General features: G+C 38.5%; 1 protein-coding gene and 2 long non-coding RNA genes across 6 annotated transcripts; 2 read left to right on the top strand and 1 right to left on the bottom strand.

Moving 5' to 3' along the window:
• Positions 1-20,861: 20,861 nt before the first annotated feature.
• On the bottom strand, positions 20,862-251,377 carry RGS6 (regulator of G protein signaling 6). 4 transcript variants are annotated; one of them, XM_087951617.1, is made up of 18 exons: positions 250,783-251,376; positions 236,515-236,615; positions 128,110-128,209; positions 96,567-96,617; positions 93,469-93,575; positions 91,362-91,413; positions 87,734-87,798; positions 83,774-83,850; positions 81,208-81,289; positions 78,730-78,804; positions 75,940-76,038; positions 75,400-75,461; positions 69,860-69,970; positions 68,056-68,181; positions 52,785-52,971; positions 41,050-41,139; positions 32,504-32,557; positions 20,862-25,131 (listed from the first exon to the last, which is right to left on the bottom strand). In XM_087951617.1, exons 2-18 carry the CDS (start codon positions 236,587-236,589, stop codon positions 25,081-25,083), a joined length of 1,464 nt encoding a protein of 487 aa, XP_087807743.1. In that variant the 5' UTR covers positions 236,590-236,615; positions 250,783-251,376; the 3' UTR covers positions 20,862-25,080. The 4 variants fall into 4 exon arrangements, with proteins under 4 accessions (XP_087807743.1, XP_087807746.1, XP_087807745.1 ...); XM_087951620.1 differs by lacking the exon at positions 250,783-251,376 and adding an exon at positions 224,036-224,099 and having other exon boundaries at positions 236,515-236,591; XM_087951618.1 differs by lacking the exon at positions 20,862-25,131 and adding an exon at positions 31,173-31,655 and having other exon boundaries at positions 250,783-251,377.
• Positions 30,785-31,207, top strand: LOC148133386 (uncharacterized). The gene is made up of 2 exons (XR_015746723.1): positions 30,785-30,897; positions 31,157-31,207. It is a non-coding gene; the product is annotated as an uncharacterized LOC148133386 (long non-coding RNA).
• Positions 56,663-84,606, top strand: LOC148133385 (uncharacterized). Its single transcript, XR_015746724.1, has 3 exons — positions 56,663-56,847; positions 80,431-80,521; positions 84,449-84,606. It is a non-coding gene; the product is annotated as an uncharacterized LOC148133385 (long non-coding RNA).
• Positions 251,378-255,221: the final 3,844 nt, after the last annotated feature.

Below are 255,221 nucleotides of genomic sequence, written 5' to 3'. Positions count from 1 at the left end.
TGACAGTGAGCTTGGTGGTATATAAATTTAAATAATTAATTAGATACAGAATGTTAAAACTTCAATAGGCTTCTTCTAGTCTCACTAATTAAGGTAAAGTCTCTTTGAAAACCTAGAGATGCTTCTTCCTAAAATTTTCTTCCCACCTAGATTGAATAGCAATTTATGAGATAAACTGAGGAAGGGAGCCCTTCCATTCCTTTCCAAGCTTTCTCCAACATCTTTTCGATAAGGCTTCCACAGACTGTGGATGGTTTTAATTATTGCTTTCCATTACACTGTATATCACCTTGATTCCTTCTGGAAGTGAGCAGTCCATAAATAATTGAACAAACAACCAAATAAGCCATCTAGAAACCAGGGGAAAAGTAACTCTAATGCTTCAGAGCATCGCTGAGAGAAAGGTAAGATGCTCAGGTGCGAAAGCAATCCTTGCTTTTATTCCTAGTTAAATACTTTCATTATCCTTGATCTGTCATATTTCATAGGCCAGATTTTAAAAAATGAACTCGGATGTCTTCACTAACATGGTTAAACAGTTAATTCCAACAAAACAAATCTGATCAGATTTTGGACACATTTCAGGAACTCACTGCAAAATGCAAATGTATCTTACTTTCCTTCCCTCCCTCCTCTCTAATATATTTTAAGTGCATTTGTATATTTTACATGTTTAATATTCAAGCCTGCCCCTGTTTTAGAGTGGCAGCTGAAAAATGACCTGATCTGATTTGAAATTCATGGTGTTGCCTAATTATCACCACTGACTGAATTGTAAATCTAGGCTTCTGGTAAACACCATTTTCTCCAGCAAAGCTGAATATGGTTTTCCTAGAGGAGGACATCTAGAATAGGTTCAGCAACATCAATGTCCAATTTCATCCAAAGATATGATAATAGTGGAAAAGAGCATAGCATCATGTAAGAGGTGAGTTTGCACAGAAAAAGGACAATATTTGATAAAATGTTCCACACATGTGTTTCTTTTAGGACGGTAAAACACAATCCCCAGTCTCTGGTTTGCACCATGCTTTGACGCATAGCAAGAACTAACTTTAACGATATGTACACTTTATATACAGCAATCTGCTCACTTCTCAGTAAAAGATCATAATGGAACCAAAATTTTTGAGTAACATGCTGAAATGGTCACTGTGAAGCAGGGAATATTTGTGACCATTTGTGGATTGAACAATATATCAAAATCTGGAAAAAATAATCTTACTAAGAAGTTGAAACTGCTTAATGATAAAGCCTCAATATCCAGCATAGGTAAATCAACATATTCTTTCACTGGGGAGTTTGATCTGGAGTCAATATTGGAAAGTGTGAAAAGGAAACAACCAGAGGTGGTACTCAGCAGGTTCTGACCAGTTCTGGAGAACAGGTAGCGAAAATTTTGAGTAGTGCAGAGAACCATCTCTGACTGGCCCTGCTCCCATCTATTCTCTGCCTCCTGAGTCCCAGCTGATCGGCTTGGTCTTCTTCTGTTGCCCTGAACAGGAAAACAGAGTTGGAAAGCAGGTTAGTGGGATGGGGAGGGAATGGGATTTTGCAGTATCCTTCCCCTGCCACGCCCACCAAGCCATGCCCACCAAGCCACACGATGCCCACAAAGCCATGCCCACAAAGCCGATAGTAAAAATGTTTGAATCCCACCACTGGAAACAACTATATTCATTTCCTCAGAAATGTGCCAAACAACAAAGCAGCAAGATTGCAATAACTAAATGACAGGCTGATATGGAAAAAAAATGTCAAAACTGTGGGTTTTTATGAGGTTGAAATAAGAATGAGCAATGTATGATTCATTTACAGCACAAATGGACACTCCCACAAATAAAAATATTGCGTAGTCCACAAATACACCACACATGCCTTTCTTGATTTTTTTCCATGAAAATGTTTTGCTTCTTATCCAAGAAACTTCCTCAACTCTGTACCATTTGAGAGTATTAAATAATAAGATTCAATTTTATTTTTCAAAAACCTTTGAGCCATCTAATTTAGCAAAACTCTGTTCATCTTGCATAACGTACAAATAATGTTGTATTTGTTTATTCAGGACAGCACTCCAAAACTCCTGCTTTGTGTACTGTTCTCAGATGGATATATTGATTACCCATTTTGCATCTTCATATACTCATTTTATAATATTATTCTCCAACATTTTGTCCAATTCAGTATTCTCATCTTCTTCCATAGCATACAGTAAACATCTATGTTTTGATGGAATAGGCACAACAGATCGATCCACTGAGAACATTCAGTAATTTGTCCAAGCCCTTGAAACAAAAAATTATGTTGTTCTACCAGTTGATCCAGTTCACTCTGAGAATGAGGAACAGCAGTTGCAATATGCTTTAAAGCAAGGGTGGGTTTCTACCAGTTCTGTCCATCTCTGTAGAACTGGTAGCTCTGAAGAGCAGCAGACATAGAACTGGTTCTATGTCTGCTGATGTTTTTGCCCACCCACCCACCTGGGCTCTTGCCTGACCTTTATTTCCTGATTTTTTCAACTTCAGCTGCCGTGCAAGGCACAGCTGCAGTTTAAAAAGCAGGAAAAAAGTGCTTTTTCAAAGGCTGCTTCTCTGCACGCAGCGTGCTGATGACGATTTACAGGCGTGTGCAGTGTGCAGGGAAGCACATCGTAAATCATCGAACCTCGTAAATCACCGAACCGGTAGTTAACCCTGTCGGATCCCACCTTTGCTTTAAAGTAGTGTTTCGCAACATTGGCAACTTTAAGATGCCTGGACTTCAACTCCCAGAATTCATGAGCAAGCAAGGGAGTTGAAGGCCAAGCACCTAAAGGTTGCTAAGATTGAGAAACAGTATAGAGCAAGGCTGTCAAACTGGTGGCCCATGGGCCAGATGCATCATGTGCTAGCTACGCCCCCACCCAGTTTAGCGAAGAAGAAAGTCCTGATACATCATGTGACGTTGCTGTAGAGCATGGTGTCAAATTTGTGGCATCATGTTGCCATCACATGACATTTTGCAATATTTTTCCCATTTGTGGAGCTGGGGTGGGCGTGGTCTTTGCATGACACATCCAGCCCCTGGGCTGCCAATTTGACACCCCTGCATAGAGGTGTTTTTTTTCTGAAGAATATGAAGTATAAATGGGGAATTTTTTTAAAATTTGGTCAAGTAGAGGCTTCTTACCATCTTTTGATAACATATACAAAATCATCAACAAACTGATCGTCCAAAGTTGTAAATTGATTCAAACTTAGGAGAGTGTAAGGCTGGTCATAGTCACTTTCTCCTTTTTTGCTGACAAATTCAACCCTTGGCTTGTAATTATTTCATGACACCATTGCTGCAAATAAGTCTACCATCTCTAGCTGCTTTTCACAAACAAATCACAATTTTCTCTTTCTTCAAAATCCACAAAATAACCAAACTTTTCCTCCTCCTCATTTTCTCTTGTCTTGCTCCTTGAGTGTGGTTATTATAAAAACTGCTTTCTTGTTCCAACTCAAGTGAAATGTCATTTTTTTTCTGTGATAGAAACAGGTAATTATTTGATGCACTGCATCCATAGCGATAACAAGTCATTTCTGCCTGTGACTGACTTGAGTCCAGGTGTACTGTGTCTCCAGACACCTTTTAATTTTATTATACTGGCCTTTTCAACACATTTTGCACGTCAATGGAAATGTTTAGAGAGATGGTATTGATGGCTGCCGTTAGGTGACTTTCTTCTTGAGCCCTGTCACATAATCTGCCAATGGAAACCTTTTTATCCAATGTCAAATCTTCTTGTCACAGATATTTATCGTACACAGTTTGGTGAATGTCTTTTTTCTATCACCTAATTTTGAAACGTATCTACTAAGTCTCCAGTAGTTGTGTGATTTAGCTAATTTTTGGCGTGTAATTTTGATATGTTTCTATAGATTTTTTTGAACTCTTGTATTGTTTGGGCAAAGTTTAACCATTCCATCACAAAAGTGGCCACCTTGACAACACACACACACACACCAGCCTGATGACATCACCAGCTCTTGAGGACTTTCCTTCCGTAAGTAAAAAGTGAGGGGGTGAATCTAATTTCAGGGACAAGAATGTTCCATAAGGAGGATGCCACGCCAGTGAGGGCATGCCTCCTGGGACCCCCCCCTCCCCGCCAAATGTCAATCTCTAAGTGATCTCTTTCTGGTAGATCTAATGGGCCATGCTGATATAACTGCATGGGGTGAATTATTTATTTAAAGCAGTTTTAGCTTATGAAAAGTTACCCTGTTCTCTGTTTAACTTAAGCTGCTTATCCTGAAAGGGAATCATGTGAGGAAGATTGGTAGTTTTTAAATTAGATAGCTAGATGATAGCTAGATTATAGATAGATGATAGATAGATAGATAGATAGATAGATAGATAGATAGATAGATAGATAGATAGATAGATAGATAGATAGATAGATAGATAGATAGATAGATAGATGATAGACAGAGGTAGATGATAGATAGATGATAGATAGATAGATAGATAGATAGATAGATAGGTAGATAGATAGATAGATAGATAGATAGATAGATAGATAGATAGATGATAGATAGATAGATAGATAGATAGATAGATAGATAGATAGATAGATAGATAGATAGATAGATAGATAGATAGATAGATAGACAGACAGAAAGAGATGATAGATGATAGATAGCTAGATGATAGACAAACAGAGGTAGATGATAGATAGATAGATAGATAGATAGATAGATAGATAGATAGATAGATAGATAGATGAATGGATGGATGGATGGATGATAGATAATAGGCACTTACATGTGTTGTATGCCTGAACCTCAATCTAATCCATTGTGAAGATAACCAAAGGTGGGCTTCCAGGGAAGAAATGGCAAACTGAAGATAACCATGGAAAAATAAACAGCCAGCAAGTAGACCAATTTTTCATAATTCCTCTTAGACAATGAGAGAATTTAAGATCACCCATAAGTGATCCAGACAGTTAGATTTCAAAATGACTAACTACAAGAATGATATGCAAAAAAGTGTTACATTGGACATGCAAAGGAAACCAGCTGATATCTTAATAATTAAAAGGGATATACAAATAACAAGTTAAAAGAATGACCTGCATAATCTTCCCCTACTGTATGTACAAAAGAGGCTTGAACCCTAAGAGATGTAGTCTCATCGTGTCTTGAGAGCATCTGGTTGGAAAAGGCTATGGTAGCACCCACCACATGGCTGCTTCTTGACAGCCTCTCCTCTTTCCTGGTTGGTCTCTTGTCACTATCTCAAAGGTCTCCAAGCCCATAGCACAATTAAAAATAATAAAGGGCTTGATGGGGATCTGATGCTAGAAGAAGTCTTGAAATTCAGAATAGACTGTTGGGCTCTCTCCCTTGGCCCCCTTATTTATCCACACTTTTGCAGATGTCTAAAAATCAGCCAAATCAATAATACTTCCAGTTTTAAGAAAGGTGACATGTTTAACCTTATCAGTTACTGCTTACTCAGTCCACTGAGCATGGCTAGCAGCTCTATAATACCTTTCTTCTTGTGTAACATTGATTAGTCAACATCAGAGAAAGGTGCTGACTGAGAAACAAGCTGGCTTCTCAGTTGGAGAGTCAACATTCGATCACATGGCAGCATTTGGTGGAAAAATATTCCCGCTGCCCAGGAGGAACCTTCATGCTGCCATTATTAATTGAAAAGTAGCTTTTGAATCAATCTCTGGCACGATGCTGTGAAGGAATCTGACCATCGCTTATGGAGGATATTAACATTTACATAATTAACAGAAGGTTAAATATGATGCTGCATGAGGAGCATCGATTTCCTTCAACACTTTGAGAGCTCTTTGCTCCAATCCCCATCCTTAAGGGTGTTAAGCAAGGGTGAATTCTTGTCCTATTTATATTTTATATTGACCCCATCATAAAAACCGTCAGTGAATTTCATCCCACAGAGCTAGGAATGACAACCCTGTTTTCATTTTAACTATATTCTGATGATGCCGTAATAAACTCAGAACAGCCTTTAGTGATGTCTTTGAGTCCTTGCAACGTGCTGTTATACCAACTATGCCAAAACAAACGTGGACCTTTTATTAACTGCCATGCAAATTGCCTAAGCAGAACATCAGTGGTTTGCAGATAGAACAATCAATAGTCGAAATCTATGTTCAATCATCCACTGTATGGAGATACAAAGGTTATGACCTTTTCTCAATCAGTACCCAGGGGACTTCAAATGAGGTACTGAATTTTGCCAATGAAACAGTAATCATTGTGTTCCATCTGCTGCCAAACTGGTTAGGGAAAAGGTGCTGAGCCTTCAATTGCTTGAAACATGGCTCTGTCTCTATAAAGACCTGAGCAGGCTGAAAGCAAGACAGTCAAGATTTTAAGAACCTTCTTGAGGTCCCCTCTGTGTGCCTAATGCATTTCTCTGCTTGGAACTTTGTTTTTGCCTCTATTGATTTTGTGTGAGAAACTGCCATTTAAAACATTAGGTACACTAATCTTTTGGAGCGGGCGTTCTTTCAGTCTATCTTTATTGATAGATTTTTACATTCAAGGTTAAAAAAAAGAGATATAAATAAGGCTTTCAGCTGAATCATGCTTGGCTCTAAAAACATCATTATAAAGGCCAAAGACAAGAGTACAGCTAGTTCTCAACTTTACAGCAGTTCATTTAGTGGCTGTTCGAAATTACAATGGCACTGAACAAAGGGACTTATGACCATGTTTCACATTTATGACCCTTGCAGCATCCCTGTGGTCACATGATTTACATTCAGATGCTCGACAACTGGTTCATATTTATGACAGTTGCAGTGTCCTCGATCACGTGATCAGATTTTGTGACCTTCAGACAAGCAATATCAATGAGGGAGCCTGATTCACTTAACAATCGTATTACTAATTTAACAACAGCATGATTCACTTAACAAATGTGGCAAGAAAAGTTCATAACTCACTAACATATTTCCCACTTAGGAACATAAATTCTGGGCTCAATTGTGGTTGTATGTTGAGGAATACCTACCTGTAGTCCATTCAAAAGTGTAAGCAGGTAGATTTAAGCTTTTAATCATTACATTGAAGCCCTCTGTTATTACCTTTTAACTATACCTATTTTTTAATATTCAATTTTTTTTCTCATATGAGAGTCTTTATTCTAATGAGGCTTGATGTCCTATTGTTTATATTACTGGAGCAGAAGTGATATTCAGCAGGTTTTAACCAGTTCGGGAGAACCGGTAGCGGAAATTTTGAGTAGTTTGGAGAACTGGCAAATACCACCTCTGACTGGAGATTTGTCATGCCCCTGGTGGAAACTGACTCTGAGGGAGAGGAGGAACAGCCAACAGGGAGTGGAAGTGTGGCTCCGGAGGTTGTGGAGGAGGCTGGGGAAGAGCAGAGGCCGGCTGAGCAGTCAGAGGAGGACCCAGGCCCGTCCCCTATCCATCCTAGGGCACACAGGGAGGAGAGGATAAGGGAGAGACATGGTCTACTCGGGAGGAGAGGGCCTTGATCCTCTTCATGGGCTGTAGCTGTGACAACTGAATAAGAGTACGGACCTGCTTACGGGTGAACGCTGGAAACAAAGCATGTAAATATCTCTAGTTTATAGTTCCTCTTTGTGGACATCCCCCAGCCCTTATCTTGCCTGGTTTGTGTTGCTTTTTCCCTTCTTCTTGTAACTGTTTGTGTGGGAGTTTTATGGCTTCCGTCAAGAATATTTGGAGCTTGGAAGCAAAGTGAAGGAATAAAAGGGGCTTCACCTGCTTTCCGTGACTGTGTTTGTTTTGTGTCCCACCCTGGGTCATCACAAGACTTTACAGTATCCTTCCTCTGCCATGCCCACCAAGCCACGCCCACAAGACCGGTAGTAAAAAATTTGAATCCCACCACTGTGCTGGAGGCAAGATGTAATAGTGTTTCATTAATGTTCGTGCCCAGATGAAGCTATTGAGACAGTTGTCCATTTATTGCTGAGCTGTCCCTGTTATGGCAGAGGTGGTATTCAGCAGGTTCTGACCAGTTCTGGAGAACCGGTAGCAGAAATTTTGAGTTGTTCGGAGAACCGGCAAATACCACCTCTGATTTTACAGTATCCTTCCCCTGCCACGTCCACCAAGCAATGCCCACAGAACCGGTAGTAAAAATTTTTGAATTCCACTGCTGCACCTGATGCTCTGAGCTACAAACTCCCCTCTTTACTATTTAGGTCAGCCTGAAAAGGAGGTTGCACATTTTCTAACAGTGGATCAGTCCATCCTTATTGCTATGAAAGGAGCTAAATTCTAGTCTGGTCTTCTGAAATCATTGTCAGGCAGCACTGGGTTTAAATTTGGCCTTCGATTCAATATTTTATATTATTTTATTTCATGTGTGCGCTTTTATTGAATACTGTTAACTGTATGTATTATGTCTTTAATTCTTTATCTTTCTTCGGTCTTTGACTACAAACAAACAAATTACTAACAGTCTAATTAACAGTTCTTAATTCTCAAAATAGGTGGGATGAAAAGTCCAGAATTCAGGGGCATTCATATACTGTATGCACACTGAAAACCACCAAGGCACTCTCTCTTAGAAAGATCCTGCACTTTCTATCAGTGATATCAAAAACTGCTTTGTCTGGAACTGGCAATAGAGCAGACCTGTGATGGCGACCCTATGGCACGCATGCCAGAAGTGGCATGCAGAGGCATCTCTGCGGGTACACGAGCCATCGCCCCAGCTCAGTTCCACTGCGCATGCGCACGAGCCTCCCGCCAGCCAGCCGATTTTCGGATATCTGCTATGCATGTGTGGGGGGTGGGGTGCATGCAGGAGATGGTTGCGCATGTGCAGGGGGCACGCAGGGGTGTCCTGCATGCATGCACAGGGGGGCGGGGGGAGTGCGGGGAGTCCCACATGCATTTGCAAGGGGCAGGGGTCACGGGGAGCGCGGGGGGGGGCAGGGGTACGCAGGGGGTCCTGCACGCATGCACAGGGGGGGGCAAGTGGGAGGGGTCGCGCATACATTGCATTATGCTGCCACACATGCACTTTTGGCATGCAACGACAAAAAGATAAGCCATCACTGGGACAGACCATATGAGCAACAATATGGTTAATATGGCTTTCCTTCTGCATTCTTACAGAGAGAAAACAGGGGCAGGTAAGATGATCTCAGCACAACAGATTGTTCTAAAGTCTGCGATAAAAATAGAATGGGAGGTATTCCTGGTCCTTCTTTGTACGTGGCCATCTGTGTACGTGGCTCAAAAGTGAGACCTTTGCCATGTGAGAGTCTTCTCCATCATAATTTCAAAGATTCTGGAATTCATTTTTTTCATGGCTTGTATGGGAGTGTAATAACAAACTACAATCTTGGTAGCTGATTTGATATGACTTCAGATTTTCTTTCAATGATATGGTGCATAATGTCGATAATATAAACAAATGCAAACAATTTTTTTTTTTAAGAAAGAAATGGCAATGTTTCCGTAAGACCCTTTAGAACAAATGACATTTTAAAAACAGCTAGGACAGAACTGTAAAAACGATTTCTCTCCTTTCTCCACCAAACGTTGCTGTGACCAATTCCAATTATTTTAATGTCACCTTCTCCTGGCTATCTTTCTTCCACCTGTGCTACTAGCAGAGAGCCCAGCTGGTCTCCAATCCTGAGACCGGAGACGTTATTACATTTCTTGGCTGGCAGCTTCCTGTTTTTTATCACTGATCTGAATGTCTAACCTCCAAATATGCACCATCTGGACCTCAACAGGAACATCAGCTTTGCTTGCAAGGATTCTCATTTCACTTGCCAAAAATGTGTTTTTATTCTGGACAGAAAGTGGGAAAGGGGTTGAAATTTGGCACACACCCTTATTTATATCATTAATCTTCTTTAGAATCCCATGTTTCTATAAGGAAATCTGTGAAATATAGAACAAGATTCTTTAAGAAGAGTCCTTAAAATATCTTCATCCCCACACACAAGGGGGTAAAATAGGAACATTTAGTATTTTAGGCTGTATTTCCCTCCATTGGCAGTGGTTTGTGAGAAGCAACAGAAGAGAAAAATTATATTTTGTTCTACCCAACTTGAGAATAAAATCTCAAGTCTTAAATTTCATTATCGGACCTTTATAAAACTTGTCACACGAAGCTAAGATATGGAGGAATGCCACATCTCAGCATGTAGCAATTCCCGTTCTATTAAGGTAAAAGACTCAAAAGGGAAGGCTTTGACCATAGAATATGCAATCTGACACTGGAATTTCCCTCCTGTCTTCCCTGCCAGCCTCCAAAGTTACAAAAGAGATTGATAAGGTTCTAGAAATCCCAGCACCTAGATCCTCCCATTTCCTCATATCTGGGGGTGGGGGGAGGAAATGTTTTCTATCAGCATGCTTTTGATAAAAGGGACACTTACCTTAAGGCCCCTCCCCCAAGCCTCTGGCATCTATATTTCAAATTTGCTAAGGAGGAATCTGGTTTTTAGTAGTATCCGACCTTTTTCCTCCCAAAGCCATATGTATATATATATATTCATTTCCCATCCTTGTTCCAAGAACCTGTACAAGTAGTGGCCAATCAACCAGACACTGTAGTAGACAAAGACAAGAAGTGGTAGATATAGTGGTGCTGAGTGACAGCAACAGAAGAAAAAGTACGAGAAGTTACATCAGTACCAGGATCTGAAGGAAGAAGATGAGAGGATAAGAAAAGTAAAAATCAAAGTGATCCCTGTGGTGGCAGGAGCACTTGGGGTTCTGCCTCCCAAGCTGGGCAAATGGCTCCAACAGAACTCAGGAACAATATCAGATCTTTCTGTCCAGAAGATTGCAGTGCTAAGAACAGCTAAGAAACAATGCAAAACCTTCAGAGTCTCAGGCCTCTGGTAGAGGACCTGACATTGAGGAAAACACTTACCACCCATGGGGTGAGAAGTGACTTTTTTTCCTGTATCATTTCTATATATAATTTTGCAAAATTAAGGAGTTTTGAAGACAACTGTAAGCCCATGTAAAGGCTGAAATGGATTTATGATTCAGTCTGTTGTGAGAACGCTTAGCATCTGGGTTGTGAGTATGTTTCATTCAAGCATCATACATAATGAGAATCCAGCTACTGAGTGTTGTCGTTCTAGGTTGAGTTTGTTATGTGACCCTAAGCCAAATATTAGGCTTTTGAGAAGAGAAATGTTTAAACTGATGGAAAACTTTCAGGCGCCAAAGGTTGGCTTGGAATGAAAGCAATTTTCTAGAAATATTGTGCTGTCTGTTTTGAAGGACTGCAAGGGAGATACGGCCAGCTGTTAGCCTACTGATCTGGCAAAATTATATTGGGAGTTGGAGGAATTTTTGAAGGAGGCTGTTTGCCAGTGCTAAATTTCAGACCAAAGCTGAGGAAAGGCTTAAGGGAGGGGCTGGTGCTCTGCTCTCACTTTAGAGTTTGATTTAGGATTGCCTAGTAACAAAGCCATGGTGAAATACCTTAATATAGTAACACAGCTGCCTTTCTGGAAAATGAAGAAAGGAAGGAAGAAATGGGAGTGCTATGCTGTACTTCTTTTGGTAGGGAGTGTAAGGCCATTGTACTAGTTTGCTTTGATTTTAAAGGAACAAGAATGTGTTTTAGGAGGTGGCTTCCTAATGAAAGACCTAGCCATACCAAAATGTATCCTTACTAATAGAAGATGCACATGAACACCGTAGCAGAACAAAAGGTGGATGCGAGAAAAGCTCAGTTGGTTTGGCATTCCCACAAGCAATAATTTCTGATATAGAATATCAAACCACTGCATTGTCAGTTATGCAAGATAAGCAGCCTCGTCCCATTGATGTATCTCTTCACACGGCCTCTTTTGCTTTCAAATAGCAAACTTTGGACACCAGCAGCAGCCAATTCTTTTCTGACTTACTTGCACAAGAACATTAGCTGGAATATTGTGAACAAGCTGGCAAGGTTGGTCTGCAATAAAAACACAACTTTTGCACTGCTGAATTGAAAAAAAAGGTGCTGAAGAATCGTCTACCTCTCACACTTCTTATTACGGATGGTTACTTTGCTCCCTGGGTCTCAGTTAGCTTCTCTGGGACAGTTAGTTCTCTGAGGCCACAGAGCTCCAGCCAGTCTCCTGAGATTGCAGAAGTTGGCTCTTCAAACCTATTGTCCTACTGACATTTTGAATTTTTTTACACCAACACAGATCACTGTTTTTGTAACAATAATTAGACATAACTGCATTGTCTGCAGTGTCTAAACACTAAACATGAAATCTCAGGATTAAAACACCTGGACTACCATAAAATGCCTTTGCTCCTCCTGCCCATCATTTGCCATCTCATTGATAAAGCTCTGAAGAAGAATGCGGAATACTTCTTTTGGTTTGTTCTAATAAAGGCAATGTGCAATCATGTATTTCTGGCTTATTTTCATAATGGACCAACAAGCCCATTGTTGTTTTGCTTATTTTTAATATATAATTGTGATAAATCAAGATTTCAAGAGTCAAGTCAGATGATAGGCAGTGGGAGGGAGAACCATTCACAAGGAAGTCAATGGATCTCCATTTATTGCTTTAGCTATAAATAGCAAATAGCACTTAAACTTATATAACCACTTCACAGGGCTTTACAGCCCTCTCTAAGCAGTTTACAGAATCAGCATGTTGCCCCCCAACAATCTGGGTCCTCATTTTACTGACCTTGGAAGGATGGAAGGCTGAATGAACCTTGAGCCTGGTGAGATTCGAATTGCCAGATTTCAGGCAGCTGGCAGTCAGCAGAAGTAGCCTGCAGTACTGCACTCTAACCACTGTGCCATTCCACTCCTTTCATTCCAGAAGGGGGAAAAAAAGATGTTTGCTCTGATTTTATTGCTGGTTACTGATCTGTGGCAATTCAAATGACAACGGGAGATTTGTGACAGTTTCTGGGAAATAAAGGTAAAGATGCTCAGGGGCTGGATGTGGAAGCCTCATATACATTTTTTTCCAGATTGAAAGGAGGGATTCGGATCAGCTACTAAACATCATCCTGTCTGTGCAAATGAATGGCTTAGTAATTTGCCACTTTGGGAGACTGGAAAAGGAAAACTAGAATAACTGCATATCTCTCTGTGTGGTCAAACAATATTTCTCTATTATCTATACTTTTGATATTGTTAACACATGGAATTCCCAGATAAAACAACTGAAACATTAATTAGAATGGCACAGATTAAGACAAGGTTGCCAATTTTCTGATGACCAGTTCAAAGGTTTAGCTGAAAAGACTTAATAGGTTTGAACTGAATAAAAAATCATTATGAGCAAACTAAATATAGAGAAAGTAGTCCAACAAGTGATATCCATACAATCCATAGAAGGAACCATTAAGCTTTGCTAGGCAGGGTAGAAATAAAGTTCTGTTCGATTATATAGTTCCTGGAATACCTTTCCCATATGATTTCTCTTCTCACATGTGATTGCAGTTTTTATCTTTTTCTAGGATTATCTCAGGGGGTAAAAAAAAAAAAAAGCTAACATGGCAATACAACTGCTATTTATGGGCACTAGTATACATAGAAATAGGCCCTTGATTACACAGCCAAAATTGACAACTTCATTTACCCTCTACCTCCCAAGTTCTCTCTAGAAGAATTTTTCGCCATAGCTATCAAAGACAAACTCAAAGTTAACCACACCAAACTTGATTGCAGGAAATATGACTTCAGCAACAGAGTAGTCAATGTCTGGAATACTCTACCTGACTCTGTGGTTTCTTCCCCAAACCCCAAAAACTTTAACCTTAGACTGTCTACTATTGACCTCACCCCTTTCCTAAGAGGTCTGTGGGGGGCATGCATAAGCGCATCAATCGTGCCTACCATCCCTGTCCTTTTGTTTCTTTTTATTTTTCTTATATGTATCCATTCCATGTATTCATAACTATGTTTATACTTATACCTATTATCTTGTAAGCGATTGACAAATCAAATAAATAAATAAAATTAAAAGATTTTGACATGCCATGGAAGTCTTGAGGGGTCTTTGGTGCTCTCTGAGCTTGCTTATTTACTTGCAGGCATTTCATTACCCTAACTAGATAACATCATCAATGCTAGTAAGGAGTGCATGGAAGACTTAGATGTTGGGACATAGGTGTCAGTTTCTGTACTATCACTCTACTCTTGTAGTGTGCAACTGTAAAAAAAATATGTAAAACGTTGATGTTCTTTAAAGGGTGGACTTTGAAAAAGCAAGGCAGGAGGACAATTGACTCATCTGAGCTGTGATGCTGGAGAAGACTCCTGCATATTCCTTGGACAGCAAAGCTGGTCACAAGCAAGGACTGGAGTGCAAAACACCAGACTTGTCACTCAAAGGGGGGAAAAATCACAAAATTGTATTTTGCTTATTTGGCCATGTCGTGTGGTTCCCCCACATGACATGGCCAAATAAGCAAAATACAATTTTCACTGGAGAAAGTATTTATGTTTGGAAGTTAGCAGTAAAAGGAAACCAGGCTGTCAAAAAAAACAACACTATGGTTGGACAGCATGAAAGTTGATATCAACCAGAGCATTAAAAAAAAGAAACCTCAAATAAATAATGCAAAATCAGAAGATGTGGAGAGACCTGGCCCACAGAATCATCAAGAGTTGAACATAACTAAATGGATATCCTCATCATCTTTGAAGGGTTTCGTGAAATTTGAGGATGTTTCCCTGGATAGAATGAAAAATGAACCAAGCTGGCCATCACCTTTGTGCTACCTGCTAATGTGAGTAATTCTTAATCTTGGCTGATTGAATTTACCTGGTGGATTGGATTTTCGCAACCCAAACATAAATTGATTGCCTTATCTGGGTTTACATAATACACTGAGTCACAGAAACCACAATACAACCCAACCTTTGTAAAAAAAAATTACTCAAATTTTCCATGTTGTATAGGTGGCGCTACTATTTATATAGAAGACTTTTTGATTAATGGAGCTGAAAATTATTGTACACGGTGGGTCAACAGCTTCAGTTCTGAGCTGCGATTCAGAGCCTGGAGCAGAAAATTATTCCCTGTAAAACACAGGGGCACTTCTGAATATGGCACGATTTTTGCACGATTTTGCTTGATTTAGAGACAGATGTGCTAAAATGTCTTATTCCATTTCCTTTAAAGGAAACTCAGTAAGTGTGGCATTAAGAAGAAAGGAACATGAGAAAAGGCAGAACGGAGCATTCCCAAGGATTCCCTGTATATATATATATATATATAAATATATATATTTTAAAAAGCCGTGCCAAGGCAAGGACATATTGTAGAAAGAGCAGATGAATGTTTGAAAAACATGGCACTGAGCACATCATCACTTGCCCTGGTTTGTTGGTTAAGTTTAAAACAGTTTATTCCAGTCTGATGTCTGCTAAACACGTTGGCACTAAAGCAGCCAGGATTTTCATTGTATCCTAAGGATACCAATTCACAGACAGTTGTTTGAAAGCACAAAGCAAATCTTAGATCTTTGTAAAATAGGGACTTCTGAAATGTCACATACATACAGAATTCTGGATCCATTTTGATTTATGTCAAAGATTTCAAGGCTGTATGAGTTTGCTGCTTTCCAACTTAAGAAGACAGGTAAGTATTTTTTTTTTTTTTTTTTGCTGGCAGCAGAAACAACAGCTTGTGTTGAAGGATGTGCACAAAACCAGGGAGCAAGGGAAGCGTGATAATGACGCTCTCTCTGATGATGAAAAAGGAGTAAATTGGAACGCTCACAAGTTTAGCTCCTTGAAAAGAACACATACAAGGTCTTATGCTTTTATATTTTATTTTATTGCAACTGGATATGCTTTTTATCATTTAACAACGTGTCCAGATTTCAGGGCCAGTGAGCTAATTTATCTCCAGAAGAAAGGTAGAAACCACAGATGCTCTGATGGTTGATCTCTATTGTTGCTGTACACATGCAATTCTTCCTGCAGCTCCAAAACAGACAGTCTGCTACCCAGTTGCTTGGAGTGGGAGGCACAGCTGTGTATTGGTGCATTCCAGCTGGCCTGGGGGATATACTGCCTAAAGGAGCCAAATGGTAAATCATCTATAAATTTCTCTGTCTGCTGATAGTCAGAGATAGCTCACGGGCCAACAGCTGCTTTTGCTCTAGTAGAGGCTGGACAAGGTCTCTGCTGGGCAACTTGTCCTTCTATTAAAACCACAGGAGAGGCATTTGGAGATAACCTTGAATGGAAAATAAAGGGCAAAACATATAATAAACAGCTTGCACATGTGACATAAGGAACATACACACTGTCCAAGGAGAGAGAGCTTACACTTCTCACTGAGAAAGATGTAATCGCTGAAGGCCAACCGTTGACTTCCTGGAAGTGAGGAATCTCTGACTCCGTAAATATTATGGATGCCATCATTTGCAGTTAGCAGGACCAATGAGATGGGAGTTGTAATTCAACAAATCCTGATTCACAGGTTCTAATTTCTGGCCTAGAGTTTTGCAGTGTCACTCTAAATGTGTGAGAGAAGCTACAAGTTGCATCCCGTTATGTACTTTAATTAGGGCACAGTTTAATCTGTTGTCATTGTCATCAGCCATTCAGCCGTGTCTGATCCTCGGTCACGAGTGGCTTATGGTTTATGCCATATCATAAACTAAATATATAATGATTCACTTCCTTGATATAAATATTGTGTAAAATCCATAAGTTTTTATCTAGCTGTTCCTAAAGTTGCAAGGGATCATGAAAAAGGGAAGAGGTACCCATAAGGTTCTGGGTAAGATTGAGTTGGTAAATTTATCTTTGATGTGCTAATTTGCTATAGAGTGAGGTTTGGATAATGAAAACCTTTGGATATATGCAATCTGAAATTCTCTAATACTAGAAGCTGCACTAGAACAACTAGACACAAGGACAATTTTTTCCCCAGATGCCATCATGCTAAACAAATAATTTTTTCCCAGATGCAATCTGCTAAACAAATAATTCTCCCAACACTGTCCAACTATTTACAAAGTCTGCATTACTATTACTATTAATCTTCTCATCAATCCTTATCACCCATCCCCTCCCACTTGTGACTGTATGACTGTAACATGTCGCTTGTATCTTTACGATTTATATTGACTGTTTCCTAGTATGATTGGATTGCTTATTGTACCCTATGACTATCATTAAGTGTTGTACCTTATGATTCTTGACTCTTGACAAATGTATCTTTTCTTTTATGTACACTGAGAGCATTTGCACCAAGACAAATTCCTTGTGTGCCCAATCACACTTGGCCAATAAAGAATTCTATCCTATCCTATCCTATCCTATCCTATCCTATCCTATCCTATCCTATTTTAAATAATTCTATTCTGTTATTAGTTTATTCTAGATGCCCATGTGATAAATCATCTCAAATAATTTAGTTTAACCAAAATTCTGAGAAATGATACTGTTTTTATAAAAGTCCTCTTCATTCCACAGGAAGTGCAATTGGCCCATATACTGTTTCTGTCACTCTGAAGAAACTTATGAGGGGATGAAATGTGCTGCTTGTAGAACTATTCTTCAGGAATCTCTATGCAGAATGTAGCTACCAAATTATCCCACTGCAAAGTGGGACTTATACAACTCTGTTGCTGAAATACCACTCTGACTATGAGTTACAAAACCCAGTTTAAGGAATTGATATTACTCCCCAAGACCATCCCATCAGTACATCAAAGATAGATTCTGTGTGTGTGTGTGTGTGTGGTGTTGTTTGTGATCCTACTAAGTGGTTTACTTCCAGACTGTCGCTATGAGTATTATTCTTAGTAGCAGCACCTCTTTGATAAAACTCTCTCCTAGATGTACTTATTCTATTTTTTCTTTAGCAACAAAAGATATGCAGGTTCATCAAGATTTGTTGGCTAACAACCGCCTCAGGACCAGTTTGCCCTGTAGATGGCTTTCTTAAACAGAACTTCCTTTAAAATTTCAGTATACTTATTGACTCTTAGGATTAAGAACTTATTGGTGACTGGTATATTCAACTCCTTGCTTGAAGACATTATGTACTGTTCTTCTACATACGGAGCCAGTTTCCTTTTAAAAAGCAGTGTTGTGTTAAAGGCAAATGTCCAGATTAATAACTGGTAAATGTTTAATAATTAAATTTTAATAATGCTCTGCCCCAGAATATTTTATATTCATTCTCTCTCTCTCTCTCTCTCTCTCTCTCTCTCTCTCTCTCTCTCTCTCTCTCTCTCTCTCTCCATGCGTATGTATATAAAACCTGATCAAGTTACTGCAGAGGTAGTTCATAGTTGTCAAGAAGTAAATGTTCTAGAGTGAGTTTCATAATGTTCTTGTCACAATTCAGAATGTTCCATGTCTGAAAACCAGGTTTTTCACCCAGCTAGGATTTACCTAAAAGGGACGTGGTGGCTCAGTGGCTAAGACGCTGAGTTTGTCAATCAGAAAGGTGGGCAGTTCAGTAGTTCGAATCCCTAGCGCTGTGTAACGGAGTGAGATCCCGTTACTTGTCCCAGCTTCTGCCAACCTAGCAGTTTGCAAGCAGGTAAAAATGCAAGTAGAAAAATAGGGACCACTTTGGTGGGAAAGGGAACAGTGTTCTGTGCACCTTCAGCATTTAGTCATGCCAGCCATATAACCACGGAGATGTCTTCAGACAGCACTGGCTCTTCGGCTTTGTAAGGGAGATGAGCACCACCCCCTAGAGCCAGAAATGACTAGCATGCAGGGGTGGGATTCTACCAGTTTGCACCTATTCGCCAGACCGGTTGTTAACATTCTAAGCAGTTCGGAGAACCGGTTGTTAGAAGAAATTACTGGCCTAATCCTGTAAGGAAGGCAGGAAGGAAACATTCTGGTGTTGCTTACAGAAACTGCCTCTCCGTTAACTCTTATTACATTCTTGGCAGGACTAGACTTCCTGTCTCTGGAACTTCTCTGGAGTTTTTTTCCCCTCCTTTGCTGGTACTTTGCTTGTGTGGAGTGACCAAAGTTACAATGGCACTGAAAAAAGTGACGTATGACCATTTTTCACACTTACGACTGTTGCAGCATCCCCACAGTCATGAGAGGCCAGGCAAGGAGATGCGTGCCTCAATGTGAGTGATATTGAGTTGGCCATGCCCAGCCTATTCCCTGAAAAATGGGCGCAAGAGACCCCACCGCCAGAAATCGCTGCCCAGCTCCTTCCGCGCTCCGCCCACCGCCCGCCCGCCCGGTGCCCCCGCCCGCCCGCGGCCCGCTCATATCTGGCTGGCTGTCAGGTCACGCGGGCTCGTCCGGCTCAAGGGAAAGGCAAACCGGGCCGCGTGCGGGTCCCTTCCTTCCGACAACACCATTTTAATCGAAGATTCATGGGCCAGCCAATAACATGACCACCAAGCCACACCCACCACCTAAGCCACACCCACAGAACCAGTTGTTAAAATTTTTGAATCTCACCCCTGCTAGCATGTATGTGAGAGGGAAATATTTACCTTTACCTTAGGATTTACGTGCAGTGTGGTGATCCTAGAGGAAATAATAGAAGGTGGTGGTGCGTCACTCTTGTACGTTACTGCTTCTCTGTCATGTCACAAAAACTCATTTATGGAAATGTTTCTTGGTTCTGGTTAGATTCTCTCAGGAAGAAATCTTGCCACTTGAGAAACCGTTGCCCCCACAAGAGTAGCTCAGAAATGAAACTGGCAATGTTGTTGCTTTCATAGTAAGTTGGTGGGTGGCAACAGCACAGTTTCTGTTGCAGCTGTTAGGGGAACAGGAAGGGAGATCTCCTTGCCACTCACAAAATGCAGATCCTTTGTTGAAAGTCCCCCTGTAGCTATGGAGTCCTCCAGAAAGCAAGGAGTAGCAATAGCAGCATAGATGCTGCCACAGAGCTGAGTGGCCAGAGAGGAAAAGAATGAATTGCATGTGGTTAAGGAGGTTACCAGTAGGAATAGTGACTTTATGGAATATATGACTCAAGGTCATTCTTCCTACCAGAGCAGAGAAGGTAAAACATTGGTGGTTGATCAATTCTATTTGTGCTGTAAGCTGAAGGAAAAACGGCTCCAGCCCAAGAAAAAAAAAAAACTATGGCAAGATGGGAGCATGATCCCTTAATAGGCCAATTGGACCCTTGCAAATCAACAACCTCCCATGTAATTTCTCTAGAACAGGGGTGTCAAACTTGTGTCCCATGGCCATGCCCACCCACATTTTAGTGAAGGTGAAAAAAGTCATGATACATCATGGGATGACAATGTGACGACGCGAGTTTGACACCCCTGCTCTAGAAGGTTCACCTAGAAGAAGATTTGAGGTGGTTTTGGTGAAAAAGTATCCCCATCCTCCCACCTCTCTTTGATCAGGCCTTTGCAGTAGATTGTTCCGAGATGGAAACTCCAGAATATAACTCCATAAATGGGAAGCAGCCTCTCATAGAGCCAAAGCCTGTTTAGATTTATGGTGGTGTTTCAAAGGTGCTTTTTTCAAAAAATCAACTGGACTTTGTTTTTCAATTTATGGGGGAAGTGCATTTATCTTAGTGCTTCGTGATTTCTCAGGGGCTTTCAATATCACTGACCACATTGTTCTTCTGGACTAGTTGTGCAGTATGGGAATACCATTCTGCAGAGGTTCTCCTCCATTTTTGGTAGCCAGTTCCAGTCAGTATAGACAGTGGGAAAGTAATCAAGCCATGGCTCTCACTTGTGGGGTGCCTTAAGGCTCGACACTCTTACTCCTTTTATGTTCTACATAAAACTGTTGAATCTGAAAGAACATATTGGAGACAGCTCATCCTGGACGAAGTCTGTCTATGAGTCGACATTGATAGCACTTATTTTATACAAGAAGAGGGAAATGGATTGTAATTGAGGAAAGAATCTCAACTGAGGCAGCATATATTGTTTTAATTGTATAATAATATAACATTATGGGAAGGAAGGTTGGAGAGAAACTGCATTTGTTTGTGGGTGGGTGTATTACAAGTTGTGGGGCAGAAGAACCATGATTAGGTTACTCGATATAATGAGATCATTGCTACATCTTTGACAACAACAATAACAGATCATTTTCTAACCCGTTCAAATGTGATTAAGTCCTTTATCTTTAGAGCCTAATGGTTCCCTGTTCTTTGAAGTTCCTTCTCTTTCCCTGGCTATGTGCCTACTTGACTAGTTTTGACTTACATAAGGCAATTCAGTTCTGTTGGGGCATGTGAGCCTAATGAAATATTTCCAGTGGATCAGGTCACTTGTTTAAGATTTAGTAGTTATCTCACTGTAAATCTAAATTTCACATTTGACATCTGTTTCTGGTTAACATTTATGGCATCCCTAATGCTATAATAGAATTTAGGAAAAGACAATTCAGGACAAAAAGAGATATTTAATTACTTGGGTAGGCAAGAAGAAGAAGAAGAAGAAGAAGAAGAAGAAGAAGAAGAAGAAGAAGAAGAAGAAGAAGAAGAAGAAGAAGAAGAAGAAGAAGAAGAAGAGGAGGAGGAGGAGGAGGAGGAAGAAGGAGGAGGAGAAGAAGGAGGAGGAGGAGGAGGAGGAGGAGGAGGAGGAGGAGGAGGAGGAGGAGGAGGAGGAGAAGGAGAAGGAGAAGGAGAAGAAGAAGAAGAAAATTTGTGAAATAAACAACAGTTAAAAAGCTGGCTGACAAACAGTAAACTTGTGCCTGGCCATTTTGTTTGTACTTAATCGACAGGCAGCTTAGGGTGGGAACTTGTACAACATTTTCATGCTATGAGGGAAATATTTAATTGAAAAAGATCAAGGTTTATGTGCCCATAAATGAATAATTATCTCATTATCATCCTCTTTCTTCAGGTCTGTCCTTAAATCCAAATTGTTCATGAAGTTCTTTGTTTAAACTTTTCAGACCTTTCCTTTCTCAAACTGGCCTTAAACACATTGAACAGAGCCACATATTTATTCTTCATTGTTTGACATTTGCTTCTGTTCTGTTTTCCTTTCTTTATAGCCTTCCCTATGAATATTCTACAAGTCTTTTTGGACAAAAATTTGCTGATTTCTGATTGCACTGCCCTAAATCATTCACCTTTTGATGAGTCTGGGCCAGGAATGGGTAACGTACACTTCGGTCCCATTTTAACTTGCCCAGCGCTTCTGAAGATCATACTACTAATTTGACCTGATTTTTCTGAAGGCTAAAAATCAGTGTACAAGTCTCCACTGTATTTAGCATATCGATTTTCTGTTATTCTTTCCCCCCTTCAACAATAAGCCCGACATTTTTACTACTATGTGGAGAAACAATGTGGTCCTTGGAATCCAATTTTTGAACTGCATAAAATGTGGCCCCCCAACTGCACAAAGGTCATCCCATTTTGTCCTAAATGGAAGGAGTTGAGAAATACAGCTTAACATGATAAAAAAAAAATCATAATCACAATGGCTTTTTACAGGGCAAATGGCAGCATAGTAGAATTTTATAGATAATGAGTGCAGCAATAAAGAAACACAGCATAAATAAGAACCTCCGTGCCACAATAAAAAAACAAACAAACATGTAGCTGGAACTGTGCACATATACCTTATCATACCGTTTTCAAAGTTGCTTTCGTTTAAAGTTAAGTGAGAATTCTGGTAACCCGTATGCATATCTAAATATGTCAGAATCGATCAGATAGAGTTGGAAGGGACCTTGGAGGTCTTCTAGTCCAGCCCCCTGCTCAAGCAGGAGGCCCTATATCATTTCAGATAAGTGACTGTCCAGTCTCTTCTTAAAAATCTCCATTGATGAAGCACCCATAACTTCTGGAGGCAACCAGTAGTTCCACTGGTTAATTGTCCTCACTATTAGGAAGTTTCTCCTTAATCCCAGGTTGCTTCTCTCCTTGATTAGTTTCCATCCATTGTTTCTTGTCCTATCCTCTGGTGCTTTGGAAATTAAGTTGACCAAAAATGTCAGCACAACTATTTATTTGTATTTACTTATTAATCACATTCACAGGGATGCCCATTTTGACTGGACAGCTTTCTACGGTAAATGTGAAGAATCAACAAACAAATAAAAATGGTTGTGCTGGCACTTTTGCATTCAAATGAGATGATGTATTTAGAATGCATACCGTATGTTTATCGGAATTCTCACTTTAATTAAAAAGAAGCCAGCCAAGGCCATCCGTATGATCCCATATACATTCTAGCCAATATTTGTCCATACAACCTACAGACCACTTTCCATTGCAACTGGTTTTCCGGTCTTTTAGTTTATTTGGGGGGAGTTATACAAATAATATATTGATTAAACAATTTCCTTCGCTCAGATCTAACCACTGGACACAATTTTGAGCAATTAGTTGGATTATTTCCATTCCTGGTTGAGTTTCCCACAAAGTTTTCACCCATTTTCCATATTGTGAAAAAAGAAATCTGATACTTATACTGCGCAAGACTCCAGAATTGCCAGATTGAAGTGTTTACATGGACTTTTTTTTAAAAAAATCTCTGAATATGTTCTTTCTTCAAGCAATTGAACCTCGATTTATTCCTGGATAATTAAATTTTAAATGATCTAAGATTTTAACAGCTTAATTGACCACTGATTCTAGGCTATTATGCTCAATGCAGTAAACATGTATTACATATTCAATCAAATATGTTTACTCTATATGACTAATATTGTAGGTTAAGCCTGGTGGGAAAATAAACAAAAAAAGGGCAGAATTCAGTAAATATTCCACTCCCATCAAATGTCACCTTTTTAAACCAGGTGCTTTTATATAACATGGATGCATAAAACAGACCTGTGCAATTTGTGATACACCAAGCTAAAAGCAGTTGACCACCAGCCGTGGTATGTTGCAAACAAGAGATTCAATCAAGCTGTTAAGAAGCTTTCTTTGGGTTACAAAACACTTTCCTGGCATTATGAAATAAATAGAAGGGATGTCATTCCTGGCCACTGCAGTACCACAGCTGGATCATGTAAGTGGTGGATGCCTGCCATAACATTTGGACCATATTGCTGGACATGATCGTTTCACATATATAAAATGCAAATCAACTCTACTAGGATCCAATTGCTCATATGGAGCTCAGAGTCCTATTGGCCATAGCATGCAGACGGTATCCCAAAACATATTTGGAACAGCTCAGGTTATCAGTGAAGTAGCTCTAAAGCCATTTTTGCAAACATCTTTTGAAAAGGTGTTCCAAAGAAAGAAGGCAAAAAACAAAAGCAAAACAGAAAAACCCTAACAAACTCCTATGCATATTTTCTCCTAAAGGCAGGTTCTTTCTCTCAAGTCTAAGCAGATTCTAGCGATTACTTTATTGGACCTAGACAGTTAGAAGACAAATGACTTGTGTATCTGTAGTAAATTTGAAGGTGGCTGTGGAGAAAAGATGCTTGGGTGCTCCTTCCAATTATTGAGATTACATTTCTTAATCTTCATTTAAGCTCTAGGATGGCAACCTTCTTCATCACATGACACTTCCTTCAAGGCAAAGGGGAAATCTTCTGGCTTTGGGAAGGATGCCAAATCTCAGCCATTAGTGTGAAGTTAGAGATTACTATTAATCTACTGCTCAGCAGAATCGAATGTTGGTCCTACCTAGATATGTGAAAGACTGATAGAGATATTTGTGCACATGCAGCAGTAGCAGCAAAGAGTGGGAGAAAGCGCCTGCGTTATGAAGACTGATCCGAACCAGCTGTCCTTCCTTTAAATTTCTCTTAGGATCGAACGTAAAATAACACTGATAGCCCTTTCTCGCTCTCTTTCTTTCTCCGCTTCCTTTAGACAGCAATGGTGTTCCTCTGGAATCAAATGAGAAACAGAGTCTTATCGTTGGCGACCTCAGTGACGACCTCACAAAGTGGTATAAGAAAAGTGTCGGTGTAAACTACAGAAAGAGGAACTCCCAGTCGGTCAGAGTCTCCATCCGGCGTCTTTTTCCTTCCCTGTGTTTCTTCCATTGTCTGAATGTGCTCTCTCTTGTCTACACACCCCCCACCCCTCACAGTGACCTGTATGCCCCCCCCCCCCCGCAATGTCTTTCCTTGGCCGAGGAGGAGATGGTGGGGTGCAGCGGTCTTTCGGAGATGTCAGCAACGGCTAGGCCAGACGATGTTGTCAAGAAGATTGCATCAAGCCTGTGAGACGCTTGCCTGCCAGTGACTTTCCCTGGAGGAACAAACAAAGGGGAAATGGGGAGGGGGGAGGGAAGGGGAAGCCAAGGATATGAATTCATCTTGTGATTAGTTAGTAACACAGGCCAGATTGCTCGGCGACTTTCAGAAGCTGAGGGTGGTAGGGAGGGGGCAAGGACCAATTATGGAATGAAAGATAGCTGTGTTGACACATGTGGGGATAAAAGAGGCGGAGCTATCCTATATTTCTCCTAGATAAACATTACTTGGGGCCTGGGAAAGATAATCAAGGTCATGCCTTCCCTGTGGAACTATTTTCTGTGCCAATTTTAGGGCACTTACAAATATGATCAAGGTGGCCTTGATTTTACCCAATCATGTAAGGAAACCCAGTTATCTCTTTGCACTGTTGGGAAAATATGTCCCAAAATGACAACTTGGAAGTCTTGTACAAATTCTGCAAGTGAATACTTCAGCTTCAAACATAACAATACAAGAGCACTCAATAGATACAAACTCAAGGTTAACCACACTAAACTTGATTGCAGAAAATACAACTTCAGCAATAGAGTGGTCAAGGTCTAGAACACTCTACCTGACTCTGGGGTTTCTTCCCCAAACCCCAAAAACTTTGACCTTAGACTTTCTACTATTGACCTCACCCCCTTCCTAAGAGGCCTGTAGGGGGCGTGCATAAGCGTACCAATCGTGTCTACCGTCCCTGTCCTATTGTTTCTTTTATATTTTTCTTATACGTATCCATGTCATGTATTCAAAACTATGTTTATTCTTATACCAGTATCTTGTAAGGGATTGACAAATGAAATGAAATGAAATGAAATGAAATGAAATGAAATCAAATCAAATCAAATCAAATCAAATCAAATCAAATCAATAAATAAATTCACTCCCCTTAGGCATCCAGGCAGCTCCATTATATGCATTAATAGGGAACATTGGTTTCGGGGAACTCTTCTTCCTAATCTGCAAATGCTTATATGCTTGATCCCTTGGGATGAGCATATTGGTTCCTCTCTTCCCACAGCCTCTACTGCATTTGCATCCCACCTTTCTTTCCAGTTGCTGCAATCAACATCCAGAGATACCGGTCTGGCTCAGATCTGCTTCATTGATGTAACTACATCAAGTTCTTTCCGACCCATCGGTGGATCCATAATTTTCCGAGGGCATTTGTAAATACCCAAAATTCTCAAGAATGGTTAATTTAGAACTACAGGTGACATACAAAACTAAATGTTATATATTCAGGAAATATTATATATGTACTAAAATATTTCAGTAAATACTCCCATAGTAAGTGCTTAGTTGGTTACATGGCAGGATCAAAGATTCTACCATTATTGTAGAATCTACCATTGTACCATTATCACTGTATTCATTGCAAAGGAATGACCCCCAATGTTCAGGTATCAACTCCCCAAAGGCAAACTAGAGGGTGGGGGAAATTGAACAGTGAGATTAAAAAAAAATCTTGTGCAATGGCTGACTCCTTCATATTGTCAACCTAAGCTGCCAATTGGCAATTGTGAATCTTCTTTGTCTCCAATACCTTCATATCTGACACACTTATATGTGTATATCTGACACACTTATATGCTACTTTAAAAAAGACAGGAGGGTAGGGTAAGGAATGAATAAAAGTTAAGTAAAATAAATTGCCTGTAAAATTTACAAAGTTGATTTACTATATGTCACCCCCATGAACCCACCTCCCTTCTCCAGCAGATACAATCAAGCAGAAGGGAAAAAAACTGGATGAAATGGGGATAAAAAGCTTTGTTCAGGCATTACAGAAAGGGATAAGATCAGCCAGGTATAAGATAGCCCTGTTTTCAAAAACATCCAGGCTTTGGAGCAGCAAGGTCTGCATTCTTTGACACTTCTTCTTCATTCTTCTGCTTTCAAGAATTACCACAGTTCCTACCTGGACTAGGAGATCAGCCTCTCTCCAATTCAATTTGAGAAAACTCAAGCAGAACATTTCAAGGCATTCTGCCCCCAATGATTGCTCTGAGGTCACAATGCCTATAAAGGCTATTTCTTTCCACCTTCAACATTTCTATTTTAGTTTATGCAACTAGTGCTGCTCACAAAATAACACAGCACACAAGAATTTATTACCTTATCTTCAGACAGACCTGGAAAGTCACATTATATATCCTTTATAATGCTTTCATTCCTCCAAATCAGTGTACATCCTTCTTTTCTTAATTGGATCCCAATCATTAGCTCAGCTTGCCAATTGAATGTTAAAGATCTGCTAGCCAGCCAGAGAATAGATGTACGTGCCAGATATGGCACTTAGTGAGTGCATGAAAGGGAGAAAGAAATGCTCTCATTCTGAATTTCTTACACCTTACAAATAGACTCAGTCAAGTATTTGAGACTCAGGCTGGCCTTTGTTTCTTTAATCTTCTTGGGGGAAAAAAGAATGGGGGTTGTGTGTGAGACAGTTATTCCTGATGCCTTCTGCTATTATTTTTAAATTCTTTGTATCCAGAAATTTGTTGACTGTCCAACAGAATGGATTAGGCAGCATATTAGAAAACAGGAGAAAGAACAAAATAAGCAATTAATGTATCTTTTCTTTGTGTCTTGAAGAGCAGATTCAGAAGACCAACATATAGCTAGGTTGCGGTAGCTTTAAAAAAAACATTTCTTGTGGTACTGTAATGTCTTACTATACAGGCTGTTGTATCCTTGAATTAAATCAGGGGTGTCAAACTCGTGGCATCATGGCGTCATCACGTGATGTATCATGACTTTTCCCCCTTCACTAAACCGGATGTGGGCATGGCCAGCATGTGACACATCTGGCCTGTGGGCCATGAGTTTGACAGCCCTGAACTAAATGAATGGTTGTAAGTCAAGGACTACTTGCAGTTGCATGACTAGACAATGTACCGTATGATTGCCACTCCAAGTGATCACAGGCTCAAATATGGAAGCTTTCCAAATGGTCTTGTTAGTTTTGATTCATTTATAGCCAACTTTGAACTCCTTAAAAATCTCTGTGAATCTATCATAGTCTGATGAAAGAAAAGGAAAAGCCTTCATTTTAAAGTTTTCTAGGAAGCAGCTGTTACTAATGGAGTCCAGAAATTCTGAATCTTCTGAAAGTGCAACTTCAAATCTTGCATTGCATATGTCCCAAAGAGATACCGATACAGCTGTATACTCTCTCTCTCTCTCTCTCTCTCTCTGAAGTGTTCTCTCAACTCAGATTTGAGAGTCTATTTAATGTCTCTTCAGGTGAGACATTCCTTAAATTCACACTCTGCAATGACTGCCATTCTACATCCAATGCAAAAAAAAAAAAAAAAAAAAGGTATGCCTCTATCCAATCTTATTTTTAAAGTTTATTCTTTTGAGGATGAGCTCCCAGAGACGTGTTTCCACTCTGAAGATCATCAAGATAAAATAGGATATTTTAAGAATATCAAGATATTATATTTCTTGGGGTTGAAACCTATGGATTATATTTATATTCCTTAATTCAGGCAGATACTGCACTGGGCTTAGAAACTTTACTAACACAAAACCTAAATGTGGTATGACACACATGCTATAGAAACGAAACAGACCACATTTCCCATTTGTTTTTAACATATGATTTTGATGCAAAACTAAGGGCCATATCCTTTTAAAACAGTCTTTTATTAGAATTAGAAAGAAAAGAAAGAAAAGATGCATGTTGAAGACACATAAAGAGCAATATAAACTGAGAAAGAGGTTTAATGCCAAACAGAAGATTTTAAAGCAGAAACCAAAATAACAGCAACAGCAACAACAATAATGGCAAAAGAACATAAAATCCACACAGATGCATTTACATAAAAAGATTAAAGGTGTTAAATTAATATAAACAGAATAAGAAATAATGACAACAGAAGACAGACAAAATTTTATATATATATAAAACAAAAGCAAAGCAAATACACTGAAAGCTTGTTTGCTGAATATTACTTTAAAAGAAAATATGTCTATTTCTCTAACTGCAATAGTCCAACTATCAGCTCATTTCAAGAGCCATACAGGTGTTTGTTAGGTCGTTTCAGAAGAAGGTAGCTTTCATTTGAAATGCTACTTAAAGGCTCTTGCAGTTAGGTTTGGTGTTTCTAAAGTATGACCATGTATAATGTCTGTGACAGAATACAAGACATTTTGTCTCCACACAGTCTCCACTGTGTATATAGAGTTGTCGCCCACTTACAAAAACTGTAATTTATTTTATGTGATTCATAGGGGTTATTTTAGTCAATCAGCTGCTTCTGTGGTAAAACATGTAAACATGTCCGCATAATTATTAAAAAAAAAAAACCTCATCTGTTTATGTGCTCCTTGGGAGGTAATGTTGTTCGCAAATATTGTGTATGTGTGTGCGTTATTGGCACAGCACAGAATACCTATGGATGTATTTGGAAAAAATTACACAACCCTGCATCTGTATCATGGATCTTAAAAGGCCTCTAAACAACCATAACTTCAGCATCAGAGGCATAATTTCATTCTGAGTTAGTGCTTTGTAGGTACACTTTAAAACAGGATACAGGTAGTCCTCAACTTACAACAATTCATTAAGTGACTGTTCAAAGTTACAATGGCACTGAAAAAAAGTGATTTAGGACTATTTTCAGACTTACAACCGTTGCAACATCCCCATGGTCACGTGATCAACATTCAGATACTTGACAACGGACTCATATTTATGACCGTTGTAGAATCCCAGGATCATTGGTCACCTTTTGCAATCTTCTGTCAAGCAAAGTCAATGGGGAAACCAGGTTCACTTAATAACCACGCTACTAATTTAACAACTGCAGTAATTCACTTAAGGGACTATGGCAAGAGAAGTCATAAAATGGGGCAAAAGTCACTTAACAAATGTTTTGTTTAGCATCAGAAATAGTTGTAAGTAAAGTCAATTCACCTGTAGTGAATTGCCACAAGCACTTCATTTTCCAGGTTTTTTTTAAAAAACCCACAACAATATCCTATGGGGTAAGTTGGGCTAAGACATAAAACTGGCCCTAAGCCATTCATTGACCTTCCCTGAGTGCAATCCCCACTCCAGCATTCCTAACTATATACTATAGGGCAGGTGCATTTTAAAGCTTCCTTACTGGTAATCCAGACCAATGAGAATGAATTATAAGAATTGAAAGACTGAAGATAAATATATAGTGTTGTGGTGGGAGACACAAAGACATCACTTTGTCAAGCTATAAGTGGAAAACGTAATGGCACTCCAGAAAAACCTGGACACATTGTTAACGATGAGAAATGTTGGAAACTGAAACACAGTCCCATGGAGAGACACTTCTCTCATCCCTGTTTCTGTGAGATGTAGGGAGAGTCAGGGTTGGTAAAATGAATATATTATGTTGTCATGATATTTACTGTCAACAGGCCAGTGATGGCTTCCTCTTTAAAAGGGGAGCAGGGTTATAAATCTCTATTATGCCTATTTACCTTAGAGCAGCTCAGAATTGTGGAGAATGATGGGAACTGAAGTCTGACATATTTCAAGATCCCAAAGTTAATAAAATCTGATCCATATACTATCTCCAAAATCAGAGGCATATATTTCTGACTTGGCTGGTCCAGCAAATTTCTTGTGTGCTTAATAAATAAATAGTTTCCCCCAATCCTTAGGGCTGTCTAAATCCATACAGTAATTTAACTACTCCAATACAGCACAGTTTTTAGCCCCTCTCTCCCGTCCATCCAATAGAAATTGAATAAAAAAGTAACATAGCTTAGGATCAGATTATCTAAGGCAGGGGTCCCCAACCACCGGTCCGTGGACCGGTACCGGTCCGTGGAACAAGTCCTACCGGGCCGCTGGCTTGCTGGGCGCCGTCATCTTGTTTTGATGAAAAAGTGCTTCCGGTGAGCTCACCGAAGCACTTTTCATCAAAACAAGATGGCGGCGCCATCATGATCCGATCTCCGACGATGTCGGACCGGGGCCGCGCCATAAAAAGGTTGGGGATACCGGGCTGCGGCGTAAAAAGGTTTGGGATCACTGATCTAAGGGACCATTTCTTCTCAATAATTTTTACCTGTCCAATTTGGTCTAGCAGATGGGGATGTTAGGAGCCCCATCAGCCAAAGAATGTTGGCTGATGGAAACCAAAAGTTCTGCTTGCTTAGCAGAAGCCCCTGCCCTGTGGAATATTCTTCCTTCAGGATGGGCCTGACCCAGTCTTTCATAAGATTCTAAAGACCTAGCTAGGTCTCTAGGGACCGGAAACCATTATGGAGTCCATAACCTCCTTGCACTCTTAATTTTTATGAAATTATTATGATTCTCATTTGCCTGCATGTAATTATTTATATCTTTTTCTGTTTTTATGGTTAATTGTTGGGGTATTGTTTGTCTCCCAGAGTCAACTGAATTGAGATGGGTGGCTACAGAAATCGAATAAACAAATAATGCATAAGTAAAATTCAGTATATGCTTCTCATATCTCCTGTTTTCATAGAATTTCACGTCATTTTCTGAAACAATTTGCCAAAGGGCTCTAGAAGCGACTGCAGCAGAAAAAAATATTTTTAATTAAATGTGTGGAAGCTCTTTTTTTTTTCTTTGCCCACAATAGGTCATAGTATTCATGCTTTAGTCCTTTGGATTCCCTTCTATGAAAATATTTGATGGCCAACAGAACTGTAAATAGATTTTTAACAACACAATTGTACTCTGAGCTGATAACAAATAAAAACATTTAGTTGGCCATTATTAGGGGACTGCTTTGAAATAATTCATTAACCATTGGTAAAACATCATGAAAATGAGACACCAAGAAAGAACTGTATCCTAATCCATGCATTAAAGTCATTGTTCTATGTAAACTAACATCCAGAACGTACTTACTTGATATGTAGAAGAATCCACAACAGATCGTGCATCAATGCTATGGAAATAAACAGAAATCTGATCCTTTGCAGGACCGCTCCTTCTTCTCAACCAAACTATCCCACCCTTTTTTTCCTATTTTATTTTTCTATTCTATTCTATATAAGACAATGTCTGTGGAGCATTGTGCACAATGCCAACGTTGTATGTGATATTACAGATAATAGAAGCTATGTGTGCATCTTCTCTATTGCCATGAATGATAACTTGAAAAGGGGGAGAGATATCATGGGAATGGGACTCTCTGAGCAAGGGAAGGAGAGAGAAAACCAGATTCTATCCTGTTTTGTGGGAGAGCTGGCTGTTTAATTTAAATGTGGATCTTGAAATTCTCTCTTTTTATCGCCTTGCCATGACCAAAGGATACAACAGAGGAGCTAAAAAAAAAAAAAAGTTTCCAAAATAAAAGTAAATGTTAAACAGAAGAGGGAAGAAAAACGAACATAACCAAAACAAATGAACTTACCATACTGCGAGTGAATTTTTCTAGGGAAGTTCTACGACCTTGCTCATTCTCGGGCTTTAGAAGGGGAAAACAAAGTTAAGAAGGGGGAAAAAAATGCCAAAACCAAAAAGAAATCAAACAAACAAACAAACAAAAAACCCCTTCAGCTTACTTTGGCTTTAGAAGTGTTAGCAAAAGAAAAAATATATATTAAACATCTCAAACATAGGGCAAGTGCTGTTTGCAAGAGCAAAGCAAGAACTTGGTGCAATCATTCAGTAGCTGCTTTTCTTTGGGGAAATGTGGTTCTTCTTTTTAAAAATATAGCTATGGACATGTAGCCAAAGTTACATATGTCAAGAAAATTGGACATAATGATGCCTTCTGCAGCTGTCACCTGTCTGTAAGTCTTCAGGAACTAAAAATCAACATTTTTCAGTCAGAAGATAGTGGTCTGGATTTATGAGGGAATCATCCACTCTCTCTGTCTCTGTCATGTATGCAAGAATAGCCCGAGGTAGAACAGAACAGAATAAGAGAGGATATGATGAGCCTTGTCCCATCCCACCTTTCCAAATTTATCTATGTGGACATTTCTATTCTACCTTTCAATGACAAAATCAAATCCAGGCGGCTTACAAATTAAATGATATTCCTTTCTGATGTGCTGGATGTTATATGAAAATTGATCGAGCTATCTGCTTTCTGCTTTGCTGTGGTGTTCTATTCAAAGTGAATCCCATTGTATGCTCAGTTAGACTTTGTTGTTGTTAGTCGCAAAGTCATGTCCAACCCATCACAACACCACGGACAATGTTCCTCCAGGCCTTCCTGTCCTCTACCATCCCCTGGGGTCCATTTAAGCTCCCACCAACTGCTTCAGTGACTCCATCCAGCCACCTCATTCTCTGTCATCCCCTTACACTTACTCCCAAGCAATTATGCATAAGGCTGCTGTTGGCATAAAGGTTTTGCCAGGCTGCATACAAAACAATCAAATTACTATTTGTTATTTGTTATTTTTGTTATTTGGAAGCTGTAACTATAAAACACAGGAATTTTACTATAATAAGAAATTCACCAACACTATAGCTGTATTACTGTCCTCCAGAGAAACATGATTCAACTCATCTGGCATAAAACAAATCTTATTAAATATGAATGAAAGGGTAATTTCCCAGCAAACAGGCCATTTAGTTGAATAAAAGAATTGTAATGTTCAGGGGCAAACCCATCAAGATATGACCTAAGTCAATTCACAAGTTTCAGGGGTTGAGAGATGGATTTGTACATACATTTGGCATCATTACTAAATCAGCACAGTCTTTTTTTAATGAACAGAAAAACAAGCACTCAATTTTAGTTCCCAATTTCTGTTCATTTACTACTTATTATTCAAATTTATATCTCATTTTCACTGCTAGTTCCTCCAATTTTCCCCAACTCAAAACATATTATATTAAATTTGGAGAAAGTTAGTGGCTTAAACACATACTCAGCTTTCATGGTTGGGAATGCAACTGAAACTGCATTCCCAGGACTTTAAAATACCAACTCTCTTTTTCCTACCTTCTTAGGGGAAGAAAAAAAAAAGCAATGGTATATAAAACCAGGGAAAAGCATAGTGGCTCTAACTGCAAAGCTTCTCTTTGTGTGCTAATTAAAAAAAAGTAAAAGAAAACACTTTTCTTTGGAAATAAATGGGTTTATAAAATATATGGAGTACAAGAGGTGGTCTTCGCTTAGAGACTACTTGCACAGCTGTTTAAACTGACAATAGTGTTGAACAAGTGGTACTTACAACTGACCCTCATCGTTTTCCCTCCATCACAGTGTCCCTGTGGTCATATGATGACCATTTGTGGATATTTATTTGAGGAAGACTTATTTGTTGGCTTCCTATAAGCAAAGTCAATAAGGAAACTGGCAGGAGATCACAAATAGCATCAATGTGATAAGATTGCTTAACAACCTGTGATGATTCATTTAATGATGGCAACCAGAAATGCCATAACTTCTGTTGCTAAATGGTCATGTAACATTCTGCTCCTAATTGCTATAATTCTGCTCCTAATTGCTATAATTAACCAAGGAGTATCTGTACAAGCTAAGTGTTTCGGAAAATTGTCTTTCTTGCTTTTCAGGGCTACTATTACACTCATCCAGATTGAAGGTGTGTGTGTGTGTGTATATACACACACACACACAGTTATACACATTTCTTTTGATTTAGGTTCTTGTGGAACAAGAGTGGAAAAGGGAGGGGAACTTCCGGTTTGAGCCTCTTCAGCGACAGACTGAAACCGTGACTCTGCGTGGTTTTGATCCATGCTTGCTGCTGAAGCGTCCTGAGCTGGCTGGTTTTGGGGCTAAGCCACCTCGTAGAGGTGGTGAAGAGGGGGGAGACTGCCTGCAGGGTTGAGAAGAGCCGCATCTCTCCTCCTCAGCTGGCCATTACTCCCTTTCCTGAAGGCGGTTGTAGCGATGGTCAGAAATGGCCACCCCAAAGAAGAACTTGACTGGAAAAGTATGTGCAGGAGGAAGATAAGAAGAGAAAGTTTTGGTTGACCGGGTCAAACAGCAAAAGCAACAAATAAGGTACCCTGGAATTTAAACTATAAAAAAACAAAACACTGTTCCCAAAGAAGATTTTCAAGCAGCGAAGGAGAAAGAAAAGGGAAAGGATTTGGTTTTTTTTTCTCCTCTTCCTTTCCCTATACTGACAGCTAAGAGACTTAAGCAAGAAATTGGAAAAAAAAACCACTTTGACATCAATAGGCATTTAAGCTGAAAATAAAATGTCAAAGGGATAATAAAGATTTCTGGATACTTAAAAGCTTTTGAAAGCAGGAAAGGAGAGAAAAAGAATAAAAGGGCAGGATCTGGAAGGAGGAAACTGCCTGGAATTAAAAAGAACTTACAGTAAAATCTCAACAAGACTTCTAAAAGATACATTTTAACTGAAACATGGCAACAAAATAGTAAAACCCCAGGAAGAGAAAGTGAAAAAAGAAGTAAGAAGAAACAGCTCGGGAGTATTTGGATTACTTGGTGACTTCTAGATTTTTGGTTACTGCATTTGAATGACTAAAATCAATCGGGTGGTTGTTTAAAAGTGTTTAAAATGGCACCACTTTTAGAAGAACTGAAAATGGAACTTTAAAAGTACAAAGAAGATGCACAAGAAGGTAGAGGTTTTTTTGGCTTCGTATTTCAATTCTTAGAAATGGAGATTTGGAACTATGAGAAACAACAAGAAATGCCTGCAGAATAAGAAGATTGGGACAAAGAAGAAGCCATCTTTAATGAACAAGTAATTTTATGTGGGGGAAAAAAAGGAAAGGGGGGAAAGAGAATGAAAAGTTTAAGATTTGGAAAAACAATCCAAAAAAAGAATAGTTTGAAAAATAAGTATAAAATTAGAAAGCAACAGAAGAGGGAAATGCAGAAGAAAGAATTAGAAGTAGAGAGACAAGGGGGTAAAAAGGGGAGGGAGAAGAAGAGAGGGAAGAAAGAAAGGAAAAGAAGTTATAAAGGACAGAAACAAGACATAGAGAAACAGGGCCTATTTAGAGATAATGGGTGAAAATCTAATTGAAAAAGGGATTCCGCAAAGGTATATAAGATAGTATTGTTGTATTAGAAATAGAAATAATTTCAGAAAATATGAAACAATGTATGATTAAAATGATGGATAAAATAGTTATCATAATTTAGTGGAATGTTTGTTAATAAACAAATGTAATAAAATGAATATTTAATGATTTATAAAACATAAGTGAAGAGAAATAGGGGGAAAATTAATTATGGAAAGATTATATGCGTCCCCAAGGAAGTATGGTATTTAATTGAAAAGAAATGTTAAAGATGTTAAGACTTTAATGAATATTAATGACAGAACTGAATTGGAATGGAATGAGGGTTTTAATTATATATATTTATAATCCTTTTTTTAAAGAATATAGTATGTATTTTAAGAATGTACCAAGCAGAATTCAATTGGAAGTTATGTATTATGTATTATATTGAATGTTATAACCTAAAGGTATACATTGAAGTTTAAATAAGAGCTGAATGGATAAAATTAAAAGATATAAAGGTGTCATACTCCAATTAGTAACTACAGGAGAAAATTTGTTTAATGAGAAAAGATAATATGAAATTGAAACAGGACAGACAAAAGTATAAATATAATGATTTGAATTGAGATGAGATAATCAAAATAAAGTTGAGAAAATTAAAAGAGGGGAAAAACTATATAGAAAATGCAAACTAGTAATAAGATATGGAATAGAACACAAAAATGAGCATGAAATTGAGTTTGTGTCTGTATAAAGAAGTGTAACCCGGGACCATGCTATTTTCAAAAAAGATGTTTTTCTTGTATTATGTTTTGTGTGTGTGTGTGTGAAAATCCAAATAAAACTTTTTTTAAAAAAAGAGTGGAAAAAGGAGATGGAAGATTGATTCTCTGATCTGCCTTAAATGAATATCTTGTCCTGGCCTTGGATGTAACCTATTAAAATTTTCTGAATTTCTTGTTAGCATGGTCAGTTATCATGGTGGCTGGGAAATGTGGGAATTGTAGTCTGACATAGATTGAGGAAGACTGAGATGGAAGAAACATAAATGCTTCATCACAGCTGCTTTTAGGGAAATAATTCTAGGACACCTTTATCAAATCTCTAAATGTCTATGAATTTTTTTTTTGATTCCTAGAATGAAACTGATGGAACCAGTCTGGCATAGACATAACTAGAAAAGAGGTCTGCAAAGCAGTAATTATGGACTTTCAGATATGATATTATGAGGAATGTGAAATCATTGAATTTTTGAATTTTTCTCTCATATTGTCTCATATTGTCATTATAAAATTTTATGTATAAGACATTTAGTTGCTGGGGCCAAAGCTGCATTAACATTTCTGAAGTTCTGTTTCCAGATGCCAGTGTGCTCATATTCCCTTTCCTAACACTTCTTACAAAGCATTTAAGTAGAAAGGGGGATGGGGAATAGGATTCCAAATCTGCAACAGTTGTATTGAGCTTACAGCCCTAAACACTATACTAATCCTAAAGACTATAGATCCTTAAGTTTACAAACAGAACAATTCTATCCATTGAAGCCTGGATGAATATATTTAATTACTGTAAATACAGAATCCAGACACGATGTAAAATGTAAGGGAAGGGCATGTTGGGCATGGTTACATAGAGTTAAAATAATTAGGAAATCCTTCATTCTAGTTAGCTGCGGGAAACTAGATGAGAATATGTGGATCCATATGTTTAATTTTTAGCTCTTTATTCTTCCTTTTTTTTCCTCTGTTCTCTGTTCCTTCTTGCTCTAATCTACCAGCACTGAGTCCTTTAAAGCATCTATTGTCAAAGAGTCATTACCTCACATATGGACATTCTTGCAAGCAAAATAAATACATGGATTTAAAACTACCTAGGGCTAAAATTGAGCTTGCAGTAGCAATAAAACCTTACTATGAAAAAAACCCAACCCATGCAATTAATTGGAACTAATCTAAGGAATAACTATCACAAGCCATGTATAGATAGGGAAAAAAGGGGTCACGATGAGTGAATGCTACACTTAGAGGAAAAAAGGATACATGGTCTGAAATACAGTGGAATTTTGTTTTAATTGGCTAACTTGGAGAAGTTGACTATTATTCATAAATGTTCATTGCCCATCTATACAAGTATGTCACTGCCATCACTACATTATTTGTGAAATGATGTTATCTTATACATGATGCAAAATCTTGAGTTGCATCCCATCAACAGGCCTGCGTTACATGTGAAGTCTCATCACTGCTAGATTCTTCAATTCCACATGCTGATAGATGAGACAAACTTGGATGAGGCCTATTTGACTCTTATGTCAAGAAAGATAAATATCACCATTTCAGAACAATAGGGAGGCAACCATTTTAACTAACTCAACATTTTTCCTGCCAGTCAGGATTCAGGGGTTGGGTTTCTGACCCAAACTTAAAACATCTTCTGAACTGGTTTCTTTTTTTCTTTGAGCTGAGTCTTTTCAACATTTTTAAGAGACTAAATACATCTTCTTTTGCTGTAGTAATACTCACATACACCCTTCTCCATTTGGGGACTAAAATGAAAAGACAGCATCTGGAAAGCCAAATCCATGTAATGCAGCATTCCCCAATCCCTCCTCCTACTTCTTTTTAAGAGTCATAAAATAGTAGTGTTGAAGAGCCCATTTAGACCATCTAAAGTCTAATCCCCTCCATGCAGGAGGTTAAGGCATCTTAACAGATGGCCCTTGAACATCTGCACTAGGGGGGAGCCATGTCTCCTCTGGAGAAGAGGAGCTCCACTGCTAAATTGCTCTTATCATGAAGACTTTTTTCAATATTCAGACTATGCTGCTCTATAAAAAGGGATGTGTATAATCCTATCTTTGAAAAAGACAGTAGCTAGTGAATCCAATCTACTCATAACCACCATAAGACAACAGTGTTAAAGATGCTTATCTATAAATATTTACAGTGTAGAGCAGTGGTGGGATTCAATTTTTCTTACTACCGGTTCTGTGGGTGTGGCTTCAGTCATCTCCAGTCAGAGCTGGTATTTGCCGGTTCTCTGAACTACTCAAAATTTCCACTACTGGATCTCCAGAACTGGTCAGAACCTGAATACCACCTCTGGTGTAGAGTCAGGATTTTGGGCTGCTCTTTGATATCCAACCCAAGTACTATGTTAAATACATTGAATGAAATCTGATATTTCTTTGTCATGGGACCATTACAGAGAAAGTCAACAGGACTTATGACCAATCACCTAAGCACTGAAGACACCCACTGAAGCAATCCTATCCCAACCACAGCCACAACACTGAGTACTGACCACCAGCTATGCAGGCCTGTACAAGAGCTTAACATCAATATAGAGAGGAACCACCAAACTAGATTCAGTAAAAATGGTCTAAGGGCCTTTGGCTTCCAGACTTAATAACACATCTGTTGTTGAAAGCCCCCTGAATTCCATTTCTTGGATGTGAGAATGTCTCTTCAGCTTCAGAGCCTCTATATGGCTCCCACAAGAGCAATCAGCGTGTAAAATATAACTCTGAGAAATACTTGCAAACTCTTGGTGCAAAAGAAGTGCTGAAGGGTTCAGTGAGTGTCACTGAAGTATTCTACACATTCTATCCAACCTAGCTGTTCTCTATTTATGAGACCATAGAAATATGCAGATGGTAAACTTCTTGCAAAAACCTGTACCAAAAATAGCCTCATGCGTACATCTCTATTCCACTGCCAAAAAGATCTCCACTGCTCAGGAGAGAGTGACCCTATCCAGTCAGCATCAAAGCTTTGCTCATGATCGCCAACTGTGCTTCGGAGTTCCTGTGCATACAGGGAAGCAGTAGCTTGTCAGAAATAGGTTCTAAGAATTCTGATCCTATTGGAATTGCAACAGAGATTTGATTAGGCTGATTGAATTATGGGATCATGGGAAAGCAGCAACTAGCAGAGGAAAGCAGAGAGCCAAATGGAAAAAGCAGAGGACCCAATCTAAATCTCTGTACAAAAGCATACACACACACACACACACACACACACACACACACACACAATTGAATATGGGAAGTGGGACATCATTTCAGATAGCTATATATTATTTAAACCTAGTCACAGATGAAAATTAAAACACTTTCAGGTCTCTGCCCCATTTATTCCTAAATGCCTGATTTAGGATTTGAGTCCATACAAGAAGCCCTTTGTTGTTTTATATAGTAAGGACAGAAAACAATAATGAGCACAGCACAGCATGCTGACATGAAAAGAAAATAATAAGATGTGGCTGGATAGAGGAATAGTCAGAGTAGCGTTTAGTATTTGTTTAAAATAAAAAAATAATAACAAAAGTCTATATACAAAGAGTGCTGGTGGAAGGGAATGGCATTCACAGAAAATCAAAAGCTGATAGAAAATCAAGAGGAAGGCTTCACGTAAGGCATCCACAAGAACAACCATGAGATTAAACAGAAGGGGGTGCTGCCCTGCTTCCCAACGGTTGCTACGCTGTATGACAAGATTATATGTTATTAAACCGGATGGCATTTGTGCCCTGCAAATGCCTAGAGTGGCATTTTGCAACTTAATGTTAAAAGATGGCGGAAGAGCCATAGTTCATTGATAGAGGGAAGTCATGTTAATCCCGGACACTTTAAGTTAGAAGATGCTGGACAGCAAGGTTGGGGAAATCTATGGACATCTGCTAAGATGAGCAGGCTTTCACAAGGCTTCATGACAAATCATGTCACCCAGCTTAGAGCCGCTTCAGTTTCATCTCCCTATCAGAGGATGTCCAGTTCCACTGGAACACTGAGGTGGTTTATTCGGATGCCAAACATGGAGCTTTAAGAAGAGAGAAAAACGCTTTCTCAGTCCTCGGAAGAAGGAAAGGGAACAAGCCTTGGTCCGTAACAAAGAACAGAACATTCATGTCCACACAGCAGCAAGCAGCAGCAGGCAGGAGTCAAGAAGGACTTGAAGAAGCAAGCATGTCCTTCCCGATAGATACCTTCTTCTTTGCCAGCAACAAGTCCTGGTAAGCATTGGAACGGAGGAAACGTGCATAGCTGTCACTCTTCATCAGCTTGTAAATATGTTCCTGTGGGAAGAGAAGAAATGACAGGGTGAAATTTGCTTTGGGACACTGTTCAACAATCTCCAGGCATCTACGAGGGGAAAAAAAGTGAAATATCAAAGCACAATTGAACAGTTTCCCCCAAATTTCTAAAACATGGTGATAGATGTTCCACAATGGACTATCAGCCAGATGGAAAGAAACCTTGGCCTGGCTTTGTTTCAGGATGGAAGGAATAATTATTTAAGTAATTGAAGGTTTCTGCCATCTTTCAATCCAAAGGGCTAAATAAAAGGTGGTTTTTTTTGCACCATACTGCCTTTCAGATGTTCATTTGTAGTATTCAGAATCTCTAATGCCGATTAGAATCATCTTAGGTGAGATAGTAGGATTCTAATCTCTTGCTCTCCACTGATTGTATTAATACAAGAAACATGCCCTAGTTCCCAAATTAGATCATTTGAGGAGTTGGTGATAAAAAAAAAATTAGGTGCACACATGTGGAGGTGACACATATGCACACTGAGATCTGCACAAAACCATATGGAGCTTAGTTAAGGCATACAAGAAATAGGGAATTGGTTTTGACAGGGAAAATGAAATAATTTTTGCAAGTTATAGCTAAATGTCAAAAAACAACAACAACCCTAAAGCAAATAGGTGGATCTGTGTACTATGTTTACTAAAGCGGGGGAAATGGAGCAAGAAATGTTAAGGCATGCAAATGCTGATAGAAAAATAGAGCGGAGTATGTGGTTCAGTACAGTATTGTATTACAGTGAATAAATATTTGTTGAAAGAAGTTAAAATGCCTGTCTATAAGAAAGTGGGTTTGCCCATTTTTGTTATCTGGAAATGAGATTGAATGAATTGGACTGGAGCATTTACAAAGACTGAAGCTAAAATGGATACTGGATGATTATGGTCTGAATGCAAAAGTTTGGGTCCAGTATAAAAGAAATATGTTGAAGTGGTTTGGTTTATAGACAGAATTAATGAGAACTGAATTGCAAAGCCATTTGAATGAAAAGTAAATGGGTTGAGAGGAAAGAGAAGACTGAATAAGTCATGGTTGGATGGAGCTGAAGAGATATCATTATGAGCCATGTAGCATTCAAGATTAAATTAGCATTGGTCTACCATGCTACTATTCATAGTCCTAGACCAATACTCATAATATAGGCATAATAATATCCTTAATAAAATTAGCACAACTGTTTGACCAATCTCCTATGATATCGCAAGGACAGGCCATCTGGTACTTTAATCTAGATTTATAGATTACAATTTATATGAGTTCCATCTAACATAATGAGAAGGTTGTGATCATGTTATAGCTGAAAAATTGCTCTATGCGCATTATTATGTTGAATCTCATTCTAGCTTTGAATGGGCTTGGATGGCATTTTTCGGTCTGAAAACAGACTCTGCTGGATTTACTTTGATGTGATACCACCAATCTAACCATGCTGGATCTTTCCCAACCTTTTTATTTTTCCTACTGCTATAATGTAGATGCATTAAGAGAAATTGAAAGGATGGTTAAATGCATTTGTTCAAGAAGAGCCAGGACAAGCATCAAATATGGACCTTTACAAGATGCTGTAGCCATACCAGCCATACCAGATTTATTGATTTTATAACCAGCCGTCTGCCTAAAGAGCAATATATGGAGTAATCTTTAAATAACCTAGTAAATAGGTTGGCCTAAAAGTCAGTTGCCATGGAAGTTCTATATAGCTAAGGCTGAAGCTCTTTTTAACCCTGGTCTTCCTAATTCCAGTCAAAGACTCTAATCAGTGTTCCAATCTGGCCCCAGTTTTGTTGTTTCGACAAGTTGTCTGACATGTCTCTCCTTGTTCATTAGTGTGCTCATGCATGTAGATCCATATGATGAATAGCTACATGCACAGACCTATACATTAATTAGCTGAACATCTGGGAACAGCAACTCTCTTAAATAGATTTTAAAATGGATTTATTCTAAATTGCTTACCACTTTATTAAGCTTGGCATGTTAATGAAGAAAAGGCCTAGAAGGAAATCAACAAATGACTTAGAGAAAGTTTCAGAGTGCAAAGTTTCAGGGACACTTTTTTAGACAAAACGCTGACACAAGTATGGCAGTAATGGTTCTTGCGTGAATACAATTTTAGAAGGGTCGCTGCGATCTTTTTTGCAACCCACTGAGAAGGACATCCAACTGTCCCTGACTCAGCACTGCTCCTTTTCCTGGACCTGATGGATCTGCTGTCTCCAAATGGCTCCAATTTGAATGATGCCTTCAGTAATAGCTTAGTCTTCCATATACTATGCACCTGATCAGGCTGTAGCTAGAAATATGTTATCTTGTGATAATTCACTATATTAGCCTATGGAGCTGGTTGTATCTGCTGATAGCTGATATGATATGTGGAGCTTGCAGCCCACATGAAAAAGAAGCAATTAGTGTTTGAAAATAGAGGGAAAAACAGATGAGGAGACATAAGCAAGTGCTTTGGAAAAGGATTCCCAGTGAAACAGGTAAACATCAATTTAATGATTCTGCTTCAACAATTCATGAGAATAATTCTAACACAGTCACAAAGTAACAGGCTATTATTTTATCATTCAGAGTGATAGTGATTACACACACAGACACACACACACAGAGAGAGAGTTATAGCTATAGATATAGCTATAGTTTGATCTATCTGTGTATCTGTCTGTCTATCTACCTATCATCTATCTATCAAACTATAACTACGGTAGTACTGAGCCAAATCCAGGGTTAGATTTTTAAAGCAATAGCACTTAGACTTATATACCACTTCACAGTGCTTTACAGCTCTCTCTAAGAGGTTTACAGAGTCAGCATATTGCCCCCAACAATCTGGATCCCCATTTTACTGACCTCAGATGGATGGAAGGCTGAGTCAACCTTGAGCCTGGTGAGATTTGCAGTGCCAAATTGCAGGCAGCTGGCAGTCAGCAGAAGTAGCCTGCAGTACTGCACTCTTAACCACTGCACCACCACGGCTCTAGTCACAATATTTTTTGTCAACTATTCAATACATAACCTTTTTAAAATATGTGTTTCTGTTTAATGACATATCTTTTAATGTATGCATTTTTTTTACAAATGAAAAAAAAATCCTAAAAAAGACCTCACTTTTGATGGCCATTTTAACCAGCAAAATCACTAAGAGAAGACAGGCATGACCATGAATAACTAAAAAGGCGTTGTAAATATTGATTTTTTGAGTTGCAAATAGATTTTAGCATGTAGGCAAATTTGCAAATATAGAACCCACAAATTACAAAGATGGTCTATATTTGGAGACCTACATCAATCTGTCTGTCATTTCGAGATATTTCTATATCTCAAAATTGTCACCCAGGTGCAATTCTTACTATGTTCAGCCAATCATTGAAGGACTTTTTATCTTGAGTTTTCATGTGAGTAAAGACTGTTCCTGCCCTTTTTAAATAAAGGGGGTAGTTTTACTTGTGAATAAGTGGTTTCTCATTGCTTGCAAGGGCTGGGTCAGATCAATAAAGACAACTCCCAAAGCATTGGAAGTGCCTGATCTATCCAAGCCTTCCAGTAAATCAGGCACTACCAAGTTATATCTTTTTCCAATGAAAATTGTAGCCTCTCCTGCATCTTTTCCCCCCCCCTAAATTGAAGCTTATGGGATGAAAAGAAAATGGCTGGGTTTCCTTTGTAGACAGAAGGTCCTATGTAGAAGGTCACAAACCCAGGGGAAGGCGACATCAGAAAGAAGGGCATGGGCTTTTATGGCATGACAAAGTTAAAGTTAATGTGATTTTAAAAATCACTATGTGAAGGAGTGCCATACTGAGAATATGAAATAAGTACAATTTGAGGCTGTGCCCAAAGATACTTTTATTGACCTCAGCACAGGGAAGCATTTTAGAGAAGAGAGACAGCAGAGAGAAACTCTATGAAGTTTTATAAATGCAGCATGAATCAGAAATTAAGATGAGGTCAAAAGAACAATTGGAGAAGAACATAGTTTTCAATGGTTTTCATATGCACAGCTAAAAGAAAGAAAGGTTCAATATGGATAAAAGGACAGATGGAATTGAAAAAAAAATACAATACACAGTCTGAAATGGAATTATGTACAACTGATGAGCATGTAATAGCAAAAAATATATAAATGTAAGGTTTAAAACAGAAGAAGAGGTTAAAGACAGTAAGAAAAAATGAGGTGCTAATTTTGGATATAACATAAAAAGGAACGTTTGGAGAGGCTATGAGTAATTCGTATTAAATTCATTTTGTGTCATTTAAGAGTAAATTTTGTATAGAATGATATATCATTGGTATGTGACATCAGGGACATTATTAAAAAAAGTATAAAAGTATTTCAAACCAGGCATGAAATGTGAAAAGCATGAGGGGACATTTTTTTCAGGCATGGTGAAACTAGTGAGAAAGCTAAACAAATTTCAGTTCAAATTCATATAATGATGAAAAGGACTTGAAGGATGAATATTGCTAAGAAATCAGAACTTTTTATTGGAACTCATGGTAAATTGACAATGAGAACTAAATGAAGGGCTAAAAGGACTTTTCAAACATTTAAGAGGAAGGAAGGACAATAACAACACAATTATCTGTTTAAAAAAAGGTCGTAGGTAATCTATATTTCTTAACTTTGGTTTATTTTTCTTCTCTTGCACTTTTCTATTCCCGCTTTTCTTTTTTGGTTTGTTATTATATGAAAAAAATTCAATAAGTATATTTTTGAAAAGAAATGAGGGCAACACAGTTTTGCATAAAAATGGCTTATGTTTGTTATACAAATAGTTAAAAAAAATATGATCTGATAGTTCTCAACTTAGCACCATAAGGGGGTCTGGAATTGAGTGAGATGTCATGTGATCACTTCACTTCCAGCTTATCTGGCTGTCATTGTGAAGTGCGTATGCGGATCATTAAGTAAAGTGGAGGGCATTGAGAGTGGGGGAGATCAGATACAGACAACAGGGCCTTACTAGCATGTGGAAATCTGCCATAGTGCATGGAAATTGCCGCCAGCAATAGATCTGGGCATCTCTCCATCCCACCATTCTTGGGGAGGCCTCCATTGATTACAGGGCCCAACAGTGAGCATAAATTGCTCCACTTACCCTCACATTTTCTATAGCTGCTGACAGTCATGCCCAACCAATGCACAGCATGGCTTTCTAGACAGAGTGGATATCATATCTTGCACCATTCTGCAGCCATGTGCTTTTCCAAACTGCGCCCTAATTTCCAAACAACCGCACTCCTAAGTTTTCATGCTTCCTAGTCTTAAAAGGCTAGTGAACTTGATCCAGTGGTGGGATTCAAATTTTTTTACTACCAGTTCTGTGGGGGTGGCTTGGTGGGCGTGGCAGGGGAAGGTTACTGCAAAATCCCATTCCCTCCCCATCCCACTAATCTGCTTTCCAGCTCCGTTCTCCTGTGCAGGGCAACAAAAGAAGACACAGCCGATCAGCTGGGACTCGGGAGGCAGAGAATAGATGGGGGTGGGGCCAGTCAGAGGTGGTATAATTTGCCGGTTCTCCAAACTGCTCAATATTTCCACTACTGGTTCTCCAGAACTGGGCAGAACCTGCTGAATACCACCTCTGAACTTGATCATTCAGGAGGCTAGAAAAAATGCTATTCCTAGCCAGCCAGATGATTGTGCTCACTAGCTTTCTATGCTTAACTCCTCGCACAATAATGTTTCATAAGTTGTAGAATCTATGCTGTGTTGTTTTTTCCAGACTGTATGGGTAGCATCACAAAATGACTTCATTTGCAAGCAGTACTGTTGGGGAGCATAAGGAAGGTGATAATGCTACAATAAGAAAAGTCTAAAAGGAAATCATGACCATAGAAGTGGTATGTTCAAGCTTGCTTAAGATATAACATCTTCTGCATACAATACAAGCCACATCTTTAGAAAAAAAATATGAGAAACACACTCGGCAAAATTCTTGGCACAAAAGGAATACATACGTTTGCACTATCAATTTCACTAAGACCTAAATAGGAATAGGGGAGATAATAAAAAAAATTGAACCTATAATAATAAGGTAACTACTTCACATCGATGTCGGTGTAAGAAGAGGTCCAATTTCTCTCTCCTACAGCAAGCTACAATGATGACCCTGGCTAGGTTACAGAAGGGCACTTAGCCAACAGTCCAGCATCTTGGAAATTCTAGACAAGGATTCTGGAAACAGTTGGATCTTTTAAAATAAGACAACATTATCTCTGCCTGCTGTATTGAGTAGTCAATGGAGCCTAGCAAAGCAACAACAAAAGCTTTCTTCATTTTTCTTTTGTGTGCAAGTATGGGCTTTCCTCCTCCTTTCCCCTCTTAGATAATAGATAGGCAAATTCTCATTCAACCTTAGATGATGGATGGGAAGGCACTAGTCTAACTGCTCCCAGGACAATTTCTACTTTTCCTTCCTTCCTTTCTTCCTTTTTTTTCTTTTTGTTATTTTTTTTTTTTTTGTGTGGTTCCAAACAAGAACCTGAAACTTCTGCCAAGACAGAAAGAATGAGCAACTAATTTTAAACTGTCACAAGAAGTAAGGTTATTTATTAAATTGGTTATTTTATAATTAGCCTTAGTCTCATTATAGAGCTTAGATGCTCATCAAAATATGCACACAGAGACATGGATAGAGTCAATGATGTAAGGAATAAAACAAAAGCCAAAACTCATTATGAGAAGAAATACTTCAACATTACATATGGCTCTTTGACAGGGGCCATTTACAGATGGAGAGAGAGAGTGGGGGGGAGAGGGAGAGGGAGAGGGAGGGAGAGGGAGAGAGAGGGAGAGGGAGAGAGAGAGAGATCACCAAAATTGGGATGGTGAGTAAGAAAAAGATGCAGGAAACAGAGGGCAGAGCTTGAGTAAATATAGCCAGACTGAGAAATAATTTATACAGTTCATAAAAGGCCTCCCAACTATTTCATACAGTACTTCCATTTGTATCTGAATCCTCATTTTAACGTTATCACTAGCCAAGACTCTTATTCTGCCAATATATCCCTATGCAAAAAAAAAAAAAGTATACTTCATTGCAAAGTTAAGTGCAGTGGAAATACGGCAACTTTTTTTTGCAGCTCTTGTTCCTTTTTTCCTGGCATTCAAGAGAGGAGGTAGAAGGACCGGATGTGGCTTTATTCAAGCTGTTCACAATTGCAAGCATTCTACACTACAGCAATAACTTGTCAGCTCCTTCCAGAAACTGTCAGCCCGGTGGTATGCATTTGGTCACATCTTTCAGAAGTTTTAAGTAAAAAAGAACAGATGTGAAGTAAAATACTGTAGATGTGGTTTTGTATGCCTTGAAACCCAGGGCCAGCCCTCACTGTGGGTTTGGTTGCAGAGTTATTTTCAGAACAAGCCTGCATCTGAGCCTGAGCCTACGTGTGCTTATCAGGGGTATGTGTGTGGGGTGGTGGTGGGGGAACGACTTGCAAAGATTTGTGTCTGCTGCTTCAAGATGTGAAGTCGAGAGATTGTATGCCATAAAGTCACTGGGTGCTGCAGCTATCTTGGAGTGACTACGCAAATCAATGTGATGGATGGTGCATTTCTGCATTTTGGAGCATTCTTGTTTTATGGCCTATATATATATGAGTCACCTGGGCTTTTGGCAACCCATTCTGAAAGAAAACCCTGATTTGCTCTTTCAGCGGCGCTTTTTGTTGTAACGCACTCAGTGTTGGCTATCATTTGCCATTAAGACTTCATCTGAACTAGTTGTCAGCAAGCACTCCTCAACTCTCAAACCTGAATTGTAAGAAGAGGGGAAGAAGCTATTTAATATCTGTTGCCAAGAATCCAGACTTCCAGAAGCCCCTAAAAAGGAGTGACTGCTGGCAAGCTGGTTTAACAGCCTGCATCTGAAATGCTGAAACTCAATCCTGGCTGGGAATTCTGGGAGTTGAAGTCCAGACATCTTAAAAGTTGTCAAGATTGAAAAAACATGCTGTGCTGTAGCTATTCTTACACCGAGACCTTTAGCCACTCTACTACCAGTTTTTCTTCTTAGCAGAAACATTACACTGCCCTTGATTTTTTTTTTTAATCAAAACCCACCTTCCCTTATGCCTCCTTACTTTGTCCTGACCCAGTTATACTGCTCAAATCTTAATAAGTTCCTCTTAGCCAATGGGGAAACATGGGATCTACTATTACATGAATGAAACAGCAACTTTGAACAGAAGTTTAGGATAGAGAGAAAAAGAAAGGACAGTGGGGCAATCCTACTGCTCCACTGCCCAGAGTTGCTGCTGTGTGGCACTGAGGGCATAGGGTTCTTCATTGTGACTCTTGCTGGCCATTGGTAACTTTCTCTCACTCAATTTGATAGTGTGGCCAGGAAATTGACACGCTAGAGACTGAATGACTGTATTACTAGCAAGTGGGAAGGGGCATATAGGAGAGACTGGCAGGTCCTTCTTCTGCCTCAAGTTGTAGATTCCTTGCAGGGTTAGACAACTTGGTGTGCCCATAGAGGTTTTAGAAGCAGAACACCTTCCAACAACCTTGTCACTTGCTATGATGGTAGGACTCACAGGGACTGTCCTTGTGAGGGGGCCCATCGGAAGCCTGTTTGGAGGAGGAGGAGGGGGAGGAGGAGGAGGAGAAGGAACCCAGGGGCTAAGGCATTGGGAGCAGCAGTCAACCAGATGGGGAGACACCTGCCCTAATGAAAGCAGAGGTGGATCAGTTACCAACCATCAACAGGAATCAAAGGCAACAGATCCCCTCTGAAGAGGAACAGCTGCCTGTCCTATCTGATCCAAGGATAAGGAGAGTGGAGCAGAAGAAAGGATAGAAGAGGTCTGTGAGGCTGCTTGTGAGAAAGCAGTCCCAGGCCAGCCCTCCTCACAAAGAACATCTGGCTTGGGATGATTTATGCTGGGGGAAGATAAATTGCAAGGAAAAACAGTTTGCTTCGGTGCACACTTCCTCCGCACTCATGGACTTTTGACCATGTTTTGGCTTTGTGGACTTTCTCCTCATCTTATGGATTGGCTCTGATTTGTGGGACTGGGTTGCATTGACTGTAGATGGTTGCCTTGGGGGAACATTGAGGTGAAATTTTACTGGCACTGTTGGAGAGCCACCTATTGCAGTAGCTGGGCAATAAACAGACTTTGTTGATACCTATACCTCTTTAACCTCTATACCTCTATACCAATGGGTCAGAAGATCTCTTCAGAATTTATCAGATATCAGGTTACCTATCCTAGGCTTGCTCCTTCATGCACCTTTGGCACCCATATAGCAGAAATTGTGGCTCTGCATCACATCTATGGATGCACCTGAGAAGTCAATTCCCTGATTCAGTTTCTGAAAAATATAGGATAGCTCCAGTAACAGTGGCCCTAACCTCATACGATACTAAATACGTACCAACATTTATAATACTAGCCCATTTGAAGGAAACTGCAGGATGAAACAGTTCCCTGCAGCAAAACTCAAAGGTAGCAGGAAAGATACCACCTAGAACCTTCTCAAGCACTGCCTATCCTGCTTTCTCCAAAATTTCAGAGCTGTGGTGGCACAATGGTCAGAATGCAGTATTGTAGGCTAACTCTGCCCACTGCCAGCAGTTTGATCCTGACTGGCTGCAAACTGCTTAAAGAGGGCTGTAAAGCATTATGAACCAGTATATAAGGCTAAGTTCTATTGCTAATTCTGGAAGAGGACCAGGAAAGAATACAATGGTAGCAGTTGCAAATATTTCTCCTCAAGTCCATTCTCTCTTGGGCACTGCGGTGAATCTGACCGCAGATGTTGCCAAGAGAGCGTGCGAGCAACTGTGTCCTTTCATTCGTTCTGTTGAACTGGATGACGTAACCCTTTCATCTTCCCACTCACCCATTTGAGATCTCCCTCCAGGTACCATAGTGATGGTGATTCTATCCAATTAATCTAATAGCCTCCACCATGCCATCCAGAAAAAAAAAGGGGGGGGGGTAAGTAAGAGAGGCAGCAATTGCTCCACCACATTTTCATGATTACTCAGCCTTTCTCTTCTCCTGGAAGCCAAAACTGAGCAAGTGATTGCAAAGAGTCTCTGTAATTGCTCACCTGCCTACTCCAATTGCTACCTGCTTGCTTCAATCTCTGATTTCCTTATTTGACCAATTCAACAAGAAAGATTGATGGGTTTAGCAAGGGCATCCAGCAGGAAAAAGAGGGGGAGCCAAAGGAAGTGGTGGCTTAAGTAAAGGCCCACCTTGAAAAAAATCATCCACTAATGAAACTTTTTTTAAAATGTATCTAGCTGGAAAATGTTGGCTTACTCTCTTTAGAGCCTTGGATAATCTTACCTTCCTTAGCATACCTATACTTTCTTTTAGTAATGTTGCCCGCTTTATACCACAGGGATGTCAGCCTGTATGTGTACAGGCCCGCAGATGTAAACTCAGACCACAATTTGAGTCAGGGGATGCTAGGTTTTATCCATAATATCTGTTCTCATTGTAAATGTTCATATTCAGGAAATACAACATTTGGTAGTTTCAGCTAAGCTCCAAATTATTCTCTGCTGTTTTGAAGGACAAGACACAGAACAATCTGTTTAAGTTACAAACACTTTCTACCTGAAAGTGTGAAAAACTTCCCAACACTACAATCAATACATCAAAGGAACCAATGATTGCTAAAAAAAAAAAAAAGCATGTCAAAGATTTTAATTTGGGCTCCTGTACTTAGCTGGTGGCTGGACTTGATGGCCTTTCTAAGACTTTGCAAAAGACTTTCTCTCACACACACACATATAAGGTGTAGAGAAGGCTATCAGTGGGGTGCAAGCCAGAGGTGGTATTCAGCTGGTTCTGATCAGTTCTGGAGAACTGGTAGCGGAAATTTTGAGTAGTTCAGAAAACTGGCAAATACCACCTCTGACTGGCCCCGCCCCCATCTATTCTCTGCCTCCCGAGTCCCAGGTCTTCTTTAGTTGCCCTGCACAGGAGAACAAAGCTGTAAAGCAGGTTAGTGGGGTGGAGAGGCAATGGGATTTTGTGGTCACCTTCCCCCAGAAGTGGGAGGGAATGGAGGTTTACAGTATCCTTTCCCTGCCACGCCCACCAAGCCATACCATCCTTACCAAGCCACGTCCACAGAACCGGTAGTAAAAAAAAATTGAATCCTACCACTGGTGCAAGCCAATAAAAGCCTTTTATGTTCATAATAACCTTATAGATTCTCTAAGGCAGGGGAGCCCAACCTGTGGACTGCAGCCCACTACCGGTCCGTGGCCTATTCGCAACCGGGCCATGTGTGTGGTGGGTCAGCGCATGCAGACCATTTTTATGAGTGATGAGCACTCAAAGCCCCACAAAGTTGTGTGCATGCATGCCCCTCACACAAAACGATCCCCTCTTCCTCCCCCAGCCCCACCGGGCTGCCAGCCCAGAAAGATTGGGGAATGCTGTTCTAAGGAACTACAAGTGATAGTAGCAAACGTTATCATCTTTTCTTTTTTTAAAAAAAAAATCAATTGATAAATTTCGTTATTCAATTCCTGCTTCTGCTCCTGATTGAGACTGAAGCATCTCCCACTTTACATATTAATAAGTTAAAGCTGCATTTCCCTCTTTTGTTCTAGTGCACTATTAGAAATGACATCCAAGTCCGAACCTGTGCATCTTCATATGTGTACCTCCCTGGGTCTTTGACGTTTTGGCTTGTTATTTCATAGCTGTGAGAGTCCAGGTTGATGGCACTCTGGGCCCCGGGAGCGAGGAACTCTTGCCAGATCTCTTCTGCTCTGGTCGCTACATCTTGCAGTGGTTGTTTTTTGAGATCTTGGACAGCCAACCAAAACCTGCATTGAGGCAACAAAGAAAGAAAATGTACCCCAGAAAAGTAAGTCAGCTGCACCACCACCAGGATTCAGGTTAATTTTAACCCAATCTTTTTATAGCCAATATTCAACTGATATGCAAATGTCTGTGGAGATTCTCAATCATCCAGGTCATAGCTGTCCCAAACGTGCTTTTTCATGAGTCAACTGGACTTTCTACAAGGAGCATAAATCCTTCCATTCCCCCACCATCCAGTCAGAGCAGAAAACATTTCTTGGATAAGAAGCCGGAATGTCTTCAAAGAAAAACCTGAAAGTCCAGTTGACTCGTGAAAAAGCACCTTTGGGACAAGTGACATCCAAATTATTGCCAGACCCATTAGCATATTGTAATTTCTGGGTGATTCTGAAATTTAAAAAAAAAAAACACACTTTAGAAGCCTCTCCATGCATTTGTAATACATTTCAGCCTCTCTGTCGCTTTTAGAATCATGTACAGAAACCCCATGAAATTAGAAGCAGGAAATCGAGCTATTTTCCAGACAATATACTTTTGATGTGCTTACTAAGAACAAGCTGAAATATAGTCTCCCCAATTTCCTCCTTCCAGCAAGCATCTTGTGTCAAATCCCAGAGTAATCAATGAAGAGAAGGAATTCTTTCAAGCATAAATTAGTCGGTCTGGCTCAAACTCAGTTTAATATTTTTAACATTGCTTATGTTTAAGATCACTTGAGTTTAATCCTACGTTGTTCTACTTAAGCAAAGGAAGTTTGAAAGGAAAACTCTTCATCACTAGAGCAATATCATAGCCAGGGGACTCTGATCGATCGATTGATTGATTATCTGCCATCAAGTTGTCAACTCTCAGTGACCATAGAGATTTTTGCCCTGATGATCTGTCTCTAAACTGGTATTGAAGGTATGTGAGGCCAGTCTGCTAGAAGTTGATTTTTGCAGAAAACTATCTTACATAATTGGTGTTTTTCGCTCTTTGTTGAATGCACTCCTCACAAAAGTTTTACATTAGATATAATGTCTTTTTTTTTTTTTTTTGGTTCCCAAGGAAGCGTTTTTTTAACGGGAGCATGCACAACGCTATATTGACACCTAGTGGACGTTCACAGCAACTGGTTCTTTTGCCCCATTCATGACAACTTACACTTCCTCCTTCTGAACTGGCATTATCTACTTGGATGAGTAGGAGTTGGGCCCAACATCCTTGGCATGCCAAGCATGAATACATCCGCCTAAGCTTTTGTCTCTTTCCTCTATCTTGCTTCCTGGATCTGTCTAGTTATTTATGAATTCTTATTACGCCTTTCTTGGCAACTAGATACAAACGTGCTCTATGATAAAATTGTGGATGCATTCACACAGCAAGTCAGTCAAACATCCAGCTGATGCATTTGTTGCAATGGAAAGCTTGGTCAGTTTCAAGTTTGATTAGTTTTTTTTGGGGGGGGAGAAAGGGTGGGAGAGCTCAGCATTTTGTAAAGACAGCCCATTTGGTTAGTTTTGTATAAAAGTAAAAGTAAGTTCATTCAGTAACTACATTGTGTGTCATATAAACCCAGTCAGAAGCATTACAAGAATATGGTAAGAATATGGCATCAGATCTGAGATTAATCATTTGCACATAACAACCCTTAGGTGACTATCCATGTATGTTAAACCAGCAATTGGACCTGGAAAATCTTGGGAGATTTCTATTTTGTATGTACCTCAAGGGCAATATTTATCCAAGTCTTGTTACTTCATTTCATCAAGTGATCCTTTCTTTATCCTCCTGTAAAACATTAAATCCCCCATTTAACTATGGACCTCATTCACTGTTGTTAACAGTGAGAAAAAAATTTTCCCCAGTCAGCCAGTGATCTAGCTTGGCCTGAGCTTTTTCACTACGAAAAACATGAAAAGTGTCTATATGCTACCACGTCTTGTTCTTAACAATCTCTCAAACCAGCATTAAAACTATTGTTCGAAAGGTTCAGGTGGGGCTGCTATCACAGCCTTTTACAAACAGCCCATAGTTTAACTGTCCAGTTCTCCTCCTCCTTCATGGCCATGGCAGCCAGAAAGCAACTCAAGAAACAGTACAGAGGTCAATGGTGGTGGTCAATGATGATGCATCTCACTTTAGAGATCCAGATATTTTATATTATCTATTTACAAAAACTTGAAACCAGTGGACAACCCATCCCCTAACCAATTTAAACACACTGTTGCAGGAATCCCTCCATAGACTGCAACATAGGAACGTGACTGGCAAACATTTGCAAAAAGCGGGAAGGTTCTGGAACAAACTATATAGCTTTTCTTGGCAGCTAACGGAGAATGAAATACAGAGAACTTGGGGACAGCTTGGGAAGGTACCAGATAAAGTGTTTAGTATAGCCTGCCCTAACTGGGGGTGTTTTTCCCCTCCCAGGCAGCCATTCTGAGTAGGAATTTGAGGAAAGGAGCCATAGTACCCAGAACAAAGCTGTGCTGTTATTACAATGGCTGATATATCAGCCTGAAGAATCCAGGAAAAAAAACAGTGATCCACGAAGCCATCTCGGGGACATATGTGATATAACATAAACCAGAGACAACAATGTGTGCTGTCCTTGGAGGATCAAAGGAAGGAACCGAAACAAAGTGGATCCAGTTCTGCTTCAAAACCTAATAAGGAGAATATAAATGCTATTTCAAGTGTTCTGCGGAGAAAATATGAGTGTTAAATGACAATGTCTGTAGCATTTATTATTAGTTTATTCACTTTTTTATTTTTATTTTTAGTGTATGGCATGTGTTAGCCAGGGATCACCAAGGTGGCTGCCTGCCTCTGTGAAAGGAATTTCTTTGGGCACTGTTATCTTTACCCGTGAGATGCCTGAATGCCGGTAGGCAATCGGGGGAGGCTCCTTTCTTGTCCTTACGCAGTTTGTTCGCTCACAGGAATCGAGCCGCTGACCTCAGCGGTGTGCAGGCCCAGTGTCTTACCAGGTGAGCCACCATGTCCCCCACTAGTTTACTCACTGTTTGTGGTTGATAGTCATCAGTGGTGGTATTTAAAAATGTTTACTACTGGTTCTGTGGGCATGGCTTGGTGGGCGTGGCAGGGATAGGATACTGTAAAATCCCCATTCCCTCCCCACACTGCTAACCTGCTTTCCAGCTCCGTTCTCCTGTGCAGGGCAACAAAAGAAGACCTAGCCGATCAGCTGGGACTCGGGAGGCAGAGAATAGATGGAGGCGGGGCCAGTCAGAGGTGGTATTTGCCGGTTCTCCGAACTACTCAAAATCTCTGCTACCAGTTCTCCAGAACCTGTCAGAACTGGCTGAATACCACCTCTGATTGTACATACTCTGTCCCTGACCATGATTTTCACAATAGGAGGTATGAATTACCTAGCACATGTCTGGCATCTGTTTTAATCTATATGAAGCCACTGATTGGCCTCTGTGGCACATTTCCTTCCTATGCAGCACCCAAATGGAGTGGCTGAGAAAAGCACTGCTTTCTGAGGACACTCCTCCACAGGTCTGGAAGTGTGAAAAAACGCTTTTTTTAAAACTCTGAAATAATCCCTGACTAGCACCTTCACAAGAGTATTAAGGAACTTTGTACACCTAGAAGCGGCCTCGTGTTAATACTTGTTTGGGACAAGAAGTACCAAAGAACGGGAAGAAAAAGAACAAAGCGTTTGTGAGGTCCTATTCCAATGAACAGAAGGAGCTGCATTTTCTGCTCTGCTGATCACTCCCTTGAATGATTTTCTTTTCAAAGGAATATGTAAATATTTAGAACATAGAACTTGTTTCCATTTCTGCCTTTCTGAGAGAACAAGTTCACCGAGGATCAAATCCCATGCCTTCGACCTTCACAGAGCAGGCTGGCCTCAGCCCAAAGTAAGCTTGTTTAAAAGTTCCATTGTTTTCCATGGGTGAATTACTTTTGTATTTTCTGGAACACAGAAATACTTATTAGTCATTTTGACTTCACTGACTACCAAGCAGTACTTATTCCTTATGTTTTGTGTACATATGTGTGTACATATATGTATGTATACACATATACTGAAACTCTCTCTCTCTCTCTCTCTCTCTCTCACACACACACACACACACACACACACACACACACTATATTGAGGGACATAAATTATTTTACCAACAATGCTGTCTTTGCAAATAATGGGCAACCTAACAAACTGCACTTTCTCTGACCTGGCTGGGCTATATATCATAAAATTCCAGTGAAATGTATTTATTTATTACACTTGATTGGTGAAGCTCTGAACAGTTGACATATGGCTCCCAGATGACCTTTGGAGCCAAAATAGGCCTTCTTACAATTCAGTGGGAATAGACCATTTCTGCGCATGCATTTTCTGATGTCACAAATGAAATACTGTACTTCTTGGAATATTTAAGTTGTGGGTACTATTAACACAGGAAGCAGAAAAGTAATCTTTTTTTAATGCTTTATTAAATGGCAAAAAAAAATCCTTTTAGTTTGCAATTTTTTTTGCAAAGAAACGAAGGTGTCATTTGGAGCATCATCTAGCTATCAATGAGAAGGGAAAATTATGTACAGAAGATATTAGGATTCTAAGCTCCTGGCTGTGTATCTTTAAAGCTGCTAAACATAAGGGAAGACTTCATGTTGCAGTAAGCCTTGTTGTTGTTTTTTTAAATGATGATGTGTCAACCAAGGTACAGTTGGCTGACTTTGCATATTGTGCAAAGCCAAAACAATATAAAACTCAGCAATAAAGCTTAGCACAATGTACAAAGTCAACCATTTTATCCTATTTGAGTTTGTCTTTAACTATGTGCCCTCCTAGGTAGGCTTCAATCGTATAATCCTTAGCCAACCTAAAGGGGTCTGGAGCTGTAGAATAGCCTTAAGGCCAGTCATGCTCAGTATTCAAAGGCCAAGGGATTCTTAAGGCATCGGGATGTTTTTTGTTAGGAATTTTAAAAGCAACATTTTTCCATCCCATTTGTGAATGCTTGCAGGTAATTCTGCAATAAGGATGGCTTTTGTTTGGCACCAAGTCTTTGGGATATCATGTTGCTCATTCAATATCATGCAATGTTCACTGCTATTTGGCAGACATAAGTCCCTGTAGAGCATGTGCACCCTCTAGTGGTAAAGAACCCAAAGACTTTGGAATGTTTTACCAACTTTTATCCTTCCACCTGCCCACCAATGAATTTATAACTTGAAGATTATCAAATACACAGATAAGTGTATGTTCCACACTGTGTATTATGTAAGATTTCAGACTGGAGGAACTTGATAGCACCATTTGTCTGATTTATTTATCCTTGGATAAATCTTTCTTCTGTGTCTTCCCATTCATTTGGAACACATTACCCATCACCCAATGGCTGTGGGTGATAGGGACTGTATTCCATCACATCTGGAGGACAATTTGTTGAGAGAAGCCAATGTGCATAATATCAGGTTATGCCGTTTGCTTAAAATTTTAGTCATGGACAGAGATAATTTTTAGGAAAGTACATATTTTATCTATTTGAATATTCCATATTATTTTCTGAATATTTTCTTAATGGTTTTGTGGTAAACCTTTGTTTTAAACAAAATGGCTGTTTTATGCAGAGTTCTCTATGATGGATTTGTTTTACCTGCAACCCATAACTTGTATCACTATTAATAACTTCCTTTTTGAAATATTGTTATTGCCAGAATTTACAGAAAAACAACAACCCTCCCCAAGCAAACAAAAACATAAAAAAATAAGAACATATTATGAAAGATAAAAATTCAATCAGTTTTCAAACATAGTATTAAGCTTTGAGAACATGGAAAAATATTTACTAGTCTTTCTATTACAGTAAGTGTTCATAAGCAGAGAATGAGCATCTACCCTGTTTCTCCAACAATACGGCCTCCCCAATAGGAAGTCCCAGCATGTTTTATAGGCATGAAATGAAATTAAGCCCTCCCCCAAATTAAGGCCTATATTAAAACATGCGAAATGGGGGAATGGTGGGGGGCTTGCCATTAGGAAGTACTTTTGTTGCACACCGGATATGGTGCTGCCTGCGTTGATCCCGATACGGCGCCCCACCAACGCCGAGGTCAACATCCAAGCCGTCACCGCCCGCCCGAAGATGCAAGGTGGGGGAATTAAGTCACCCCGAAAAGATGGCCTAGCCATTTTTTCGGGGCTCAAAATAAAATAAGACCCAGCCTTATTATATGAGAAACACGGTATCATTAACTAAAGATTGTAAAACTGGAGTACCATTATCTTTCTAATGTAAATAAATGTAATAAACTTGTTGATATATTTGCTGGATAAACCCATAATTCCTCATATAGTGTTAATTTCCAAAATCTGGAGTTTAATTCAAAATCCCATTCATATTCTCAAATTGTATTACTTTCCCCCAAGCCATATTAGCAAGCTTATGGATTGTAATTGATGCAGTAATGCATATCTTATGCATAAATGTCCTCTCCATCCTTCTACACTTCCAACAAATTAATCATTTCTGAAACTTCTTGCATCTACTTCAGCCTCAGTCTAGAAATTGAGAAGACAAAACAACCGCACATTTCTTTGGAGAAAGAATAAACTTGAAGAATACATGGCCATAGGTACATGCCTCCATTTATCTCCTCTTTTAACAGTACAATTTAGAGGGATATTACAAAGTTCCAAAAAAGACGTAATTTGCTTGGTCTATTGCCTCCTCTAAGCCACCCACAAAATAGCCTCCCCCCCTTTTTTTGTAATAGCTACTGTTGAGAAAGATGGAATATCAGTTAGGTCTACACCAAATATTTTGGACCAGGGTGTGATAAAATAACTACAGTGGAATGGCACATTTCAGAATTGAAATTATGGGGCAAGAAGAGAAAGAAAAGGCTGAGAATACATAAGTAAAGGATTTAAATAGACAGGATTTAAATAGCACTGAGTGAGCAGAAATAATTTAATGGTAGTGAAAACCTATATTATCTGTGCATATCTGGATCTGTGGCTTCACATTTATGTTTACAACTTCATAATGTTTTCAGAATATAGTTAGCAGTTAGAATAAAGAATGATACAAACAACAATCTGTTTTAAATCAAGGAAAATTGCCTGAAGAAATAAAACTCCCCTTCCAGTCTTCCATTTAAATGAACCTCTTTTCTCATTGCTAGGCCTTAAAGTTTGCCCTTTTTTAAATTCCCAAATGTCCCTCTGCTTAGCTTCAAGGTTGTCACATTATTGCTCCTTCCTAGATTAAGAAAAGGGGAACTTCAATCATTGCGGCATCCTATAGATTTATGTGATATACAAAAGAAGATAGAAGTCCAAAGACAGATGGCGAAGGTTCCCCTCAAGATTGACCTTGGGCATTTTGTTGCTATAGGCAAAATACTGAAATAGCTTATCTTTCCCACAGGATTCTGAAAGTTCAAAAACCCGCAGCCGACTGCTTACTTGGTCCTCCTGGCTGCAGAATTTTGATGAGGCCATCTTTAGGCCCCGAAACTGTGCTAGCATAATTGCTCCCCTCTTGCGCTTACTGTTTTATTACCTCAGTAAGCTTTGGACTTTGTTCATTAACGCTGCTGCTGTTCACCCATCTGCCTTTAACTCAGTAAAGTATATCTTTTAATTCTCCAAATGCTGCTGAGGTATATACTGTCTGATGCCCATGACTCTTTGATTTACCAGTGCAGGGGTAGCAAAGTCTGCATTGTTTATGGCGGCAACTATGCTTTGATTTCTCCAGAGCATTCCTGGACTGGGAGGCCCAATTTGTCCTTTGTGAAAAGGAGCAGAGAGAAAGGTTAAAGACTAAAATTAAAGAGCTCCTTGAAAATTCTCCAGCTCTTTTACAACTTCCATTTTGGGAAAAGGTAAGGGAAAGTTGCAATTGGTGTTGACTCCCCCTTAAGAGTGGGGAGGAGTTAAATAATTAATTTAAACTTGTTTTGAGGACAATATTTCATTAAATGTCTCATACGCCAATAACTTAATGACTGACTGAAACCAATACTTAACCTGAAGCTTCTTGTACTTAATATTCATTGATGGCATTTTAAAAACTCATCTAGACCAGGGGTGTCAAACTCTCCTCGTCACGGCAGCATCACGTGACATATCAAGACTCCCCCCCCTTCGCTAAACCGGGCGTGGCCGTGGCCAGCATGTGATGCATCTGGCATGTGGGCCATGAGTTTGACAGCCCTGATCTAGACCCATGGAAATGACTCTTTCATAAAACTTGATCATGACATTAACAACATCCAACCCAGCATTAATCTTAGCCTATCTACAGAATAAGTCCATTTCCTTGATGCTACCATAAAACTACGCAATGGTTACATAAATATCACATTATATGGAAACCTACAAATCACTGCATATCTTTTCCCTCCAGCTTCACCCAGAACAAGCTATGAAATCTACCGTTTATATCCAGGCTCAACACCACAACCGCATTTATTCTGACCCACCTGATAAAGATGCTCAATTTAACCAGCTATTCAGGAGAGAAAAGTACCCACCTAACAAGATCAATAGACAAATCAATAGAGCCAAGCCAATTCCCAAGAAAGATCTATTAAAAAGCACACTACAGAAATGGGGGGGGGGGGAGCAGAACTACACTGGTGGTCACCTACAGCTTAGACAACCACCCAAATTAAAGAAGATTCTCACTAGCAAAATAAAAGACAAAAAAACACAAAACAGAACAATGGGAACTAATCCCTGTAACAAAACCCAGATATTTTCCCCATTCTCAACCCACAGCACTATCACAGGCCCCCAACAAGTTCACGCACAAGATTGGAGGTGATATTTCTCTACGCTGATACACAGCATTATCTGTCAGCAAAGTCTGTTTAGCATTCTCTAGCACCAGCACTGATGATGTTACCTATTTTGGGTAATGAAACATCTGCAAGAAAACAACCAAACTCAGAGAACACCAAGGACCCCTCAAGTCTTTATATATTCTATGTAGGGCAAATAGGACAAACATTGTACAAAATAATTAAAGGACACCATTTTGACATTAGGACTCAAAACAAGGTCAAAATTGTATCAGAGTACTACAGTCTCCCAGGACACTGTATAACCGACCTCAAAAAGACTCTTTTGGAAAACTGAATTATAACAGTACCATTGATGGACTCACAACCAAAAGATTGCAGGCCATCTTACAAAGTCTCAGAAAACATAATTATTTTTCTAACACATTGGAATTGTCAATTGATAAGGTACTGGTAATCTGTCTCACGGGAAAGCTGAATCTTCATAGCCAACCTGTCTCCCTTCCCTTCTATCTCTCATGCCTTTCCTCTCCAAGATTTCCCATAGCAAAGAATGCAGAGAAGAGCAACAAGGATGATTACGGCACCAGAGGCTAAAACATACGAAGGGATTGGCTATGTCTAGTTTAATGAAAAGAAGGACTAGGGGAGAGATGATATGGAGGGGCTCCTATAAAGATGAGGGGGTCAAACTATTTTCCAAAGCACCAAAAGGCAAGCCAAGAAACAAAAGATACAAACTAACCAAGGAGAAATTTGAGAACCAGAGAACTAAGCAACCTAGAGAACTAAGGAGAAATTTGCTAACAGTGAGAGCCATCAACAAATGGAACAGCTGCCTTCAGATGTGGGTGCTCCATCACTGGAAGCTTTCAAAAAGAGACCGGGCAATCATTTATCTGAGCTGGCATAGGGTTTCCTGCTCAAGCAGGAAATTGGGCTAGAACAGGGGTCCCCAACCTTGGCCACTTTAAGACTTGTGGACTTCAGCTCCCAGAATTCCTCAGCCAGCTTTGCTGGCTGAGGAATTCTGGGAGTTGAAGTCCCCAAGTTTTAAAGTGGCCAAGGTTGGAGACCCCTGGGCTAGAAGATCTCCAACTTTTTCCAACTCTGTTATTCTACGTTCTTTTAAAATACTGAAAGAAGGCTGCTGAAGCTAGACCTAAAAAAAGAACTTTGTGACGGGGGGATTAATGAATTGATATAATTAGTACGCTTTCACCTGGGGGTGATTAAACCACGCTGAGATAGATTTTGGAAGAAGACTTCTTTGATTGAGATAATTTGCAGGAGCTGTTCTCTAAATTTTCTCTTAGTCTGAGCAAATTCAAGAAATGGTAGTAACTCAGAAGAAAGGTCACAAGAAGACAGGTATTTTTTTGGGAGAATTACCTGTGATCATGATAGTTGAAATTTACCAGATTGGATGGATGGAATCAGTCCAGCTGAGAAAGAGTGACACTTGAACTGATATTAATTTATTTAGCATATGGCATATCATATATAAACTAGCAATATATACTAACATTTCATCTATATTAGTAAAACATAATAAAACATAAATGTTAAAACAATCTATATTCAATGTCTAGGCCAGTGGTGGCTAACCTTTTTGGGCTCCTGTGCCAAAAATTGTGTGCGTGCTTGCACACTTGCGCTTGCGTGCCAGCACCCAGAAGGCAATGCGCACTCCCCACACCCCTTACGCATGCGTGCGCAATCCCCACCCACCCACCCCCGCCTTCCCTTACCTGCACTGTGCCTCACAGCTGATTTATGGCTGGTTTGAGGCCTTTTCCGGCCTCCCAGAAGCTTGAGAAAGGCTTCTGCAGGTTTTGCAGGCCGAAAACTAGCCCCGTTTTGTCACTTCCTGTATTTTCAGAAAAACAGGAAGTGACAAAATGGAGATAGTTTTCGGCCTGCAAAGCCTGCAAGAAGCCTTCCTCAAGCCTTTGGGATGCCGAAAAAGGCCTCAATCCAACCGAAAATCAGCTGTGAGGCACGCGCATGCGCAGTGAGGTAAGTTTACCTGCAGCTCGTGTGCCGGCACAAATGGCTCTGCGTTCCACCTGTGGCACGTGTGCAATAGGTTCGCCATCATGGGTCTAGGCCCACTAACTATTGAAACGCAACATTGTTTATATTTTAAAAAAATCAGACACTGGACCGGTATATGCCCTCAGTTTACAGCTGGTCATCATGTGATCTACAGTTTGACGTGGGACTAGGGTGTTTGTACCTTTTTCCTACAGTCTGAGAGGATTGGCCTAAAATCACTCAATCCTAAGGCAAGACTTGAGCTCAAGTCCCATTGCTCATAGTTAAAACACTTTAACCACTACGCTAAACTATTGTACATAAAATACAAATTTTTCTCTTTTAAGTTCTGTTGCAACTTTTAAATTTTTTGAAGGACATAAAAAAAAAGCTTTTGTTTGTATGGGATAATATTTATCCATATTTAACCGAAGGTAACAGAATAACAGAGTTGGAAGGGATCTTGGAGGTCTTTTAGTTCAACCCCCTGCTCAAGCAGGAGACCCTATATCAGGGGTGGCTAACCTTTTGGGTTCCTGTGCCAAAAATTGTGCACGCGCCTGTTCCACGAGGGCTCACATGCCAGCACCCAGAAGGGAATACACGCCCTGGGCCCCCTGGGCACGCACGTGCAATCCCCCTGCCTCCTTACCCGCACTGCACCTCACAGCTGATTTTCAGCCCATTTGAGCCTTTTTCAGCCTCCCAGAGGCTTGAGGAAGGCCTCTGCAGGCTTTGCAGGCTGAAAAATGGGCCCATTTTGTCACTTCCGGTATTTCCAGAAATATAGGAAGTGACAAGACGGGCCTATTTTTCGGCCTGCAAAGCCTGCAGAGGCCTTCCTCAAGCCTCTGGGAGGCCGAAAAAGGCCTCAAACAGGCTGAAAATTAGCTGTGAGGTGCGCGCATGTGCAGTGAGGTATGTTTGCCTGCGGCTCATGTGCCAGCACAAATGGCTCCGCGTGCCACCTGTGGTACACGTGCCATAGGTTCGCTATCATGGCCCTATACCAAGGTCTTCAAACTTGGCAAGTTTAAGACTTGTGGACTTCAACTCCCAGAATTCCTGAGCTAACATGAGTGGAGGAGGAATTCTGGGAGTTGAAGTCCACAAGTCTTAAAGCTGCCAAGTTTGAAGACCCCTGCCCTATACCATTCCAGAGAAGTGGTTGACTAGTCTCTTCTTAAAAGCCTCCAGGGATGGAGCACCCACAGCGTCTGAAGGCAAGGCATCCCTTAGGTTAATACATTGAAAGTTAAAATTGGCACATTCACTGTCACTATCACTTCTCATGAGTGTTTGATGGGATTGAATACTGTATTACTTTTCAACAAAAGCTAGCAAAGATTTTGATTTTGCAGACCAGTGGGGGGCAGGTCTTGGGGGATCCCCAAGTGTCCTTGTAATATATTTTGAGAAAAACTACTCTAGTGGATGCACATTGGATACAGAAGTTGGGGGTATACATTGGGTCCTCTCTGCACTGACGGGGGGAAAACTAATCTTACTTCAGTCCTCAGTTTCTTTATTTAGAAAATTGTATCCACGCTGTCACTGCATAGATAGGAGGCATTTAAAAAGCACTCCTCTTATCACTGTTGCTAAAGCCAAAATTAAACTAAAGGGGTAAATAAGATAGCAAGATGAGGGGAGAGCTATAGGAAGAACTTAAGGGCATGACGTTTGTGCTGTCCCAATGACATGTAGTCCTTGACTTACAGCAGTTTGTTTAGTGACCATTCAAAGTTACAATGGCACTGAAAAAAGCGACTTACGACCATTTTTCACACTTACGACTGTTGGACCATCCCCATGGTCACTAGATGTCATGCCCCTGTTGGAGACTGACTCCAAGGGAGAGGAGGAACAGCCGACAGGGAGTGGAAGTGTGGCTCCAGAGGTTGTGGAGGAGGCTGGGGAAGGGCAGAGGCCGGCTGGGCAGTCAGAGGAGGACCCAGGCCCATCCCCTCTCCATCCTAGGGCACACAGGGAGGAGAGGATAAGGGAGAGATGTGAATGGGGTGGTCTACGGGGGAGGAAAGGGCCTTGATCCTTGTGGCCTGTGTGGAGACTGTGAATTAGAATTTGACTCAGTGTCTGTGTTTGCACAAATTAACATGGTTACTGAAATGTCCCGTTTTTTGGTCTACACCCCAAACTATAAACTCATGGAATATGCTGTGTTCAGATAGCACACCAAGCTATCAAAGGTCTAACGAATGCTAAAGTTAAGCAAGCTTAGCATGTTGTATAAATGTAGCCACTGGGTTTGTAACTGACTTGGTTAACGCATTGTGTACATACGGCTAGTGAGTACAGGTAGTCCTTGACTTAAAACAGTTCATTTAGTGACCGTTCAAAGTTACAACATTACTGAAAAAAGTGGCTTATGAACATTTTTCACACTTACAACCATTGTAGCATCCCCATGGTGATTTACATTTGGATGCTTAACAACTGACTCGCATTTATGACAGTTGCAGTGTCCAGGAGTCATGTAATCACCTTTTGTGACCTTCTGACAAGCAAAGCCAATGGGAAGCCGGATTCACTTAACAGCCATGTTATTAATTTAACTTCTGCTGTGAATTCGTAAAACGGGGAAAAACTCAACAACTTAACAAATTTTTCACTTAACAACATACATTTTGGGCTCAATTGTGGTTGAAAGTTGAGGACTACCTGTATACAAAATTCCACTGCTTCTTCCTATGGTCACAACACAGATTAGATCTACATGCACAAGCTGCATGCATTTCATTGAGGCTTAAAGAAAGCCTCAGATGGGGTTCCAATTTTAAGATGTCTGTTACAGATGTCAATTGTGCTTTCTTTTTGAGGGCAAATTCAACATTCCTTCCATCATCAAAGAATCAACATTCCTTCCATCATATGAAGAATGGTTAAAGGAACTGGGCATGGCTAGTCTAGTGAAGAAAAGGACAAGGGGAGACATGATAGCAGTCTTCCAATATTTGAGGGACTGCCACAGAGAGGAAGGGGTCAAGCTATTTTCTAAAGCACCTGTAGGCCAGAAAGGAACAATGGATGGAAACTGAACAAGGAGAGATTCAATCTGGAAATAAGGAGAAACTTTCTGACAGTGAGAACAATCAACCAAAGGAACAGCTTGCCCTCGGAAGTTGTGGGAGCGCCATCACTTGAGACTTTCAAGAAGAGATTGGACTACCATTTGTCAAAAATGGTGTAGGGTCTCCTGCTTGGGCCGGGGGTTGGACTAGATGACCTATGACTCTGATTATCTGTTATCTGTTATTCTGCAAATTATTTGCTGAAAAGATACTGTCAGGTGTTAGCCTTCTAAATTCCTTTGACCATGTTTCCTGGAAGATGTTGGCACTATCCAACTCTTTCGCTGGCAATGGCCATCACAGAGAGGATTCAAATGATTTAATGTGGTACCCAGCTGATCAGGAGAAAGTACTTGTTACCATTGAAAGCTAACACATAATGGAGAAATGATTTGAGACTGTGAAAAATCAGGTTTTTACGGGGAACACTGCATCTTGTGAATATCTACAGAAATCTTTTAGTGGCTGGAGACTTCTGGAGGAGATATGGCAAACTGAAGATACTTCTGAAAAAACAGACCATAGCAAAGACCAAGAAATTGGTGAATAGAACCTTTCCAGATGAGGAGAGGACAGGAGATTGACTACGTGCTCTGGACAGCTGCTGTTCATGAGGAGACAGCAGGATAGCCCTTTTCTGTGAGTCTGAAAGCTAGGAGACAAGGTATTAGCCACCTTGCTCACCACCACGGCGAACCCTTTTAAACGCCACCAAGTTCACAAAGCCCACTTTCTCATCATTTTCAGAAAGTGCCTATTAGCCATCTTAAAACTGTTGGGAATCTCTTCATGGTTGGGAAGCTTTCTTTCTGTCTATCCAAATCCCACCAAAATAGCCTTGAATAAGGATGGTTGCAAATACCATTTTGGACTCTGTGAATCTCCAAACTGCCCTTGGAAGTGCTGTGTAGGGTGTTACTGGAGGGACACCAGAATGGGAAGCAATTGGCCACGGGGTTATCTGAAGTCAAGTCTGACTTGATGACACTCATCCAACTGATCTAAAGCTGGATATAAAGGTGGGGTATAAATTAAGTTAATTAAATAATCTATAGACCATGGTGGAATTTCTTCCTTGGGAGGCCTCTGGTGTTCTTCCCTTCAGTCTTCCCTGGTGTTTCCCTGGTGTGAAACCCCCCCCCCAACCACTTGAGTGCTATATCTCCAGCTTCTTACCTGAGGTTTTCAGAACTGAATTCTGATTCCAAAAATCGAAGAAACTGGTCGCGCCCCACAGGATCTTTCAACACCTCATCTATTGAGAAGCCCCATCTCTTGACCCGATGTTGGGAAGGCTCTTTGCTAAGTAAAAGGACAGAGAGGAAACCATTGCGACCATCAGCATATTTTTCCTTGTCAAATCCTCAAATTTTCATTTGGAGCGGCTCAACTGAAAACTGCTTGCAGCAATAAATTAATGAAATTGGAGAAAATGCTTGCAAACTCCTGCTTGATTTATGAGAAGAAAGGAATGTGTGTGTATGAAAACTGATGATATGTTTCTCTTTTATGACACCTGAAAAGAGACACACATTGACTTGGTAGTACTTATGAGTAAAAGGTGGATATTAACTGTCATAAATACAGATAGTCCTGGACTTACAATCGCAACGGAGGCCTGAAATTTATGTTGCTATGTGAGATGTTTGTTAAGTGAGTTTTGCCCCATTTTACAACTTTCCTTGCCACAGTTGTTAAGTGAATCATTGCAGTGGTTAAATTAGTAACCCGGTTGTTAAGTGAATCCGGCTTCCCCATTGACTTTGTTTGTCAGAAGGTGGCAAAAGATGGTTGCATGACCCTGCGACACAGCAACCATCATAAATATGAATCGGTTGCCTAGCACCTGAATTTTGATCAGGTGAACATGGGGATGCTGCAATGCTCCTAAGTGTGAAAAATGGTCATGTCATTCTTTTTCACTGCCGTTGTAACTTTGAACAGTCACTAAATGAACTGTTGTATATCGAGGACTACCTGTATAGTATGCAATATTACATGGATATTGAATTGCTGTTCCATGGATTGCGGAGTCTTTGATCCGTGGTAGTTCTTCCTCATGAAGTGGAGAAATAAGTTTTACTGATTCCTGAGCGTCTGGGTGTGTGGGACCACTTTAAACTTTCTTGCAATGGGAGCATTCTGTGCCTTGAACATGCCCTCACGGTCTCTAGATTCAATCTTATATAAATCACTCTCACACAACATGCTAAACTTGACTTAATGTTAACCATGGTCAAAGTATTCACCCATCAAAGTTTCACAGATGACGGAGCACAGCCAGTTAGAGCTTTTAGTCATAATTTTGGTTGGCATTCCAACAGATTTATTTTCTGTCACCTCTGTTTTCAAAATAAAAGCATCCATATCCTCTACAGGAGCAATAGCAGATACTTTTCTTCTCTGCGCTGTTTACCTGGAGGACTAATAGTTGTTTAAGCACAAACTAGCCATTAATTCATAAGATACCTAAATTAGCTAATGTATGATAAACCAAGGTTACAGTCTGTTTTTAAAGTACTTCTTTAACATCACAGCTCACAAGCCATGACAAGCCATAAATGTCATGGGGCTTATTTTCTGCAAAAAAAAAAGTATATTTGTGCAAATGAATATTGTCGTGCCTTACCATTCTTTGAAAAGTTCGGAATAAAATGACAGCAAATATTAGATGAGCGTAATGAAATGGTCATAGATAGAGAGTTCTAGCAAGGGTGGGGTCACATGGCATTTGGTTTGGTCATGCCAACTCTTCTAATGTAACTTGCCATTGTTATGTCATAAGAGATCTGGTGTAGGTTTACCAGATATTGCTTGCTGGAAGCAATAAAGTCCTATAGTACATTTCAATTTCTTGAAGCCGTCTAGTTACATCTGAGTACATCTGAGTTTTTGTCACATGCACAAATCTGGAAGTCTTCGCTTCTTAATACAGAAAAGATTGAAGTACTCTTTTAAAAATGGAAGGTTTTTTTTTTACCTTGTTTCTAAGTCCCAAAACACACTGTCATCATTTATCCAGGGATTGGAGGGTTCCGCAGGTGTTATAAAGGGATCATAATCCGTGTACTGCTCTGAATAAGCAATTAAACTGTAATGTAAAAAGAAAAATAAGCATACTGGGAAAGTTTTGAAATGCTTTAAATATATCACTATACATTTGAAAATAATAATAAAAACATGACTGCTAAGTTGTTTTCTCTTGAATCTGTCATGGAAAGGATGATGTTATATCACCAAGCATCAGAATCAAAATGTTTCATAACTAACAGAAGTTCTAGCAATTCAGCCTCAGGGTCTTTTGGCAGTTATTGTCTGATCTCATTTCATTAACTGCATTTCATGACCACTACAGATTAGGTGTCAGAAAGGGAAAAGCTTTCACTTTGGGATATACAGCATGCAGCAAATGAAGCAATGAGGGAAAATGGGAAAGAAAAAGGAATGAAGGCACCATCATCTGCGAAGATTATAGGGAATGAATGAATGAATGAATGAATGAATTCTTTATTGGCCAAGTATGATTAGACACACAAGGAATTTGTCTTGGTGCATATGCTCGCAGAGTACATAAAAAGAAAAGATACATTCGTCAACTCATAAGATACAACACTTAATGATAGTCATAGGGTACAAAGCAATCAAATCGTAGTAGGAAACAGTCAGTATAAATGCACGAACAATGCCACTGTGAATGGAATGCTTTCTAATGCAATGGTAAATGCTACAGGAAATTAAAATTAAATGCAAGAACAAGGCAAATGATATTTCAATGCAAATGGTTTATTTCAATCATTTGTGTTTTTTCCAGTGTTAGGTGAGAACACTGAATCCACCAGACATTTGAAGGCCTTTTAAAGTCAATTTAAACATTGACTGTGTCAATTTAGCTTCGCCACATTAAAGTTTCCTTCTTGCTGGTTTTCTTAATTAATTTGGTTGTGGTGTGGTATCATTTGTTTTTGCCTGTGTATGATTTCCTTTGACTTGCTGTCACATTTTCACATTTACTGTTTGAATGAATAGATTCTTACTGTGGCAAAAGGCCAGCAATTCCATTTGTTTTCTTAATTGTGCATATCCAATAGTTGTAAGTGAATAAATACAGAAACTTGCATTCTTGAATCCCTAGCTCATTTTGCAGAGCTCTAATTGCTAGTTCATCAAAATAATTAGTTCATGTTGATCCTCTGTTTATCAGAATTAATAAAGTACACCACAGGAAACCATGCCCACGTTATATCAATATTGATTGATTGATTGATTGATTTGATTTGATTTGTCAATTGCTTACAAGATAATAGCTATAAGTATATACATAGTTATGAATACATGAAATGGGTACATATAAGAAAAATAAAAGAAACAATAGGATGATAGGCACATTGGTGCGCTTATGCATGCCCCCTACAGACCTCTTAGGAAAGGGGTGAGGTCAATAGTAGACAGTCTAAGGTTAAAGTTTTTGGGGTTTGGGGAAGAAACTACAGAGTCAGATAGAGTATTCCAGACATTGACCACTCTGTTGCTGAAGTCGTATTTCCTACTATCAAGTTTGGTGCGATTAACCTTGAGTTTGTACGTATTGTTTGGTCTTGTATTGTTATGGTTGAAGCTGAAGTATTCATTGACAGGTAGGACATTGCAATGTATGATTTTATATACTATACTTAGATTGGACCGAAGGCGGCGTAGTTCTAGATTTTCTAGGTCTAGAATTTCAAGTCTGGTGGCATAAGGTATTCTGCAACGAGTAGAGGAGTGGAGAACTCTTCTTGTGAAATATTTCTGGACTTTCTCAACTGTGTTAATATCAGATACGTAATGTGGGTTCCAGACTGATGAGCTGTATTCGAGTATTGGTCTAGCAAATGTTTTGTATGCTCTAGTTAGTAGTGTAATATTACCAGAGAAAAAGCTACGTAGGATTAGGTTAACAACTCTTAATGCCTTTTTGGCTATGTAGTTACAGTGGGCTCTAGCACTTCGATCATTAGAGATGAGTATTCCAAGGTCCTTTATAGAGCTTGGATCATCAACAAGATCTTGACTATTCAGCTTGTATTTTATTTTCTGATTATTTTTTTTTGCCAATATGTAAGACAGAGCATTTATTTGTTGAGATTTGAAGTTGCCATTTGTTTGACCATTCTGATACATAGTCAAGATCTTTTTGAAGGGTAGCAGTATTGTCTGTGGTATTGAACAGCTTTACATCATCAGCTAAAAGAATGCAGTTGCTCTTAATATGATCACAGAGGTCATTTATGTAGAGTATGAAGAGAGTTGGCCCTAGAACACTGCCTTGGGGGACACCACTATTGACAGGTACAGAATTTGATAGGACACTCCCAATTTTGACCATTTGTTGTCTGTTTGACAGAAATGCTTCTATCCAGTTATGCAGTTGTCCAGAGATACCATACGATTTTAGTTTTAGGAGTAGTTTGCCGTGTACCACTGAATCAAAGGCTTTACAGAAGTCTATGTAGATTGCATCTATTGCTTTGCCCTGATCAAGTTGTGTAGTCCATATGTTTTTGCAGTGTAAGAGTTGCAGATTATAGGATAGTTTTTTTCCTGAAACCAAATTGTTTATTGGAGAGTAGGTTGTTTGTCTCTAAGTGGAGGATAATGGATTGGTTAATAATTGATTCCATGACTTTACAGGTGACGCAGCATAAGGAGATCGGTCTGTAATTTTCAACTAGGCTGGGGTCTCCCTTTTTGAAGATGGGGATGACCGTGGCTTTTGACCATAGGTTAGGCAAGGAGCTGGTCCTGAAAGATTTTTCAAAGATTATGCTTAGAGGTTCGACTATGGCAGTGGATAGCTTTTTTAAGAGGTAGGCACATATTCCATCCGGTCCAATAGATAGAGATGGTTTTAGATTGCGTAGTGCTTTTTCAACATTGTCTTCTGTAAAATCAATATGTATTAGATCACTGTAGTTGTCTGTGGTTCGGCTAGGAAATACTGGGCATGATCCATTGCTGTTTACAAATGCTGAGCCAAAGAATGTGTTAAAGATGTCGGCTTTAATGGTGTCGTTGTTGCAGTCTTTACCATTAGGTTCTTTCAGGGGTGGGATGGACCTTGAGTCTTTTAGTTTGTTGTTTACAAAATTGTAAAAAGCGCGGGTGGAATTGGTACATAGAAGGTTTTCCTCTTGTTTAATGTGATAATTGGTGCATTCGGTCTTTATCTGGTGGCATAAATTTTTGTATTAGCTTTTGAAATTGGCAACGTGACCAGATTTGTTTTTCCACCAGAGTGATCTCTTTTTGGATTGAAGTGTCCTTATTGTTATGGGTAATCTGTTTTTTTGTTTTGGGAGTTGTTGTTGGTACATATAGTTTGATGACTCTTTTGACTTCAAGTAAAAATATGTTGTAATGGTCTTCAACAGTATTGCATCCAGTGAATAGAGATTGCCAATCAAGGGATGAAAGATCGTTGTCTATAAGATCATAGTTGCCTTTTTGAAGTTATAATTGGGGATTACGTCGTTGTGATGATTTTTGTGTGGGCGTATGTTGAGACAAAAGTCAATCATATTGTGGTCACTGCTGGAAAAGGGTTCTTTAGTTTTTATTCCATAAATTAAATTCAAACTATTGCAGAAGATGAGATCGAGGCAGTTGTTTAGTCTAGTGTTGTTGGTTACTAGTTGTTCCAGTCCCAGATTTGTAATAGCATTGTAGAAGATTGCGTGTATGGGTTCAGTTGTACATTCATTTAGGGTCCAGTAAATATGAGGTAGATTGAAGTTACCAAGAAAGATAAAATCGTGTGGGCAGGATGCTGCCCATGTTAGTAGTGTATTTAGCTTGTTTACATGTTCGATGTCATAATCAGGGGCTCTGTAACATAGTAAGAACCGAAATGTGATATTTAAGGACAGTTCACAGACGATGGTCTCAGGAATAGTAAGCTCCTGGGTAACTTGGATGTTTTTTAGATGTAAGGACTTTTTATAGAAGATAGCAACACTACCTCCTCTACGAATTTCACAATCTGATCGGTAAACATGATAGTCTCTTACTGTGGTAATGGAATCAGGGAGAGATGCGTTGAGCCATGTTTCACAGACAAATATGATGTTGAATTTAGCCATATTTAGTAAGAGGAGAAATTCTGGTATTTTATTCGCAAAGCTTCTTGCATTGAGTAGCTTGCATTTAAGGCCAGCAGTAGTTGGAATTGAGGTAGTTAGGGGCGTGCGTGCCTAGTCTTGGGTGATGGTGGATTGGTTGAGGTAGGGTTGTGGTTGAAGGTTAAAGCTGAGTTGTGGGTTGCGTGACTTACTTTTGATACAGTCAGCATGGTAGTCAATGTGCAGGTCCTTCTCTCCATTGTCTAGATATTTTTTGAGTTCAGTGCGGAGTACACAGGAGTGAGCACATTGCTGGTCAGGGCGACAATGGAGGTTCTTATATTGACATGCTGAAATGTAGGTTAACTATATTTACAGCTTAACAAAATTAATTCAGAGCAGTTTAACATGCCATTTTCTGTACCAGTCACTAGAGGTTGTTCCAGTTCAAGCTATCTATACTTATATATCTTCCTAACAATTGAAGCGATGCAACACATATATAGATAGTGCAGCTAGGATGAGATTCTGTGATCGGTGGACAAATAAATATGCCAGGTTAATGGCCGAGGTCAGGTTTTTAAAAAGCATTGCTTAGAACAGGGATGTCAAACTCGCGTCATCATGGCATTGTCACGTGATGTATCGTGACTTTCCCCCCTTCACTAAACCAGGCAGGGGTGTGGCCTGTGCATGATGCATCCGGGCCACGGGCCACGAGGCTTGGAAGAATCAGAGCTCCCTCCAAGTGGATACTTCTGTCAAATCTTTTGTATTCACAAGAGAAACTGCGGAAAAGGGAGGGGACAACCAGTTTAACCAGTCTGACATTCATGCACATGACAATAAACAATAGTCTGGTGTTCCTTCCAACTTTATTTTGTCTCAAGCACTGCTGGCTTTCATTTTACCTTATGTTTTTTCTCTCATCAAAGCTTAGTTGTAATGGGCTGATTATTTCAAGATGATGGAAAAGTCTGTTGAGTTGTGTGGGCTGTGCATGTGAAGTATGAAAACAACCTTAAATTGTCATTCCAAATTGCATTTTTCTTATTTGTGGAAGCTTTTCATTAATCTTATATCTCGAGAAGGCAATAAGGGAAACTGGTAATTTTATTTGAGAACATAAGAACTCAGCTGCACTGATTTATATGGTTGTTTTGAAACAACAAATAGACACATCCTGCAATAGAATATACTAGACATGAAGAACTGTAGAAAATCCCAGTTTGATCAAACTCTCTAAAACATGCTTTCAAATCAGGATCAGGCTGTTGAAATAATCTATTAAGTCAGCACACATTAGTGAGAAAAAGCATGCATACCTCAGCAACTAATTCCTGAGGTCTGAAAACATGCTTTTGCAAATACTGAAGGGAAAAATAGCAACAACAGTGATAATAACATGAATTGGAGTGCTTACCTTTCTGCTACTTTAGACATTTTTAAACAATGCCTGTCTATCTGAACGTTCAGAAATGATATCTGAAGAAAAGAAGTGAAAATAGCTGTTGGAGAAACAACTAAATGCAGCTGCATAGACATGCAGTTATGCCAGTGATTTTATCTGATGGTTTACCTGATTTGCATCAATATATTGCACTCATTATATTAATATTGAAAGTTATGGACTTTAATCCAATGTATCCAAGTATTTTGCTCCATATCTGGAAGGCATTTTCCCCATCAACTTTAAGTAAATTTGTTCTTCTCTTCTCTATGTTGCAGATGTCCAAAACATCTAAGGCCCTTCCAACTTTGTTATTCTTGTATAAACCATGCAGAACCAAAAGGAAGGTGGCAAGGAGGATGAAGGATAGAGTTCAGCTGATTTACTAGTTAAACATTTCCCCACCACCACCAGTAATTATTGGAAGGAACAAATTTCTACAGAAATATTTTTTTTAAAAATCAATCCACCTCTCAAATGCGAAAGAAACACTTTCAAAGCCATTTCGCTTACTTGCTTTCGGACGTCATCTTTTGTTGTTTTGCGAATTGGTTGGGAAGGTATATGTGCAGGACTTTGGGACTGACTATCTTCTGTAACTCCATAAACTGACTGTAATAAAAAATTGTAAAAAAAATTGCTACATAAGAGTAGATCCCGGTAGAGAGAGGTTGCACATCCTTAAATGGCTAATGATCACATTAATTCAAAAGGAAGATGAACAATGTACTCTAATAAAAAAAGTGGCCAGAAAATGAAGGAGGAGTAATAATAATAGAAAACACGTATAAAAATCCTGTGCAATGCTTATCTTGCCAACCCAGGATGGCAAACTCTGATTGACATTGATCCTGGAGTTTTTCCCCCCATCCCAATAGATGTGTACATGTGCAACACTTACACATATATGCATGTGTGGGTATGTATTTGCTAGATGTCATATTCCAAATAAAGGAGTGAACAATAATTTTTTTTCTTAGCATTTTCCCCCAAGTGCATTTTTTGTTTGGATCAACTGAGTATTGATTCATTGGTTGTGACAAAATTGACCAACTGGCTTATCACCCAAGCTTGATTTACTTGGTTAAGAGAGAACAACTGGCCCAATGTCACACAGGCGGTTTTCGAGGCCTAAGGCAGGACTAGAACCTGGTTTCTACCTGGTGCTTAACCACTTGACCAAACTGGCTCTCACATAAGAAACAATTAAGAACTAATTAAAATTGTTGATTAAAATTGCCTGTCAAGTAAGCTTTCCCATTTATAGAATTAACTGATCTCTCATCAGCATCTATCAAACATTTTCCCTCACACATACAAACCATGCTGACCCAGAAATGCACAATATTCACACATACTCCCCTTCTTCCAGCAGAAACCGCAAACAAAAAGGAGGATAAATATAGGGAAAATGTGAGGCAAGAAGAAAAGGGAACGGAGTTAAGAAGGTAAGAAGAAAAAAAAAACAGTAGAAAACTGAAGGGAAATTAAATGAAGGGAAAATGTAATTGAATAGGAAAAATTGAACAGGAAAAAAAATCTTGTGTGGGTGTTACATTCAAAAGACAAGTAGCCTCTGCTTAGCAATAGCTAATCTTAAATGATATCCAAATTTATTTGCAGAAATGTCTGCAGTCATTTGCATCTTATTCTGCTTTCAATCATTTATGAAGTGTCATGATGGCTCAGACGTTAAGACATTTGGCTTGTCAGCTGGAAAGCCGACAGCTCGGATTTGAGACCCCAGGATCACACAATGAGCGAGCACCCATCTTCGCCTAGCTCCTGCCCATCTAGCAGTTTGAAAGCACACAAATTCAAGTACCATAGATAAACAGGTACTACTCTGGTGGGGAGGAAACAGTGCTTGGCGACGTCATGCTAGCCACATGACCGCAGAAATGTATTTGGACAGCACTGGATCAATGGCCTTGAAGGGGAGATGAACATTTCCCCCTATAGTTGGCAACAACTACTGGACTGAGTATAATATAAATAAAATATAAATCTTTCGATTCCCCACCATCCAGTCAGAGCTGAAGAAGCTTCTTGGATGAGAAACGAAACATCTTCAAAGAAAAAACAAGAAAGTCCAGTGGCCTCTTGAAAAACACCTTTTGGGACAACCATGACCTGGATGACTGAGAATCTCTATAGAACTACTGGAGTAAAATCCACAGGAACTCCCTTTCTTTCCCTTTTCAGTAATATATTCTGTTAAGTAATTATTGGGGGGGCGGGGAGAACCCTGTAGCACCTTTAAGCTGAGAAACCCAATTTCTTCTTACTTTTGTGTTTGACTTTCCCTTACTGGCCACCACTGAAAATAATAAGAAAAGAGAAATATTTGTATCTTTCTTCTCTTTAATATGATAGAGTGTTGGTGGAAGCTGACTCTCTACTAGCAGCAGTAGGTAAAATTCCTGTTGCTAAAAATGGATGATTTAAAGCTAGGGTTAGTCAATTCAGACTGCAAAGATCTGTTTGAAAATTCTAATATTTTGTTTGCTATTTCATGATTACCAGGGTCTGTGTAACCTAAACTGGTAGTTCTAACTAAACTCCTTATATCCTATTGACTAGAATGGGACTGGATAACCAACATAGATATAGACCAGGAGTCTTCAAACTTGACGGCTTTAAGACTTGTGGACTCCCAGAATTCCTCCTCCAGTCATGTTAGCTCAGAAATTCTGGGAGTTGAAGTCCACAAGTCTTAAATTTGCCAAGTTTGAAGACCCTTGATATAGACTGTTATCATGAATATCTATATCCATTATTTGCTGCAAAAAACAGATAGATGGTTATATATCTGCAAAAAACAGATATATGGTTATATTTGAAGAGAAATTTTAGTAGGTTAATAATGGACTTCAACTTTTTTTCAGCACAGTAAAGTGCAGAATAAAATTACAGCCTAAACATTTTCCTTTACCAACTTCAATTACTATAATTGTAAAAGTGTATACCTATGAATGTTAAAAATTGATTTTCAAATTGATATTATATACAATATTTGAACTGAATACAATTATTCCTTTTTTCTATATGTAATCAAGGATGCATAAAGTCATTAGGTTTATCTCAAAGGCCTTTGTATAATGTCAAAAAAATAATAATAATTTCAGGTCAGTCCATAAAGATATATAAACGAACTTCACAGAAACATTTGCCTCAGCTGAGGGTTATTTTTTTACTTAGGCTGAGGTCAGTGTCTTAATATAGATCAGCACTAAATGTATCCATAAAAATCTCATCTAGCACATTTTACAGGTTCTTTGGAGTAGAGAAGAAGAAGCTTGCCTTTTTAACTCTCTGTGGATTCTTCATTCGCCGACACTTTCTGATGTCCATCTCTGTTGTATTCACACAGCCCGGCTAAGAAAAAACCCATATTCAAAAATATTAATTTTGTTTAATGTTCATTTTCTACAGACCAATGATTTCAAACTCTGACTTATGGTGCAATTAGAATTGCATTTTTAATCTAACATTTGGAAGTTCATTTAGAAATCACAGCAGGCTAATTCAGTACAAATTAGCTTTCAGTGAGGCTCAGTTCAATGGAAGAGTGGGTTTATCTATTTTCTATTTGCAGGGCATATATTGTCATTGGGTGCACTTTGCTAAAATTCCATCATAATCATTTGACTTCTCCACTCGATTTTTGGAGATCAAGTACTTGTTTGAACTCCACTTTTATATAATAGCTAGGTTCATATACTGTACTAAGCCTTCATCATTTATTATTTGCTTTCTGAACAAACTAGGGCTTAGCTAGTTTGCAAAATTCAGATAACTTCTAGTCTTTTTTGCTATCATATAAAGATCGTCCAGAATTGGGCAGTTGAAATATGGTAGTTTACATAAGTCATAGTTCAGGAAATAACAGATATTCACTCATAGTCTCTATAATTTCTGTGATGAAAACATGGACGAAAAATAATTGATTCCTTGAGAATAAACAAGACTTCTTTTCAACTTGCACAGCATTCCTCAATTTGATGGTAACGAACAGTTTCAGTTTCAGTTCACATGTTATTGAATTATGTCTTTATTGCAATCAAACTGCATAATCTGGATAAACACCGATAACAAAGGACAAGATAGTCAAACGCTATGTACATAGAATCAATAGTGGAAGTATATACTTAATTATTAAGGATATTCCTCATCAAATATCTTTAATTTGTCTATCTTCCAGCATCTCAAAGGGCTTTGTATAATGTCCACATTTGTTTTCTCATCCTGGAAGTGCTATTTTAAGCCAAATCCAACATTTATAGCAAGTACTGAATATATATTGAGATTTGGCCTTTTATCAAAATTAGGTGTTCTTTCCTTTTACAATCTAGTTTTAAAAGTATATTGCAAAGTACCCATCAAAGGATGGAATGCAGCAATATTAAAGAATATATCAAATCAATGTGATGAACTGCATAGAAGGCTCTGGCAATTGGCAATCTTACATGAAACCGTTTGCTTTGCAATACAGCATTCTTCTCGCTTCATACATAAAGCAAGATCAAATTGCAATCTTCATAACACTCGCAAAAGTCATACGCTTTACTATGAAATATTCCTCCCTTTTTCTAAAGGAAGCTTTGAAATCTATATCATGCTGATGAACTTACATGAAGATAATAAACTCATTTAGATTTTCCCATGTTTAGAGAACAACTACAGTCACACTGTTACAGTAACATCAAGGGCTAATAATGTACAGGGAATTCATTACTTTGATCAATTGATGGTGATGTGTAATTTGCTTGGTATCTGTGCTTTTCATAAATCAATGCCTATATACTGTCATCACTTTCAAATATGACATCCTCTACTTCTTTACCTAAATGATTGTAGAGCACTTATTCAGTTAACTGATACAGATAGTCCTCATTTGCCAACCACAATTGGGATCAACAACTCAATCATTAAGTGACACAGTTGCTAAGTGAAACCATGAATGTACTTATTATCTTACTTCATCTTTCCTTTGCCTCACAGACCTGCAAAGTTACACTAATGTGAAGGTTGGTTGTAAAGTTGCTTTTCCAGCACCGTCATAACTGAGAACGGTTGCTAAACAACAAAGCAGGTAAACATGGATTAGCTCAGATGTATTCCGTAGAATGTGATATAATCCAGTGGTCCCCAAACTTTCCAGCTTGGCAGCCCGGCATGGGGGGAGGGAACACATGAGTGACAGGTGCACACATATACACAGCGCTCCATTTGTGTAAGCAGTGGGCGTACACACCCTCTGCTCGCACAAATGGAGCTTTGCACATGAGCAGAGGGGGCTTGTGCTTGTGCATGAAGCTACACTCTGATCAGCGGCAAGTGCTTGCGTTCATGCATGAAACTCCCCTCATTCATGCAGAGGGCGCTTGAGCAGAGGGGGGGCTTTGGGCTTGCGCACAAAGCTCTGCTTGTACTTGCAAGCGCCTTCCACTTGCAAAAGGGGAGCTTCATATGCTAGCACAAGCACCTCCGCTCATGTGAATGGAGCTTCTAGTGCATGTGTGCTTGCCCATCTCTCCTGTGGCCTGGTTTCAAACAAGCCGTGGCCTGGTAGTGCACCATGGCCTAGGAATCAAGGACCCCTGAATTAGAGGCTTTCTAGATTGTGCCGAAGAGGAATTCCCAGCTAATTCTGACTTACATCTATTGCGTGGCCATTAGATTGAAAAGATTGCCCAAAATATAGACACATCACCATTGTGCCTCCAGATATTTTATAATTAGCTTATTATAAAAGAATAACAAGTCTGTGAATCTTACCACCGGCCTATGAACATCCCAGAAAGCTCTTTCTTGACTATCCAGAATCTTCCTTTCTGTCTTATCCTTTTTTCTGTCAATTCTAAAAAAACAAATAAAATAGATCCAAAAGCAGTTTTGTGTGCAATCCTGATTTGAGAATTTGTATTAATATTCATTATGAATTTTTAGTTAATCAAAACATACATACAGAGCATTCTGCCATACAATTCAAACTAGGTTCCTCTCTCCATCATATTGTATTTGCAGGTACAATTAGTCCAGTTTACAATTAATTGCATTATTGTACAGGATTGCCCAGGATCCTAGACTAAAATGTGGTTGGTTAGTTTGGCTCAACATACAATGTGAATACAGATGGTCCTTGTTCCACAAATGGGACTTGCAACTTGATCGCTAAGCCAATTGGACACTAAATGAAACTGTGACTTTGCTCAATTTTCCTTTGCTTCACAGAAATGTGAAGGTCATAAATGTGAGGATTGGTTGCAGAGTTACTTTTTTGCCATTGTTGCAACTGTGAACTGTAACTGTATGAAGCTGTCATTAAAAGAATAGAATGGAATGGAATGGAATGGAATGGAATAGAATAGAATAGAATAGAATAGAATAGAATAGAATAGAATAGAATAGAATAGAATAGAATAGAATAGAATAGAATAGAAATCTTTATTGGCCAAGTGTGATTGGACACACGAGGAATTTGTCTTGGTGCAAATGATCTCAGTATACATAAAAGAGAACTACATGTACAACCAATGGGCTATTTAATTTAAGTATTGCAGAAAACATCTGTCTAAAATTTTATACCAAAAATATAGTGCTCCTACTGTATAACCATCTACCCATCCATCCACCCAAAGACATCTAAGAGTCAATTATTTGCATATACACCTAAGAGTCTGAAATTAGTTTCAGTGTAAATAAAAATACACCCAGACTAAATTCAGCCTCTGTCTGGAGTAACACGGGGAAGCATGGCAGTTAAACTAGGGCTAAACTTTGTTTATTTGATTTATTTATTTCATGCCCCCCCCCATATTCAACCAAATGACCATATAGTTTTACTGGATCTATATTATACCTTTTATAGCAATCAAAGGTGGATATGAACTAAGGATTTTTGTCAACATTCCCCCCAAAATGTTGACAACTCCTAGAAAGGAATTAAAGTCTATGTGATAGCCACAACAGTTAAACCAACTTAAAATTAGGCCCATAAATCGAATAGCTTTAGCAGCAAGAGTTTAACAATCAGCACCCACTCTTATCCGTGTGGTTGACATTGATTAATACAGCTCATTTAATGTTGCCTGAGGCTTTAGGGATGCCCAGCGGATAGTAGTGGGAAAACCTGTCAGAGCAAAAAGGCCACAGAATGAATTACGAACAGAGGAAACATGCCACATGTGTGCGCCACACATAGTCACGCAGTGTTCCCATGTCATTGATATATATATATATATATATATATATATATATATATATATATATATATATATATATATATATATATAAAAAATAAACTGTATTGAAGATAGCAAGACTCAAATTAAGTTTAATTCTTTTTTAATTTTTATGTTAATAAAATAATCTGTAGCAACATCACTTATTTGTGATTACCGTAGTGTCCTGCATGGCTAAATCAGTGGATTAAGCCACTAAAGATTTGGTAAAGTAGAGAAAAGATTCTGGTTTTAATTGCAAAAATGATATTCAAAGCTCAAATACATATTTTTGGGTTCAGAGAATGGGTCTGATATAATGTCCCACGTGTCTTTCAGGATTTCAACAGAATTTCCCTTTTTTTAAAAAAATGGGTAATAGTTTGTAGTCCGTGCACTTATGACCATTGTAGCATTGCTATGGTTACCTGATTGCAATTTGGGTGCTTGGCAACTGGTAGGTATTTATGATAGTTGCAGCATCCCAGAGTCATCTGATTGCCCTTTGCAACCTTCCCAGCTGGTTTTGAACAAGCAAAGTCAGTGGGGAAGCCAGCAGGACATATGATGTCTTGCTTAATAACCGTGGAAAAGATTGTAAAATCAGCTAGTCATGTAATGCTTCTCTTAAGGATGACACCACTTAATGACAAATTTTTCATTTCCAATTATGGTCATAAGCCGAGGGCTACCCGAATCCCATGCTTATTCCATGCTTAACATATTTCCAACAGTGCCAAGTAAAATTTAATGTATTCTATTGCGTAGCCATTAGCATCATGAAGCCATGCTGTGTTTAGCTTGGCCTTCTCAGGTCTTGAGTTCAGATTTTTTTTCCCTCTCTGATATGCCAGCCAAGGTGGGGCTGTGTCTTCTCAATGATTTCTCACCTTAAGGGTTTGGAGGAAGTGGGGGTGATGAATGAGGATGCCTGGGTGGCAAAGAGATTGAAACTTTTCTAATACCAAGTGGAGTGTAAAATATAGAAATGTGTTCAGTTGTTGGGAGGACAATTTAACCTTAAAGTATAAGCTTTAAATAGTATATTTCATGAGTACCTTGTATTCAGTATCACCACAATTTTCAATCATTTGAAATTGTTTTACTGCAAAAACACCTACTTGACTTGTGCTTCTGCTTGCATAAAGATGAATTCCCACTTTCTGGCAAAAGCTCTCTGAAGTCTTGCTAAATTCTCCTAAGTGGACAGGAAAACAACATCAACAACAACAAAACAAGGACAGCAACGCAAGAGTAAGGAGAGCTGACAATCAAAAGAGTCACCATGAGGAAATCTGGTTAGTTCACAGTATCTAGATCATATTAATGTGAAAATTAAAGTATAGTACCTACATCATATTAATCTGAAAATGCCAAGAATAGAATTTGCACTGAATAAAAGAGAATGAATTAATGGGATATATATATATACCTTGTGTTCAAACATTTCTTGATTTTTTTGAACCTTGAATTGGTTTTATTCTTTTAGGGGGTTTTCCGCCTGCACATAGATAACTTCTATGATCCTTATGGTGATCGCTATGCATTATTATATAAAATGAAAACGGCATTTCGTACCTCTATTGTTTCATTGATTCCATGGAAAAAATTCCAGTAACTCCTTGCTAACTTCAGCGGGCTTTTAAATGTACATAATTTTCAACTGATTGGCCCCTATCTGAAAAGTGTTAAGCTTTTGTTTGTAACAATGTTGTATAATCATTATGTGTACACACTTTTCTGTAATGCTCGTTGTTTTCCTAACCATGAGCATTCTCATACTTGGTGCCTTTCAGAAATATTGTGAATTCTGTAAACTGTAGTCGGAAAGCATTTGGAGAGCCCCAGGTTGGGGAAGATGGCTGCCCTCTGTTGCTGCGATGATCTAAGCCATGGCAATATGGATGAATCACCATCATTTAACAGAAGCCTCTTATCTAACATGACATGTTGACTGGGGTGAGTAAAAATAATTGATTCAGGCATCACAGTGGGATAGCGAAATATTGAATTTACCTTTCAAGATACAAATCCATTATGTGCCACGTGTATAAACTGAATGCTTTGAATTATTGGCAGGAAGATTTTAGGTTAGTACAATTTCCCACAAGAATCAAGATGCTCAGCAACCTGAAGCGAGACCTTAAGTGTTAAAATGTGAAATCCACAGTCTACTGCATAAAACTTTTGAAATGACTCACACAGAGATGTGATGAATTTACATAAAAGTTAAGTAAAAGTTAAAGAGAGGAAGAGTGTGGCACAGAAAGAAGCAAAACCAGTTCCATTCCAGCCATAAGTATGGATGTTTTTAAAAGTGGCATTTTGTGTTCTGAAAACAAACCATGGTGAAACAGACACGGCATTCTTCTCTGAACTTACACAGACCAGTACGGATATGATTCTTGATTATGTGAGCAATCAGTTTGGGGTGGAGGTGAAGAAAAGATCTAATTAGCTAGTGTTAATTAATGAGTCCGAGTCTTAATATTTGCAAGAGAACTGAATTTAGTGCTATGCCTCCTTTATGGATATACCATGATGTGACTGTGGATGCTGAATAAGGCTTTTGTTGATTTGTTGAGAACATTCATAATTATAGTTGCATAATTCAACAGCTGATGGTGTGGAAATAATGACAGTATACGGGCGCAAGAATAAAAACACTCAGAAAATTACAATGTGATGTGCAAAACTGTCCATGTACAATGGTTGGCTGATTTCAAAACAACTGGCAATTCTGCCCAGGTTGTGGGAAGGAATGTAAATTTAAGCATCTATGCATGTCAACCTGTGCAAGCATCAGTCACCACTGCATTTAACAGGCACTAGGTACAGATTACCTGGAAGCAAACAAGTATTGAGGTCAGGGATGGGATTGGAGGGATGATGGTATTGACTCAAAGGAGAACTCCTAACATCACTCTCAGCTTAGACACACTGAATCTGATCCAGCAGTCACTATTTGGAAATAGAGCAAGACTATCTGAGCCTTCCCCAAACTGGTGTTCTACAACACCCATCCTTCTCATCTAGAAAGATTTGTGCTTGACTCATCTGGAAAGCACCAACTTGGACCATAATCTTTTGCCATGACAAACCACATGTTAGTTACAGACACCAAGAATGGTGCTGTCTCCAACCTTTACAGTCAATGCACTGTAGAAGATGCTGCATTTATATAGAAATGGTTTGAAAAATGAGTGACTACATTAAGAGAAGTATCAGTGCAATCAATAACATATTTTGAATCTACCTAATAATCTTTAGGTGCTGAGTTGGTTTATACATTACAATGGTATATAGATTTATATTTTATATAATTAATATAATCATAACTGGCTTTGGCTAAGGCCAAGTAGGCACAGGACTAGGGCACCAAAACATAGGGGCTATTAACGCTTCTCCTCTTTCCCAATATTTCCAAATGTTTGCATTGGTAGGTGATGCCATCAGTCAATGTGGTCTACAGTGACCATATACACTTGAATCAATGTTGAATAGCATAATTACTCTCCATGAAAATTATATTACATCAGGGGCATCAAATTTGATTTCAGATAACAGATAATCAGAGTTGGAAGGGTCTTTATAGGTCATCTAGTCCAACCTCCCACCCAAGCGGGAGACCCTACACCATTCTGACAAATGGCAGTCCAATCTCTTCTTGAAAGTCTCAAGTGATGATGCTCCCATAACTTCTGAGGGCAAGCTGTTCCATTGGTTGATTGTTCTCACTGTCAGAAAGTTTCTCCTTATATCCAGGTTAAATCTCTCCTTGTTCAGTTTCCATACATTATTCCTTGCCTGGCCTTCAGGTGCTTTAGAAAATAGCTTGACCCCTTCCTCTCTGTGGCAGCCCCTCAAATATTGGAAGACTGTTATCATGTCTCCCCTGGTCCTTCTCTTCACCAGACTAGCCAAGCCCAGTTCCTGCAACCGTTCTTCATATGCCTTAGTCTCCAGTCCCCTAATCATCCTGGTTGCTATTGAGGGCTGCTTCAGGGTTGTGTTTGACTTCGGGAAGTGGGGGGCAGTGGGAGTGGCCAGGGTGGGCGTGGCCAGCTCAACATCACTCATGTGGTGGCCCGAGTGCTATGCCAAGCAAAAATGGAGCTCAGGAGGGCCACACGCAGCACTCCCAAGCTCCATTTTTGCTGGCAGAGACACTGTGGGCTGGTCCTTTGCTGTTTCCAGGGGAGTACCATGGGCCAGATTTATAAGCACACACCCCCGGGCTGGATTGGGCCCCATGCCTTGAATTTGATACCTCTATATTACATCATATATATACATTGTCATATAATGAGAAATGGGCAGAATGGACTCTTAAGAGTTCCTAGCATTTTAGCAAGAAACAACTGAATAGTTTTTTTTTTTTTAAGTAGCCATGAAAAATATAGCATTATACTCTGATAATTCTTTAGTCTTTTGAAGCAGTATATAGAATTAGTCACTCCAATAAAGAAAACTTAAAATTATTTAATGCACATTATTTTCCCCAGATCTTGTAGAAAACGGTGAAAGAACTGGAGTTATCTATGTGGAAACATCCTGAGTACCTTTTTAAAAATGCTTCATTAAACCTAGTTTATAGGTAAATAAGAATGATTTTTTTCCTTGAATGGCCCCATTTGTAAAGGGGAATCAAGCAAGAATTAGCAGAAATTAAGGAGGGTCTAATTCCACAATAATCTTACTCTTAAAATGTTATTTGGGGTTGTAAAAAGTCATAGCACTTGTTTACAGCAAAGTATCCAAGTTCAAGTCCACATTCAGTCACAGAATTGACTGTTTTTTTTACTCTTCTTACTCCCCTCTCCATCTTCCATAAGGGATTGTTGTGCAGGAATAAAATTAGGGGTAAACTTCCATGTAAACCACCTTAAACTCCCTGGCATAATATAAATAAAACATATGCCTGCCCCATTCGAATCTAAGTCAAAAGGAAAACATATTTCTTTCTGATATCACCCCAACATCTGTATAATTTCAAGATAAATATAATTTTAGATAATGATGCTGCCCATATAACATCAGAAGACATTCAGTTTTGAGGATATTAAAATCAATATACCCACTGCTTCATAATCTGCCAGTTCCAGTCTAGCTTTGTTCTGCATGGTCCTCTTGCAAAGATAGATGGCTATAGACAGAAATAAACAACAGCAAAATAAAACCATTAAAGGTAAGTGAAGAAGAAAGAGGAGGAGGAGAGGGAGAGGAAGGGAAAAGGAAAAAGAGAGAGAGAATCAAACAACTCCTTCTGAAAGAATTGTTTCTACTAAGAAACAATTGGCATTCTCATACATACAGATCCAACATTGAGAAAACTGCACATTTCTCTAATTGAAGAGGCTATTTTAGGTTTCAATCAATTTGAAACCTGCAGTTAACTAAGGAATGGAAATTCTAGTTCCAATTATCAAAATTATGTGACTGTAAAGAGAAATGTCAAATAACTGCATTGCTTAGTGACAGCAATCACAGCTCTTTACTTAAATTCTTTCCATGAAGTTCAGAATAGAATAAAATCAGGGGTGGAAAACCTGGCCCTTAGACCAGGTATGGGAAGCTGTTGTTGGCCAAGAGTGGCAAATAAGGTTTTTTTTTTTTTTTTAGGAGATATGCACTCCAATAAAATGATGAGGATAGAAAAAGAACCCCAAAGGACATAAATGAATTAATTGAATGACCTCATGCAATCCTACAGCCTAAGGTTGTCTCCACTCACTCTGTTTCATGTGCCCGCTGAAACTGAAATGCTCAGCATGCTTCTCTACATAGGTAGCCCTTGTTTAGCAACCACATTTGGGATCGGCAACTAAGTTGTTAAGTGAAGAGGTCACTAAGCAAAACTGTGATCTTAGGATCTTCAGTTTTCCTCTGCTTTACGGACCTGCAAAGGTGGCAGCTGTGAGGACTGATCACAAAGTTACATTTCATCACCACTGCAACTGCAAACAAGTCACTAAACAAGGCAGACTAAACAAGAATTATCCATAATGTGATCTATGTGGATAAAGATATTGCCGGTTTCACAACAGCATTTTTTGTGTGTGTGTGTGTGTCTGTGTGTGTGTGTGTGTGTGTGTGTGATATGCTTATAAGGTGCTGTCCAGAGCTCTGATGAATGCATGGAGAGAGAAATAAGGGACAATATAAGGGACAAATAAGGGACAATACTTATGATAGTTTTCTCCAAACTGTCCATACTATCATTCTAAGCAGAAACATTGTATAAAAAGACAATGCAACACAGGTACTTTAAATGAAATAATACACTACTAGCTAAAAATATAAGGTATAATATCAAATCTTATTTAATATATTTATGAAGGCCTGGGTTAAATGGTCGATCTTCCGTGTGAGCTATTTTGAAAGGTGTTCATGATTTTCAGAATGGAGGTGCCACCATCAAGAAGGCCTCTTAGCAAATATTGAGAAAATGGTACTCTAGGTTTTTTTTTTTTAAGTTGCACATAGATGAAATTCCTCAAGCAATTTTACCAACATGACTCTAGGTAGTGCACAGAGAGTTTAACCCTACCCTAACCCCAGAATGCAATTTATAAAACCAAACATCCTGAGGCAATAATTAGCCTGGTTTAGCTAATGAGCATCTGTCAGGTATTCTGGACTCCAGTGATTTAGGGCATTATATCAAGAGTTAAATGAACAGGTTCAGTAGCTAATTGGCAATCAATATTGTTGTTTCCACAATAATATAATATGCACCTTGGCTGCAAAAGAGGTGCTTTGGACAGGATAGTAGTAAAGAAAATATCTGAATGTAGGGAGGATTTCAGAGATGGACAGACCACTTCCTTAAAATCCAAAGATACTACTCCATCAAGGAAAAAATACTGTATGTTTACTGGTCTTTGGAAATCTCCAAACCATTTCCGCTTTTCTTGCTTGAGTAAGCCAAGGGGATAGAAGTCCAGAGAGCATGTGATAGACTAAACAGCCATAAATGTCTTGTTCTTTTTCTTAGGCCTCATAAATTGAAAATCTCCTTATACTATTAGATTGTGGTGCAGTGTGTATCGGCCTTCAAGTCTTGATATACCTCTCAAGATGGCTCCATTGTTGAGGTGGCCATTTTTATCCACCCCCTCCTGTGGATTGTATTCTCACTTATTAATAAAGCTTTTATATTGTACATATTTTTGTTTTTATGTATTGATTCCCATTTACTGCCCAGAGTCACCTTCAGTGAGATGCATGGTTATATGAATTTGATTGATAAATATTTTATCAAAAACATCATTCATATCAACATCAAGTTGTCATTTTTTTTCCTTGAAGGACTTTGTAAATCTGCAGGTTAGTTTTCCACGCATGAAGTCTTAGGGTGAATTGAGCTAGTATTTGCATTAAGATCCACATTTGAAATGGGGAAATCATGGCAACCAGGCATTTGAAATGGGGAAATAAAGACAGAGAGGGTGAATACTTGCAGCCATCTAGATTTTATCCCCAATGTCTTCTCTCTGTCTCCTCTGCACCTCCAATTTATGGATATCCCTCACTTTCTACAGATATTTTAAAACTGCAAGGAGCAGTGGAATATAACTAGAATTCCATAGGGAGCTGTGAAAATCACTAATCCAGCCCATACACCAAAATGATGGAAAATATTTCAATGTTTAAAGACAGAAATCCATCTCACACAGGGACATGGTGGCTCAGTGGCTAAGACGCTGAGCTTGTCGATCGGAAAGGTCGGCAGTTTGGCGGTTCAAATCCCTAGTGCCACTTAACGGAGTGAGCGCCTGTTACTTGTCCCAGCTTCCACCAAATCTAGCAATTTGAAAGCATGTAAAAATGCAAGTAGAAAAATAGGGACCACTTTGGTGGGAAGGGAACAGCATTCCGCGCACCTTCGGCATTTAGTCATGCGGGCCACATGATCACGGAGATGTCTTCGGACAGCGATGGCTCTTCAGCTTTGTAATGGAGGTGAGCACCGCCCCCTAGAGCTGGAAATGACTAGCACATATTGAGAGGGGAACCTTTACCTACCATCTCATACCTTAGGCCACTGTTCTTTAATTCAGCTCTCACCAGTCAAGGCTAACTTAAGTTCATAGTCACACTTCATGATTCCCAGTCTGTACCCATTCTTCTAGAAGCCAGATCCCTGGTCTTTACAATTCCCCAAAGGAGCAAAAATCCATTAAGTGCAGCCCTCTCAGCCATCAGCCAGTAGATGGGTGGCAAATACTCCCAGGGCACAGCTATCAGACAGCTCAAGTCCAGCCTATAACAAGGCCTTCTCTTCTTCAAGTCAAGCAGGCTGTTGTTTAAAAATGGAGGGACAGGGAGTGGATTGCAGCTTCAAAGAAAATCATTTTATATGTTTTGCTAGGGTATTCTGCTTGCATTATTCCTGCTCATCATCTGTGCATAAATGCTAGCAACTATTGACTTTTATATCATGAAACTAAATATAGTAGCATTCTCCAGTACGTAGTTGGCATTACAACTCCTTGGATTATCAGTCAGCATTTTGTTGTTGTTAGTCGCGGTCGTGTCTGACCCATCATGACCCCATGGATAACGTTCCTCCAGGCCTTCCTGTTCATCAGTCAGCATAATACTCTACAATTATATTATTCTATAATTTCTTTTAGAGGAAAATGATTATTAGAGACAAGGGGTTTATACAAGTGACATTTCAAAAGATGCACTAAAGAGTCTCACCATAGTCCGTGTTTTCTGGTTCCCAACAATTGGAAGGCCAGAAGTATGGAGCCTGAAAAACAGAAAACAAAACTTTTATCATAAAGATGTAGGTATTCAAGTGTCTATTCACCTTCAGATATTTAGGCAGCTTACGTTTCAATGAAATAAAAAAAACCTCTTCTTAATTATTTTAATGCATATGTTTTGAAATAGAGAAACTCAAAATAATTTTGTATAGGTGTGATTGCCCATACACATCCAAAACATCCTATTTATTAGGGTCAGTATGATTGCAGCCCTTTGCATATAATTCCAATTCACAAATCACAACACATTTTAACAGATTTTCCACCAGCTGAAATGCAACTTTGAAAAAGGCAATTTTGAAAAGAAGTGCTACCGTTTGAGCTTCTATGATGAATTAAGAAGCCCATGATCACAGACAAGCTACGTTTCATATCTCCTGATTTCCTATGTGATACAACAACAACACTTTAAAAAGGTTTATTACTTCATTCATTTCCTAGAGCAAGAAGGGCAAAAAAATTCAGTTCTTGGGGCCCTTATTGGTGGCCCATGTTACACCACTGTTCCATGAACCGCATTGGTTGCTGATTTGCTTCCAGCTGCAATTCAAGGTGTTGGTTATCACCTTCATAGTTAGAGTCCAGATCATCTGAAGAGCTGTCTCACCCCAATGGGATTGACCTGCCCCACCTATGCTAGCAGAAAAGACATGCTTCAGACCCTTTCACTCAAGGAATTTTGGCTGCTGAAGTCCAGGAAAAGAGCCTTCTTTGCCATAGCTCCTCCCCTTTGGAACACTGTACCGCCTAAAGCAGGGGTGTCCAACCTTGGCCACTTTAAGACTTGTGGACTTCAACTCCCAGAATTCCTCAGCCAGCTTTGCTGGCTGAGGAATTCTGGGAGTTGAAGTCCACAAGTCTTAAAGTGGCCAAGGTTGGACACCTGGCCTAAAGGGATATGCGTACCCACCTTACTCACCTTCCATAAGGGCCTGAAGACCTGGATCTGCCAGTTGGGGTGTACCATTCTGGAGGTGGTTTATTGGATTAAGAAAAGCTTCCACCTCACTTCGAGCTCCCCTCCTCCCCATCTTTTAACTGTACTTATTTTATTGTTGCTATTTATTGTTTAATCATTTTAAAGTCTACCAGTTTTAATGTTTGAAAGCTACCCAGTGTCAACTCTGGATGAGGTGGACAGCACATAAATCTAATAAAATAAAAATAAATAAAATAAAATAATGAAATGAAACGAAATAAACCAAATCACCATGATCTCTTCTGAAAACGATCCTAGAATTGCATTTCCCAGTCTTTTCCTTCCTTTATACTAACAAAGAGAAGTATTAAAGAAAATAATCATTTAATAATCATAAACATGACCTTTTCCTCCATTGTACCTGCTATGTGAATATCTGATCTAGAGAAAACGTATGTAAGACCATGATGTTACTTTCCATGTTATAGTATTTTTTTTTTTAAAAAAAAGCTGCCATGGTTGTTCTGAAAAATGACATTATCTAGGTTAAGAAGAGAACTAGACAACCAAAAATTTAAATGAATATTAGATGGCAGCCAAGAATTTGGGAATATATTCTGTATCTTGCTGTTATCTAGTGGTTGACCTCCCATGAAAAGTGGATGGTTACCTTCTGTTACTAAATATAAATATATTTAATTAATTAATTAATATATATTATCAGTGAATAAGTAAAATAAAAATTTGTTAATAAATAAATAAAACATATATTTGTCTTTCAGAAAGTCTGAGGTTCAATTCTCAGCATCTCTACTTTAAAAAAAACATATCTTAGGTTAAAAAATACATTAACAGGACTATCATGATAATATCCCAAAAGGTTAACAACATATAGAAAGTTCATACCATCTAGAGCAAGGTAAATCAGTTACATTAAAAGGCAAACAGTTCTATGGTGATGTTGAGCACATGGAAGAATTCAGTCAGGAGAAGGTAGGTATACAATAGGGTACTTTATTCTAGATTTGTTCCATCATAAAAAAGGGAAATGGGAGGACTTCAGCAAGGAAAGACATACCTCTCTAGTCTGTAATCCAAGTAGAGAAAACAGATCTCTTACCTGAAACCGATAAAAAGTCCCATCATCCTTTAAAGTCAGTACGTGATCAGAGATTGGAAAAATATATCCTTGTGCTGCAACGAGACTTCCCATATGTATTGATTCAGCTGTAAAACACACACACACAAGCTCTGTCAGACAATTATGCTTTTCAGGAGTCAACTTGCAAAATTTGGGTGGCAGGAATTTTCTGACCAGATATGATGATATCAGTGGTAAACTCAACAAAATGGAAGTGCGATCACTTTATTCAGCTTTGAGCCCAGTGTTGGGGGTGGATTAAGAGTTAATCATCACAAGTACGATATATTAATTATTCACTTACTTAAATAACATACGGGCCACCCTTAACAGGCTGTCAAACAAAAAAGGAACCTGGATGATACATTTCTAATAAAAAGACCTTTATACCAGAAATAAAAAGTGAAGCAATGATGCTTCACTTTGGCTATCCTTGCAAAGGCAAATAACAATTTCTGTCGAATGGATGTTCACATGGCTGGATGCACAAGAGACTACTTAGGAGGCCAAATGACACCATTTGTTGCAGGTGAATGAGATGGAGCAAAATCTGGCCCATCTGGAAACTTAATAGAGTCCAGACACTCAGGCCTTTAATTCTGCAATCCAATTGAGATCTCACCTGCATGTTTATCATTCTGGAGTACAAGGTGAGAGAGATCTCTTCTCATGGCAGTGGTATAAATGCACATATTCGTAACGTATGGGGGTATGCAATAAAATATATTGAAATATAAAAACAGCATATAAATGATAACTGTTTTTAAAGGGATGATTAAAACACTATTAGAATTTCCTCCAGGTGAGATGGGCAACATGTAAGTTGAATGAATGGATAAATATTAATATTTTAATAATTTTAATAAATATTAAGTAAGGCGAAGGGAGGACTTTCAGGGTGCTAACCAGGCCCAGGGCTGCCTGCTCCTTATGGGCTCCCTATGCAAGTCTGCAGAGTCATGTTTTCATTTCTTTATGGAAGGCCAGGACGGTGTGGGCCTGCTTCATTTTGGAGGGGGGAGGAATTCCATAGGGTGGGGAAGGTCTCCTCCTCCTCCAAGTCAACCAATCAGAATTCTTTAACTGATAGTGTTAACTGACAGGTCCACAACATACCTTCCCTACCTGACTGGGTGGAATAGGGTACCATAAGTATCTTTTCAAAGCAAAATAAACCATAAAACTTTTAATAGAACAATGATAGCGATGTAGTCTGAATTGTGGCCTCTGCTGCAGTAATAAATTAGTTTCTACAGTTTCGGTACAGGCTAGGCCTCACATAGGTTGAAGGCGCGTACCAGGAACAGAGAACATCAATCAACAAACACGTCATCATGGGCAAATAACTGGAATGTAAGCGCTGATTTGCTACTTAGTACTTTTTAAACTGACCATGTAACTGTGATTGGATGTTACTATGTGTGCACTAATATTCCTACTCATGTAACTTAATGATTGGATAGACTTCACTGCTTGTGACGTATCACTGTGTGTTTTTAATAAAAGAGCTTCCCCGAGCTTATGAGAGGGGCAGCTCACCCAAGATAGAACCTGCGTTGGTGTCTTTCTCGATGCATTCAACCACCCAGTGAGAAGCCTTCCTAATGCGGAGCAAAGCCGCACTCTGCTATATCAAATATATTGTTGTGGCCCATCAGTGGCCAGCGGAGCTGGCAGCAGATTCAGACAGTGAGGAAGTTGGGGAGGAATATGGGCTAGTCCCGGAGTCTGAGGAAGGCTCTGACAAGTGCTCTGCATCAGAGCCAGAGTCCAGGGCCATCTGACAGTTATCAGCTGCCTTCAGAGTCGGACATCAGTGAGGCAGAAGCTGGAGCCTGTTCCCAGTGTGCGCATGCACAGAGTTGCCAGATGAAGGGAACAGTTAAGGAACAAGGGTCGACTTGGGAGTAAAGCTACAGGTGGACGGTGAATGGCCCCTCCCATAGGGAATAAAAGAGGAGCGAAAGGGGAGTGGGGTTTTGCAGGAGACAATTAGTTCATTCCTGCATTCTTGCCAAGTATTGTGGCATCTGAAAGATATCAGCCTAGTCATTCTCCAAGCCTGATAAAGGTCTGCAATTGTGAACTATCTTAAAAGACTTTGGCCAGGACTTGCTGGAGAGGAATTCACTGTAAATTAAATAAAAGGGGTTTATTGGGATGAGGACTCGGCTTCATGCTGTTGGGGAAGCCTAGGTCAGAAGACATAGCATCATCCTTCTAGCCATTGTCTACCCACTGCAGGATGAAGGCCTCTTCCGCATGTTTCCAACCAATATGGTCTTGAGCTTTCTTTTGCCAAGTGGGCCCACAATACTTCAATATACAATATATCGAACATATATCTATCAAGAAATATATCAATATATCAAGAAAGCCGTACCTTTTAGGAGAGAGAAAAAGTTGGGAAAAATTAGGAAACACCAAGGGTCAACATGTTTTGCCATGTTGCCTATACACTATCATTTTCTGAATCTGAGACATCATCACCAGTAATTTCTGCTTTTTAAGAATATTTTTAATTTTTTGTTGTTATAGTATTCCGAAAATTGAATTTTTGTCTTTATTGAGAAAAAAATCTATATATTTTATATGTAGTCTATTTCCTGCTTTATTGCGTTTGCAAATACAGTCTACATGCTTTATTAAAGTGCAGCTATATAGAATGAGTTTAAAAGCTCCAGTCTTCCCCCATAAAGTTTCTATTTTTTTTTTTTCAAAAGAGGAATAAAGTAAAAAGAAAAATAAATAGCACCTTGGAAAATAATGAAACTTCTGCCCTCAATCTTTAAAAGTAAGTTCATATTTTGAAGTAATAATGTTCCAAAGTTATTAAGAATGTACTGCAGTATGTGATTGGTATTTTCTGTTTTCACTTAGCTTTCCTGTCCAGATAAGGAAGAACATTCCAGAAGAGTGCATTCTGGGATCTAACTTAGCATTTCAAGAATCACTTTCCAATCAAAACTTCTAAATAAAAAAATGATTTTTCAGCTTCAGATCACAACATTTACCATAGCATTTTATAATGACAAGCCTCAAGATAATGCTTCCTTAGAATTCAATGAATGCATTACCTAGATCTTCAATACTGAGATTCTTCATAAGCCACTGTACTATGTCAGCTCCTGAAGAGAAAGAAAGACAGATAGACAGAGAGTGAATGAGAGAGAGAGTTAAAAAGCATAACATAAACTATACGTAACTGATAAATAATTTTCAGGAGAAAGCTCATTCTTCTAGCTGAGCTGCTGCTGTCATATCTTCTGTAGTCAATTATCCATAATATGCATAATTCTGCAAACTCCATCTCAGTTTCATCATTGGAATTAAATGATTCTTAAATAATATCCCTGTTTCAATTCAAGTGAATATATGTAGCCATGTCTAACAAGGGACTCCTCAAAGCCATTTGACTCAGAGGCAGGGTTCACACAACTCAGTAGAATGATTACACTACTTGATTTGTGGAGCTTGTTTTAACGTATTTTGTGACTGAATTTTTGCCACTGAATTTATTTGGGCTTAGCATTATTATTGTTTTAGTGATAATGTTGTTAGATCCCATCTTTTATTTAGTAAAACTTGAGGGGAAATGTATCTTGCTTTCTACTTTCTGTTTTTCATGTGAGGTGAATTGGGCTGAGTGACTGAACTGTCCAACATTCATGCATAAAGGGCTAGAACTCAATAGTCTCTAGTCAGTTTATAATCTAGCACCTTAATCTCTACACCAAATTGAGTCTCAGTCATACACACAAATGCACTTATATTTCAGTCATATATCTCCGCATGCTTGTAAATATTAATGATATATCTCCACATGCTCTGTGAAAAGAGTTGTTTAGGTAAGATGGGTGAATGTGATGAATGAATGAATGAATGAATATAGCAGTTGTTTTTTCTGCTTAGCATGTTATAGGAACCCAGATGGAATCTGATCTTTAAATGCAAAACCCATATACCATTGCTTAGGGAAGACAAAAACAAAACTTAACATTATTCCAACAATGAAACTCCCACACTAGTTCACAGAGTAATAATGCCCTGATGCAAGATTTGCCAACAGTTCACAGCAAGAGTTTTTAAAAAAAAACATTAAATAAAAGATATCAAGAATTATTTATTGAGAGTTTGCAAAAAGGAAAATTCATGGTTCACCAGGCAACATCCTACTGAGTACAAGAGTGCCTGGAGACAATAGGGAAAGAGCTGCCATATACATGCCATACCAGTGAACCTCCACAGCCATAATGGTGGATGAGGCCAGTCTAATTCAACAAGGCTGTTTTTGTGATCTTCTCTTTTCCAAATTTGGGGGCACTTCTATTCTCCCTCTGCCTCAGTTGCAGTCAGTGGGCCCTTCCATTCATCATGCTAAGTGGTGACTTGGTTCCCTGCTCCAAGGGCTTGCCATGGAGATATCTTTGTGTATCTTTCTTATTTTACTTATTTATTAAACCTCATGCGACCCATTTTATAGATATGAACTCTTCCCATCAGTTCTGTTTTTCCATATGATTTCTTATCAGTCAGGAGTTTTCTGAGTAAAGTGGAAGGAACATATTTTACAATTTTCCCCCATCTATCACTGGCAGCAACCAAGCGATAGAGATTGTTAAGCATGAAAAACAAGCGCCTTCTGTCTTTTCCTAAAGAAGTTGACAAATTAAAGATGTACAAAGTTTTGATAGAAATAACCTCCAAAATATACATATACACAAATATCATTTCTTCATGCACCTTAAAAGCCTGAAGGATGTTTAAAAAAACAACAACATAGAAAATGTTTCCAGTAGTATCCCACTTTTCTCAAGACTGAAGGATTATTTTTTGCTGACTTTGCCAGACCATTAATTATCACCTGTCAAAAATAATTACTCACCCTTAGGATAATGACAAGTTTTTCTTCCTCTGTTAATTACTGTCCTTGCTAACAGTCTGATCAGCGTTCATCAAGATGACAGGCAGATTTATCCTCTCATTCCCTGCTTGTCTTTCTTACCTCAATCAGTAATTCAACCAGAAATTTTACAAAGAAAAAGACTTTAAATGTTTTTTTAAAGAAAGTCCTTCAGAGAATCCGCTTCAAACTATTTTATAAAGAGAAATAAGATACACACACACACACACACACACACACACACATCTATTCATGATTATCCCTTCCAGCAATAGCAATAGCACTTAGAAGTACATACAGCTTCATAGCACTTTAGAGTCTTCTATATGTAGTTTATTGACCCCAGTAATCTGGGTTCTCATTTTACCAACCTCAGAAGGATGGAAATCTGAGTCAATTTTGAGCCAGTCAGGATTGAACTACTGGCTGTTGGCAGAATTAGCTTGCAATACTGAATTCTAATTACTGCACTATCACAGCTCAGAATCAGTGTTTACTCTTTTCTCCTAAACATGATCTTCAATATATTAATTTATATGTTGCTCTTTACCAAGCAGGAAAATATGAGACCACAATGCAGTAGATTTTATTTTACACATTTCCCAATAAAGGTCAGGGGAATGAACTATAAAATTACATTATACTTCAGGAATACTGAGATAAGACATAGAGAAATAAATAAGGGATAAATACAGCGGAAATAAGTAATCATTCGGTTTCAAAATAGAGCCTTTATAACATTCTGTTCCCATGTTTATTGGCCACCCATCTTGGATTTTTTTCTTTCAATGTTTTGCATCGAATTACTGTCTCTTCCCTCTCTCTCTTATTTTTCATCTTTTGGAAGAATCAGAGATCTTGATGCACAGGGAGATTATATTTTAATTGATTAGTCTTATTGCCTTGAGTAGAATCATCCAATGATTTCAAATACTGAACCATACTAGATGCCTTCTTCTCATTGCTTTCTTAAAGGATTTGCTGATAAACTAGAAAAGGGTATGAAAAGAAGTGCAGAAAAGCAAAAAGATCAATAATATATGCTGTAAACTACAGAATATCAGCTATAGTTCAAATTGGACTATCTGTACATAAGAAAGAGGTATCTAGTGGCTTAGAAGTTATGATACCCCGCTTCCCATCCCGCATCTGTAGAACTAAGGAGTTTTCACAGCCTTTGCTGTACTGTACTGCTCAACTTGCGACCACAACTGAACCCAAAATTTATGTTGATGCCAGTTGTTAAGTGAGTTTTGCTCCATTTTTGCCAAAGTTGTTAAGTGGATCGTTGCACCTGTTAAGTAAATCATGCAGACCTGGCTTCCCCTATTGACTTTGCTTGTTGGAAGCAAAGGTTACAAATGATGATCACATGACCCTGGGACAACGCAACTGTCATAAATACATGCCAGTTGCCAAGTGCCCATTTTTGATCACATGACCGTGGGCATTCTGCAATGGTCGTAAATGAGGAAAACGGTCATAAGTCACTTTTTACAGTGCCTTGTAATTTTGAACAGTCAGTAAATGAATAATGTACAAAGTCCCTGTGTACTGAACAGCTGAATGAGGGTGCTGTGTGATTAAACAATGGAGGGTGAAAACAGAACACCAGTTAGGAAAGTGAATGGAATAATGTAGAATATTCTATCAGGAGGAACAATATTGCAATAAACTGTTAAGTGGATTCCAAACGATCTTGTATACAAAGGTCTTTGTTTTACATATAATCTGATTAAAGACATGTGCTTTCTTTTTCAATAATAGTAGTATTCAAGGGAACAAAGGAAAGGGAAGTAGCGTGCATTTTCACTATAACACAGACACAAATGTAAGACTTCATTTTATTTTGAAAACGATTCCATCAAAGTAGAATGCTTTACCCACACAATTCCTATATTGTTTGTATAGTATGCCGCTCTATATAAATTGATCTAAGCATTTCTTAGTTATTGTATGGATCCGTTTCTATGGGTTACTACAAAAGGAAACAGGCTGTAAAAGTCATTTTTCCTCTTTTCATTGAATCCATTTGTCAATTATCTGTTCATTCTAGTACCAGAAAGTGAAGTTACACCGTTATACATCATTGACAAAACTATGAATCTGATCATAAATGGTAAAGCTGACCATTCATCCAGCAAAATACTGTAGAGGCAGGACAATTGCTCTTCATTTCCAACTATTTCCTCTTATATATTGGATCACAAGCCTATGTGAATGATACCAAGCATTTTCAGAATTCGAGCAGCTGTCACAGTGACAAATAGCAAGGCCGTCAAGGAAACAGGCAATAAAATTTTGTGTTCAAATCTGAGAAACTGAATGAATTATAGATTGAAACCTGCTGGTAGTAGAGATGAACGTGCTAAAAACAGGGAGAATTTTTTCTGACTCGGTCTGAAGAACTCAGCAGTTTCTTCCGTGATGTTCCCAAAGATTGAGGCATACTTTAGAATAAAGTTGAGACATAGGGTTCAAAGCCAATCAGTCCTATGTCACAAAGTGTCTTTTATTAGTCACCTGGGCTCTGTTACCTTCATTTAGCTATGCATCGGTAGATTTCAGGAATGTGCTTTGAAGTTTTGAAAACTGTAGCTACTACAGAATAGAGTTTTTAATTAATAACTAGGCTTGTTCAAATGGAACTTGCAACAAATGTAATGTGAAAAGCCTGGGATGACTACAGAGAAGGTTTCAAAAAAATCAAAATAGTTGTTGCAACCTTATGCAGCTTCCATTTTTGCACAATTAGTTGCCATCTTGCCTTTATGAAATCTTCCAGGATTGGAGAGCTTTGAGTTTCAGCCCCTGTCTTTTCCCCACCTTTCTGCTCCTTTCTTTCTGTTTCCCATTTCCCCCTTTATCTTTGTTGCAACAAACCAAAAGCAGAAATGAAAATTCAAGAAAATAAGCTTTCTGAGCTTTAATGGATTAAATTTACTTAGGAAACACTGAGGAAAAAGCAGTAATACCTTTCCAAAGTATTGAAAACAGCAGTAATACTGTTTTCAGTGGGTTGTGTCTTTGTGTGTGTGTGTGTGTGTGTGTGTGTGTGTGTGTGTGTGTGTGTGTGTGAGTGTGTTATATATCCGTCAATCCACTGCAGGATGAAGACCTCCTCATTGAAAATAATGGACCACAACCCACCACACTGGTTAAGAGTGGGTTGACAAATACATATACGTTCTTTGACATGTGATGTGTGTGTGTGTGTGTGTGTGTGTGTGTGTGTGATTGAAAGCAATTAATGTCTAAGCTTTTTTTCTCCCATGCTTTCAGTGGAGCGATATGAAGGTTGCTGCTTCTAGGTGAGTTTGTAAAAAAAATGTATCAGATTTTGCAAGAGTTAGGGTTTCCCACAAGACATCTGATCATTTTGTTTAAATGATGAAAGCAGTAATATATATAGGCTCTTTTTTGTCAACACTATTTCAACTATATAAACCGAGATTGCTATTCCACATAAGAGTGGTACATCTCTGCTGTGCCAAATAGTTATTCTGGGTCTGGTTCAAAATATAAGTATTGATTTTGAGTGCCCTTTCTTGCTAAGAGCTGCGGTGGCACAGTGGTTAGAATGCAGTACTGCAGGCTACTTCTGCTGCCTGCCAGCTGCCTGCAATTTGGCAGTTCGAATCTCACCAGGCTCAAGGTTGACTCAGCCTTCCATCCTTCTGAGGTAAAATGAGGACCCAGATTGTTGGGGGCAATAGGCTGACTCTGTAAAACTGCTTAGAGAGGATTGTAGAGCACTGTGCAGCAGTATATAAGTCTATTGCTAAGTGCTATTAGCACTGGCTTATATAGAGGATTGCATACATGTGCATATGACCACAATTGAGCCCAAAATTTCTGCTCCTAAGTGAGACAGCCAAGTGTATTTTGCCTTATTTTATGACCTTTCTTGCCACAGTTGTGAATCGCTGCAGTTGTTAACTTAGTAAGTGAATCCCCAGTGATTTTGTTTGTCGGAAGGTCACAAAAGCTGACCACATGATCCTGGGACTCTGCAACCATCATAAATATGAGCCAGCTGCCAAGCGGCTGAATTTTGATCACATGACTAGAGGGATGCTACAATGGTTGTAAGTGTGAAAACAGTCATAAGTCACTTTTTGGTGCTGAAAAAGGTGACAAAGATGTTGTCATTAAAGATAGTAATGTAAGACCCCAATGCTGATTAATTTTAGAGAAATTATGGTGGCAAAAGAGCCATGGTTATAAACACTTTTGTCTAGAGAATTCCATTGCAGCAGCCAAATAAAACTCAATCTTTACAAAAGCAATTTTAATGAAGCTTTCAAAATTCTGTGGCATTTAGCGTAGATGTTTAACTTACGTTTCAACTGTTTTATTATTTGAGGAAATCTAATGAAACAAATTGTTTTAAAATAACAAATTTTGCCCAACAAAATAATACTACATTATTCAATGTACTGTTTGTCCAGATGGCTAAACAGTTGTCATGTAAAAATAGATAAGAATTCTGAAAACCTTGAATTTTATTTTAAAAATGCTCGTGGCAATTAAGTATCTAAGACATGCGAAGAAAGTAATGTGCCTCTCATCTAGTTCCTCACAAAAATCCTTTTTTCATTTATGCAACCATCAGCAACCGGCCATTAGATGGCACTCCATCCATGCAACCCATTCTTTCATTTAGATTTTAGAATATAAGCTTACATATGTAAGAGAACTAGCCAGAGTAGCACCAGGAGTCAGCATCAAGTCAGAGGCATATGGATGTAGATATACATAAAGATATGTGTACATTCTGACAATATTAGCAGAGGCTAACAAAGCTAAGTGGACAATATAGTTTTAGTTCCGGAGATCGTGATGTCTGTCTCTTCTTTTAAAGATATGAGTATTATATATCAGAGCAGATTAGAAATGCACAGAAGAAGTATTGGTAAAAGATGAGTTGTATCTTTTCTAGGACATCATTAACTCCCACTATTTTAAAATGTAGAGTGTTTTGCTTAAATGAACAGCTCATGATTCATTTGAAAAAATACTCTTCCCTGAATTTAAAAAAATGTTGGAAGAGCAGACAAATTGTCAATGTTAGTCTCTCCCTTAAACTGGCTGCCTACCATTTATTTGCCAATTATTTATTTTCTTATTTAAATATAACTACCTTGTCTGATGCCAAGAAATTTCAGGTAGAATACAATTAACGCAAACAAATTAAACATGGAGCCATACATCTTTTGACAATTCAGCTGTAAACATTATCAAATATGGAAATACCATAAATGAAGAAACAAACCACGATCAATAAACTGCAAATTTAAGTAAATATGTCTTTGTTTGTTGCCTTTAAAAACATCAACAGAACAGGGCCAGCCTTCTTGTAGAGGTATTTCATGCTGAGATGCCATAATTAAGAAGGTTCTGTCTTATATAACAGACAATTGTCATCTGGAGAAATGTATAATTGGAGAAGAACTGCCTCAAATATCAAGGTCTCAAGCTCATCATCAATACATTAAACCTACCCTGGGAATCACTGATATTTCTCCAAAATCAGTGGTGCATGGATTCTGTTCCAATAACAAGCTAGATTTCTGCAGCTGCAGCTTGCAAGTTGTCTTTAAAACTTAGATTAAATGTGTCATCCCCACATCAGTAATATTCTGATTTCTTTTAGTAGGTTTTAATAATACCTTTTGCGGTATGCTGTCCAGAGTCACTTTTTATGAGATGGAGAGACAGTAGTGGGATTCAATTTTTTTTACTATCGATTCTGTGGGCGTGGCTTGGTGGCGTGGCAGGGGAAAGATACTGCAAAATCCCCATTCCCTCCCCACCCCACTAACTTGCTTTCCAGCTCCATTCTTCTGTGCAGGGCAACGAAAGAAGACCCAGCTGATCAGCTGGGACTCCAGAGGCAGAGAATAGATGGGGGTAGAGCCAGTCAGAGGTGGTATTGGCTGGTTCTCCAAACTACTCAAAATTTCCACTACTGGTTCTCCAGAACTGGTCAGAACCTGCTGAATACCACTTCTGAATTTGACAGACAATCAGACGGACAAACATTAGGGATAAGAAAGGGATAAGAATCTATCCTATCTTACCCAAACTAGGTTCCCCTTTTTTCTGACCTCAAAGCAAAATCTGTCCTGATCTCTTCTTTCATCTCTCTCAATAGGCTTGGAACCCACTGGGTCACAGTGCCACTGTTATAAATGTGGTAGAATCAAAATTCAACATCCCTATTCTTAAGCAATATAAAACATCATAGAAAACATAGAAGTAAAATATAAAATCCACATCTAATATGCAACAGCATGTCAAAAGGTAAAGGACCCAGCTAACGATTATTTTAAGAGTTCCAGCAGGAAAGAAATTTCATGTGACACCATGTTGAGCCACAACACCTGAAATCAATTTTATATACTTTCCTTATAATTCATATGTAAATAACTTTTTCATGTCAACATCAAAAATTCTAACTCCTCCACTTGAAAGTAAATGCTTTGCTCTTGTTACCATCTTGTTACCAATTGCTCCATTTGTTGCCAAGAAGATGCATCAAGGCATAAGTATTGAGAGTACTATTTTTATGTTATATAGATGCCTCTTGGGCAGATAGTACCAGCTCTGTCTGTATAATACCAACAGGAAATTGGTACATTTTTAGTTGTCATAGCATCAGCATTTGGAATTTGTAAGGTACTGTAACTTCTATAAAGAATTCAATAGAGAACATATCAATAGGAATAGCATTTAGACTTATATACTGCTTCAACAGTGCTTTACAGCCCTCTCTAAACAGTTTACAGAGTCAGCATATTTTCCCTAATAACCTGGGTCCTCATTTTACTGACCTCGGAAGGCTGGAGTTTAAACTTAAGCTGGTCAGGATCAAACTGCTGGCAGTCGGCAGAGTTAGCCTGCAATACTGCATTCTAACTACTTTGCCACCACTCTTCTGTATGGTGTACAACTTGAAACAATGCCGAAAACTGCATTTTGAACTCAGATCATCCCTGCAGATTGTGGTGTCATAGGTCCTTCTTGCTAGTTATTACTCATTCTTCAATCTCCAAAAATAACATTATAACAAGACAAAGGGAGCACCAGCTAAAAAGATATTACCAACATCCAAGATGTCATATTTTAGTCACAGATTCCAGGGAAGAAATGGTAGGCTGAAAACATCTCTGCAAATAGCAGAGCTAATGATATGGTGCAGTGAAGAGCTGGGAAACACACACTTTATAATTAAACACACACTTTATAATTCTTCTTCAGACAAAGATAGGACTTGAGATTGCCCACAAGTGCTCCTAACAGTTGCTCCTTGTGGAGAATCCATGAAACAATGGTTTCTGATTAGTTTAGAGCTGTGGGAGACAAGGAAATTGTCATCTTGCTTAAACTGTGGCCAGTAGCTTTGAAAGAATACTGAGCTTATTTACTCCTTTCTGACCACTTTTGGAAATTCTTGTTAACTGTTTTTAAACTATTGGGAAACTTTGGAATGTCATACTAGATAAGTTTTCTTCAACTGTTAGTAAAATAAGTTTTAACTACTCACTTAAGAACTTTTTAAAAAGTTTTTTGAGGGGAAATAAATGGCAAAAGGGTGATTAAAACTTTGATTTTAGAAAGTTACAATAAGATTTTGGAATTGTAAAGAATCCTTCCTGTGGAAAAATGCTTGTTCAGAATTAAAAAGAAAAAATGAAGACTTTAAAAATTGGACACTAGAGGTGCTTATATCAACGTTTACAATTAAAGGAGAACCATCCCCGCTCAAACTCAATTTCCAATTAGAGAATGAAGCAAAATATTTAAATATCGGACATACTGAAGAATATTTTTTTAACAATAGACCCAGAAATTAATTTTAAAAATGTCTGCATCTATAGATACACTGTATCTAAAAGAGATTATTGGGAGCTGTTTAAGCTCTCTTATAAGATGAGCAGCTATATAAATATTTTAAATAAATAAATAATAAAATAAATAAGAGGAACAAGTTTGGTGTAGTGATTAAACTAGAAGGCTATGAGTTCTAGTTCCACTGTAGACATGAAAGCTGACTAGGCCAGTCACCCTCTTTCAGCCCAACTCACCTCACAAGGTTGCAGTAGAAAAATGGGAGAAAGTATTGGAATGTTTAGCACCTTAAGTTGCACATATAAATAAAATGGTTTTTTTTTAAAGTTTTGCCTGACAAGATTGAGACTGAATTTAAGCTAGATTTAAAAATGACAGGCTGACATAGAAAAAGATGGGCACTGGACACACAAAAGAAACTCGCTGATATTATAATAAATAAAGAAGGATATACAAACAAATAAACAAAGAAAATGATCTGAATAATTTTCCTATATTGGTTTTACAAAAGAGGCTTGTTAAAGTTTTGAAGAATTTTGTGAGAAGGGATAAAGAAAAAATAAAAAGATATCAAATTCTACAACATTATTGGAAGGGATAATTAATACTTATAATAATAATACTTGTGATGAGAGTGCACTGTCATTTTTTATATATTTTTCTTTCTATTTATTATATTTTTTTTCTATTTCTGCACCCTCTCTTTTTATGGTTTTAGTTTTTTTCAGTTTGTATTAGTTTTATTGTAATTATAATTCTTAATAGTTTTATAATATTTTTAATCCTACCTGTATTACATAACTAAAGAAAGCAAACATATTTAATGCTCCTTCCTCGTATAGATATCAATCTTTTAAAAAATAGATTGTTGAGGAGCTGAATTTCCTAGCAACGTTACTGATTGCTAGCATTAGTTTGGTAGCTGCAAAAATTGGGACTGGGGAATTAGTTCTCTTGGACTTGTCTTTCCAGAAGTCATCCAAGATCTATTTTATCCAAGAATTTTTTAAAAATCTGAATTTTTAAAAATGACCAAAAGGAGCGTATCCCTTTGTTTAAATATGGCCTCGAAAGGTACCTGTATCCAGTGGGAAAGTCTTATTAAAATGCAGTATGAAAAACTGGGCAAAAATCTTAATTCTTCCCATCCAGTAGATGGACAATTTTCCTAAGTCCAGTAAAGGCTTCCTTTATACCCAAGAGTCCAAATTCACAGCACAAGGAAAGCCAGCTTGATAATGTCGGAATGCATTTTATATGACTGATTAAGATGTAAAACCCTTAAGAGCCTATTTCAGAGAGACCCACAAAGAAAGCTTGTTAAGGAAGGAACTGGAAAAGAGAACACTTGCAACTGCCATTCATGCCTGCAGTTCAACAGACCTATGAAGATAAAATGGAAACCCCGACAAAGGAGGCATTGTGGCTTTCTAATGCTACCATTAGTATGCCCTCTGGAATGGGGTCACCATAACCCACCCAAGGTCTGAATAGACCCCACGCTGGTGGTATTCTGAAGGGCTTGAACACTTGGCTCTTTGCCCAGGCTTTTGACAAGGGAGGGCGAAACCCCCTTTTGTGGACTCTGCAGCTTTGGTTCTTCTACTTCCCATCTGGTTTTTTTTTTGCCATTCTTGCTGTCTTTTATTCTTTTAATTTTGTCTACATATTTGGTTTTTACCTTCCATTTTTAATATTTTTGTGAGATTAACTACGAGTCAATAAACTAAATAAACACATTCAATGGAGATGGGTATATTGCTAATTTGGAGAACCGGTTTGTTGTTTGTTACTGTAAAAGTTGTATATATGTATGAATTATTAACTCCTCTGAAACTTTTCAATTTCTTTTCTAAATCTAACTGGAAATTGTCAGCATCTAACAAATCAACACAATATACCTACAACTAACATGGTTTTCCTTCTCTTGTGAAAAGAATCCACTAATTTTTGAGTAAGTCCACCTAGCACAATAGGACCTGCCTCCAAACAGGTTTATCAGATACTTATGCCATGAACCATATTTTGTATCATAATTATTTGTACTTTTTGTTTGTTTGGCAGCTGATGTTGTCACATTTCTGAGACTCCTTTATGATTCATGATATCCCCTTCTTCTTTCCCTTCATAAATACAACAGCAACAATATATGCATTAAAGCAGAGATATTAGGAGAAAATCATTAATTCATACCATAAAATGAGAGTGTCAAATCAAATTCATACATGCATACATGCAATGTATTTTCCTTTTAGATACAGCAAGAGAAGATGCAGTTCTGAAGAGGTGCTTTCCACTACTTATCAACAGAAAAAGTAAGCAACACACTTCTATGTTTTAAATAACAATGTAGGATTAAAAACTAATTCCTAATTTATCTCCTTTTAATAAAATGACTTTTCAGATTGAACACAAGCATCGATTTATTTATTAGTAGTAGCTGCACTGTTTCTCCCGCATTGAAATGTAATTGTAGCACATCCACCCAAGGATAGAGGACTCTTGTTTGATCTGTTGCTTTTATAGAATATTTGTTAACATCAGTCTTGAAAATCTTGAACTGCTGTATGCAGCCAAACATTAAAATGGACATTTGAGGACGAAATACCAAGAAATCTTCTCATGTTCTAGGGCTGAATCTTAGGCATCAACTTGCAAGTCATATGTTTGGTATTACAACCTCAGTTTCCTAACTCCGAAGTGTCATTTCTAGGAGAAAAAAAAACCTACCCAGAGACACAATCTCCATGACTGGACACATAAACACAACAGAACATGTGATTTCCCAGCGTCTGTGTTACATTGGCACCAGTCTCGTTTCACCATTGTTGTAAGAAATAGGATGCACAGGACAATTGTATATTTCTCTGCTGTTTGCAGACACCAATCCTGCCACAACATACAATGTTGCTAGATTCTACACAGCAGTGCTTAAAGTCTGTGCAGTGTCTCAAACTATCCCTAATGAGTATTTAAATTGTTAGTTAAGAATGTTTTGTATTGGCTATAGATTTATTAACGTATGTTTTTTTTTGCATTTATCTAATTTTCACAACCTTTATACACAACCTCTGGGAATTTGAAATGCAATGGAAGCAATTCAAACTGCCTCTCTCTTTTCTACTCGCCCTCTGCTTCCTTCACAAGCATCCAGCAGCTCCTCCCACAACCTCTGGGTATCTGAATGACCCCTTCCATTGATTTGTTATGTAAATGGATTTCATTATAGGTAGTCCCTGCTTAACAAGGGTAATTGGGATTGGCAGCTTCATCACCAAGTGATGAGATTGTGTAGTGTGACACCTATCCACATCTACTTAATAGAGCGGTTGTGGCAGTCCCGGTTGTTAGGTGAATCTACATAGACTTCTGCAAAGCCTTTGATTCAGTGGTACACGACAAACTACTCTAAAAATAAAATCTTATGGTATCTCTGGACAACTGAATAACTGGATAGAAGCATTCCTGTCAAACAGACAACAAATGGTCAAAATTGGGAACGCCCTATCAAATCCAGTACCAGTCAATAGTGGTGTTCCCCAAGGCAGTGTTCTAGGACCAACTCTCTTCATAATCTACATAAACGACCTTTGTGATCATATCAAGAGCAATTGCGTTCTCTTCGCTGATGATGTAAAGCTGTTCAATACCACAGACAATACTACTACCCTTCAAAAGATCTAGACTATGTATCTGAATGGTCTAACATATGGCAACTCCAAATCTCAACAAATAAATGCTCTGTCTTACATATTGGTAAAAAAATCAGAAAATAAAATACAAGCTGAATAGTCAAGATCTTGTTGATGACCCAAGCTCTGTAAAGGACCTGGGAATACTCACCTCTAATGATCTAAGTGCTAGAGCTCACTGCAACTACATAGCCAAAAGGCATTAAGAGTTGTTAACCTAATCCTACGTTGCTTTTTCTCTGGTAATATCTCACTACTAACCAGAGCATACAAAACATTTGCTAGACCAATACTCGAATACAGTTCATCAGTCTGGAATCCTTATCACGTATGTGATATTAACACAATTGAGAAAGTCCAGAAGTATTTCACAAGAAGAGTTCTCCACTCTTCTACCCGTTATAGAATACCTTACGCCACCAGACTCGAAATTCTAAAACTAGAAAACCTCGAATTACGCCGTCTTCGGTCCGACTTAAGCATGGTATATAAAATCATACATTACAATGTCCTACCTGTCAATGAATACTTCAGCTTTAACCATAACAACACAAGAGCACACAACAGATACAAACTCAAAGTAAACCGCACCAAACTTGATTGCAGGAAATACGACTTCAGCAATAGAGTGGTCAATGTCTGGAATACTCTACCCGACTCTGTAGTCTCTTCCCCAAACCCCAAAAACTTTAACCTTAGACTGTCTACTATTGACCTCACCCCTTTCCTAAGAGGTCTGTAGGGGCGTGCATAAAGCGCACCAACGTGCCTACCGTCCCTGTCCTATTGTTTCTCTTATTCTTTTATTTTTCTTACATGTACCCATTTCATATATTCACAACTATGTATACACTTGTACTTATTATCTTGTAAACAATTGACAAATCAAATAAATAAATAAATAAATGAATGAATCCCAGAGAGTTGTGGCATCCTGCAGTCTGTGAGTGTCATTTGCAGCCTCCTGCCAACTTCCCCTTTGACTTTGCTTGTTGGAAGTTGGCAATGAAAGTCACAAATGGCAATCACATGATCACAGGATGCTGCAATGCCAAAATTGTGAACTGATTTCCAAGCGCTTGAATTGCCATCGTGTGACTATGAGAACACTGCAATGGCTACAACTATGAGGACTTGTTATAAGTCCCCCTTGTTCAGGGCCACCATAACTCAAAAACAGTTCTTGAATGAGTGATCAATCAAACAAGGGCTATCTGTATTTTATTTTGGTAATCTAAATGCTCATGATGCCATCAAATGCCTGGGCTGGAATTACAAGTCTTTCATTTGTATTGTATGACACTAAACCAGCTCTACTGGTTTAAAAATTACTAAAAATTAATAAATTAATAAATTAGTAATTAATTACTAAAAATTCCCCTGCATCCCTGAATCTGGATGCTGAAGACTAGATTACCATGGGATTCAATCCTTCGGCAACTGGAAATCTCCTATACTTGTGAAACTTCACTGTTGTCAGTTCTTGTCAAAATATGAATGGCTAAGCATTGAACCTGAATCACTTCCCTGTTGCCATTCATTGTGTGACACATCTTCAACCATGAGTAAAATAATATCTACTACAGAAACAACAGAAAGCTTTTTGGCAAACCAGAATTGTGGACATATACATGTTTCTGGCACAAAAAATAATTCACTAATTATTTTATACAGATGATAATGCAGATAAAAAGTAGCTGTTCTTGTTACACTTATGTCTATTGCCTCTATTCTCTTTCACACAAAATCCATCTATTTGCTTCTCCCATATTTCCCAGACTCTGGGGATATAAATATCAAACGGGATACAAATTTTCAGATGAACAAAATGAGTAAATGCACCATCAATTGTTATGTACCCTGTTTATATATTAGAAAGAACAACAACAAAAAAACCTCACTCTGTTTTTTTCACGGAAGTAAACTGATACTGGGTTATACTAACCCCATATTGAGATATTTCCCAATATTGGGAAAGCTAACCAAGGAAAGCATGCAAAATAAGAATAGGTAAATCTATACAACAGAACATAATAGCAGCTGCAGCTATATACACTGAGCAAATAATTCAGACAAAACATTGGGCAAACAAAGCTCCATCCCTGAGAAAGAGTGGATTTTTTATAGCCAAAGCCCTGTATTGAGAATGCTCTCTCTCTTGGGCTGTACATAGCAAATTTTTGGCAATGTAGCCGTTTCAGATGGGCATCTCACTTCTGTCATAATTGTTTGACAGATACATAAGAGATGAGGGGATCCATCAAAGATTTGGGTCTCAAGCTATACAGAACGTTATATGTAAGCCCCCCCTTGTTCTGCACCATCATGACTTTGAACAGTTGCTCAAGAAGTAGTCATAACCCGAGGGCCACCTGTATTTATTTCTGTCAAACCTGAATGCTGCCCAACTCCCCATTGCATCCGCCTGGCTCGGACTTCAGGCTTTTGTAATGACAATACTGATGTTAAGAAGCCATCCAAAGGGCTCATTAAAATATGTTTGTGTTGCTGCTTTTTCATATTTTTGTTTGCTGACTGCTTTTTCACCATTCCTTGAGCTGCTTCGTTTGAACCTGGCTTCTCGGCGAGATCAAGTGGAAGAGTGTGTTGCCTCGTTTTCCTCATAAAAGTCATGAACTTTTCACTTGCCATTTTGCTTATTGATGTTTGATCATTGTTGTGCTGCAACAATACCTTCAGGAAGGATGACTTCATTTTTCCAATCTGGCAACTCTGTCTTTGAACAGAGGCACGTGCCTCGGCTGGATGATTTTCCCTCTCAAGCATCTCTATGCATAAATATTGTGGTTGCAATCCTGGATCAATAATTAATGGCCATCAATTATATCAGACTCTCTTTGTGTCCTGTCCTAGAATGGAAATATGTGTGAAAGCTTGGAGGAAGCTCTGATGTGAGTCAAAAGGCATAAGCAAAAACTGCATATCTTGCTAATTTTAAAAAAATGTGTAATATTACATTTGAATTAAAAAAAATACCTTGGTCCAAATATGAATTGAATGCTATCCTGCCACCACCCTGTCATCCTTAAATTGTTTTCATCAAATGGGGTGTGAACATGGACTATCGAGTACAAACACATTGTGTATTAATCTCAGTTAAAGATATGTGTTGTACTGAACTAGCCAACAATCTGTGCATCTCACCATGTACATTGATGGACAGATGTAACTGTTCAGAAATTCTTATTTCTGTATTGTGCGTATCCATGCATTCTATATGCATCTTGCTCAAAATCTAACGCACTGCTGTTCCATCAGTTGCTCTGGCAGAAATATGAACCTCGGGAAACCACACTTACGGAGCACAAAACACAAGCTGCGCTGCCCTTTGTTTTATTCATCCAGCCTTTTCTGCCCACCCCATGAACTTCCTTTCCCTTGTTTTTCTCTTACACCCTTGCTCCCTGCTTTGTTTCCTCTCTGCTGAGACACCTTTCAAGTTACCTAGGAGTCCTTATTATGTTGCACACCTGCTGTATAGATAGAGGATTCTGGTGGAAGCAATCAACTATTGAAGAAGAAGAAGAAAAAAAGGGGGGGGGAGATCTCTTGTCCTTTGGGGGATTTTAATTTACAAGAATATTTTTCTTGCTGCCTGTCTCTGATTGACAATGAATTCCTGTAGTAGCAATCTTCTTTTAAACTCTGAAGTGTGAAGTTCTTTTCTAGCCAGAGGCTCTGTTTGGCCTGAGAGTGGTATGTCAGGATCACTGCACAAAAAAGCACTTGGGGCCGCAAGGAAGGCTTGGTTGAGATGAAAGGGAAAATCTAATTTAATGTGATTAAATTCAGTTTAATTAATCAAATATGTGTGGATGAAATATAACTTACCATGTATTAGTAACTTATTATTATTATTATTATTTTTTACCAAAGCTCATGCTTTGGATTAAGTTAGGCTTTGGGACCATCTGAGACCCAGACAAGAATTTTGTTTCCACTTTGAGAAAAAGTGGGTTTCTCACGAGACAGATTTCATGTCTTTTTATATCTCCAATGTTCACTATCACTTGTCTACATTCGGATGTAGATTATGCACAAGAACCTCTGGACTTCTTCATATTGGGGGGAGGGGGAGAACCAGTTTTCTCATAATTGAAAAGAAAGTGGTGGCTAGTTAGGTGGTTAGGATCCAGGGAAGATTTGGGGAGAAAACTGGGGTTACATACCCACCGAGTGAGTTCACAATACTTTAAACCAATTTGGACAAATGCCTATGGAGATTTTCAGTCATCCAGGTCATGGTTGTCCCAAGGTGCCTTTTCAAGAGGCAACTGGACTTTCTGTTTTTTTCCTTGAAGATGTTTCGCTTCTCATCCAGGAAGCTTCTCCAGCTCTTGGATGAGAAGCGAAATGTCTTCAAAGAAAAACTAGGAAGTCCAGTTGCCTCTTGAAATTTGGACAAATACGTTATGTAGATACCACCAGCGAGGTTCGTGTACAATTGTTTATGGACCAGCATGTTGATATAATCCATTCTAATGGGCTTCAGCTACAAATTATTATTATGCAAAGTTAGCATGTTATGTGTTGGGGGGGGGGGGAATGGTGTTTTCTGAACATCCAGGGTCTTGTCCAGCAGATGGTACTCTTGTACAGAAATCCCAAAACCAAATAGCTATTTTTTTCTTAAAGCTGCAGTTATAACATTTTTCAAAGTATATTATATTTTGGCAAGGCAGGCTACCAGCTTCCATGGGCACATTGATTTGTTGATTAACAGTCATTAAACACTTGAGAATGCTGCTTAACCTTTTAGACTGAAAACAGTTGATCTGAAATTGATATGATGTTTATTCCCAGAAGTCTGCTAGGAGAAGTCTGTCTACAATGGGCAAGATCGAGTGGATATTTGTGGCAGTAACCAAATGTTCTGATTATTATAATTCATAGCCTGGGAATATAATATACATAATTAAACATAATATAATTCAAAGGAGGAGAATGTGAAAAATGTAAAAAACATGTGGCAAGTTGAACTTAATATTTTAAATATTTTTATGTCTGTCTTCTTTATATTTCTACACGGTTGATTAACTAATTATGTTCATCTAGTGAATAAATAAATTAATGCATAAGTACAATGAATGACATGCAATACAATCATAAATATGGGGCAAATGGATCGCTCCATATTGTTTCTCTTTTCTTTCCTGTTCCCCAATATTTTAAATAATAAATGTAATTAACATTTGTGCAATGCTTTTCAAAGCAATAGTCCTTAAATTTCCATTAGTTTTATTTGACAAGTAAATGAAACAGAAGATTTTGGATCCAGTGCATAAGAACAGCCATTCTGAAATGATAAGAACTAACTAATTGTGTATTATTTTACTAAATAACTTTACAGACTTATTCATGGAATTTAGAAAATGTATCATAGATGATTGATTACTACTAAGCCATAAGGATACTAAAACCAGGTCTAGATAGAAGTTATTTTGCTGCCACTTGTAGAAGGCCAGGGAAATGGCTTAGATGCAGAAAAAAATGCAGCATTTATTATTAATAAAGAGATGGCATTAAGAAATGTTGATAGGTGATCACCTAAATACCTACCTATTATTTGCCTATGCACCCATTGTTTTACAAATTGATGTATTTATTCCCATTTTCCTTATTTATGAATACTGTCTAAACTTTAAGCCATAAGGTATCTAGGAAAAAAATATCTGGTATTGGAATGCTCGAGACAGAACCATCAAAATGAGCCTTCATTTTAATTCGTTTCAGTCTGTGATATGCACTCATTTTGTCAAACCACTTGCAAAAAAGCATTTCTTTTTTTTTCTGATAGGATCCAACTTGAGTTCTACACATCTTGGATTAATGGGAATGAGATCCATGTTTATGTTGAGCAGCTATAGATCAAGTGCTTGAATCTTTTTCCTTGGAATACAGGCCTGTTTCACCACAGATTCTCAAAACACTCTGCTGATTTATGCTCTCCATGTATGTTATGGGAAGACACGATAGCACAGTAAGAAGATTTTTGGCAACATGCCCTTGTGTTGATACACAAATCTGACAGTTTAGCAACACATCAATCAACGCATCAAACTGTGCTGACAAAACCTTTTACAATTACATTAATATAAGCCTGAGCATTCTATCTCTGTTTTTGTAATATATATACCCAAGCACTCAACTAATTTGAAAGATTTCTCCTATTTATTTATTTTTTATTTATTTATTTATTTATTTTTATTTATTTATTTGATTTGCCAATTGTTTACAAGATAATAAGTATAAGTGTATACATAGTTGTGAATACATGAAATGGGTACATCAAACATTTGTGAAAAGCCCTCCTTTAAGGTCCTCGGAGCCACAGAATATGCTTTATATAAGTACTTGGAAAATGTCCTGGAAGGGGAAATGCGAGAGACATCTTCTTTGGCAACTACACAAAATGTCTTGAGATTCCCTGGGGATATCATTAAATAATCACGCTGTCTTCCATGCATTTCTGGACAAGAGATGAAGTGACCCGTTTCTTTTTTTAATCTTACTTGAGGAAAAAATAACCATAAAGCTTCACAATTGGAGGAAGATCAAAGAACAAAAAATCTCTTCCTCCTTCCTTTGTTTTTTTTTAAAAAGGATTTCACTCAGATGTCTGATAAAACTCAAAAGATAGTCTCCCTTCACCATATCACACACTGGATATTCTTAATCAAAGTATGCTTTGTTTTTTTTTTTCTCCTTCTATAGTTTATTTATGGACTTAACCTTCTTACAGTGATATATTAGAGTCCCGATGAACATCAATTATTAGTACAGCTAGGGCACAAAGGAGATGTAATGTTGTTTCCGAGGCTGTCAAGAACTCTCTTTCCCCATTCCACCTAACAACAACAACACAACAATAACAACAATGTCTTGTTATTTCCAAGGGTAATCTTTCAGTACTAGACTTTATCTGTAAGATGAGTGCATTTTAAATGCCCTGGTACTTAAACAGACGCTTAAAGCTACTGCTTGCATTCTGGATGCACTTGCCTCCATGAGCTTAACTTGATGCCAGTCAAGCAGATACATAAAGACGAAAGAAATGCAGCTTTTATCCAAATAAATATAAAAAGCATAAAAGCACAGGTTAGACACGAAACTTTCTCTGTTTCTTTTCCAGCATTTTCAAGGTGGGCTAGTGAGCAGAGTAGCATATTTTTGATAATGTTTTGTTGCAAATAAACCCTAGATATCCTGGCCAAATGAAGTACATTATGAAAGGATATATTTGGATGTTGTTTAACTTATCCCTCTCAAACTCCACCCCACCCCCACATATCTATTCATCCCTCTTAAAAAGTAGTACTTCTTAGTGGGTGAATAGGTGGGTGAATAGGCAAAAACTTTTATTTTATACTTTTTTCTAAAGATCCCCAAATTCCAAATATTCTTCTGTTAACATACCTCTCACTGCAACTTCTTCTCATGCACAAGTAATCTTCATTTAGCAACTGCTTTGTTTAGCAATGATTTGAAGTTGTGACAGTGATGAAAAAATAATTTTACAACTAATCCTTGTGTTTATGACATTTACAGGTCTTTAAGGCAATGGAAAGCTAGAACAAGAGCTTAATTTAAATTAATACCTGTAACTATTGCAAAAGAAAATTGGAAATCATTCCCTCCCCTCCCTCCCTCTCTCCCTCCCTCCCTCCCTCCCTTCTTCTTTTTTCTTCTGCACTTTTCACTTTGTTCTTTCCTTCTCTTCTTTATCTTAAATATTAGTGTCTAATCAATTTGATCTTATCTTGTTTAAAAATTTAATAAATTTATTACGAAATATGAAAAGAAATTAATTTTGTTAAGCTCCCAGCTAGCCAACTTCTCTTACAAAATGAAAACTCTCTCTGTATTAACTTGTCTTCTGTTTAAAAATGTGTTTACTTAACACATTTCTGGTTTTCTGGTTTATTATGTTGTAGATTTAGCAGTTGCATATTAATCTTCCCTCTGCTGAATATATGTATATATTACAAAAATTATTTAAGATTCCATGGGAATTTGAGAAAAAGATGAGATATAAATAGAATGTTATCAGTATCATGGACAATGAAAAGAAACATCTGGAGTCCCACAGATTGCATACTTCTGCTTTATATCTTCTCTTTACTATACTGTAGTTTGAACTGGGACAGATGGAACTGAAAATAAGACTGTATTGAGATTGGCTACCATCCACTTCTGAAGGTGGGACTTCTGAAGAAAGAATTGACATTGGCTGCTGTCCACAAGGACACAAGTTATATAAAGCATGTTGATGTCCTTGAAATAGGAAGGTTAAGCTCCCTTTTTATGTCTCTGTAGTCCCTATTCAGGGTAGTCAGGATGACTGGATGCCCTTTCAGAGTTTACAGCAGATAATTTATCCTTGCACCCTACGAGAGAAACATCTGCCACTACCTAGGATTGAACTCTCAACCTTCTGAGTGAGAGGTGAGTTCTTCACAACTAGGCCACCATGTTGCTCTTCAAATAGGATACAATATTTCAATTATTAATTTTCAAACTCTCCAAAATTCTCAAAGATTGTGGGTTGGAGTTATCATATAACTTCACTGATCCAGGTATTGCTTCATATTACGTAAGAAGATCACTTCGCGTGCATAGACTGCACTAAAGAACCTAATCCCAAATCCTGTCTTCTAGATGCTCCATATCAGTGAAATGGTGGCCAAGCTGCCAATAAATTCAGAGCTTCCTTTCAGCTAAGATGCCAACATTTTAGAAGTTGTTTTGAAATAAAGAAAAAATCCATGCTAGAATATTTTTCAGATATTTTAAAATAATTTTTCTTATGCAGACACATTCATTTCAGACATTTTTGCCTCTTTGGCATATTTTATGTCTGATCCAGGTTTTAAAGGACTATTATTTTAATAACCAGTATTAGATCCATTCAATTGCTTCTGCTGCTACATACTCTTGTACTTGAATAAACACTTACTGGATACATAGTTGGAACTGGAAGAGCTGACATACATGGCTATTAAATACATATATTATGAAAGAATAAACACATCTCTTCACAACAGATATTTGCATGGCCATAGGAAAAGGGAAAGACTAACCAAATCTAACCTTACTTGGTATTTTGCTAGGTGCTGTGACTGCATGATCCCAACCCATATTTCATAAACTTTCATATTTTCAGAAATATGAAAATAATTTGCTTCAAGGGTAGCAAAAGCATTTTATTTGTCTTAGCTACAATCTGTTTTCAGGTAGAATTCTAAATAGGCATAAACTCATCATACTTTATAATTTCCTACAGGGAAATCATATTTATCTATTTCAAGTAAAATAATCTGTCAAACTCAGTATGCTAGGCTATTCATAATTCAGGAGTCAGTGAATATCCCCAAATATGTCAATTACTGTAGAGTAATTGTATTGTGCAGGGAAAAAAACAACTCTGATCCCAGTAAGAACTGAAAATTGACATATGTTTTAGAAAAAGAAATTTGGAAAGACTTGCTATGTATTAAAAAATAAACACAAAAAGTTGTCCTTGAAAATGGCAGTTCTTATTGAATTTGACTTCCTAGCAAAGCAAAAACATTGCAAAATTGACCCAATTGTTTGATGTGATCATGGTGTATCTGATCCACAGCTATTACTGGTAATGAAAAAAAGTCATCCAAAATAATGTGAGTGAAACGTTGTGCAAATTGTAATTCATGTCAGGGAGAAGTGAACTCTTCACAGGATTGTCAACTACTTTGCAAGCTCTGTGTTTTGTTATTAGATTATACAGCTATTCCTAATGCATCTGCCTGCTATTTGTCTGAATAAATATGTACATTCTGTAAACCCATCACTGTTTAAGAACTGTAAAAATACAGTACATAACATTTATTATGCTACACTCAACTGTAGATCTCCTCTAGGTATCACATTAAGTTTTACACAAATATAAAGAAAAACATATAAACAAGGTAAAAAGAAAGGGCAACAAATGGACAGTCATTCACTGGGTAAATGTTAGGGACCAATATCAATGAATATTGCAAAAACCATCAGAATTACTCAATTAAGAATGAGAAAAGGGAATATAGTGCTTTTAATTAAAAACCAATTTACTTCACTGATAGAAACTTCCTGCCTAAAGAACTTATTTTATAAATTTAATAAGCTGTGGTAGGAAGCTAAAAATTGAAGCTTGCTTTTACTTCAGATCAAGTACTTTAGTAAAGAGTACCAAGCAAGAAGTCCTAACTCAAATTTCAGGTCATGAACCCACCAATTCATTTCTATTAAAAAAGATTATTAAAAGATTTTAGTTGCATAATAAGAAATACATTCAAAGAAAAAAAGATATAGTAAATGTGAAACAGGAAAAAATAAATGAAAAAAGAAACAAAAAAGGAGGTATAGTAGAAAAAAAGAAAAAGAATAAAGACATGAATGAAATAATAAAAAATGGCTTCTGATCTTCCTTTCAGCTCGTACACACACACACACACACACACACACACACACTCCTAATGAAACCTCTCTATTTAAGATTACATCATAATTCTCTTCTTTTTATAAGCTATTCTTTCTAATCATCAAAACTATGTCACAAAATCATTTTCTTTTTTTCCTCCTTTCCCCCCCTTTTTTTGTAAAAAAACCCTTGACTGCCTATTTTCCCATTAATCCATCTGTTTATTATGACCAAAATGCTTAGCCCACTTTATCATACATTCTTTTATCTCCCATTTCAAATTTCAACCAAGTTTTGATACATTTTAGCAATTACAATGGGATCACTACACAATTGCACTTCAAATTCTGTCTTATTATTTAAGTCCTTTTTTTCCCATTTTAAATTCTTTTGCTGATATTGAATATTAATCTTTAAAATCTTCTGTCTCCTTGTAGGGACAATGAGCCAGGATATGCAAAACTGTTTGTATGTATTCATACACTCATTTTCATACATACAAACATAAATACAATCTATATGGACACATAAACACATATTCACACATATACTGTATGTGCGCACATACACAGGTTATTATCTTTTCATAAAGAATACAACTTCTACTAGATCAAGGGTTTCATGAAACTCCTTCACTATTGCAGCTGATCTAATCTTGAATGAAGTATTGCTGCCTGCTTTCTCATTTCCTTTCTGTTGCTATATATAGCTGTTCACTGATAAGTTTAGACACAGAGGCACAACACTTTCTTTGCGCTCATGTTATCTCAAGGAGACGCAGTCTGTACCAAGGCAGGAATCCAATAGAAGGAGCTCTTTGAACTCAATGAGACATTTGTATGAGTGAAATGTTTTGCTGTATCAACAGGTCTATTCAAAATTCTTCCCTACAGGTGACTATCCAAGGGGTGATTAGAAAATTATATACAGCTGAAAGAAGCAGAGGTTATTTAAGCTCAATGCAGTAAATCCAAAAGTAGGGCATTTGCAGCACAAAACTACTCCTTGAAAATGTGTTAATAACCAAATTTCATTGAGTTGGCTGCCAAGCACTGATTAATTCAATAATTTGTAAACTCTTCTTATAAACAGGGGAGCAATCTACATTGTAGAGAATTCAGATGGCATAATTATTGCCTAGAAAAAAGTCCTGTTCCAACTACTATTTTGATGATTGCAACCGCTCAGTTTTCAGACAACTAAATTCTCTATAAAGACTAGATCAAAGGGTCTTCAAACTTGGCAAGTTTAAGACTTTTGGACTTCAACTCCCAGAATTCCTGAGCTAACGTGACTGGAGGAAGAATTCTGGGAGTTGAATTCCACAAGACTTAAAGCTGTCAAGTTTGAAGACCCCTGGACTAGATAAAGACAAGAGAATCAGCTCAGGACTTATCATCACCTTATTGTCTTTCTTATTTTCTCCTAAGAAACTGTAATGAAAGCTGTTAAGAAAGAATATCAGCCCCCCTCCCTTTTGGGGGGTGGGGGGTGGCTAAATGTACACAGTCACCTTGAGATGCCCTTTGCAGAATGAAGAATGCTTCATAGTGACCTGCACATTTTCAGATATCCTTTCTTGAGAACCCCTGAAATTATTTCATTGTGCTCTTTGTTCCTTTTCAAACAAGCTGACCTTCAAAGGAGTTGGACTACAATTCCAATCATTCCCAGCCACCAGCATAAAACATTCCAGGCTAGGCGATGCAGCAAGGAGTGATGTTAGTATCATATCTGAAGAACACTAAACTAGAACAGGCCAAGACAACCAACATTTTTGTTCACTTTTAAGGACTATATTTATAACAGAATTAGGAATCTTTATTGTTACTGTGATACTGATAAGTACAAAAGCTAAGCTTCCGTGCTTTTCTTAAAGTGTTTGCATGAATGGCTGGGTCACAAAACAACCAAGGTTATGAGTTCTGCAGCTTCGCTGAATGCAAAAATAGATTGCATTGCTGTTATTTTTAAGCTTTTGGGAAGCACTTAATGAGTCCTTTAAACATTTGTCTGCACAGCCTAATTTGACAACACAAAGGGAATAAGTGAGGTCCACAAATAAACACACCACAATGTGCCACATTTAAGCAAATATATATAATCTGCATAATTCATTCTAGTTATGTATATTGTCAACTTTAATAAGTAATAACTCTGTGTGCTATTTTGCTTTGATAAATCATATTGTGTAAAATATCAGATAACAGATAATCAGAGTTGGAAGGGACCTTGTAGGTCATCTAGTCCAACCCCCTGCCCAAGCGGGAGACCGTACACCATTTCTGACAAATGGCAGTCCAATCTCTTCTTGAAAGTCTCAAGTGATGGCACTCCCACAACTTCTGAGGGCAAGCTATTCCATTGGTTGATTGTTCTCACTGTCAGAAAGTTTCTCCTTATATCCAGGTTAAAACTCTCCTTGTTCAGTTTCCATCCATTATTCCTTGTCTGGCCTACAGGCCCATTAGAAAATAGCTTGATCCCTTCCTCTCTGTGGCAGCCCCTCAAATATTGGAAGACTGCTATCATGTCTCCCCTGGTCCTTCTCTTTACTAGACTAGCCAAGCCCAGTTCCTGTAACCGTTCTTCGTATGTTTTAGTCTCCAGTCCCCTAATCATCCTGGTTGCTCTTCTCTGTACTTCTTCTAGAGTCTCAACATCTTTTTTATAATGTGGTGACCAAAACTGGATGCAGTACTCTAGGTGTGGTCTTACTAAGGCTTTATAGAGTGGTATTAGTACCTCCCTTGATCTTGATTGTATCCCTCTGTAAATACAACTTAGCTTTTTTGGCTGCTACTGCACACTGCTGGCACATATTTAGCAGGTTGTCCACTAAGACTCCAAGATCCCTCACAGTTATTGCTATTGAGCCTGGTTTCACCCAGTCTATATGTGTACTTTTGGTTTTTCTTGCCTAAGTGTAGGACTTTACTTTTCTTTACATTGAATTTCATTTTGTTCGATATGGCCCAGTTTTCTAATCTGTCAAGATCCATCTGGATCTTGAGCCTATCTTCTTGGGTGTTAGCTATTCCTGCTAGCTTAGTGTCATCTGCAAATTTGGTAAGTTCCCCTTCTATTCCCTCATCTAAGTACAGATCTCAAATATTATGACCAAGCTGTGCATAAGTTATCTTCATACAGGCATTTCCTGCTTATCCCAGAATTTTAGATGCTTGAATGTACAGATAACATAGGTCAAATTTGCAAATTTAAAAGCTCCTTGGGCCATTTCTGATTTTATTAAATATGTTCCACAAATTAAAACAGGTAGTTCAACTAACTGCAGCATTTTCTTCTGTTGACAATGTCTGTGGGTTTTAGAATCCTCAAAAAATAAATGGCACAACTCAGAATCAATTCCTCCTACTGCAGAGTGGAACATGTAATTGCCCTCAGCGTAAACCGTGATTCTGCTTTGCTAGGAATTCGGTTTGAAGGCAGCTCATTCTCACCAACTTTCCAATCTGAACAAGTGGCAGCAGCATCCACTGAGATAGTCCATTTACCACCTAGAAGCCTCAATATAGCATGGCCCCTTCTTGCCCCTGAGGAGGGGATGAACTGCCCTAAAATAATGTTACGTGCAATTACCAAGATTGATTTTTTTTCTCCTATAGTAATTTGTCAAAGATATACCATAGGTTGACCATGTAGTCAGTAGCAGAGAAAGGGGGGGGGAGTTTATGCTCTTTAGAATTGTTTGAAAATTGGCATAAAGTTTATTAAAAAGAGAGGGATTTTCTCCTATGTTTGCCAGGAGATGCTGCTGGAATGAGAGTCAATTAGAAGAAATGTGGAACAGTGGAGGTGAGGGCTGAGATAGCCAGAAACCGGAGAATCTATAGCCAGAGACAAGAAATGGGAGCCTGTGGCAGCTGAAGCCAAGGAAGGAAATTGCAAAACAGCCAGCAAAATGGAAAACGCAGCTCTGGACTGTAAATAGTGGAGAGCAGATGCCAAGGATTCAGGGATTGGATCACTGGGCAGGTGTTTGTTAAAGAGAAATGCTGTTAGCATCCAAAAATCTGTGCTTAAGAGTATTGGGAGGAGGCAGAAATTAGCAGCTAAACAGAGGAAAGTAGGAAAGTAGTAGAAATTTACATCACAATTAGATTTCTTATTGTATGCATTTACATTTGACTTGTGCTTGTGTACCCACATATAAATATGTATACACACACACACATACAAAAATCACAAATAATTCAGTAAAGATCTTGAACATAGACTTTGTAGTAAGCTTGTATAGAAATAAACATGTACGCCCAGCCATTATAGTGAACTGTCCAAAAGAGGACACAGGAGCTGCTGATGTGACTTGGATGTTTCTCACGCTGTAGGCAGGTTTCCGCCCCAAGTTCAAAACCCAGAAATTATACATTAGCCAGAAAGAAGGTGGGTGCAGTCTGTTGAGTGTTAAAACCACTGTCTGTATGAAAGGCAGAGCACCTAGGACTACCTCAGTAAGATGGCACCCAAAGATGAGCTGCTGAGGGAATACTTCAGGCAGCAGCAGATATAGGAGGAAGCTCAAGCAGACTAAAGTGCCATTGTGAGACAAGATCCTGCATGGGATGTACCACTGACAGATAAATGAGGTAGCTGACATTACATATTCCTATCAGTAGCTGTAAAGGGCTGGACTAAAAGATAGCACTGAGGATCATAACAGCACAAGAACAGGCATTAACACCAGATCCATAGGAGCAGGGATCTACCACATGAAACAGGACCAGAGGTGCAGATTGTACAGAGGGGCCTTAGAGACAGCCCAACATATAGTGGTAGGGTGCAAGATAGAGATAAACAGTACACACTGAGTGGCACAAGCTGGCATTGTGTATATCTGCACATGAGCTAGGCAGGCAGGTATTGGCCAATCAGCCAATTGTGGTAGTAGAAGACAATGTTGATGATTGATGTAGTGGTGTCAAGTGACAGCAACATCAGGAAAAGGAGTCTGAAGAAGGAACTAAATAAGATGTGTGTGTGTGTGCAAAGTAGTTTCAGTGGTGATAGGAGCATTTGTGACTCTTAAGCAGGGAAAATGGTTCCAACTGATCCCAGGACCACATCAAAGTTCTCTGTCAAGAAGAGTGCAGTAGTAGGAACAACTACAATACTGCGCAGAACCAGGGCTGGGATTCAAATTTTGTAACAACTGGTTCTCTGGGCGTGGCTAGGTGGGCGTGGCTGGGTGGGTGTGGCCATGTGACTGGGTGGGTGTGGTTTTTTTTGCAGCCCTCCATTTTTGGGCCTTCTGGGCCTCAGGGAAGCCTCCGGGGGGGGCCTTTTTGCTCCCAGGAAGCTTCCCTCAGGAAGAAAACAAACCTGAGCATGGGGGGGGCATGCAGCAACCCCCTGCACTCCATTTTGGGGCCTCCTGGGCCTCGGGGAAGGCTCTTGGGTGAAGCAGTAAGACAGCGAGGGGGATCCCAGCATAGCTGATCATAGGAACAGCTGATTGTTGGGAGGGGGAAACCAGAAATACCTTAAGAAGTGACTGAGCGGGGAAGAACGCAGTCAGCAATGTAGGGAATGCGCCAATGTTGCACATGCGTGATAAGGATTGACTGGGTGGGGAGGGGAGGGGCGGGTGGAGAGAGGTGCAGAGGCATGTTTTGTCAGTTCTCCGAACTGCGCAGAGTCATAACAACCGGTTCTACAGAACCAGTCCGAACCAGTAGAATTCCACCCCTGTGGAACCTAAAGCTCCCAAAGAGTGAGAAGGACGCATACCGCCCATAAGGATGAGAAGGAAATTTTTATTTACACACATGCACACAGTATATACATACATTCACATGTATACGCACATATTCACTAAAACTGTTCTAAATAGACTTTGTACTAAGCTTGTATAGCAATAAACAGAACTCTTATACAAATGCCAACTGGTTTGTTCTTATCCATTCCCACCCTCTGACAGCCATTACAGTCTATTCCTCCACACAAAATTGCTGTCAGCAAAGATATAACTAGGCACCCAACTGAGTTCAGGCTCAATTTAGTTTGATCTTTTCCTAGCTTTTAGACTGGATCTCCTTTTTTCTGTATCTGTAGATAAAGGGCTTCTCCAGTGTTCTGCATGGAATATGAATTTTTGTAAAAGACAAAAACTTCTCCTGTCTTCTGTACTCTGCCTTGATTCATGGGTGGCTGCTTTTTGCCTTCCTTTCCTTTCCATACTGGAACCTGTTTTTCTTGCCCTGAGCTCCCCCTTTCCATGACATGGATCTGATTGAGATCACCCTCTATCTATCTACAGCAACGTGGTTCTGCAATTTTGGCAACTCCCGAAGATTTTTCATTCTCTCATCAGCTCTTACCTAATGGCAAGGATGTGTCTGGAAGCCATCCAATGAAATCAGAGAAAACAACTTCCAAGACAGGTGCTCAAACAGAGCACAGGATAGGGTGGGCAGGTCTTTTGACTCTCTGAAATGTGGTAGCCATTCTTAGCTATTTGAGACAAAGCTACCGTTTCCACTTCTACTATCTTCATGCCTTCCAATCTTCCACTGATTTTACTTTGCAAAATTGAAATGGGAAGGCAAGCCATTGGGAGAAAATTCTTAACCCTTTCCTCACTCGCCATTTCCCCACACTGCCTTCAACATTTTTTTTTCTCCATTTCACTTCTAAAGTTATGTTAACAATAGAATTAACTCAAATCTGCACTGCTGGGGGGGGGGAGGACAAAACAAGTGACTGTGATTGTTGGTAAAGCTGGAGGAAACTGTGCCAATGGTCATTCATGTAGGAGATTGATGTACATGGCATTCTGCTGTTCAGAATCAAGTCCAAAGGAGCAGCCAGGAGACCCACAAATGCTGAAGCAAAAACTATTCTCCTTGCAAACTGCCTCAGCCTCCCTGGTTCCCAACCCTCCTTGTCAATGGGATACAAAGGTTTTGGCTTTGAAACATACTATTTTGAGTAGAAAATAGCTGCCTTGACTTCACTAGAAGCACTTCAATGCTGTTCTGACTCTTTCAGAAGCTTTCTGAGATCAAAACATCATCTTTTTGGAACAGCATTCTAACACTTCTGGGGAGGTGGGAAAAAGCTGTTTTATGCTGAAAATATTTTTTGATTTGAAACATTTTGTCCATTACTTCAAAGTTACCTGGAAGCTGTTTTCTACCTCCGAAATTACCTGTGCCAGTTTCCTTGAGGATTTGCTCAGAGCCCAGCAATTGAAAGCATATGTGCTTATTAGAGAAGTTGAGTATTTTAGTCATATTCACTGACCTTAAGAAATACCTTAAGAAGTGACTGAGCGGGGAAGAATGCAGTCAGCGATGTAGGGAATGCGCCAATGTTGCACATGCGTGATAAGGATTGACTGGGTGGGAAGAGGAGGGGTGGGTGGAGAGAGGTGAGGCCAGGCAGAGGCATGTTTTGTCAGTTCTCCGAACTGCGCAGAATCATAGGGTCACAGTTTTTTAGATAGTGATGCATAAAATACTCGTTTTAAAATGAATCAAACTGTGCTCCTGTGCTTCTTAATCCTCTTGCTCATTCTGATGAGCAGAACCATTTACTGCTGGCTGTGAGACACAAGCATTAAAGCTAAGGCCCATGTTGGGGAGAACCATTGATGAAAGTTTTGAATTTCCATCACAGTGTGAGCACATGCTGCAATGTTAATAAGGGGTGTAGATAAACAACATGTTACCTTTTGATTATGTTCATACCTGTGACAACGCTAGGGATTTTTGACAGAAAGCTCTTGACGGTACGAATGGGCACGCCACCGGTTTTGTCATCCTGCATTCTTGTAATGATATCTTCTATCTAGCAAATAAAACACAAATAGTATGTTAGTCTTGCAAATCAAGGGGCTGACTTTTACTAAGGAAAAACCTTAGTAGTCATATATTTAAAGGTTGAAATAACATTAAATTCACTTGGTTTTATTTGTTATCAGTCTTTCTCTGTGTTCATCTTATCTGTGTTCACCTTCTTATAGAATGTCTAGCTTGCCTTAATTTTGAAGGACAGCAAAACGAAGGCAAAAAATTATAGAAAAATCCAAATAAAGCAATTTCCCAAATAATACAACACATTTTTATTAAACAATAATTATTTTGAGCCAAGGGCATGAGAAAATGAAACTGCTTTGATCTCCATAAAAGGGAAACAGCTACTCACCTTGTCTACATCCCATGTGCCTTAAATGGCCTTCTTACAAGGACCAACACAAATGAACAAACTCTGTTCTGACATGTCTTGATTAAACCATGTTATGCTGTGTAGGTTTTTATAGGTAATGAACAGCAGTTTGATTCAGGCCTAGAACTACAGTGGTACATTGGTACTCATTGTTAATTGGCTCCAGGGGGCATTGTGAGTACCAAAAACAATGAGTACCAAATACATTTTCCCCATAAAGAATAATATAGTGAATCGCAAGGCTCTAATACCAACAAGTTCTGGCTTGTGCATTGAATATCAACTGATGCATACTGGGACAATTCTTTTATGTCAAAATGCACTGAATATCAATTTGATGAGTTTCAAAGCAGTTGAGTACCAAGCTACCACTGCATCCTATTATTGTTAGATGTTATTATGTATTGGTGAGATTGACCTACCAATATTTTAACCACTGTGTTTTGTGAAAGTGGTAGCTTCTCAGTATCTAAAGGCAGACCTACACATAGCATGTTATAATAGGCCTGATGAGTGGTGACTATGGTTCAACTAACTACAGCACATCATCTCCTTTGACAGAGATACTAGATTAGTAAATCAGAAAACATAAAACCATAAACATAACTCAGAGCATGCCCTTCCTGCTAGATTAGATAGGTTGGGCAGAGACGATTAGAGATAGTTGGTCCTATTAATTGTTTTAAAATCATTTAGTCATTCTGATTGGTTTGAACTGTTTCATCTGCTTCAGTTGGGAGCTGAAAGCTACCTAGAGAAACATAGTTGTAGGTATAGAAATTCAATATAGTCACAAAGCAAGACAAATGGAATACAGAGTACTCAAAGACACTCAAGCACTAAATATTCTATATACAAAACCTAATTTGGCACTTTGCTGGGAGTTTCCACAATTAGTTCTCAGTCTCTATGTAATGATTTCAGATCACAGTAATCACATTTTACCACTGCCTTCTCGTAAGCATATAACTGAAACAGTGTCATTGCTCTACTCCAAATGTTTTCTCTTGAGATATGTGGGAGATGATGACTCATTATTTCACAGCTCCACAGTACAGCATGTGCAAGCCTTATTACTTTCAGTAACTGTGGCATAACCATGACTGTGTCTTTTTACAGATAATCATATGGTAGATATATATGATACCACATAATCACGTAGAACATAATTATTGGATATTATTATCAGCAGGAGAGAAAATCTACTTCCAATCTCACAACCAATAAACCCAGTATGAAGGAATGGGGAGGAAGAGGGAAATGTTTGAATAAAATACAGAAACTTCCTTTAGCTATTAGATAGTGACCCATGGGTTTTCTATTTTCACAAATTTATTTCTTGGAATCAGGGAACACAGCTGCTTAGGGGCTGCTGGTTGGGTCGCTGCCAAAAACAAAGCTCACAAGGGCTTCCTGAGCTCCGTTTTTGCTGGCAGAGGGTTGCAGGAGGCCATCACAGTCCATTTTTGCTGACAGAGCACTCGGGCCATCACAGGTGCACCCGACACGAGTGATCTTGAGTTGGCCACACCCACCCGGGCCATGCTCATCCTGCCGTCCCCTAACATCAAACATAACCCTGTTGCGTCCCTCAATGAAATTGAGTTTGACACCCCTACTTCAGACAGTCTCACTAATCTCTTATAACAAGCAAACTTCTTATGCCTAACACCTCTCCTCAGATGAAATATTTTCATCTATCTCACACACGTACTTACACATCATTTGATCCCCGATAGCGAATGATTGGATCAATGGAAAAGTTGAATGTTCAGATTGAAGATGGCTAATGCTACCCAAGTTGGTTCTGTCTGTCTGTTTGTCTGTGTAAGTTCTGAAGGAAGGGAAACCAGACGAACAAGCAAATGTGAATTTGGAAATTCTACTATTTGCCATTATGAAATAAAAATGCTTTCAGGTAGAGGACTATAAAAGGCTTTTGCCATCTGCTCCTTCTTGATTACTATAGATCTCATAAAAGAAGCCCCATACTCCTAATCTCATGACTTCTTGTACACCACAATGGTGGTATGCTACCCATTAGGACTGGTTCGACCAAACCAGTAGTAAAAAAAAAAAAAAGCCTCCATGTCAACTAAAAAGATACTCCTTTGGTCTTTTTAGCTGCCAGAAAAAGGGAGTGGGGGAAACCAAGGCATTCTTGAAATGCCTAGATAATCACCTTGGCAGCCCAAAGTTGTCAGAGCATAAGAAGGTTATTGGAGAGCATGATGGATGATTCTTGTAGACGGATGTGTCCCATTAGAGAAGTCACATGCAGGGGGTGGGGGAAAAGACCAGGGTCAAGGGGGAAATGTATGATGTGATTTAGTATCGGCTGCACCCAGCCACGCGCCAAACACAGCAATTTCTAATAAACCAATTTACTTTTTCTGAGATGTGGCTAGAGACTTTTGATTTGAATGAGGGTCGATTTGTTGGACACTCCGATGGTCAGGTGAGAGGAGGGGAAAAAAAGCCTCAGCTGAGAGAAGAAAGAAGTGAAAAGCGCAGAATCGGCACGCCTACCCGCCCCTGCGCTTTTCTCTTCTTTATCCTCTCAGCTGATTGGCGCTGCAGATCTCAGCTGGTGTGTGGAAAGCTGCCCAGGTGAATTAGGTGTGTGCGCAATCACCAAACCGGTAGTGGAACAGGTAGGACCCCACTGCTGGTACACAACCTTGAGTTTCTAACACCTAATCTAAAGAAGACAGGGATGCATGTTTCATCTTCAACTAAGCACAACTTTTAGTGAAAGAAGAAACTGACCTCAAGTTCAAAGGAATAGGAGAGTTTCTTTTTCAAGAGCATTTGCATTTCTCTTATGCAACTAACAACATTAAATTTTAACGCTGATCTCATATGCATATGCAAACCAGACCAAAACAGCTGAGCCTGAGGACCAACAGCAGCAACTTGGGAGGGGCCATTCCTGATTGCTCAACAATCCTTGGCCTGGAAGCAGTCAAACAAAGCTTCAAGGATAAGCTGACAGCTCAACTTGTTGCAGATTGATGTATTCCTGAAGACGTTGCTAGAGATTTAGAGTGCATAATATAAGTAGATGAATCTTATTTGGCAGGAACATCTCAACCAAAGAGAAAAAGAACTGAGCCAATGAAAGAAATCCTTTTACATTTATTTACTCCTCTAGCTGTTCTTCAACATAGGAATGTCACTTTCACAGTTTAAAATAAAGGCATAAGAACTAATAAGTTTCATTCTGTTTGTTTGGAAAAGAGAAACGGCCATCTGTTCTGTTAGAGGTGTTAATTTGCTTACTAAAATTATTAACAGTTGCCGGTATGTTGGTCACTGTTTTTATTTTGTTTAAGTTTAAGCAGTAATTGCACTATCAGGCAGTACGTTTGCTACCTGTCAATGCAGGATAATGTTTTAAGTTTTCTTTTAAAGTATACTCTAGTTCCCAGAACTGTATGCCAAATTTGACAGTTTTTATGATACTAACAGATTCTTCTGGCTAGCATGCTGTCTCGATAATTCATAAGAAAAGTGTTGAACCATAGCGAATATTTGGAATTTTAACTGTGTGTTGTGGATGCTGTCACAATTTGACAGGCATCGGAAATTCTAGCCTGCCCTTAATGTGTGCATTAGTGAGTATGCCCAGTTACAAAATATCCATTTATCAGGATCCCAGTGACACTTTTTCAAGCAAATAATGGAGTACAGATACTCATCCCATTCAATTTTCTCAGAATGCCTCTAGGTCTATTTGGGAACCGGAGGCATTCTTGAAAATTAAAATATTGCTAGAGGCGAATGCTGCTTTGCTTTATAACATATAAAATCAAGTGCGAAAGGAAATCTTGAATCACACCCCTGGTGGGATTCAAATATTTTTTACCACCGGTTCGGTGGGCGTGGCTTGGTGGGTGTGCTGTGCGCGCGTGCACACACTTTGTGTGTGCACACGCATAGCAAATGTGCACTTTGCACAGACGCAGAGGTATTTGCACATGCACAGAGGCATTCTAACTCACCTCCTACAATCCTGCACTCTCCTTGTCGCTTCAGCAGCTGCCACGAGGCAATTGCTGTGCCGTGCAAAGCAACTGTGCTTCAAATTCAGAGGATAAAGGTGAGTATGGGAGCCCAGGTGGGTGGGTGGGCCCAACAGCAGAGTGGCACAGAGAACTGGTTCAGCCTCCGCTGATCATTACCGCTACCAGCTTGGCAGAACCGGGCAGAACTGGTAGAATACCACAACTGCACCACACTGGCCATTCCCTTTAGTAATTTTATTCATTGATTTAATTAAAAACACTTATATAGCCACCCATCTTATACCAAACTCTGGATGATTCCCAATTTCAAACAATTAAAATTACATCAATTAAAAATAGCCTAATATCTATTAAAACCATAAACCTTAAAAGGCTGGCACCAAAGATAAGCTTCCAATGACTCTTGTCAAATCCTCTTATCCATCTCAGCCTATCCCAGGGTAGAGGGTGGGGGAAACCAGATCTTAAGTGGTTTCTGGAAGGCTGGGTGGGTAGAGACCTGCTGGCCTTCAAAGAGAAGGGTCTTCCACAGAGCAGGGGCCGTCACAGAAGAGGCACACTCTCTAACTCTCACCAGATGGCAATGCTTAAGGGAAGGGACTAGGGGCACCTCCACCCTATCTGATTTGGTTAGATGGATAGATAAGATGTCCTCAGAGAGAGGCAGTCTGTCAGATAATCTGACCCTGTGCTATATATGGTTTTAAATGGTAATAACCAGCACTTTGAAATTGCAATAAGAAAGAAACAAGGAGACAGTGCAGCTCATATAATAGAGGAGTATATGGATAAACCTAAGGGCATCTATAAATAATAGAATGGAATGGAATGGAGTGGAGTGGAGTGGAGTGGAGTAGAGTAGAGTAGAGTAGAGTAGAGTGGAGTGGAGTGGAGTGGAGTGGAGTGGAGTGGAGTGGAGTGGAGTGGAGTGGAGTGGAGTGGAGTAGAACGGAACAGAACAGAACAGAACAGAACAGAATTCTTTATTGGCCAAGTGTGATTAGACACACAAGGAATTTGTCTTGGTGCATATGCTCTCAGTGTACAAAAAAGAAAAGGTACATTCGTCAAGGGTCAAGAATCATAAGGTACAACACTTAATAATAGTCATAGGGGACAATAAGCAATCAAATCTTACTAGGAAACAATCAATATAAATCATAAGGATACAAGTGACAAAGTTACAGTCATACAGTCACAAATGGGAGGAGATGGGTGATAAGGAGTGATGAGAAGATTAATAGTAATAGTTATGTAGACTTTGTAAATAAATGCACACACAATCACAACTGGGCCAGCTTCTGGGTAGTCTTTTTGATCAATACTTCTATTAATTCATATTCAACAAATTGTTAAAAACATTTTCTCACTGAAATACAGATAAACAGTGATAAAGGCAATCAATAAACTATTACAGAGATAAACACCCAAAAGGAAATGCAAAAAATATACCTGTAAAATTGTGAATGAGATATGTAGAGAAAGGAGAAGAAAGGGATGAAGAGAAATTCACTCCTGTTTTATAACAGGAACCATGGTTGTAGAGAATAATTATTTTGTATGCAGGAAAGTGTGCATGCATGTTGTGCTTGAAGTGCCTGTGCATGTTTGTGCACACAAACATGTGCAGGCAGTGACAGTATAAAAATGAGATGCCCAGAGTTGTTATGAAGCTCATGAAGTGTCTACTCAGCCTTCCAGACTTAAGAAGAAATGCATTAAAAATGGACATAACTATCTAATACTACCTCACAGCAAAATTTCCCTCTAGCTTTCTTTCACTCTGCATTGGAACCATGACAGAGAGTAGAACCCACTTATTGTTTAACTGTCAAATTGCTGAGTGATTGCTATTATACTTAGTTCTGCCTTCACAGATTTCAGTTTTAAATGAAGCAGACAAGACATCAAAGAGCCATATAGCATCCTAGAAAGTTTTCCACTGTGCAGGATTCAAAAACTCTGTTCAAGAATGCCTAATCCTACTAGCTTTGCCTCAAGAAAAAGGAGGGTAAGTAATTAACCGTTGGCATCCATTTTGTTCATCTGTTCATTTCATATACCAAAGGATAGAAGGATGGTGGTAATGAACAAGTCTCTGGCACTGAGCATCTGGGTTGCCATTATTTCATAGGAAAAATAAAGCACAAGGAAGATAATGCTAGCCCTAGATTGAGCTTTTGTGATCCAGTCAGGCTGAAGGTATATGGAACCAAGGATGGAAGAAGCAAGGGCATCTGAAAGTAAGCAGAGGTGCTGGATGAAATATGGGCCAAAGAGTATGTGCAAGAAGAAATGACCAAAGGATGGTCCTTGAAAGAAAAGATCCAAGAACATGGAAAGGAGAGGAGAAATTATCAGAACCAAAAATGATACACAAAAAAGGTAAGATACACAAAACTGAAATTGCGAATGTTTTGCACCTAATGCTGAGGTCTGCTATGAAATTCTGCAATGGCATTTCCCTTTTAGCCCACAATTTCATCTTCTTAATTGCATATGTAAACTATGTTTTTGGTTGCCCAATCACACAAGGTTCTAATCTGCACATTAGTCAAACCTCTGTATAATCACAAGCTACAATGAACTGGGATCACATAACATGCTAAGTTATAAACCAAGACCTGTAAGCCACGTTGGCTCAGTTCGTATAACACTCTGAGGCAAAGAAACCACACGATGAGGGAGACCAGCCACAATTTTCAGTACCATGTTTCTGTCCTTTACTTTGACTTACACTAAAATAATAGATTATGAAACATTTACATAAATTTAAACTGTATTGAATTTTTACATTATTTCACTTTTGTAAACCTGGATCAATTCAATGTTTCTTTTCTGTTACCACTAGTGTCACATAGGATCTATGTCTTCATGGGCAAAATGTCCATGTCAGGCTGCACATGACTTTAAAGACAGAGATTCAAGGACACAACTCTTTGCTAAGATAGTTTTCTCACAGATAACAGGGGGAAACTGTAATTAGAGCCAAATCCAGCAAGTGCCAATTATCTGCTTCAAGCATAGCATCTCTGCCTCTACATTCATCCCTTCTCAAATTCAGATCTGACACCCCTTATCCATCTGTGCATTTTGAATGGACTAAGAGCTAGGCATGACCTTCTGGGAGGGGTAGTTGACTTCTGTGCATTGTTACTATTAATGGATCTGTCTGATTTCAGGTTCTTTGAATCTGATTTTGATTCTTTCAGTCCTACCTGCCAAGCTAGTATTGTGGTTTTGTAATGTAAGGGTTTTAGTTTTGAGATGTTATTCATTCCAAACCTTTGGATAAGTGCAGTTCCAAAATCTAATAAGTCACTAAGTTACTTTCCTTGTGAGAAAACTCAAATTAAACTTATTGCACTAATTCACACCACTTCCCCAGCAAAAAGCATAAGTATGGCAGAACAGTGTCTGAAATAAATGATCCTTTGAAAATAGCACATTAGCTAGCAGTATTATAAGGAAAAAGTGAGAAAATGGGAGAGGCACCATTCTTTCCTCTCATATTGCTTTTGATACATTTATATAAAGCCGTATTGTATGAATATATTTTCACCCAATGAATTGCGGGGGTAGCATTGTTATTGTCTATCTCCCTGTTATTTTTCTTTTGTATATTTTTCTATACAACATAATGCACTGTGACAGGTCATTTCATGCATCATTTAACGCTATCCGTTTTCATCCTCCCCCCCCCCCTGCCAAAATTGTATCTGAAAATTTGGGAAATGCAGATGTAAAAAAAACTGAATAAACTGCAATCTGTTTGCCTATACAAAGTCAGGCTGAATAATCAATGTTGTGCAGAGGACGCTTTCCATTTTTCTTGAAGGACGTCTCGTCTGCATTTGGCGTGCCATAGAAAAAGGTAAGAAAAAAGGGGAATGGTCCTATGAAGAATTATGTGGCAGCAAGTAAAAAAACAACAACATCAAGATGTGCTGTGTGGTAGGATGGTTGAGAGATTAATAAAATTCTGTCCCACCATATTCTTTTTGGGAAGTTTTATTCAGGCTATTCCCATAACAAAAGAGCTGAGATTTAAATTAAAGACAGGCCCTGTTCCTCAAGCAAGAGGAACAGATCCATACTGCAGAGAATGGCAAAGAGGAGGAGAGATGACTGTAAATTCTGTGGTGGCAAGCAAAGGTTGCTGATCTGGAAGAGAGGGCGAAGAAAGGACAAGGAGCATCTGAAAGTAAATGCATTGATAAAAATGACAGAATATGTAATGTATGGTGAAAAGAATAGATCCAACTCTTCCAGAGAAAAAGATATGAGCAAGTGGCACTCATCTGCTCTTCCAATGTAGCTACCTCAGCCTAATGCCCAATACCACAGCTGGGTTGTTGGTATCCTTGGCCCAGAGCACGGGTGTCAAACTGGTGGCCCATGGGCCGGATGCATCACACGCAGGCCACGCCCACCCCAGCTCCGTGAAGGAAAAAACAATCACAATACGTCACGTGATGGCAATGTGACGTGGCAAATTTGACACCTGTGGCCTAGAGCCATGGACCTTGTGCTATATCTGCACAGAAGAAATCTATGTTTGTTAAAAAGTTGGTAATGGACAAGGGTGCAAACTTGATATGTACTACTAATACACAGATTTGCAACTTGGGATCATTTTTGAATGAGTATAACCTTTTTGACCCACTTTTAATTGGGTTCTCTTCATCTACTTTTAGGACTTGTATGGAGAACAGATCAGATTTAGAACATGTTTATGCCGAAACATTGAACAGGAAAAAGTGTTCACAAACTTTAAACACCACTGTAAGGACTGAATGTCTCTAACATGAGTGAATCTGTCATCCAGTGCAATCTAATAAAATTGGCTTGCTGAGGACCTCACATCTGAGACAACACTTTTTATAAAGGATCCATGTTTAACTTTGATGACCCCATGCCTCTGAAAGGCTTACTCTCAGATTTCTCCCTATTATGTTTTTGAAGAGTCATGGAAACATAGCTCTTCAGAGAGGCTTTTTAGGTATGCTCAAAGATTTTACTGCCCGAATGGTGACACATTATGACCTTTTTGTTGTTATGGTTACATAATTGATCCCCTCCATTTTAAAGTTATGTTACTAATTGTAAGGCTGTTCAAATGCAGCAGCATATAAGATAAAGTAATAAATAAGCCGTAGAGGATTTGCACACTGAACAAAATTGAGAACTATATGGGATGTTTTTATTTCAGGGAAACATGGGGAAAAATTATTGCAGAAGCCTCGTAAAGTATGTTAAGTAAACTTCGCATTTGTATATGAGAACACATACTTTAATACTTAGAAATGTTTATATGTCAGTAAAACTGGAAATGGTTATGTCATATGCTTCTGAAGTGGAATGCCCATAAAAACATATTAAACAGACTCCTTTGAAACAGGAACTCAAAAACCCCAATGTTTTTGATTTAAACAATTGAAACAGTATAATACTAACAGTTAGACTACATGATATGTAATGATTCAGAAAGAATTAATTTTCAGTTTTGGATAACTGTATTTGTCTTTATAGTTTTAAGATGGCGACACTAGATAAGCAGACCTTTTTTTCCCTACAGTAAGTAGATAAACATTCAAAAGATTTCTGAAGCTCATCTGTAACTAGGTCTTTAATATTGCATATAATACCCCCTTTTTATGACCCTGTAAGGTGGTATTCAAGTGGTTAGCACTGGCGAACCGGTAGCAGTGATTTGGTGTGAGTCACCGAACCGGTGGTGACCCCTGGCAGGCCACGCCCCCCAACCTGGTTGCCCGGTCACCCAATCGCTCACTTGCCCCGGTCACTCTCCTAGCTTTCCCTACCATGTGGCAGCCATGGCACAGCTCGGATATCCCAGGGCTGCTGTACATGTGCATTGCGTGTGCAGCCGCTACACACGCAGTGCGCATCTGCAGCAGCCTGGAACATCTGTCTGCCTGCCCTCCCTCCCGGAACACATTTTCTTCTTTCTTCTAGTGGACGCACCTCTTCCAGCCCAGCCCGGCCTCGCCCGGCCAGCCAGCAAGTGGGTGGGTGGATATCTCGGGGCTTCTCGACCCCCTTATCACAAGATGCTGCAGCTGCTGCATGCCTTTTTTGGGGCGGTTGCAGTCCAGCAGCTGCACCAAAAAAAGCATGCCCTATTCTATGTGCCGCGCCCAGCAAGTCCAAGCAGCCGGCACATAGAACAGGGCACCATTGGAGAAGCGGAGTGAAGCCAGAGATCAGTAGCTACCTCTTTCACAGAGCAAGAAGCCTTCCCGAATCAGCCAGCTGGTCTCCTCCTTCTCTGCCTATTTGTTCTGTATGGCCAAGGAGGAGGCGACCAGCCCGCCAATTCGGGGAGGATTTCTGCGCTGAAAGAGGCAGCTGGAGACCGAAAAAGAGTCACCTCCAACAGCAGCTCCTTTGGCCGGCTGGTCTCCTCCTCTTCCTCAGCCATACAAAACAAACAGGCAGAGAAAGAGGAGACCAGCTGGCCAATTCGGGGAGAATTTCTGCCCCGAAAGAGGCGGCTGAAGACTGAAAGAGTCACCTCCAGCAGCAGCTCCTTTGGCCAGCTGGTCTCCTCGTCCTTGGCCACACAAAACAAACAGGCAGAGAAAGAGAAGACTAGCCGGCCGATTTGGGAAGGATTTCTGTGCTGAAAGAGGCAGCTACTGATCTCCAACTTTGCTCTGCTTCTCCAATGGCCCAACACAGCTGTTCTATGTGCCGGCTGCTCTGACTTGCCAGGCCTGGCACATAGAACAGGGCCTGCTTTTTTTGGTGCGGCTTTTGGATTGCAGCTGCACCGAAGAAAGTACGTAGCAGCTGCAGACATCTCGCAACAAGGGGTGGGGGGTGAGAAGCCCTGGGACATGTGGTCACCTGCTGGCTGGCCAGGCCGGGTTGGAAGAGGCGCATCCTCCAGGAGAAGGAAGAAAGCGTGTTCCAGGAGGGCGGGCACTGCACAAGTGGGCGGATGTCCCAGAACCACTTAAAGGTCTTTAAGAGCGCCCCCATGGAAGAAGCCAAGAAGTGTCATCACCACTAGGCCACCAAGCCACTATTGCAGATAATACTGGAACTATTTAATTCTGTGAAATCCAGACAGGTTCACACGATAAAAATAAAAATAAAGTCTGGTCCCCATATGATCTTTGAGATCTTTGGAAAATGAATTATTTCCCTTATCATTTTAGGTATGGAGAAAACCTATGCCTGAAGAGTTTTAATAAGGATGGCTGGTCATTCAGTATATCCTTCTGGATAATAGCTAATAGAACATCAACAGTGGAAATACTTGGCTTTCTGATGAGCTTGTCTGATAACCAAACTACTTTTTTAATCTCTGTCAACCAAATAACAAAGAGGAAAACTGGGAATCTGTGTGACCTGCTTGTTTTATTCAGGTCTTGGAATCCAGGAATGTATCTCATCATGTATGTACAACTTTCACTTTACAAAGTTATGTCTGGCAGTTTGGATTATGATAACATAAAATTAATACATAGCATATAAAATATCAACCCAATGACTGGGTTGGGCAACTGGCTCTTGCAACTAAGTCTCTGTTCAAATTTTCCATTTTGACAGTTTTCTTAAATGCTAGCAGGAAGGATATCATCTGAGGCTTCAGTGGGAATAAGAAAGCAATAGAAAAATATTACTTGACTCTGCCAATCATCCTCAATTATGGAGGGAACCATAATTAACCCTACCCCCAATGATCAAGTTCAATATGAAGGTGATTGCCCTAAGATATTTGAGGTCCAAAACCCATAAAACTTTATGTGTTAAAATTAGATTTATGAATTGTACTCATAAATCTATTGGAAGCTAGTGCAATGCTGTGGAAATGATACTATATGACTATAATAAGTCAGATGAGGCCATCTATGTCAAAATTGAACAAGATTTCTCTCAACAGAGGGGGAGGGATACAACACCATTTATCTCCAATCTACAACACAGTCCTTTCAACAGTTCCAAGAAAGCTCCAGGGGTGGGATTCTATTGGTTCTCACCTATTGCTAGAACCTGTTGTTAACTTTCTAAGCAGTTCGGAGAACTGGTTGTTGGAAGAAATCACCTTTTGTTTTTTTCCACTTTATAGGGCTAATCCTGTAAGGAAGGCAGGAAGGAAACATTCTGGTGTTGTTTCTAGCATAATCTTTATTGCCCTGCTTAATGAAACTGCTATCCATTAACCCTTATTATATTCTTGGGAGTATGCCTAGACTTCCTGTCTCCATAATTTTTTTCTTTGCTGGTACTTTCTTAAAGGGGAAGGGTTGTTTTAAGCTTTTTACACTGCTGCTGGAAGGAAATACCCTCCTGCTGGAGTTCTTCCAGCTGGGATCAGCACTTTGAAGAAATAATTGAATAATGAAGCAGAGCTGCTGGAAAGAAGCTTGTAATGACAAGGAACCAAGATGAGTGGCATTCAGCAAGGCTTCTTGGCTAGCTAGAAAGATTGACATTTAAGTGTGAGTTTACATATCCTTTCTGAGTTTTGGTCTAAAACTGGTTTTTGATTACTTTTAATTCTGTGCTTGGTGACGTTTAATAATGTGTTTATTGATGGGATAATTTTCCCTATTCAACTTTGTTTGGAAGGAAAAAAGTGAATCTCTGTTCCTGAAAAGAAACTGGGTTGAGAAATATGGCTAGTTAAAAAAGCACTACGCAATCTAAAACCATCTTTATCTATTGGACCGGACGGAATATGTGCCACTGCCATAGCCGAACCTCTAAGCATAATCTTTGAAAAATCTTTCAGGACCAGCTTCTTGCCAAAACTATGGTCACAAGCCACAGTCACCCCCATCTTCAAAAAGGGAGACCCCAACCTAGTTGAAAATTACAGACCAATCTCTTTATGCTGTGTCACCTGTAAAGTCATGGAATCAATTATTAACCAATCCATTATCCTCCACTTAGAGACAAACAACCTACTCTCTAATAAAAAATTTGGTTTCAGAAAAAAAACTATCCTGCAATCTGCAACTCTTACACTGCAAAAACATATGGACTACACAACTCGATCAAGGCAAAGCAATAGATGCAATCTACATAGACTTCTGTAAAGCCTTTGTTTCAGTGGTACAGGACAAACTACTCTTAAAACTAAAATCTTACGGTATCTCTGGACAACTGCATAACTGGATAGAAGCATTCCTGGCAAACAGACAACAAATGGTCAAAATTGGGAGCGTCCTATCAAATTCTGCACCTGTCAACAGTGGTGTCCCCCAAGGCAGTGTTCTGGGACCAACTCTCTTCGTACTCTACATAAATTACCTCTGTGATCATATTAAGAGCAACTGCGTTCTCTTTGCTGACAATGTAAAGCTATTCAACACCACAGACAATACTGCTACCCTTCAAAAAGACCTCGACTATGTATCAGAATGGTCAAACAAATGGCAACTTCAAATCTCAACAAATAAATGCTCTGTCCTACATATTGGCAAAAAAAATCAGAAAATAAAATACAGGCTGAATAGTCAAGACCTTGTTGATGATCCAAACTCTGTCAAGGATCTTGGAGTACTCATCTCTCATGATCTAAGTGCTGGAGCCCACTGTAACTACGTAGCCAAAAAGGCATTAAGAGTTGTTAACCTAATCTTACATAGCTTTTTCTCTGGTAATATTACACTACTAACTTGAGCATACAAAACATTTGCCAGACCAATACTCAAATGCAGCTCATCAGTCTGGAACCCGCATTACATATCTGATATTAATACAGTTGAGAAAGTCCAGAAATATTTCACAAGAAGAGTTCTCCACTCCTCTACTCGTTGCAGAATACCTTATGCCACCAGACTTAAAATTCTAGACCTAGAAAAGCTAGAACTACGGCGCCTTCGGTCCAATCTAAGTATAGCATATAAAATCATACATTGCAATGTCCTACCTGTCAATGAATACTTCAGCTTCAACCATAACTGTTAAGCCTGGATTTCCCAATGGTTGTTAAGGAAAACAAACTAAACAGAATGTACAGCGAAGTCAGATAGGAAGACAGGTAAATGTGTGAGATAAGTTTTCTAGTTATTTCTACGCAGTAAAAATACAGATACGCTTGTGCTATCAAAAATATAGTTTATTCCATTTAAGAATTATAGCATAGTCAAATAAACGGTCCATTAGTCATATATCAATTTCAGTCAAGTCTTGTCGGGATACTCTATTTGCAAAGTCCATGTTGAATAGCCAATGTCAGTACACTTACAATAAATCAGTCCAATCTTTATCTTCTCTCCGTTGAGAAAAATCAACACTCCTTTTTCTCTCCCGTTCCAGCAAGAACGCAGTCATCAATCCATCCAGTAATTAGGGATCTTCAAGCCAGAGAGAAGCGAGCTGCACTTGCCTCGCTTCTTATATAGTGCTTTTACAACCACACCCTTAATTACATTCTTGCTGTTAAAGTTACACACACTTTAACTAACAAACCATGATACCTTATTTATTATTTTTACCCAAACCAGTTAGGGTAAACAATGTTATCCCTAACAATAACAATACAAGAGCAAACAATAGATACAAACTCAAGGTTAATCGCACCAAACTTGATTGCACGAAATACAACTTCAGCAACAGAGTGGTCAATGCCTGGAATACTCTACCTGACTCTGTGGTTTCTTCCCCAAACCCCAAAAACTTTAACCTTAGATTTTCTACTATTGACCTCACCCCTTTCCTAAGAGGTCTGTAAGGGGCATGCATAATCGCACCAACGTGCCTACCATTCCTGTCCTATTGTTTCTTTTATTTTTCTCATATGTATCCATGTATTCATAACTATGTTTTTACTTATACCTATTATCTTGTAAGCAATTGACAAACCAAATAAAATAAAAAGAAATAAAAATAAAATAATGACAGGTAGAAATGTAGTGTTTGTCCCTTGCTAACCAAAAAGTTGCCATGTATAACCTTACCTTATTGACAATTCTGCATGTCACATCTGTACTCAGTGTATCCACCCAATGTACTGCTCTCCTTTCTTGGATTACAGCTTCAAATCAAGATGCCAGTATTTTATTTTATTGGAGTCTAAAGTGTACTTCTAAAAATTAATAAAGTATGAACTTGGATGGAAAATTTTAGTCCAGGGTGGTGGAAAATTACATTTCAGCTATCTCAACATATGCCACTTTCATTTTCAGACCGCATCAGTGTTCAAATTTAACAGAAGACAGAACATATTGCAGAATTATTATCTCACAAGGTTTATATATTTTTTATTAAAACCACCTTTTCTTTATAAATTATTGCTGGAGAATAAAGTCATCTGAGAAAAGAAGTGGAGAGAGGGCAAGAATAATGAGAGCGAAGAGCAAATTGGTATTTCTTATCACTAGAGCAATCCAAGTAGAGTCTTTTCACAAGACAAAGAACAGCAGGAAAAGCAGCATATACCTCACCACAATGCAGGCTAGTACTATGAATTGACGGGGGAAAGCTGCCCTTGCTAAGTGTCAATCTGGAGGCATTCTTCACCGACCAGATGGCTGATGGGAACACCAAGGCAAATCTGGGCACACAGAAACTGACTTATAAACCATCGTATGTGGATCTGAATGTAGTCCTTATAGTTCTGTAGCTTAGAGAAAATTTAAGGTTCTTACATTTAAAGTTGCATTTTCCACAGTTTTTGGAATATGAGTAAAAATAGCAAGCCTCTTGTATTGTCAGTTTATTTTATTATCTAATCTGTTTCTATGCCGTTCCTGGAACTTCCCTTTAAAGTACCTTTTTAGGTACTGCAGATGAGTGCCAGGCTTCATGGATCATTTTATTCAAAACAGAAATCATCTGTCCTGTAATGAAGAATACTCAGAATACAGAATGCAGATGTATGCATAAAAATATATACCGTTTAATCCCAGAATCTCTTTTTAACATCGGAAATCAGGCATTTTGACTTAATTTTCTCCTTTGTTTTTTAAATCCCATTTACTTAAAGAAAAATCCAATGAAAGAGCAATCACTGTGCAATTCCACTGCAATTTTGCAGAATTTCTATTTCACTGGTAATTGAACTTGGAGATGAAGTATGAAATGGTGGGGTAGATTGCAAGAAATATAAAGAAAGATGTGGTTATAAAAAAATGATGTGGCTTCACTTGAACAGACACCTAATTCCTATGATTACTTCTTTAACATGTGTGGAAAACCGGGAAAGCTGATACATGCACAGCACCATGGGATCTAAAATAAGATAGAGCCAAGGCATGGCCAGATGCAAGAGACCTGGGGTTGTACATGATTGTGAAATGGGAGGTCACAATCTTTCCTATACATGGGGGAATCTAGCCTACATAAAACATATAGAATACTATAAAACAACTTCTGTTACTTCTATGTAATACCTTTGGGAAAAGTAGATTTCTAATTTTCAATCAAGGAAAAGTAAATACTACATATAGAATACATGCTCGCAATTTCTAATGTTATACTGTACATCAGTGGAGTCAAACTCGTTTTCATCTGTGAAATTGTGTTTCTTTGTACATTAAGAAGCCTGTATTTCAACAACAACAAAAAGTGAAGTAAGGCTTCTAAGGCATCATCCCAGAGGAATAAGAAATAATCAACCATACCCAATATTGCCTGGACATCTTGATACTAGTAGTTATTGTTTGACAGCCACACAATCTCTCAAGTATTTTTGCTAATGATGAGGACCTTACAACAAATTCATTGCCTAGGCAGTAATGGCAGCACATTTATCTTCTTTCTCTAGGTACTATTGGAATTCATTAGTAACCATTCTCAAGCTGCTGCTGACCCAGTTTAATGCTGAGTAGGAGATTGTATTCCCAGCTGTAATTAAAATAAAAAGGACTTTACCACGTGTATATTCATCCAAAGCCCATGACATCTGTTTACACATCTCCTTTCATATGCCTGAAGTTACTTGAAGTAAATATAAGCTCTACATAATCCCAGTGAAAATCACTTCAGAACAAATACTCAGCTTCTAATAATAAAAGGCCAGACTAATCTGTCAGCTGGTGTTTTCAAGCTAAGGAAAGAGTTCCTGTGTTGCTAGAGCAATTGGCGGTATATTGTACCCATAATGCCTAGCACTTTTCTCTTCAGAAATTTCTTCAGTGTAGCAGTGGCCAAAGTTAATCCAATTCAGTCTCAGTTTCTCGGTGAGCTGAAAATAAGCCAGGAAAAGTCTCAAAGATGGGCTTTCTCAATATCATTTTATCCATTACGTGTCTCAGAGTAATGAGCAAACTGTAATTCTGCAAATCTGAGTCTTGCTACCACACAGTTGCATTACTTCCAGGTCACAGAGTTTCCAAGGAAGTTATTGATCTTGAAGAACTGGCCACAAGTTCCAACTTAATTTCAGATCAAAGTGATACAATAATTTCTTGTTAAATTTATGAGATGACAATCAAGAACAATATTAGATCAAGAATGAGGCATAGTCACGTCATTTAATCTCAAGAAAACCATTTTAGCATCACAACTAATCCTTTTTTCTTTCTTTTTAAACAGTAATTGAGAATTTTCACATAGATAAAAGACAAATTCAGAAATATATAAAGAAAAGAGGGTAAATTGTCCCTTCACAGTTTTTTTTACATTTTCAATGTAAAAAAATTAGAACTTTGATTAGAACTACCGTTATACATCTTAGATAATTTCTGTGGTAATACACTATTTTATTTTAAAAAATTAATTCGTATACAATGTGCATTCAATCCTTTTATCCACAACCTCCCCAACTGATCCATCTGTATATTGAACCTAGATTCTTAAGTCTATTGTATCATGCAATCTTTAACTTGCCTCTTCTGTTTTAAATCTCAACAAAAGTTTATACATTTTTGCAATCACATACTTATCATTCTATTCTATTCTATTCTATTCTATTCTATTCTATTCTATTCTATTTATCTCTTTGTTTAATAAAGTTAGCCAACCATCCTTCATAGCAAGCTTAAACAATCCACTTTCCCAGTAAGGTGTATATTATTTATTTAATCAATTCAAAATACTTTAAAACAAGGTGCTAGTCCAAATTTTAACTTTTTTCCCTTAATCCATTTTAACTTTCACATTGTAAATTCTTTTTGCTTTTAATTCTGTTTAAAATTCTGTAATTTTTTTACAGTTTTTACTTTAAACATTCCCATGGTACATTCCTCTGGGTGGCTTTGGGCAGTCTCCTACTTCGGAGGTTGCTTTACAGCTTACATTTTCTCTATTCAAAAGTGCTTTAGAAAGTACTTGAACCTGAGAGCATGTTGTTTTCTTCCACAACTTCTGACACTCTTTTCTTGTGTCTCCTGCAGGGTTCAAGCAAATTTCCTTATGAGGAACTGTCTTCTGGAGCTCAACTGGACAATCCTATGTTTTTTTCTTGTCCAGAAATGCTCTATTAGCTCAAGTGCACCAATCAGCTGCTGGTCTTTGGTTCTTCATTGTCTGCATGCACTGGAGTCCATAGTGCAAGTCTACCATTTTCCACCCAGAAGTCCATTACTATTTTTTCTCAAATATTGAAGCTGCTATTGCTTATGCAAAACTCAACTAGCAGTGGAGGGAAAACAACATTCTTTCTAATAAAAAAAAGAGAGAGAAAGATTCTCTACCTCAGGGGAATCAAATTAGATTTCTTCAAGGGCCGGATCAACATTGTAGTTCTCCTCTGAGGGCTGGTCTCAACTTCTCTTTGGCACAAATGTGGGGAGAAAATAAGACACTCTTCGCTTCAGTATTTGGTAACACAAAAGCTTATTTTTTATTCCTTCCTCTGCAAAGGAGTCCAAGACAATAGCTAAGCAGATAAAATAAAGTCGGATCTAACCCGAGTTTCCTGGGATTCAGTATTTATAATGATTTCCCCTCATTACTCTTTATTACCCCCGATTGCCTTTATTACCCATGATTACCATTATTATTTAGGATTACTCATCGTAACTCAATCACATGAATCCTGGTTAATGCTTATATCTTAACCTCACAGCCTTTTACATATACAGTGTGTATTATAATGATACAGGGTTTATTCCGATGAAGGGGAATGCCATTCTTCAGATCGTTGTGGCTTCAGTTCAAATGCTTGTGTTGCGTAGTCGTGACATGCGTCCCCCTCTACCAGGAACCAGTCTATAAAACAATATACATATTATCACTACTTATTACTCTACTTGTGGCCAGGTTTATCGGGATATTTGGTATGTAATTGCCTTATCAGTCTATTTGCACACATATCTGATACTTTCACCCATGTTGCCTCTGTTTCAGGGTACCCTTTCCATCTTACTAAGTATTGTAACACTTTTCTACATATCCGGGAATCTAGGATTTTGTCAATTTCAGCCTGTGTCACATCTTTAGCTAGTACAGATTCCTCAAGTTGAGGTATATTAATGTGTCCTACAGGCTTCAGTAAACTAGCATGAAACACAGTATTCGATGTAACCGTGGTGGTAGTTTAAGTTTTACAGTTACTGGGTTTATCACTTTCGTAATTTGGAAAGGTCCAATATATTTTGGTCCTAATTTTCGACTATTTAGGTGTAATTTTATATATTTAGTTGATAAGTAAACATAGTCTCCAGGTTGGAATGTTTTATACTCTTTTCTTTTCTTGTCGGCTTGTTGTTTGTATTCTAGTGCTGTTTTATTGAGAGTCTCTTTTACTTTATCTCAACTATCCTGTACTTTTTTCGACCACATTTGGACACTCATAGGTTGTTGATCATCACATTGTAAATTGGGGATTGGCACAAATTCTATCCCATTTACTACTTGGAGTGGGCTATATCCTGTGCTTTCATGTATAGCATTATTATATGCTACTTCAGCAAATGGAAGTAAATCAGCCCATTCTCGCTGTTGGCAAGATGTATATGATCTCAAATACCTCTCGATCATCGCATTTGCTCTTTCAGCAGCACCATTAGTGCTGGGATGGCATGCAGAGCTAAGACCTTGAGAGGATCCTAAAAGACGTACAAACACTCTCCAGAATCATGCCATGAATTGCACACCGCTATCCGAAATTATTTTCCTGGGTGTGCCATGGAGTCTATATACATGTTTTATGAATAAGTTTGCTAATTTTGTTGCCGAAGGTAACCCTTTACATGGTATGAAGTGAGCTTGTTTTGAAAACAAGTCTATGATAGTCCAGATTACTATGTATCCGTTACTGCTGGGCAACTCTACAATAAAGTCCATAGCTATGTCTTGCCATGGCCGGTTTGGATCTGATACAATTTGTAATAGTCTTAAAGGTTTTCCGACTCGAGGCTTCGCAGTAGCACAAATGTGGCATTCTTTAATGTAAAGTTCAATTTCTGATCTCATGTGGCCACCAAAACTGCCACCGTACCAAATGTAGTGTTTTTAAAAATCCAAAGTGTCCAGCCTGCCTTACATCATGACATTGGGATACTATCTTTTTCCTATAACTCGATGGAACATATTTATCCCCCTTCCAATATAACCCATCTTTATATAAACAGGCAGTGTTATTGGTTTTTATCCATACATCCATTCTTGTAGCCTCTTGTAATTCCTTTTTGGTTATCTCTTTTGTGGTCAACACCTGAATATGTTTGATTGGCATTCCTACAGAGATCATGGGCTGAATAACTTCGTCTCTAGGTACATTGTATTGAGGTAGTCTAGACTCTAGATAGTGCATCTGCCATGAAGTTTTTACCTCCCGGAACATATCACAATTGGAAATCAAAATGTTTAAAATACAAAGCCCATCTTACTTGTTTAGGGAATAGTTTTCTCAGTTTCTGTAATGCTTGCAAATTTTTATGATCTGTCCAAACTTCAAATTTTTCTTTTAACCCTTCTAATAGGTGTGTCCATGCGCTAAGTGCCCATTTTACGGTGAAAGCCTCCTTTTTTCAAATAGCCCACCTTCGTTCTGTGCTTGTAAATTTTCGTGATGTATATGCGCATGGCTGTAATTGTCCGTCCAGGTTATACTGTAATAATACAGCTCCTACAGCCATAACACTTGCATCAGCTTGTACTACAAAATTTTTAGTTGTATCAGGATGTGTTAAAATGGGCTCTTGAGCAAATAAGACTTTTAAGTCGTCAAATGCTTGCTGACACTCCTGTGACCACACAATGGGTTGACTAGGTCTGGGTTTTGGCACTTGATGTTTAGTTGTTAACAATTCTGTTAGAAGTTAAGCAATTTGTGCAAATTTGGGAATAAACTGCCAATAAAAGTTCACAAATCCTAGAAAACTTTGTAATTGCTTTTGTGTTTTTGGTTCTTTCCAATCAATTACAGCTCTGACTTTATTGGGATCCATTTCTATTCCTTTATTGGATATTCTGTACCCCAAATAATCCAGCGATGTACAGTGAAAATTGCACTTCGAAAGTTTCACATATAATTGGGCGTCAAGTAATTTTCTCAGAACTTTTCTTACTAAGGCCACATGCTCCTCAAATGTTTTGGTATAAATCAAGATATCATCCAAATATACTAAAACACCAAAATATAAATGTTCCTGTAATACTTCATTTATAAGTTGCATAAAGACAGCGGGTGCCCCTTGCAACCCAAATGGCATAATGTTAAACTGGAAACTTCCAAGGGGGCAATTAAAAGTAGTTTTCCATTGATGCCTGTTAGGGATATACCCTAGCAGAATGTGCACAGCAGTCAGGCATTCAGGCGAATATGAGAGAAAGCGTTTTTTAGTTTACACACTCAGTAAAAACGGATACACTGTCTTAGTTGAATAGTTTATTCCATTAAGAGTTTAGCAGGGTCAAACAGTCCAAATATCATTCACTAGTGTTCAGTCAGTTCAGTCCGGAGATTGTTCAATTGCAAAAATCCAGTGTCGGGAAAAAAAATGTCAGTTAACTTACAATGTCAATCCATAAATCAGTCCAGTAAATATCTTCTCACAGTAGATTAGATATGCAACATTCAAAACTCTTTCCTCCTTTGACGTCAGCAACAGGGAACACGCAGAACAATCAACCATCAATCCAGTAGCAATCCAGGTTCTCTAGCTCCCTCTTATGGCAGTTTCTCAACCGCACCCAAATTATATCATTTAGAGTTTAAAGTGAAAAACACATTTAAACTTTGCTATCATGGTTTATATATTATTTGCCCAAACAATGTTAGGTAACTATGGTTATTCCTAACATAGTCCCCTTTTGGGTAACATAAAAATATATACATCTCTTTACAATCTTAACCCATAATCATCACAACTTTCTTTGTGTTTGATTGAACCTTGGGCCTTCGTAAATTGATCAGCTATATTGTCTTCAGACATACAATATTCCAGTCTTATCAAATTACTTTGTACAGATTGCCTTACATTTAGATATCTAAGATCTGTATGCTTAGTTCTTGTTTTCACAGCAATATTTGTAGCCATTTGTATGGCTGCTTGATTGTCCTCATATACTACAATGGAATCATTTACATTTATTCCCATATCCATTAACAATTGTTTATAAAGAATCAAATCAGTACACAACAAAGATAGACATGAAAATTCTGCTTCCATTGTAGACATACTTATGTGTTGCTGTCTAATTGACCTCCAACCAATCAGTGCCTTTCCTAACAGTATAGCCGTACCTGAAGTTGATTTCCTAGTGTTTATGTCTGTTGCAAAACTTGCATCAGCATATGCACTTAAAATCAGATCATCTTTTGGCTCCAAATACAATGCATAGTGCATTGTTTTTTTAAGATATCTTAAGATACGTTTTGTCGCTTGCCAGTGTCGTTCAGTAGGTTCAGCGTTGAATCGTGCCAATTGATTAACGCTATATGCAATATCTGGCATTGACCAATTACTAATGTACGATAGACTACCAATTAGCGATTGATAGATAGTTTTATCAAACTTTGGACTTTGAATATCAGTGTGGCTAAATTCTTGACTCATTGGAGTTTTAGCAAGTTCCATCTTGTATGTTTTTAGTAATTGATAAATCTTATCCTCTTGAGATATCTTATAGCCACCTTTGGTTTTATTTATGGTTAATCCTAGATACTGCTTTATCTCTCCTAGTTGCTTTATTTTTATCTTCTTACCTAATAATGATATTATTTCAGTAGCTTCATTATTAGTTTTTGTGATTAAGGCAATATCATCAGTGAATAATAATAACAATGATACTGTTCCATTAGTCTCTCTCTTAAATAAACATGAATCAGCTAAACCTGCTTTAAACCCTATATTGGTTAACTCCTTAACAATATATTGGTTCCATTCGTAACCAGATTGTTTTAATCCATAGAGACTCTTTTTAAGCTTCCAACAGTCATTATTTGTTCTATCGTTCTTAATTCCTACAGGTTTCTTTAGGTATATTGTGTGCTGCAATGGTGCATGCAGATAGGCAGTTTCTACATCTAAGTGATTTATGATATAGTTCTTAGCTGCCCACACTAAAGCTGCTCTCAAGGTTGTTGCTTTTAGACTCGGTGCAAATACTTCGTCATAATCACTTGCAGTTTGATTAAATCCTTGAGCTACCAACCTAGCCTTATGGGTAACAGTTCCATATTTACCTGTTTTCAATTTAAATATCCATTTACAGCCAATGGATTTTTTACCTGGAAGTAATTTAACATTTTCATAAACTTCCATTTGTTTCAGTGAATTTAGTTCCTTCTCCATCGCTCTATGCCAATTTTCTTGATCCTTTGCAGGATACATTCTAAGTTCTTCAACAGTAGTTGGAACTTTACTAACTTGGCAAACTACACTTGCTTGGTACCTGTCAGGTGGTCTGGTTTCACGTGTTGAACGTCTAGGTATTACAGGGCTTACAGGTGGACTTTCATGTACTACTTGTTCCTGTTTATCTACCTCATCCTGTTCATCTATTCTTTCTTGTTCTGGTTTTATGAGTTCTTCCTGTACTTCTTCTTTAATTGTACTCTTTTGCTTACTGATATATTGTTTTGATCTTCTATAGGTTTCTATGATTATATCCTTACTTGAATCTTGCTCCAGTTTTTCCCATCCTACATGTTCAAGGAATTGTGCACTAGCATTACAGTAAACATTAGATGTACCTTTTTCCCAGAATCTGTATGATTTGTGATTAGATTCATAACCTACAAAGAATAACTTTTTAGCCCTATGCTGCCCCTTATGTCTCAGTTGTGTAGGAATGTGCACCCATGCTGGTGCTCCAAATGTGTGCATGTAGCTTAGGTCAGGTTTTCTACCATGCCACCGTGTGAATGGTAATTCACCTGTTGTTGTGTTAACAACATTATTTAATATATGATTACCACACATTATTGCTTCTCCCCACAAAGTTTCAGGTAATCCTGAATCTGACAACATAGTACGAGCCATTGCTTGTATTGTTTGGCCTTGTCTTTCTATAAAAGAATTATGTTGTGGCCTATATGGTGCAGACTTTTTATGTTCAACACCTGCCATCTTCAGTCTATTTTGGAATTTCTTATTTATAAATTCCGTACCATTATCAGTTACAAGAGTTACTAGTTTTCTTTTAGTTTTTCTTTCAGCAAACTTCAACCAATTAAAGAAATTCTGATATGTTTCCGTTTTACTCTTCATTAAATAACAGAAACCATATCTTGAGTAATGATCCATTATGCTTAATATATAACGAGCACCTCCCATACTAGGTTTTTAGGACCTATAATATCAGCAAATACGACCTCTAGAGGCTCTTTAGTTTTAAATCCATTAATTCTATTTGCTGGTATTACCTTGCTCTTTTCTTGACTGCAAGCATTGCAGTGCAAATACTACTGCAAGGCTTCAGTTTTATACCTTCAGACAGTTCAACCGTTTGCTTGAGCATTTTAAAATTTATATGCCCTAAACGTCTGTGTAGCAAATGTATGCATTCGTCATGAGGCTTAACGTTATTATACACTGTATTAGCCACCTCTAATTGATTATCATTCAATACATACAATTCATCTTTTAAAGTTGCAGTCACTTTTTTACCTTCCTTTTCTATTATGCAGTTTTCTCCCCTAAAGGTAACTACATAACCTAGTTTAATCAAAACTCTAACTGAAAGCAAATTAAACTTAAGTTGTGGTACATACAACATTTTAACATTTTCTTTTATACCACGAACAATGTGCAATACCTTCAGCTTTTGCTTTCATTTTCCAAGCCATTAGCTAACGATATCTGTTGTGAACTCGTTGACATCTTAATAAATCTTTTCTTATCTTTTGTTATGCAGTGCGACGCTCCACTATCTACAACCCATAAATTATTATTTACAATTTTGCTGCTATACATGGCTATTTCAAAAAAAAATTCATCTTTTTGATGCTTTTTGGCATTCTGGCGTTTTCCTTTTTTGCAGAATCTAGCCAAATGTCCTTTTCCTCCACAATTAAAACATTTTTTAATTGTATAGGCTGTTGAAGATAATTTCTCTTCTTGTGGTTGTTCCCTTCTCAGTTGATCCCTTTCAAGCCTTCTCCTGGCTTCTTCAATTAATCTGGCAGTAATGTCAGTTAATGTGAGGTTATCTTTTGGCAGTACTTCCAGTGAAGTTACATAGTCATCATAGCTCTCATCTAATGAAGACAAAATTATATAAACCTGATGCAGTTCTGTGAAGATAAGTTCTTTTTCATGCAGTTCCTGAAAAATCCTCTTCATAGTGTTTATATGAGTCAACATGTCTCCATTCTTTTGAAGATGTGTTCTGAACAGCCTCCGTGTAAGATTTATATGTGCTCCTACACTGTCTCGAACATAAATCTTCTTTAAATTCTCCCAACACTTAGCAGCTGTTTCTTCTCCACGAATATGGACAAGCTGCTGGTCACAGAGTGTCAGTCCTATTATACATAGAGCTTGTTCATTTTTCAGTTTATATTCATTTATTTTCTGGGCATCATTCTCATCTTCCGGATCCCAATCATCTACCTCTGGTGGATTTTGAATTATACTCCACAAACCTTCTCTGCGTAGAAGTAGACTGCATTTCATAGACCATGAAACATAGTTTGTTCCATCCAGTTTGGATATTAGAGACAAACTTGGTAAATTGACTTGTGCCATTTTTCTTTGGATATTAAAGTATAATAAACTAATAAAACACAGCTGTCGGTTTACAGTATTGTGTAACTACACTAACTCTCAATTTATATAAGCCTGTTGTATCCTGGTTAGTCTGACTGTGCAGCCTGGGCCCATAACCAGTGTTAGGGATATACCCTAGCAGAATGTGCACAGCAGTCAGGCATTCAGGCGAATATGAGAGAAAGTGTTTTTTAGTTTACACACTCAGTAAAAACGGATACACTGTCTTAGTTGAATAGTTTATTCCATTAAGAGTTTAGCAGGGTCAAACAGTCCAAATATCATTCACTAGTGTTCAGTCAGTTCAGTCCGGAGATTGTTCAATTGCAAAAATCCAGTGTCGAAAAAAATGTCAGTTAACTTACAATGTCAATCCATAAATCAGTCCAGTAAATATCTTCTCACAGTAGATTAGATATGCAGCATTCAAAACTCTTTCCTCCTTTGACGTCAGCAACAGGGAACACGCAGAACAATCAACCATCAATCCAGTAGCAATCCAGGTTCTCTAGCTCCCTCTTATGGCAGTTTCTCAACCGCACCCAAATTATATCATTTAGAGTTTAAAGTGAAAAACACATTTAAACTTTGCTATCATGGTTTATATATTATTTACCCAAACAACGTTAGGTAACTATGGTTATTCCTAACAATTCCCCTCTCATATTCGAACTCGATAGTAGGCTTCTCATAAGTCCAATTTCGTAAAATACCTGCCAGTTGCTATCGTTGCTAACAAATCATTGATTAGTGGTAAGGGATACACATTGTCTACACAAATAGCATTGAGTCCGCAGAAATCAACACAAAGACGCAATCCGCCATCTTTTTTCTTGTGAAATAAAACAGGGGCAGCTATATGTGATTTCCTGGGTTGAATAAATCCATGCGCCAAATTTTTATCTATTTATTGTCTCATTTCCTCCATCTCATTTGGAGTCATGGCATACATTCTTGGTTTTGGAAACTTTGCTCCAGGAATTAAATCAATTGCACAATCAGCTGTTCTGTGGTGGTCAGACCCCTGACGGACCCCAGGATGGAATTGTTTGTCTATTTCCCATCTGAGAATCCCAGGAGACTCGGGTTAGATCCGACTTTCCTCTCGACTTCTCTTTGGCACAAATGTTGGGAGAAAATAAGACACTCTCCTCGGGTTAGCTGAAAGTGGGGAAGTGTGTGGGGGGGAGGATGCAGGGCGGATGCCTCCTGCAGCACCCTGCTGGCCAAAACAGGCCATGGGGGTCCACACATGGTCCCCTGCACCTTGTTTTCACCCTCCATGGCCTCCTGCAGCACTCAGATGGCTGGAAATAGGCCATGTGGCCCGTTTTGGGGGCGTTTTTCAGCCATTTTTGGCCTGGGTTTGGCCCAGTTTTCGGCCTGGTTTCAGCTGGGAAAGTGCTGCAGGAGGCCATGGAGGGTAAAAATGAGGCGCAGGGGGTGCACATCATCCATTTTACCCACTGTGGGTTGGTCCTTTGATATTCCAGGCTGGCGCTGTGGACCAGATTTAAGCACCCCACAGGCCAGATCTGGCCCACAGGTCTTGAGTTTGACACCCCTGCTCTACCTCATACATGGATTGCTCAAAACAGTAGACCTAGCAAGATGGATGGACTTCAGTGTACCACGGGAACATCTGAAGGGCAAGGCAGGGGACTAAATATTTGGGAGAAAGTCTATCTATGTGATTGCTAAGAATTTGTCAGGTGCAAGAAATCAGGAATCAGGGTTGTTGTTCAAATGAGTACAAGTTTATTTCATGCTACTTTTAAACAAGAATCTGAACTCCTAACAGTTAAGGCAAACTGGCAGTAGATAAGAGCCAATGGAATTCAGGGAGGGCTGGACTTAGATCTCTTGTGGGCAGGAAGAGACTCCAAACTGATGATGTGCTTGACCCCTCCCTTGGGCTCAGTCTGGCCATGTCCTACCAAATTGACATTGATTTAATGGCACATAAACTAGTAAGCAAGCTAGAAGGCAAATGGAGTTACTTTATATTTGAGATTTCTTGTATCATTGACTAGATAGATGAGAGAGAGGGAGAGGGAGAGAGAGAGGGAGAGATAAGAGATGAATGAAAGGCAGGGGGAGAGATAGATTTAAAAAGTTTTTTTTAAAAAAAACCCTAAAAACTAATGCAAACTAATACAAAATTTAAAAATAAGAGAGAAAAGAAAGAAAAAAACAATCATGCAAAGGAAAAGAGAAACAGTAAAACCTGTTCTAACGTTGAAGTTCATATTCAAAACAGCATTACTGGATTTCATCTGAGACTGATTTCTTTCAGGTTGCAGTAAGAGCAGAAACTCTTATTTTTCTATCAAATTTCAAGGAATCAGAGGTATGACTTTCTGAGGCTTACAGAAAACAGCTCAGCCTATTGCTTTAACATGGTGGCTCTTTTCTTCACACACAAAAACCTGGCTTATATTATTAAATTATAATAATATTATAGGTTGACTGTAACTAAAGTAAATTAATATTACAATTACCTGGTAATGTTCCATTTCTCCAAGAGTTAGAGGGGGCTATAAAGAGCCTTTAGTCCCTCAACACAAGATTTATTGATTGATTTTTTTTATGCCTCACTTATCTCCAGGAACTCAACATAGCTTGAGTAGTTTTCAGGGTGTTCCTTCTACCTATTTTGCCCCCAAAACAAACATCCCATGAGATACGCTGGGATGGTGTGGGGAGGACTCATTGAATTAATTGTCACCACAGGGACTGCTTGAATTAACACTGAATGGAAGGGGAAGAAAAAGACTTAACAATTCATGAATTATTTACAACAAACCAATAAAACCAAGAGCAAAAGCAAACAAGCAAGCAAGTAGAGCTATTGTGAATTGTGGTTTCTCTACTAGATCATTCCATTTGCAGACTGCATGTTAAAAATAACTCCCTGAAAACATTAAGGCAAGACTTTAAACTAGCTTTTGCCCCAGTTCAAAAGTTTTGTATAAGGAAGATTTATAAAGAAAAATAAAAGCTTGTGGTTTTTTTAAATCTGTCATTCGAGCTGGTTTAACCATTTTTTTCCTATTTTGAGAAGTGGCCCGATAGACTCATAAGATTTCAACTGCAGTCATAAGATATACATGACGATATTGTAAGATATGTTCCTACATAATACCAATTATATACATTATACATTATGCTAAAATTTATATGTTAAAAACATGAAAGCATAAAAAGGAAATGCATCCAAATATTTTTACGACTCCTTTCAAAAATAAAAAAAATAAAAATACAGTATCAAAGTTAAACATATTTCAACAAATGCAATGAGGGAGAACAAAAAAACGTCCTAATTTTAAGATGACCTAATTGTAGAACGCTATTGAATAAAATCTAATAATCTGACCTACAGTTTAAATTTCTTGATTTTAACAAAGGTTTTTATATTATTTTTATTTCATTTTGATATCAAGATATGCTGATAGGGTGGTGGTAATGATATTCAGAATATTCCAATGGGCAATTCTTCAACATAATGCTTTGCAAAGTTTCCTAAATTCTGTATCAACTGTCCCCCACCTACCCATCCAAAAAGGACAGTATTCTAAATAGGTGCACATAAGGCAGCCAGAGGGAGACAGTCATACATATCTAGACTTTGTCTAAACCAAAGGAAATTGAAAACTTGACTAGTTCTGATTTTAATATGCATAGAGTTGCATGTGCATGCTGCTAAATGTTTAAGTTAATTAACAGCATGTACTAGAGCAGCAAAAGTGTTATGAATATACTAACCTGGCAATTATTCAATGTCTAGAATACAACTTTCAGAATTAGTTACAGCCATTTCTGCTGGAAATTCTGTCAGTTGTTGTTTAAATACATCTGGACCCCCAGACCGAAGAGTGGTGACCCTGGGCCACTGAAGAGATGTTATGCTTTTGTCTCCTGAGAGTCTCCACTTCCTGATTTGTGTATAATTAAAAACAGACCATTTTAGTTTGATTTTGTTGTCAAGATCTCAGCATGGCAAACACAATTATGATACTAAAGATTTCCTCCTGTTCCTATTTCATTGACATACATTTAAAAACCAAGCTTGTAGTGTGACTACTGATGTGATGAACTTCAGAGCTGTGATTGTTTTGAGATAATCAAGGCTTCTTGAAGGCATCACTAGAAGTTTAAAACAACTTTTCTACTCCTGATTTCTAAAGCTCAGAAATGACTTGTAGGATACTTTTAACTGAGAACCCATTTTTCCCACCCTCAAAGAGAAGAAAAGAGGGCTAAGGCTTTTGATGGACTTTTTCCTAATAACTACAGACCTTCTTTTACTAGGAAAATGTCCACCAATCTGTTAACGCCTTGTAAAACAATGCAGCAATAACTAGAAATTAATCTGAATTTTCAGGAATATGTTTATCAGGTTAATTCTATTTTAATTAAACAATATCTGTTCAAAATTGTGGAAACTCTGAGAACACAATATTGATTTAACCAGAACATTCCACGAAATGGATCTGAAATTCGGATTAGCAGGGGCTTGTGAATATGTCTATTAAATGAATCTACAATTGGCTTGAAAACCCCACTCTGAAATAGCTCTTATCAATGGATACTCATCATTTTTGGAACAAGATATCAAGCGATATATAAGGCATGGTCTTGAGCATGGATTCTTCAAGATACTGATTAATGAATTCAATAAAGACATGGATTCAATTCAATTCGATGAATTCAATGAAGAATTCTTATCTAATTTGAGGATGGGTAATTCTCTAGAATACATAAAAAATATTGAAAGATCTGAAGTTAGATGAGATAACAGAATTACACTTAATATAAACAATGCACTGTTATTTACTTGGGAAAAATAATCAAGTGTGTACCTACAAAATAGGGGATGTATAACAGCAACATCATAAGAGAAAAGGGTTTTGGAGTTGTAGTTAATCACAAACTGAATATAAATGTGATTGCTAAAAAAGGCAATGCAATTTTAGGCAACATAAGCATAATTGCCAAATAATGTGAAATTATAGTTCCACTTCATTCTGCCTTGATCAGACTCCACTGTGGCCAATTCTGGGAGTCAAATTTTAAGAAAAAAATAAATAAACTAAAAGAGATATGGAGAGCAATGAAAATGATAGGGACAGAGAAGAGGTTCATGCTTCTGGACATTAGCATCAAAACATCTTGAATGAAACCATTTCAAATACATTTCCAAATGGTCAAAACAGTTCTGTTCCATACAAAATAGCTATTTTTCATTTAGAGAAGGGTGGTTATATATTTGGGGTGTTTATAATTCAATTTTTTTTAATATGTCTAGAAATGGGTAGATTTAGTCTCACGAAAAGATATCAGAGGAGGATATGATCAGATCATATTTTTCAGGTATTTGAAGGGATGTTACACTAAAGATCAAGACTTGTTCCTGGTCATCCCACAGAATAACAATCTTTCTTAAATCACAGGAAGGTAGGTTCCAACTGAATTCTTTAGAATGGGATAGAATTTAGAACTATCAACACTCTCAATTTTTAAAAATCCTCTAAAAAGACATTCTTCTTTTGTTGTTGTCTCTCTTATGGACTGAAGATGAAACCAGGATTAATATGCATATATCAATTAGGTAATAGGCTCTTCCTCATTGGGAAAAAGGTAGCTGTCATGACAATCTTCCTGGAAATCCAAAAGTCCACGACTCTAATAGAGTCCTTGAATAGGAATTAAGCTGTGCATAAGATGTTTCCCTTTATGGGACTTAAAAAGTCAAGGGATGGGAAAGGAATACAATTCTGAGTTCATTATACTTGAAACATGAGATTATAATGTATTTGGAGCACTGATGGAAAGGCTTTGGGGGATATCGAATTACCTACTTAATTGGACCGAAAGAGATTTACACAGACTATAAATATGCAATTCAGACCCAAAATGAGCTACAGTGCCACTTGTAATACAAGAGTTTCCTAGGAGGTATGAACACCAGGCCTTTCCTTGACATGCATTTTAATAATCCTATACTTGATTAAAGATAAAGCTGCCAAGAAAAGTTCAAATTAGGTATGACTGTGAAAAATTAAGAGTTCCATTGAGTGAAGGCTTTATTGAAAAATGCATTTTAAAAAGCTGTGGGGGATCCTCAATAATAACAGAAGGGCAAGAACAGCTAGATTTTGCCAACCATACATATTGATTTTAATCTTCATATCAAGTTTTTCCATGAAGTATAGGAAAAATCAACATTTATCCAATTAATCTGGTCTGTACCTTTCTATGCTAGCAAAACAGCAGAGAAATGTATTGTTTGTTTACTTGTTTATTTAACTGGACATATGCATAACTTCAATCATATCCAACATATTGGGTGTCTGACAGACACCCCCAAAGAGTAACATTAAATCTTAAGGTTAAAAACATAGCATCATAAAAAAGCATGTAATAAAAGTGCAATCAAAAATATCTTACATGCAAAGGAACCACCAAAACACTCCTTTATCAAAACACAATTCATAAAATGCCTCCCTCAGCCTACAAGACTCATTGAAGTGGCCAAGTCTTAATGGCTTTGCAGGAAGCAAACAAGTTGGAGCCAACTGGATACCAGGAAGAGCACTGAAGCTTAGGTGACTGGAAGGAATGTTGAGATGCCCCCATTTGCTGTTTTCCACCTAAGCCGCTGGGACCTACAGTACAATAGCCTTTATTATTACAATACTTGTATATATACAAAGAAACAAACATGGGCCTATCACATGCTTACAGATATATCCCCTAAAATCTATAATATAAAAATAGTTTCACATTTCTCTAACTTTCTTATTCTTCTTACTGGTTCTTTATCAGATACTCATCTTTATTAGCCTAGTTTGCTTTGTGTGTGGGGGGGAGAGGAAATGGAGTGGGGATGGGTGTGAAATTTTCAAGCCAGAATATTTGTCACATAAATCATGCTGCTAAAGGTAAAAGCTATTTCCAATACACCTAAGAATGTATGAGTATCAAATTAAAACTACCATAAAGGTAAAGGTTCCCCTCGCACATATGTGCTAGTCGTTTCTGGCTCTAGGGGGCAGTGCTCATCTCCATTACAAAGCCAAAGAGCCAGCGCTGTCTGAAGACGTCTCCATGGTCATGTGGCCGGCATGACTAAATGTTGAAGGCGCATGGAACGCTATTACCTTCCCACCAAAGTGGTCCCTATTTTTCTACTTGCATTTTTACATGCTTTTGAACTGCTAGGTTGGCAGAAGCTGGGATAACTAATGGGAGCTCACTGTGTTACATGGTGCTAGGGATTTGAACTGCTGAACTGCCGACCTTTCTGATCAACAAGCTCAGCGTCTTAGCCACTGAGCCACCATGTCCCTAAAACGACCATAGGATAGTATTATCCTACATGGCTACTTATACATGTGATCGTTTGAATACATTTGTTGTTCTATAAGCCCTCTCTTAGAGAAGAGAGTTTTAAGCCCTGTTTCACTCTCTTATCATTGGAGGAAAAATACATTTTGAATAAACTAATGATTTCACTAGATATTGTTTGGTTTGGTTTATTAAAATACTTATTTACCAAACTTGTATGCTGCCCATCTTGCCTAAGTGACTCTAGGTGGCAAAAATATATAGTCATAGAGCAAGCACAGGGAAATTAAAAACCTGTTGTAAAAAATCAAATCCAAACCAAATTTGCTGCAGTGGTTAAGGTATCAGGTTAGAAGCCAGGAGACTGAGTTCTAGTCCTGCCTTAGACACAAAGGGTACTTATCTGATCTTGGTTTAGTCATTGTCTCTCCATCCTAGGAAAAAAGCAATGGAAAATCAACACCTGAAAAACCGGGCCAAGAAAACTTCAGGGACCTGTCAAGCAGTCGCCGAAAATTGAATATGATTGAATGAGGGGGAAAAAATCCAATAAAAGTCTCAACTAAATACACACAGGGAAGCAAGCAGGTTCAACAGCCATATAAGAATGGTTTCAATACTTGGAAATTAGAGGGGAAATCAATTTTGTCACTCCAAAAATAGATTCTCAATTTCGAAAATAGAGGTAGTTGAAGATTTGTAGTGTGTACCATAGTTTGGGCAAGGTCACTAAAGAGTTATGATCGCTCCCGCCCTTTTTAGTGTTCTTTTGGGGGGGGGCTAACTCTTAAAAGAGCACTTTCACATCATTTTTTTTAAAAGTGCAGCTGCTCTTTGACTTGCTTACTCTTAAGTTCAGCAGCACTAATTATTCAGCTTTGGGAACTGCAAAACAAAAACAAAAACCACCTTTAGGGCCTCCTTCCTCTAGTGTACATTATAGGTTAGGATAAAGGTTATTATTCATTAATTTATTCTGCAATTCTTTTTCAACATATATTAATTACTTCCACTTTTACCTGAATATGAGCCAATATACTGTTATTTAGTCTATTCTTCAAACATCAACTCATTCCATGGTTTCAAGATCATTTAAAAAAAAAAAAAGGTATGAAGGACAGGAATCCTTCAGGACTTTTTAATGGCACAAATAAAACAATCTGATGAGTAGTCTTTGAGAAAATCAATCTTACAGATGCCTGCTAAAAAGCTACAGAGGCATAAAAGTTAGCATGATGCTTTATCAATGCTGCACATTTGCTAAATTTCAAGTTGTAGCTATTCATAACAAATGCAATCAAATCAGCTGTAAATTTGTCAGATTCTTCTAAAATGGGCTCCAAAGGCAAGACAGGAAGAAAGGAATGAAGTTGGTGGTCTGAGGTCAGTGGAGAGAATTTAAAAAACAAAACAAAACTGAAAAGCAGTTTTAATGCTAACCAGGAGAAATAGATTTTCAGTACCCTGGACAGAGACTGGGAACCTCATTCTGAGCGTTTTTTTCATAACTGGTTCAAGGTGCTATCTCTACCCATCCTTGAGCTGCCACAAAACAATGCAGCCATACCTCTAATTATCTCCATTACCAATCCCATCCTGTTTCTGCTGCATCTGTTGTGAGTCACCATCAAACGGTGTCCTGAACTGTGAGTGTGCCATTTGCTACGAGTAAGATGAGAGGTTTGCTCCTCTGACTTTGTTGGCATTCCCTTTCACTATTGCTAAATAGTTGAGAGAGCACCCCTTTACTGCAACATAATGTATAAGTGGTTTCACATTTATGTATTTGCATGTTTGTTCCTTTAAAGCAAAGTAAAAAAAGCACCTTAGGGAAGGAGGGGTTGAACCATTAAAGGGAATACACAGTCAAAGATTACACAGTCCTGAAAAAAAAGGGCAAGTGTGAGAAAGAAACATAGGACCACTGTGCTTTGATTTTGTTTACTATTATTATGGGACACAAATAAATTTGAACAAGCGTTTACCATTCTTATTCTGTCTTCCTACTACTAGAATTCCTGTTGTGCCTATGTCTGGACAAAGCCCACGGCAAAGTGCTGACAATTTGACAAGATTCCTGGCAATTTAATTCATGATCGCTACTTACTGTGAAACAACCACTATAATATAATTACCCAATATAAAAATTAAATATGATCAGATAATGCTAATAGAGCAATCATTAACAAAAATGACACATAGTAAAACATGGTAATAGCATACTACTATATGTTATCCCCATGTAGAAACTTGAGGTTTCATCTTTTTATATAAACTTTATTAAATTTCAGCAAAGAATAAGAAAATGGGGGGGGAGTATTAAACAATTGGGGGGAAAGCAGGGTTAAGAATACAGATAAGGGAAAGAATAACTCCTGACTTTATTCGGTACAAATACAGATATAAAATATAGTAACTTCCTACTTTAAGATTAACAGAGAAGAACCTAATTCTGGGAAAGATTGAGGGAAAAAGAAGAAGAGGACGACAGAGAATGAGGTGGCTGGATGGAGTGACTGAAACAGTTGTTGTGAGCTTAAATGGACTCCGGAGGATGATAGAGGACAGGAAGGCCTGGAGGAACATTGTCCATGGGGTTGTGATGGGTCGGACATGACTGTGCAACTAACAACAACAACAACAACAACAAATAGTACATAGTGTCTCTTAAACATAAGCAGTTCTAATAATCAAATATCTAAATTAAAATTTCATTTCTTTCAATTCTTTTTTTTAAAACAAAAAATCCAAAAGTGGTTTCCAAATACAGATAGTTCTTGGCTTACAACCACAATTAAGCACAAAATTTATGTGTCCGTTTGTGTGTGTTGTTTGTGTGTGTTGTGTGTGCATATATGTGCAATGCACTTGCTTAAAGCTGTCAGATACAAGAACTGGGCAAATAAGCATTTTCTTGGGTAGGCAATATAAAAAAATGACTGCTGCATCTTCAATTAAAGATACATTTCAAATCTAGTTAAGTAGATCAGCAATGTATCACCTTCACCCCCAAATTAATTAATGAAGGTATATGCTTTTCTCTTTTCTACATTTTTGGAAGTTTGGAGGTAAGTTAGTGTAAAACGTGGAGGAACACACTGTCCTCCCTAACTCAAGAAACAAAGAACTAAAAAAAGAGAGAACCAATGCTAAGAGAGGACTGGCTTTGATGGAGGTTGGTTAGTGAGCAGAGGGCAGGAAGCGTAGCCATGATTATCAGATTCTTTGAGAGTCACCTGTCACCTGATTTTGTTGCAGCAATTTGTTTCAAAGGATAATCACATTTTACATACTATGAAGGTACAATTGGATGGTGTTGGAATAAGGCGGGGGGTAACATTTTTGTATCAATGAAATTTAATGACCCTTAAGATTAATAAAGTTTAATGACACTTACGAATATCTCATTCATAGATGGGCATTACATCACAAAGGCAACATTGTGGGGTCAATAATGAGATTTAATGTTCCTAGCCTCTCTCTTTTCAATCTCCAAGAATTCAGAACTTCTCAGCTGCACTGCCTCACCATCATGAGCAAAATAAAATAAAATAATCTCAATGAGCTGACAAAAACAGCTTCTAGATAAAATCAAGCTCTGAGATTCAGCTTTCAGAAAATCAGGGGTAGGCAGTCTATGTATCACAGTTACCCACAGCAACCACCAAAATTCAGTAGCTAAGTCACTCATTTTTGGTAATACGATTTATTTCTCTTTCTTTTCCACAAGAGAAATAGGAATAGAAGTCCTCTAAGAGGAATAGCATGTTCAAATCTTTGCTTGGCTACAATAATAAATTGTGGCCTTCTAGACCAAGGAAAGTTGCTCACTAATCCAGGTCAGGTTCAACATCACTGGAGCCATGCTCCTAAATCTATGCCCGGTGGAGATAAGTTTGGTTGGCTAAGATTTTAATTTTACAAGCCAGAAGCAAAGAAGCTTCTGCAGAATAATTGCTTCTTCTACAAGAGCAAGAAAGCCTCCTTTATAAATTACTCCAAATGCAATTTTTGGCATAAAAATGAGGTTGTTTTGTTTTCATCTGGAAAATGTTGGAAAATCCCTTCCCAGATTTTTTTCCCCCTCTCTATATAAATTCCAAGACACAACGTTGCATGATGCAAAGCACAAAATGCATTCCATTCTGCAATGCTTATTACCACCTAGACATTCACTGGGATCCTTTTATTCTCTGGAGCTTTTTATCTGATTTATATCCTTCTCATTCAGATTTTATTGATTGCTCCTTTATTGAGCCTGTCTGTATTTTTTATTTAATATTTAATGTGCATGTACATCACTTTTTAGTAGAAAATGTTACTCAGGCTTTTCATAGATTTAGACTAAAATAGAATAAATTATTCTAAAAGTTGCTAATCATCCAAACTATCTTGGTCTACAGGTACCTTAGTTGATCTTGTCCTTCGCTTAAGTGGAGTCTAGCAGAAGTGCTCCTGATATTCTTCTGAATCTTTCTTCCCTTAGAACCGTGCTTCTAAGTTATGTGGAAACAGTATTGCTGGCACTACCCTATATGGACTCTCAGACAGATTCTGGAATGAGGCCAACGTGGTAATGTGGTCCAAGTATTTTAGCTCTCCTCATCACTAAAGCAACAATTCTCATCTGTCTACGGTATTCAGGAGTAGGACTGATCCCCCAGGCAGGCTTCCAAGGCTGGCCTTGTGCGAAGAAGACCAGGTCTTTCTTTTGATAGGCAGTAAATCAGAAAACATCACAATGACAAAAACAAATGGTTAACTGGTAGCTCTATCCCATATTTCAGAAGTGGAAGAAGGAGCAGGTATTAAAATAAGAATTAGTTTTAATTTAATAGTTTTCTCATTATCTACATGTTGAAAATGATATCTCAAAATCATAATTATATTAAATTATATTATTTCCCCCGAGAATGATAATTAGTCTCTCTAAAAGCTATGTAGGGAAGAAATTCTGAGAATTGTAGTCCTAGCATAACTAGAAAATGCCAGGTTAGGGAAGGCTGGTTTAATACATCCTACAGTTCTTTTGCTAAAAAGAAAGTAGTGATTTAAGCTTAGGAAATTTTAGAAGAGAAACGTCCAACAATTTAACATTAGTGTCATGGTTCTGAGTAATGGGCCCAATCAATTCAGGACTCTGAGGCTGTGGTTTTTCTCAAAAATCCATTTTATTGGGAACATCATATTGGCACTTTCAAATGTGAAATCAACTCTATTTCCTGCACTTTGGTACAATTAAAGAATAGATATTGTCCACACACACCTCTTGTTATCACAGATCACATTAACCACACATTAATGTGTGGAGTGTGAAGGATGTCTATTTGTGTTTATTTTCATGGTCATGATGTGCACTGAAGATGGTGTTTGATTTCATTGTATGAGGTGCAATGGCAATAAAGTAAACTAAATTAACCAACCAAGTGGGCGATGAGCTTCTCATCATTCCCTCCTGCCGTTGCTAGGACCCGTTGAGCTGACCTTGGTTCTCATGAGCCTTATTGCTGTTATGTCTGGTACTGGAGAGGTAAACATTCTACATTCCTCAAATCCCCCTTCCCCTCCCCCATATGCATGGCAACTTAGAAATGAAGCAAAGTCAACTATGGCTTTGGCTAGAGTTGTTTTGAAAGTTGACAGTTAGACTATATATTATATAAATGAGAATACAGGACAAAAATGAACTTTCTTCAGCTGACATTTTCTCAGGCCAGTTCTTTTCTTCCGATTGCTGCAGGGGACAGGACAATAACATGGTGGCTTCTGAAAGCAAGATAATTTTGTTTTAGCTTTTTGGGGATTGGAAATTACTTTTTACTAAAAATAGGTGCACTAAGCCTTAAGAGGCTTCTCAGTACAGTTCTCTGTTACAGTTGCTGAACAATGCAACAATCAAATGAAATGAAATGGATCAGTATAACAGCCTGTACCGTTAAAAACAACAGTAAAAGAAACACTAGATACTTAGCAGTCATTCCTCCCAAGGCCCTGCTTGACTCACTGGAGGTTTTGAAGAAGAGACTGGACAACCATTTGTCTGAAATGGTATAGGATTTCTTGCCTGAGCTGGGGGTTGGACTAGAAGACATCTAAGGTCCCTTCCAACTCTATTACTCTGTTATATGAACCAACAATTCAACTGTTTCAGCTCAACAAGAGTCAGATTCTAATATGACAATGAATCCTACTAAATCTGTCCTTTTGCTAATTATATTAAATTGCTTTATATTAGATTGCTAATATAAGATATTAAAAAACAGGAGTATGAACATCTGTGATATTTAGACAATCTTTGCTGACCAAGGTAGGTATCTGATTTAATACAACTCTGTTAATTCTCTAATTCAACTTTAATGTGGATTTTATTCTCCTCTGTATAATTTCCTAATGCAAAATTATTTGCTTAAAATGTCATTTTATTCTGATGAAAAGAAACAACAGTTAGACAGTTTTAATGATGAATTGCTGAATTTTAATGATGAATTCATCTTTGGTACTTTAGTATCTTACATTAATTTCCCAGCCCGAGTACTTCGTCAACTCAGCTTTCTCAAAGGTAATCTTTGTAAAAAAAAAAAAAAAGCTATTCTCTATTAATTTTGTAAAAACTATAATATTCTCACAGAAGCCATGGAAAGGTTTTGCTCTGTTAAAGTTACTTTTTACATTCATATTTAGATTTAGAGATTTGGGGAAATTTTCTATTTGGAAACTAGATTTCAAGTTTCCTAAGAATAGCAGTCAAATGAGAAAAAAACGTCTAAGCTTATCACAACAACTTCATTGAGATGGAATTGGAAATCTACAATCATAGTACTAACAACAAGCAAAAAGTTTGAGAGAAACAAAGGAAGTAGGGAAGAAGGGGTACTACTGAGAAAGGATAACAAGAGAAAGGCAAAGATGGAAATGGCCACTTATCACCATTTAAGCACAAGAGTTCACTCTTTTTTTCCCCTATTCTGAACTTGATACTGTGCTTCCAAAAGAGGATGGAGCTGGTATCAGGAAGAGGACCAGGAAAAATACCCCCCCCCCCCCAGATTTCATTTAATTTCTAGTTAAATAAAAACAAGTCCGTATATATTTTGTACCCATGCCCATTTATTACATTAAAAAATAGCAGTTCAGCAAAAAAATCCTATCTGATCCAGCATAACGAGCATGTTCAAGGTCCCAATATCAAAATTATATTCTATTGGGCGACCTCGGAAATTTGCATTTTTCTGCAGCTGTTCCTACTTTGTGGAATAGTGTCCTTCCTGCAGAACTCTTGACTTTCTGTGGTTTAGGAAAGCCCCAAAACTGGCTTTTTCAGCAGGTCTGGGAGCATGTTGATTTCTTGGGTGTTCATGCTGTTTCCCTTCTCCAATTCATCTATTTGGCTATCACAGTTTTTCCATTTCTTCCATTGTTTTCATATGTTGCATGTCACTCAGAGTTGCTCGTATGACTAAGGTAGCTGATAAATTGTTTGAATGAACAAATGGACTAAATAAATGGAATAAATTGTTTGAATGAACAAATGGTTTGGAAGGATCCTCTAAGGTTATTTGATGCATACATGTTGTGCATCCCAGCAATTAAGATCAATACCCCAGAGGCAACAGTTACTTCCATATCAACTTTTCTGTATTTTAAGTCATCTGTCAATAACCTTCTTGGTGACCAATATAAAAAGGGTCTTTTCACCTTGGAATGCCATAAAGCAGGGGTCTCCAACTTTGCTGGCTGGGGAATTCTGGGAGTTGAAGTCCTCCAGGCTTAAAGTTGCCAAGGTTGGAGACCCCTGCCATAAAGGACTGGCAACCAGAGGGTGGTATTCAGCAGGTTCTGGCCAGTTTTGGAGAACCTGTAGTGGAAATTTTGAATAGTTCGGAGAACCAGCAAATGCCACCTCTGACTGGCCCCGCCCCCATCTATTCTCTGCCTCCCGAGTCACAGCTGATCGGCTGAGTCTTCTTTTGTTGCCCTGCACAGAAGAATGGAATTGGAAAGCAGGTTAGTGAGGTGGGGAGGGAATGGGGATTTTACAGTATCCTTCCCCTGCCACGCCCACCAAGCCACGCCCACAGAACTGGTAGTAAAAAAAATTGAATCCCACCACTGCTGGCAACCAATACTGGATGGAACCAATGGAGCTACTGGCACCTGGGAAGCTGGGAAGCATGGAATTGTTGAACAGATTGCACACAGATATTACAAGATCCAGAGATCTTCTGGACAAATGGGGATATCTGGTGGCTTCTGTCTTTAGCAATGGTTCAGTGGTGGGATTCAATTTTTTTTACTACTGGTTCTGTGGGCGTAGCTTGGTAGGCATGGTGTGGCTTGGTGGGTATGACTTGGTGGGTGTGGCTGGGAGGGATACTGTAAAATCCCCATTCCTTCCCCAGTCCTGGGGGAAGGTTACTGCAAAATCCCCATTCCCTCCCCACCCCACTAACCTGCTTTCCCGCTCCGTTCCCCTGTACAGGGCAACAAAAGAAGACCCAGCCAATCAGATGGCAGAGAATAGATGGGGGGGAGGAAGTCAGAGGTGGTATATTTTGCCGGTTCTCCGAACTACTCAAAATTTCCACTACCATTTCTCCAGAACTGGTCAGAACCTGCTGAATACCACCTCTGCAATTGTTGTAACAGACAACAATAAGACAATGACATATACGCGTATACCTGCCTTTTCAGTCCTGATCAACGCACACGTGGGGACCTCACAGCAGCCCGACAGAACACAATGTTGCTAGTTTCTGGCAAGGTCTGCTTAACTTGTACACATTTTAATCTTGTATTTTATATTTTAAATGATATGTCGCATAGTGTGCCTCATTTTAATTGTGATGCTCCTGACACAAATAAACAAATATCAGGTCTCCGGCAATTGGCCTGATACCAGCTTTGAGACTTTAAACAAAACCTGCTTTTATTTTCTCAGGCTTTGAAAGTGCTTCTGACGGCACTTTTAAGTATTGACTGTTGGCTCTTATGCCTTTGGACATGTGTTTGCATTAGATCTACAGATCTCCCTGAAATCAGTGTTAAAGAAGCACGAGACAAAAATAAAATACGTAAAGAAAAGTCAAGGCTGGAGAGTGGTATATAGTCAGTGAACAATCCAATTCCAGAGAGAAGTATAAATCCAGGGAGGTACATAGAGTAACACAGGTTTCGGGAAAGGAAGAAACACAGTTTACTGATAGGGGAAGGCCTTCTCAATTCAGAAATACCAGCCAAATGATGGCTAGGGACCTCTGGTTATTATTTATAGCAGAGCTCAATTATGATTTCTTATGACTACGCACGAAGGCCTGCTTTTGAGCATGTGGGTAGAGGGTTACTATTTATATCTGCATTTCTTGGGTTTTTAATTTAGCATGTTTTAGTAAACATGAAACAAATAAGCTGAGAAAACAAGCACCATTTCGGAATTCCATTGTGCTTTAATTAGTAGTCTGTTTTAAAAGATTCCCATTCTAATTGTGTGTCTGCATTAAATTGTTAAAACATTTTTACACTTAACATCTGTGCTACAAAATCTTCAGTAATCAATTTATACATTCAAAGATGTTCTTCACCTGCAGATATTTTTCCCTACTAAAAAAATAAAATAAAGACAGCACTGAATCAAAATCCTAAAACCATACATGTATTTTTTTAAAACTAATGGGAGTTCATGTTCATGTATTGGAACACAGTTTTTCATGTGACCAAGTTATTGCTTTTAGCATGCTCAAATTAAGTGGACTGGGGAATTTTTAGAGAATGTTGACTGCAATAGCAGAACAATGGTTTTTTTGTGCATCATGACAATTCTGAATATCAAGAGGAAATGCTAACCTCGGAGAACATTTTTTGGTCAGTGTTGAATAGACTTATCAACTTATTTCTCCCAATTCCAAATGAGCTAAAGTATTTTTGTTTAAAAAAAAAACACCCTGCCACTTTTTAATAAGAAGCTTATAAAAAGTTAGCTTCAAACTGCTATTAAGGATGAAGGAATAAGAAGTCACATGTAGTACATTAGTACAATCATCCACCTACCTCCACCCAAAACATTTTAGGGAAAAGTTACATCTCTTACTCATATGTACCACTCCCAGATATAGGTAGTCTGTCAACTCATAAAACATTTCTATGCCTGTTTTAGAGTTGCCATAAACAGAAGGAAGGGGGGGCATTGCAGCAGTTTGGAACTGAAAGTGCATTCCATTATTATCTTGCAAAGATTATAACTAAGCAACTGAAATTCTGCCGTGCAAATCTCTAATTGGAGAATGTGATTGATGACACTTGGCTATGAACGTGTTTAGTTGGAGAATATGAATTATGATACACCCAAAGGGGTTGAGGGAAACCAGGGTCAAGGGTGACAGTGAATTATGTGTCTCAGAATCGGCTTCAAACAGGTCATGCCAACATGTTCACTCCTAATAAAAAAATTTGTAGTTTTTGAAGCTTGGCTCGAGGCTCATGATTTAATTAGGGCAACTTCCGGAATCCTGATAGAGTGCTTTTTTAGCTACAATTGAGACCAGAAACTCTGTTGCTAAGTGAAGCTGTCACTAAGTGAGAAATCATGTGAACATGACTGTTCTTTCTTTTTCCCATTTCCCCCATCCTTACTCTAGGAACTAGGATAATTAACAAGAAGGGGAATAATGTTTGAATTTACATTTATTGGAGAGGAAGGGATTTCAGGAGAGGGAAGCAGTCTCACAATGCACTGGCACCAACTGTGTAGCTGATGACTCTCTTGTAATCTCTACACATAAATATTCACTATTGAATCTTCATCAGAGAACAGTTGCCTGGATTTTTCTTTTTATTTCTAGGGGGATAAAGCAGAGGTACTTTTTTCTTCCTTGGGTTTTAAGTTAGTACAAAACAGAACCAAGGCCTCTTCTAACTCCTTCAATAATATGCCTGGCTTCAGGAAACTGATCCTGTAAGAGGCACTTCTATTATGTATGCAATTTCACATAAATTATCTCTCAGGGAAGTAGGTAAGAAATACATACTTTTCCACTGAAATGTTAAATGTTTTCTTCCACAAGTCACATGTACAATACCTTCTAAATCAGTTTTCTAACTCTTGCTTGCATTTAACAATTAGGGGAGATATGTGTAAATTAAATGATATATGAAGCTATTAAATGAAGCTCATTTTACTCAATGATGGCTCTCATACCTTTTCAATCAGAATTGTGTTAAATTAAAAAAAAAACCTGTAGTTTTACATTTACTTTTGTAGCCTTTTCTTCTTCATAAAGGAACAATAATGGTATTTTTCCAGTCATCAAGCATAAATGTTATCTTCATACACACCTGATTTATATTGCCCAGTTATTCTGCCAGCAAACCAAATCCATATTTAAACATTTCTCCACTTATACCAGCTGCAGTCTTATCATTTTCACAATTTTATCACTTCCTTTTCATCAATTGCTCTTAGACACTAACATTTACAGCACTAACTTTAAGTCTGCCTTTGAAATATCACTCTTTTCCAAAATATGTCTTCCAGCATCAGTGTCATCTTAAATAATTGTATTGCTTTATTTTTAATTCCATTCACTCTGCTGGTGACTCCTTCTTTGATCCTTTTTACAAAAGAGGCTTATCTTCAACAGATCAGGATGTTCTCTTCTATGTATGTTCCAAGGTCCTAAGAAGCATTAGAATTTTATTTTAAAAAATATTTCAAGAATTCTCTAGTAATTTTATAAGACTATTTTGAAATGGTAGCTACAATTAATTTAAATGTCCACAAGAATTGGCTTGGAGCATCTCATACCTTTATATATATACTTCACATATATACATATATACATATATACAACATATATATGTGTGTGTGTGTGTTTTCTGAGGTTTTCGTGGGTATTTGTAAGTGGATTTTTGGTTATTCGGGTTTTCTCCCGCGTAAAATTGGAAGTATCTAGGCGACGTTTCGATGAAGTCTCATTCATCATCTTTAGGCTTGTGTCTTCGGCTTTGTGCTTCTCGGAATAATGTGAGCTTGCAGCTGCTTCTTCCTTTTAACTGCTAGTGGGGGTGTGACTTGATTGGGTGGGGGCTTGCCTGTGTTCTGATTGGGTGGGGGTGTGTTCTCATTGGTTGGGGGTTTGGCTGTGTTCTGATTGGTAGGGGTTGGCTGTGTTCTGATTAGCTGGGGTGTGTTCTGTTCAGGTGGGAGCTTGGCTGTGCTCAGGTTAGTCTTAGTTGTCGGGAGATTGAGCTGGTGAGCTGTGATCCTGTTGTTTGGCTTCATATTTATGGTCATGCCACATCTTCATGGTGGGCGTCAGTTCGTTTCATGTATGGGTCGGAGGGTTTTGAAGTGGGTAGTGATGCAGCTGCGGTGCGGCTTCTGGTCCATGGTGGTGTCTCATCTTCTGTGTGGGTGTGAGTCTGCTTTCTACGTGGAAGTGTGGTGGTAGCATCTTGTGTGGCCCTCGTGGGTGTGGGTCTGGTGTCATTCTTCATGTTAGGTACTGTTTGTAGCCTGAAGATGATGAATGAGACTTCATCAAAACGTCACCTATATACTTCCAATTTTACATGGGAGAAAACCCGAATAACCAAGATCCACATATTATATATATATATATATATATATATATATATATATATATATATATATATATATATATATATATATATATATATATATATATATACACACACACACACACACACACAAAGTTTCTTGAAAAGTATCACATATATACTTTTCACATATATACTTTTCAAGATTCTTCTTCCGCAGAACTTTTTAAACTTTTATTTTCTGACCACTAATCTATCTTATGTCCTTAGCCACTTACAAAAGATAGCAGGTCTTTGCTCAGGAGGAACGTGAGGTTCTTGGGCCCTGAGCTTCCGCAAAGTTTCATCTCAAATTAGGTAACAGCACTGATGATATTTCCTAGTTTGGTAAAGAAACATCTGCAAGAAAACCACCAAGCTCAGAAACCATTGCAAAAAAATTTTTTTTAAAAAAATTTCCATCAATTCCTCTGACTGTTTTAAGATTAACTGTCTCCCCCCACCCTTTTTTATAGAATATCCTCTGCAATTATATTTTTGGAGATATACATTATACTATAACGTTCTTTGTTGCTTTTTTGCAGCAATTATGATCTTCCATGCTTTATCTCAATCCACAGCATTGTTCCAATTTTTTCATAATTTCTTTTAACACAGTGGTGCTTTGCAACACATTCCTTTTCACTCCGTTCCAAGAAGCTTCCGCGTCATATTATCTTATATCTACTTTCAATTTCATTCTGTCAATATTAATCTATATTCTTATGCCTTTTAATAAAGCACTTGCACTTTTCCTTCACACTTGTTCTTTCATTTTATTTCTATTTCCATTGGGTTCTCGATGTTCACTGAGTTTGCTTGCTTTCCTGTATATATTTTATTACCAGTCTGCCTATTAGTGAAAGGTACCAAATGAAACCACTTGAACAACACGTGAAGTGCTCTGGGTTGCTATCGGTGACAATATGATTACATAAATTACACGAACAGTCTCCAAGTTGGGGCTTGAAGAAATGTTGGAAACACAAGTCCCAAAATTTGCAGCCATAGAAGAATTTCCTAAAGATCATTATATTGCATAAGGGTGACATATACAGGTCCTTGACTTATGACCACAACTGAGCCCAAAATTTATGTTGTCAAATGAGACGTTTGCTAAGTGAATTTTGTCCCATTATTCGACCTCTCTTGCCTCAGTTGTTAAGTGAATCACTGCCGTTGATAAGCTAGTAACCTGATTGTTAGTGAATCTTGGCTTCCCATTGACTTTGCTTGTCAGAAGGTCACAAAAGGTGACCATGTGATCTTGGGACACAGCAACAGTCATAAATATGAACCAGTTGCCAAAGCATCTGAATTTTGATTAGATGATCATGGGGATGCTTGAAAGCTCATAACAGTGAAGTCACTTTTTTCAGTGCTCTTGTAACTTTGAACGGTCATTAAGTGAACTGTTGTAAGTCAAGGAGTAACTGTATTGTTATTTGGTATGATAGAAATTCCCATTGAAAATATGTTATATTAACTACTGAGCAGGAGGAGGGCACTTATCCTCATTGGGACTCCATACTAGTGTAGTGCCTCCTATTGATCAACAGCTATTATAACATCTATATCTATATCCCAAGGGGAGGCAGTCTAGAGGCCTCTACTATAAAGCTGAGATCAACGACAATCACAAAACTTTCTAGTATGAGAGCATATATAAAAAAGGAAGGTGTATCTGCATATTTTGAAAACATCTAGTTTTTAAAATTCTGAGCATCTGAACATACTAATCAAATCACAAATTGCAGAATGAAACGATCTAAATCCAAACTCTCGTGTTATTCCAACTGTAGTCAAAGAAGCAATTTGCTTATTTAGGCTCCATTCTAAAACCATTAAGCTCAGGGTGTATTGATTTTCCCCAGTCTAATAAAAACTGGTATAGAACGGGTCATACATCAGCATATTCTAAAGCCTGCAGATAAAAATACTTAACTTTTAACTTTTAGTGGAGGTAAAATCAATATAATCAAAATAAATATTAGCCTATGAATAATGTATATTCTCAGGGACTCTCGAGTTGAATTAACTTTTAAGAACACTCTTGGGTTCACATAAGTAATGAAACTTTACAGGTTGCTCAAAGAGCACAGCTCAGAGGCAGAGAGGGCCAATTTCTCAGCGGCCCTGGGTTTTGTTTTGCTTTTCATGAGAGAAAAGAACAGAATCTGGCCGACTGATAAATCTGACAATCTCCACATTCAGTGGCTGGATTTTATCACTTCAGAATGCAAATACTGGATTGTAAAACTCAGTGCCAAAAACATATTCACAATCACATCCCCCATAGAATCCAGTCTCTCATAGTCCAGCCTGACCTTTCAATATGGTGGTTTTTGAATGATGCAATCAACTCTTTTCGGGACTATATTGTTCAAGTAAACAATCTAAAGCTTGCATTAAAAAGTCTGCATCATGAGATTCTTCCTGCTGCAAACATATTCCTTCAAAATATTTTCAAATCAACATGTCTCTGGGACATTGTGATGACCCGGGGCGTGGCACAAAAGCAACAAAGTTACAAAAATAGGTAAAGTCCCTTTAATACCTCCAACTTGGCCCCAATGTCCAGTTATCGGCTGGAGAAAAAACTCTCCCAAGAACAGTTTTTTAAAGGGAAGACATTCCATCCAAACCCAAAGTACATATAAATTATAAATAAAAACCAACACAAACCACACTGCAACAATTAACGAGACAGGGCAGGATAAGGAATTGAAGGCTTCAAAAGATAACAAAACACACGCAGTTGGGAGCACACCAGAACTCAGATAAGACTTGACAAACCAAAATAATTCACGCTTTGCTTCCAGCAAGGAGCTGTGTGCAAACATCCTCATTATCCTGTTTTCCCAGCTGCAGTTAATGAAGGGAATCAGGGCCTTTTTCTCCCCCGTAACCCACATTGCTTCCTTATCCGTTCCTCCCTGCATGCTCTAGGATGAAGAGGGGTTGGGCCTGGGTCTTCCTCTGAATGCCCAGCCAGACTGTGCCCTTCCCCAGTTTCCTCCACAGCCACCAGAGCCACACTCCCACTCCCTGTCAGCTGTTCCACCTCTCCCTCGGAATCAGATTCCAACAGGGGCATGACAGACACTAAATATCAGCTGCAGATAGATCTATTGAAAAGAATGAAGAATATTTGCTTTTAAAAATAGAATAAGTGAAAATGGACAACAAAACATAAGTTCCAATGTACCGTTTAAGTCTCTCAACTTTTCTCCGCCCTCCAATTGCAAAGTGGCTTCTATCATTTCATTTTTAGTGATCTTCTGCTTTGCTCTATGCAGCCTGATTAAAATATGAAGGAAAACTAAGGGCATCTATCTCTGGAGATGGTCAAAAAAAGGCAAGAGGGTGTCCATTATTAAGATTGTCACAGCTGACACCTTGAGGTTGTTGCAGATTTCACTGTACAAAACAATACTGTATTAGATTGTTTGCTTGGACAATATATTTCCAAAACGAGTTGGTTGTACCAGCCTTCAAATTGGAGCTGCTGTAATCAAAGAAAAAATAACAATGTAAGTTATTTGGAAGTCTGTTCTCTAACTTTTAATTCCTGGTTTTAGATGCAGAGGCATTTTGCATCATGCAGGGTTAGCTTTCTTCTTACCCCTATAGATGTGCAATAAAGGGAAAGAGCCTTAGCTATATTTTTGTTAGATTAATAGAAGCAATTTCTGATTACAAAGCTCAGACACAATTTATGCATTCCTAGTTAAATAACTGTCTGCTACACTTCCTCAAGTACATACTGATGACTTAATTTATTTTCATGTACAAATCTGCAAGAAAACATCACAGGCTTCCCAATAGACGGGAATAAAAGCTTTCTTGTATTTATACCTAACCACACAGCAAATAGGATTAGGAGAAAGTTGTATCTTCTATTTATTCAGCAACCAGAGATTACATTTTTTGATACTGGCTTTAAACCAAATAGCAAAGCAAAGAGCAAATGGATAAACAGTTAAAGCAAACCACTTGCATTAGAGGACTTGAGCAAGTCATGGACATCATTGCTAAAATGCTAGATATTCCTAATGGCTCATTAAAGAAAAATACTATTATAAAAATACCTTGTGGTTCATTCAATCACCAGGATTTCAGTAGCAGAGGGAACAAAACAGAAACATCCCCTCTTCTTTCTTTCTATCTCAGATGTTTGTGTTACCAAGCAGTACTCCAGCCATCAGGAGGGAACATAATATAATTGCTGTGAATATTTTTGATAAGACGCTCAAAATCTACACCTAGATTTCCCCCTTTCCTTATTTGTTCCTTCCGTATAGTGTGTTTCTCTAAAGAGACAACTTATTTCCTTTTCCAAAACACCAATTGACTGATTCCCATTAAAGGGTTTGAACTGCAGTTCAACTGGAATGGTTCTACAGAACAGGCAAAAAATAGTCCATTGGAATATCTCATGCTTTTGAAAGTAGGCAAGAGCCAAATAAAAAATCTTTCTGAATTCTGAATTTTGCAGAGCTCATTTTATATAAAGATGATACTAACTACACAGTGTGAAATAGAAAAACAGAGTTGAGACAGCTAGAAACCATCTCAGAAACAATTAGTATCTCAGGAACAATAACAAATTATTACAACCACATGGATCATTGTAGCAAACAAACCCAGTAAAGACCGACAAAATATCTTGAATTAATTAAAAGATATTATAGCCCAGGAAGAAAAAGCAGGAGTCCTTTAGAACAGGGGTGTCAAACTCACAGTCCATGGGCTGGATGCATCACACGCTGGCCACGCCCATCCGGGTTTAGCAAAGCGGGGGAAAGTTGTGATACATCACATGACGACAACATGTCATCGCAAGTTTGACATCCTTTCTTTAGAACATACATGGTAAGGATTATAACACCCATTATGTAGGACAGACAGGCAGAAGACTAGTAGAATAGAATAGAATTCTTTATTGGCCAGGTGTGATAGGACACACAAGGAATTTGTCTTGGTGCATATGCTCTCAGTGTACATAAAAGAAAAGATACATTCGTCAAGAATCATAAGGTTCAACACTTATGGGCAAATCCATGAGCATCAACTAGCAGCTAGAAGAATCACATTGAAAACTCCTTAATCTCATAATAGAGAGAGAGAGATTCAATCATAATTTGAATTGGAAAACTAAGCTAAATCCCAAAACAATACGGAAGTTTGGCATTCAGGCAAATCAGTCATCAATAGATAAATAGAAAATGAACCATGTTAACTTGCCATCTGAAAGAGAGAATAAGAAACCTAAGAAGGAAACGAAATGATCAGAACATATCCTCTCCAGCAGCCAACATCCAGATAAGCAGGAATTGGCACCAGAAAAATATGGGACTTTATTTCTATGCTTGACAATAGCAGTGAGATTTTTGTGTGCAGAGATGGAAGGATTTACAAATGTCTACAATGAAAGAATGGATTAGCTGACATAGCAAAACTGACTACTCTGAGGAAAGAAAAGACTTTAATATTGTTTTAACTTGGAAACAACTGTTGCATTTCTTGCTAGAATAAAAAAAATGAAAATTTGGGGATTTGACAATTAGAACTGTTTATGATTATAGAAATAATGTGTATCATTATTGGTTTTACAGCAAGAGGCCAATCTATTTTATATTTGTATTTATACTAAGGAAAATGGAAGTTATTCCTTTTCTTTGGTCTTTTCCTTTTTCTCTTCTTTTTCTTTCTCTTTGCACTCCTGATTTTGCTTTTTCTGTAATCTTTCTTTTCCCTAACAACTCCTTTTTTTCCTCTCTTTTTTGTATTTTATCCTTTTCTGAAATTGATACAATTTTTTTTTAAAGAGTCTGCTTAAAAATGTATGTTTCAAATATTGGAGTTAGGACAAATCTACTTAAACATATATACGGAAAAGGATTTAATTGCAAAGCATGATTGATTTCCTTTTTTCCACGAAAGAGTAAGAGAATACTTGAAGGATACAAGAGTGAGCAGCAATTCTGAATGCAGACCATTTTCTGGTAGTATCAAAAGTGCGTTTTGAAAAGATAAGGACATAAAAGAAAGAGGAAAGGAAAAGAAAAAAGGAAATGAAACAAGTGTAAATGTTAAGGAAAATAAGGCCTTTGTTATGTATGAAAAATTATTATTAGACATCTCTCTCCAAATAATGAATAGAGCATAGATGTAGGAAAGGCGTTACACTGAACATTGTGAAAATATCAAGTTAATTATAGAGCATTATGCAAATAAGTATGAAAAAATTACTTGGTAGAATTATGAAGGGAAAACAAAAAAAACCCCTGTTATATAGGAGAATGATTGCTACATGAATGATACTGTATATATAAAGAGGGAAAAAAGATAATTGCAAAGGAAGTTGTGAAAGGCCAAAGAACAGCTGAATTTAACAAAGGCAAAGAAAATGCAGAACGGTTATTATAGAAATAAAAAAAAAAATTGGAACTATGTGGAAAGCTTTAAATGAGGATCCTCCAAGAGAATGACTGGAATTAAGAATAAAAAATGTGAAATGATTTGGCATGAAACCAAAGTGAAGGAAAGCTTGAAGGACTATTTTAGAGTCCGGTGTGGGTATGACAGTCATATGTCAATGAGTGAAATGAGAAGTGGTGTTACAGATGTAAGGGTGCAAGAAATAAGAATGAAAAGGAAGTAATGAATATTGTGGGAATGGTGAATAGAAGAATAACATGTATAGTGGTGTGAATGGAGAAAGATTGAAACAGATTCATTTATGGAGTACCAGTGCAATTGTTTTGATCTATGCACTTTATGACTAGAGAAATACTGTTATTATATTTCATCCAGTTGTTTTTTAAAAAAAGATATTGAGACTCTAGGAAGAATGCAGAGAAGAGCAACAAAGATGATTAGGGAACTGAAGGCTAAAACATATGAAGAACAATTGCAGAATTTGTGTATGTCTGGTCTAATGAAAGGGAAGGTTTAGGGATGACACGAAAATAGCATTCCAATATTTAAGAAGCTTCCACAAAGAAGAAGGAGTCAAGCCATTCTCCAAAGCACCTGAAGGCAGGACAAGAAGCAATGGATGGAAACTAATCAAAGAGAAAAGCAACTTAGAACTAAGGAGAAATTTCCTGACAGAACAATTAATCAATGAAATGACTTGCCTCCAGTAATTGTAAATGCTCCAACACTGGAAGTTTTTAAGAGATTGGACAACCATTTGTCTGAAATGGTATAGGCTTTCTTGCTTGAGCAAGGGTTTGGATTAGAAGAATTTCAGTGTCTCTTCCAACTCTGTTATTCTATTATTCTGTTATTCAGTTCCTCTAAACAGGAGAATACTTAAAAAAATGAATGCCAAAACTACAGGGAAGGAGTTTGTTACCCATGCCTGGGAAAGTATTTGCCAGGATTCTAACTGGAAGAGTAAAAGAGGCAACTATGAACAAAGTTTAGGAAGCCACAGTCATTGCGTGAATCACCATGGTTGTTAAGCAAATCTAGCTTCCCCTATTGACTGCTTGTTGGAAGCCCTTTGGGAAGGTTGCAAGTGGCAATCACGTGACCCTGACCCTGACACACAGAGAGAGAGAGAGAGACAGACAGACAGACAGACAGACAGACAGAGACAGGGAGGGAGGGAGGGAGGGAGAGAGAACTCTGCAATTGTTGGAAATACATGTTGGTGGCCCACAATCATTAATTTTTGATCACATGACAGTAGGGATGCAATAGCCCAAAGAGCGAGCATTGGTTGTCAGTCATATTTTTCAGTGCCAATGTAACTTTGAATGGTTTTTAATGGAATGGCCATAAGTTGAAAGAACTACCTATAGTTCCTTTCATCTTGGCAGACTCTGAGAAAGTGCATGTTAAAGTAAATAGGCTTGAATTATAGAAATGTGATAGAATGAAGTAAAAGATCAGTTACTGAAAGCAATAAGGGTGGCGTATGAGAGAAATATGCCTCAAAATAAGTAGAATGAGTGACGAAAAGCTAGTAGCCATTGGGCTGTAGATTCTTCAGCACTTACTTTTTAAAATGTTTCAGAAAACGTTCATGCAAAGAAAGTAAAATTAGATTATTCCAGCATTAGTACAATTTCTTTAGTGGCTGTTTTCTAGATAGTTTCACAAGATGGTTCTGGTGTAATTCTATCAAGGACTGAAGCCAGACAATATTAGATATTGTAGTCAATTTTAAGTTCTTCAGATTAAATACAGCAGTGAGGTTCAATTAGCCCAGTGAAAGGTGCCCTTTAAGCATTTAAAATTTTTTAAAAATCTTTAATGCTGTAGTTTTAAACATTTTGACAAATGTCATATGTATTCCACATAATTTGTTCTTCCTTCCCTTTTCAGCTTTTAATATCTACAAGAAATGTGAAAGACTACCTTTTCATTCATCCTTAACAAGGCCGAGAGATTTTCCCACTACTTAAGACATTCTTCAAAGAAATTTAGCTTAATTCAGAATCACAAGGCTCTTTACGTAGATCTTTTCCCCATCTATACTTCCAGTACATTGACAATCTTTTTCTTTAAAGAGGTGAAACAGAGAACAGGAATTGGATTTTCTCCAATTGCCCCTTAAATGATTTGCTGGCAGCCAAGAATAACCAGTCTGCTGCCTCTTGCAATTCTTCATCTCTTGATTTGTATTCAACCAGCTTGCAATTCGCTTGCTCAACTGCAGAGAAAAGCTCTACTGGGCCATTTCTCTAGTTCATTCATATTACATTCATTCCATCTAATCTGTTTGCTGTCTTTCCTTGGCTCCTGTGAGGAAGTATCTTCTTTGATGATAAAACGATAGTGGGAAGAAGTGGGAGTTGCATTGTTTTTTGATAATTTAATGGAATGTGTAAGAAGGTAATACAAGTAATTAGCTATGAGCCTGCACTAAAAACTGGAGCCACAGCTAATGATCCAGGATATTTATGAATTCACAAGCCAATTCCTTAGGGCAGGAATCAATAATCAGTGAGCCTTATGCACCCCTCAGCAATTGATGTGCCCCATAGCAATACCTCAAAACCCAAGCCATCCCATTTTCTACCCACAAATTCCATCATCATCCAAACATTTTGCCAACCATTTTGCATAGCATGTTCCCTTGATGTGATGATATTGTTTACTGATTCCTTGGAGGTCTTTCACAGAGTGAAAGTCTGCCCCTGGTTTGAAGGAAATTGCTGAAATTACCGTGTTGCTACTCTACTAGTGCTAGTTTGAAAGTTATGGTCAATACCTGGAATACTCTGTTGTTACATCCTCAAACCTCCACTCCTTTACCCTTAAACTATCCACTATTGACCTCATCCCATTCCTAAGATGTCTGTAAGGGGCGTGCATAAGCGCACAATCGTGCCTACCGTTCCTGTACTATTGTCCCCATTTATTCATACCTATTTCCTGTATTCATGCTCAGGTTTATTCTTATATTTATTATCGTGTAAGCGATTGACAAATCAAATAAATAAATAAATAATATGATAAAATAAAAATAGCAAGTAAACTCAGATCCCACATTAAGAAGAGCTAAACCAGGGCTTTTGGAAACTACTAAAAGTATAATTCAGAAAATCAGCAGAGGAACTACCTATTGTAATACCCGGATGAGGTAAATATGTGCTTCTCTTTTCATGAAGTTTACTGGATCAATACATTATTCTCTTTTCTTACAAAATGGAGAAAGGCTTTAGAGATACCAAGGAGCATTTCTCAACCTGACTTTTGGGACAGTGGGTTTAGTATTCTGCTGTTAATGCATAAACATTCTCCAGCCATTTGTACCTTTCAATTATACTTCCATTAAGTCCCAAAGGAAGAGGTTATAAAGGGATTCCTTTCCTTGGGAAGTATGGATCAGCCAGGAAGGCTCTAGCATGATGGGGAAGATATGTAATAATAAAGCAACAACCCCAGTAGCGCACACACCCTACACACACACACACACACACACATACTAACATGAAAAAATAAGTTTAAAACACTCAAGATAAATTGAAGGAAAAATTCTCAAGCAACTTGAGAATAAATGAAATGAACAGAACTCATCTACAGGCAGAGAGAAGGGGGAAAAAGCTTTTGGTGTATTTATTGCAAGATGGAGGGTCACCCTCATTTCATTCAGCAGGCTGCTACAGTACAGCTCCCTTGAGATATTACAATGGAAGCAATCCACTTCTGTCTCTCTTTTCTCTGTTTTGATATAACCTCTGCCACCACCCTGAATCTCTGTTGAGGCTTTGAACTAGAATTCTATAAGCATCTACAAAAGGAAGACTTTCCATTTTTTGGCTTCTCGTTTAAAAGAAAGGTGTCAAGCATGTTTCCATAAATGTTCTGTGCTCCAGAATTTCAAAAGGAAGAGGACCGTCTACAGACCCAAAGGAGCTGGTATTATTCTTATAGAAAGAGGGTTCTTTTGGGAGGGGGGAAATCTGCACATGTCTGTTAGGAATTCAGGATAAGCAGTTATTATGCAAAATGTTTGTTTGTGTGTGTTCTCGTATGCATTTAAATACAAATTTAAGTGTGTGCGTGTGCATGTGTGTGTGTGTGAGAGAGAGAGAGAAAGAGAGAGAGAGAGAGAGAGAATCTATCTTTTTTAAATGGATCTATTTTTTTTTTCAGCCTCATACACAATCCTAAAAAAAGTCAGCCTGTCTCAGTGAATAATGGAGAGGTCTAAAATATTTCTTCTAAATCACTTGAGAACCATTCACAGCTATAATGTTTGCCAAATGTAAAGATAATTCTTCTGAGATCATTAACTATTTTAAATTTGTTTCAACAACCCTGCTGTTTTGGTCTGCTTAGGCAGTTATAATGGATGTTACAATTACAGCCTCATCGTAACAAAGAAACTAAGAGTATGCTTCATGTACATGTGCAATATAAGAGAATTGTGTGCTTGTGTGTGTCATAAGTGTATGGGATGGAAAATCTGCCTTCCTTGGGCTACACACCGCCCTTGGATTAGCTTTATGCAATTTGCAATTGCAGTTATGCAATTTATTCATTGTCTCAAACCTTACAGGCTCTAGGCACCAGACAGTTTACATTAAAATAACAGGAACAATAAATGGGGCACTATTGAAATGACAGCAACAGAAATACCAGGAATAATAAACTGGTTCCATGGCTTAATTTCAAATGTTCTCTGGCATACATCAAGTCAGGGACTATCTGTTCCTTTCCTGCAGACTTCTGCTTCATGGACAGAGAAAAAGGTATCGAAGAAATGGCTGTCCTTATTATTCCTTGCTTCAACCCCATTCATCATGCAGGTTCTGATAGTGAATGCAGAGATGTGGCTCTATTCAGAAAAAAATAGACTAGCATAGTATAAAGCTGACATCGAGAAATATGCAGTTATAGATGCTTTAATCAGAGTGCAACTTAAAAGGATTTCTCATATCAATTTTCTTCCTTTCCTTTCCCTTCCCTTCCCTTTTTTTGCTGAGTCAATCCATCAAAAGAACTTCTCCCTATTCAGTTTCAGGTGGACTCCCTTGCACTGTACTTTCTTCCCTAATCTACAATTACAAAGCTCAAGATGTTTTCAGGAAGATGTCTTTTTGTATGGCAGATGGCATGGATTCTATCATTCTTTATTCATGATGGTTATTTATTCAGCCTTTAAATCATAGAATATAATATATTCCATGCATGGAATTTTGTAAATCACAAAAAGTTCTTAATGTATTCTTTAATACAAGGGGGCTGACTCTAAAACACACTTTGAAGGAGCTGCCTTTTCGGGAGTCTGGCAGTGTCAAACAGAAATGTACAAGATGCCATGCTGATAGTATTTGCAAACAAACAGGCTTCTCTTCTCTTACAGCTTTCTGTTTGCAGAATCGGGTTAAAAAAAGGCTAATGCGTTAGCAAAACATGTCATTTGCTAAATAAGTAGCCTACAAGTATGATCATCTGCATCACTGATTTCCTAGCATATATTTTCAGGCACCCAAGAGAAGCAAGAATTAAATTGAGTTGAGAGGCTTTCAGTTGTGCTCTGGTTGTTTTAAAGTGCAGACCACAGAGCCCCCAAAGCTATCCAGAGATGTCATGTAAAGACTGTATATCTGTACAGAGAAGACAGTCGGTGATCTGAAAGCTCAGTGAATTGTCCTGGAATGGACACTAAATGGAAGATGGAAGGCAAGGAGTCATGAAGGTCTCTAAATATAAAAGTATCATTTAAGCGAACTACAACAGAGCAATGAAAACAGAGGTGCTGTTTATCAGTAGGAGCTAGTGCATACACACAAACACACACACACACACACACAGACACACAAAGTGTCTGAAACCAATTCCCAACACAGTCTTTAAAGAACTCTTAAAAGGGAATGCTTTGACTGAACTTTTAAAATACAGATAAATTCCAACCCAATGGCCTCTTTTGAGCAGAAGCTTTGAGGGATGGAAAACCAAGGACCATCCTTGGTTTCCAAAGGCAGATGCAAATACTAGCAACCCAATGTGGGCTTAAGGGAACACCCATCTCCATTATGTTTTGATCTCAATGGTAAGATCAACTGGAGGGAGCATGCTTCAGATCCTGTTATTGTAACTCTACTTCATTGTCAACTGTTAAGAATTGTTGTGGAGTTGGGCAGCTTCAAAACTACAATACGACATTAAGCCATTTTACAAGAGAAAGGAAGCATGCCTTCTCAGTGATGGATGGTGCCCTTTTGAATGGTAGAATTTTGAATGGAATTCTCTGGAGATCTGCTCCCACCTTCACAACCTGATGAAATATGGTTATTCTCCCAGGCCTTGGGTTAGGATGGTGGTTGAGCTCCTTGTTTGGTTGTGGATTTGGTTTGGTTTGGTGTGTGTGTGTCTTTTAATGTTCTGGGTTGCATCTCCAGTCAGCTGTATCTTATTTTCTTTGATATAAGTTATTATTGTATACTTCATTGTGAGCTGTCAAGACTTGCTATGAGGTTTGGCAGCTTCAAACCTAGAATATGACATTAAAATAATTCAATCCCAGCAAGTGATGTTATATCCTTGAATCTGATAAGAGGAGAGAAAAATAGGGAGTGAAGAGGGCTATTTAAATAGATTGACCGTTGTTGCTACTGTATATGAATTTTTTTTTAGTAACTCCTGGAAATGCAAACCAACAGAGAATCTGGGTTTCATTCTAGCAATAAGCTATAGTTTATATTGCTATGAGGATGGAGCTACCAAAGCACTCTCGTTTCTATTCAGCCTCTTTTCTCCAGCAGAAGGTTGAAGGGAAGTTTGGAAAATGTTACGTCAAGTTCCTATCAACTCTGATTAACTTTCAGCTAAAATATTTAAAACACATGCATCTGAAACTTTGACTGGCTAATTTGTTTCACGAAATCTTCGTTAAAATTAAGCATGGTTTAAAATGTATGTGAAATGGCAAAAATGTGTGTTATAGTTTAAAGTAAATTAATTTAGGCTGCATAATTTAGGAGCTGCGATGGTGCAGTGGTTAGAATGCAGTACTGCAGCTACTTTTGCTGACTGCTGGCTGCCAGCAGTTTGGCAGTTCGAGTTTCACTGGCTCAAGGTTGACTCAGCCTTCCGTCCTTCGGTAAAATGAGGACCCAGATTGTTAGGGGCAATATGCTGACTCTGTAAACTGTTTAGAGAGGGCTTTAGGGCACTGTGAAGTGGTATATAAGTCTAAGTGCTATTGCTATTGCTCTAAATGAATATTTTCATCATCCAAAATGCATACAGGTAGTCCTTAACGTATGAATGTAATTGAGCCTGGAATGATGGTCGTCAGTTGTGACAGTTGTTAGGTGAGTCACCATGAGACTGTGCCCAGTTTGATGACCTTTTCTGCAGTGGTTGTTAAGTGAGTGCCACAGTTGTTAACTGAACCAGTTTTCTTCAATTTGCCAGAAAACGGAAGTACACCCTGAAAAATGGCAAAAAAAAACCAAACACTGAAAATTGCAGATACCAACAGGGAGGAGGACAGGTGCTGCAACTGCCAGAATTTTGGAACTGGGTAGTGATTAGTTCTGGGGACATCTGTCATAACTTCAAATGATCACAAAGCGAGGATCTGTAATATTTCTAAATGAAATTTAGAAGTAATAACATTAGTAGAAATCAGAAGCACATATATATGTGGGATATATGTGCTGTTGAGCCAGTCAGAAATAGTACTATCAGGTTTAATTTATATAAATGGAAACTTATCAAACAGAATCTTTGCTGTCAAAAATAAGCAAACTGAGCAAATGAGTATAGGGAAAATTGAAATTAAAAATTAAGACTAAAATTCCCATAGTACACCTAGAACGATAGATAGATAGATAGATAGATAGATAGATAGATAGATAGATAGATAGATAGATAGATAGACAGAGAGATAGAGAGATAGATAGAGAGATAGATAGAGAGATAGAGATAGAGATAGAGATAGAGATAGAGATAGAGATAGAGATAGAGATAGATAGTGAGATTTATAGCACAGACAGAAAAAAACACAAAATCAAATACATTCAATATGCAATGTCAAAGAAGCTATTAGGAAAAAGAAATCTTCCCTCAGAATGTAGGTCTTTTTGAATGAGACTACGAAGAAGCACAGACTTGTACCAAAAAAAATGAAAGGAAACAATAAGAGGCACACAAAAGTATTTTGAAACATTTTTAACGTGAGGATCAACAATTGCAAATGCAATGAAGAAGCGCACCCTCCCCAAGTTCTGTTTTTGCTGGCAGAGGGCTGCAAGAGGGCATCGCAGCCAAAAACGAAGCCTCAATGAGATGTCGAGTTGGCCATCCCCCCAAGGTCAAACACAACCTTGATGAAACTCAATGAAATTGAGTTTGACATCCCTGCGCTAAGTGGACTGTCTTGAAAGAGGGAACCCGTAACATACCTGCCCCCTAATCTAATAGGTTGGGTCGATGTAGTTATATTGTACATTTTTTAAAGGAATAAGACACTTCAGCAATACTGAAATTAGTCTTATGAACATCTGCTTTAGGCTATAATTTTGCAAGTCTACCAGGCTATAGGATCTCAGGTTCACTATCTTAACCCCCGTTTTTCCTTTGAAAAACCAAACACATACCACTATTCTGTGACAAGTTGGAAAAATCTTAGGATATGCTAATACCTTATCAACTATTACAGCCAAGTTCTGTATTCAGTGATAGTCTGAAAAGAGAGAGAGAACTAATTGTTTTACCTATATTATTTTGCACTTCACACTCCAATCACTGTATTTTCATAGTTGATAAAAGTAATTATCACTGTATAATACCTATCACTGTATTTTCATAGTTGATAAAAGTAATTAGGGAATACAGAACACCCAGCAATCTATGAGGTGCATTTCTGTTTATTAGCCAGGTCTATCTAGTGTAGTGTTAATTAAATAAATTACTCTATTTCCTTCTCATTAATAGCCTCAGTGAGACTTTTGTGGACAATTTCCTTATTAGTTATTCAGAGCAGATGGCCACTTGGCACTGTGATACTTTATATGCTAGAGAAGTGGCATAAGTTAATGGTGAACTGGAATGCAAAACTTTTTGCTTGAAAGTTCTAGGAATTCTGTCTTGCTACAATTTCAACTGGCACATTTAAGCGTTACCAAGAGCTTTTCTTTCTAGCAAACTAGTAAGAACATTCAACTATTCTGTCTTGAGAGGAGAGAATGCTCATATATTACAGCATAGACTAATACCGTGTTTCTCATATAATAAGGCCGGGTCTTATTTTTTTTTGAGCCCCGAAAAAATGGCTAGGCTGTCTTTTCGGGGTGACTTAATTCCCCCCTTGCATCTTTGGGCGGGCGGGCAGCGACAGCTTGGATGTTGACCTCGGCGTTGGTGAGGCACTTAGTATCGGGGTCAACGCAGGCAGCAGCATATCCGGTGTACAACAAAAGTACTTCCTAACAGCAAGCCCCCACCATTCCCCCATTTCGCATGTTTTAATATAGGCCTTAATTTGGGGGGAGGGGCTTACTTTCATTTCATGCCTATAAAACATGCTAGGACTTCCTATTGGGGGAGGCCGTATTGTTGGAGAAACAGGGTATGTGTTGTAGGTGAAATGCATGAAATCTGTCATTTTATGTTCACTTTTATTAGACTTTCTCTCTACTAAATCAGATAATATATGGATGGGTATACAGGGTTATTAACCCTCAAGAATATTACACCTTCTACCATACCTTCTATTTATTATTAACACAGAGATCTATTGTGATTTTTCCGACAACTAGACGGCCTTGACAATTATGCAATTGTTTTCTGAACCAGAACTGCTTTCCCATCAAAGGAAACACAGTAGATCTGAATATCCCTTTTATTCCACCACATTTGTGTAAGCTTATTTGCAGGCAAGCACAGTTCTGTTCCTCGGAAAATGTAACTTGGGACCTGACCCTTAGAGAAGGAGAATAACAAGTTGGGACTGCATGTCAGTGAGCTGAAACAGCAACAAACCACAAGGAGAAGAAAAAAAAAGCCCATAGAAGCAAAAGTGGAAGAGAGATCTTGTTAAGCCTTAGCAAAGATGAGAAGAAAACACAAGGAAAAGCCAAGAAATGTCATGCCGTTGCCAGAAGGATCTTTCAATCAAGAACAGATGGGCACAGTTCAGATTGCTGATTGCCGTTGCACTTTTCAAAATACGCCATACAAGATCTATGCAAAGTGAGCTTGTTGGAGTGCATTGTTTTTGTGTTGTATTTTGGTAGGGAGGTATTCAAAATTCAAGCAAGTGCAAATTGGGTGTTGAGAAACTCATTGTAGTTTTAATGGGTTTTTCAAGTGTAAATATGGTTTGCATTTTTATTTCATTATTACCAATTGTATCTTTCTTTTCATCTTGGCGTTCAAGATCATGGATGGACAGAACTCTCTCCTACAACATCCTGTGAAGGAGACTGGGCTCAAAAATAATGACTTGCAAGAACTGAGAATGGACATGTACATAACCCTTGTCCAAGTCCTTATTCATGATCCCACACTGTTTTTCATAACCACTTTAAATACTGTTTGGTAAGAAAGATGGAACCACATCAGTAATAGAAGGATCAATTGTTAACAAACTCTATTCTTTTAAAAACAGAACCAAATGGGGAAAATTTCCAAATTAGTGGAATGATATAAATTATAAATTTGGCCTTCTAAAAAAAATAACTCTAGCAGTTGCTATCATTGGATAGCTAAACTTTCCTTCTGATCTCAGTGGTTAAGACACCGAGCTCTTTGGCTAGAAAACCGGCAGTTCAGGTTTGAGATTTGAGTGGCATGTGATGGGGTGGGCTCCCATCCTCGCCCCAACTCCAGACAACCTAGCAGTTCAAAAACATGCAAATGCGAGTAGATAAATAGGTACCACTTCTGCCTTGAAACAGGGATGGACACAGCCTCTTATGGGCAATGACTAGTGGAATAAAATCGATAGGGATCTCACATATACCTATACCAATACCTACACATATACATATACATGAAAAGATCTAGCGCTTTTTGATCACTGGTGTAAACTGCTATCATTCCTAACTTGGGGTTGGAATGAACAGGACCTGGAAGGGCCAAGCTTATTATGTGGTTCAAGAAATGTTAATGCTTTAACAAGACAAGCTCCATCTGTACTATTTTCAAAACAATTTTTGCAAGTAACCCTCCTGATCTTTTTCACAGAACATTTTGGGGGGAAATGCAGAGTGGCTTCAGAAACCCTTTCTTTTGATCCCTGCTATATACTGTACATGTCAATCTTACTCTTTTAACTTTTATTTTCGTGACGCGAAGCAAGCTCTTATTTCTGAATTGTGTGAAATTTCATTTGTTAGGCACCAAACATTCCATTTTCAGGAAATGGATCTAGAGATGGTACAGAGAAGAAAGATGCTGTCAGGAACTGTCATAGAGGAAATTGTGGTGGGAATTTTTGAGAGGAAGGTAATTGCTTCCTAAGAAAGCATCTCCTTAAAAGATGGTTCATAAAGAACCTCTAAAGGATGATCTTTAAAATGATTTATAACTTTAATGGGAGGAGGGGAGGAGAAGGATAGAAATCATTCCTACAATTTGTTTCCTAGTTTAACATTTCAAATGACAACGTATTAGTCTCCTTTCAAATTACAACTGCATTCTAAAATCTGGGATAAAAGATTTGGCTCACATTCTTAGATTTATATACCACCTTTTCCCCAGGAACTCCATGCGTCTTACATGAGGTTTCCTGTCTTTATTTTATCTCACAACTTCAATCTTCTGAGATAGATTGTTCAGAAAGTGATTAGTCCGCTATGAATAGAAGATAGTTGATTAAAAATAATATCTATTTGGGGACATCTAAATCTACCTTGTCCATTATTTTTTTGCTGCAGGCCACATGCTTCCTTGTACATGGAAGCCTTCATTGGTTGCCAGTTGTAGTCCAGATTCAATTCAAGATACAGGCTTTTGGCTTCAGCACCCTAGATGTCACAGTGCCAGGATACCAAAGAAAATTCTTGGCTCATGATAAGTATAACAGGATGCTAAATATTACATGGAAAATGATTCTAAGGGTACCCTCACTTCCAATAATTCTTCCATGCTAGCCTGAATATTCATGGAAGTGCATTCACTCCTGAGAAGCAGCTTATAGAGACTCTTAGATTAGGAACCTGTTTACTCTTTGTCAAACTCTTGAAAATGAAGCTTTCCCAAACATCCATGTGGGTCTGTCTGTCTATCTGTGTGTAGGCTGGGTAGATTACAGGAGAAACATTCCAGTAAATCATTACCTAGAGCAGGGGTGTCCAACCTTGGCAACTTTAAGACTTGTGGACTTCAACTCCCAGAGTTCCTCAGCCAGCAAAGCTGGCTGAGGAACTCTGGGAGTTGAAGTCCACAAGTCTTAAAGTTGCCAAGGTTGGACACCCCTAACCTAGAGGGTTTAGTCCACAAGCTGATTCCTTACACAGGTCTATTCAAAAGAGAGAACTTTGTGTAGGTTTGGACACATTTATTCAGAGATATATTATAAAATGAGCAGGCCATGTGAGTTTAGCATATTTCCTTTTCTGTGCATGCCAAAAAAGTTCTCATCAGAGATGGTATTCAGCAGGTTCTGACCAGTTCTGGAGAACCGGTAGCGGAAATTTTGAGTAGTTCAGAATACCATCTCTGACTGGCCCTGCCCCCATCTGTTCTCTGTCTCCCGAGTCCCAGCTGATCAGCTGGGTCTTCTTTTGTTGCCCTGCACAGGAGAATGGAGCTGGAAAACAGGTTAGTGGGATGAGGAGGGAATTGAGATTTTACAGTATCTTTCAACTGTCATGCCCACCAAGCCATGCCCACCAAGCCACACCCACAGAACCGGTAGTAAAAAAATTTGAATCCCACCACTCCTTCTCATCCATTGCTTCTTCCCATACTTTAAGTTAGAGTTCTAAAACTGAATTGCCAAAGAACCCAGCTTTAGTGCCACTTGTAAATTTAACAGAAAGTAACAGCCAATCCAGGCAAGGCTTTAGATCCTGGAGTTCATTTCCCTTACAGCATCTGCTGATATTGTTTCTGTTTCACTAGAAACTGGGTGGGCAGCCTTGAGTGGCTATGCTTCCTTTTTCAAGGGGTGGGTTTGTGTGCATGTCCATTTTTCACAGTAGGGTTTTAGGAGGAATTTGGTGGAGTTTCTTTTTAAATTTTAGAGTTGACATAACAGTTTTCAATTGACTTCCCAACTAAAAAAAAAAAGGCAAAAATATTGCCATCAGTTTCTATAATCATGATCAGAGAGTCCAGGGACAAGAAAGAGGGGCCTCCAGTTTGGGCTAAACCCTAGGACTCTTTTTATGATGACTTAAAACCCCACAGGGACATATCTCTTCTTAAAAGAATAAAGCAGAAAACCTAGACAGGTGCATTGATATATTAGGCCCAATTCTGAAAAATCTCTTTGACAAGATTGCTTCTACCCAGCTTTTAAAGGTGGCAATATATCAACAAACAGAAAGAGCAAAATGCATGTTCGTAAACATACAATGGGTATTAAACTAAAATGCATTTCTGCCAAAAATGCAGGAATGTAATCTTGAAGCTTAGAGTAAACTGGAATTATTCCTCTGCTTTATTATTCACCAGAGACCAATTATGTTTCCGATAACTCTATAATTCATCAGGTGATTTAAGAGACTTAAAATGAAATATGCTTACCCCAAGTCCTCTGTTTTACAAAACCCACAACAAATCTCTTTATTTCACTGCAAAATTTTCATAAAGATACGGATGCAAAAATGCATTCCTATTGTTTTGCTTTGTTTCCACAAAACAACAATATTCAAATCAAAGGAAGTTTAACAGTCTTAGGTAAAATGTATCATTACAATAATGAATCAAAAGAAAGAATTGAAATACTATGGAAACAGTATTCATCTGGATCTGATTAATGCATCTGAAATGTTGGCACATAATTGGGTAACCTTTTATATGACAACTTCAGTAAGCCTTGTAAAATGTATGTGCCAATTTAGGATAACCAACTCCAGATTAAGTGTGATTGTTCTAGGGAAACAGTATTAAAACAATATATAATATATTGTAAAACAATATATTATTTGATGCTGTCAGTATCAGATTCAAATTACCGATGATATATCATCATATTGTGAATATTTTACTCAAGTATTCCTGAGATTTGTTGTACTTACTAACTTTCCATTACAAAACCTGGCATTTTAATGAATGGAGAAGAAGAACCGCTAGCCAAGGGCCCTGGGTACATCCTGATTATCTTCATTTTCCAACCTTCTTTAAATAAACAGCAATTCCACTGGCAGGATGGGTTTGCAATACATAACTCTTCAATTAGCAATATGCAGTTTGATATGATTGGTTGCAATTGACCAGTTTCCCATTGGACAATCAAAATATCCTGGGACAATCATATCATGGGTGAGTGCCTGAGCTCTTTAACATCAGTATTCTATTAAACCAAAGTTTGCAAAGCCAAGACATAAACAAATCTACTTCCTGGCTGACAAGCAAGAGTTACTTTTAAGTATTCCTAATGGGACACATCCAGTTGTTCTTCTGGTTTTTTTTTTTTGAATCTGGGATTAATGAGTAGCTGGTCTATCTCAGGTTGTGAGAGCGGTTTCTCTTCACTATGTTGAACTATTGGGTAAGTAACTGGTTTTTTTTTAATGTAGATAGTTTTCTGTCCATATATAGTAGACCTAATAAGTGGTGACATATGAAGTGTGGTGACAATATGAACACTTATTAGGTCAACTACTATAGTAGCATTCCATCAGTTTCCAAGTTATCTTGTCTCATCCATTGTATGTTTGTTCCAGTAACCCACCTAAATTTTCCTGGTTCACCAGCATCTGGCATAGGTTTTCCAATTTCAAATTCAGCATCTGAGCCAGCATTAACAGAATAACAGATTTGGCAGGGACCTTGGAGGTGTTCTAGTCCAATCTCCTGCTCAAGTATTTCAGACAAATTGTTGTCTAATCTCTTCTTAAAAACCTCTAGTGACGGAGCCCCTGCAACTTCTGGACACAAACCATTCCACTTGTTAATTCTTCTCACTGTCACTTTTTCCTTAGATTGGATCTCTTTTTAAAAAGTTTCCACCTGTTGCTTCTTGTCCTGCTTTCAGTGTTTTGGAGAATAGGTTGGATTCCTCTTCTTTGTGACAGCCTCTTGGAAGACTGCTATCACATCACCCCATTCATTTTCTTCATTAGAATAGCCATACCCAATTCCTGCAACCATTTTTCATGTTTTAGACTCCAGTCCCTTAATCATCTTTGTTGAGTCTCAACATCTTTTTTGTATCATGGTGACCAAAACTGGATGCACTATCCAAGTGTGTTCTCACCATTGCAGTATGAAACAGCACTAACACCTCACATGATCTTGATATTATCCCTCTGTTGATGCAGACCAGGACTGCATTGGCTTTTTTAGCAGCTGCAGCACATGCCTGGCTCATATTTAACTGATTGTCCACTAGGACTCCTGGATTCCTCTCACAAGTACTGCTATTGAGCCAAGTACCACCTATTCTATATCTGTGCATTTAGATTTTACAAGCATAAAATCTTGCTTTTCTCACAACTGAATTGCATTTTGTTGGATGGGGCCCAGTGTTCACATATGTCAAGATTCTTCTGGAATCTTGAGCCTATCTTCTAAAACGTTGGTTATTCCGCTCAGCTTAGTGTCATCTGAAAATTGGATGAGTTCTCCTTCTACCACCTGATTTAAATCATTTATGAAAATGTTGAAGAATACTGGGTCTAAGACAGAACCTTGGAGTACTCCACTGCATGCTTCCCTCATGACTATCTCAATGAATTTGTGTGTGTGTGTGTCCACTTGTGTGTGTACACACAGGTGTTTATAGTCTGCAGTTCATCATCTTTAAAATGTAAAGTGACTAAAAGAAAAGAAAAGATAAAAAATAATTCAGGAATATAGATCTGATAAAGCCAAAGGTTGGATCTCAAAACAAAACAGGATTATTCAAAATCAAATTATTATTTACCTGAGGTGAAGCAAAATTTGAATCTGCTCCCTTGTGATTTAAAGTGCTCAAATAGTTTCAGCCTGAACAGTTTCTCTGAAATTTATATACTGAAAGGACATCCATGAGTACGGGCAACAGAACAAAACTCAATTATATCTAGTACTTCAAATTTGGATAGACTCAAATCAGATTGCGCCACAGTCCTATTTAGACAATCTGTTCACCATTGAAATAAAGACCAAGGCCATTTGGTTTTCCAAGAAACCTGTCAGTAAATTTCAGTTTCATAAACAACTTTGGAAAATATGGATTCCTCTCCTATATTGGTGGCAACTATGAACAAGTTACCCAAAATATAGAGCCCCCTGTAATGGATTTCCCCTCCAAAAGGCAGCAATTTTATAACTGGGAAAAAGGCACACTAAACATACTGTTCTTTATATTTTTAGGGAACCTGTGTGGGATTATAGCACAACAGCTATTTTAGTCTTCCAGATGTACAGTATTAGAACATCTAAATTCCCTATCAGTGATGATTTTTTTAAATAGAGCCTCCACATATCTGAGAGACATCAGTTGGAGAAAGCTCAGCCACTGCACTGAAAAGAAAATAAGTTTCCCTCCATAAGGAAAGTAATACAGTTACCCTTCAGGGTAAACATTTCTTCTTGCTCTGCAGGGATTAATTTCAGTGTATTTCAAGTTAACTGCCTGCTTTAATGATTTTGAGCACATGTAGTTAATGAGGCATAGGAATGAAAAATCTAGGGCTCTTTGAATCATAATCTGAGAAAGCTAACAAACATGCCCCTTGTGTCCATACACACACACAAAGTCAACCACACTCTAGTTTAAGAATGATGATAAAAATACAGGCAGGGAAAGTGATGTTGTTATTCACAGAAGTTTATTTTTTCATTTGATCTGTGTGGGAAACTGACCACTAGCATAATCAGTAATTAGGGCACCTCTGCCAGCTATTGTGACAGATGTTACAGTCAATAATAACCAGTTTCTGTAATTTAACATGCTTTTCAGATCTAAAAGCTAGATTATCAACTTGCTGAGTAACTTTCTGAAAGCAATATCTGATTCTCTGCATCCAACAGATAAAAGCACATTCAATTTCTCAAAGCTTCAGGTAGCAGAAAGTACAATGGCAGCATAAGATTTGGGTTAATTACTAATAACTGCCAAATGATAATCACTTGTTTTGTTTCTTTTTCCATAGTTTCTCAAAGAACCTCCCTGCTACAGCTTGTTTTGGATTCCGATCTCTTTATCCAGCACCAACTATAAAGAATAGTTCAAATCTCAGCTTAATTGGAAAGACCACTGCAGACAAGGAAGGAGGTGAAAACCACAACTTTGGCAAAGAGTAAAAGAAAAAATGATTTAACAGACCAGCTGTGTAGCAAAATAGAGCAGGTGTCTTAACTTGAAAATGACTATACTTTTTTTTTGGCTTTTGAGAGAATATATAGGTACCTTGATTCTTCAACTGTTTTGAAAAACAAAACAAAAAACGCAGAGTAAGAAGAATGAGTGGTTGCTCAAAAAATAATTCTTAATTATATCTAGGTTGAAGAATATCACATATTTTAGTGCTATTCAATCAGTTAATTATAAAAAAAACTGCAATGACAATTGCAGAAAAAGGGCTGTCATGCTTCTAAACGTGACATCCTCTTAGTCAAATCTTTTTTTGGCCCCCATAAAAAAATCTTTATTAAAGGATGTCTAATTTGTACAAGATTTCCAATTTATGGTGCAGATGCCCATGGCTTCTGCAGATATTCCCACTGATGATGTCTCTTCACACAGCAACTATATACAAGTGGGATATGCATCTTTCAATGCATGGATATAACATAAACCAAGTATTATGCAGAAATGCCTGCTACCTCAAACGTTGATTATTACTAAACTATTCCCTGGACTCCAGCTCTCTAATATGAAAATAAATGTCTCTTTAAACCATTTGTTATTGTTTTTCTATCATTATCAGGTATTACATTGCTTTGATGTAGCTATATATTCACTGCTTGGATTTCACCCCATCCCTTGACTTGTTTAGACTGAGTAGTACACAAGTACTACCAAATAAAAAATAAATCATACTGTAAGCAGCATGTTGTCTACCTGCTCTCGCCCTGCAAGCAAGCAGTGTCAGGCTGGGTTAGTATCTAAATAGGAAATCCTAATGTTAAAAACATCCTATGAAAGGCATCCGGAAATCACCTCTGCATTGTGGCCAATTAAATTACAGGGATGTGTCCACAAAGTCATCTCCAGAAGTCAAGCTCAATTCAAAGCAGACTTCTGCTATTAATAAATGTGTTTCAGGACTGATATAAGGCTGATTAAGATCACACATAGAAGAACTCTATGAACTTTAACTCACTATGGCCTTGCTAATGGTATTCTAAGCAGCTTTTTAAAAAGCATCTTAAAACTGTAAAATAATTTGGCTGCTTTTCTAGAAACCAAACTAGTAGAGTCTTATCTTCTTGGAACAGTTTGACATGAAAACCTGAGAAATAATTTTTTTCCCATGGTAGATGAAAATAGCTGTATCCTAGAATGACCTCCTTGAAGAGAAATAGCTTGCTGGATAATAATGTCCTCTCTCCCATTTTGAATGATGAAATATTACTTCTGGAAGTATGATGGCTGCTTGCATCTACCATTACCCCTACCTTAAGCACGTGCAAACATGTCTGCCACCTGTTTCTTCCAAAGGACATTTAGATCATCATTGTGATTTCAAATAAAAACCATAAACATTGTATGTGCATTAAGCTCAATATGAAAGCAGCTACAGTGGGAAGGCCCATGTAAAAAGTATGCCTTGGTTATTATTATTTTCGGATGCTATAAAATGCAGATCTTAACCAGAGCCAATCTTTTTTGGATAAAATGTTCCACAGAACAATCATGTCTGCTGCCTTCTAGAGAAGTTGGAATTGCAAATTACAGCATCCCCAACCCATACGGTTATGTTCAATATCTCTAGAAGGCATCAGGTTAGAGAAAGCTGCTCTGGAGGTATACAAGTTTTATCAAGTAAATCTGCTGGCCCTAAAAACAAAAAAAGAAAAGAGATAAAGGCCTGTAAAAAAAATTAAAGCTTCACATACATCTGAATATTATATTAATATGGTGGTGTAGTGGTTAGAATGCAGTATTGCAGGTTGACTCACTGCTCATTGCCAGTTCAATTCTGACCAGGTCAAGATTGACTCAGTCTTCCATCCTTCGGAGGTTGGTAAAATGCGGACCCAGATTGTTGGGGGCAATATGCTGACTCTGTAAACTGCTTACAGAAGGCTGTAAAAGCACCATGAAGCCGTATATAAGTCTAAATGCTATTGCTAATTAATATATATAATGTTAAATTATATATAGCAAAGAGAACTTTGCTGAATGTGAAGGAAACCATTATCGAATTCCCACTAAAGCAAAGTCATCTTACTGGATCTTTAGCTACTCAAAGGATATCCAGTAATGAAAGAACTCCATCATTGGCAAGAACAATTCATTTATGCAGACCAACCTGTACAGAACACAACATGTGACAGGCTTCATTCATAATATGTGAGTCACTCTCGCTTTTGCATTTAGCAGTTAGAATTTAAACGCCTCTGAATTATAATAGTTTGGACTGGTAAAGATTAAATCCCACAAAGTGCTAGGCAATGCCTACGTTTCTGAAAGGTAAGGATAATCAGTTCCAGAGCTCTGTTTGATTTAGCCAGGGCAGTTACTATATTTTTATGTCTCCAGGAACATCCAACTGACGCATTTCCACTGACAAACAGATAAGCAATTACGTTGGCAACTGCTGACAGTATTGTTTATTTTGATTCATTACACTAAAGAGGCCTTCTAAATGATCGTTGAAAACCAAATCCTCCTCTGAGCCCCAGTATTGGATTCTGCATCTAGTTTGCATCTTAACAGAAAGATATCCTGCAATTGTGAAGCTATAGAAATTACAGCTAAAGAATCCCTGGGGGAAGTCAAAAAAAAGGTAGCCAAATCAATTTCAGCAAAGATGAACTAGTTACTAACCATGAGAACAACTGAAGTTTAAAAATCTACTTTGTTAGATTTGTACAAGAATGCAATAGACAAGTATTTCTCCCGAAAATGTTTTGCCAGTCATTTCAGGATGGGAATGTAGTAAGATTTGGTCCAAAGCAAATCTTTTTAAGATTCAGCAGTTTCTTATGTTTGATATTCAGTCAGTAAAGAGGAGCCCGTAATTTCTCCTACCCTGTGCATGCTGAAGTGAATACATGCTGAGAAGTAAATGGCTCATATCTAAAACGTAAAGCTTATACAAGTCAGAAATGGCATCAAAGACGTCGAGATTCAAAGTAAAATCCATGTTTGTTTTTCTCGCTGTTATAAGGCACTGACAGAAGCTAACAAAGACCATGTTCCCTGATTTTTTTTCTCCTTTGTAGACAACTGTGTCTACTCAGATTTAATCCAGACAGGTGTGGCATTTGTCTTCAATTCTTTTTCTATCCTGATACTTATGCATGGGTCATGGACAAAATGGAACAACTGCAAACGTATCTGTGGAACAAATAAAACTATAAAGAATACTTTTACTGTGCTGCTATTAAAATCATTCTTACAGATCAATACTCACTCTGAACAAAGGATCTGAACCTAAAGCACACTGTGAATGGTGAATTAGTATTGTTAAACATAAGCATTATATAGGAAAACATATGGTATAGCTACCTTTGAAAAACAGATTCAAAAGGTGAGCCAGGTCTGTTGAATTTTGTATCTATGATGGAAAATGCAGCTAAAGAAGGAGTGGAGCAGAGGTGGTATTCAGCAGGTTCTGAGCAGTTCTGGAAAACCGGTAGTGGAAATTTTGAGTAGTCCAGAGAACCGGCAAATACCACCTCTGGCTGACCCTGCCCCCATCTATTCTCTGCCTCCCGAGTCCCAGCTGATCGGCTTCTTTTGTTGCCCTGCACAGGAGAACAGAGCTGGAAAGCAAGTTAGTGGGGTGGGGAGGGAATGGGATTTTTCAGTAACCTTCCCCTGGAGTGGGGTGGGAATGGAGATTTTACAGTATCCTTCCCCTGCCACACCCACCAAGCTACATCCACAGAACCGTTAATAAAACAAATTGAATCCCACCACTGGAGTCGAAGGAAAGTCAACAATACCTCTGTAGTTTTCCAGGGAGGAGGCATCACATTCCAGACAGAGGTCCAAAGCAAGAGACTGCACAGTCCTGAACAGGACAAGGGAGGGAGGAAAGATTCAGGGTAGCCACACCCTGGAATCTCCCAGTTTATAACTCTTAGATCAGAAAGTTAATAGCTTTAGTCTGGCAAGATTCTGCCTATTACATGTAAGCAAATATAAAGAACTGAACTGAACTGAATCTTATTTTATTGTCTTTGGGCTTATGCCTAACAATTTCTGGTTTATAGTGAGGGTTTCTATATTATTTTATAGCAGTGTAGAATTCACTGATCTGTTTTGGAGTAGGTATGAAACTCTCTGTCTACCAGTCAATTACTAGCTTTCTTTTGTTTCCATTCCCTCCTCATTCATTTACTAACTCCTCTACATATACAGGTGAAACTCGAAAAATTAGAATATCGTGCAAAAGTTCATTTATTTCAGTAATGCAACTTAAAAGGTGAACCTAATATATGAGATAGACTCATTACATGCAAAGCAAGATAGTTCAAGCCGTGATGTGTCATAATTGAGATGATTATGGCTTACAGCTCATGAAAACCCCAAATCCACAATCTCAGAAAATTAGAATATTGTGAAAGGTGCAATATTCTAGGCTCAAAGTGTCCCACTCTAATCAGCTAATTAAGCCATAACTCCTGCAAAGGGTTCCTGAGCCTTTAAATGGTCTCACAGTCTGGTTCAGTGGGAATCATAATCATGGGAAAGACTGCTGACCTGACAGTTGTGCAGAAAACCATCATCGACACCCTCCATAAGGAGGGAAAGCCTCAAAAGTTAATTGCAAAAGAAGTTGGATGTTCCCAAAGTGCTGTATCAAAGCACATTAATAGAAAGTTATGTGGAAGGGAAAAGTATGGAAGAAAAAGGTGCACAAGCAGCAGGGATGACCGCAGTCTGGAGAAGGTTGTCAGGAAAAGGCCATTCAAAAGTGTTAGGGACTTTCACAAGGAGTGGACTGAGGCTGGAGTCAGTGGATCAAGATCCACCACACACAGACGGATCCTGGACATTTGCTTCAAATGTTGTATTCCTCTTGTCAAGCCGCTCCTGAACAACAAACAATGTCAGAAGCATCTTACCTGGGCTATAGAAAAACAGACCTGGTCTGTTGCTCAGTGGTCCAAAGTCCTCTTTTCTGATGAGAGCAACTTTTGCATCTCATTTGGAAACTAAAGACCCGGAGTCTGGAGGAAGAATGGAGAGGCACACATTGCAAGATGCTTGAAGTCCAGTGTGAAGTTTCCACAGTCTGTGTTGATTTGAGGAGCCATGTCATCTGCTGGTGTTAAATCAGGGTCAACGCAGCCGCCTACCAGGAGATTTTGGAGCACTTCATGCTTCCTTCCGCAAACGAGCTTTATGGGGATGCTGACTTCATTTTCCAGCAGGACTTGGCACCTGCCCACACTGCCAAAAGCACCAAAACCTGGTTCAATGACCATGGGATTACTGTGCTTGTTTGGCCAGCAAACTCGCCTGACCTGAACTCCATAGAGAATCTATGAGGCATTGCCAAGAGAAAGATGAGAGACATGAGACCGAACAATGCAGAAGAGCTGAAGACTGCTGTTGAAGCATCCTGGTCTTCCATAACACCTCAGCAGTGCCACAGGCTGATAGCTTCCATGCCATGCCACATTGAGGCAGTAATTGCTGCAAAAGGGGTCCAAAGTATTGAGTACATATGCATGCTTATACTTTTCAGAGGTCCGATATTGTTCTATGTACAATCCTTGTTTTATTGATTGCATGTAATATTCTAATTTTCTGAGATTGTGGATTTGAGGTTTTCATGAGCTGTAAGCCATAATCATCTCAATTATGACACATCACGGCTTGAACTATCTTGCTTTGCATGTAATGAGTCTAACTCACACATTAGTTTCACCTTTTAAGTTGCATTACTGAAATAAATGAACTTTTGCATGATATTCTAATTTTTTGAGTTTCACCTGTAATGTAACATTAGCTCTGGGAAGCTCCACATAGTGCGGAATAATCTGATTATGTGACATATCAAAGCACTTTTGAAACAGAGACCACAAATATATCATATTTAATTCTGAAGTCGCTTAGAACACGACCAAAAACAAATTACAATATTTTGTCATGATTTGACCACCAAATATTTATCTAGGGTGCTTGTTTTGAGGAATTCTCTATTTTTTTAAATGGGTACACAAATTTTATTTTTTACAACTGATAGAAATTCTTGTTTTGTACATGGTACTCCGTGTCTCTGTCTTTCCAGATCTTTAAGTTTAACTGAACTATTCTTAACTCAATATTTTAAACGTAATCCAGAACACTGGTCGTGATACCACAGACTAGCGGCCTATCACATGATTGTGCCAGTAGAAACATTGCCTGGAGCTGAAAAAAGAAGGAAAGTTTTCCTGCTTTGCCTTTAACTTCTTCTAAGCAACAGCGGACAGCACTCACTAATAGGGTTAAAGGAGACACACTAGAAAAGACCGAAAATGTGTGGCTGAAGGAAACCAACTGACTTGTACAAAAATAATTTGTTTGTGATGTGATTATGATTTAAGTTAAGGTGCTTGATAACATAATCAAGTCAGGCTTTACACAAAATGGATCAACTCATATCCCACATACCCAGACTCCAGCATTATGCATGCTACTTATTTAGATGCAGGCAAAGAAAAAGGAAATGTTCAAAACATCCAGATAAAAAAGAGACATGTTCTAAGATGAAGCTGATAGAAGATTGTACTCTTCCTTACACGACTGAAATAAGAATGCTGTATCTTTAGAATGTTATATACAGTCCACCTTCCTTTTTTTTTAAGCAATTGGGCAGAGAGCTATGAATGTTATGTCATTCCCTCATTTTGCTGTTTTAAAGATAGCCTATGCATAGCCCTTCCTGAAATACTGCTGAGTACCAGGACTTTGCTAATGTATCAAGCTAAAGTACTGTACTATATGTAATCAACTAAAATGGAAGGGTCTATGATTCCAAGTCTCAGTGGAGGCCTTGATCTGTGGCTATGCATATCTGATGAGTTCCAGTTTGAGGGGGAGGGGGGAGCAGAACACCAGATTTATCCTGCTGCCAGGTGATCAGTGTGTGTTTTACACACACACACACACACACACACAAACCACATACTAGCACTAAAAAGCTAGGAGATTTTATTCTAAAACTTGATTTTAAACCACCGTTATTGCTTTTTATTTTTATTCAGTTATACCAGTGTAAATCAAGAATGGTTGTAATTGTATTGGGTATCACATTTCATGCTTGTATCACAAAAGGAATAATCTCAAACACAAAATTAAAGTTCAAGATGGCCAATACTGCAGGAAAACAAATGGGAGATAGTGTCCTATACAAAAAGAATGAATTGCTGTAATTTTCACTATAAAATTTGACTTCTAGTCAGGGATGGGATTCTACCTGGTTGGACCGGGGGGCTTCTACCTAGGAACATCGGTTGTTACCGCGGAAACGCGAACCCTGCGCCTGGCCGCCCCGCCCCCTCGGCCCCCCTCCCTGGGGGCTCGCCCGCGCCCGCTGGCGTCGCGATTCTCTGCAGTCTCGCGGCCGGGGAACTGGCACATCATGCCACTGGCTGTCCCTGACCCTCCCCTCCCCCCACTCACTCCTTACTTGGCATGCATGCCATCAAACTTGCCTGCGTTTGGTAAATTGCTATTTTTCTTTTTCCCAACCATCAGCGGTTCTGCTGTGGAGGGAGATTTAGATTAGCTAGAACAGTGGTGGCTAACCTTTCCCCCGCCTCGTGCACTGCGCCTCTCTGCACATGTGTGCGATTCCCCCCTCACGCGCCACACGTCTTTGCGCATGCACATGCGATTCCCCCCTCGTGCACCACACATCTTTGCACATGTGCATGCAATCCTCTCATGCGCAGCGCATCCCTGTGCAAGCATCTGCTGCACACACCCCTCTGCCCCCTGTGCATGCACGCCAGATACCCAACAATCAGCTGGCGAGCGGCGGCGCATGTGCATGCGCAGTAGGGCTCTTCCGGGCGACCTCTCACGTGCCAGGGGAAATGGTTCTGCCTGCCACTTCCGGCATGCGTGGCACAGGTTTGCCAACACAGAGCTAGAAAGTAGGAAATCATTGGATTTCTTGCTTTCTAGATAATCTAAAAGCAGAGCTGAACCTTCCTTAGGACTGAAGCTTCTATTTTTCAGTGCAGACTCAGGTAGCAGATGGCAGAAAGATAGATCTCTGAGATATTCTGTGATTCTGTGAGCAACTCAATCTGCCTGCCTGCTTTGCCCGATTTTGGGTAAAAGTTGATCTATTTTTAGAAAAAAATCAATATTTACATACATGGTGTGTTGTGAGTTAATTTTGTGAGTTTACTTGCAAGCAAATTTTATGTGACAGATTGAGCTAGCCTATGGCAGATAGATAGATTTCTGAGTGAATCTGTGATTCTGTGAATAACTCAATCTGCCTGCCTGCTTTGCCTGCTTTTGGGTAAAAGTTGCTCTTTTTTTATAAAAAATTCAATATTTACTAAATATTTATATTTACATACAAGCCAAGCCCAGCCAGTCACATGACCACCAAGCCACACCCACAAATTAGGCCATGCCCACAGATACGGTTGTTAAGAAATTTGAATCCCACCCCTGCTTCTAGTGGCCAGAACTGCAAATATGTACATTCTGGTTAAGACTTCATGTAAAACAATAACCAGAGATGAAGATAGCCATGGGAACAAACTTTGCTTTACTGTGTTTATCACTCTTAGGACAAGCTAATTGCATCAAAACCTACAACAAAATGAAGTAAGCTGTAATACCATCTTTTCCAAGGCAGTATTATCAATAATATTCTTTGGTGTAATTATGACATATTTATCTCACAGAGATTTAACAAAAAGGATGAAAGAAAAGTACTTCTAGCTGCAGTACACAGATGCAAAACTAAAGCTGTTCCTCTGCCTCACTTGTTTTTAAAAATATTAATAACCATCTAATTATGGAAATATTTTGCCGAACAGCCCAACACGGAGTACCCTGCAGCTAATGCTGGTGTTATTGAGTGCGGTTCAGCAACTCAGCTTGCCAAATAGCTTCATAGGATGTTAAACTACAAGAGCAGCATTTGATAAATCAGAGGCCAGTGGCCAAAGGTGAACCACAGATTAAGGAAGTATGCCATTGTATTGCCTGCTCTCAGAACATGTTCCAAAATTAGTTCTCAGCTGCTGAGTGGCCATCAAGGCAACCTATTGGAGCTATTTCATTTCTTCATGACAGTTTACACCCAGCCAACCTCGGCTATTCTCAGTAATTTAACGGCACACATTTCAGGAATTTAATAAATGTCCAGACCAGAAAAATCATCCTGATTGTCTTTGACATCAGTGATTCAGACAACATCTGACAATAAACAAAACTTCTCTGAAATAGCCACAGCTAATTGGTCTACTATCCTGAAAGACTATAGAGTCTTTCTGGGGGGGCAGGGAATAGAGTTCTTAGACATCAGTTTAAAATTCCCAAGCTCCCTGTAATAGAAAAGTAAACTGGAAGATAGGGAAGAAGATATTTGATTCTGTAATGATAGTTATAGATCCTCATACAGATGCAATCATGATATTCCCCTTTAGGAAAAGAAATATTTATGGGAAGTACAGGAAAAGCTAATATAATTGCTTGGATGAGCCCCTACACTTTTCTTGGCAAGATTTTTTTTGGAAGCAGTTTCTATTGCCTTCTTCCTGGGGCTGAGAGTGATTGGCCAAAAGTTACCCAGAAAGCCAGTCAGTCCTAGCCTTATAGAGTTTTGATGGCAGGTATTCAATAACCACAGTAGAGGTAAGTTCTATCTCCCCAATGTGATTATTTGAAGAGTTGGTACCTTCCTTCCTTGTGAACAGCAACTGCTACAATCTATTCAACACGTAAGCAAGATGCACCTTTTGCCATTAATATGTGTTGTCTTCATTCTCATAGGAGATTGCAATATCTAAATGTCTCCATTCCAAGGCTCACTTTGCAGGTAACTTAGGATTTTGTTATGATAATAAAATGTCAAAGAACATATTGTAACAGACTAATGAACATCAACATTATATTTGCAGTTCAGAGATTATTTGTAAACCATATAAAGATGAGTAATCCAATCTTATTTGGTTTCCATGTTCATTTAATTATTTTCCAAGGTAATTCAAAGTTGTTGATGAAGGAAAATCTTGATTTCCAATAGAAAGTACCCTGTTTCTCCAACAATACGGCCTCCCCCAATAGGAAGTAAGACGGCCTAGCCATTTTTTGGGGGCTCAAAAAACAATAAGACCCGGCCTTATTATATGAGAAACACGGTACTATTTAGAAGTGCCTTTATAGTAGCACTCATTCAGGTAACTGAACAGTAAAAGACTGATTTTATTAAAAGAAGCATATTCTATTAAAGCTCAAGGGAAGGTTGACAATTATCAATCTTATATAACCGCAAAAAGAATTTGTTTCTTACAGGGATTCCCCTAAGATTAGCTGTTAACACTCCTTGGTACCCTCAAGCAGTGAAACATTGTGAATAATTTGTTAGAAGATTGTCATGGCTTTCTGCCATGTTTACATAAACTGGGGTGCAAAATTCAATAATGGTAACAAAGAGATCTAAGGAGTGGCTGCAAATAAGAAATATGCAACATGATTTGTGTATCAGGGTTATACTTTGGATACAAGTGTATAAGGTTAGTGTATGATGTTGCAGCACAGTTTATTTAAAAGAACAGTATGCTGGAATCCTATAAGGGCAAGAAGATGGAATAATATAGGATATTTGTCCCAACTTACAGAAAAACGTCATTTTAATAAACCAGCAGCTCTATTTGACTCTTCATTTCAGAGGTTAATATATGGCGATGCCTTACACATTCTTAATAAGGTATTTCTAATCGCTTGGAAAAAGATTTTACAGTTTACCTAGGTTTTCAGAGATAAGGAGGAGAGTTACTGTAAGATCACCCCCCATTCTGGAACTCCACTTCTTTTTGCAGATGTTCATGCCACAGTTGGAGTCTAGATCTCTTGGGAAATTGTGTGCAAGTTTTCTGTCTCTTCTGCCAGCTGCTCTCCAGGGTTTCAAGCACAGACTTTTCCTTTGACTGGAACAGCCAGAAAATGTAAGCATGTGTTCTATAAATGAACTACAATTATTTTATAATTAAAACCAAAATTGTTTCTCTTCAGTCAGTTCATATTATCCAAATTGATTCTTCAACCAGGCAGTAGGGCAAGTATTTTCCCCAGGTACTTTATGGGCAAACCCCAAACAACACAGAGGATTTTCAGAGTTTTATGGGAAGGCCATTTTTATTTTTCAGAGCTGGGATACAGAAAGATGACATTCCATCAGATCTTAGCAAAGAAAGAGGACTGTATAAAAGGATGGTTATCTGAGGTGTCCTGGATCTAAGGGCTTTAAGTACCACCCCCAGTACTTCAAACTGTGAACCTTTGCAATATCATTGTAATCAGTGGCGGAATTCAAATTTTTTTACTACCGGTTCTGTGGGCGTGGCTTGGTGGGCGTGGCAGGGGAAGGATACTGTAAAATCTCCAGTCAGAGGGGGTATTTGCCGGTTCTCCGAACTATCAAAATTTCCGCTACCGGTTCTCCAGAACCGGTCAGAACCTGCTGAATGCCACCTCTGGTTGTAATCTAGCCCTATCAACTTTCTCATAGCTGCATCCTTTGCTAATTCCATCTTCTAAAAATTCTCCAAAGGTAGTTCTAAATAGGATACTATACATTCCAATCAACAAAACTGAGTACTATTAGACATGTGCCCCCACCCCTCAAGAGTGACAGGAGATGTTCTTGGTAGGGATGAGTGAGGAGCACCTGGAGAGTACAATAAATTTACATACTCCCAGCAGGGCCACATAAGGCACGCTGTAGCAGTTGCCAATTTTTTAAAAAAGGAGGCATCTATATTGGATAGTTATGATATGAAACTAAGCTGGATGCAGTGAAAACAGCAAAGGAATCATTTCATACTGTGCAGGAAAAGACAATGGTAAACCACTTCTATATTATACCAAGAAAACCACATGAGTAGAAAATATAAAATGACTGTAAAGAAGAAACACCTCCTTGTCATCTGCACATCAACAATACAATCTAAAGCTATTTCATGATCTCTCCTACTAGTTTCATCTGAAAGACCAGGTTAGGGACAGGTCATCAAGGAGAAAATGACTGTTTCTGAGTAGTTGCTAGGAGTCAGAATTCAATGGCATAAAATCAATTAACTAACTTCACATATTTACTTCAAAATTCAATGTTTTTAAATAAAATGAGGAACATGAATGAACACAACTCCGTCTGCTTTATCTTCTATGACTGACAACAAAGAATTACTGAAACTATTATGAAATGGTATCTCCCAAGCCTATTTCTGCCAAATAATCCAAAAGGATGCTATAATTAGAATCAGAATTGTTGAAAGGTCCAGAATAACACATTGGGTATACTTCCTCTCTTTATCTCCCAACATAGATAATCTACCAAGGCAACCAAAATTATCTCAAACTTTGATCTATGGATAAACTGAATGGGGCCTATTTGTTGTATCTAAGAACACCTGAAGCTGATATATGATGATATATCCTGAAGCATCTTGCTCAAGAATGGCAAACTGGAAATTGAACTGTAATTATCCAACATGGTAGGTTTAATTTTCTTGAGCAGAGATTTCACAACAGTTATTTTACAATAGGATAAAGGGAACCATTTATCCATTCTATGGATTCCCTTATCAGATCTCTCTTTGTTGCCTTAATAAGTGTAAGGCTATAAGCGTGAATAGGATTGGTATTATTCTCTCAAGAATTTTGTCCACAGATTGAATGAGTTCAAAAAAGAATGAAGGATCACAAGTGCATACAGCACTTAGAATTCCTACCATGCTTTCCCCAACATAAGACTTTGTGTTATATTTTTTGCCACCAAAAATGGCACCAGGTCTTATTTTCAAGGGATGTCATCCACTGACTAACTTCACTTACGCACATCGCCCCCCCTCCCCGCCCCAGCCTCCTTTTAGCTGTCAGAGGCCTTCAGGAACTTCTTCTGCTGTCAACAAGGCTTTTCTGAAGGCGGCCAATAACAGGCCTGATCTGGAGATTTGTTATCAGCTACAGAAGCCTTCAGGAAAGCCTAGTCACCCTTGCTGGCTGCCGAAGAAATGGGCCAGCAAGGCAGGTGTCGGGGTGTGTGAGGCCTGGCTACAACAACAGGTTAACTTTTCCCCATGCACTTTGGAGTGGGCGGGATCTTAATTAGGACTTATTTGGGGGGTAGGGCTTAAATTGGGCACATGTGTAAAAATCAAACTAGGACTTACTTTCAGGATAGGTCATATTTTCAGGGAACAGGGTATAACCTAGAAATCCACAAAGGATGAAATGTAAATGTTTTTAGAGGCAACCCAGCTACGGAATTCCCTCTCTGTGCAACTGTGCCTGGCAGCGGCTCAAAAGACATCTGTTTACCCAAGCTTTAATTAAATCTATGTTGCTGTGTCTCGTGCCTTCCTGTTACCAAATTTAATAAGCTTTTATTATTTTATTATTATGCTGTACTTCAGCATGCTGCAATTCCATGGCTTTGTCCTGTTGCTGTGAAGCTATACTTTTAAATGCTCCCAGGTTATGCAGATAATGAAAATCAGGTTACCCTCTGCAATTAAATAAAAAAAAGCCATTCTCTTTGAGGCAACCAGGCAATGATCCCTAACATCTGTTTCAGACTTGCTCACATCAGAATGATGCAACAGGGGATGAGAAATTGCTATTATTTTTCATAAGAAATTGCAAAACTTGGGAAATTATACAACTGGGATTTTAAAAAGGTGATGTCAGAAGCCGCTGGCCCAATTATTCTGTTGACTAATTCCACAGTGAAAGGGATAGTTGGCTTGACTTGCTCATGTAAACAGAAGCAGCAGCATCTGGATTGTCTGTCTATGCTCATCTGTAGGGCAGGCTTGCTAGTGCTAACAGTCCAGAAAAAAATGTTGCTCTACTTTGCCACAGATCTCTTAAGTCAAAGAGTCTATATTTTGTCTTCCATCCTATGACGTATTTGCCTTTTGCTCTCCTTCTCAGCCTTTGCTTTGCCCCATCCTCCCTTTCCCTATGCCTCACACAACTGGGAATGAAGAATATTCCATATGAACTTTAAAAAAGCCAGTTTAGAATGCATACATATAATTACATACCTAGCAATTTAATCCCTGACTGGTCTGCGCTGGTGTTTTTTTTTTTAAGTATTATTGCTGTTACATAACCTTTACACTGAAGTGAAGATTGAAGTGAGTATTCAAAAGATGAGATTTAATAATGTGATATTTTAAGTAAAAAAATCAAATAGCATAAGAAAAAAACCACAAAAACAAACAAACATTCAGACCCCATTTTTGTTTCCCCCTCTAACTGCTAACGATTTAAATATTTTTGCACCATACTTTAACATTTTGCGATTCTTCTGTTTAAAAATTCTAATCCTTTTTAAACAGTTTCTCTTTTTTTGCCCCCAAAAATCACTTCCCACGTCTCAACTTGCATTGTTGTGTGATATGTTGTATATATGGGAGTGATTCCTATTTGATTTTTAGTTAGACCTTTGCTGTGAATGTATACAGTCCATTTTCCCACTGTCACGTACTCTCTAATTTTGGTCAATTAATTCTGTGCTGTCAGCAAGGCTTCTCTTTTATAAAATATAAGTTGATTTTTAATCAACAAAAGAATCCACAGAAAATGAACCCAAGTACAATGTCAAAGAAAAGAGAGGATATAAGTTGATCTGTAGTTCACTCAATAGGTACAAGCTGTTCTTTTAGAAACACTGATTCTTCTTATCCTAAGCATTGGATTTTTCTTATCTTAAGAACTCATAGCCATTGTTCCTAGGAAGCACAATTAACTATGGTTATTCTGGGTACCAAAAATGAAAGAGTGGTTTATTAAAAGCCAATACAAATATTCATATCAAGAGTTAACAGACTAATGACGAAACTAATTTTCTGAGAAAATAGAGCTTCCCTTCTTGATTCAAATGGAGGGAGCTAGTCTGGAAATGTTGAGATCACCTAAAGGCATTGCAATATCTTTCTCCAGCTGGGTACTTTCCATAAATACTTCTTGGTTAAAAGAAAAAAAAATAGTATTCTCCCCCTTTCCGATGTTATGGATTTTTATGCATCCTTGCCACTGAAAGTTATCAGAGCTTCGTGTAATGCATAAATAAAATCTGAGTAAACAAATAATACTGAAGTCTGAATGTTGCTCGTTTCATTTATTCCACAAACATACAACATATCAAAGTGAATAAGTAACTGTCCCTATAGATCAGGGCTGTCAAACTCCCGGCCCATGGGCCGGATGCCTCATATGCTGTCTTAGCGGAGGGGGAAAAAGGTCCCAATATGTCACGTGATGCAGCTGTGATGATGTGAGTTTGACATCCTTGCTTTAGTTGCAGTAACTGGTTGCACAACCTTTAGATGCAAAGAGGGTCTTTCTGTAATTTTTTATCAGTCTCTCACATCACTGTGTAGGAATTCTGGTCCGTTCCACTATGCAAATTCCTTCAACTTTTATCTATCATAGATGCCGCCACATCATTTGAACCTTGGGTTGGCCATTTTAAAAACACTAAGTTGTTCTTTGTCCAGTTTCCCGTAGACTTGCTTTTATGTTGGGGGTTGTCTTGCTGGATATCACTGCTATTGAGGCTTCAGATGTGAAATACTTGATATTCTCCTATAGAATTCTCTGACACAGAACAGAATTCATGCTTATTTCAATTAGCAAAGCATCTCCCAACTGTGACACTCATGCCTCCATGATTGACAGCCAGCATACGGTTCTTATTGTGAAACACAGTGTTTGCTTTCTACAATACCCCTACGTAATGTTATACCTTCAATTTTTATTTCTGACTCCAGCAAAATAGAAGCACAGAATACGTAGTAAGACCCTCACTGTGATGAAGGGAAACAACATTTGTGAGATTATATACTTTACAGGTAACCCACAGCAGCACTGTTTTTTAAATGTCCTCACATAATTATGGTAAATATGTCTCTGTTTATAAAACAAACATCTTCTCTTATGTATTTATTGCCTTAGAACTTACATCTTTGCCATTATATTATATGCAAAGATAAGGAAACATTCCAGGTACAATTCAAAAGTTATCACCTATAAAGCCATGGATGGTATAGGACTTAGTTTTCTGTGGGAATGCTCCAGTTATTCCTCCCCACTCCCAAGACTTTGAAGTATACTCTCTTCAAATAAATGTTATCATTTTGAGAAACTAGGGAAATGTTCTTTCTTTTCCTGCTCCCTGCCCTCTGGAATAACATCCTCTGGAGATATATATAGTTCCCACTCTCCAAGGGGTCTGGACATACCTCAATATCCTGGCTCTCCTCCTTACCTCCTCCCTGGGTAATGGGTACTTGTGAAGCCCCTGTCATTTTTTAAATTGTCTTGTTGTTGTCTTGTTTGGACAGTTTCTTTGCTTATAGTCAATGTTTAACTGTTTTTTAATTTGGTAAGCCACCCGGGCTTTTGGAAGTTGAGTGGCTTTAACAAATCAATAAATAAAGTACGATATTTACAAGTTGGCTTATGACATAACAATGGCATAAAAACATTGTTTTAATTTCCTAGTATATGTCCATTCAACACTTCATACATATAGTTTAATTAATTTATTATCATATAATAAAATGAACAAAATATCTGAATTCCAGGTCCAGGACACTGCAGTGATGTTAGAGTAGTAAAGCACTAGTATACTAACCTACAGCATGATATATCAGCTTTGTATCTTGATTCAAATTTGAGAGAATTTGAAGTGCTACTACTATTCATATTCTGAGCAAGTAAGGAATGAATAGCATAATATAATATAGTCTAATCCAGTGGTGGGATTCAAAAATTTTTACTAGCGGTTCTGTGGGCGTGGCTTGGTGGGCATGCCAGGGGAAGGATACTGTAAAATCTCCAGTCAGAGGTGGCATTTGCCGGTTCTCTGAACTACTCAAAATTTCCACTACCGGTTCTCCAGAACTGGTCAGAACCTGCTGAATACCACCTCTGATCTAATCTCAGTTTAAATCAAAAGCTAACATGAAGCCTGTACTTATGTTTAGTACCCAAAACAAAAAATCTTAATTTAAAAAAGAAATCTACTTGCTTAATAAATTATATTGCATATGTGGGAAAGTACTCAAAATTACTGAGCTTCAGGAGGCAATAAATCAAAATTCTAAAACTATAAGGGAATTAACACATGTATACTTATCTATAATCTTCACAATATCATTAAAGAACATAATTTTCTGTAGAAATACAGCGATATGGAAGAGTAGATCTTCAAGAGCAGCAAATACGTCATTCATGAGCACTTACATTAAATGAGATCTATCTAATTCAGTTTCTGAGACTGAGGACAGCACAGTAAAAAGGTGAATCTTTTTCCTCTGCCTTCAGTGTGCATGGGGTTTTGATATGTGTGTGGGAGACTCTACTGATTACAATTTTACACGCATGCATGCATGCATGCACACCCTAGGACATGTTTCCGTCACGTGATGTTTTGGGAAGTTTTTCCCCTTTGTGTAGCTGGGGTGGGCGTGGCCTGCTCATGACACATCTGGCCCGTGGGCCGCCAGATTGACACCCCTGCCCTAGGACTATAAAATGGATTTATTATGGGATTATGGAAAAGAAATAAAGCTCCCTCCACTATTTCGTGTGGTCCTAATCAAGATTAGTCTTGATCAGGGGTGTCAAACTTGCAGCCTGAGGGCCGGGTGCATCACACACTGGCCATGCCTACCCCCAGTTTAGCAAAGGGGAAAAAAGTCATAATACATCACATGGCGACAACATTGACGCTGTGAGTTTGACACCCCTGGTCTTGGTGTTATGCTTTTTAAAATTAAATAACATCAAAACCTAAAGGAAGATGGCATGCCACTTACGTTTTTTCTAGTTTTGTGTTTAGCAGACTGCTTCAGAATCTCTCAAGACACAATGTAAATGGGGGTCTCAGGATCAAGTAACAGAATAAACCCAAGTATTGATGATGCCAATATTTTGGAGTTATCTTCAAGATGCCTTTCGTACCAAGCAGAAGACCCAAACCCCAATAAACTCAAGGGATTAATTTTCCATTTTTCATATTCAGTCTATGCTTCTACCACAAGTTCTTTAATTACTTTGCCTTAATCAAATCTCTGAAACATTAGCAACAGTGGATGCTTATAACCTTTCATGTGTAATTACATCAAGATAACCAAATCTCAAAGTCAACTCAGTTCTGGAAAATGTAATTACCTTCCCCTCCCTGTTCTCACACACACCAAATTCACTTTAAAATTAAATACATCTCTCAGCTCTTTCACACAACTCTGGTTCTTCTCCTGTAACTGAAACAGAATATTGTGCTCTTGTCCTTCGTGAACATACCAAGAGTACTTTCATCTATTGGACGGGGCATCGCAATGTGCAATGCTTCACCAACTCTTTTATTGTTAAAGAGGACAAATTAGATTTCAATATGGAAATATTCAATATTTTACTGAAGAAGGACAGACATTAAGAGAAACAGAAATTCAAAGAAGGAGGTCTGATTTTATAGGGCTGCTGAGATTTATTACAATCTATTCCAAGTGTAGTTTATCTGTATAGCCTGGATGTCTATAAGGCAAGTTTATAAAATGGCAAATGGAAAGACTAGTATGTATTATCCTATTGATCAGATTGCCAAGGGCTTTAGGGCAATCCGATTAGTTTGACTAAGCTTCTTTGCTTGGAAGAATGCATTGTAAGAATACATTGATTTCGCCTTTTTAAAATTTAAACTAAGAGCAGCAATCAATTAGTTAACCAATCCCAAATATAGGGGCCAAATAGCACTTATTAATACACTTAAACCTATATACTGCTCCACAGTGCTTTATAGACCCTCTCTTAGCGGCTTACAGAGTCAGTATATTGCCCGCAACAGTCAGGGTCCTCATTTTACTGACCTAAGGAAGGCTGATTCAACCTTGAGCCAGTCAGAATAGAACTGCTGGGAGTTGGCAAAATTAGCCTACAATACTGCATTCTAACCATTGTACTATCATAGTTCAGTGAGGATGGTGTTTTTTAGCATATGTTTAATTTTATTTTTCATCATTATAGGTCAACAGAAAATCCTCTATCGATGAGCAAAATCAAAATCAAAATAGAATAGAATTCTTTATTGACCGAGTATGATTGGACACACAAGAAAAATGCTGCACTTGAATAAAAATTCAATTGTAAACACTCCTTCTGAAGTAATTAAACAGGAACATTCTAAAAGTATACAACTGACAAAGTAATTTAAAAAAAGACCCACAAGTTTTAATTATCCCATGAAGCGTTTTAAATAAAAATATTTATTTATTTTATTTATTTGTCACATTTTGAGGCAACCTGACTCTTAGATGATTCTAGGCTGCTTTCAATTAAAAAAAAAACACATATAAAAAATCAGCACACACCAGAAGAGCAAAATTATAAACTATAAACCTACCAGAAGAAAATCAAAACAGAACAAAAGAAGACACAGCAATCATCCTGTCCTCAAGGCTGTGGAGAACAATTTAACGGGAAGCTATACCAGATCATTTTAAACTTCCATTTGAAGCATTCTCAAAACTTTACATTAAAAACAGAAAGTTTACCATTAATATTTAGCAATAGGAAAAGTAAAACCACCATACTTAGCTTATAATAAAATCCTGCTGGCATGTCAGGTTCAGAAATAATTGTGTGTTGTACAATTTTCTTTGTTTATGTGTGTGCTTTTCTCAACTTTAGAAACTTGAAGATGTGCAGTGACTTCAACTCCCAGAATTCCCGAGCCCGGTTGGGAAATTCTGAGAGTTGGACTCCATACAACTTTAAACTGCCAAGGTTGAAAAACACTGTTGTGGAGGATCAAATACAATTGCTGCCACCAGTATTGCATTCGTAAACTAGAATATTAATTTCCTTTAAAGTGAAATATTCTGAAAAGTTTTGCTTTGGCAGAACTTAATAATTACAGATGATCCATCAAAATCCAACTTTTTAATGAGTTCCAGTATAGAAAAACAGATAAAAAGTCTTCATCTAGCTTCTGGAAATCATCCTGAATCAGTGTACCGTTTTTCTTCTCAAACATGATAAATGGTTTAATAAAACATTTTAATAGACGCAGCTACAGCTTCGTTATGGCAGGATAAATAACTTCCTGAAATTGAAGTATAATTGCATGAAGAAATAAAATATTCTATCCTTACTTCAAACTCTTGGATTTTGTTGCTAATTTATTTGCTCAGATTCCAAATGATTGCTTTATTCCCTCCTATTTGGTGGCATTTGAATGGAACAAACCAATCACCTTAGTGAAATATGAAATCGTGTTTTAGGAGCCTTTCAAGTGTAAAAAACATGTTCAGTCATTGAGCTGCAGCCTGTTTAAGAACCTTACTTCATTTTCTCCTGACACCTTGTTCAGAATAATAGATTATTCAGAAAATCACAGAAGGCAAAAAAAAAAAAAAAAAGCCTTGCTAGATAGGCATTCCCAGATAGTCCCACATATTTATTATTATTTTTTCTTTCTTCAGAACTCCTCGGTTTTGAATTCTTTGAGACAAAAAGTATATAATTTTCCATCTAGGTCCCAAATCAGGATAACATTTTTCAGTGGCCTTTGTAATATATACTGGAATGTATTAAACATATTTTTAAAAAATAATAATAAAGAAACCCCATTTGTCAACCATTCAATAAGAACAACAATGGTTTAAGAAAGAGCAAAACATCCCTGAGCACATTAACCAATACACAGAAAAGCCAGAGCTGGCATATAATCACTACCCTAAGGTGGGATTCAATTTTTTTAACAGCCAGTTCTGTGGGCATAGCTTAGGTGGTGGGCATGGCTTGGTGGTCATGTGACTGGGTGGACATGGCTTGGTGGTCATGTTATTGGCTGGATGTGGCCAACTCAATATCACTTACATCAAGGCATGCATCTCCTCGCCTGGCCTCTCATGACTGTGGGGATGTTACAACAGTCGTAAGTGTGAAAAATGGTCATGTCACTTTTTTCAGTGCCATTGTAACTTTGAATGGTCACTCCACACAAGCAAAGTACCAGCAAAGGAAGGGAAAAAACTCCAGAGAAGTTCCTGAGAAAGGAAGTCTAGTTCTGCCAAGAATGTAATAAGGGTTAATGGAGAGGCAGTTTCTATAAGCAACACCAGAATGTTTCCTTCCTGCCTTCCTGACAGGATTAGGCCAGTGATTTCTTCTAACAACTGGTTCTCCCAACTGCATAGAATGTTAACAACCGGTTCTAGTGAATAGGTGCAAACTGGTAGAATCCCACCCCTGCGCTAAGGGCCAGACAATAGTATGTCGATCAAACAAAGAAAGAAACCATATCCCAAATCAACACATTCTACTCAAATCCACACAAAACTGGTAGGACAACTTGCTGTATAAAAATAGCTAATCGTCCTTCCCCCCCACCCCCACCCCAATATTAGAGCACTGATGATGATATCTACTCTGGTAATGAAATGAAACAGGGGTGTCAAACTCAATTTCTCTGAGGGCCACATCAGGGTTGTGTTTGACCTCGGGGGGGGTGGCTATGGCCAGCTTGACATCACTCATGTTGGGGGGTACCTGTGGTGGCCTGAGCTCTCAGCCTGTAAAAATGGATTCCTGAGCTCTGTTTTCAGCTGGGATGCCTTCCTGCAACCCTCTGCCAGCAAAAATGGAGCTCGGTAGGGTCACGCACAGCCCTCCCGTACTCTGTTTTCGCTGGCAGAGGAACCGCGAGCCAGTCCTTCACTGTTTCCAGGGTGGCTCCATGGGCCAGATCTAAGCACCCTGCAGGCCGGATATGGCCTGTGGGTTTTGAGTTTGACACCCCTGGTCTACAAGAAGAAAGCCAAATTCAGAGCACTCAGCATGACTAAGACTAAACTATTGTCTGTTGACTATTAAATCAGCAATGGTGCCTCTTCATTCTGTTGGAGAAAAACTGTATTAGTAAAATGAATGTGATGAGCCAGAACATTATAAAAACTCTTCTCCCAAGTTTCTGTGCCACCTATTTCTCTGCCACGCTATCTAGTACCATCTTTTATATAATATCAAGGCATGTTTGATGCAAGCTGCTTTCATTTACCAAACAGTTAAAAGTAAGCTAAAGGTCTAGGCTTCTTTGGTAATTTTTGCAAGCAGCAGACAGGTGGACAATTTTATATATGGAAAGCCATAAAGAAAAGAAAAGTTAAAATTATATTTTTCAATAGGTTCTGGTACAGTTCCCAAATCGCTGTATTTCATTAAATATCCATGCAGCAGAGTAGTAGAAAACCAAGAAAATTGCATGCAATATGCATTTAAAAGAAGCCTCCAAATTAAAACTGCAACCATTTAGCAAAGAAACAAAAAAAAAACTTACTGGCACAAAGACTTTTATTGATTCTACTGAGGCAGTGCCAGAGATTTACTAAGTTGAAGGTATAATGGAAAAGAAAGTACATTCTGTTGGTTACATATTAATTCAATCTCTCCTTCAGTTTAAAGATCCTGCATTAATAAACCTTAAGCAAACTCAAGACTGCAAGTAATTAAGATACTGAAGGTAAATGCTGGGTATCATCACAATCCTTTTCATGTTATCTTTACTCTGTGGAAAATTCTGTGCAACATGGACAGGTCTTTTGACTACATGAAGACTTGACAAAGATGGGGAAACGATCTCCCCACTTTGCCAACATATCACTTTCATAATTTGGAGGGCAGCGCTAGTGTTAGAAGGATGGGCAATTCTAGGATCTAAATTTCTGAGCAGAATACTTTCAAAATACTAAAAAAAAGGATTAAAATTGTATCAAATACTGATGCGCAAAATATTTAGAATTTAAACTGTTCAATTTCAGATATGAAATCAGCCATTCAAATCACCCACCAGCCATTTGAAATAGACTGTTCTGATCATTTCAAAAGTGCTCTGAGATTGAAACAATATTCTCACTCAACTATGTTGTATCTTACTAGTACAACCTTCAGGATACTTTTTCTTAAACCACACACACATATATTATGTAATTAACTAATGTAGCCATTAATATCTTTTTGCCAAGTTCTGTTATCTGCTGTGATTGGAATGGAGGAACTATTTAACATTTCAAGAAGCATTTGCACAATGTCATAATAGATGCTTTCTCCAATCTCTGCTGAGAACAATAACATTAAATACACCAAATGGAAGTCAGTTATTCACATTGTTTATCAGATATGTTCATTGATTTTTCAAGGTACAGTTGCATTCTAAATTAAAAGATACATTTTGACAAACTGCCTTCATATTTGTTTAAAAGTTTTATGAGTCTTTCCCTAACTCATTTTTAACTTGCACACATTAATGATCCTTTTAATATGTGGACTGAAAACAGTAAATGTATTTAATTTCTAATATTTCCCAACCGTTCTTCCCTGCTGTGGTAATATATTTTATTTATTCATTTTATCATTTTCTGTAAGGCCTTTGAATAACTAGCAAGAGGTCTAGGGATATAGACATTCTTGGTGGGGGTAGGAGTACCTTTGCTCATGAGTGTCTCATCCTGTTTGATTCTGCAAGTTTAGAAGGAATAGGAAAATAGGTAAAAGTTCAAGGTACACAGTTGTGCTTTCTCATGGGACTTTCCAAACTTTCCCATGAGACTTTCCGTGGCTGTATGATCTCATCCTAGTAAGTAACATCTGGGACTTTCCAAGATTGTGTGTTCTCATGCTGGTGAAGTAATCTCCTGTTGAGGTCATTGTTTTCTGAATATGCATACTGTATTTTTGCTTGTGTTTTTCTCAATAAATACTGCTACCTGAGTTCACTCAGGGCTGGCATTTTCTCAGACATTTCCCTGTGTCTCATTTCGAATGTCAGTCCACCATACCTGCTCCTCTCTCTCTCTCTCTCTCTCTCTCTCTCACACACACACACACACACACACACACACACACACACACACACATGGAGAGAGGTCCAAATACACACAGAGAGATACCCAAATATATTATCCACTGTTTTTGGATAGAATTGGTGAATAAATGATAGAGAACATTCAACATTCAACTAGGTTTTGAGCCCATAATAAAAATAACAGTGGATTATATTACCTCTTCTAGCTCTTCAAACTCCATATTAATTACAGTTGCAACAAAAGAGCCAATGTCTATTCTGGGTAAGATTTTTGATAACTACAATCAAGCAGTTTGACTCTTCTGGAAGAGTCCAGCTGCAAAGGAATGCACTGAAACTGTTAAAAAGAAATGAAAAGCAAAGTACAACTAATGTAGAATGACATACAAATAACAGTGATTTAAGGATTACTGAGCTCATTCAAATGGCTGGTAACAATACCCCAGATACACACCATTAATCTCAACTATTTCTACTTAAACCCTGCAATCTCCTTACTCAATGTTTCCATAATCCATGCACACCTTCTGCAGTATAAACATAATAGACTCTTCTCTACTTATACACTTATAAATAATCTGAATTAGAAAGGCCTGTAGGTCATACTTTAAAAAAACCCCATTAAAACAGAATCAGTCTTTTAAAAAGAGAAGAAAGCAAAAAGAAAGGGGGGGAAACAGTGGCACAGAAAGAATGGAAAAGTTATGGTCCTGAAACAACTAACCCCACTCCCAAGTCCTCAGTTGTTCCTCTTCATTTGATAGCAAAACTTTATTGAAAGGTTTTCAGAAATTATTTTATATTAAGGAAGAAAATTAATACTTAGAGATTCAAATGTTAATTGTTTTTTTTTCCTTACTTTCATTTGCACTTTTTCTGCTGAAATCTTCTTTTTGTGGACAGACTAATAAGGCAGACAAAAAACAACTGAAGATAATCGTTTTTCTATCCATATGATAGGTAGTGGTGGCTGTCCTTACTTATGCAGTTCTACATTTTACCAGTCATTCAATCAACCATTGGGAATCCTCTTTCAAACAAAGCCATTAGAATAAAATTCATTACACATTAGAATTTATTTTGGCTGATTTCAACGGTGCCCTTTCCCTGCATTGCAAATATAGGTAGGAATCCCATTATTTCAATATGCCTCGGTGTTAACGGAGGTAACAGTAGTTGGTTACTGATGTTCTTGAATCTTAAACTTATATTGCCAATGTTACAATAAGTAGTAATTATTTTATCCTCTGTTAGGCTTAATCCTGTTTAAGGTTTAAATCTGCACCTGAACTCTCAACTCAATTTAAGAACAGAATATTTTATTTTATTTGTTTTCATTTTATTTCAGTGAGTTTTCCCACTGAGTCGGAGACCTTGATGGTATCATTAAGCCTGTTTCTTGGCTAAGCTGAGATGATTATCAGGGTTGTTGAGAGTTGGTTTCTTGGGTGCTATTTGTGTTGTTTATAATTTTGTTTACTGTTTTTAATTCCCTTTTTAATTGTTAGCCTCCCAGGATCATGCACTTGGGACGAGCAGTCTTATAAATTTAATAAATACTTTATTATGTTATTTTACCTGGTCCCACAAAAGCAATATTCCCAGCCAATGAGACCAGTGAAAATTGTAGTTTTCATCGCACCTAGAGAGCACATAGTTGGGGAAAAACATTATTAGTTATACAAGATACAAGATTCATTTTCCATCCTAATAATCATTGAGAGTTCATGCCCTGGTTCTCAACTCTTAAAGATGGAACCTAACTGATCATAGAACCATTTGTTTAAAGCCTCAACAAGATGTGATAGCTTCCTGATAGTCTTGGCCATGTTTCGTCCACAAAACCTTTAATTAATAGAAGCCAAAGATGTTTCAATGTGCTGACAAAGATGCTGGCAAAGATGTTTCAATGTGAAAAAGGGCCTCTAAACTAGGCCTCATTTCAATCTGATGCATCAGGTCTCTCTCTCTCTCTATCCCTCTCTTCCCCTCCCCCCTCCATCCCTCCATCCCCCCCCTTTCTTTGTCCCTTTTTCTTTCTTTCCCTTTTCTCTTTCTTTTCTTTTTTCTCTCTTTCTCTCTTTCTCTCTTTTCTCTCTCTCTCTTTCCCTCTCCCAGGCTCACCCCATTGATTTGGTGCACCGCTCTGCTCGGACTTGCTTGGGCAGGTCCCTCCAGTGCAGCAGGCTCGATGGGGTGGACCTGCGGGGCCGGCACCTAGAACGCGGCAGTGCCGGCACGTTTGAAAAGTAGAGCAAAGCCAGAGGTTGGTAATTTTTGCTGCAAAGAATCACAAAAGCTTCTGGGTTGTGCACAAGAAGGGACACACATGTCAATGCAATTCAGCAACATAAAATAAAGAAATACAAATAAAACAAATCAACAAGAATCGGCAAAGCATCTCTGATTAGATTTTATTCACTACTAGAATCTAATCGGAGATGCTTTGCCGATTCTAGTCCAATGACCTGCTCCAGCAGGGTTGGAAGGGAGTATGTGTATAAGTATGTGCATGGCTGTCAAAACTCCAAAAACAGGTCAAGTAGTTCTGGGGAGGCCAGTCATAAATTAGAACACTTGGTAAGCAACCGGCCATTAAGTGAGGACCACTTGTATTTGGTTTGCCAGTCACCAAACCACGCTCACCCAGTCACGTGACCAGCAAGCTGTGCCACCAGTCACATGACCAGCAAGCCACACCCACCCAATCACATTGCCAGCAAACCACACCCTCAAATTAGGCCACGCCCACAGAAATTTGAATCGTGCCCTTGGGCACGAATCGTGCATTGAGGATGAGTTTGTAGCACCAAGGGAGCGGTGGACTGAAAAAGTTTGGGAACCACTGTATTAAATGGACACCATATCTAGGCTGCACAATCCATGAGTTCATCAGGTGTGAGTTTTTTATTTCATTCATTCCTAATCTGAACTCTTCTGAACTCCCATAATTCCTAATGGGCAAATAAAACTCACAGTTACTTGACGAAGTCAAAACAACCCCTTCCTCTCTTCTACCTAAATCTTTTCCTCATACTTTTCATTATTTAGAAATTCACCAAACCATAAAAACAAGCAATTTCCAACAGTTACAATACTCAACAGGCTTTTAAAAATAATAATAATATAAATACTTAATACTCAGTAGTGAAACTCCAACAGATCAAGGCGTTTCAGTAGTGAAACTCCAAAGGATCATTAAAAGAGCAGATTTTGTGTTTTAAGTACTACGTATTCCCTATTTTACGATCTAGAGCAGTGGTTCCCAAACTTTTTCAGTCCACCACCCCCTTGGTGCTACAAACTCATCCTCAAAGAAAGGGGGGTGGAGGGGGGAGGGGAAGAGAGAGAGAGGAGAGAGAGAGAGAGAGAGAAAGACCTGATGCATCAGATTGAAATGAGGCCTAGTTTAGAGGCCCTTTTCCACATTGAAACAACTTTGCCAGAATCTTTGCCAGCACATTGAAACATCTTTGGCTTCTATTAATTAAAGGTTTTGTGGACAAAACATGGCCAAGACTATCAGGAAGCTCTCACATTTTGTTGAGGCTTTAAACAGGATCCATTGGACCAGATCTCCACCCTAAAAAATTACTTTTCCCCAATGTATTACAGTGCCAATTCTGAAGAAGGCAAAACCAAAATGTATTGGTAAATTACAAGGAGAACACACACACACACACACACACACACACACACTCCCTTCTAACCCCGCTGGAGCAGGTGATTGGGCTAGAATAGATATCTTATTATCTTTCTCCTCCCTCCCTCCCTCCCTCCCCCCTTCTTTCTTTTTCTTTCTGTCCCTTCCTTCCATTCCCTCTCTTTCTTTGTCCCTTTTTATTTGTTTCCCTTTTCTCTTTCTCTTCTTCCTTCTCTCTTTCCCCCTCTTTCTCTTTCCTCTCTCTTTCCCTCTCTCAGGCTCACCCCATTGACTTCGTCCACCGGTCCACTTGGACTTGCTTGGGCAGGTGCCTCCGGTGCAAGGGGCTCAATGGGGTGGAACGCGGCGGCGGTGGGATGTTTGAAAAGGAGAGCAAAGCCACTCTGGCTTTGCTCTCCTATTCCCAACGCTGCGTTCAGGATGCCGCCCTGCCACCCTGAACATGGCAGTGGCGGGATGTTTGAAAAGGAGAGCAAAGCCACTCTGGCTTTGGTCTCCTTTCCCAACATTGCATTCGGGGCGGAGCTCCTTGCACCAGAGTGTGCAAGTCAATGGGATGATCCTGCAGGGCCTTGCCTCGAACGCGGCGGCGGCGGGATTTTTTCTCACCCCTGAATTGTGCCCTGCTGCTCACCTCCAGCGCCCCCCTGCCACCTCTTAGCGGCCCCCTAAGGCATCCCACCGCCCCCCAGGGGGCGGTACCGCCCACTTTGGGAACCACTGATCTAGAGTACTGAATAGCCTTGAATCATTGTGTCTAGATGAAAAAATCAGAACAAATTACAATACAACAAATAATTCTTGTTACACATATAGAAACCAGCCCAAGGAATATAGTAATTAGATGGGATATTTATTTATATTCTCACACTGTAAAGGTCAATATTGAGTTATTATATGCCATCACTTTGCTGTTGACTCTTAGTGAACATGTAGATAAAGTTTCTCCATGAGAATCAGTTTCTAACCTGGTTTTACAATGGGGGTCTCATCTCTGCTCTACCTTGCTGTTGGTCATCCTCTTCTATTCTTTCCTTCTACTATTCCCAGCAAGTCTTCTCCAGCGATCTACATCTTGATGTGACTGACACAATCAAAGGCCTTCCTATAAGTCAATAAAGTTCATAATGACTCTTTTGGGGGAGGTTGGGTTTTTGTTTTGTTTTGTTTTTGGCTTTCTTACAACAGATTATCTCTAGTTTAGTTCCTGATGGATCTGTGTTGCTGACGCTTTTAGATTTTCTACTAAAGTTCTCCCTTCTCTCCAGCTCTATGAAACAAAAATGGATGGGTTTTTTTGTTTTTTTTGCATCTCCCTGCCTAAAGTCCATAACTTAACAAACTGTATTTTGAAGCAGAAATCCAAGACCAGAATGAGCACTGCATAATGGTGAGAACTTGCATGTGGGAAAGATTTTAATGAGAAATCTCCTTTTTAAAGTCCAAACTCTAGACACAGAAAAAAAATTTGGGGATGAGGGAGAAAAATTCAAGAAAAATAAAGAAAGCAACATAGAACTTTTCAAATAAAATTAGTACCGTCAGTCAGCCTAACTTATTTAATTGCGTATTACTTACTTGAACAGCTCATGATTTTTTGTGCACAATGGAATGAGATAATGTGGGCCTACCACTTGGTTGCTTTTAACCAGGTTTCCATTGCTGCTGCTGCTTCCTTTTATTCTTCTTCCTTTCTTCTTAAGTGGCACCCTTAGTTCTACAGAAAGTTAAAGGTGACTGAAAGCCAGCATCTTTGAGAAGATTGACTGCTGCTTTGCTAATCAATCAACATACTCTACTGGCTGATGTATCAACAAATCAGCAAATTATCTATAAGATGAATCTTGTTGTAATGATCATACTAAATACCTTTTGATTGTTTGAACAAGGATTGGTTCATAACAACCGATTGGCCAATAGTATGGTTGTTGCTTAGTTGGGGGGTTAAAGGGGGGGGGGGGGGGGGGCTATACCACTGTCATTACTATATTAAATATATATAATGGAGGATATTTTTTAAATTGGATTTTAATTCATTCAAGGCTCTCAACATTGGGCTACCTTATTAGATGTTTTAGGAGAAGGTGCAATGTTATTCAGAAAAGTCATATAACTGGTTTGGCTAATCCAAATAAAGGATTTAAAGTGGTACATTTATTGCACAGTTCTCCCCTTATTTGAGATATGGCAGGGTTCCACCTCACCAAGATTTAGGTAGAGGCCCCTCCAAAACCCTGATCTTCTTGAATTCTCATTCCTCAAAGGCATTGACCTCAAGATAGGAAAAGACAATAAGTGAGAAGAGATTCTTTCTCCGTGTGAAGGCAAGTACAGAATGAATCAGTTTGAATTAAAATCTGGATCTTTCAATACAGGTGAGATTCTGGGAAGGATCTGAAAAGGAGGGAAATATCAATAAATGCCCTCCACTCATGAGGTGCCCTTGGAGGCAATTTGCTCATTTAAACCATTAGGCAAAACATTTATTTGAGCCTCTTCATATCAAGTATCTTAGTTTTCTTTTAAATAGTTCATCTTGAAAAACACAAGAACAAAATGCTCATCGATTTTTATTTAACATCAGTTTTGTCAGCAGTCATTTGAGATTTATATACAGAGCACTGAGCTAAACTAAAAAGCACTACTTTGGACTGCATCCCAGGATTAATTAGAATATGTAGCGATAGAGAAAAGAGCTATTCCTAGGAAAAATATGTTTCAAAACCATAGGTTAACCAAATGGCCTTAGTCATTCATCCTTGACTTCTATAGCAAAGCTTACTGCTTAATATACTCTCCCCAAAGCTATTTAAAAATGATTAGCCCAAAGTCATAAAACTTGTGTCCAGGAAATCTTAAACCTTGAAATTTTAAACCCTTTCAAAAATATTAGCAGTGTTATGAACACAAGATTTCTCTGAAAGTTTTGCTACCATTATGCAAGTTGGAAGATCTAATTCATGCTCAATGTCTGCAGTGCAGTGTAAACTTATCCAAGTCAGCATGATCAACTTCCAAACGAGACCATATCAACATGAAAAGATGATGTGTTCCTTGTATCCTAATGATATATTTCTGATATTTTTCCTTCTGGCTAAAACTGAACTAATCTGAAATCAGTTGATTTTCAAAGCACTTTTGATTTATTTGCTTTTTTAATATAAATTAACATAGTGCAGAACACACTTTATAGATGAGACTATTTATGAACATGATCATACTATTTCCTAATGAGTAACGATTTCCACATATTTTCATAGTTATGCCTCATTCCAAAGTCTGTGCCATTTTCCTGTCTCAAATTCCATCTTGATATACCCAAAGTGTTTTTGAAGACTTTGTGGAAATGACCAGACAGATGTCTTCTTCCATCATGACTTTTTTCCTATCCTGCACATAGAAGACTGTCAACTTTGATTTCATTCTGCTAACAGCTGAAGACATGATCATTCACCCGTGCTGTTTATTATGGAATAGCTGAATTGACTGTATGATGATATAATTTATTTTGCTGCAGCATGCTGAATTTTTTATGCTGCTCTGTTTTTTTCTATAATTTAAATTGAAGTTTTATTCTTGTGTCCTGCTCTTACAGCTCCATTAATCAGCAGACTAAAAATATTTTGAAATAAAAATGGGCCAGGATAGAATTCAAAACGTCATATTGAGAGTTTGGTGGAAGCATAAAAGTAATGCATTTAATGTACTGCTGAATTTGACCTTCTCCTTAGTGTTCTTCAGATATCTTTAATTACAACTCTGAGAATTTCCAATCATGCTGACTGGAAATCCTGAATGCTACATTGCTTTAAGCAGTATCACCCAATTATCATTTAACTCAAATTCCTTTTCATTATATTATCTATCAGAAGAATTATAAATGAAGTGATAAACTTCCTTTTTATTACAAAGCTCTTTGTGGGGAGATGACAGAGTTTCCAAAGCTCTGATACAGTACTGTATTTTTTTAATTCATTAAAAAGGATAAAGGAAAGTCACTCTCCAGACACACTTAACTTCTTAGCAATAGAGAAATGCTTTGCTATTGCCTTGTTCTCAGAAATTTTCTGCTTTAATTTCCCAGTCTAGCCATAGTCCTGGGATTCCAAACCCTAGCCAGCTTTTTCAGTTCAGCCACAGTTCAACAGGTGCAGTCATCTGCTATAATTTGCAGCTCCTTACCCTTAAAGTTTTAAAAATTCTAGAAATTTTAAGGCCAGATCATTTTTTCCCTAAACAAATTGAGGGAAACTAAAATAGTATAACATTTCTTTCACGTTCTTCTTTGATCTAAGTTGACTTTGCTTGACTTTAAGAACACAAATTCCAATGTGTATACTTGATTTACTAATAGGTTCCGATGGCTGTTACTCTTATTAAATGTTAAGTGTAATTTATTCAGATAATTTTCTTTACTAAATGAATCAAATTTTAAAATATTTTAATATATTGCTTCCCACAGATGGTAATAGAACTTCTCATTTTTCCATAAATACAGAGTTATGTATTCTGGCCTTCAAGGATATTTTTTTAAAGAATTAAGAAAACAAGAGTGGGGACAATATGTATTACATGTACAGTATGTTTTGCCTTCAGTTACAGACAATTTAGGAATCTTTTTAAAATAAAACTAATGCTTTTATCAACAGATTCTGTCTTTGTGCAGCTGAAACTTCATGTTCATCTTATTAATAGACTTTGGATTATGAAAATTGTTTGCTCAAATTAAGATGAGCTTTTCTATTATACTCATTAGTCCAAAGTATGCAAGGCTTGTAAAGTAAATATACTGAAATATATGAACACCCTGTGTCATTCATTATTCTAAAAGAAAATAATGAAAGCTTTCATCTTCTTTCTTTTGTTTCAATTTTCCCATATTTTTTTAGAAAAAACAAACTAAAACAGCTTCAGGGGGGAAAGGCAAGAATTTTTTTTCATTGCATATCCCTGAGCACTTACTCTAATTCCCCTTCAGCTGTCTATTTCCAACAATAATTATTGGGTAGCACAAGCCAATACATACATACATAGTTGTAAATAATTATTTCCTTAATACAGCCCTATGTTTCCTACTCAGTTGTACAGGGATGTGATTTACAATAAAAGCAGTTAAAAGCAGGGGTGGAATTCATTTTTTTTTTACAACCGGCTTAGTTGGTGGGCGTGGCTTGGTGGTCATGTGACTGGCTGGGTGTGGCCAACTCAACATCACTCACATCGAAGCACGCATCTCCTCGCCTGGCCTCTCATGACTGTGGGGATGCTACAACAGTTATAAGTGTGAAAAACAGTCATAAGTCACTTTTTTCAGTGCCATTATAACTTTGAATGGTCACTCCACACAAGCAAAGTACCAACAAAGGAGGGGGAAAACACTCCAGAGAAGTTCCTGAGATAGGAAGTCTAGTCCTGCCAAGAATGTAATAAGGGTTAACGGAGAGGCAGTTTTTGTAAGCAACACCAGGATGTTTCCTTCCTGCCTTCCTTACAGGATTAGGCTAGTAATTTCTTCTAACAACTGGTTCTCCAAACTGCTTAGAATGTTAACAACCGGTTCTAGCGAATAGGTGCGAACCGGTAGAATCCCACCCCTGGTTAAAAGAACAAAATAAAAAGTAAAATGATAGAAATTACCGTATTTATCGGCGTATAACACGCACGCTTTTTCCCCCTGAAAATAGGGGGCAAATGATGTATGCGTGTTATACGCCGATATAATGTTAAGAAGCCTTCGGTGTGAATGCTGCTGGGATCGGGGATCAAGGACACAAATGAAAGAAGGGGAGGAGGAAGCAACCAAGCCTGTCCTTCTCTCTGGGTCAGCTCTCTCAGTCGCTCTCTCGCTCCTCCACCAGCACAGGAAGAAACTGCTTCAAAGAGCGGGGGAGCTTTCCTGTCGCCGCAGCTTCCCTGAAGCGCCCGTTTCTCCCCACCCCCACCCCGTCCGCCCGCCCGCCCGCCCGCAGTGCTCCGTTCTGCCTGCCTGCCTGCCTTCGTTAATGGTTGAATCGGAACAGCTTCGGCTGAGTAAAAGAGGCGAATAGTTATTATTCTCAGCCGAAGCTGCTCCCAAACAACCAGAAACTAAGGCAGGCAGGCAGGCAGGCAGAATGGGACACTGTGGATTGAAGCGTGGCGGGTGGGAGTGGGGGTGAAGCAGGCGCTTGGAATAGCTGCGGCGACAGGAAAAGCCCCCGCTTCTTTGAAGCAGTTTCTTCCTTGGATGGTGGAGCAGCGAGAGAAGCCTTCTTCTCTTCTCTCCCCGGTCCTTGCAAAAATTTTCTGCTTGAAACCGGTCCCTGGTACAAAAAGGTTGGGGACCACTGATTTACCTTATAAGTGGTAATAATATTAATTAAAAAAAAGTTCTGAGCTACCCTTATTTTGCTTCAAAGTTTTATTTAGAAATTTAATTTTTTTCCTGAAATTTCCTCTTAAAATGAAGATGCGTGTTATACGCCTGTGCGTGTTATACGCCGATAAATACGGTATGTTAGTTTAAAATATGGGAGGAAATATGGAGGGAAGAAAAATGAAACTGAATCATTCATCCAGTTTATCCAGGGAAAACTTGGGGGAAATTTCAGGAGGAGTCCAAAGATGCAATTGTAGGTATCTCATGAATTTTAAGGAAGGTGTGCTGTGCTATCTGATTTCCTATACCTCTTTAAGAAAGACCACCCCTTTTCTGTTGAATTCAGTGAGATATATTTATAGATGGACCTTCACTTTGGATCCATAATAATATCCTGTTCTCTTTCAATATTTCAAGCAAGGAGTTATACCAGTATCTCCACTTACAGCCTTTATAATAATGCCATTTCCATTATTTTTGCTTGAAGGTGCTCGTTTCAAATCATATGGACAAATCCATAGATACTTAAAGGTTGCCTGCCTTATGAAGTATTCAGTGAATGTTGTGGGTGGGGCAGGGGGAAAGATTTAAAATGGAATAAGTAATGGAGAAAAAACATATTCTGTACTTCCTTCATTTTCCACTCAGAAACACTCCCGCTTGAAATCCCTTGGGGACACTCATCAACCTAATGCATCTCAATTTAAGCTTATTTTACAGGTCAGTAGCTTTTTCTCAGCATGTCTGTTTTTAGAACTCCCAGAAAAGGCACAGCAACATCCACCCAAGGCAACTCAGTGTCCCTGGAATGAAGACCATATTCTGACACATATCTTCATTGATAGACTATAAATCAGTGGTGGGATACTGGTTCTGTGGGCGTGGCTTGATGGGTGTGGCAGGGGAAGGATACTGTAAAATCCCCATTCCCTCCCCACCCCACTAACCTGCTTTCCAGCTCTGTTCTCCTGTGCAGGACAACAAAAGAAGACCCAGCCAGCCAGCTGGGACTAGGGAGGCAGAGAATAGATGGGGGTGGGGCTAGTCAGGGGTGGTTTTCTGAACTACTCAAATTTTCCACTACCGGTTCTCCAGAACTGGTCAGAACCTGCTGAATACCACCTCTGCTATAAATCGAATATTGAGAATGTTTTTATTCCATTCAGCTTAGGGGGAGGTATAGTTTAACCAAACATGCAACAAACCTCTGTTGCCAGTCGTAATAAAAAATACTTTTAGCCTTTTTATGGAATTGATTTTGTGGTCCAGTCTACCTAGTGGAGCTAAGATCATAATCAAAAGTGATATGATAGTGTTTGTAGTGCTGTAGTTAAGCTCTGGGCTGTTGTTTTTACTCCTATTAGAAAGTAATATTTTAATAATATTGATGTTACTGATCTTTACATATGTTACCTTACTTTACAGGATTCGGCTTTAAAGGGGCTTTTAAAAAGTAGAAAATAAGAAAATAAAGCAAAACAATTATATATTGTTGCCTTCAAAACAACATACTCTAATCATCCTCCCTCTGCTAAGGACAAGTTAAAATTTGTCCCAAAACAGCATATGCCTTGAGAGAGAGAGAAGCACACAACTACAGCAGAATAAATATCCAAGCACAATGCATAATTTATTATCTTGAAAGTTTACTAATATATTGTCTGACAACAATTCAAGAACTTTATGGAACCATAATTCTAGAGGTAGACCCAAAGTTAAATATATGTATGTAACCCAAATGTTCAGCTTTTGAGGTTGTCTGATATTAATTGTGTACAATAAGCCTCCGTTCATCTTGTATCATACCAGTGAAACATCTTGACTGAGTGGATCAACCTTCTTCTATCTGTTCCCTTCCAGATGTACTAGATTTCAATTCAAATCAGTGATGAAATCCAGCATGGCATTTCATGTTTGCTGGAATATATAAGAGGTTGGTCTTTCATAGATGGCCAGCACGCCTGAAATGTTTATTTACTGTTCCCAACATGGTTACTATGGGTGTGTAAGCAGAAAGTAAACATATGTTGTGCCTAGCAACTATGACAGCCTTTGGCAATACTCACCCACCCCAGTTTATCTTCAACTTTTCTTAGGTGGGTGACCATATAAACAGAGCCTGTGATATCAGCCATTAATCATTTTGTATTTTCTAAGAGCAACTATGAGGCACATATATTCTTATGTAAGCAAGGATTTTAAATGCTAGGGCACAGGACCTAACAAATACTAAACATGTTCTCTAGGACAGGGGTCTCCAACCTTGGCAACTTAAAGACTTGTGGACTTCAATTCCCAGAATTCCTCAGCCAGCTTAGCTTAGGAATTCTGGGAGTTGAAGTCCACAAGTCTTAAGGTTGCCAAGGTTGGAGACTCCTGTTCTAGGACTCACTTTGGGAATCCAAAGTTGAACATAAATAGAGGCCTTGAAAAGTTGACCAAGACCATCTCTACAGCCAGGGCAAATGTGGGGCAGATAAAGAAGAAAAGGGACTAAAGAAATTCTCAAACTGCTCCTAATGCATTTTTTAACACAACAAGGTTTGTTACAGTATGGAGGTTATCATTAATTCATTTTTCAAGGTAAGGTGGAACCAATTAATTATATATGGAACCATGCTGTATTTTAAGTAAATAACATTTGAATCAATTTTAAGTAAATAACATTTGAATCCAATAACTGAAGACTCAACTGCAATTTCTATTTCCAACCATTTGGATGAACATGCTCCGAAGAAGCATAATTTGTTGATTGTTTATTTATTAGATTTTTAATTCCACTTTTACTACTTTATAGTACTCAAAGCATCACACAAATATAATGCTCCTTCCTCCTCTTATTTTCCATATAACTACAATCCTGTAAGGTGGGTTAAGCTAAGAAATAATGACTGCCCAAAGTCACCCAGCTGGCTTTCATGCCTAAGGCAGGACTAGAACTCACTGCTTCCTGCTTTCTAGGCCAGCCTCTTAACCACAATACCAGACTGGCTCTCTTTGTTCCCTATTCCCAAATTTCATTTTTTATAGCTGTACAATATTACTGAAGAGATCAGTGTACTGGATTCCAGGGTGGAATGGAAACTACTTTGGTAGAAAGAGGAGCTGGTGAATGGATTGTTGCATTTGAATTCCTCTCCAGAAGAGGACCAGGGGAGCCCCCAATGCTCCATACAGTGGCTCCCCAGGAGAAGACTGTAAGACAGTGGATCTCCATTTGGTTTTAGATTTCTGGTGATTCTGGGAAAAGTCATCTTTGTTGAAGCTGCACTATGGAGCTTTCACGGAGACAGGGTTCACATACTTCCTTTCTTACTTGAAAACAAAGCAAGGGACTGTTGTTGCTAAAGTATTTTTTAAAAAAATTGATTAAATTTTGGTGGTATACTTTATCTTTCTGACAAATCTTTTAGCTGACTAATTAAAGATTGCCCAATAAACCAAAGCAAAATACAGATGTACTCCAACTTCAACTATTCATTCAGCAACTGCATAAAATTATGATGGCACTCAACAGCCAGTCCTTAAATTTCTGGGTCAGTGCAGCACTTAGTCTTATATACCGCTTCATAGTGCTTCACAGTCCTCTCTAAGCAGTTTGCAGAGTCAGCCTATTGTCCCCAACAATCTGGGTCCTCATTTTACTGACCTAGGAAGGATGGAAGGCTGAGCCAACCTTGAGCCTGGTGAGACCTGAACTGCCAAACTGCTGGTAGCTGGCAGTCAGCAGAAGTAGCCTGCAGTACTGATACTCTAACCACTGTGTCACTGCAGCTCTATACATGGGATTTCCTCCACTTTCTGCTTAATGACACGTGTCTTGGGGTTATGACAACAACTGGGACTACTACCTCACCTTTCATTGCATTGCACTTTATGACTGCACCACTTTGCAACAGCAATCCCAGGACCAATTGCTGTCATAAGTTGAGGACCACATGTATTAACGTACAAGTTTTTAAAGAGTTAATAGTTCCTTATTCATCTAGTTCAGAAGCCAGCATAGAAATTATGAATGACGCTTGAGCTTCTTACCTTTCGGTAAACAATCATATTTGGAGAACTGTCCTCTTGCTCCCCAATATCCATGTCACTGGATCCTTGGGCCATGATGAATGCAACTCTTCTCAACCAGGCTGCAAAGGAGAGAATAGTATGAAATAGTAATAAGAAAAGCAGCCTATAGAAAGAATCCCAAAACCAAATACACAGATATAGCAGGCTCTTCAAAATAAAATGTGCTCACCTGGCTTACTCCTGAAATAAATGTGCTTTGTCAACATATTCTATTATATGATGCCTGAAAGGATTTGGTTGCTCTGATTGACAACCCAGTTATAATCATTTTGTTATATTCTACCCAAACAATAATAAGTTGGTGGACTCTGTTACAATATAGGTTTTTTTTTTCTTTTTAAAAAATTCCCGGACATCTTTTAGTTACAAGAAAATCAAGTCCATATCCAGACTGTTCCCTGGGATTTTTCATAAGAATTCTGCTATTGTGGATGCTATCAGAACTCTGTGAAGATCAAGGGACAACTTGGTGGAAGAAGCAAAAAAAAAAAACTCAGTGGCAACGTGTGGATATTCTAGCATACTCTCTTGTTCTGGAGGTGAGCGAACATCCATAATGGCAGACAAAGCATGCTGATTTGGTGAACAGCAAAAGTTGTAAAAGTAGTCATAGCCTCAGCACATCTTTGTATCCCATGGTCGACTACAAATCAAAGCAATAGAAAGAACAGAAAGTGCAAGAATGGCGAAGAAGTGGCCATGACTGTCAACTTTTTGGAAGGAGAAGACACTTAACCCTAACTCTCTTTTTAGCATTTATTTTATTCTCTGAGATAAAATTAAAGCAAAAGGGGAAGCTCTGTAGAAAGCAGCTTGGGAAAGAACTCAAGAACTTCTCTTTTCCGTATATGCAGCCTGCTAATTTCTTGTACCTCACAAATATTTAACCATTTTAGTCAGAAATCTATGGTTTCCTTCTCTAGTCTTCCAGGAAGCACAGAGGTGGGAGGATAGTGATATGATATCAAGGGTGAGGATGCCATATCACCAGTTCATGTTTTATGACTGTTTTTTAAATTTTATACTACAGTTCAGAAAAAGTATCTTGTGAGCAATTGACAAATCAAATAAAATATCACCAAGTCCAAGAGGCCATCCAGAGATTGACAAGCAGAATCCAAAAATGAAGATATCCTTCAGAAAATAGATGTTTTTTCCAGAAAAAGAGGGCATGAATGCAGGAGCACTAAACTTACAAAGAAACAATGAGACACCAAAAAGAATTTTTCTCCCAGACTGGATCACTAATATTGATGAGTCCAATAATAAAAATATTTTAAAATGCCAGATGATTGCACTCATGTATGACAAATAAAATAAATAAAAGAAGTAGTGATGGAAAATAACAATTCACATCTAACTTCATAACCAATGAGATACCAATCTTTTAAAAGAGATCCAGAAAATTAAAATGTGATACCTTTAATGTGTATTCCGGATAATCGGGCCAAAGATACTATCGCAATCAAGCATATAGGATAGTGTGCCACTCAATAATAAAGAAATGTAGCCTCTACTACTACAATCAATAAGAGGTCTAATATCTTAACAGTGAATCTATACTTCATCTCTTAGCACACTGAACTCACAATTATTTCATGGTATCATGCAGTCAGGCAATAAAATGAAGGGGGAAAAAAACATTTCAGAAAGAGGCATTGTGGAGGTTGCCGTGTGCCAGTGCTTCCCAGGCCTAGCTAAATTACCCAAAATTGGATAAAAGTGGTTTCTCTTTGGGTAACAACACGTGAATCCATTAATGGTTTTGCAGAGCAAATGACTGAGCTTGCAGTGCAGAACGTTATTTGAAGAAAAGCGTTGACATCTTTACTAGTAACAATTCAGAATGAATATCCTGTGATAGCTGGGGAGGCCATGATGAAATTATTGCTATTTCCAAGTTCCTGCACAGTGTGTGAAGTAGGATTTTTTACTCTTGCCTTCGTAACAAAACGTGACTGTTTGCTGAACTCCAAAAATGGTTTGGGGTAACCAAGGAAAAAAAGTTGGGAAGCACTGCCATATGCCTTGGAGTTAATCAAATATCATAGTGACAGTACAAAATGCTTGAATATATTGGTCGCTGCTGAAAGAGTTTTTTCTTTCCAAGGAAAAATCTTGCAAAAATGACTATACTACCTGTGCTCCCAGTGAGCCATTTCTACTACATTAAAGCTGAGGCAGAAATAGGTCCTCTTTGAATTATATAGGGAAGAAGCACAAAACAAACATGCTCAATTAAATATTTAACAATAGATGTTAATTCCCATGCAATATAAAACCAACTAATTACTTCTATTCAACATGTACACAACATGTATTAAACACAACATGTATTAAACACTGTCATGACTGCATGCATGCCTAATTAAAGGAAGGGGGAAGGTAAAGGGGAACATTTATTATTTTTGCTAAAAAAAAGCAAAAACCTTAGAAAAAGAAATCAGTCCATAACCAATAATCGTTTCATCATTTAGCTAGAAGATGCAAAAAATGAGATTATTTTATGCCTGAAGATCAGGATGTTTAAATAAATCAGAGTACTTTTTCATGCAATCTTATACATGAATATTTATGAGATAGTTCCACTGTGTTCAATGGGACTTTCTCATAGCTTAGTATATCTAATTCAGGGGTTCCCAATCTGGGGTGCGAGACGATATTCCAGGGGGTTGGAGAAAAGTCCAGGTAAATAATAGGATATTGGCTATATGTTGGCATTTTTATTTATTATGCAATGGATTAACTTTGTTTTCATTTTAGAGTTAAGTATCGTTATTTAGTGGCTATCACATACATAGCTGAAAAGATTCAATCCTACCATATATTTAACACGTTTAGTAGTTCCTAAAGTCTAAATTTCAGGGGGTGCAAGGTTGAGTGAAATTTCTTTAGGGGTGCGGGGTGAAAAAAAGGTTGGGAACCACTGATCTAATTAATGAACTCGGTAAGACTTAATTTTGAGTAGGCATAGAATTGTACTTTGTTATTTTTAACACCCAGAAAACTATCACTGGGCAGTGATTTAGATTCAAAAGTCAAAAAGAGATTTGAAGTGGACATTGGGCGTACATGTACTGTTGGAAAGAGGTTAAAGCAAGTCTGTCTTCATCTGGGGTATTGCAAATGGTAGACAATCCTGCAAAAAAAAAAAAAAACATGCATTTGTCTTAAGGTGTTACCAACAGGCACTATATGTACACCCAGACATGCTCCAAATCTCATTATGTCCTTCAAATCCACATCTCAGCACAACCATATGAAGCACTTTAATTAAAAACAGGACATAAAAATGAGCTTGCAAATGAAGATATACACTTCTCTTCAAATTCAATTGCCCTAACTATAGCAACTTGTAACAAATTGCATTAAAACTGGATGGAATGCAGAAAGATGCAGAAAGATGCACTTCTGATAGAACATAAGTGGACTGTGTTTATTAGTATATATTTGATCAGGTAAAATATACTTTTATCCATGTAAATATTAACTAAGGTGAAAAAAATAGAGAAGCTTGGAACATGCTCAAAACACATGCTAAATTGACCTGAGAGTTGAGGTAATTTGATAAAGTATTTTCCTCTCAAACGTATTTCTCGCTTGAGCAACAAGCCTTGCAAACTGGGAAAAGCTCCATTTCTATTATTAACATTATTAATATTCTATATGGACCCTTTTTGTTATTGCAGAAATTACTATGAAGTTTATTCAAACCTATCCAAATAAAAGAAAGGTTATAGATCAGAAATAGCAGAACAAATAAATGATTATTCCAGCTCAAATTTCTCTACCATTTTGTTTTGTGGAAGGAGACTGGAATTACCACAACCCATCATAAAGCAATGCACGGGGTAAAAGTTGCTTCAAATGTTGTTCTCCCCAAGCTACTATATGTTTGGATGACAATTCTTGTCATCTTCACCTAGCAAACATGGAGAATGAGGAAAACTATGGTGGTCCTGTAGAAGAGCATACATCCTAAGATCCATATGACAAAAACCCTGCTAATTTTTCATAAGGGACTGAAGACTTGGTTTTCCTCTTGAGTATAGGCCAATAGGTTAAGTCAGCCCTAAATATATGTGCTGTCCCAGGCATATAATTTTTGTTGGTTGTTTGTTGCTGTATTAACCAGATATTATTCACCAGCGTTGCATAGCCACTGGTGATACAATTGAATAAATTGAATATACACATTTGTCCCCAAAAGATTGGTAAGAACTGCTTTAATCTTTCAGCTGGAAGGGACATTGGAGGTCTTCTTGTATTGTGGTGACCAGAACTGAATGTAGTATTACAAATGTGGCCTCACCAGTATGGTATAGAACAATGCTATCACTTCCCATGATCTTGATGTTATTCCTCTGTTGATGCAGCCTAGGACTATATTGCCTTTTTTGACAGCTGCAGCACATTTCTGACTCATATTCAAGTAGTATCCACCAGAACTCCTAAGATCCATTTTACAACTTTAAACTAGGTACTGCTTATCCTGTACATTTGACTTTTCCTTCCATAAATGTAGGTCCTTGCTTTTCTCATCACTAAACTACATCTTGTCAGATATTTTTCCCCAGCCAGAAAGTTACTCCAAGTTTATTCATTGCATGAATGCCATATTTTGGGCACTAAAAATATTATCCTAAATGATATTATTAACAATTCAAGACAATCCCAATGGCCCCATTTGAAATGGCAGTGCACACCCTACTTTAATCCTCATCAGGTCTAAAAACAATAATCAACAGTGAAACCCCTTTTATCACTAGGGATCTCAAATGAACTTATCAATACAGCTCAGGATGACTGGATTTATAGTTCGACACAACTCACCTGGAGAATCTAAGCAAGAGAGATTTGAATGCTTCTGATTCATTTTACAAAGGTCTATCTACCAAGGATTCTAACAGGGAAGTTAATCCTTGGGGAATGACTATTCCAATTTATCTGAATAACATTTTAAGCCATCTCTGAACGACAAGAGGGAAATGATAATTATTTATAAGGGGTATATTTCAGAAAGAATGGCTGGTCAGGTGATATTAACTAGGATGTATAATTGAGTCCTAAGGGACTCTATGGGACTGATTTCACCTACTTGTTTTTTTCTGCAGCTATTCTGTCTTCCCGTGTTTTATCTCCAAGTCAGAGCATTGGTCCATCTATCCACTTTAGTCCTGCTTAAGGTAAACTCTTTAGGGCTTCATTTGGAATCTTTTTCTGTCCTTACCTGAATTATTAAAATAGTTATTTAAACCATCTATGCTTCAACAGAATGCTAAAAAAAATTAAACACTAATAAAGACCACAAAATAAATAAATAAAAAAACCAAACCCCCAACATTATACAAGAGCAAATATAATCTAATTTGTGGGCATATAAACACTAAATTGTAAACTTTAGGAAACAGGTGAGATTTTAAGTGTCCATCTTTAATATTTGTGTCCAAATGGTCATTTTCATTTCTTCCATTAGGAATTATTTTATTAACATATCTAAGACTGGAGACCAAACAAAAGTAAAATACTACTTCATTAAAGGCTTCTTTGTTAGTGTATTAATTTTCAGTCAATTTTATTTCCAATACTTTTTAATACCATTTATCCAAACTAATATATATGTTAATTTTGATTATTCTAACTTTATACTAGAACTTTGTGAAATCTAACAAATAACCATATTTAAATTAAGTAGTTGCATTCTCTAACAGAAAAGAAATCTCTCTCTTTTATACAGCTAAAGAATTGCCATGTCACTATATTGCTTCAGCTCTAGTTAATTCTTCATTAAACCTATGGTTTATTTGTCATCTTATTCATTAATCTTCTATCTATGACTTCAAATACTGTTGCTAAGGTGATGTTTACGCAGAGCATTGGGTAACAAGAGAAATGCCTGGCTTTTGTGTATTCATTATTATCTATATGCTGCAAAATTATCTAACATATATACATATACAGTAGTCAGAGGTTGTAGATTGCTACAACCAAGCAAAGTTGTTTCCTAAAACTAAGCTTGATCATCAGTTACAAAGCCAACTGCAAGAATGCTTATTCTTAACTGAATAAAATAAAAATATTCAGTTGGAAAGGAACATACCTAACTTCCAAGCCTGGCTACAGATTTTATTTGACATGACAACTTGTCATTTCAAAATCGGACTTGAAGATTGGCTGGTGTTGTGATTCTGACATTTGTAAGAAAACAGGACTCAGAATATTAGCTTTCCTGTACTCTATTCCAGATTTTCAGTATCAGTTTGTAGCCCAATAAAATTGCAGTTCCTTATTTCTTGTGTGAAATCATCTTCCCTTGAGGAATCACTCCTGTTTCAGAAAATGAATTGATTTATCAATAGAGATATGCTGTTGGTAAATTGTGATAGCCCTTTCTCCACCATTTGAAATAAGGCCTATTAATAAGGCTGTTATAGTATGCCTTATTTTAATTGTGATGCATCTGACATGAATAAATAAACAAACCATTTGAAATCTGAAATCAACCCAATCTTAACCTCATATATAAAAACTGGGATTTGGTGGGGCAGTGTTCCACGAAATTAAAATCAAATCCAAATCCATGGAGAACCGGTTAATATTTGGAATATATAAAGGAATCTCAAAGTTGAGTTGCAAAATATTTTGAAATTTAAAGTCAGTAGCTTCCATTTAATATATTCATTAGAGATAAATTCATTAAATGACCTATAATTTTAATGCCCTAACCATAATGAAGTGACACTATTCAAAGAACTTGGTCAACACTCACGACAGAGCAGTACATATATGAGCAATTTTATTGATCCTGATATTTCTTTTCTATGCATGGAAAGCAAAAGACTCTTGTGAAATGTTTTGCCACCACATCAAAGTACCTTCGGCTAACCTGAAGCTATTCAATGCTCTATAAAAGAGCAAAATCATCTTCACTTGAAAATACTTCCTATCATTTTCATTAATCTTTGACATCTAGTATTAATAAGGAGAAAAATGTCTCCATCTCCTCTCTAACCTTTCATGTATTTACAAAACTGGCATGATCAAAGAGAAAGAGAATGTGTTTTTTTTGTAGTCCGGCCACACCAGATAATTACCCAATACTTATTAGACTTGCTATTCTTGGTTGTTGGGAGAGATAAGAAAGAAACATCACCATGATTTTGTTATGCATGTCCAGGTAGAACCTGGAGACAGGAATCTAATATATCTTTGACAGGAGGTGATCATTGGTAGAACTCAGAGGCAAACAGCCCAGAGGTGGTATTAGAGCAGGTTCTGACCAGTTTATTTATTTATTTATTTATTTATTTATTTATTTATTTGATTTGCCAATTGTTTACAAGATAATAAGTATAAATGTATACATAGTTGTGAATACATGAAATGGGTACATATAAGAAAAATAAAAGAATAAGAGAAACAATAGGACAGGGACGGTAGGCACGTTGGTGCGCTTTATGCACGCCCCTACAGACCTCTTAGGAAAGGGGTGAGGTCAATAGTAGACAGTCTAAGGTTAAAGTTTTTGGGGTTTGGGGAAGAAACTACAGAGTCGGGTAGAGTATTCCAGACATTGACCACTCTATTGCTGAAGTCGTATTTCCTGCAATCAAGTTTGGTGCGGTTTACTTTGAGTTTGTATCTATTGTGTGCTCTTGTGTTGTTATGGTTGAAGCTGAAGTATTCATTGACAGGTAGGACATTGCAATGTATGATTTTATATACCATGCTTAAGTCAGACCGAAGACGGCGTAATTCAAGGTTTTCAAGTTCTAGAATTTCAAGTCTGGTGGCATAAGGTATTCATTCTACAACGAGTAGAGGAGTGGAGAACTCTTCTTGTGAAATATTTCTGGACTTTCTCAATTGTGCTAATATCAGATACGTAGTGTGGGTTCCAGACTGATGAACTGTATTCGAGTATTGGTCTAGCAAATGTTTTGGAGAACCGGTAGTGGAAATTTTGAGTAGTTCGGAGAACCAGCAAATACCACCTCTGACTGGAGATTTTACAGTTTCTGGTTTTTTTTTTAATTCCTAAAAATATTGTGAGAAATTGTGAGGTATGCTGTAAAGAAAGAGGCAGCCTCAAACATAGTGATGTAGCCTCTTAAGACATTTTTTTTTTTTTTTTGAATGATGGAAGGTTGTAGCCCAGAGATTTTACAGAGATTTTTCCCCTGCCATGTCCACCAAGCCACGCCCACAGAACCGGTAGTAAGAAAATTTGAATCCCACCACTGAAACAGCCTATATAAAACTACAGCTTTACAACACAAACATCAAAATCTGAACTTATCTTCCTGAGACACTGCTGAACCAGCATTTAATTATTTTGAAGCAGTTGGCCTGATTGTCAGGCCCTTTTCTCCTCCCTCAAATTCGCTTCCAGATGAATCTGGTGAATCTGAGCTGAAATGTAACCTGCATTTTCCTGTTTTGAAATGTTACTGAGAAAGTAGCTGTCCACATGTCAGCGATCTCTCACCAACGGTTTCTGCAAAACAACCAACCCAGCTATTACACTTCTCTTTTTCCAATTGCTAATCATCCAATATCTGATTCTTTAGTACTAGCACTGAGTAGCAAACACAAGGAGGCTTGAAGTTAAAAACTAATCTCTAGGGTTGTGGAAAAGCCCTTTCTCAGTTCCAAGCAGAGCGACTTGTTTACATTCTCCTGCCTTTTCCCCCCCGAGGAGTTTAAGGCAGCATATATGGCTCTATCCTGTTCTCCTTGTTGTCATTGTATCCTCAGAGAAATCCTATGTGGTAGTTTAGCTTATTAACGCAACATCACCTATTGTATATCATAAACTTGGGGATCCCTATTCTTAATCCAAAAGTAAGCAGCATCATTTGTTTGGGGTTTTTTTAATTCCTAAAAAAATATTGTGAGAAATTGTGAGGTATGCTGTAAAGAAAGAGGCAGCCTCAAACATAGTGATGTAGCCTCTTAAGACATTTTTTTTTTTTTTTGAATGATGGAAGGTTGTAGCCCAGAGCTTCACTCATTAATGCTTCTACCTGTTCAAAAAAAGTGGAGCAATGAACATTTCCTGAGGATTAAAGAGTAACGGAGACTTCCATCAATTTGCTTCTAATAAAGGAGAATTGTATAGCCAGACATAACATTCATAGCAGCTATTTCTTAAAGAGGTAAGACTCTGCTGGCTGACTTTTTAACACAACACTCATCCACATACTCTCAGAAATCCACCTAGCCATCCCCCTCATTCTCTTCTCAGCCTTTTTTCAAAATTCAACCACATTGGGTCACTTTGAAAAGCCTGAATGCCTTCACAGGCAAGACTTAAATGATCCAGGTGTGCTGCGTGATACTTTGGAACACAACATAGCAATTGGAAGAAGGCTGGTTTGAAGACATTACATTTTTTTCCAAGTTATTTTCCAAAATAAAGCAATCTGCACCTGAAATTTGGGACTTGCTTTGGATGATGATATTATTTAAAAGCAATTTTCTGGCAAACTGATAAATATCTAAACCTCACCTAGGTTTTCCATAAAAACAAAACACTGAGAGAAAGGCTATAGTTCTATCACTCCAGCTGCTCACCAATCCCAATGCTTCTAAAAGAAATGCAGAATTAAGATATCGGATGATAGGACAATGTTTTCTACAAGTGCAGTGGTGGGATTCAAAATTTTTTACTACCGATTCTGTGGGCATGGCTTGGTGGGCGTAGCAGTGGAAGGATACTGTAAAATCCCCAGTCAGAGGTGGTATTGGCCAGTTCTCCAAACTACTCAAAATTTCCACTACTGGTTCTCCAGAACTGGTCAGAACCTGCTGAATCCCACCTCTGACATAGTGGTACCTCAGTACACATCGTTAATTGGCTGGTGGGAGGGACAAGTACCAAAAACAACAAGTACCGAAGAAATTTCTCCCATAAGGAATAATGTAAATAAACGTAATGTATTCCCAAAGCAAAGGCAATGCACATTTTTAAAGCAATACTAAAAAAAATTAGGGTTGTATATCATTACTTTACATGAGAAATAAACCTAAACATTAATAAATCCTTAGATTAAATAAAGTAAATCTTCACTTTGCCTGCGCTGATGGGGAGCCCAAAAATACACAAAATGGCCACAGAAGCTAAGACAAAACCGCAAGAGGATATGCACAGGGCAAGACCTACCACATGGCTAACACCTGATCCTTTGTCTCAATTGGGAAGGATAACAAGTCGTGAGGCAACCAACACCAAATCCTACCTTGTGCATTGAGTACCAAACAAAGGATGAGGACCAGAACAAAGTTTTCTCATCAAAATGCGTCGAGTACCAAATTCAATGAGTTTCAAAGCAGTTGAGTACCAAAGTAGGACTGTACTGTTGCAAATTGCACTTCTTAGGAACAGGCAATGTTTTAAAAAATGTGATTTGTTGGAAGCTCGATTTTAATATTGAGTAGGTTTCCAACTATCCATGCCTGATTTGGAAAGCTTGTGAAGTACAAAACATTTCAATCAAGGATGGGCAAGATGTAACCATCCATATATTATTGTGCTTCTACCAAATGTGGACCACTTGTGAAGATGAAGAGACCAGCAGTCTTCTTTAATCAAGTCTATTATGCTCCAATTCTTACTTCTTCTTGGTTTTCTGTCTGAAATGACAGTGCCCCCATTCCATTCTGGGCATGTAATAGTTAGATGTCAAAATAAGACCTGGAAGACAGTGGTTCAATTCCCCCATTTAACCATGGAACTCTACTGCTTTTCGACTATTATAGAGTTACTTTATAGACTGAGATTGATGGGATATAAATTTAATAAATAAATACTACACTTCAAACAATTTCTTAATCAAGTCTGTCTCACAGGAGTGTTGTGAAGATAAAATTGAGGGGGAAATTCCATCTGCCTTGAGCTTCTGAAACTAGAAGAAAGCCTAGATCTAAATAAAACAGACATACAATAGCATTTATTTTAAATTCAGGGTTAAATCGTTTTTGTATTTGCTCACTGAGAATGTAATTGTGGTGTGCCTTTCAACATTTCTGCCATACACTAAATCAGGGGTCTTCAAACTTGACAGCTTTAAGACTTGTGGACTTCCACTCCCAGAATTCCTCCTCCAGTCATGTTAGCTCAGGAGTTCTGGGAGTTGAAGTCTTAAACTTGCCAAGTTTGAAGACCCTTGCACTAAATAAACAAATAAATCAGAGTTAAATGTTTGTAGGCATAGTGTCTCTATGGAACATTATTAACCTATATTCCTCGCTGTGTACATACGTCTTGTGTTGGTGATTTTATTCTCAGCCGCAACATAATAATGGGCCAAGAGTTACTTTAACATGCCCGTCAAATTAGAATAAAGTATCATCTACTCCATCAAGGATGCTACTTCCTGCTGCTCCCAGAACAGTTTGTCAAAGGAAAAAGGCATGGTTGGCAAAATCAGAAAAACCCAAAACAGAGGTACCCAGCATGAAATTGGTTGCACTTATATAAAAAGCTTTCCACATCAAAGCCATAATAAATAAATATAAGTCTCATCCATCCAAAGAGTCCAGCCAGAGATCAGGTTTTTGCATTGCAATCAGCAGAGAGGTCCATCCAACACTTGCTGGGTTGTTCCAGAAGAGACAAAAGGAGGACTTTCGAATGTTTCTCTTTTTCTGTGTTCACATTACCGCTGCACACTTGTTATATTTTTACATGGAAGAAAAGCAACTTTTTAAAGAAAAGTTTATTTGAATGAAAGTAATTCAAAAAAAAAATTAACTCAACGTTCTATAGAAATTGCTGGGTGGAGGGGTTCAAATATTACGCTGACCTATTGAGCTCAAGAGGTAAAGGGAAGCAGGTGAATAGAAAACCACTGAAGGGAGGCTCTTAGGTCCTTAGGATTCCTCCCAACTGAGCCCTTTTTGTTTCAGCTCTCCCCATCTCTTATACACTGAAACCAGTATTTCCCAGTCTTTGTAACAAGACTGTTAAGAAGCAGAGACAATTCTCCTCAACTATTCTGCTTCATCTCACCCATCAATTCCCTGTAAATTAGATCAACTATTTCCCCAGTTCTCAGGATTCTGAGAGAAATTCAACTTCAGGAAGAAGGTTGTAACCCCTTGACAATAAGTATGATTACTTTCTTATTTGTTCCTTCAACCTAAATGGCTGCTCAACTTACAATGACTGGTGGGGGGTAAATTAAAATTAAAAACAACCCTAAAAACAAGACTCATCGAAACAAAACCAAGCAAAACCTGGCAAGCAAGGTGATTGATTCATATACTTCTTTTCCTTCTAGAGTGGAGATGGAAAAAAAATGCAAAGAAAACACTGAAGCTGCAATCCAAGCAACACTTGTGTGATAAATAAATTGGAAACAGAGATTTCAATTACCCTTGTTTAACTTCAGATGGCATTAATCAGACTGAAGATGATCTATACAACAACCATGTATTTGTGGCTCATCAATAAACCTGCAACTAACCCTTCCCCTTTTTGCATTTTATTCAAGAAAGGAAAACAACTCCACCTGTCAGTCATAGCTGGGGCTTGGTGTCACCTTGATAAGCGACAAGGGCTTCTTCTGAATAAATGAGTTTAGGAAGAATCAATGTAGCTATTATTAAAAGTGAGCTTCCCAGAAGGACTGTAACAAAATTCCAATAAGGAACCTGTTCAACTGTCTAAAGCAACAATTAAAACAACTTGTTCTTCCCTTTCCAACCCCAGTTCCTACTCTTTTAACATTTTAACACATCTCCCATAGTTCAGAGATGTGAGGTATTTGAAATTGCTCTGAACCTGCTTTTATGGACCGAGGGAAGCTTTCATGAGCTAATCACACATTTACTACAAGAAAGAACACTTTCTTCGCATCTAGTTGTAGATATACACACAAGGAAATGAACAAAACCTTATCTATTCAAGCTTCTTTTCCAACCCTTTGGGAGCACAGTGCTATACAGCTAAATAAGAGGCAACTTAATCCCCCGTGGCTTGCATTTAAACAAATATGAATCCTATTTTTATACCCACATTTTTCTCCTTTTTGACTGCTTGTTGAAACTCTGCACAACATAATGCATTCATTGCCAAGCCCTTCTTAGAAGACACTCCTGAAAACATTATTACTGTGAAATATTGTAGCAGAAGCGTCGGTTTTAGAGGGACACGGTTGGAAGTGTGTTTCTTAGTGTAGTCTGAGTAAGAGAGATTATTAGCTTTGCATCTATTTCCTTTTGTTTCCTGGCCCCATCAAGCAGCCGGTTGCCTAAGATGCTGATCACTGCCCTCAGCCCTGTTCCCCGCTTGGCTACAGAAAACCCCAATGGGCCACCAAGCCAATTCCCAATTGCTTCTCGTCGTGTTCTCTCCTTCTGACTTGCGAAGCTAGTTCTAAAACCAAGCCAGTTAGTTCTCCGGCTCTACACACACAAAAAAAGGTGACCTGGGTCTTCCACTGCCCACCCCGATTTCGAAAGCCATGGACTAAAACCCGCAGTAACGTCCTCCCTGCGAACGACCCTCGGCCGTCAACTTCGACCCGTTCCAACTCTTTTTTTTTCTTTTCCCTTTTTTTTAATCAACCGCACGACTGGCAACGGCAACGAGGGAGGATCGCAACTCCGCCGCCACCCGGCAACGTTGCTCTTGCCCCTTCGCCCGACCGGTTGCTTAGCGATTGTCCTACGGAGCTCGCCGTCACCCTCCGCCTCGCAGCGCCCGGTTTGCCCGGCAAGCCCGGAAGGCGTTTCTCCCCGCCAACCACCCACCCCAGACCCGGGAACAAACTCTCTCCGCCGTTTCGGCTGCAACCAGCCCACACACACACACCCCACACCCCCGCCAAGCCAGGTAGGCACTTTGCCTTCCCGCTTTAGGATTCCTATGAATAGGGCAAAACGGGAAGGTGGCGCAGGGGCCCGTGGCGGACCACTCTTTTTTAATTTATCATCATCATCATCATCATCATCATCATCATCATCAATCATCATCATTATTATTATTATTATTATTCGACTTCTTCTTGCCCATCTTTTCCCAAAGGAATTTGCACCCCCCGGGAACGACGGCGGGGAAGACAGGCCGAACCGTCTCGTGGGGGTCTCTCCAGAAAGGGGGAAGAAAAGCGCAAAAGGTGGGGGGGGGAGAGGGGGGGGAGAGGGAGGCAGGGAGAGGGAGAGAGGGAGAAGGAGACTAGGCAATATCGAGGCATGCCGTTGCAGGGCAACTGCGATTACCTTAGCAACCGAGGTTCGGCGATGGGTCCCCTTCTGCTTTTAGATTTCGGCTGGGTGGCAGAGTCCAGCCTGGCGCATGGCCGGGAGGGCTGGGCTGGGCTGGGCTGGTGGCGGGGGGAACCAGCGCGGAGAAAGCGGGCGGGAATGCAAAGAGCCTCCTCGTAAGCTTCTGCGGGGCTTTCTGTCGCTCCCGCGCCCCCCCCGCCCCAACCTCACCCCCCCCCCGCGCCGCCTCTTCAAGACACGCTCGGTCTGCTTGGACGCGCCTACCGGCGGACAAACGAGGTAAGTCAGGGATGCGGCGGGGGGCTCCGTCGCTCCAAGGTGGACCCTGAAGGATTGGAGAAGCCCAGAAGGACATGCTCCGGGGTGGATGGGTGGGGGGGTCACGGCTTTCCGCTGCCCGCCGTCTCTCCCCATTCACTCTCAGCCCGGGCCCATAACTCTCTCCCGTCGCTTCGGGGAGCCGCGAGGAAGCAACTCGGGGCTACGGGCGGACTGGAGAGGCGGACACACCGAAGGCTCCAAGTCCGAGATTTTCTCCCTTGGCGAAGCCGCTTGACTGCAGGTAACAGCAGCTCCCTCTGCCGGCCGAGGGGTGGGATTGCGCCGCTTGGTTGCTCCCACCTGGAGAGACGGACGGGGCGAGCGGCTCAAGCGGGCGAGCGCCTTGGCCTTATAAGGAGCCGCCTACCCAGCGATTCCTCCTTGGTTCATGTAGGTTTCCGCAGCTTTGCTTGTATGCAAGAAGCCGACGGTCTCGCATTCTGCCAATGGCTGGGAGGACGTACTTAACTTACGAACAGGCCTGATCAATTGTGAGCTGGGGCGGTGACAGCAATGCAGTCCCGAGATGCTTTGGAGGGAATGAAATTGGGAAAGGTGAAAAGAAGGCAGCCTTTGAACTTCCATCAGAGCAAGGCCAGGCTTACCTTATCAGTGTGGAAAACTCAATATTGAATTCTATTTTTCCCTCAACAACAAGCCTGTGAGTTAGATTAGGCAGAGAGAGAGAGAGAGAGAGAGAGAGAGGCAGAGGAGAGGAGAGGGGGAGAGGAGAGGGAGAAAGAGAGAGAGAGGGAGGGAAGGGGAGGGGGAGAGAGAGGGGAGAGAGAGGCAGAGGGAGAGAGAGGAGAGGGAGAGGGAGAAAGAGAGAGGGAAGGAGGAGGGAGAGAGAGAGGGAGAGGGAGAAAGAGAGAGAGAGAGGGAGGGAAGGGGGAGAGAGAGAGAGAGAGAGAGGCAGAGGGGAGAGGAGAGAGAGAGAGGGAGAGGGAGGGAAGGGGGAGGGAGAGCGAGAGAGGGAGAGACTGGCCCGAAGTCACCCAGTTGGCTTTCATGCCTAAGGAAGGATCAGCACTTCCAGTCTCCCCATTTCCAGCCGGGTGCCTTAACCAGTAGGCCAAACTGGCTCTGTAAGGCAGCCATGATCCATCAGTCCAGTGATCTGAATGAAGCCAAATGTGGCTTTTTCATGATTAAGCAAATCTGTTAAGGGGAAAAGACGGAATGGCTTTTGATTGTCTTGATGTTAGAAGCACTGTAGGTGCTTTCCTTACTTGAAGGCCATTTAATGTCCTCTACCTGAAAGAATATGCAGAAGAAATAAATTTCTTTGCGAAATCTTGCAGGCAAAGCTGGCAGTTTGTTTCACTGGTATCATGAACAGGCTGTCTTGAAGATTGACAGCCAGCTCTGTTTTAGGGCAGCAGATTCAGGGCGATTAAAGAGTGGATCTGTCTTTTTAGGGCAGATCTACCTGAAGAAGAAAAACATTCAAGCCTGGGAAGTGAAGAAAGATATTTTAGAAGGACATTAAGATTCTTCTTGGTAGATGCTAAAGTTTAAAAGAAATTTTTCACAATCTAAAAGCCAGGAATGAATGACAGGTAATCCTTGTCAGTTGGGACCAGAATTTCTATTGCTTAGCAAGATTGCTAAGCTAAAATGAGTTGTGTCCAATTTTACAACCAACAGTTAAGCGAATCACTTAAGTGAATCTGAATCCAGTTTTGGTCGCCACAATGCAAAAAAGATGTTGAGACTCTAGAAAGAGTGCAGAGAAGAGCAACAAAGAGGATTAGGGGACTGGAGACTAAAACATATTAAAGAACGGTTGCTGGAAGTGGGTATGTCTAGTTCAGTGGTTCCCAACCTTTTTTTCGCCCTGCAGCCCTAAAGCAATTTCACTCGAACCTTGCACCCCCTGAAATTTAGACTTTAGGAACTACTGAACGCGTTGAATATATGGTAGGATTGAATCTTTTCAGCTATGTATGTGACGGCCACTAAATAACGATACTTAACTCTAAAATGAAAACAAAGTTAATCCATTGCATAATAAATAAAAATGCCAACATATAGCCAATATCCTATTATTTACCTGGACTTTTCTCGCACCCCATGGAATATCGTCTCGCACCCCCAGTGGGTGCGAGCACCCCAGGTTGGGAACCCCTGGTCTAGTTTAAAAGAAGGACTTGGGGTGACATGATAGCAGTATTCCTATATCTCAGGGGCTGCCACAATTAAGAGGGAGTCAAGCTATTCTTCAAAACACTTGAGAGCAGGACAAGAAGCAATGGGTGGGAACCAGTGGTGGGATTCAATTTTTTTTACTACCGGTTCTGTGGGCGTGGCTTGGGTGGGTGTGGCAGCGGAAGGATACTGTAAAATCTCCAGTCAGAGGTGGGATTTGCCGGTTCTCTGAACTACTGAAAATTTCTGCGACCGGTTTTCCAGAACTGGTCAGAACCTGGTGAATACCACCTCTGGTGGAAACTAATCAAGGAGAGAAGCAACTTAGAACTAAGGAGAAATTTCCTTAGAACAATTAATCAGTGGAAATGCTCCAACACTGGACGTTTTTAAGAAAAGATTGGGCAACCATTTCTCTGAAATGGTCCAGGGTTTCCTGCCTGAGCAGGGGGTTGGTCTAGAAGACCTCCAAGGTCCCTTCCAACTCTGTTATCCTATTGTAATTTGACTTCCCCCATTGACTTTGGTTGTCGCAACTAGCAATCACATGACTCTGGGATGCTGCAACCATTGAAAATAAATGCTGGTTGCCAAGTGGCTGGATTTTGACCCCATGATCATCGGGATGCTGTGACAATTGAGGGGATGAGGGCTTGTAGGCTGCTTTTTTCAATGCTGTTGTAACTTTGAATTTACAAATAGTTATAAGTAGAGGACTACCTGTATGATTTCCACACAGGAAGAAACATAAGTCACAGGATTCAGACCTTGCCGAGGCTTTAAACTCCATTTTGCAACCTGTACTGAAACCTGTTCTTTCAGATGGGCTGCCCAGAAACAAGTGATATTCTACTTGATAGGACGCTCCCAATTTTGACCATTTGTTGTCTGTTTGACAGGAACGCTTCTATCCAGTTATGCAGGTGCCCAGAGATACCGTAAGATTTTAGTTTTAGGAGTAGTTTGTCGTGTACCACTGATTCAAAGGCTTTACAGAAGTCTATGTAGATTGCGTCTATTGCTTTGCCCTACAATTGCCTCGTCTATTGCCTTGTCTATTGCTTTGCCTACCCTGTCCTATTGTTTCTTTTATTATGTATTCATAACTATGTTTTTAGTTATACCTGTTATCTTGTAAGCAATTGACAAATAAAAATAAATAAATAAATAAAGGCACACCCCAAATGTTCCATGCAGTTCTTCATTTGCAAGGACGCTGAAGTCTGTTGGACAAAAGTATGTATTTTCACTATCCTATATTCATTATTAGAAAACTTGAGCAAATATATGTTTTACATTTGAGTTAGATTCATACATTTGGAAAGGATTTGCTAAAATACCTCCGACTGGGGTTATTCAGCCTCTTTATAAAGAGCTCTAATGGAGGAGAACATACTACTTGCATAAACATCCGTTCCTGCCGGTTACCCCTGAAAATTACAATCGGCAATAATTTATCTAAGCTGAAATCTGTACTTTTGACCTATTGTTTCTCGTCTTGTCCCCCAAGATTACAGAGAATAATTTCACTCCTACTTCTCTGTGATACTATTTTAGGTATTTAAAAACTGATAGTATACCTTTGTTGAACATACCTAAATGTTGTAACTTTCTTATAGGACTTGGATTCCAATCCCTTCAACATCTTGATAGACCTCCTCTGAACATGATTCAGTTTCTTAATATCTTGTGTTCATCAGAACTGGACACAATATTGAAGAGAAAGTGACCAAGGAAGACTAAAATGATAAATCCTTTACATCATCCCATCAAATATTCTTCCAACCTAGGCTTTCTCAAGAGAATAAAAATACTCTGAAAGGAGGCATTAAGCAGCAATCTGAGGACATTTATTTTTACTTTAGATCTATTTATTTATTTAGAAAATGTATATGGCTGCTCGTCTTAAGTACATAATTCTGGGCAACACAACGATATAAAACAATACATTACAAGGAAGAAAA

The sequence above is a fragment of the Notechis scutatus genome, chromosome 1 (assembly GCF_049901735.1).
Source record: "Notechis scutatus isolate UNSWTSFEM ecotype Mainland chromosome 1, rNotScu1.2, whole genome shotgun sequence".
NCBI classification, from domain to species: domain Eukaryota; kingdom Metazoa; phylum Chordata; class Lepidosauria; order Squamata; family Elapidae; genus Notechis; species Notechis scutatus.
The sequence above is the reverse complement of the archived record's forward strand: the minus strand, read 5'-3'. Positions and strand labels throughout refer to the sequence as shown.

Excerpts from the sequence above, each read along its gene's own strand:
- RGS6 (XM_087951617.1), bottom strand. The coding sequence starts at position 236,589 with ATGGCCCAAGGATCCAGTGACATGGATATTGGGGAGCAAGAGGACAGT. Across the intron at positions 69,971-75,399 it reads ATGTCTAAAGTAGCAGAAAG|TTTAATTGCTTATTCAGAGC; the intron begins GTAAGCACTCCA and ends TTTACATTACAG. Across the intron at positions 25,132-32,503 it reads AAAAATTCACTCGCAGTATG|GGAAAGTCACTGGCAGGCAA; the intron begins GTAAGTTCATTT and ends TTGTTCCTCCAG.